We start from the raw sequence: 288,358 nt of genomic DNA, 5'->3' as shown, positions 1-288,358 counted from the left end.
CTGTCCAAAAAGGCACGAATTACTGAAAGTAATTTTCAAAATTGTAAGCAGATGAGGGCCCTTGTAAAATACGTGTACTGTCCTTTTATTCGCTTAGTTTTGAGAATCACTCTCGATACAATTGTTGCCTACTTCAGAGTCCAAAGGCCCTGTCTAGCTACAGACCAGTTGCGCAAACGCGGTTTCATTTGTTTCGTACACAAATTCCATCCTTTATACGTATTTTCTACTTGCTAAAAGCAGCGGCGGCTCAAGGGGGAGAGCCGCCGTGCCATGGCACTACCCTCAGAAGAAATGCATACCTAGCCCCTAGCCCAAGTATTGTTAAATTAATACATTGATAGTTTACAGACAATGAGATTCGAATCTTTCAATCGGTCAAGCTGACGTGACGACCGCCCCAACCACAGACTAGATATGAACCGCCCCAACCTCCTCACTGCATCGCCAGCTGTTTCGTATCCTCGGCGAGGCAGCGGTCGGCGCCACCCAAGAGCTGGCCTAACCAAGTTGAAACGCGTGCAGAGGGTTGGTGAAGTCTCAGCGAGTAACCTTTGCACCATAAGCCGGGAAGAAGGTGGCAGGGGGTGGTGTTAGCCAATGGGGTTAGCCCATAAGACACCAGCCGTGCCCGTTTAGCACAGCGAGGGAACTTTCTCAGTGTTGACACCGTTGCCATCTTCAGAGATAAGTCGCTAAATACGACGGATTTGTACGACCCGTTGGGGAAGTAATTCGTGAAAAAGGTACTATCTACTTTTCTGCCAACATTTGGAGAAACGAACCTAGTATTTTTCCGAAGTTAAATGAACATTTTGATAATAGATAGATGCGCCTAGAGGGCCATCCAGACTTTTTAAAAATATAAAAGTAAAAATTCCTTTGGCATTTCGACAATTTCTTTTTACATCAAATGTAGAATATTTTCAACGTCCAGTTGGAATACGTGTGCATGGGGGAGGAGAAGGTGAGAAGATTTGCTTTCCCTTCCTCTTGTAATTGTGTTTTTAGTGAAGTGTCCTGTAGTGTTTAAAGATAGGTTAGTGAGTGAAGATGAATCGTATTAGTGTGTTATTACTTAAACACACTGTTTTCCACGTTACCAAACAAGGATATACATCTTGGCCAGTGGGGCAACCTCAAGGAGGGGGGCCAAGGCATTGCGGAGGTTTTTTTTCTTCGATTTCTTGATCACGTTGACAGTACCCGCCGGCCGCCACTGGCTAAAAGTGCCTTTCATATCGCCTCAGGGCGTTGTCTACTCGGATGCTTCGTGATCGAAGGTCACGTGTACAAAGTTTCAGATTTTCCGATTTGCATGGTGCTGCTGCTATCAGTTCGGTTCGCCTTCTCAAGGTCGCGCAGCAAGCAATTATTTTTCGTCTTCCGATAGGAAAAAGCTTGCCTCTCGCTTATGTGGACGAACGCGTGGCACGGATGACTTTTTGGCTCGACCATGGTTGGTCCTTTATGTTTCGTCCTTCAGCATTTTAATCTAAGAACGAATCATTCTCATCGAAAAACATAATGTATTTTTTTTTAATTGATGTAACACATGTAAACCGAGAGCGAGAGATAGATAGATAGATAGATAGAAACGTTTTCCTTCAACAAACGTTTGTTTTCCTATTGTATAAAGTGAACGCACATGTTAAAATTCATCTTGCATAGATATTCAAATTAGAACAAATTCACGTAAAGTGATTAAGTATGCAGAAAAGAAATATATTTGTGATAAATACATAGTTAGTCAGTAAATTCCGATAACCAGAATTCTGTCACGCCGAATGAAACGTTTTGTTTTACAATTTAATGTTTTCACTGACATCCAAAACGAAAATACGTATTATAACTTAATGACTTTCAAGGTGTCAAAATATTGTAATGTTACTATGCTGCCGATCACAATTATGAGAACGCTACGGGTCCCGGGTCCGAATCCCGGCCTGGGCGTGGATGTTTGTGAGTGTGCATTCATCAATTTCATATTGTTATCACCAATCACCATCTTCGAGAATTAGCCAAAAGTGGCAAAAAAAAAGCGAAGTCAAATACAGCAAATCAAAATCAAACAATTATGAGACTTCTTCGAAAACGCCTTCGATAACGGTATTTGCTATTCGTAACGGATATGTGTATCACTTTTTCGAAACAGACTTTTGTGGAGGAAAAGAACTGTAACGTTACAAAAGTAACGAGCACAATTATACGAGAGACCTATGTTATTCTCTCCGGAACACGGCATCGGACACGGTATTGCACATCGGAACGTCTGTATGATACCAGCTATAAATAACGTTGTTGCTTTGAAAAAAGGAGTGTAACGTTTTTTTCAGTAGTGACCTCAATTAAGTTACTGGTTAATTGTAACGTTACTATCACTTTCCACACACACTAAAGTTACTAGTCAATACGTGACGAACCTCTTTCTTACCCTGTAACGTTACTGGTTGCCGGCAATGGATGTAACGTTAAAGTGTCACGTGAAGACCTACTCCTTTAGAGATCAGTTATGTTTCGGTACCGTTATGCACACCTGTAACGTAATGTTCATATACCTGAGGTAACGTTTCTGTTCACGAAAAAAGTTATTCTGTTTCTGGTTGTAACGTAACGGAAACCGTAATTGAAAATACCGTTCCATTTCGTTACGTTACGACTCCCTGGTTTCGAGTAGAATGGTAAGAATTGGGGTTTCAAAATTGAAGGCAAAACTGCAACAATGTTAATTTACATAAGAAAAGTTCTTTCATAGGGGAGTTTCTTTATCTGTATCTTTACTGTCCCTGTTGCGACCCCCCGTTTAAACAGAAATAATGCAAATCCCCTTCGCATCTGCATCAAAGGTCAACTGCTTCCAAGTTATAGAAACGGAGGGGAGTTTCATTGCTTCGGCCAGGGGTGGAATGTACTGTAGGCACTGGGATGGAATATCTTGCATTTTTTTGTGTGACATAAATATCTACATCATCTAAAGTAGTATGGAGTGTGTAAGGGATGATTTCAGTATCAGTCAATTAACACTTCAAGAGATGTTTTAAAAGATGTAGAAAAAATGTGGTTTTGTATATTCCTCCAAGTCGCACAATCATCGACCCTCCCGGATTTACCGGAAGCAACAGTGATGCTCGCGCCCTCTTCCCAGCAAGCGGTCTACCACGGAATTTTCGCTTCGACCTTCGTGCGGTGGGATCCTCCTCTAACCTCTCCACCTTCCTCCCTCCATTATTCCCCGTGAGCTCAAAACAACACAATGAGGTGCGCCTCGGCACGTGAAGAGATCAAAGATAAGCTGCAGGACAATGCGAACTGCGGAGTAATGCCACGATTTTATTTACCGGCGCTAAACTAACGCATCCTACTTGTCCCTTTATTCAGCATGGAGTTCCGCCTGGCTGAATCTCAAAAGTGACCACCACTGCAAGTGAATCGATGTGGAGATAATTCATTGAATTTTTGGCCCCGTCCAGTTCACTACACTTTTTGACACTAGGTGTAGTGCAGGTGCATCCCGGTATCAGGCTTGTGCCAGGAAATGACGTTTTACCAACACTGATATCGTTGTTCAGAGGCGCAACCACGAATTTTTGTCTGCGGGAGGGGCAAGGACAAGTATAAACGTGCCAATAATAATATTAATAATAATAATGTAGTGGTGGTAGTAGTAGTAGTAGTAGTAGTAGGATATTCTATGCGAGTGTCCCATCATAAATTTCGTCGTATCATCAATCATCCTGATCTTCGCGATTAGTCAAAAGTGGCAGAAAGCGAAGTAAAATACACAAAATGATTCAAAGCTTTCATAATTCTTCGTTTTAACTTTCAACATGTTTTGCTTATTGTCCTTAGATGGGTGTGGTTCCCCGTGCATATAGCACCGTCTCATGAAGTTACATTTAGAGGATGTGGGAGTAGGGTACCACACATTCTCGATCTCGGCCATTTTGGAGATGATGTGATCAGTACCACACTCCGGACGCCTTTACCCACGCAAGGTACCCATTGATTTGAGGCTTGGCGATACACAGAGCCGCTTAATGTTAGGGACAAGGCATTAGATCACCCACCGATACGAAATATATAAATTGATTGCAAATGTTTAAATTGTGATCACACCTGTGCTTCAGTCAAAGGAATATAAACCTCTGGATTTTTCAGGCCTCTTAAAATGTTTGGTTATGGGACCGCGTATAATGTCTGCCCCTGGTTCCACACCCAGCTAGGACTGACCTTGCCCACCCCCTAGACAGGGGGTGGTGTACGCTATCTCTGTATAAATTGAGGGTTCGTCACTGAACGTGATCGATATCATATACATTTTTAAAACATACACTTAACTTAGAATTTTGTATTTTTCTCTTTTAGCACAATGAACGACGATTACAAGATAACAAGATACTAGTTATTTTGAACAGAGACAACCTCTTATAAGTGGATTCCGCTCCCCCTAAATTGCACAGTAGGCACAATACTTTCAGTGAGCTGCTCACTGTTATTTGGTCCTACTAACACTTCTAAAATAATATTTACCATCCTGAAAAAATATGCTTCTAATATTATGTTAATTATATATGGAAATTATAATTATGTTTATACAGTAGTTTCCAGTTGCACATCTAGACCTCGATACAAAAATAAACATTTAAGAGAGTAATTTTACAATGACAGAAACTTCAAAAATTAGAATTTTTCCTTCTTTATTTGTTGAAGAGAGATTCTCGCTCTTTGTCGATATTTGAGAGATAGTTTCACATTTAATTGTTGCTATTTATTTCAATTCTGAAACTGCATCAAGTCGTTAGTGCAAATTTAAACTTTGCTTAGTTAAAGCCCCATCTCTGTTTACATACATGTTTAGTGTATTAGTCAATAACAATGGGATAGGTTCAGCTAACTCTTGCCACAATATTGTCTGAGAGCATAATAAATACAATCATAGAGGCCTACTTTTGGCGAGACAATGAATTTTCGCCCTCCCCAATATTATGTTTTTTTGTATTTTAAAGTATGATATATGTTAGAAAAGGCTTGTAAATTTTCTCTCTCTTAAGCAACAGTGTTCTTAGTAGATAATTCAGTCACGTGTTAATTGCAGATAGATTTGTATTAAATTTTACAGGGGCAGAAGGAAATGTCAGTAAGCATATATGCACTATACTCTAAAGATCGATAATAACAAATTATTATTATTATAGCTTTACATTAAGTAAGGCAAGAAAGACAGATAATTGATCAATATAACTGACTAATTATTATCATAATCATATTGAAGCAGTCACACGAAGAAGTTCTACCCACCAGCCGTACTCGACAGAACTGTAGGCTAAAGATGATTGCTTCTTAAATTAGCTTCGAACACAGACAAGTGTATTAGGTTTTCTTTTTATTGTTAGTTTATTGTTAGTTAGTGCATTACTCTTGTCAGTGCTTCGAAAGTGTGGAAGTTATATTAGTTGAAACTTTTATGGACAGATGGAAGTCCTTTCTACACTGTGAAACTTCTGCTTGGAAGAACAACTTGTAGGAGAAAACAACATGGATTATAGTTGTACTGTTGCTGTGAAATATGCTGTTTGTATTGGTTACGATATTGTTTAACTGGGTTCTTCAAGTACAGCATTCATTTATGCATTAATGTTATTTGTGTATGATTATGATCAGGCAATGCTACTTTATGAGGGAGTTTATCTCTGTATTTTTAAAAAAGTTCATCAATCGTTGGGAAGTCCGAGCGAACAGATCCATTTGTCCAATTTGGCCACCTCAAGAGTTATAAAAATGCCGAGAACGGTATACGATAAGCGACAGTTCCTGAAGCAGCAGACAAGAGACTGCCAAGGCGAAAAGAAGAACCTGAAGCTACCATGCAAGGTGGAATCCAATCAGACGCGTCCATTGGAGAGAAACCCAGAAGAAAGCATCAGCTTCGAATAACTACATAACATAGTAAAGCAGTATTTCCCCTCATTAGATGACAACTTCCAGGGGGGAAAAAGGCTAGCACAGAAGACACCATTCAGCCTGAATGTGACAACACCACCCAGTCAAATTAGACATATCGAGGGAAAAAAATCCAAGAGTTTTGAAAATTGGTATGGTTGTTCGTTGGTACCTACAGTACAACATACTAAAAGTCCTGGAGGGTGGGGGGCGAGCGGGGTGTGGGGGAGCTGTTTAAAGGTGACTCGTCCTCGTTTTTATGCTTATATTTCCGTAACTATCAACCCTACGGAAGATTTATCCATATACAAAATTCAAGTAGACAAAATTTCCTACAAAAAAGGTCCTATTAATTTTTCTAGTAGGAGGGATACTTTCAAAGTTGTAGGATAGACAAAATATAGGCATTTTTTTTAAAAAAAATCCTTTATTGGCATTTCATAAGTAAATTTACAGAAAATGTGTATTTGAATGAAATTGTGACAATTACTCTTCGTTAAACCAGGAAAAGGGAAAGTGGAGACTAAAACATATTCCTCCTTGGAGTTACAGAAGCTGGGATTTGCCAAAAGCATTCTCTGCATTCATGGGTTCAGTGGGTGGGACACCACCTCATCCATCTACAGAAAAGGTAAAGCAATGATTGTTAAATTGTTTGAGAAAGATGGAAGCCTCACAGCCATTGGAGATGTTTCTTAATACCACTCGTCAACACCTGAGGCGGTTTCACAAGCGGGTAAACGGATGTTTCTAAAAATGTACAATGCTCGTCAAACAGACTAGAACAACCACAGGTCCTCCTGCTAACAAGCTGAAGAAGCCAGACCTTGCGTATTTGCCACCAACAAGAGGCTCTGCCCAGCAGCATGTATACGAAGTCTTTCTACAAGTGCAAATATGGTTGGGCAACCAGCTGACACCTGAGGCCTGGGGATGGAAACGAGGCGTGGATGGAACCCTCGAACCTATCATGACCAATGACCCTGCAGCTCCTGACTCAATCATGAAAACCATATTTTGCAAATGCACAGCTGGTTGTGGGGTACGATGCGGATGTTGTAAGGTTGGGATAACATGCACTTCAGTCTGTGGCAATTGTGAGGGAAGCTGCACGAATAGCCCTCCACCAGAAGAGGAGTTCGATGAAGATGTAGCCGAAGAACCAGACCAATGAGTTTCCACAAAAACAATTTGATTTTACTTAATGTTTATTGTATAATATAAATATAGTGCTCGGTAATTGTCATAATTTCATTCAAATACACATTTTCTGTAAATTTACTGATGAAATGCCAATAAAGGATTTTTTAAAAAATGCCTATATTTTGTCTACCCTACAACTTTGAGAGTATTCCTCCTACGAGAAAAATTAATAGGACCTTTTCTGTAGGAAATTTTTTCTACTTGAATTTTGTATATGGATAAAGTTTCCGTAGGGTTGATAGTTACGGAGATATAAGCAAAAAACGAGGAAATGTCACCTTTAAACAGCTCCCCCACACCCCGCTCGCCCCCACCCTCCAGGACTTTTAGAATGTTGTACTGTAGGTACCAACGAACAATCATACCAATTTTCAAAACTCTTGGATTTTTCCCCTCGATTGACATGTTTTTGTCTAATTTGACTGGGCTAACCAGAGACCGTCCTACCATAAAGAGGGACCATGCAGACACCTCACCGGTAGATAAAATGGAAGAAGACAGTACGAGTCAGCGGTCAAGCAACACCAGCACCTGCTATAATTGAAACGAACAATACTTTTCAACCCCTGAACACCGATCAACCAGACACAACTGAAAGACTCCCAGAGGTAACAGAAAAACAACCGCCACCTCTATTCTTATACCAAACTAAGAATAAATTCGCAATGACTGCAGCCATTGCCCAGGTAGGAAGATCCTGTGGTGAAGACGATCCGATATGACATTAGGATACAACTCAAGACGAGAAAGGCTTTTGAGAAAGTCATAGAATACTGCAAGCTAAGCGACACGGAGTACGCCACAACGACCCCCCAAAAGAGACAAACCGATCAAGGTTGTAATCAGAAAACTGCCAATAGACACGACTGTGCAAGACATCAAAACAGAACTTGCAGAGATCTTCGAAGTCCTGGATACCTGCCAGTTTAAAACCTGAGTTACTTCAGATGCATTATGTCTATTCACTCTTCATCCTCACAGTAACCAATCAGAGGCGCAACAACGAATTTTTGTCTGGGTGGGGCAAGTACCAGGATAAACGTACCAATAATAATAATAACACGTAATAATAATAGTAATAATAATAATTTCAATAATAATAATAATAATAATGTTATTATCATATTATCATGTTATTATCATAACATTATTATTATTATTATTATTATTATTATTATTGATTTGCTTTATTTTACTTCGCTTCTTGTGCCACTTTTGGCTAATTTGCGAAGATGGGGATGAGTGATAATATGATGAAATTGATGAATGGATACTCAAAATTATCCATGCCCAAGCCGGGATTCGAAGCCGGGACCAACATTATCATTATTATTATTATTATTATTATTATTATTATTATTATTATTAGTAGTAGTAGTAGTAGTAGTAGTAGTATCAATGACGTTTTTACCCTCGTAAATTATGCAAAAAGAGGGTAGAAGTTGGTGCTAAAGCATTTGTGTTCGAACAAACGATTTGAATTATTTTTTCAACACGTTCAATTTCACATTAATAATTGAAAACAAGCACACAAACTATTCTTGAAAGACAGAAAATGCTTGATAAATGCATTCCAAGTATAATTATTTTTTACATTAACATGTATAACTTTCATGCATAGTATATGTGTCACATGGTATATGTAAGATGGAGGGACGTGAACATTAAATTGTGTACGTATTCAAAGTTTCTTTAATACATATTATATACAACATATATTACTTAAATACATTACACATCCAATTCATCCATCTCACAATAAACCAACAGCAAAAAATACATAAATTGTCTCTGAAATGTGCACGTTCCCGTTCCTCAAACCAATTGTTCATGCATTTAAAAGAAAATCAATTAAGACAAGTCTTATTTTTCTGTCTGGAAATTTACAATGCATTACAGAGAACAATGAAGCGAGCAAGAACATTTTTGGATCCAATTTTTTTACAGGCTGTAATCAATATTGATTTAATAGGGTGCAAATAATTTCACGGGACGCCAATGCAAATACATTCTCTCATTTACAACTTTTGTGCCTCCCGATGGTATAACATCGTTGCCTTGTGATCAAGGGGTCCCGGGTTCGATACCGGTGGAGGCACATAACACAGTGGTTCGGATCCTACTTTAAACTGTAGGTCCAGTCCCGATTAGCCTTTCTCTGCGTAAAGTGGACTTAAAAACAGAAATCAATAAATCAATCTTACAACTTATTTTCATTTAGATCGTTGGGCGCCCAGGGCTGACTCCCACCGCCCTCTAGCTACGGTTCTGAACTTGATAAAACTAAGAAAAGCAGTGATTGCGATCGAAGCGAGCAAGATAATTATACGAAAAGTATTTTTATTTGCATAAAATTTGAAGTTGTGGACGTTAATTGCCCCCTGCAGGTACACTTGGCCGTCAATGTTTGCCCCCCTCGCCCCCCTAGAACTTATTTCAATCCAAGGTTGGGTGGCAATGCCCCCCTGCCCCTCCCTATGGTTGCGCCACTGTAATCAATAACTGTTAGACAACCATAATGCAAACAAGAGAAACCAAAACAAAACCGGTAGATGTTTTCTTTACAGGTTTGTTTATGATTGTTGGTGTTTTTTTGTGTGTGCCTTGGGGCATCGCGCAAATGCAACGGTTGACAAGAGCAGATGTGGCCCACGCATTGCAATGGAAACCGTTAAGGGATTTCTTTCTTTCTTCATTGTTTTACCGTGGATGCGAGTGAAAGTGCTGCTCACTCTCTCCTCCGCTGACCTTGACCCACTGAACCGATTCACGCTGCGTGGCATTTCCCGATCCGACATCAACCAGGGACCGCAGCCGTTCGCTCCACAGTCAAGTCCAAAAGCGCTGTTCGACTCCAAACGGAACAATTTTACAGCGTCTGTCACCCGCGTGTGTGACGAGTTTACGTTAACTTTTGCGTATTGTGGAACAGGAAACAATTCTTAATACATAGGTTGCTATTTATGTATCCGAAACTGGCAACACCAATGTTGCTAGGTTACATCTAATATATCCATCGTAAAGTTGGACATTTCTATGGTATATGTACCCAGAAAGTTGTGCTTACGGATGCTATTTTTGTTTGTTACAGGGACTTGAAAATTTCATCGGAGGCCAACAATGGAACTAACTCGAGAACATTTTCGAGCAATGATTTTCTACGACTTTCGACGTGGATTATCTCAACAACAGTGCATCGATCAACTCACTTCGACTTTTGGCGATGAAGCACCATCTAAAAGCACTGTATATCACTGGTTTAGTGAATTCAATCGTGACCGTCGTTCGCTCACGGACGACTCTAAAGAAGGCCGTCCAAAATCGGTTTTTGTGCCAGAAAACATTGATGCTGTGCGAGAACTGATAATGATACGCCCTGTACATTACAGATCAATAACTTTATCCTATTATGATGTCAAATTTACCAAACAGCAGCATGTTTTGATGAAAAAAGAACAGCGATGTTAAACAAAAAATTGGATAATTCGCAAATGTAGCTCAGAATAGAGGAATCAAATACATGACGTACTTTTTTTTCAAAGACAACTCCTTCATCTAGCAGTTAAGGGGTCCTGATTTCGAATCCAGGGCACGCCGGATAGTTAGTTCTTCATTTTAGGTCGATCATTAACCATCATCAGGGTTGATGCAGTGATACAAGCGCTAGACAAACAATAGCCACGAATTCATAATTGCCTTCATTAACCTGCATTGAGTTTGTTTAATCGGAGTTGTTCCTATTACAACAAAGAGACAGGATTAGCTGATCGCGAACAGAAATCAAGTTCGCCCTCATTAAAAACGAGACACTTTCTATTTCGAGCAATTATGAAAATTGCCTCGGTTGTCTGATTTCATTGACATGACACATTTCGTTCTAGTTGTCCACTCATACGATACACGATGACCAGGTACGTATCCACAACCATATTTTGGGAGAAATCCGAACCAATAATAATAGTATTAAATTAGGTTAATTAATAATCACGATCATTATTATTGTTGTTACATGAATTATCTTATATAATATATTACATAAGAATAGGATATACTAGGACATATTCATTATTTAGCTCATGTCTAGTTAGGTATGTAGAGTTCCCCGTGCATAAACACCGTGCTGTGAAGGCACATTTAGGAGATGTGGGGATAGGGCCCAACATATTCTCGATCTCGGTCATTTTAGAGGTGATGTGATCAGTACCACGTTTCTGCCACCGTTACCCCCAGGGTTGTCCCCAGGTACCCATTGATTTGAGGCTGGGTGAGCCCCAGAGCCGCTTTTGTGGGGACAAGACCGAAAAAAATCCGACCTAGGGAATCAAACTCGTGTCTCCCGCGTGGCAGACAGACGGCCTATTGACTGTTTTTTTCATTAAAGCAATACCCCTAAGTTTGTTACAACCTGTCCCGGTTCCCGCGCTAGCTGGTCGCTGGCTTTTCTCTGTGCTGGGGAAAGTCAAAGCCAGGCAGCCAATTAAAATACGCAACGTCTCAACAGCGTCTACGTAAGCGCCTCTTCTGGCTTTTATTCGCTCCTCGCTTCCCAGCAGACGATTTTTTTTTCGTTTCTCATTGGCACCGAAACTGTTGAGCGATTGCTAACGCGGGAAACGGGACAGGTTCTAACAAACGCGGTATAGTAGCATCCCCCGTTATTCGTTAGCTTCGCAGTTTTTACAGATATCAATTTTTACTAATTTTTCTGTGTTTCTCATTGCGACAAACGGAAACATCCATGTTTTTCTTTCAAAATGGAGGATTGCCTGTTATTGAAGAATATCTGGTGACTAAGGAGAAAGCATTGGGCAACAGATTTCACAAGGTAAAACCAACGAATCTCAATTCACATAATCCATCTATGTAATGGTTTTTATTTCCTTTTGTGGAGAGTAGTCTGCCTTGGCTCGACCTGTTACTTGCTTCCGTTACTTCCCCAGACAAATGGTTAGCATTACACTCTAAAAAAAATAACAATACGGTTCAATCCAATTAAAGATATTGAATAACTACCATATTCTTTACCATGGATATTAGGGGAAAACTCTGTTCTTTTATCTTTGAAAGAAAGTCCAAACGTTCAGTTTAGAAATATATAACAAGACTATTTATTTCGTTGATTAAATTTATACAAAGAATTACATAGCAAATAACCCCCACATAAAAAATGACATGATCCAATCAATGAATTACGCTGAAATATACGAAGGAGTTCCTTTCAGTGGCTCTAATACGTGTTTCTTTAAAAATAATATTATTTTCCAGCAACCGAACCTTGGCTTGTCGCCAAACGATTCAAATTTAATACGTGGACTGTCTCTGCATTATCGTCCGCTAGCCACAGCCACTAAACGAAAAATAACCCCATTCTCCAAAAACTGAACGTTGGCTTGTAGCCAAACGATTCAAAAGGATTTACATGGACTGTCTCTGCATGATCGTCCGCTAGTAATGAAGCTAGCCACAGCCACTCTATACCGACGTCGAGAGAACCTTCAAGGTCTCCCCTCTTGTGTTGTCCAAGAAACGTTAGAATGCCGATCCCCGCATCCTTTATATAGGCCCTCCTAAGAATGACCAGTAAACTACAAATTTCCATCCTTAATGACTTTGGAGGGAAAATATTTTAAAATTAACCGCCTTCCGCAACCCTGCTTCCAGTCACATAGGCCAAGTCACTAGTACGTTAACTTTAAAACTGCATAAAGAAAGGGGTTACATTGGTATTAAAATGCCATCATATTTAACGTGCATTAAAGCTAATAAAAAAGGATCATGTACTGATTCTATCATTACAACTAATAAGCATTACCATATCACCGAACCTAGTACCTATATTTTCATCTAATTGCAACCCCTCAGGAAAATAATGAATTCTAACTATAGTGTAAAATGTAACTAATTTTATTTACATGTATTTAAAAGTGTAAGTACAGTATTCAAATTATAAAGTAAAATCGTTTGCAAATTCACTATAATAATAATAATTTAACTCAAAACCTGATTATAAACAACATTTTTACTTTCAGCTCCAGGAACAAGTTCTTTGGTGAACTCACACTTGAGAAATCAACATAAAGTTGTCCGTGGGAGAAACATGGCGATCTTAAATCCACTCCGCAGTACTTAATAGACTACTGCCTCTGTAACTTGATGTCATCGTGAATGTCACCAATTAGCTTAACGACTAAACACTATGGATTCGACACTATCGTAATTCATTTTTTCCATTTTATTTTTCACCGCCACTAACCCCCTTCCCGATAGGTGATGAACTTGGAGTTGAACGTCATTCGGAGTGTCACTATTCATCTTAGCAACCCCGAAAACTATGGATTCCACACTAATATCAGTCCTTTTCGATTTTCTTTACATGTCACCTCCTTCTCCTAGGAATTCCAGTGGTGTCTTACCCCACAGTATTTCTTTCCAGATGGTAAGTCATATGTTTATCAAGTTTGGTTGAAATTGCTCTAGGTGTCTGAGAGTTATGCCGGAACAAACATATTATACAGGGTGACTGGTAATTAAATGTATTCCCTGAAAGGGGTTAAAGTAGAGACAATTTGCAATAAATTTGACCATATGATACCCCGTCCGGAAATTAGTAGTTTTCGAGATAATCGAATTTCTATTGTTTTTTTTAAGAAATGACAATTTTCCACAAAAAAAGATGAATTGAGGAAAAACTGCTCATTGTATGGAACTTATTTCAGCGTTTTCTGATAGCTAACAAATAAGTGGTTCGTTGAAAAAAAAGTTTTTCCAAAATAACAATCACATGTAAGTAACGGGTGGGTCTAAACTTACAAGTGATGATAAAAAAATGCACTCTTAGTTTATTTGGCAACGTATTAATAACAAAAATGGTATGACACGAAGCGTACAAATTACTTAAATTACTTCCTTGTGTCATCTGCTATCCAACAAGGTACAAAAGTTGCTAACATTCACATTTGTGTACAAGAAATAATATTTCATTCATCTTCATGTAAAAGGAATCAATGAACAATACAATTAAAGAACATTACACGTCTTGCTCAAAGTGGGCACCTCCGTTACGAATACAGGCACGCAGGTTTTTACCAAATGTCTCTTAACTCGTGATGTGATGGTGTCCTTGATGTGTTGACCAGCTGTTAAGATCCTCTCCCTGAGCTCTTCTTGCGAGTTTACAAGTGTCTTGTCATGTGGCTCTAAATGTAAAAGTCGCAAGCGTCAAATCGATCGGGGGATCGAGCTGGCCAGGGAATCGGGCCGCCTTGGCCAATCCATTTCTTTGGGTAATTTTCATCCAGCCACTGTCGCACGCCCAGGCAGAAGTATGGATGGGCGTCATCAACAATCATTTGATCGAGCCATTTTTCCTGCCCCAAATCTTAAATGGCATCACCTATGAATATCTTTTGAGGAACGGGATGGCAATGTTGTTGGAGGATGTGCCTCTAGCTACAAGACGTGATATGATTTATCAGCATGATGACTGCCCAGCTCGATCCACCGAACAAAATATAAAACTTAATATAAAATAACATACATACAACAACAAACCCTAAATAAAATCACAACAGTATATCTGGACGTATCAATATCACCAAATTCCCTAAACATCAAATTCCAAAGTACCCATACGCTAAGAAAGAAGACTTGCTCTGGATACCAAAATAAGTCTTGATATTAAAGGGGTTCTTAGGTCATGTTAAAGAATAGGCCCAAATTGCCACACTAATATAGATTCGATAAGGAAGAAATTTCCCGATATGAAACATATTTTTATTCACTAGAACCTGGAATACCTATAATTTTGTTACGATTAAAAGTATTTAAGTAAATAACAGAAAATATAAGGTCTCCGTCATGTTCAAACTGCTGCGTACAGATGGCGTTGAAGTGGTAGTTCTTGTCAAGACCGGTGCATTTGTGTCTTTTATGACCAGTAAGCAAGATTTTGTTATGAAACAACGATTCCAGCGTGTAGGCGCTAGTACCTGAAATATCATGTGAAAAGGTGTAAACATTTCGTATCTTCAAAAAGTAGTGGCTATGTTTGTAGTTTTTGAAATGCCGTATCGTCGTGGTGCTAATTTTAGCATACACCGTTGGCAAAATTTCACTCCGTGTTTTCTAACGAAACGATCAATGCATGTGCTTGATTGCCCGAAACTCAAACCAAGCTGCCAGACAATAACTTGTAGTATAGGAGAACAAGGGGACAAATATTTCATCGAGGAGTGAGAAAAATGGAATAACTTGTTTGTAATGTAAGTCTTGTACTTAATTGTTTGTTGCTTGATATTATCCATTTAAAGCAAAACGTTTGTTATATGAAACAGATGCAGAATGTATATTTATTTAATGTTGAGAAAATACGTATAATGTGACAATTTCTGCGAGAATATCGCTTGATCGTATCTGCATGCTTTTTTCCCTTCGAAACAAAAATAATAATTATTTGCAATTGTAAAACAAGAAGATAATGTTATTTTAAATTAGGCATATTACAATTTTGTGATTCTTACTAGAGCATGAAATGCCTTGATATAGATTATATTCTGACCTTAAATCGATATTACACAATATGCTCTACTATCGTTCCTGTGAGATTATTTTCGTATTTCACTGGTGCTATTCAAATGTTCTTACATCGGAATTTATATTACAAATCAGTCCTTCATCATAGTTTCACTTTTTCCTTGTATATGGTTGGAACGAGTCGTTTCTGACCTGTTTTGAACAAGATTTTTCTTCATTTTGTTTTTGAAACTTCAGCACAGTTCATAAAGCTCGCGAATGTTAAATGCATTAAGTAGATTAAGCTAAGTTAGGTTGGGCTGGAATAGATTTAATGTGAGATCCCCGAATTTTGTGAAAGTTCTGGACAACGTTCTGTTATCTTCTTGCACAGAATCAGGTCAGAAAACCGGTTTTGTAAGCTGTATAAAACACTTCGGTTTTCTCGTTCTTTCATATTTTTTTTTAAATTAATTTGAATTATTTTTTTTTGTGTGCGTCAGCACTGAGGCTATTTAGAACCCGTCACACTATACGGGGTCCAGCCTCTTATCATATCAAAAATAAAAGCGTGTCTGAAAACTAAAATTTCCTTACCTTGGTTAAAAGCTGAGGCTAAAAAGGGCGCTCAGCACAAATAAGGACAAAACACAGGACGACACAGAATTATACTGGCCATGGGGCCAGTCGCCAGAGCCTCGTTAGTCTTCAGTCCAGGGTGTACTACGTGAAAATGAGGTTGACTATTGGGTGCACTCCGTGGAAGGAGTGCACCCCCTTTCATATTTTTGAACGCCTTGTAATGGTAGTGCAGTATTTACAATAAGTTCATGCTTTATGTATTTAAAGTGTAAAAGTACACCATAATAGCTAAAATAGTCAAGTCCTAACTGTCTACCAAGCAATAGTTTGCGTGTTTACTGAGAATTTACAAATTAGTAAAGATTAATAAATATTACTAATTCACATATTTTACAAGTGCAAGGCCAATCATTTATTTGTGGGTAAGATTGATTGTTTTTCATCAATCAATAAAACATTGAAATCATAATTTGTCCTGATTATGTTACGAATATTTGATTCAATAACCTACTGAAGTTCCAAGTTATATTTAACATGCACTGTAAAGATAGATATGAGTCACTGAAGTGAGCTGACACCGTGAATCAACCCTTTAATAATTCTGTTATAGCAGGACCACTTCGTTAATCATTATGGTTCAGTTTAGATCAATTATATTCACATCCACTTACACAACATCTCTAAGTTGTTTTAATTTTATTATTAACTCAACTTGTCTGAGGTTGTAACAAGTAGTCAGCAATTGGGAACGGTATATTAGAGAAACTGAAAATAATGGGAATGGTATAACTTGTTTGTCTTGTCTGTCAAGTTATAGCACACATTCCTTGAAATGTTTGCTAGTTCCAATTTTTGGGGTATTTGCCCAAAATCTTAGGGTATTCATTGCGGATGATGGGATGATGATTCCAAGACAGCAAGAAGCATATACCTATGAGAGAACGACATAATATTTTGCAGGATGAGATTAAAGGAGAATGAAGCTACATTGAAACAAAAATGTTAATGTGAATTTATACGTATGTCCCGAATATATAGTTTTAGTAGTCCCTCCATGCAATGATTTTTGAATGATATGAATTTTATTCTAATGGTAATTATTACCATATTGTATCTTAGAAACTTCTTATCTGAGTAATGCTGAACTCTAAGATATCAACAATGTTTGGAAGTTACTTTTCAAAAGTAATTCAAAGTTAATCACTCGAGAAATTAATTCCGTTATAATTACTGTTGCTCACATTCAATCCCAGGGTATTTAAATTGACAATATCTCAGAAACCCTGGCATTTTGTGTGATTTTCAACAATTTGAAACAATTTATTTTTTGGTCTTACTATACATGTGTTATACATCAACGTAAAGGCAATTTATTTGCCTACACGATAAAAAAAGAAGGAACTAGAATATGTGTATTCTTGCGTGTGCTAGGGATGTTCAACATAGCCCTTGCTTTCCATATAATGTAAAAGTTCGAACTTCTAATACTAAACAGTGGCGGCGATTGGGTTCCAAAACTAGGGGGGGGGGGGGCAAGGTGAAAAAACTAGGGGGAGCAAGAGCAATTTACTTTTTTTTGGTACATAAGGTATAGCATTGTAAAACGTGCATTGTAACTGCCACTAACACTTAGTATGAAGCACAGGCAGTGTGCAAGTAAAAAACTCTTTACAAGTAAATAAATATGTGTTCCATTTCTTTCGATATTTCAAATAAACACGTTGGTCAAGTGCATGGGCGCCCATAGGAGTTTTCTCAGGGGGGGGCCCTTCAAGATTCTCGGGGTGGGTTCTTCGGAACTTAAAACGTATCTAATTTAGTTACTATTACAATTACTTTATTCTAGATTACTTATATCTTGTAAGACGTGGTACACAACATGAAATGCAAGCGCGCTATTCATTTCATCACAGATGACCACTAACAACTTAGCATTAAGTTTCATATATAATTATAACTATATAATATAATTATAACTTCGTGTTGGAGTGGTTATAACAGGGCGTTACGACGCTAGGAGTACCTGCTTCGAATCCTGGCATGGGTATGTGATCCTTCATAAGTTTCATCATATTATCACTCGTTCTCATCTTCCCGATTAGACAAAAATGTCAGAAAAGCGTAGTAAAATAAACTAAATGAATCATCCATATAATTATAACTAAGTTAATATATTTTATATGTAAATACAGAGGCAACGAAATCCACAGTTTTTACTTAATGATGAAAAAATAATATTTTATTGAATTTTTGTTGACCAAACAATATATTATGTAGAATTACTGTTGAACTGTAGTATAACAATGAGGATTGTTGGAGATAATATTGCCTTATGCCGAGATTATTCTAATTAAAATACACTTGGAATAAATACATTTTGGTTCTTGGCAATAAATAAGATTGTTCTCATGGTCTCACGATTTCAATAATCATTAATTCATTTATTCTTTCAGGCAAGGATATGATTCAACACATTGTAAAAATGGAACAGAATATAATTTATTTTCAATGCGAAAAAATAGTAATTGTATACTTCTGTTCAGATCAAGTGGAACATACTTCAACTGTTTGACCCTATAAAGAGTGACTCTTTATGTGAACAGGAGTGTACAACTAACTTTCAATTTAGTTACTAGTTAGGTTGAAAAATAACTGAATTTCAGGTACTAATTTCATAACGGAAGTAGTTTACAGTTACTTTTACTCGAAAATGTTACTGTTACTTCCAAAGACAGCTGCAAAACAAACCAGTAGCATTCGTGAAGAACTGTGAAACAGGACTTTGGGCATTGTGCGGAGGCAACGTGTGTAAAATTGTACTTAAGTATTATGAAACGAAATAACAATCACTCTGCTGCTCGTTTACCTTTATTCCCGGTTTTCAAATAAAGGCCTCCCCGATGGCGTAGTGGTAACGTTGTCGCCTTGTACTCAAGAGGTTCGATACATGGTGGAGGCGCATTGCACAGTGGTTCGGGTCCCACGTTAACTGTAGGTCCAGTCCTCATTAGCCTATCTGTGCATAAAAAGGACTTAAAACATCAATTGTGAATATTCGTATCAAGAAGACCCTGTTAGAGGGTGGAATCGTTACGTTTTTATGTATATATTTTTATATACTATAAAAGTTTGCCTTGGTCAGCATTGTAATGTCTTTCTTTTTTTAATTTCCATCTTCAGTTTTCTTCCAATATTGCGAATAAGAACTTTTTCAGATTTTAATATACACGAAAATATTATAAACTAAAAGATTGTTTGGTCTTATCGTCATTCTGAGAAAATGGAACACTTCTTTCAATCAACTAACTAGCATGTTAAGAAGAATAGATGTAATAAAATTTAGTAGAAAGGGGCTTGTTGTTCTTCCTAATGAAGACAACGAACGTGAAAATATTCCAAAGATTTTTAAGAACTCTGAACAAAATAGAGGCAAGTTAAATGTGCGTCAAGTTAATGTTAGACGTTCGAAGACCTCTAGTGTTTGTACTCAGACTCCAACTAGTAGTGAGGTAGATGCCAATGCTGTTATCAATCAAGGTTACGAAAATCGGCAGGGAAACAATCTTCGAGGTCGATATTTCAACAATTTTAGGCGAACCTCTAATAATTATGGACATCATGGAAATTTTACTGCACGAAATAATTATAATAGCTGCAGATCTAGAAACGGAGGACAATTCCGAAATAATTACAGGCAAAATAATTCTCGTTCACCTACAGGACAATTTAATGATGAAAATTTGCTCAATCAATCGCGATTCTATTACAGGAATGAAAATCGCAGTGCTAATAATAATACAATGCCATATCAGAGTTTTCCAGCAAATTCAAATTCATTAAATTCTCAACCTGAAGCAGCAAGTTTGGTATCACAAATTAATTCTGATTCTACAAGAATGGCAAATCGTGAACAAAATACTTCGCAAATAAATCAAGTACAAGGTTCTTTACCTTTAAAGCAAGTTCCCGTGAGATGTTAAATTAAAAGGTTGGGATGATTTACTTCAAGCAAGATTTTTTTTGTACAAGGGCAAAGTTTTGCTTAAAATGACATCAAGAAATGTATTTATTAATTATTTTCACTTTAATTCAAAGAAAGGTGGAATATTTTAATCTATGCATATTCAATGTAACTTATGATGTTGGAACTTCTTTCTATTGCTACGAGAATTGTTGCTGCATGCAAGTAAGAATGTGAATGTACATTCTGTTTCTGCGCGATATTGTTTAAGAATTTGTTCAGAGAATAATATACTCTGCATATAAATAATTGATTTATGCCAATGTGTTGTATCTAGTAGGAATGAGAAATATACTTATCCACTAGATTACATATGGTTATTATTTTATTTGAGAATTGATGTGTCTACAAAGTACATGAATAATTGTAAACAATACTTTTATGAAAGGCCATGGATGCCCTGACGATGTGATGATTATCTTCGTCTAACAAGTTTATATGCGCGCAAATAAGTATGATATTTGAAGAAACAGTCACAGCATTATATATATTTACTTGCAACTCAATTGACAACTTGATGTACTCGTTCAAGGAAATAAGTAATCATGTAGCTATCTATGAATAATTACGGAGTTTCCAACTAAGATAGTGATTTGGAAGATATAGAAGAAGGAATGAACTAAGTGTATGTTTTGCATTTCTTGATTGCCGTGTATTAGTTACATCTATTGAACATATTGCTGAAAAATTATCCAAGATTTAGTGAAGAAGTGAAGTAAGAAGGTTAGAAGATTTTAAGAGTTACATCGGACAATGAGAAGCTATAAATACAATTTCAGATGTAATAATTTATGTTCATGATTGTTTCCATTCAAGAATATTGTCCTTAGTTTAATGTACTGAATGCATGCAACTAAAACAAAATGAAGAATATGTCAGTGAAGTTTGATTCACGGACATCATAGTGAACTGAATTAATATTGCTTGAAAAAATATAATTTATGTTGTAATTTAAAATTGCAATGTTCACAAGTTTGTAACTAAATGTAAAATTTTCGATATTTACAGAACTTAAATAAGTCGAAAATTTTCACCCGGAAGGGGTGCGTATTGTGACTGACCGAAAGATGTTCATTTATTTCATTTATTATTTATTGTTTAATTTTGTGTTTAACATGCATTATGATATTTAGGTTGTTATCAATTACTATTCTGTTATGTTCCAAAACGTTGTTGAATTTATAAGATGTATAATTAATGATTGATAATGTGAAATTGCGATGTATAAATTTCTATACTTATTTTGAGCATAGCAACGAAAAACAAAAGGCAGTAGATCAATAAGTGAAAAATATATTGAAATTATATATAGTGACGTCCGAGTTTTCTTTGAATTTAACAAACTGTAAGTAGATTTGGATAAAGATAAATAATAGGATGTTTCGTTGAAGTACAAGTAAAAGGCTTGCTTCAACCCCTGCTGCACACTTCTTCTGATGCCAAGCGGTTTCAATTTTTTGTCCTCTCTTCCCTTTCATCAATATATCTAGGTAGCTAATCTTGTCTTCTTCTTCTATTTCGAGTTCCAATAATATCCCTTCTTCTTCATCTTGTATTTCTTTGACAAATATGTCGAGCTGCCTCTTCGTTCCCTTCCATATGCCAAAACAATCGTCCACATGTCTGCAAAACAGAATTATTTTGTCACCTCCTTTTTCTATCACTTTCTTTTCCCATTCATTCATAACCAATTCAGACAATGCTGGGCTTAGGCTAGAACCTATATTCAGTCCTTCACTCATTAACATTATTTTATCCCCCATTATACTGTAACCGTTATTCCAAAATGGTTTCCAGTGCCTTCACAACCTTTTTACTATCCCATTCTCCTATAATTTATTTTCCCATTCCCTTTTTAATAATGTCCAAAACGTGTCCCCTCTTGATGCTCGGGAACATACTTTTCACGTCTAAGCTAAACATTGTTGTCTTCAACTCATTCAACTTAAGACCTTTTATGAGGTCCACCATTTGTTGTTCACTGTTCTTAACTGCTCAGTTTTCTTCCTGTGTTACTAACTCACTCAATTAATTTCTGTAATTTATTTTCCAAGGGTTCAAAAATATTGTTTCTGCAGTCCATTACTGGTCTCAACTCTATCTCCTCTTTGTGTATCTTTGGAAAGCCTTTCAAAGTTGGTAGTCTTCCTTTCTCCTTTATACACTTCTTGAATCCTCTCCTCCTACAGTCTTGTATGACCCTTTCTCTTATAGTTTGTTCTTCTTCTGTTCAACAAATCTCCGCATATCCGTTCTCTTTTAGGTCTTCATACTTCCTCTTGTACCATTCTCTTTCCATCACCACAATTGCTCCTTCTTTATCTGCCTGCTCTATCACCACATCACTTTTCATCTTGATTTTCTTCATCCCTTCCCTTTCTTTTTGACTCAAATTATCTACTTTTAATTGTTTTTCCATTTTATTCTTCAGTATGGCTGCTCTTCTTCTTCTAATCTTGTCTCTTTCTGGTTCTTCTTTTATATGGAGCACTGCTTCTTCAAAATCATATATGATTTCTTCATAATCTACATTTCTTTCTTTAACTTTGAAACCTCTTCCTAGTTTTAAAAAAGCTTACTCTTCTTTTGATAGGTCTACATTCCCTATTACCACAACTCTTCTTCTGATATCCTCCTCTTCTTCCTCTTCTCTTCTTTCTTCTTTCCATCCTAGTCTCTCTTCTTTCTCTTCAACTTTATTTTAATTTTCTCTCTAAACTTTTCCTGCCAACTTTTCATTTCGTAAAATGTATATTCTCTCGTAAAAATGGTGAGATCATCTTCAATATATTTTTCAATTCTTGTCAGGTTCTCCTTTATTATTTTTATCTCCTTTCTTCTTGCCCTTATTTCATTCCATATCAGTTCTTTTTCAATTTTCTAAACCAATATCTTCCATCTCCTGGTGTTGCAAACCACTCCCTTCTTACTTATTTTTAATCCTTTGGGCGCTGTGTCTCTCTCCAAACATTTTCTCAGAAACTTCCCTTGTTCGTCTTTGTGTATTTCTTTCCTCTTCAAGTTTCCAGTTGTTAATTTTCCTCATCAGCCTCGGAAAATGTCCAATTATAACACCATTAAGCCTTCTTAAACAAGAAAAAGGAAAACAGAGAAGAGGAAGAGGAAAGGATTATCTACGAAGTGAATTGTAAAGAATGTCAGAGTTTGTACATAGAAGAAACGAAAAAGAGCCTGAAGGACAGGTTGAAACAACATAGGGATGATGTACGACTTAAGAGAGAGAGAAATGCGATATCATAAACACACGAGAGAAACAGGACATGACATAGAGTGGGATGAAGCTAAGCAGATAGGAAGGGAGAAGAGAATACTACTGAGAAAATGGATGGAGTCCAAGGAAAAAGAGAAGAAAGGTGAAGAAGACACAATGAACTGGAATGGGGGACTGAAGTTAAACAAAGAATGGAAGAAGGTGTTAGAAAGAGTGGAAAGGACAAGAGAGAAAGATGAGAGAAGAAGGAAGAATAATGAAGGAAATAAAGCGTGAGATAAAGAGTCCAACCACATTCTCTTTCAGGTGAAAGTACAGTTGACACGGGAAAGCCACCTGCTAGATTGTTCCAGAACTACTTTCTAATAGTCTGGAGGGGAGTATTTTTGTGTATATATATCGTCCTGTTGTGTACCTTGTTACATTTGTATTTGGTACAGAGTATGAAGAAGACCTTGCTAGAAGGTTGAAACGTTACGTTTAGTTTTATAATAAATAAATTTCTGCCTTGGTCAGCATATTGAGTTTTTTTTAATGAAGTGTACAGTCAACGCAGCATTTGCTTCAAACGAATTCACAAAATGTTTTCAATTACTTCAATTACTGTCCTCACTTGGCCCGTTTCGTGTTTGAATTAACTACACTTATTATTGTATTTTTCTTCTCTGCGTTCTAAATATTACAATAAATACTTAATATAAAACAACGGATTTTATATTAATATTTCGACTATTACTGCCTTCCACTGATGATATATTGTTTATTTCCCTGATAAGAACATATAAGTAAAATATCATGATTATCCATTTCCCTTATTTACTACTATTTTTTTTAATCCACTAACTCATCTCTAACCAATGTGGCGTCATCTGACATCTATACCCTAATCGACCAACCTGTATGTATCTACCTTGGTTATATTTACGCGGAGATCTGGCAACATGGCACTTGGTTGCCATGACAAATGGTGTTGCCATCTGTTATCGAAAAGTTACCTCAAAATCGACTTTAGTTCCCCCTTAATACACATTCAACTATTATAACATAAAATATATCATAACCAAATTATGTGTGAAGCATTGTTTCATTTCTTTTCTTTTCTACTGGAATATACGTATATGTAATTGTATATTATAAATAAAGAATGTAATGGAAAGCGAGGGAACCGATAAATTCAGAGCAATTGACGTCCTGGTTTATTTGAAGGCACCAGGACATAAGCGCATACCCTCGAATGTATGCGGAGGCGGGCCTACCTCGGGGTCCCCCCTTGTTTTAATTTCACAAGGTTTCAAATTGTTATTTCAAAATATGCGTATTGTTGACGATATGAAGCTTGCATGTAAACATCATGGGGGCAAATAACCTTAGGACTGCGGCACCCAACCAATACTCAGCAATCGCCATTAACCTAACGGGACAATGAAGTGACGCTAATTAGATAAATTAATTAAATTTGACTGAAGCCGCTTTCTACACCGCTGCAATTATACTGCTGTCACACGATACATTATTTAACGCTTCTACGTACTAAACCTGTTTGGTTTGAAGTGTTGCTGACCAGTGACGTCACCAAGGACTGAAGGGTGTAAGAAAGAGTTTACAGGTGAGCCCTGCTTTGGTGGTTGTGGCTACTAGGATTTCATCTTCTTTATTCTCTCTCTCCATTTTATCCCTTCCCTTGTTGCTTTCTCTGTCTGTTTCTGTTTATTTTTCTATATCTTTCCCTCTGTCTTCCTCTCTTTGTTATCTTTCCTCTTGTGCTTCTTGTGCTCCTCTATATTTCCACCTCTCTTTCCCTATTTCTGTATATATTTTTGATGCACTTCCTCTTCTCTATATTTTCCTTCCTGTCTTCCCATTTCTTTCTCTTGTATTCGTAGGGACAATTTTCATATGAGCTGATTCATATTTGAACAAGGGCAACTCACTTCCGCCATATTGTTTGCACCTAGCAGCCTGCTGAACTTTCTATAAAATTTTCGATCTGGCATTAAATTTAACAATGGTGTTCAACCGGGGCGTAGCCATCGAGTGAGCGAGGATGGGCTCTAGCCCACATTTCTGCTCACACAAATAGCTTCACCATGCATGAGGAAATTCCAAGAGAGTTGTTGAGTTGTATTTTAGGTTCAATTTATGCACAGATAGGGTAGTCGGGAGAGATAGATAGATAGAAAGAGAGTGAGAGAGAGAGAGAGATAGAGAGAGAATGAGAGAGAGGAGAACAATAAACAGAGGAAGAAAGGAAAAGGCTAAGATCAAATACATAAACAAAGAAAGGAACCTTTAGATAGAGAAAGGGATAGTATATATATAGAGAGAAATAGACGAAGAGATAGAGGAATACGGAAAGAAAGCAAAGATCAAGAGTAAGGAAGAAAGAAGAAGATAGAGAAACATGGAAAATGGAAAGATAGTACGAGATAGAGGAAGAGACATAAGAATAGAGATAGAATTAAAAGAGAGAGAGAAATAAACATGGAGAGAAAAAGAGGGGAATGAGAAAGAGAGTAAGAGAAAAAGACAGAAAAATAAGGAAGAAGGGCAGAATAAACAAAGACAAGAGAAAGAGGGGAGGAGAAAGTGAGAGAGAGAGTGTGTGTGTATGTGTGTGAGAGAGAGAGAGAGAGAGAGACGGCGACAGGAGGGGAGAAAAAGAAAGGATAGAAAGAACGAAAAAATGAAAGACGGAGAAAGAGAGTAAGAATAAAAAAATAAGAAACAGAGTAATAAGAGAGTAAGATTAAAAAAATAAGAAACAGAGTAATAAGAGGAAAACGAAGAAACAGAGTAAGAAGGAGGAAAACGAAGGAACAGAGAGTGAAAAGAAGAGAGAAAGGGAAAGAAGGAAAGAGTTAATCTTATCATCAAAGAGCATCGTTCACCCCCGAGTTCTTACGAACGAAATTATCTGACAACGACGTTGTGATGCCTGGGTCTCCCTTATCGCACAACTTTCCGTTCTGACGTCACCGCTGACTGCTTTCATTGTAAAACTAAATTAAGTTGTTAGATTAGGCTAGTTAGGTTTAGTTATCTTAGCATAAATAATACATTTGCAATGTATTTATGCTAAGAGAAGCTAACCTTCCAGACTTAACCTAACAACGTAGACATTTCACGTCTGACGTCAGATCACGAAGTTGATAACACGTTGTGTGATAAAGGAGACCCGTGATGCTTTGACGTGTTAATGTAGCGTTAAAGCGAATCATCACAGCTCGGATAAACCGGGCACCAATGTGATGCAAGGCTTACATGTCCAGGCGCGCCATCTGTTGTCTGGATTTGAAAATAAAAGAGAGTAAAAACTTCCTGGCGCTGTGAGACAAAGAGAAGAACAAGTTGCAAACAGGTATGCAAACGATGATTACAAGGAAGTTATTAATTATTTCTGGGAGCCATATCCTTCTGTACATTTCCATTACTAGAGCAACACTCCAAAAGCCATGAATGTGGGAGAACACATCCCGAGGTGCTTAGCGGTTGATTACCAGGTAACCTGGCAACTTTGCAAGGTCTTGCTGGTGCAATGTTGCCAGTAACCCACTTGGGAACCTCAGTGTCATGGTTTCTGAGTTGAACATCGCCTGCTTCTGTTCCAAGGGTAAACAGAATCTGCCAAAGGTTGAATGCTTGCGACAAGAAATACCACACAACCATGCAAAAAAGGCTACAATAGATCTTGTAATAAGTTCAACAAGAACAAAGCTGAACTCCAAATATTACCACGAACGACTTGAAACAGGAAAGGGACATTTAGGAAGTTGAAGAGCATGAGACATTTTAGTACATGTAAATTTTGTTAAATCAGGCCTGGAGAAATAAAAATATTAAAATTAATATATGTAGAGATTAACAAAATATAAAAAAGTGAATAGTTTGAAATTCTAAATACCAAAGCCGGTTCATTTGAAGTAGAGACATCTACTCGTATGATTTGCATATTAAATTTCGACTATTTTACATGTCGTTCCCAGTTTAAGAGATAAGTTTGAATGGGAAAGTTACGAAGCAGCAGAAACAACAAATACAATAAAGTGTACTTGTATTCAGAGGCGCAATCACGAATTTTTGTTTGGGGGGGCAAGTCCAAGGATAAACATACCAATAATAATAATAATAATGTTATTACTATTATTACTAACAGTATTATTATTATTATTATTATTATTATTATTATTATTGGTGGTGGTAGTTGTAGTAGTATCAAAGACGTTATTATCCTCGTAAATCACGCAAAAGACTGTAGAAGTCCGTGCTAAAGCATTTGTGTTGTAACGAACGATTTGAAATATATTTTCAACACGTTCAATTTCACATAGCTAATAATGGAAAACAAGCACATGAACAATTTTTGAGAAACAGAAAATGCATGACGAATATAATTATTTTCGTACATATGACATACATAACTTTCATGTGCAATATATGTTTTACACATATGCAACATGGAGCGACGTAAAATACGAAAGTACATATGCTATGCAACATGTTAACACTAAATTGTGTACGTTATTCAAAGTATCTTTAATTCTATATACGTATTGTACCATACTATTTTAAATACATTACATAATCAAATATTTCGCCTCATAACAAACCCCCGGCGGAGGCACATAGTGGTTCGGATCCCACTTTGAACTGTAGGTTCAGTCCCGATTAGTCTTACTGCGCATATAGTGGACTTAAAACACAAACTCATAACAAACCAACAACAAAAATACGCAATATAAACTTCCTTTCAAATGTGTGCGCTAAATTTCCTCCAAACAATTGTTCATGCATTTAAGACAAAACTGTTTAGCAGTTTGATGTACATGTTGGTTTTACTTCTCTCTCTGGTAATTTACAAATTCTTTACAGAATAAGAAGAAACTGCGAGCGAAGCGAGAAAGAACATTTTTAGATCCAAGTTTTTGCAGACTGAAAACAATATTGATTTAATAGTTTTCTCTTTTACCATTTTTTTCCATTCAGATCGTTCGGCTTGTAGGGCCGACTTCCGCCTACCTAAGGCTTTGAACTTGACAAGGCTGTAGGGAAAGTAGATCTTGCGAATCGAGCAAGATAATTTCGAGTAATGTATTTTTATTTGCACAAAATTTCATATGGGGAGGGGGATTGCTCCTCTGTGACAGACAGAAATGGAGAATGAGAGAGAGAGAGAGAGAGAGAGAGAAATACAGAAAGAGGGAACAAGAGAGGTAAGAGTGACAGACAGAAAAAGAGAAAGAGAGAGAGACAGAAATACAGAAAGGGGAAACAAGAGAGGGAAGAGTGACAGACAGATATAGAGAAAGACAGAGAAACAAATACAGATAGAGAGAACAAGAGAGGGAAGAGTGAATGACTCCTCTCACCTACGACACATTAAAAGAAGAAAGAGTACACTTTTCATATGCTTTCAAACATTTACTTCGGGACACACAGATCTGTACATATATCTGTACATAGATCCGGGACATATTTCAATCCAGATTTACTGCAACTGAGGACGGTGCAAATCGAGAGAACGAGAAGAGGTAAGCAAGGAGTTGGTATTTGCTCCTGGGCCAGCGACGTGGAAAAGAAGAGCAGAAACCGTCCTTGGGGGAAGAAGGGATGGGCTGTCAGCTGGCAAGGCCATGCAAAAGCCTCTTCTTCAGCCACCGCTTCCTGTATCGCAATTAAACCTCCTGCGACCTTGCTCGTGTTACGTGAGAAGGCAGGCCGAGAGAAGCTTGGGTGACAAAACATATATCAGTCACCTGACAGACCGGGAAAAGATGAAGTAGGCATTTAGAAGAATGTGAAACCACTCTACTTGTAATGGAGTTCTGGAACAGCATCCTAGTATTAATCTTGTCAACAGTACAAAGATATACACTGTCCAATCTATCTCTGGAGTAGGCGAACGAGAACAAGTCTCTGCACGGCCCCACCAATGAACACGTGAGAGAACGGGATTGCATGGAGGGGGAAAGCGACTGCAGTTACCAGCCTTCGCAGCAGCGTGTACTGCTTCGCTCTGCCCACTCGATTTCACCCCTTCTCTGACGCTATGCGCGGCCTTGCTCCAGAGATAGACGGGACAGAGTATAGTATTAATCTTGTCAACAGTACAAAGATAGATCCATAAAAATACCGCTGGCCTCAGTGCCGGAGTGGTTAGTACAGCGCGCAACGACGCCAGGGGTCCCGAGTTCGAATCCCGGCCTGGGCATGAGCGTGAGTGTTCCTTCATCAATTTCAGTATATCATCACTCATGAACATAGCAGTGTTAGAACCTGGATTCTCATGCTTAAGCGCTATTCGACTAATAAATCTGAGCCATAATGTTTTTATTGTCAATAAAATTTTAAACATTAGTTATATATAAAATGTTTTATTTGATTTCATTATCTGGCAAGTATAACTTCTTGCATACAAAATAAATAAAATATGAATAGTAATGTACAAAAAGTGTTGTTATTTTTGGAAGTTATATATTTGAGCTATTTCGCGCAACTTACAGTGCCTTCAAATACACTATATGTGTGTATTTCGATAATTAAAATTACATAAAGGAGAGGCCGCGCTCTAGCGATGACTGCGGGCAAAAACTACTAAATGGTAAAGTAAGAAATTAGCGAACTACTTTGTCAATCTCTTTGAATGTCGAGAAGCCCATTTATGTTGGAAGTGAAAATTAGTTACATTACAGATGGAGACTAAGCAAGACACTTTACTTTTGCTAAAACTTAGTATTGCAAAATAACGACAGACTATTCACAGGAACTGAATTATTCCAAAAAGCAATAAATACATACATAAAATAAATACATAAATAAACTTTTGTAATGAACGGAAATAAACTGGGCGGTATGGCATTCTACAGGGTGATTCTTAAAGAATCGGCCTGACGAATTTGCTAATAATGCTGCGGTGATGCATATAAAAGCTCACAATTACGACATAATAATCCGCGGGCTGTGCTGAGACGAGTGGCTAGGGACAGCATTAGCAACTTGGAAATACATGCTAGTACCAAACCTGACCTGCCTAACCTATCCACGTATGCATACAATAGCTTAAATACACAAAATATAACTTGCCATACATGCCTGTTTATGCTATTATATGCCTACGTGGATAGGTTAGGCAAGCCAATTTTAGTGCTGTTAGCATGTATTTCCCAAGGTGCTAATGCTGTCCCTAGCCACTCGTTGTGCTGAGTGGAATGGTGTGCAGATGATCTGACAGGTGGCAGCACTTATGCAAGGAGACATAGTGGTAAATATTCATTTTCGTAACATGTACCATCTATCTGCTTTTGTTAAATTAAAATACGGTAAATGTCTTTCTTGTATTTACCTATGTATACATATGTAATATTATTTGAAGAATGATACTCAGGTAATAAATAACCCATTGGTATTGTTATGTTTCTTTATTCATTGCAGGACTTTGTAAGCTGACATTTTGTGTTTTGAGTTTCAAATGTATGATAATTGAGAGTATTTCTATATTTGGAAAATTTAACGTAGCTTTTCTGTCATTTTTGGCTAATCACGACGACAAGGATGAATTATGATTAGATTCATGAATGGACGCTCATACAAAAACACCCATGCTCAGGCCAGAACTATAGGTATTGTCTTCTCTTACGGCGGGCGCCCTACATGCTGAAAAGGGAAGCTGGGAAGCGACCAATCCAGTGCGATAAGAAACTCAGCAGCCTGTAGAACGAAGTGGAGTCCCGTGACGTCGTAACTCTCGGCGCCACCGCTGTTGTCTGGTTGGTCTGCAGCTATTCCCAGCCTTACACTTCCGTTGCCAGCGTGTAGAGCGCCCGCCGTAAGAGTAGGAAAGACGTATAGAAACCGGGACATTAGAAGGTTGACTACCCGCTCGACTAGTGATTTTACGCCATAAATAAAATAAATCACCTTGAAAGGTCATTATTCTCTAGATCGTTGACCCTCATGACATAATCGTTAGGTTGTAAACACAAGAATTTACGAATGAAAATAAGTGGACACACCCATGGTCAGGAGGGAGTTTTCTGATAGTGACCTTGCCCAACATTTTCTTTCCAATGCCTTGTTGAAGTCACCACGCCCAAGGATTGGCCGTTGTCCTCTTGTTACATAGCTTGAGCTTCAGAACTGGTAACGACGGTCGACCTGAAGTGTACTTGCGACATTAATTCCAAATTAGTTAACTGTTGTTTTGTCGTTTTATTTTAAAGTACATGTACTTATAAAGGTCATGGTGTAGGGGAAATGATTTCGCCTTGTAATTAAGGAGAAGGGACGTCGCTAAGGGCGAATCTTCCATATGGCCCCTTAATTTTCACTTGAAAATAAAATCCTTAAGAAAACATTTGAACCTAAAAGGGATGAGAAGACAGGTGAGTTGAAAAGGTTACATAATTTAGAACTGCACGATTTGTTTTCATGTCCTGATATTATTAGAATAATTAAATTAAGAAGTCTTTCAACGAGCAGGCCATGTGGCACGAATGGTAGAGGAATGAAGAGTTTACGGGATTCTTGTTGGGAAACCTGATGGTGAGAGACCTGTAGGAAGTCCAAGGCGACGATGGAGGGGTACGCCAGGAGGTCCGGGTTCGAATCCCGGCCCGGGCATGGATGCTTGTGCGTGTCCATTCATCAATTTCATCATGTTATCGCTCATACCCATCTTCGCAATTAGCCAAAGTGGCACAAAATGCGAAGTAACATAAAGCAAATCAATCAATCAAACGAAGAGATGGACCTGAATAAAATCTGTAAGGGTGGAAAAGATTGAATAGCTCTTGCCAACGATAGGGCCAGATGAAAGACTTGTATCCCTGCATCCATAAAACTTTGGGTTTATGAATGCTAGAGAGTTAGTTAGATAAAAGTGTAATATTACAAAATTATCCCAAATGTTTAAGTACAAACCTTTGTATGCATATCACAATAGGATTACTTCTTTAGATATTGTGACTTGGGATATAGACTAAACAATTTTAGTGAAAGATAAAGGTTGAACGCGGTAGAGAAATAGGAGAAGCAAATAAGAAAATGAGAATGATAGAGAGAGAGAGGAAGAAAGAAGGAAAGAGGGAGATTTTTTTCAGCCACGTCCATCGAAGCAGAGTCTGCCTGGAAATATTTTGTCTGCGCTTCAGACGACCCGAAGAGCATTCCCCGCAGACATTGGCGTAGATACATATTGCGAGGCCCTAAAAATGGGCGAGATAATATTTTGAGGCCTTCAATTTTAAAATTTTAGTATTTTAGAAACCGTGATTTTAATTTTCTTTCAGGATGAAATCATTGTCATTTTGATCGTTTGTTTAGGTGGGATTTCCAGCGGGCTACGCGAGTCTGTCTAGCGAGCCTAGTGGGCGTGTAGAGCCTGAGCAGGGGGCTTAGCGATAGGTTCTGGGTTGAGATGACGTCAGCGGATCGCTTCGTTGATTGGCTGCTTCGAGAGTTGTGACTCGTTTCGAAGCTTCAAATGCATAACAGCCAAAGATGTTATGGAAATAATCTCCCTCTACAACACTTTTCCTTCTCGTTTTCAAACATTTAATCAGTGTCCAACCAACTAACTCTCTAGCCTTCTTTAACCCGAAGGTTTATGGCTGCAGCAACACAAGCCTTCCATCTGTCCCTATCCTGGGCAAGATCAATCCAATTTTTTTTCCATCCTTACAGATTTCCTTTAGGTCCATCTCAACGTTATCCCTCCATCTTTGTCTTGCCCTTCCTGCAGGTCTCTTACCATCAGGTTTCCCAACAAGAATCCTTTTTTTTCATCTCCCATTCCTGCCACATGGCCTGCGCACCACCTAAGTCTTCTTGATTTAATTATTCTAATATTATCTGGACACGAATACAAATTGAATAGTTCTACATTACGTAATCTTCTCCACTCACCTGTCTTCTCATCCCTTTTAGTTCTAAATATTTGCCTAAGGATTTCATTTTCAAATACTCTTAATTTATTTTCCTCTTTTAATGTAAGAGACCAAGTTTCACAGCCATATAATACTACAGATAATATTACTGTTTTGTATATTTTATTTTTTAGTTACTTAGATATTATGCAATATAAAAACATTTTATGAAGAGAAAAGTAACACGCATTTCCTTAATTAAGTCTGCCTTTTATTTCCTCTTTAATATCATTTTTATTTGTTAATATTACTCCTAAGTAGTTGAATTTGGAAACTGGTTCAAACGAGTTCTTATCAATAATTAGATCTTGTTATTACCTAAAACTTGGGTTCGGCCTGTAAGCATATAATTGAAGGGCCAGGGGGAAAAACGATGAATGTTCATTCGAGACGATTTGCCAGGAAATGAAAAACAAAGTAATTCTTTCCATAAGTACGTTAATATATGCCAAAATAATAATGCGTTTTTCAGGCACTTCTCATCGTTTCCCAACCAAGGCCGTTCTCATTCTTATAGTACAGCTACTGAACTATCAGATGGCGCTGCGATCTCAAAATGGGCGAAAAATCGACATTCATCGTTTTTCCCCCTGGCCCTTCAATTAGTTAATCAGTGACACAACTAAACTTTAATTCTGCTTTGCTATTCCAGTCTTTATTTTTCTTGTAGATGGGAATTTTCCTCCCGCATTGCGACCTCTAACCGTACTCTCACTACACTATTTACTGTTATCTGGATCACTAAATATGGGGGAGAGCCAACAATGAGAGCAAATGCTACGAATAACTTATTACAGTGCATGATGTGACAACGTTCAGTGTGCATTGTTGCTTAGTACAAGCGTAAACGTTCACTTCCGAGTTTCATTAAAATGCATAACACGAACAATTCCAGATTCGACGCGAGAAATTATTCTGTTCATAGTTTATTTGTAGAGACGTAGTTTCTAACGTCAGACTACCGGTTTATTTGAAATATTAATTATCTCACGTATTTAGAGTGACCAGATATTTGTTGACCAAAAAGAGTATAGTCTATAGGTTGAAGGTGCACATGCACAAAACAAAAAGAAAACGAAAATAAGGGTGACTATTTGTTATTGCTTCTATTATAGCCCTATAAAATAGGCCCACACTCTACAGATTCAAATTACTTATGGATGATTTTGCTTTCTTGAGTATGTTTAATTCGCCCATTATTGCCAGTCCAAACTCTTCACAGGTCATGTCCACATTGAATTTCACTTTCATTACTTGTTCGAGTGTTGACACCAAGAGTGTACTTTTTTCCTCTCGCCAATAAGTTTTAATAACACTGAAGAGTCTTTTACAATCAATATTTGTACCAGGCAGAGTAAACAAGAATTTTATAAGAGGCACAATCACTTTTAAATTTGACCCAGCCTGTACTAAATCTTTGCACACTGACCATCACTTACCCATCATTGTTTCTTTTCTTTCTGCGGGTTTTAACGCATTTTTACGCGTAAAATAATGAATGAAATTAAATAGCAAGGAAAAGAGTATGTTTGGTGATTTTTGCAAATTGAAAAGAGTATAGAGTATATGAACCTCTAAAAGAGTATAATACTCTTAAAAAGAGTATGTCTGGTCACCCTACACGTATTCATTCAACTAGAATTTACAACTGGATAAAAACAGAATATTGTAGTTCCATCGCCCACAAAAATTAACCATTTCTATATATTTTTCTACTTTTAGTTAATAAAATATTTTTTTTGTATAAGCCTCATGGGAAGTGATGCCTCTTCAGGCACGAGTCTCCGGTCAGTTGTCCCTTTCGCCGACCCCTTGATACGCCTATGTCCGGATATGCCTATGTCCGGATACGCCACCGACTAGATAAAATTGCTGAAAGAACAGACATATTTGAATTCAAATACAGCTAGAAACAGTATCTTTGTTTGAATTCACTTTTACTAAAGTGTTAAGATCCAGGATGGAAAACACTGCAGCTTTGGTAGACTGGACAATGAAGCGGGAAAAACAAATGAAGGACAGTTGAAGAGTTGAGAACTTTCAATAAGTCTGCGTAAAAGTACCAGAGAAGGGAGAAATTTTTAAAATAATAAGTACAGAAATTAATTGTTAACAATGGGAAAAGGAATAGTTGAATAATTGAAATTCAGAACAGATTAATTGCCTATGTGATCTATTATATCAGTGTACTCTACAGTCCTATCGTACTAACAAAAGTAGTAGATAACAAACAGAGAGTGTTTTTTTTAAAAAATGAACCCAGGCCTCAATTAAACAGAAAATACATTAACCTGGAGAAGTTCAAAATGCGAAGATTTCTGACATAAAAATCCAGTATCTCGTATTTTTTTTTAAACAAAGGCATGTGAAATTTGTGAAATAAATCTAACGAGGAAATTGTTATTTTTTTAAAAAAATATCAATAATTATAAAATAGTTGTTAAAGTTTACAGATTCAAAACAGGTAAAAAAAGGCAATAGACAAAGAAAGGTAGCCTAGGTTCGAGTATTTGCCACATGTGGGTAGAAGAAGAATTACTTGTATTATATGGACAACAGATGGCAGCATATATAGTAAATAAAATTTGACACAAACTAGAAAATCATGTTACACTTACTGTCCATATTATATTAAAATTTAAAGCCAGAAATATCAGTGATGCCATGCTAACCACACATTTAATATTTATTTGTTGAATCAGAGAAGTTTAGCATTGAATTCCATGTAGATCTGTATGTAGTTCTACTAACTATAATTCTGAAGTGTGTATGCGAAATGCTTACACTGAAAGACAATGGATTTATTGTTTAAGATTACCTTAAAATACAATAACCTTCAGGCAACAGAGTTAATGCAAGAATCAGGAAATATTAAGTCTTTATTTCACTATTTTGAAGAAGTGTGAAAGTTATATTTTCATATTAGGCGATAGGAATCTATGTTATGCTCACGAAGAAAACTAACATTGAAAGTTGATTTGAAAAGATCATAAATGAATGCGACACATTAGGTATCTGTTTTCAACTTGAACTCGGGTCTCTTTCAAAGTGTATTTTTCTTGAGACACAATCATATCATACATTAAGCACAGACGGATCTGGTGACTTGGTTAACAGCCATGTTATGGTCTAATATATTTTTAATGAGGAGCTCTGTAATATATAAACAATATCAGAAACAGTTAGGCAACAGAGAAAGGAAGAATTGACAATGGAAAGTTAAGGAAATTAGTAAAAGTCATTCTTGTAGAGAGGACATTTCTGACCTCCGTGGCGGAGTGATTATCACAGTGTGCTACGGCGCTAGGAATCTCTGGTTGGAATCCCGTCAAAGGATGGGTGTTCTTTGTGAGTACGATTAGCCAAAAGTGGCCGAAATGCGAAGTCAAATCAATCAAAAACAAAGAACGCATCAAAAGAGGCAAATTCTTCCTACGACACAGGGTCGTTCAATGTCAAGGAATTTGAAATATATTCAATTCCAATCCAGGAGAGAAAATCAGCAAGCATAATGGGTTCTGGACCATGAAGAACTTTTTTTTTTCTTTTCTGAAAAGTGTTTCAATTTGGTCCAGGAACTTTCTGTCCGGATGAATTTGAATACGCTCCGGGAACATTTTTTTCCGGATCAGTTTAAATAGGGTCCAAGTTCCGTATTGACATGAAATAATATGCAACTTGAAACGAATTTAAATTGAGCGAGAGAAAAGGTATTGGTCCTGTTGCGGAACCCAATAGAACCCATTAGAAATTATGCATCTAACCCATTGTTTCTCAACCTCTGGGGCGCAATCCACTGCTGGGTCCCGAGGGGGCGTTTGGTGACTCGCAAAGTCGGGCTCGAAAATTTATTTAGTGTATCTTAAGATATATTGTTTTAACAATTTAAATTCAACCAGTGTTGTACGTAGTCTAAACTCTACGTTTCTGTTATGCACTCTCTACCATTGCATTTTACCGGCATCTCTCTGATGTTTAACCCAAGGGAATCGGACATCTGTCGTTTTTAGATTCAGTCTTAACAAAGTTTTGGATATGAACTTTCGGATGAGGCATTGAAGTTGCTCATGCTGTTCTCCTCCTCATATTTGTGTGAAAAGGGATTTTCATCTCTGATTCAAGTGAAAAGCAAGTACTGAAATATACGTAGGTTGACGCACACTCAGATTTACGAGTATGCGTAATTTGTTTAAGCACGCGTAAAAGAGGGCTTCTTAAATTACTCGATGTTAGCAGGAATATAATTATAAACTGGGTGCACACCCCTAAAAGTAAATTGTGCCGTCACCTATGCTTATGGCTCCGTGGTCACATCCTACATCTTCGATTTCGGACACATTTCAAATATTTTCGTCAAAATATAAGTTTCTTTTAAGAAAAGGGTGTTTCATAATAGCACGGAAGGTATTTTTTTCACATCTACGTGTACGATTGTTTGTTTTAATTCCACTTTATGCACAGTAAGGCTAATCGGGACTGGACCTACAGTTTAAAGTGGGATCCGAGCCACTTGTGCCTCCACCGGGTATCGAACGCGGGACCCCTTGTTTACAAGGCAAAGACTCTACAACTGCGCCATCGGGGAGGCACCTTCTCTACGTGCTACGAAACTTACGTTTTTGTAATATTAAAATTCCTTGCGTACGTAACGTCAACACAGGCGCACCTCTACACATTTTCTTTTTCTTCACACGATTAACTTCTGGAATGGGATAGTGGATAAAGAGGTAAGTTACCTTCTGAGGTTTAATTTTTTGGTAAAAATAGTGTTCGGCAGGTTGTTCCGGCCAGATTCTAACATGCCTTCCAAAGGGACTCTATAGAGAAAGGCTGGGCCTCTGTAGCGGTAGAAGGCGGTAGGTTACTTACCCCAGGGGCGGAGCCCGGAATCGACGGGAAATTTGGAGCCTGCAATTTTTATGAAATTTCTTGGGGTATAGCCGTGAAAAACCGACTTTTACATATAGCCATCGGTACGGGTGCAACGAAACTAACATGGCCGCAAGTACAGTTCCATCTCGCAACTTCAAACGGCTACATCTCAACTTTAAACGACTGTGCAGTCGTAAATACTTGTTTCCGCGCTCCAAAATTTTGTTCTTCAGATTTTGCAACACAGAATCTTCATAAAAAAAAAAATTCCTTACGAAATCGAGGGTGTAGGATGTGACCACGGACCCAATACACTTATACTTATTCCATTTCGGTGAACACAAAATGTATCAGCCTACTATGAGGCCTCTCAAGACATGGGAATCACTCACGGGTATGATTATGTATAATATATTAAATCTCTCACAATTAAAATACCTCAAAACTTCAGTTGATCTTCATAACACACACTTGAAATCCAAAATAAACGTCTTAATAGAATTAAAACTGTATTAGGCTCGAAATTATTACTCGAGTACATAAATTACAACATTCAGTTTTAATAGACTCTTACTTTAGCCATCAGAATCCATAATATACATCAACTCAACTCAACTAAGATTTATTGGACTTACAGCTTACAGGTGGCTGTTTATGCCCAGCATACCCATAATATACATATCACATAGCAATCAACATTCAATTATATCAAGTTTAGTCAATAACCAATGCACATTCTACAAAACCGATTAAAACAAATTATGACGTCATTGAATAACACAAGTATCTCTTTTTATAATTAACATTTTAAACAGTGAATTAATAAATTAAGTGGGTGCGTATCACACTTAAATACGGTTCCAATTGGCAATGTTTTTGCCAACCAAAGGAATTCCGCCGACCTTGGATTACACGCCGAGAAAAGAGTTATGAAAGGGACCAAGTGATGATCCACCCTCTGCTTTCCATACAATCGCAATGGCATGCTGCTGATGCAATGGTTTTTGCCTTTGCAGGAAGAGGAAGGGAGCCTCAATTGGATTCCTCCACTCCAACCATATCTTGGGCTTCCTCCTGACTCTTTCATCTGCCGCTGATGGAGACAAGAGATGGCCTTGTCGGTGCTTAGCAAAACAAAACTTGTCACCGTTTTGTACTGACGACTCCCTCTAAGATCACAACTTCCATTTGCATGATATTTGATTAAGGAGTGAATTTTCTGCAGGTTTCACTTTGTAACGACAACTTGTGCATTCAAATCAAATATTTGAAAACCACAGCGAAAGAACGTGATTTGTCCATTTTCTTCATTTTACAGTAGAGAACGTTCTTTCACTCAATACGCAACCAAAACCTATTTGCACGTTCTATTCTTGAACAATTGCTATTTAGAAAGACCCTTCACAGAGCTATTTGATAGCATTACCTCAATTTGGCTAAAAATGAACAAAACACACAAAGAAACGGTTCTTTCCCTATGGTTTTCATTTCGTAGAAATATTTTTCACTTCTTCTCGTAGGATAACCTCATAACGAATGCCAATCCTGACATCAAAAATATCGGCACCCTGGGTTCTAGGACGAGTTAAACTTTATGTTGGAACCATCAAACCAATATCATATCGACTTCAAGCGACAGGTACAGAAGATACAACAACCAAAGCAAAAGAAAGACACCAAAGGAAATATCAACTCCCATAGAAATTGCCCATGATTTTCTTCATATTTTTTCCTGCATTCTCTTCTATTTGTTTATTTTGACTGAATGTTATATTCTTCTATTATTTTAAATACTGTATTTTCTTTTCATCACTTTTCTCTTCTTGTTCTTCTCTTTCGTATATCTTTTAGTTTCTAATTTAATTTTCATTCTCCTCTCCTCCCCTCTGCTGTCCTTTCGTCTCCTCTCCTCTCTTATTCCCCTCCTATCCTCTGTCTCTCCTCTCCTCTCCTCTCCTCTCCTCTCCTCTCAGTTTCGCAAATCTCATTTCCCCCCTCAATTTGCAGTTCGCCTCATTTATATTATTTTCTCTTCCTTCAAGTCTTCCTGTTCTCTTCTGTACAGTTCCTCACGGGTTAGATAAACGGATACCACATTAAAGTATAGGAATCTGTTCTAAGTCAGCACGAAATGGAGTTAAAATTTGCTAATCTTTCCCTCCTCTTCTCTTCTCTACCCTTTCCTTACTTTCATCTTTCTTGTCTTCCCTTCTCTATCCTCTTTCCTCTCCTCTCCTTTCCTCTCCTCTCTTCCGTTCCTTTATCTTTTTCTCTATGCTCTTCTTTCCTATCTTTCCTGTTCGTTCGTTCTCTTCTCTCTCTCTCCTCTCCTCTCCACTCCCTCCATCTCCTCTTCTGTTATCTTCTCATACGCTTCCCTAGTCCTCTCTTGTCTTCCCTTCCCTTCTTTTCTTTTATCGTCTCGTTCCGTGTCCTTTATCCTCTGCTCTGTATTGGATTCTGTACAGGATAGACGGAGATGGAGAATAAATATCATTCAAATGCAACGAACATTTCAAATTTGGCGTTATTGCTACACACTATTTCCAATTGTGCAACCAGCGATCATGCAAAGACATTTCTCCACCAGTCTTTTCCTCTCATCTTGTAGCCCTTATTTGCAAACAAGGAATGCTAAAAAAGGAAGCTCAGACTGACTAATTTCTTCCTGATTGGCAGGTTGGTAAATAAGGGAGAGGATTCGTTCTATCCTTGGCGTGACCTTGGTACGATTGCTCCGATGCGGCGAATAATGAGCTTCGCTAATTACAACTTTCGGCAGAGGATGTTGCAACGGCTTCATTATCACCCTACAGTGACGCTGGGAGGTTTATTTCCCTATGAACAGGAAATTGAAATATATAATCTCCACCGGTTCTAGGAAAAGCAATTGACATTTTGGAAAAGAAAAGAATCTAAGCCTTCGGGAAACTAAGCTTTGTAACACAAATCAGGGACATTTCACGAAACGCAATAAATTTTCCTACAATATTATATTCGCTTTCCTTAAGATGTCTGTACTCTAAACTAATATGTTTTGTGGGGAGAGTTGGAGCACAGACAACTTGATCTATTCGAGGATTCTATAAAACATACAATTTTTTGATAGTTTCATAGTTAAAATTCAATTCATTACATACAAGGGAGAGTCAAATGAAAACCTTCATTTGTTTCTGTTTCTTATCTAGTAGATTTCTGTACGTAGGGGGCGCACAAGTCTGCTTCATATTAGCACAGACCAATTGCTGATCTACATATACCGGTATTTTCAACTTTGAGTTAGTGCCTGTACAATCTTAAGAAGAATAAGTCTTCAGGGTCTACATGCAGTCACTTGTGAGCCACTGCGAAGGCCTTTCCACCCATCTGCCTGCGAACTGAGGCCATTGTCGAACTTCCTCCTCCATTAGTAAACTTGCTGGTGTGGTAAGCATGCACAGAGATATTGACTTCTCATTTGTCGAGAAATTTCTGTAAGTTTTAAGCTGACAGAGGGAAAGACACCACTCCTTTTCACTGGTGTAAGTGTGTATAGGAGGCGCCATCTTTAAAATAACAAAAATGGCGTTTCAAAGCTCACTTGATCAGTGTTGCAGCCTTTAGGTCGTTTTGTAAATAACAGTTGATACCTCATGTAAATTTGAACTGTGGGTATACAGTCTGTCCTACAATTTTCATTGGACTTGTTAACGTTTTCAGTTGACTCATGCAATACGTAAAATTAAAAAAAAACATAAGTTACCTATATTTCCATTATCATATTCACTACATTATGATTAAGACAATTTATCACAGAAACTAAACTTATACAATTTACAAAAAGAATGTTGCAAATTGAGTTTGTGAATATGCACAACACATTATATTCTAATTACAGCGGTGATGAGACTTTACGTGCTGACCATGCGTAACAACATGGAAAAGATACTTGGCACACCCTAGACATAAAAAGTCTGTTGCGCAACGGTTTACTTCATACAGTTCGATATTGTTAGTAGTATTGCAAACAGAATATTTTTAAGCTTTTAAATTCTGTAATCATGCTGATGAGGCGTAGTTATGGTACGTATTTGTATTCTTGTTATTAACCTCGCTTCTCTGACACTTTTGGCTAATCGCGACGATGAGGACAATTGATGACATTACAAAGACGATTCATTTCCAGGAAGGGGTTTCGAACCCGTGATCCCTTGGAACGATGTGCTTATCACACTGCCACTATGGTTGACATTAAAATACTATTAACATTTTTTAGGCCTGAACGTTTCTATTTAGGTAAATATATATTATTTGTCTCTGTGTCCAGCGGCCGAATGGAGAATAAATTATTGCCGATATAGTCATAGACACAGACCTGTCTCTTTAATAGAATCCTTTTCTTTTTGTGATTTTACAAGCTGTGTAATATGAGTGACGGCGTGTCATGTTTTAGTAAATAGGTAATAATAAAAATAATATAAATATACCAAAGTAAATTTTTTAAAAAATGTACTGCCGGTATGCTATTTGGCATCTTAACTTACAACCGGTATGCCATACCGGCTCATACCGGCTGAATTCGATCACTGCCTGGGTCCATGGTCCTGCCATGTCAAATAGACAATGTAAACCCAACCTTTTTTATTGATTTAAAATTTGCCATAGTGAAAGATGCAACTGGGATAGGAACACATTCAAAGTTGCATATCCATACTTCTTTTTATTTCCGCAATTACGTTGGTTCAAAATGTGCGATTTTGACCATTTCCTTCAACGTCTTCTTAACTTTAACTTTACAATATTTCATCCATCAAGGCACCTATAGAAGTGATTCAGATGCCGTTGTAAAAGTCTTTGGACAATTCTTTCAGACAATGTATCCCATGCTTTTCACCTTATGTTAGGGGTAAAGAAATCAAGGTGGTGTAATCAAAATTCGGCTAATTTTTTCTCAAAAAACAAGTCTTCGAAGTTTTTTTATTTCAAAAAATTATATGCCACACTATTACTCAATGTTTAACAAGGGGGCGCTAATAGGGCTGCAGTTTTACTAAATTTAGGTTAGACAGGGCTACTATAAAATAAATAGACACTTTCAATGTTGTATAAAACAAAAAGTATCCGTAATATCGACATGAATATTGCGCTGTTAAGTTGAGGAACTATGGAAATTTCGATAAGACACATTGTTGGTGTTTGTTGTTGTCGCTGATTGTTGTTGAGGCGCAACAATTGCTAAGATGGCTGCAAACGCTGTTGAAAAATCATATTGTGTTCTTGATATAGCCAAAACAAACGTAGTTACTGTCGTACAACGACATTTTGGAACGCGTTTCGGAAAACCAGCACCTACTAGACAGTCGATCTACGATTGGTACAGAACATTTGTAAGAACGGGGTGTTTATGTAAAGGCAAAAGTCCGGGAAGTGGATCGTGTCCGTGATGTTTTCCAGCGACGTCCACAAGAGTCCACAGTAAGGGCGAGTTTCAAACGACAAATCCCATAACACACAGTGTGAAAAATTTTACGGAAGAGACTGAAAATGACGCCTTACAGATTGCAGTTATTACAGCATCTAAAGGAAGATGACAAGGTTAAACGTCGAGATTTCTGCATTGAAATGCAGGAAGGTAATGAAGACGAAGATGGCCACGTGACACAAGGAGCACATATGAACATCTGTGAGTTCCCCAAACAAAAATTAAAGAATTACTTTATAAAACAGTGAAAAGTGTTTTCTTATAACATAAATAGGTTTGGATTTATAAAGCATTGAAAGTGTCTATTTCAAAGTAAAAGTCTAACGGAAATGAAAATGAAATGTGAACACATTTTTGTTGGAATTAATGTAAAGTCACGGGCAATATAATTGGGAGAGCTAGATCCTGAAATATATGCTTCCCTGCAAGGCGTTATTTATGTTGCCTAACTCTAGGGCGAGAAAAGGCTTTTAATACCAAATTTTCAATGGCAACTTCTACCACCACTGTAGACTTCAGTTCTAGTATCCCATTTTTATTGTCGCCGACTGTACGTGAAGCTGATATTTACATTCGCAGTTATTAGAAATATTATATGTACGGGTGAGGCAGAATTAATTAGACAGTTTGAAATTCCAAAACTATGTGTTGTAAACTGATGATCAAGCACTTATATTGCTGCAAGGTACATACAAAAGCACTTCATTTGGTGTTTACGATTTGAAAATAATGTCAATGAGATGAGCTCCATTGTTCTGCAAACATATCTCTGCACTCTGCATAACAGATTCCTTCGTCTTGCGCAGCATCTCCTGTGGCACGTGGACGGCCGAGGCACATCTTACTGTTAGCAGATGTTGTGGTTCTTAAGGTCTTCACCCAATTTAAAAATGTCTGGCGTGTTGGAACCTTCCCATTTCTTCGGATATTAAACTTACGTCTGAAGTCACGTTGCGTTGCAGAAGCTGCGTCATTGTTCTTAAAAAACCGCTCCACAGCATACGCGCGGTGCTCACTTGACCAGATCTCCATGTCGACTGAAGGCTCTGAGCTGCTTCACTAAATAACGAGTGAACCAGCGCGCTATCTATCGGCAGACGTGAATGGCGCTAAATTCAAACTGTCTAATGACTTCTGCCGCACCCTGTATTATATGTACCCACCTAGGGTCAGCCCTGCATACAATATTATGTAAATAAATTTTAGACTTTTTAACGATAACAATCTGAAGGGCACAAAAAAGTAATCCTGGGATCCAGGTGCAGTACACCACTAACTCTAAAGTAACTAGTAAGTCAAGTAAAGTATAGTAAATCCGGCACTGTAGTTTGTAACCCAGCGAGGCGATTTACTTGAAACACTTTACTGAAATAAAGATTTCAGTTGTATTAACCTGCCCCATTCGTCTTCTGTTGAACTTCACACGGTGTTCATAGATGGAACTATTTCTTCTTCTTTAGCTTTTAAGTAATTTTTACTATCCGGAATCTTATTTTGAGTATATTATAAAAATTAGAAATAAAAAGGGACAATTCTACAAACTTACGTTGAATCGTTCTTAATCAGAGAATTAAATGTAATTATAAATTCAATCTTTTACGACCATTCAAAAATTGTTTAAAATGAACTGTCTTAAATAGGCCTTGTTCAAGACAGGAGTATTAAAGAGTTCCACGCTGACTACGATACTATATGCACTATATACAGCGGACATACAGACAGCACCAGGGTGCTTCCCAGCACTCTTCGAATCTCGCAGACTACTAAAAGGATGCTACAAGATGGTCGACGAGATGGCACATCAAAACCAACGCCACCAAGAGCACTGCAGTAATCTTTTTGCAAGCAGAAGAAGACAAGGACAGAAGACACTGGAATTATTTGGACAGCAAATACCTCACACATCCACAGCAAAATACTTAGGACTTACACTGGACGCCTGGATGACATACATGGCCCATGTAATGGAAATGCAACACAAAAGAAACCAACGTATAAGGGGGGGGGGGGGGTGCTATACGCAGTATTCAGAAACCTCCAACGGACACTAGCACGAGGATATCACTCTACAAAACAATGATAAGGCCGGCCATCCTGTATGCCATACCAGCGTGCCATGACACAGCCAGGACGACAATAGATAAACTGCAAAACAAAGCAGCAAGGATAATCAGCGGACACGACAGATATACAACAAACATCCAAGTACAGGAAGACCTGGAGATGGACCCAATAGAAGAGACTGTAAGACGAGAAACAGCCAAATTTTGGGACAGCCTTAGATGGCACAGCAACTCAGCAGTCAACGAAATGGACATTTCCACTTTGACATGAAAAACGTTTTAAATACATTCATTTTACAGAAAATGACACAAACATGAGATGTGCAAAATATCTCGGCGATATTTGTTTCCGTTCTCGAGAAACACGCGTTTAAACACCGCTGAAATTCACCTACTACGTCACGGATTTGAAAACGTCCTCTCCACAGACAGGAGATCCTCTGACGTCATCACTTAGAAATGCGTGCAGGCGGGGCTTCTGCTCGTCCCGTCAACTTAGCATGAGCCGCGGAAGCGACAGAAAATTCACTTGTTACTGTGTAAAACAAGTATCTTACAACTTCCAGTGCAAAAATCTGTGCTCCATTTCTTGGAGAAGAATTATGCCCTAGCAGTATAGTAGTATTTACTATAATTCAGCCACTCGGTAGAGGGTTTTCCCATTAGGGTGACAAAGCAAACCTTGTAACAGTCAATGGCTGAACACGTGAAGAGCCTTGTTCATTGCGAATACATAGGTTAGTTCTGACTGGCAAGAACTTAATGTTATAGGAATGTCTTTTCTGGAATTACATTTATTTTCGTCGTAATATTTTCTTCACAAATTTTAAGATAATACTTTTAAAACACACTGGTTTACACGCCAATTTCTGCAATATAGGAGGTGATACGGTATAAAAAGGTACGGTGAGTTTTTAAATTTCCTGCAGTAAATGACAGTTTTCTTCAGTTAATATATATATTGCAAATTTTTTGTATTTAGCCTACTTTTACGTCGCTTTTCCGTTCACTTTGTTTAACCGCAAAGATGAGAACGCATGGTTAATTTATTATGTATCATCTCTAACATCACATTTCTTCCCACTTTTGGCTAATCGCTACAATGAAGATGAATAACTACAAGCAGTATTCGAAGTCGGGGTGCAGGAGTACACCCCCCCCCCACACACACACACTACCACCAACTGCATAATCTAAGTATCACCCAACCTGCCATGATAAGAGACGAACTTTTTCTTCTGTCCCATCTCATTTCGAAAACATTCACTTGTCCCATTTACTTTTATGAGACGAGACGGAACATGCCTCGTCTCGTGAGCAACACTAACATTAACAATAGAAGCATCCCCCTAGCTGTCCCCAATGTCTCGAGCAAACATCCTCCCATGTAACAATTTCCAGTTCAATGAAATGTTACTCACAAGGAAACAGTCATGCCCAGGTCGAGAGTCAAACCTGGAACATGCGACTTCCTCAGATAAATCATGAAATTTGTGTATAATAATTACAACGCCAGTTCATTCCTGGTAATTCTGAATCTGCAGTTTGGTTTACATATATAAGCAGGATAATATTTAGTTTTCGATGGCTGTACCGTCGAAACGAGGAGTAAAAAAAATAAAAAAAATATTAAGAAAGTTTTTTTTGTATTTATAATGATAAGCCTTTACATACATTGTTAATTCTATATTTTTCTAGACTTGAGACGAGAACGAGAATTGCCCTCCCAAACCGAGACGGATGTTTATAAATTGAGACGAGACTGTCAATGAGACATTTACAAATAAACACGAGACAGACATTTACAACTCTCAACGAAAATGAGACCAAGGCTGCCATGTCTCGTCTCGATAGGATCCTTAGTGGTGAAGTTGTGAACCAACCAATTAATGCGTTCGGGGTAACGAGATGAGGCGGCTTTTTTCGCAGTACAAAATTCAAAATAATTATATCGTACCATTTCAGTATGGGATATTGTTATACACATGGGCGTATATATAGTTCACAGGGGGGAGGGATGGATAAACTTTTGGTATAATTAGGGTTGCTTTATTTCGTAAGTGAAAATCCAGGACACTGCTGGCCGAAAGCTTGTTGGGGAGCATGGGGGGAGGGGATGTTGGACCCGACAAAGTTGTGTGTTTGTAGTCACGAAGTATTGATACTTTTCTGTTCATCTTGTGTCACTACGTTTTTAAGAACCAAATTTCTTTAATATGATTCGAGGGGGAAAAATAACTGATTTGACAGTCTCAATGCAGTTTCTTATCGCAGAAATTCCGAAATTATCAGGAAATTGCAGATATTGGTCTGCAGTCCCATCTGGTGTGTGGAATTACGAAATTTCCTTCCCATCCGTATCCCGTCCTATACGTCTTTAATTTAAGAGAATGAAATAAGTCCGAAGGATTTTTTTATGAACAAGCGGATAGAACAAGGAAACTGGTAATTTTAGTGAACCAAAAAAAGAGGGGGGGGGGGTTGGACCCGTTGAATCCCCCTTAAATACGCCCATGGTTATACACATTATTTCCTTGTAATAATTATACATAAACTAAGTATAGATATGTACTGTGCAACTAATGTAATCTTCTCAGTGTATTTTCTCTTATCTGCACAAAAATATTTGATCATAATTTGCGCAACAGAAATGGAACACAAACTGAAATTGCTTTATGGAAAAGAAAGTCAAATAGCCTTTATAAGTAAAGTGAAGAATGTGAAAATTCCTATTTTGCACTACATATGTTACGGTAAATATCGACAAATATAAGTTTAAAAAATATTTTTGAGTGTCTGGTCAGCAACCAATTTTATAAGCAATATTTTTCGCATGGCCTGAGAACACACACGCAGCTGAACCCTTTCATTTATCTAGCACGGATATTTCATAGAAGAATGATTATTACAAAGCATAGCTTTCCTTTCTCCTATCGCCCCTTCTTCCATTATTTAAATCGGTACAGATTTGTAAAACTGCTGCACGTGTTCGCTCACCGTGGCTACCCAACCGGAACTGGACGCTCAAAGCAGACGACAAACGAGCTCTCCCTAAGGAGTGACGTAGTAACATGGCGGCGGCGTGTTTTCAGCGCAACGCTAGTCTCGCAACTTTGGAAGTCTCGTTTCTGCCTTAAACTGGACGCAGAGAAACGCGAGAACTTACAGGGGTCATTTTTCCAGGGTGTAGTTTTTAAAATTGCTGTGAAAAAAATTGAGTGGAAATGTCCATTGGAACAGCGGCCACCTTTAAGCTCACGCATCGTACCCCTCGACCACAGTGAGCCCTAACAACTAGAAGAAGACCCAAAGGTCGAGCGACAGTAGCAGAGGAAAAGAAATGCAATAGGAGTCATGGAAACGGCGCTCCAACATCACCAAAACAAGAAAATTCACTCACTCGTATTTGTGGAAGAGCGTTCTAGCGGGCTGTAGAGTGAACATTATAGGAGAGGTGGAGACGAGGGAGTTAGCGAGGCAGAAGGCTTTGTCGGTTGCGTTCATGGTGACAAATCTCTAGCCATCTGATTTGTGAGCAGCAGTGCACTGTTGCATTCTAACAATGGCACAAGAAAAGGGAAATGGTTCGGAGAAAAGAAGGGCATCTTCTCTTACAGGATTGTTCTACCTCTCAAACACTACCCCACCACTACTCCTCTTCTGCTTACTGGCCTTGAGGTGCAGGCGTAAAGCTCGCAATGCACGAATCACTCTCTGATCTCCACAAGTGAACACGACTTGCTCGACCCTGGTCTAAAATAAGCCCTCAATGTGAATCATGCAGTACGCCTTCATGGGATCAAAAGATGGGTTAAAAGTAATTGAAATTTCTCAATTTCTAATCATTATAATTACATGCTATATTTCTTTCAATAATTGCACCTATTACGGTAGTAAATGAATATTAAGAATTCTTTACTTATTCACTTTGTATGTTCACCGTTACACAGACTGTTTATGCTAAAGCAGCAAGAGTAGCATTTCCTTCAGTATTGGAAGGAAAATGTTGCTACTAAATTAAATCGGAATCAGTATCGAGAAGAACCATATTAAAAAATTATATTCAAAAGAAAACAATTGCGTATGTACTATGTATGGTCGTTGGGCGTGTGCATGTGCGTGTGAGTGTATGTATGCATATATGTACACACACATACACACACCCACACACACACACACACAGGGTCTCCGAGAATTAATGGTGGGGTTTCATGAGGTGTTTGTGAAGTATGTAGCCTATTATGTATAATAGACTGAAAGTGCTTTTATTTTAAGAAGTCAATCAAAACGATTGCATTCATGTGTTTTTAATTTCTGTCATTGTAATCGTCGTAATAATAATAAAGTCATTGTTGTTAAATTTATATTTATTTTTAGTTTCAGATGTTTTCCGTACATGAAAAACCTACGTGTATCTTATGGCTGGCAGAACAAAAATCCAACGATTCTGGTAAAACGTTAGGCGAAGACAAGACTGTTGGATTCTTTCAACATTTTCTTCTGATGTTCTATCTAGCCTTTCCTGTTGTTATTCCTTCTTGCACACTGCTGATCTTCTGGAACTGTTTGTATCATCGCCTGACGTTGTACTTATGTGATGGATCCCTGCTATACTCTCTTTTGTACCAGAATCATGGATTTGTGTTCTTTCAGTCCTTTTTCTTGTACGGTAAAGATCGGAAACTACAAACAGAGACCTCATGAAACCCCACCATTCATTCTCGGAGACCCTGTATGTACGTATATAATGCTGTAATCCCGTCTTACCTGGGATCTGAGGTCACAGGGATACTTCAATAATACATTTTAGGTAGAGCTTAAATATACTTGTGAGTTGAACCTGCTCCGACTAAGAGGAATCAGATATGGAAGGTTGAATTTAAAGGTTATTTACGCTTGTTCATACCTGGCAGGCGAATGATGTTTCTTGTCCAGATGCTTCTTGCAGACCGAATTGTGACTGATGTCAAGGTTCGATACTGTGACCCTTGACTCACTGTTCAATCCCGCGCGAATAGCTGCATGCTTATGCAGCCGTAAACTTCGTAGACCGTCGTCGTAGTTTAGTTAGTTATAATGCGTACTAGTAATATGAGAGTAATCAGCGACTAATGGGAGACTAATGAGAGCGAGCTCTGGGGCGAGCTTCCTTTTATAATCCTTGGCTTCGAAAGGTTATTACACCTTTCGAGCACGCTGGATCATGTTAGATCCACGTATTTGCCTCTCAGTCAATGCTTCATGGAAGTTACAAAGTTTGCGCATTCTTGAGATTGCTCGTTGGTCGGACAATTCCAGTGAATGAACAAGCATAAAATATTCTCTTGACGAGGTTTTCTCGTATTTTTAATTACCATATCTCTACAATAAATAGGCGTGAGTGTGAATAATAAAATTTCGATAATCGAGATAATCCGTGATAGGAAAGTGCAAGAGAAGCAAAATAATTTCTGGAGCTAGAGGCGACTAAAAGATGCAAAAGAGGGGGGTCATGACAAACGCTATGTTATAGGAATTTTTTGAATTACAATTAAATCTTACGCCGGCTTTAGACGAAAGCATTACCTTATGCATTTTTACTAGCATAAATGCTATGTAAATGCTTCCAAAAATCTTATAGCAGATAGTACTCTACACGGAAGCATATCATGTAACCTTTCGGCTAGGTTTTGCGATTACAATGTATAATATATACAGCACAAAAGACATGTCGAGTTACACCATCTATGCTGAGTGCACGGTGTTTACATTCAAAACAACTAATTTACTCTTCCATATGTGTACTGTATACACTGTAAAGTATGTATTTAAGCAGCGCCATTGTTTTGTACCTAATAACGTTTTATACGAAACATTATTCCACTCGGTTGAAAAGTTATCGACTTTTAAAAATGTGAAGTGAAACATTGTTTACATCTCGCGCGGCCGCCATTACAGCTGCACTCGTGACCTAGAGGTCGCTGCTGATTGGTTATGCTACGGAAATAGGACGGGTTCTATCCTTGCGAAATGCCATGAAATATGCTTTGGCATCTGCAATGCCATAAGATCTCCCACTTTACACGGTAGTATTTTGGTCATGGCGTAAATGTTAAGAAAAATGCTAAGTTAAATGCTATCGTGAAAAGCTGGCCTAATTATCGGCCAAAAGTTACATCGGCGGATTTAGAAACAAGCAACGGAATTTGTAAGTGCCACTTTCCCCTTTCTTTAAATTATATGTATTTTTGTCCAGTTATTATTAGACTAATGAAATCAAGGAGACTTAAGTGGGCAGGCCATGTGGTACGATTGGTAGAGGAAAGAAGAGTTTACAGAATGGTTGTTGGGAAACCTGATGGTAAGAGAGCTGCAAGAAGGCCAAGACGAAGATGGAGAGATAACGTTGAGATGGACCTAAAGGAAATCTGTAGGGATGGAAAAGATTGGATTGATCTTGCGCAGGATAGGGACAAATAGAAGGCTTGTGTTGCTGCAGCCATAAACCTTCGGGTTTAAGAAGGGTAGAGAGTTAGTTGTTAGTTAGTTACTAATTAATTGATTGAGTTGGTGTTTTAAGTCCACTCTATGTACGTGCCTCCACCGGGTATTTAACCCGGTGTTAACAGGGTAACGAAACTACCACTGCACCGTCGGTAATAAATCAATCAATAAATATCCTTCTTGAACACGTGTAGATTCTCACCACATGATCTTTTTTGTAGTATGTGACAGTAACACCATTAGCTATTACCATGCCTTGAATTTTGTGCACTCTACGTAGTAAAAACAAAGCTTGTAGTACCAAGTAAGGGTAGTTCGAGCACTTAAAAAATCACCTTGTACATTTCACATACGTGGATACATGGATTCTGCTTTCTCGTCAAAGAGTTAATGCAAATTGAATTGCGTGTGAAATTCCAAGACCATTATTTCCTGTCATTACTTCTCCAAACTCAGACCGCTTTAACACTTATTATCTCGATTTCGTAAAAGCGAGCAAGCAGTAAACAATGCTGACAAGCTGCTTGCATAATCAGTAAACTTTCTATCCCACTGTTGGTCTTTCAAGGAAGCCGCCCGAAAGTTATAAGCAGAGGGGAAGAGTTCATAGTGTAGAGTGGCGTAGCTATACATTTTTGATTGTGTTTTGGAATTTACAATATTAGATCTGTCTACTTACTTTTTGACTCTCTTTGCACTCGCGCGTCTAGTTGGTTACACGGTGCAACTCCCACTCGTCTACTTCGTTGATTTGGTGTCAAGTAGTAGTGTATTTGGTGTCTGCACCGTTTGCACTACGTTCTGGAGCGATGTAGCGTGTGGTGTATGACCACGTTGTGCGTGCTAACTAATCAAATGAACGTTTAACGCAGCAGACAGGCATTTGTTGAATCTTCTGAACTTGAAAACTGCTATCCGTCCACTTGGTTGAACGTCATTTACTTCCACCAACCTGCCACCGGGATGCACCTGCACTACACCTAGTGTCAAAAAGTGTAGTGAATTAGATGGGGCTATTGTAATTTCATTGTTCATTAAGTTCAAATATCAGCGATGTAAAAAATGGGGTACTTACAACTTAATCCTCTCTGTTACGTAAAATTCAGTACTATTACTAATAATAATATATAACTTAATTATAGTCTATTGTAAGTGCTGAGCACAGTATAAAACTTAACACAGCTCTGAGTACAATAAGAAAGTACGAAATTATCTCATAGAGTAACTAGTTGATATATGGAATAGAGTATGTGACAGTCTTCTACATTCACAAATAACTAATATTTACTTTATTTCTATTGCGTACAAGTTTATTATATTAACAGGGAACTATTGAGATTAAGAACGCTGTATCAATGTCGATATTTGTTTTACGTTGTTGATTTCGATTCGCTTTTGTTATATGTAAGAAGATTGACTTAAAATTGCTTGTGTCAGAAATCGAAAATGAGTTTATATCAAATGTTATAAAGTGAAATAATATTTTGGAAGTTGAGTTGTGTAAGTATAATAACATTATGAAAACCAGTTTGAGCGCTGAGGACTTGCAATTTAATTTTAAAATTGTGTTAAAATCTGCTCATCCATCGCGTACAATATATATTCAGTGTGAAGTATAGTATCGTTGCAAGTAAGAGAACATGTTTACTATATTTCATTACATTTCAAATTATAATTTTCAGAAAGATCTGCTACTGGACCTCCGGAATTGTACAAAGATATGATAACTGATTTGTTTCTCATTTTCCATTTGGTTATTTCATCATCTACGAGGATCGTTTGAAAAGTTGTAAGAATGACAAAAGAATAAACACAGTTAACTGTTAAATTTGGTTTTATTTTTGTTCACAGTCTCCCTTGAGACCAATGCACTTCATCAGGCGATGTTTCAGCGCCATGTCCTCATCACAAGACGCAGATTCCTCATGACTTGCAAAACAGTCCTCCGCAGCAGTTTCTGCGTCTTCATCTGATGAAAATCAGGACCTTTTCAATCATTTCTGCCGTCGTTGCGGATTTTAGTCTTCCGCTACGTGGGTCATCTTCTAAGCCCTCACAGCAACGTTCAAATCTTGTAATCCACTTTGACATAGTGGCAAATGAAAGAGTGGAGTCCCTTAAAGTATCCATCATATCGGCATTAATTTCTGTCGCTTTTATTCCCTTTTACACGAAGTAATTTATCACTGCACGGTTCTCAAACTTCTCCATTTTTTCACTACACTCACACCTGCTCTGCTGGTCCTGCCTCTCGACCCAAAACAAAGAATACCACTCGGGTGATACTGTGCATGTGTTCCCTTGAAGGGTCGGGGAGGGGATTCCATTAGCATGCATCATTCCGAACTCCTGCTACCATCTGTCGGTCATTCTTAGAACTTTTCAAACGACCCTCGAAGATTATAAAAGAAATAATCACTACGTATTTCCAAAGACAATACATTATGTACGCAATATTCTATTTTAGATTTATTGTATAATTGGAATGAGGAAATCCCTTGAGGGCAAACTTTTCACAAGAATTTCGTGCACTTTTCGGCTTCAAGTCCTCAGATATCCTCAACAAGAAAGGAGACGAGGGTTAGGCATAAGTCACGTCAACGATATCTTTTCGTGAGAATGCAGGACCGCACAAAATAATCGAAATATACAAATGGAATTCAACAATGTATGGACAAGGCAGGTCATGTGTACCAGGGGTTGGTAGGGAAGTGAAAAAAAAGAAAAAAAGTATCGTTGTACGTACGTACATGCGTGCATTAGTCACAAGGCTATGTTGGCAGTACAAAAAAAAGGTGCCTACAAGGCGTCCCATGAACCCGGAAAGTAGTCCCCGAGAGCATCCACAACACGTATTATAGTTCTTATGATTTTTTCGCTTTTATACTGCCAATGTAGCCTTGTGGCTAATACACGCATGTAGAACGATGCTTTTTAATGCTTTTTTTCTTTTGCATTTCCCTACCTACCTCTGGTACACATGACCTGCATTGTTTATACATAGTTCAGTTCCACATATGCTGTATTCCGCTTATCTCTGGAGCATAGCCGCAGAGAAAAGGTGGATATGGAGTGAGCAGAACGACGCAGTACAAATATGCTGCAAACGCTGGTAACTGCAGTCGCTTCCCCCTCCAAGCAATCTCTCCCACGTGTTCATTGGTAGAGCCATCTCGCGTCACTACTTGCGCAGACACTTGTTTGCGTTCGCTTACTCCAGAGATACACGGGACAGAGTATAGTGTCCTCTTCGACTTTTATATTTCGAATTTTTGTGCCGGTCCTGCATTCTCGCGGGGAAAAAAATAGTAGCCATAACCTTCACACTTATGTAAATGAGGATTCGTGGTAAGTAAATGAATACGTATCACCAGTGGCTTCGATTGGGTTTCAAAACTGGGGGGGAGTGCCAAAACTGGGGGGGGCAGGAACAGTTTACTTTCCCTTGATAGATAAGGTAAGGGATGCAAAAGTGGTAAAAAGTGGGGTTGGGGGCAATTGCATCTCACACCCCCCTTAATCGCCGCCACTGTGTACCACTACTACCCAAGAAGGAATTCTAATCAGATGTAATTTTTCAGAATTCGGAATACATAAACAGTTTTTCGAAAACGACTTTGGTTATGCGGACTAAAGATCAAATGCAGCTTTAAGAAGAAACAATAAGTTGTGCATTCTGGGTTCTCACAAATTACCATTCAGGAATTCCCCACATCAACTATGAAATCCTACAACCCTATCTGCGTAGGCGTAACGAGAGGGAGAAAGGTGAAGTAATGACTCCAGGCGATAGTTCATCAAGGGTTTCTCATGCGACAAACATGCCACGAGGAACAGGAATTATGCATTTCCTGAAAAAGGGTTGACTTGGAAGTCATTAAGCCTTATCTCTGATGCAAATCTCCTCCACAAAGAATGGAAGGAGGCGCCGCGGGGTGAATCCTAACGGAACCAAGGTCCTCGGGGTTACCAGGAATGATCTTCCGCGTTGAGGTGACGAAAAAATGCAGTCCCTGCCAGTAATTCCCCCTCAAGGTTCGATACGTTAATTGTGCTTTCCCTTCATTAGAAAATGGTTTATACAAAGGAAGTGGCAACAATTAGGGTCTAAGAATAACATTTATATTGTAGTCTCACAAGGATATTTTAATCATATTATCAGTTTATTGCATAATTAATCCTAAGAATATCCGATGTCGCATCTCTCTACACCGCCAGTTTCCAAGAATCACGGATATCATGGGTATATGATGATGTCATTCTACATATCCGCACCTGCAGAAATGTTTTTTAAGTATTTTTTTAATAAAAAGAAATAGAAATACACTTTACAGCCGATTTTGACATAGCTATGTTATGGAGTTTGAGATATGATTTGTATCATTCTTGTTTGTTACATTCAATAATACTGACTCACATTCTCCAGTTGACCAATAATGTTAATGTAGTACATAAATGAATTCAAGATTTCAAACATAGGATAACACGTTACACTGAGCTTCTCTTCTTTTAAAAAGTACAGCACCATATATGGTGTTCATATATATTTCCATTTAGTTGTTTTTGTGTTTCCTTTTCACCATTTTCCCCTTCTTTCACTTTGTGCCACTATATTCTCACATACTGATGTTGTCTTTCTCTACTTTTTGGTCCCTATTCTACATCTTATTGTCTGCTTCTCTGTCTCATTCCGTCTATCTTTACCTCTCTTCTGTATCTTATTCTGAGATTCTCTGTCACACTCCGCTGTTCTCGTCTTTCTCTTTATCTTTCCTGTGTTCTCTGCTTCTCTCTTTCACTCCGTGGCTCTCTCTTTTTAATTCCCTGCTTCTCTCTCTCAATCCGTTGTTCTCTCCCTCATTTCTGTATTTTATTATCTGTTTCTCTGTTTCACCCGTTGTTCTCTTTCTCCCTCGTTCATTGCTGTATTCTCTGCTTCTCTGTTTCACTCCGTGGCTCTCTCTGTTTAATTTATTATCCCCTGCTTCTCTCTCTCACTCCGTTGTTATCACCCTCTTTTCTGTATTTTATTCTCTATTTCTCTGTCTCATCCCGTTGTTCTGTTTCTCTCTCCTTCTTTGATGTATTCTCTGTTTCTCTGTTTCACTCCATGTCTTTCTTTCTCGCTCTCTTCACTTCTTACCCCCTGCTTCTCTCTCCCGTTGTTCTCTCCCTCTTTTTTGTATTTTATTTTCTCTCTCTGTCTCACTCCGTTGCTCCCTTTCTTTGCTGTATTCTCTGCTTCTCTGTTTCACTCAGTGGCTCTCTCTTCACAATTTCTTATTCCCTGCTTCTCTCTCTCTCTCTCTCAATCCGTTTTTCTCTTCCTCTCTTCTGTATTTAATTCTCTCTTTCTCTGTCTCACCCCGTTGTTCTCTCCCTCTTATCTGTATTTTATTTTGTTTCTCTGTCTCTTTCTCTCTCTCTCTCTTTTCTATATCTCATTATCTAATTCACTGTCTCGCCTTGTAGTTATCTCTTTTTGGATCTTGTGCTCTGCTTCCTCTCATTCTATCCCTTCTGTTACTCTTTATCACTCCCTCTCTCTCTTCTGCTATATCTTTCCTCTCTTTTGCTTGTTTTGATTATTTATTTATTTTCTTCCCTATTTTACCCTCCAAGCAATATCCTGGTTAATTTTACAGTTAAGCAACCAGATGAAGAGATTTGAGGAACCGACCAAAACACCAATTTAATTTTCCAAATACAGTGATTGGTTGGTTTTGTTTTTAAGCCCTCTTTATGCACAGAAGAGCTAATCGGAACTGGGCCTACAGTTTGAAAGTGGGATCCGATTCACTATGTGCCTCCACCGGTTATCGAACAAGGGGAAGTAAGAGGTACAAAAACATCTATTCACCATCTATGTTCCATCAACCTTCCACCCGAAGAGTTTTGCAAAAACACTCCCCGTGTGAAATGGCCAGAATGGATCAAACGATGGTTTTGGTACACTCTCCCCCACACCTGCTTAGCCTTTTCACCTCATAAATCTCCTAACCGCTGTTGTATCATGAAAGGGCGGGCGATGAATATGTATGAAGCAGACAATTTGTTGGGAATGTAAAGCTTTTGATTGGGCTGAACGAGAATTCGTCTTCCTTCCGTTAACCTTGTCCTGACGGTATCGCCCCAACAAATAAACATCAATGGCGACCTCGCCGACAAATTGTCATAGTTTATGCATGCGGCCAATTGTCTGTTTTGTTCCAATGCATGTGATTAATGGATGATAGCTTAGACAAGGTCTTCTGATGCATGAGTGCCGATGAGTGTTAGTGTCAGGCTGTTTAAGCTTAACGTGTTGTTATTTGTGGCTTTTGATTGGTTGAAGTGCATCTGCAACGATGCACGATGCAGACAGTATCTAGAGCAGCAAGAACTGCAAACTTTCATAAATGCATATATTTACAATTCAAATTAAAGATAATGCTTGGAAGATATGAAGCTCAATTTACAAGTTAGTATATATATCCATGGAATAGTCACCTATAAGTAGTCGAATTTCGATTCGAATCGAAGGTCCCACGTTCGAATATCTTCGTTATTTTCATGTAATCAGTGGCGTAGGAAGAGGCAAGGAGTATAGTGGTACACTGTACCCTCAAATTTTTGGAAGGAGTTAGAGTATCAAATCCCATGATCGTAATTGTACCTCTCATTTAAATTGAGAGACGCAAGATACTGGTGTTGAAAGAATCGTTTTTAGTCAGGCCCGTACCTAGGATTTCTTTAAAGGGGGCAGATCTGAAAATATGGAACAAGGAAAAGTTCCGAAATACTGTTTTTTTCATTGAATTAGGTTAATTTTATGTCTCTTTTCTGCCACTTTTGTCTAATCGCGATGATGGATGATGACGAAGGGATACTTACAAGAACACCCCATGCCCAGGACATGATACGAACCCGGTACCCTTGGAGTCGAAAATCGCCATGCTAACCACTCGGTGTCCGGCGAAATTACTTTTGGAGTGTTAGATGTGGCCACCAGTCCTATGGTTGTATTGCAGCTAGAGCTAAACTACAATTGTGGGGTTGCAATACAGTAAAACCTCGTTAATCCGGTCTCCGACAAGCCAGACTTCGCTTAATCCAGACAGGCAAAAGGAAAAAAAAAGCAGAATATAAGATTTTAAATGTGGCTAGAAGTCAACAAGAGAACTTCCCAAAGAGAAGGCAGTCAACCACTGATGAAATTCTGTTTCTCGCAGACTTTGTACTGTACTGTATAGTATATTTAGGCCTATGTCCTTTAAATATACCATAATAAACGTATTTTGTTGCTATAAACGGAGTTTTAATGCACTTTCTACTGTTATTTTAAGATATCTCAGTTAATCCGGAATTTCGTCAAACCGGTCAACTTATCCCCCCATTAGTCCGGATTAACCAGGTTTTACTGTATTTTATGTTCAAAGTAATGGAAACAATTCAACTCACCAATAGAACCCTCATCCCAACAATCAGCATCGCATTGTTCTACTGTCAAACAACGTACTGCTTGGTGCTTATTGTTTCCAATCAGTTCTCAGAAGTATTCCAACAATACTATGTTCCGCAAATCAACAATGTTTTCAAATTTCCTTAACATTTCTTACATCAGGATCATTGAACAACCATGATAATTTTGATTATAAAATAATATGTTCTTAAATTAAATGATACGTATTAGTAATGATTATTAAAATAAAGAACATGTCTAAATGCGAGTTATCCAAAAAAAAAAGAGACATTTTTGCATCACGAATGCAGTTGGAAAATAGTCGAAACAGTGATTGAAAATAATGTACTTTTAATTACATTAGTGGCTACAAAACTAAAATGACTCAATATTGCAGACTGCAGACTTCTGGAGCCTGCTCCTCTCAATGGCAACCCAATTCATTTATACAAGGACGAAATCGAAATTATTGAAAAATAAAAATACCGTCCATGTTATTTTCGTAGGTTTTTAAAATATTTCATAGTTCGAGGGGGCATTGTCCCCATGGTCTCCTCTCCCCTGGGCACGGGCCTGTTTTTAGTAACTAAACGCAAAAAGCTTCAATTGTTTTAATTTCTTGATGAACAGAAATATGGTCCATGAAAAATCAGTCGAATATGGTGTTTTCATCCGCCATCTTGAAACGGAACTATTTTTGCTCAAATGCAAAACTATATTATTTTTCAAGGTATTTATCAGGTGTAAATTATAAAAGGTGTAAATTTACGATAATTATCCTAGTGAATATATTTTGGAAACAAAAATCTAACGTTTCTGTTAGTTTATTTCCTTACGTTCCAAAAATGTATTCTAGCTTCATTAAATTGTACAGCGTGAAGTAGTGAGCGTAACATAGAAAAAAAAAGTTTATAATTTGTAATACGACGTTCGTTTACCCTCAAATGCAATACCTGTTTTGATGTCTATCAACGTGATGTTATCAAGTTACTGAGCAGGTCATAATGCAACACTGGCATTAGTTTCGTAGCATTCCCACGAAATGAAGTATACACAGAACTTGTAAAATGTTGGAGGACATTTTGAACGACATATTGTTCTACACCTCGAGATCGATTTAACATTCCAACATGTCTCCGCAATTGTGTATAAAATGCACCACTTCATTTTACATCATTGCTATCCTTCCTTCCTTCTTTCTCTATTTATTTATAATAAAAATAATAAAATCTTAATTTTTTGAATCTCAGTTTACTTCCATCACACACACACACACACACACACACACACACACACACACACACACACACACACACACAAATATCAAACTGTTTCGCATAATTGATAGAATTTAATTTTAAACTGTACATTAAATCTGAATATAGTCCAGGCAAATAAGTAGCCAAACTTGGAGCAAATTTTTTCATCCGTGATTTTGAAACTAGTTGATCAACTTCACTCAAATGCAAACCAGACCATTAAGGTGAACTTAGCTTTGTGTTCCACACAGCGATGGACAATATGAAAGGACAATTATTGACATTCATAACTTATCCAGACTTCAAACCAAAGATCACCAGACCACCAATGATATTTAGACTTCCTCTTTCTTCTTTTATATTTTGTTGGCTCACATCGCGTATTTTGCGATTTCTAGCCAAAGTTGATTAATAACTTTCACTTTCTTCAAAACACTATTGACTTCTTATTGACTGTTATTGTCCATTCTGTTCTTATGATATTACGACATTTCGAAGTTTTTCAATTTAATTTGTCGTCAAGGTCATGGCTGTTTAGATTTCAAACGTATATTTTCGAGCGAAACTATAAAGTATCGAAATAACTGCAGTACGAGGTTCAGATATTAATGTAGATAAGAATATCGGAAATGGAACCTTTGCGTCTTGTAAGCTTCTATATAAAGAGTATCGGTGTTGTTGCCTTACATGACATTGAAAAAATAAATGGTTGAGTGTTTGGATAGCTTCTCCGCACTGACAGGAAGTTCATTGCACAACCTTTAAACGTGCCAAATTTTCATTTACTAATACATGACCTGTACGCATTCTTAATATAAAAAAACACTGTCCGAGGTAGATTCATTTTTAAAGACTCCTGTTTCAGTTAACAGAGTTCAATTGAACAATCTCATGTACGTTACTGAGCAACGCTGAAGACATGTGGTCATAAGCGTGAAGAGTCCATTGCCAAGTACAGAGAGCAAATGCTGGAGGGATAATTGAAACCTTCCAGGTCTTTTCCTTTCGGACAATGGAAGTAATTATTGAGGCTGCTGTGACTAAGAAGCGTCGTAAATCAAGATGTTCGCTTCCTGAGTAAAATGCGAAATCTTTCACTCTGGGAGGAGTCCGCTTCCCCCAAACTCAGTAAAACGGAGGAAGACGTCTTTCATCTCGCTAGAATGGCCGTGTAATGGCCGCTGCTCTTCCGTCAGAGGGAGGCATTATGCCCGGGGAGTTAATCAACCGCCGTCAAGGTCTGGGTTCTGACAAGGTTGGTTCTGCAACCTCTTAGCACCCGTGCGGTCATCCACAAAATCGTTTGCGAGCTATTGGAGTAGAGATGTATAAAACCTCTAAGATGTTTGTCAGACACTTGTGTAGAGTAGTTGACAACCTCTGAGATACCTATATAGAGTTGTGAACAACCTCTAAGATACTTGTATAGAGTTGTGGACAACCTCTAAGATACTTTACTTATATAGAGTTGTGGACAACCTTTAAGATACTTGTATAGAGTTGTGAACAACCTCTAAGATACTTGTATAGAGTTTTAAACAACCTCTAAGATACCTATATAGAGTTGTGAACAACCTCTAAGATACTTGTATAGAGTTGTGAACAACCTCTAAGATACTTGTATAGAGTTGTGGACAACCTCTAAGATACTTTACTTATATAGAGTTGTGAACAACCTCTAAGATACTTGTATAGAGTTGTGAACAACCTCTAAGATACTTGTATAGAGTTTTGAACAACCTCTAAGATACCTATATAGAGTTGTGAACAACCTCTAAGATACTTGTATAGAGTTGTGAACAACCTCTAACATACTTGTATAGAGTTGTGGACAACCTCTAAGATACTTTACTTATATAGAGTTTTGAACAACCTCTAAGATACTTGTATAGAGTTGTGAACAACCTCTAAGATACTTGTATAGAGTTTTGAACAACCTCTAAGATACCTATATAGAGTTGTGAACAACCTCTAAGATACTTGTATAGAGTTGTGAACAGTCTCTAAGATACTTATATAGAGTTGTGGACAACTGCAAAGATGTTTATGAACTGTTCAATACAGCTGAGAACAACCTCAACCATGTTTTTTCAGCTATTTTCATGCAGTTGGGAACAATCACAAATATGTTTGTGATATCTTGACTTTGTTTTTAAGACCACTTTATGTACAGAAAGGCTAATAGGGACTTGAATAGATTAAAGTGAAATCGAACCATTATGTGCATGGATACAACCATTAAGATCAAGAGATTAACAAGCAGATACATTTCTGGAAATGAGTCCAAGCTTTATCAAGCCAAAGTCACTGTCATATTCATTGATTCTAATCTTCACTTCAGTATCTTAATGTAAAGGCGATACTAAATATGGAAGGCTTAAGAAACCCTTTAGAACTCTTTAGAACAGTAGTTATCAATCTTCGTGATACCGGGACCTGATAAATTATAATTTTAAAGACCGGTACCTCTATCTCAATAATTTTACTATTAAAAGCTTTTCAATTTCCTTTTAAACTCTACACATTCATTAGTACATTTGATTTTAAAAATTTTAAAATAAATTATAACATAATCATGAAGCGTAATTGCTCGATTATGTCTAGGCTTATTCACAAATATAAAATTAGTATAAATTAGTGGTCAACCACTGGATTTAATAAAATCTTGTACTTTCCTAAGGCTAACATCATTAATTATTTAGTAAGTGCTGATTTCCATTGACATGCTCCATTTTTATTTGAACACCGAAAAAATTAAGTTAACACGAATTGAGAATAAATGACTATATTATTATACGAGGGACACTGATTACTATATTAATAATTTGAAGTTAATTATATTCGTTGGAAGAAAACTGTTTCAGGTGAACTTCTCACGGTCCGGTATATTTGATTCCAAGGAAAGTTTCAACTCATACATTCATTATGAACATTTGTGAACTATTGTAAAATGTTATGGACCATACGATGTTTGTGAACTGATTGTGCAGAGGTATGTACTACAAGCATAATAATTATGAACAATTTTTCTGTACGGAATTGTGCACTTCTACAGAGACTCCTTTGAAATCCTGACGAAGTTGAATGCTGAGGTGTTCTTTTTACATAAGTTATTTTTTTAATGTTATGTATGTTTATGTACTTCTCCCATTTGTCTTCTTGAATCTAATATTTTTGACGTAATTGTAGTGAACAAAATATGCTGCAAGTACATATGTGCTAAGAATTATAACTTATTTTATGCGAGGTTGCGTATATTTTAAAATAGAGTGGAAGTTGAATTTATAAAATACACCAGCAAAGAAAATTATTATTTGAAGAAATGCTAAGAGATTTGCATCTTGCGAAGCTGAAAATATAAATATTATTGTATGTATTAACTTCTTTGTTAATCTAATAAAAGTGGCCAATTTTAATTTAAGGACAATATTAGTTCGCGTACATCGTGTCAAATTCCATATATGGGTTTTAAAAAATATATACTAGAAAATCATGTATTTTGATATATATATAGTATAATATTAAGTTTACTAATGATCGTAATAAAAGTGAAAAGTTTTAAAGTTTAGGGGAGCTTGGCATTCATGTAATATTTTCCAATTCAGACTTACATTCTTTTAAACACCTTAGAAAAATAAAGGATATGCTAAATTTTAAAAATTTACTTATGTACTTAACATTGAGGTGAGAAAACGTTTCGAATACATCCTCAAGCTTTTCTGGCCACTAATTATTAAATGATTCTCTCTAAAACATGGAACGTCTGATGTACTGAAAAACCTGAAAGTATATATATACATCCATTATGTGCTTGGCTTGCTCAACGAATCGCACCCAAACTTAAAATCTGAAATGGGAACCTACATTTTGATATACCTCAGTTACTTGAATGCCTTGTATTTCCCAATGTGAAACTTCCTTAATTTTTGTTCAAGCTATGAACGTTGCTAATTAACTACCTCTCTAGCCTTCTTAAACCCGTAGGTTTATGGCTGCAGCAACACAAGCCTTCCATCTGATCCTATCCTGGGCAAGAACAATCCATTCTTTATCATCCATCCGTCCATATCAACGTTATCCCTTCATGTTCGTCTTGGCCTTCCTACAGGTCTCTTACCATCAGGTTTCCCAACAAGAATCTTGTAAATTTTTCTTTCCTCTCCCATTCGTGCTACACGGCCTTCCCATCTAAATAACTCTTCTTGTATGAAAGTTGAAGTCAAAACAAATGTTTAAGGAATTTGTAATTCTATTTTTTTTCACAAATTATTGTAAATTTGTACTGAAATTGCAGTACTTATAAAAGGGCAATACATTCTAATTCTATTCACAATCTTCATTACTGTTGAATTTATGTTGTTTTATATCTTCCAGCAAATGTTTAATTAATATTTGTCAGCAGTTCTTTACAAGAAAAAAAAATTAGCAACTGATCTTCATGAGGTGACCTTGTGAGCATTCGATGGCGAGAAAGTGGTAACGTGACGTCAGCACTACATTCTCATATGAATGCATTGGGTGACAAATTGAAGTACGGCCTACTGAAATAATGTAAAAGCTCAAAGGACGAGTTGGGGAGTTATTGCCTACCAGACAGCCGTGAAATATAACGGGAAGAAATAAATATGAAGCAGCAGGGGGTATCAGATCAAGGTTCTAGGAAAAGACCTTGGACCAAATAAGGATTCTGGAGCTGTTAGATGAAGAATTGAGCAATTGGTTGGGATGATGTGAACAGAAACGTGTTACAGTGCCCTGTTATGATTCTTCTGGTTTTCCCTCGGAATTCGTAATTGTTTCGCAGGCAATGACCATGTTAATTGCGGAGAGAAATCTCCACAGACACCAGCGTGTGTGCCTGTGCTAAAGGCGAAGGTAAAATCACTTCTTTTATTGGAGACGGTAGAGATAGAAAGGAACCAAGGGAGAGCGGAATTGATGTTGGAAATACAAACCGAAAAGATCAGATTATTAAAGTTACGGCATCTTAAACTTGAACAACAAGCTTATTCCTAACTATTATTATCTGTTGAAGAAATTCTTCTCACTTGCAAGGTAGGCTGTCAGTGGGGCGATTAGAGGGAAGGGAGCAGTTGCTCCCCCACTTTTTGCCACTTTTGCAAACAAGATACAAAACCATATCTCCAAGGGGAAACCTTGCCCCCCAGGTTTGCTACCTCGCCCCCAACCCAGTTTTGGAACCCAATCGCTGCCACTGCAGGCTGTTTATTATTTCCCAAGCACCAGTACTAATCTTTACGTATTTTACTGATGGTGGAATGTTTAAAATTTATATTTTATATTTTTTATGAATAGAGATTTGTTAATTCAGAAAGATATGCCAAGACTTTTTAATAATTTATCAAAAGTTTTCAATTTATACACAACAATTTTTATTGTAGCCAAAGGAAATATTATGTCATAAATAGCGCCAGAAAAGAGTACGAGACTGCAGAACACGGGTATAAATACCAGTGGCGTCGCGTGAAGTTCGCATACGAGTGTTCAAAATAATGTTTTTGTACTGAGATTTACTCCTCTCTCTTATAACTTCATTTGAAAAAAGTGAGAATAACAGTTCAATTTATTTTCAACATCCCCCCCCCAAAATCACGCTTACTTCAAATGAAGTAATACAAGATGACCATGGGGACAAAATGCCTCTCCCCCTTAAAATTCGCCAGGTTTAGCGAATCCTCGCTAAAGTTTGCAACGATGTAGCACGGACCTTTTCGAGTCCCCCTAGACATGTCTTGTATATGCTGCACTCTGGTGCCGAATGTAAGAGGTATTGCCGATTTAATCAGTGTTCGCACAGCGAAGTGAACATCTTCGGGGTATAGTGGCCAACAGCTCCTTAGCTGTCAGCTCTATGCAACACGCACAACAATTGTGTTCAACGCCCTCCGTGCAACACCGTGAGAGTCAGTGTTACCAACTATCTAGAAAAGTTATCAGACGTGAAAGAAGTCGTGTCAGAGTAAATTGTGTGCGTATACTCGTACATTAAACATAGTATTTTTTCGAATAAATATATGTATGTGTGTGTGTGTGTGCATTTAATATGTACGTAGCTAACGATATATACATGAGTGTTCATGTGCTCATGCGAACATTATCAGGCGACTCGCCTGATAAATACGTCTAGATTTTGCAACAAAAGTTAGTTTATTTTTATCCACGACTCGCGTGTGTCTGTCTCCAGACAAAGTGTTGAGTCATCTGAACTCCACGAGGTGACAATATTGGGTAATTCTCGTATTGTCTGCCTGGAAAGTGTGGGTGACATCAGCACTCCGGGAATATCTGTCTCAGTCCCCCATGTACGAACTCAGTACTGTTGGATGTGGGAACGTTTCCTGAGAACTAAAGGGCAACATCCCAGTATTTATAAACTAAACAGAAAATAAATGGATTGTAGATCTCGTGCTGCTTTTATTCAGATGTACTAAAACTGACTTTCCAGTAATAATCCATTATCAAACTCTACGCGGTGGTCAGATCTTTCCTTCAAACCCACATGAGAAGGTTCCAGTGTAGATCCAGAGTCTCCATGTTCCTGACTACAGGAGCAGAGGGAAAGTAACTGGGGTGGAACGTAACGTAGGTGTTTTTTTTTTCGAGGAGGCAAACGGGACACATATTCCCCCATAGTAGTGTTGCCCCCGCAAAAGTCACACCTTCAGTTTCAAATTAATCAAGTTTCTGCATAATTGCATAACGTACAGTGACTCATAAATTATAATAACTTTTGTGACATTCATTTTCCTGGGGAGGAGCCACCTGTACGTCATCAAGATCAATTCGAAAAACAAAACAAAATCTTTAGTTTCTCACGAATAAAGACAGGGCGCGCTTGTTTTGTAGGATAGGAGTGACGTCACGGAGCTTGCAGGTACTCTCCTCCGATGCAGACGCTTGGTCACTCCTCTTTGGTTTTCCTTAGGTTTACGAGGATTTGGTAATGTATGGTGGGGTGAAGTGGAACTTCCTTCCTGTAGATTTATTCTGGTTAGTTTGTATTTCTAGTTTCCTTCATTTTTCCTTTCTTTACGCTAATATAGGTTGCTTCATCTCACTTGCATTACTGAATCCAAAACAGATTAAGTAAAGTATAATGGTGCCTTTGTAATTATTTAAGTTTTGGGAAAAATTGATTTGTGAAACTTGGTCATTTACGTTAAGAGAGTTTAATATTTTATTTTGAAGTTCATTTAAAATGTTGCCTAAAACCCTTAAGGTAGTATGTATGGTAAACTCTCCATTGGTTGGAAAGATATTTAATTTCGAAATAAATAAAACTTATGTAAATTTTATTTGAATCTTTCATTTGTTGAAAAGAAAAAGTATAAAAGGTTTAATAGTCTCAATTTCACGTGTTAATTTCCACTGAAATTAAATACCGTAGTCAATTTGTTGTTTGTAAAATCTCTCAAAATTAGTATTTATTTAACTTAAACTCTGCCACAAGTAGTTTGCCGTAGCTTAAAAACAATTTTGGGAGAAATGGTATTTTTGAACTTTGTCGTAACTGCACACTCGTTCTCTCGAACATTCTTACAGATTGAACAACGAAAAAGTACGATGTTCAATTGATTGATTTGTTGTTTCAAGTCCACTTTAGGCACAGAAAGACTAATCGGGACTAGACCTACAGTTTAAAGTGAATTTCGAACCACTGTGCCATGTGTCTCCACCGGCTATCGAACACGTGACCCCTTGATTACAAGGCGACGACGGTGGTGTTCGAGTTGGAGTCCGAGTCGCTTGCGCCGAGTCATTTGCGCCGAGGCTTCTTATCGGTTCATTTCCGCCGCGACATATGTCAAGACCTTCCTTGGTGGGTTTCCCCACAATCTGGAGTGTCATCACCGCCGCGCGCATGTGTGTTTAGACGTTGCCCAGCTCCAGCGTGTTTATCTGCGATTGAAAATGAAGGTGATTGTAAATGAATGTAAGATGAAAGTATATATGAGGCATATATATTGGGAAATTAGTATTTATGTAAAACTGAGACTTTAGAGAGGCAAGATGGCTGAGAATATGGAAATGATAGAAACAACGCATGCAATGCCTTCGAGCATTTGCATATCTACAAGAATTCAAATAACGTTTGTATTGTTGTTGTGCAAGTGTATCGAAATATTGTGTTTATATATACATAGCTATTACGTATATAATGTTTGCAAAAAATTATACTGTATTTATAATTTTTTTGACGATTTTATGTAGTGTATAATAATTTAGTGTAGACTGGCACATTTATGTAGCTTCCAAAGTGTACATTTACGTAGTACTTGTAGAATGCTTTCAATATTTTAACAATACTGTATTTACAATGTCTTTTGATGATTAACGATAAATGATTAATAGTTAATAGGCTGATACTGATTTATGTATTTTCTGATGGGGAATAAAATTGATACAAGTAATCCTGTGTAACGTATTTTGAAATAAGTAAAGAAAAGTCACATTTGACTCTCTGGATAGGTTTAACATTTCAGTGTAAATACAGCTGTGCTTCATCATAAACACACGTTTCATTTTATGTTTTAAGTCCACTTTATGCACTGTGCACCGTGAGCGCGGCGGTGATGACACTCCGGATTGTAGGATAACCCACCAAGGAAGGTCATTTCCGCCATGGGCAGGTCTGATTTTCGATGGGCCGAGGCCCACTTTGGCCCACCCTTGGCACCGCCCCTGTAGATAAATGCACTGCAACATCCGTTCACTACAATTTGGAAATGGAGACGCTACTTTGTATCAAGGTGACCGTCAGAATCATTCGTCTATGAAAATAACCCATAGATGTCACCACTGAACAATACGCTTACAAATATCTTAATTAAGCTAGATCCTGCTTTATAATGAACCAGTACAACTACCTATTTCTTCTGCGTAATGGAACGTGTATATTCTTACTAGCAAGGAACTCTTTCAAAATTTACTGCTCTTACTTAGCCATCATGCAATGAAGACAACAGACATGTTTTGTCTGCGCCTCTCCTATATAAAGCAGTGTGTACAGCACAGGCAGCATTTAAGAGTAATTTAGAACAAGAATTCAATCTGATAATTACCAGGATCTAGTATGACGGGATGCGCTCTTCTAGTCCGACAAGGTACGAAGCTTCTCCTGGGAAATAATGATCTGCAGAAATGAATTACATACATCAAACGATCAAATCGGACCCCTCTTTTTAATTCGACACGCAAGGGAATCCCCAAGTCGCCAGCTGGAACAAAACGGATCTGACACGCTCAAGGACATCACAATATGGCTTGTTTGGCTGTTTTCGGGATCACTTTTTCAGATTAAGCTCCCGGAATATGCTCATAATTACGCTAGTTCCGGAAAATATTGCATGACCTTGACCTTTGCGTTAAATGAATTTGCGCGTCTGAATGTTGACTTCAACACTAATGTTACGTATCCAGTTAAAGGATCTGCTGAAATACAGGATGTTCACAAGTATAATGCTCTTCACAACAATTATACAGGTGTCCATAAATGTTTACCCTGATAACAAAACAATGTAACTCTTAATTGGATACAGTAAATGGAACATGCGTTATACCACATATGCTTCTACTCATTAAGTTTTGAACCATACATAAACATTTAATACAGTTAATACACTTCAACATTTAAACCACTTCAACATGTGCACCCCTGGTAACACGCAAAATATCAAGCCGGAATTCAATCTCTTGCCACACATTTTGCAACGTGTCTGGTGTGATTGTGTCAATGGCATCTCTGATGCGTTGTTGCAAGGTCACAATATCAGGAACTGCTGCTTTGTACACAATATCTTTCACATACCTCCAAAGAAAGAAATCTAAGGGGGTAATGTCAGGTGATCTCGGGGGTCATGGAATTGGGCCATCTCTGCCAATCCACCGGTTGAGGAAGGTTTCATTTAGAAAATCGCGGACTTCAAGAGTCCAATGTGGGGGAGCTCCATCTTGCTGAAAGATAACAGGGTCTTGCAGATCCTGTAGCTGGGGAACGGCATAATTCACCAACATGCCTAGGTAAACATATCCAGTTACATTGCTTTCAAGGAAGAAAAATGGACCAATCACACGATCACACATTATCCCACACCACACGTTAACCTTCGGACTGTCCCGAATGTGTTCTCGTACGACATGAGGATTTTTGGATCCCCAGATCCGGACATTATGGCGATTAACTGATCCAGACACATGAAATGTAACCTCATCGGAAAAACACACACGCTTCAAGAAATCATTGACCTCATCCAAACGGTTCAGCATGTCGTTAGAAAATTGTTCACGTTTTGGGCGATCATCTGGTTGTAATGCCTGAATAATTTGGACCTTGTACGCATACAATTTAAGACGTTTGCGAACCACTTTATGCACTGTACTCCTTGGCACTTGAAGCTCCCGCGAAGCTTTTCTAATCGATTTCTGTGGCGACCTCGTGAATGCGGTTTGAACTGCCTGCACAGTCTCCTCCGAAACAAATGGTCTGCCGCTGCTTGTGCGTTTGTGAACTGACCCCGTTGCTAAAAAAGTTTCCATCCATGTTCTGATTAACTTGACATCAGGTGCTTGCTTTCCATAATGGGACCTAAACTTTCGCTGCACAGTAATTGGTGATTTGGTTTCTGCAAGCCACACACATTGAGCTTTCTCCTGAGGGGAAGCCATTTTTACGAATAGCTCACACAGCGCTCCTTGTGGCGAAAGTGTTGAATGAGACACACCTGTACAGAAACTTCATGGGTTCCCAAGTAAACCTGTAATAAAAAAACAATGTTAGAATCATAAATATAATAGTTATATAATCCTGAAATCAGGGTAAACATTTATGGACACGATGTATATACCTCTTGAACAGGTGCTCTATTAGCTTAGCAGCAAATGACATCTACAGTGACTGTTATGACTAGACCCTGGATTTTTATGTAATATCAAAGTACAAAAAATGTACATAAATATGTAACAATAATTGATCAAATATGTACCTAAACAAAAGAGTATGTAGCTAAATAGGTAGTATCAAGAAATATGTAATATTAATAACAATCGAGTATGCAAGCAATTTCAAGAATTCTGCTACATATTTGTTTTATTTGAACATATTCATCATAATTTTGTCAAGTTCTTCAAATTAAAATTTGTATCAAATTTATAAACTCAAGCAAGCACATCAGCGTGTACATATTTAATAAACCAATTTTGTCAACTATTAATTATTTTTCACATCGAAAATTATTGTACATATAATTTGTGAGAGAGTTCTTTGCAACTTTCGAAACAAATTGTAAAAAAAAAATCATCTACAGAAAGAACAATGGAATGAAAATACATAGCTACTTTTGTACTTTTTGTACAATAGAACGTATTATGTAACTCGCTTCGTACAGGAAAGTAGCTTTCTTGTCCACCGATGCCAAGTTTCTAGGTGCTTTGCCTAAACCTAAGGGCGAAACGAAAATATATGTATAACCAGACAGGCTGGGGGAGGGGGCGGGGGAGAAAGAAACTCCAGCAGCAATTTTCGATAAATAACGGTTCCCGTATTTTTCTCTTTTTGGTCTTCAGCCTGTCTTTCGAGTTGACAGTCAATGTTAGGTGACCGTATGCACTAAGCATCTCATTGATTAGAAAATGTGACATCACATGAGCTACAAATTTTATTCAACATGTTTCAGAGATCAAAAATATGTGAAAAAGGATCAAGAATGGAAAGAATTACCGAAGTGTGATGTTTTAAGTAAAGTAAATTAGCAAATATGTAAAATATGTAACATAAAACTTATGCAAAATCATGTCAGTTATATAATTCGTTGACATTTTCCTGTTCAAGGAACGTCTGTAGAAAGGAATCGGATATGCAATTACGTACTTAGAAATCTGAGCTCTGGTTATGACGTCACATATTCATTGTGTCCTGTGCAAGCTATGTTAAGAGTAGCACCTAACCTGCCTAACCTCTTCACATGTTTATATCTCATATTGGATGCATACGTTAGTAGGTTAGGTAAAGTGCAACACACATATCTTTGCCGTTGCGCACATACCAATTTTCGTTTCGTCTCCCTCTCTCTTAGCATTACGTGTTCTACGCTGCTTGCCAACCTTCGCCATTGTTGCCATATTGTCATTCCATTCCTGGACACACTCGCGCAAACATCATTGAAAACAATTGAATAGCGATCCAGCTCGCGGTTCACACCGTTCGGCAGGGACGGTAATGTGGCAATATAGCATGACGAATTGGTTGCTTCTTTTATGCAGTGCATGTTCTTTGGCTAGCTAGTAACTAGTGTTGCCAACTGTAATAATGAAGCACTATTTCTGTCACGGAAGGAGAAAGGCAGTTAAAGTGACGGTGAGTTTTGTTGGATTCGAAGCAGCATATTTTTATTTCATACGAAGTGTTTGACCGGTTTGACGTTGTGTGCGTGTATTGCGTGTGTGTATGTGAAAGTGTGTGTTTGTTAATGAACGTTAAATTCCATAATGCTTCCAGTTCTGTCAAAGTTGAAATCAAAAACCTTGCATAGCCAAGCTCGGGAAATTCACAAATTGTTCATATTTCATAATTTTGGAATTGTTCAAAAGAAATAAATTATGTGGCTCCATGAGCATTTAAACTCTTGGCTCCGGCACGTGTTCTTGTAGAAATTGCATAGAGGAGGCTGTTATTTTTGCGGCTTCATGCGATGTATATTATTTTCTGTGTTAAAATTGCCATGCTTTGATGGGTGACAAGTTCATAGAAGAAAAAAAAACGCGCAGCTTATCGTCTAGTGGCAGTATATGTACTTGTATTCTTGTGGAAGCCGGCATCGTTTGTAAATGTACAACAAAGGCAACCGACTGTCGCCGATCACAGAGAGGAAATAATACTGCTTCAGGAGGAGTGTTGAGGTCCAATATCGCGGTTTAACACGTTCGCATGTTATTAGTGCGTGTATTATCTGTTGCACTATTGCAGTTCCGTACCAGTGTAGACGGGTTTTGGGAGTAAACAGTTGACACCAGTGCTTTAATGCAATGGAAAATAATAAAGTGTTTATTTTGTTTGAAATCACTCAAATAAGAAATCACTATGAAGAAATATTTTTTGCAGCATTTCTGGTAATTTTACGTATGTGTTAGTCCATATTTTGTGAATTTTTAGTCCATATATATGTAGCTACATACAAAGCCACTTGTTAGTACATATTAATCCTAGTCCTGGTATAATGCATGACGTTTAAAACTCAACGTTAGAGAGACCTGAATTCTCAAATTTTCTTGTTGTACGTAACAGCTGTGCATCGGCACACTGCAGCGATTTTTCTATCTGCTTCATTAGCAACACTGCTTCTTGAGTTGTGTAGCGCATCGCACGGCAGAAATATACGTGTTGGGCTGTAGGTCAGGTTTGGTGTTAGAATATACGTCCAAGTTGCTATAGATGCCGCTAGCCGTTCGTGGTAATGTGTTGCTTGGTTACCACAATCGTCACTTGGAGTGCTGCAGTAACTGAACTATTATAAGGACAAGTAGAAATTTATCATGGGTACATCTAACATTGATTGACTATTTTAATCACATTATTAATATTGTGTATTGGCAATGTACAGAGTGGCCCAAAAAGGTAATCGAACACATAAGGTAACGTTCTATATTTCGGTTACCTTTTCTTGAGCCACCCTGTATGAAGCTTACAAATTTCAGTATCTGTTTATGAGATCTAGTGACATGATAAATACTGTGGATCTAGCCCGAATTTGCCTATCTATGCATGACACAAACTTTAATTTAATTATCGCTGGTAACACTAGCGTAGCCCGACACAAACCTTACGTCCAAGTCCTCCTGAAATTTTGCACTGTTATCTAGAAACACTGATCAATGGATTGGGGATGCCTGAAATTAGCCACAAATAGCAGAAATGTTATGTAACGACAGGAATATTTCAAGTACTTATGTCGGTACTATTTTTCCCTCACAAGCTTTAATACGCTGGTTTTTTAAATCGAAATTTGGGTTCCACTCGAAATGAATCTTGATATGCCCCTGAGTACAGGGGATAAATTTAACCTGTTCCATAGCAATATAAATGATAGCATTTCTAAGATTTGGTGCCCTCAGTTTGCATATGGAGCTCAAATAATTACGTTCATACTATCGTCACATTTTTTTTACAATATGAGACATAATGTAATTAGTACATTGCATTAAGATTTGCTGTAGCATTACAGAGTTCTCATTTGGTCTATGCTGATATCAGCAATAATAATGCTAACAAATATTCTTAATAAATAAGTGTGATTAGTGTTCAAAGTAAATTTCATTACAAAGCAGTGGAGTCGGCTATTTATATAATAATTCTGCTACATATGTAGTCAAGGAATTGAAAGCCAAGCGGTTCAAATATTGCAATATAAAAAGTGAGCGATGAAACTAATTGTTCATGCTCAATTTTAAATTTAATTTGAATATATTTCGAAGAGTTTGAAGCACGGTTTGAACAAAAATATCTCTAATAGGTTTCCAAATGTATGTACATACATTCATTCATGAAACAGGCATCGTTTCCTGTTTTAAACCTTGTTATCATAGGAGGCAACATCTCTCTCACTATCATCGTCCAGAATAACTTAGGTAAAAAAGTGATGTAAACATATCTTACACTCCACACTAGGCCTTTCTGGAACGTATGCACCAGAGTAAGATTTTTCTGTCTTTATCACTAACTAACTAACTCTCTAGCCTTCTTAAACCCGAAGGTTTATGGCTGCAGCAACACAGGTCTTCCATCTATCCCTATCCGGGGCAAGATCAATCCAATCTTTTCCATCCATACCGATTTCCTTTAGGTTCATCTCAACGTTATCCCTCCATCTTCGTCTTGACCTTTCTACATATCTCTTACCATCAGCTTTCCCAACAAGAATTCTGTAAACTCTTCTTTCCTCTCCCATTCGTGCCCACCTAAGTCTTCTTGATTTAATCATTCTAATAATATCTGAACAGGATTACAAATTGTTCAGTTCTACATTATGCAATCTTCTCCACTCACCTGTCTCCTCATCCCTTTTAGGTGCAAATATTTTCCTAAGGACATAATTTTCAAATACTCTTTATTTATGTTCATATTTTAATCTAAGAGACCACTTTCACATTCATATAATACTACAGCCAAAATTGTTTTGTATATTTTAACTTTTAGTTTCTTAGACATTATACACGATGATAAAAGTTCATAAAGAGAAATGTAACACGCATTTCTTGAATTAAGTCTGCTTTTTATTTCCTCTTTAATATCATAATCATTTGTTAGTATTACCCCTAAGTAGTTGAATTTGGAAACTGATTCAATAGAGTTGTTATTATAATCAAATTGTATTATATTTATTATTCTTTCAGTATTCTTACATTAAATTTTTGCATGCATATACAGATCCAAAGAAATATTTGTTCCATGAGGCAGAACTACGTATCTGGAGCGCCACCTCCAACGGGTAATTTTTGTTTCCTACTTCCATGTATTTCGCTGACCATATTTCGGGCTGTTAAACTGTAATCCAGTCAACACATCAATAGAGATTTCAATTCTCAAGAATTGACAACAGGATTCGACAGCTATTCGTTGGATTATTCTGCCTACATCGCTTTCTGCAAATCGGCTTCCTAGGTGGAGTGTCGTCAAAATTTGTTGTAGAACATGATAATGACTAGAGCCCGGAAGTTCAGGCATTTATTTTCGTTAAAATAGGCAGGCACAAAGGCATTTATAATGTGGAAAATAGGCACTAAAAATGAAGAAAATGCAAAATAAACCGAAAAAAGGCACATTTGGAAGTCGCTTACTTTTATCTATAATTTCTGGCAACATGTTAAAATCTACATTGGGAAGAGCATTTTAATTTTCTCCGTCTTGATTGCACATAACTACAAGGTGTTTTTTTGATTACTCAACATTCATTGATAGTAGTCTGTCAGAGAGAATGTTTTTCATAATAGAAAATGATATTTCTACTTCGACAGAAGTTATTGGAGCATACATAAAACAAGATAATTTAGATGGACGCATTTCGGTAACAGCATTTTCATCTTTTAGAATATCACAAATTGTTTTCAATTGTTTCAAGTCCTCATTTGCACTCACTACCCGCTTGCATTTTTCCGCAACAGCTGACCCCTTTTCTCCTGGCACTTCCATCATCTGCTGCATAGATTCCTCGTACATTTTCATGGATGCTACAAGGTGTTTTTTAAGTTCTGTAATTGTAATTGTCTCTGGGAATGCACCATAATGTGCAAAAATAAATTTGAATAGCACAGGAGTTTTTTCACTTCACGAATTGAAGCCGCTTCATTTTCTGGAAGAGCATCTATCACCTCACTGATTTTTTCAAGGTTGTTAGCATAATATATAGCTGCTGATATCCAGGTTCCCCATCTGGTCAAGACTGGTTGCGGAGGTAAACTAAGCTCAGATGCAACTTCCTTAAATTTTCGGGTTCGAGAGGGAGATTTCAGAAATATCTTCTTTGTGTTCGAAATCAACCTGTCCACTTCAGCAGTCGATCATGCACAAGGAAATGTTAACCGAAAGGCAATATCCTAACTGAGCATGAAATACATTTTTCTCACACTTTTCTCCTTCAGCAATGTTGAAACATGCATGAGTTCAATATTACTTAAATAAGGCGAAAATTATTTACATAATAAACGAAAGGAATATAAATGCCAACAACGTTTTTTGGGAGAAAAATAATTTATATACACATTTTTTTTAAAAAAATGGTCAAATTTAATTGAAAAAGGCAAAAAAAGGCATTATAATTAAAAATAGGCAGTGGGGTCCCAAATAGGCAAAATAGGCAAAATGAAAAGGCTTCTAAAACATTCGAAACAACATGGGAAACGTATATCCGGAAAATTTTTATCAATATATGCAGTAGATAAAAAGAGGCATTTTGCCAAACTTCCGGGCTCTAATAATGACTCATATATGTGTTGTAAAACGCAATAAAAATTAATAAGAAATTAAAATAAAAAACAACCAGCTGTGGAATCAAGAATGCTCGGGAAAAATATGTATGTGAGGAAGTTTATAGTTTATTATGTATTTGTAACATGTGAATAGTTTAGTACAGGGTGAGGCAAAAGTTCAGCACCATTTTTAATTTGAAAATGGCTTGAAGGAGGACGATGAAACTTCGTATATTGGTACTAGGGGTGTGGGCACACCAGATGGGGTTAGTATGCATCGTGGGGCCATCTTGAAAGCCACCATTTTGGAATTACCTCCAGTTTTTCAAATTGGAAATGGGGCATGTGACACATAATTTAAGTTTCATTGTTCTCCGTAAAGCCGTTTCCAAGTTAATAGAGTGGTGCTAGACTTTTGCCTCACCCTGTAGTTTTTAGTAATAATAATGTGTAATTCTTGTCCGGAGTTTGAATTGTCGATTGAAGTCAACTTTATTCACAGAAAGGCTAATCTGGACTGGACCTACAGCTTAAAGTGCAATCCGAACCACTGTGCCTTGTGCCTCCACCTGGTGTCGAACTCCAACTGTACATCCTTAAATATTGCCTATGCATTTCCTGTTTACGGCTGATTCCAGCGATTCCACCTGCTGCCCCCAAAATAAGAAGTTATATTTGCGCATTACCTCATTAATTCTCTTAAGGGAAAACACGCCAACTGCCCAACGAAGGAAAGCTGTCACTCTTATCTAAATTTAACAGGTTCTGGTTGGAAAATTTCTTCCCAGCATCGTGGAAGGAAGCTATTATTTTCCCTATCCTGGAACCAGAGAATGATTACACCACAGCCCTCTAGTTACAAGCCGATTGCCTTAATTAGCTGTGCTTGTAAGCTTATGGAACGTATGATCACAAGTGTCTCATCTGATTCTTGGAGGAGAACTCGTTGATAAACAATGGCAGTAGATGATGGTAACCTTGACGTCATTTTCATCGATTTTCTGTCATTTTTAATTATGATTAATGGGGTTTTATGTTAATTAATCAAGAGGAAAGTGCAGGGGGAGGAGAGGGTTCGAGAGGAAGATGAGTCATGAATGACTCATGCGCACGTGGAAGCTTGGATTTATTGATTTTCAATTAGGGAACAATAGTTACAATTATGTATCCCGTTTTCACCCTAATCTAACCCAATTGTTGTACTTTATATATGCGTTACAGCCGGATATGAGTCACGGATGATTCATACAGACGTGGAGCTTGGTCTTAATGGTTTTCCATTAGTGCACAATAGATACTATTATGGAACCCGGTTCCGGCCTATTCTAAGGCAGTTTATGCTTTTCTTATACGCGAGGATGAGTCACGGATGACTCATGCAGGCGTGGGAACTTGAAGTTAATGCGTTTTATTCACTAACGAAGAGACGGTTCCGGCCTATTCTAAGCCGTTTTTTGGCGTCACCCGTGGTTTGCAGGCGTCGATGACGTCATGAGCCGCCATTTTAGCGTCGGTGGTGAGTCATATTTGGTATAATTGAGGAGCTCGAAGGGATCTGGGTAGAGGCTATTTATAACACAATGTATGGCGTTACCCTATGTACACTTTAAAGGCGAAGAAATTATTAGTATTCACTGTCGATGTAACCTTTATGAAAGCAAAGTATACGGGCAGTATGCATGTTATTAATAATAATTACTCTTAAAAAGGCAAGAAGGCCTTGCGCACAGAGAGATTCTATCATACGAATTTGCATCAGAAAAGAAGACACTCCAAACCGCGAGGGTTTGCCCCCTGGCAGAAGAGGAGAAAGGTCCTATTGTTAAATTTCCAGCGATCCCCTACCGGAACTGATGGGATAATAATTTGTAATGGAAGTCGCGCACCGCCAATATTTTAACACGTTTGTATTGATTTTTTGAAGATCCAATTTTGTTTTGCGGCAGTAACTTAGAGGGGGGGGTTCTTCCTCCTTTCGTAACATTGTAAAGACTATTTTACCTAAAGCGTAAGGGATTTGTCTGAACTAGGAACAAGGCAATCAGTCCTAGATGTGACCCTCTATTTGTTTTTTATTACAGGGTTTCGAGCCACGGTCCCTTTGATAATTGCTTTATAACCAACAGAATGGATTATAATGCGTATTTTTTATATAAAATTGACCAGATTTCGACTTTATCTCCAAGGTTTTCAATATCTCTATGTGGATTGCAAGATTATTTTTAATATTGTATTTGAGGTGGTTTATTTACTTTTCAGATACCTTTTTGGTAACTCAATACCGTTTTTTGAAATAAAAGGTTTCTACACACGAAATTTTTATTTTCATAACCTAATCTACTACAAAGAATGTAATACATAAATCATTTTTCAATTGTTACATATCAGAGCATACTATTCTACTACAATGTAGCGTTATGAAACGCTTTATTTCTTTTTTTGTTTCACTGTTCACTCAAGATTCTGGTATCCATGTTCACATTTTACCCAAGTACACTGAGGCTAGTGAACCCCCAGCTACTACAAGGCTCTGAGCACTGATTAGGTCCTCACTGCACCCATACTGTTGATAAAGTCAAGAAAACGCACTTGTAAATTTTTTCTCACTATGCGGTCATTATTTTTCAAACCTTTTCCAAAGAAAGAGAGAAAGTTTGCCATAGTTCGGTTCCTGCTGGCATAAGACAGGAACATAGTACAGTACGATCCGCACACACTGGACAACGGATTCTGAATAACTGTTCTGTTTATACACCAAGAAATGCACTTCCGTTTCAAAAACTCTGTCACACAAGAACTGGGGTTTTCACTAAAACTGTCAAAATATGTTCCGTGGCAATTCGAATCAATGTACAGTGCAGTCCAATGTATTCCTGGCCCCGGATATCTGTCTATATTGATAATCAGGGAATCTGGATGCTTGATAATTTTTGGTAATGTGTTCTCTGCAAACACTCCAACGAAGCTTTTAGACAGAACACTGTCTTGATGTACTGACACGGCAATGCATATGGTATCCATTTTGCAGCCGAATTCAATGAATATAAGCTCTGGTCTGACGACGAGATGCTGTCTTCTTTGTAGGCTGAGGTCGAGTTGTTCTCACCTTGGGTTGATGCACATGCAGGTACAACGTGCTGAATGAAACTGGAGTGTTGTAGAAACTGGCCGTACAGGTGAGCGTTTCTCAGAGCACAAGCTATTTTTCTCAGGCGGTTGTTCTTCTCACAGCAGTTATTGGCAGGAAAACTTAGTAGAGCTGATTTAGGGCAACCAAGCTGCTCCAAGTTAATCACAGTGCAGTAAAGTAAGGTAGAAAGGAAATGGCATTTTTCTGCGCCAAATGGCTGAGGCATTTTCGGTACAGCGGGATAAAATAGTGGACATATTTGAAAAATACACTTCTCCAGTTTCCCAAGAGAGGCCGTGCACATTTTGTTTCCCATAAATTTTCATTTTCTTCTCATGCGCACGGTGGTTTTATCATCCATGATTGCAAACAATTAGAATCTGGATCCACAACAGCTATTTCTTTTGGAATATATTTCCCATGATTATCTCAAAATCCTATAAAATCGTTAACGGCTCTCATATTGTGATCCGACTTTGTAGCTGACAGTCACTCAACTGAAGGCTTATTTGCTATAATGAGTATATATGCCGCGGTTCTTGTCAATTTGAACCAACGGATCAAATTCTCCATAAATAACACAAGTGACTGAGGAGGGGAGTAACGAAGCAAAAGAGACCTTTAATGTCACACTACTGTCGCAAATTAAGTCCCAGGTGGGATCAATTTCCATGGTTGGTGAAAGAATAAAGGCACTCAGGACAAAGCCATTATTCGTAGTCCTCACACGATATACTGTTCCCACTATCAGAAAAATAAAGAGAAGCACCCGAGAATAATGTGTAATATGCTTGAACGATATTTTTGTCACTAAAATTGAGTGCGAGTGGCTGTCTTGGGATTGACTTATTTCCAATTTGAAACTGTTGTGAACTAAGATTGAAATATTGAAAGGGTTCGAGTCAAATCTATCATTGAAAGCGCTATTCGTTACGAATCCTACTATGATACGTTTAGGCACTGTACCTAAAAAGATGTTGTAGAGATTGTAGGAAGCGATACTTTGAGGCAGTGTGATTGATTATACTTCTATACGTGTTATATAGGGTACTTTGCTGTTGCTTTTTCAAGGGCCTCACTGTGTGCTAACTCCACATGAGGACTAATTGTCACACGGCGAACAAATAAGGAGACATCTTGTAAATGAACTCGATATTCTGAATTCGCACTGGTTATTAAAGCAAACGCATCACTTGTTCTGTGCAATTTAACTCGCATAGACGCTTTGTTCATTAGAAGACGTGGCTGAGAGGTAATGTCTGTATGAAGGCGCCCATACAATTCAAAACTACGGCTACCTGTTGCAAAAGACATGCGTTTTTCAATTCCTTTGTTTTCTGTTAAATTCTCTAGATTTCCAGGAGTATCGCGGTATCAGAGAGAGGCAGTGAGGTTTGATTTTTAGCTTCATTCGAGTAATTCAATAAAGTTTCAATGTAAGCACGGTAGGCATATGATCCAGAGGAGGATGAAATCAATTTGTCGTTCAACATTACATCAACTTGAGAAAACAGTGAACGTAGAAAATTGTTCACGGGGGAAACCAAGTTATCTGCAGCCAAATTTGTTCCATCAGGTTTAGTAATCTTACATCTTACGTGCGAAGGGTTCAAATATTCATCGCTGCCACCAGCTACTGAAAATTCAATTGGAGAATCTGATGTCAGCGTTGAAAGTGGACGATATTCAACTAATGCTGAATTCTCTATACTTGTCTGTGTGAGTGGAAGTGTAAACAAATCAAGTTCCGAGTTTGTACAATCGCAGGAGCCAGGATGTAAGAAAGACATGGCGCTCAGATATCAAAAATATCTCTCTTTCCCCAACGCCTTCTCTTTTTTGACTCAGAAGGTACTAGAGGAATACCAAATTTTATAGTTGCAGCCTTCCGTTTTCTTTTTCCGCTACCAGAGAGAAGTTGAGGAACTTTTTGTTCTGCCTTCCCTCTCAATGTTTCCCTTGCTTCGCCTAGCCGGGTTCTAATCGAATGTTTTACCGGCTTATTTTCCAGCACATCGCCAACTATTTGCATCCCGGTTGTCAGTGCTTGTTTTCCTAAAGTTTTAGCTCTTTGTTTGAGTAATGGAATAGCCAGACGGAACAATCTTTTCAAGATAGATCCTTGCCCGTGTCCCCTTTGAAACGCTGGACCTGAAAAATATGGGAGTCCAGATCCGGCCTGGTCGAGATAGTAATTGCGGTACAGCTCTCCTCTGTCGTATTTCATTTTCTCTTAAAATGAAGTTTAACGGTCAACTCCTCAAATGCAAATGAGAATTTACGGCCGGCATTGTCCCTTAAAATGATTCCAATGGTGTCGAAATAATGCTTTGATACTGATAAATAATGAACAGGATTGAAAATAATAATTTGTGAACGTCCATACGGAACAGAAGATATTGTAAACATTCTGAATAGTGGAGCTTTAGTATCTCCTACAATCTTGTGACTTACTATGTCGCTGTACACCATAATTTGTTGAGGAAACCAAATACTTAAGTTTGCTTGTTTCGAAGCTTGTGATTGTTTCACAATATTCCCATTTGGTTCAAAGCCCAACTGTAATGCTAAGATAGTTTCCTTCAACAGTGTTTGCCGAGTAATTGCACCCGAAACGAAAAAGCCCTTCTTCTATGTGATTTTCATTCAAAACTTGTAACGCAGAGTCTACAGTGGGATAATATCCAGGGGGCACAACCCTTTTTCCACTCTGCCTATTTGCCTGAGTGTCCATCCAATCTCATTTTCCCCTTTCATAACATTGTAAAGACTATTAGTAAAGTGGACTTCAGAGAGGTCTACAACCCATTCTCCAGAATTTAAGTTGATTGGATATGAAAGTTTGATATTAAAATGAGAAGCTGTATTGTTTCTGAAAAGTTTCTTGGACGCATTTGAAACCAAAGTGACATAGTATTCATTATCACTGCCTTCAGCGATCATTGTTCCAATCTTTTAAAGTGTAATGTTACGCTCGACGCTCCAAACTGAAATGGGAGTGGCGTGCCGTGCTCTGATTTTAATAGTATTTCAATTGTTTCAATGTATTGCTTTTCAACTTTTATGTATTGTCATGGTTCGAAAATATAACTTTTCTTTGCCCATATTCGTAGTCTACAGTGCTAAATGTTCTTATCACTGGGCCGATATTTGGTTGAGATTTTACAATGTTTGAGCAAATGTGAATCTCGTGTGGAATATGAAAATCCATGTTGCATGGATACGTGGAACAGGTTCGTACTATCCCTGATCACATATCAGAATGTATACGTTCCTTTTTCTCTGGAACAGATAACGAATAACCAAACACAGGAGCCATGGAAGGTGACAAGAGTACTTTCATGCTTTCATCATGTTCCAAAGATGTTTGTACGTAAATTGTCTGTTTATGACCATCGTATCCTAAAGTTACATGTTGAGCAAGCACTTTTCATTTTGGAGGAGGAATATTCGAAAGCAACAAAGAAATATTGGAATAAAATCATTCACGGACCACACTTTCACTGTAAAATACTTCGTGTCTGTTTTTAGGTTTATATTCATACGTAATAATGTTGTTATCTCCAACAATATTATAGAAACGACATACGGGACAGGAGACGGGACAAACTAATATTTTCGAGACGAGACACGAGACGAGACAGCATTTTCACGAGACGGGACGAGACAGACCAAAGTCTCGTCTCGTGGGCAACACTAGAGAGGGTGGACGGCTTTAAAGCAATCTGCGGCTCCCAACCGTCGGTGACGGGGGATCTGATGGGACGGGACGGATGAGCGAACAGCGGAATCCACTTTGAACGCCCGTCTTTTCTGTTTAGGCAATTGGTGGCGGGAGTTTTGCGTTTTCAAGTCGGAGGTTCATGTTTCACGATGACTTGGAAGACCTTTATCAGTGGTCAGTGCATCCCGCTGAGGTCGTGGGTTCGAATCCTGTGTGCAGCACCATTTGCACTGTTGGATTTATAATCGCTTCGGTATGATATTTACCTACTGTTGATTATAGGGACGAAATTTTTTTCGCATATTTTAAAAATTCAAGGATATTGTTTCGGAAAAACGAGTTTTTAGTTTAGGCTGTGTCCAAAAGGTCCAAAATACACGCTTGGAGTACTGTTTTGTCGGAAGTAACGTCACCCAGAGCAGTTCGAAAGCGCTAAATAAACGAGCATGCAGTATGCGGCAACGCACAAAGTGGGAATGTTTTTGTTGAAAGTGAAGGAAAAGAGAAATGAGGCGAGGAAGAAGGAAGAAAGACTGGAAGAACAACGAGTGGAGTGAATGTGCTGGTAGGAGGGGGAAAAGAATGTGTACATAGGGGACAAACTAAGAGATAAATTCAATGTAATATATGTAATACATTGAATAGAAACACTTTTATTATTATATTTCTGAGACTAATGTGTCTAATGTGTTTCTGTTTGTCTTGTGTGGTATCGGTGGTGTGTATGTATGTGTCTAGTGTTGTAGTTGTGCTGTCTAGTATGTTTGTGTAGTAGTTGTGCTGTCTAGTATGTTTGTTTTGTCTTGCATAGTAGTTGTGCTGTCTAATTTGTTTGTGTTTGTGTTGTGTAGTAGTTGTGGTATGTAGTTTGTTTGTGTTTATATTGTGTAGTAGTTGAGGTGTGTTTGTGTTTATATTGTGTTATAGTTGTGATGTGTTTGTGTGTGTCTTGTGTAGTAGTTATGCTGTCTAATGTGTTTGTGTTTGTTTTGTGTAGTAGTTCCTCCATTCATATTAGGGGTTAGGCGTAGAGCTGACAACTCTGCACTGTAAAAAGACATGTCAAGAAACAGCAATATAAGGCCATGGATGTTCCCAAGGTAAAATATTCCGGAGGTAAAATAGTCCCCCGTTCGGATCTCCGGGTGGGGACTACTTTGGGAGGTCCCTGGACTAAGGATAAGATCTACATTAGGAATAAGGATATTAAATTAGGCACCTGGAATGTTCTAAGTCTTTACCGGCCTGGGGCATTTCAGTGTACAGTTAATGAGATACTTAAGTATAAATTAGATGTAGTAGCTGTCCAGGAAGTTAGGGCGCCAGGAGAAGGGAATTGTAAAACTAAAAATTATACTTTTTTCTATGGTGGTACTGAAAATCATAAAAATCATAAAATTATTTTAATAAACATACATGCACCAACGGAAGATAAAGATGATAATACTAAAGATGATTTTTATACAGAGTTAGAACAGGTCTTTGATAAATTTTCTCAGTATGATATGAAACTTCTGTTAGGTGACTGTAATGCACAGATTGGCAAAGAAGTGGCATTTAAACCCACGATTGTTAAAGAAAGTCTTCATGAATTAAGTAATGATAATGGTATAAGATTGATTACTCTTGCAACCTCAAAGAATTTAATTGTGAAAAGTACCACTTTTAAACATAAAGATATCCATAAATATACCTGGTCTTCTTGAGATGGTAAAACTCATAATCAGATAGATCATATTCTCATTGATAAGAGAAGGCATACTAGTATAATTGACGTTCGTACACATAGAGGTGTTGACTGTGCCAGTGACCATTATTTAGTAATTGCTAAATTAAGAGAAAGACTCTCAGTGATAAATCATAAGCAACAAAATCTAAAAGTTCTAAAATTTGATACAGGAAAGTTTACTGATGAAAGAATTAAGAAAGATTACCAAATTAAACTGTCAAATAGATTTGATGTTTTGCAGGATTTAAATGATGATGAAAATATAAATGAAACAGACGTAAATAAGAATTGGGAGCACTTACGTAATGCAATAGAATCAGCAGCTAAAGAAAGTATAGGATACCATAAACCGAGTAACAGTAAGCCATGGTTTGATCATGAATGTCATAATCTAATAGAAATAAGAAATCAGGCTAGACTTAGGTGGTTAAATAACTCTGATGATACAAATCTAAACAATTATAATAGAATAAAGCGAGAAGTTAACTGCACGTTTAGAAGTAAAAGAAGAGATTACTTGAAAAGCAAAATTAACGAAATTGAAACAAACAGCAAAAATAAAAATATCAGAGATTTATATAAAGGTGTAAATGAGTTTAGAAAGGGGTGGCAACCTAAAGTAAACTTGATAAAAGATAAAGACGGTGATTTTCTAGCTGACCCAAGCGATATTCTAAATAGATGGACGAACTACTTTAATGACCTTTTAAATGTCCATGTAGGAGATAAATCAGTAGTGAATGAAGTACACACAGCAGAACCTTTAGTTCCAGAACCTAACTTGACTGAAGTTAAAGATGCTATTAAAAGGCTAAAGAATAACAAAGCACCTGGCATTGATTTAATACCAGCTGAGTTAATTAAATATGGTGGAAATTCATTAATATGTAAAATTCATAAATTAATTTGTTTAATATGGAATAAAGAAGAAATCCCTCAACAGTGGAAAGAATCCATAATTGTTATTGTGTTTAAAAAAGGTGATAAAATGAACTGCAATAATTACCGTGGAATTTCTCTACTCTCAACAACATACAAAATATTGTCTAGCATTCTTTTAACAAGACTAACACCATATGCTAATGAAATTATAGGTGATTATCAATGTGGATTTAAACGTAACAGATCAACTACGGATCAAATTTTTCACATCAGACAGACACTTGAAAAAAAGTGGGAATATAATCAAAATGTCCATCAGCTATTCATTGATTTCAAAAAAGCATATGATTCGATCAAAAAAAAATCAATTATATAATATATTAGTAGAGTTTGGAATACCTAAGAAGCTTGTTAGTATGATAAAAATATGCACCAGTGAAACAGAAAGTAAAATTCGTGTGGGTATTAATGTCTCTGACAAATTTACAATTCATGATGGGTTAAAACAAGGAGATGCATTATCTCCATTGCTCTTTAATTTTGCCTTAGAATATGCTGTTAGGAAGGTAAAAGAAACTAACGAAGGACTAAAATTAAATGGTATGACTCAGTTGTTAGCATATGCAGATGATGTAGACTTACTGGGGGATGATATAAATACAATTAAGAATAATGCTAAAATATTTTTCAAAACTGCTAAAGAGATAGGTTTGGAAGTTAACAAAGAGAAAACTAAATATATGCTTACAGGCCGAAACCAAGTGTTAGGTAATAATCAAAATTTAATTATTGATAACAACTCATTTCAACCAGTTTCCAAATTCAAATACTTTAGGAGTAATATTAACAAATGAAAATTATATTAAAGAGGAAATAAAAAGTAGGCTTAATTCAGGAAATGCATGTTACTTCTCTCTTCATAAACTTTTGTCTTCTCGTTTAATATCTAAGAAACTAAAAGTTAAAATATACAAAACAGTATTTTTTCCTGTAGTATTATATGGTTGTGAAACTTGGTTCCTTACATTGAAAGAGGAACATAAATTGAGAGTATTTGAAAATAAGATCCTTAGGAAAATCTTTGGACCTAAAAGGGATGAGGAGACAGGTAAGTGGAGAAGGTTACATAATTTAGAACTACATAATTTGTATTCATGTCCAGATATTATTAGAATAATTAAATCAAGAAGACTTAAATGGGCAGGCCATGTGGCAGGAATGGGAGAGGAAAGAGGAGTTTACAGGATTCTTGTTGGGAAACCTGATGGTAAGAGACCTGTAGGAAGGCCAAGACGAAGATGGAGGGACAACGTTGAGATGGACCTAAGGGAAATCGGTAGGGATGGAAAAGAGTATATAGATCTTGCTCAAGATAGGGAAAGTTGGAAGGCCTGTGTTGCTGCAGCCATGAACCTTCGGGTTTAAGAAGGCTAGAGAGTTAGTTAGTTAGTTAGTTAGTGATGTTAAATGTACTTCAGCTACAGCAAATACCCATTTTTGATCCAATTCGATTGACTCACTCAACTTTGTACGATAGTGAGCAATTGTGTTGTCTGGAAACAAGTCTAAACTTGCATTGGAGGGTAAAGTGAGATAGAAATCGTCTCCTGCCATAATGTCAACTAACCTGAACTTGAGTAATATCAGAAATAAATACCCATGATCTCATGGCTCTGGGATACCCCCGCCAATGTACAAACACCTTATTTCCTTCTCGTTTCAATACTTTTTTTCAATAATAAAGGGTCTATTTGGATCCAAGTTAATTTTCTGTAATTCAGGTTCGTAAAATATCCCTTCTATAATTTCTCCGTTCCAATCTTTGATTATATATATGTTGGTGGATCAGTAAGTATTTGTTTGTCAACGACAAAAAATTCCTGTGTCCAATTAAGCAAATAACCTTTTTCGAATTTGAGTTTGTTTTACTTATTCTTACGTAATTACCAATATTAAATTTAAATTTGATCCTTCCTTTTTGTTTAACGCGTGAGCGAGACCACACTTGTAAAGCATTATCGTAATTTACTTCTGCAGGCGCCATTTTTGTGGATCTGTGGTAAGAATGATTGTAGGATTTAACAATTTTAGCTAGAATATTAATATATTTGTAGATATTATTTGCAGTGAAATGCTTACAGAATTTTGATTTCATAGTATGTATAAATCTTTCGACCACGGCTGTTTTCATTTCAGAATTAACACTGTAATGTTGCACATTATACTTGTGAAACATTTTCTTCACATGGGTGTTGTAAAACACTCTGCCTTTGTCTGTCTGACAATAAACGGGATGATATTCAAACAAATTTATAACACTGGGGAACAAAAGAAATATTTTATTTTGTGGCATAACGTTTAATAACAGTTTCAGCACACAAAACAGCTGTGATTGCCAATTGTATGATTGGTTCAGTTGAATTGACTCCAGTTTAAAAAATAAACACACCATGGAAAATGTAGGAGGTAAAATTACTCCACGCTTTTCTCGGTAATATCAAAATTTGATAATGGACTGAAATTCCCATTAAGAAACTTATTAATATATTTTTAAATTGTTGCTAGGCAACTTATGAAGCATTGCTAGGCAATATATCTCCTATGTTTGTGGGATAGTCGTACTAGAGAAAAGCATTGGACGATAAAAGTTTGGCTCCCAAGGGAAAATATTACAGTGGGAAAAGCTAATATCATTCATGAACCGCTGATAGATAGGGACAAAATCATCCTTCCGCCACTGAATATTGAACTTGGGTTGATAAAACAGTTTGTCAAGGCCTTAGATACAAGTGTTGATTGTTTCAAATATATATGCCACACTTTTCCAGGACTGAGTACAGAAAAATTGAAGGCAGGAATCTTTGACGGACCACAAATTCGTACACTTATAAATGATGCCAATTTTATTTTACATGTCTTACATCGAATCTGAGGCCTGGCTGAGCATTGTATCCGTCGTCAAAAACTTTTGGGGGAATCACAGAGCAGAAAACTACCGCGATATAGTTGGAAATATGTTGAAAAATTTTTAGAAATTGGGAGCTAATATGAGTGTGAAGATACATTTTCTATATAGCTACATTGACAGATTCCCTGAGAACCTTTGTGATTTTAGTGAAGAACAGGAAGAAAGGTTCCATCAGGATATCAGGATAATGGAAGAAAGGTACCAGGGACGGTGGGATCGCCACATGATGGCCGACTACTGTTGGAGCTTACAGAGGTATTGTCCTAAAAAGCAATACAGCAGGAAATCGTATAGAAAACGTTTCACATAGTTTGTTACTTCATTGTGTACATATTTTCTTAATTATTATGATCATAGGCCTATATAAATTTATTTTTATAATAATGATTGAAATCACAAAAAGAAATATTAAATTGTTGTTGGAAGTTAATTTATATGTATGTCTTATGTTTCCGCCATTTTGGTTTAGTTGCATTTATTTCATAAATTAGAGCCAATTGAGGAAATATATTATTATATCATTATTCAGCAGCATGAAATCGCCCTAAATTAGCTCTCAAACACTGTGCCGCAATTTCACTGTTCCCCAGTGTAATCTTTGAAATAGCCTTTGCCATAACTACACCTGATTTGTTTTTCACTGGGACACAGTAGGCTTGTATTGAAAAAACATCAATTGCACAAAGAATGTATCTAAAATTATCATTGAGTCAAGCGATATTTTGCATGTCAGCTAAATCCATTTGAACAAGTTCAAGAAGAGCCGTAGCTTCATAACGTTTACGAAGGAAAATTTTACGGGCAGGAACATGTAAAGTATACGCATCCTGTTCTGACAACCAGTTCTGAATTTGAGATCGAGTTTGTGTTGAAGTCTTCGATAATTTTTCACTATTTGAAAGGAAGTTTATGTGTAGAGTACAAAGTTTTCAGATCCATGTTACAAGTCCTCCCAAATCAATTCAGGTTTCCTTTTTCTTGAAGGGGGTGGAGGAGTGCGTGTAACAATATACTCGCGAGGGATGTTTAAAGAGTGAAGAATGCGCTCCAACTGATCTTTTCCTAATGGTTCCCTGCTTTTTTTTTACGTGGACGTACAAATTCGTCAATCAAATCGACTATATTGGAATTTTGATATGTTTTCCCATGCATTGTGACTATCCCTTGAGATTCCCAGCTTATGTACCGAGAAGCAAGTAATCTTTTCAATAACAATTCTATCTTTTTCTGGAGTGTTTTAGGCACCGAAGCAATAATTTCTTCTTTGAGTGTGACATTTTGTCGCTCTGTATCTGTATTCTAGTTCTTCTATCACTGGTAAATATATTTGACTGGGACTCGTATGTTGCAAGTATCTTGGAAGAGCTTGTTGATATAATTTTCATTTTTCGTGTTCACTATAATCTTGCCTTTGCCAATATAGAGTGAATATCAGAGTCTAACCGCGATTCGTGCATTTGTGAACGGGTGGCAGAAGCTTGCTTCAGGTACCAGTATTATTTTTTTCACACTCATTTGGAAAACAGGGCACTCCCTAAGGCTGAGATAATAGGCTCAATAAGAAAAGGTAGAAATCCCGCTCCTTTTTGTATAAGCAACTTTTTCTTCTTTTTAAGCGAAATGCTCTTTGCAGCTAGCTTTCGTAGAGTGACTTTAAATTTTTGGAGCTTTGACTTTTGCACTTTTGAAAGTGGAACATTCCGTTTTATTGTAATGGCAGCCCATTGTCCGAGAACGCTTACTAGACCGGGGGACGCACGGTGCAACAATAGTTTACCCAGCTGAGGGTTGGATTTGCACAGAACCTTAAGCGCTGGTGCGTGTTGGTTCAGTTGTGACGTCATTCTGAAGAACGCACAAGAAATTACTTTTTTTGCATGCTTTCCTGCAGCATATATAGTTAATTGTTCATCTGGAAATATATACGTACGCATTCTTAATATTTCGGGACACTGTTAGGTCATATCGAACATTAAATAGCTATGGGGTTTATCTGTAGAATCTTCGAATGCTTGCAAAACACTTTTACTTTTGTCAGGTTTGAATTGTAGAGCCAAATAATGTATTTGTTTCTTGTCACGAGGGCTCTTGAAATACACAATATAATGCGCGTTCAAGCTTATATCCTCATCTTGGCACCTTTATGAAATAAATTTTGTACAATAAATATAACACTCATGTTCTTGTGGTGTGAATACTTGGTAAAAATGTCTGCTACTTAAGTATCTTTTCCACTCTCGTTCATCAGATCCTCAATAATAATTAATCCCGGAGATTCAATATCGGGTATTCTTTCAACAAACTGAATATTGGTGCCTTGACACAATTTAAGTTTTGGTCGATCAGCCCCATATGCCCAGAGTATCGATTTTTGTACTTGAGTAAATATTTCATTTTTATAAAATAGTAACTTGTACACAAATGTAGTGTTCCCGCTCTGAGACGGCCTCACTCAATCATAGCAAACGGGTGACCAAAACGAAAATCCATTGTAAACTGAGCTTTGTTCCAACATGAACGTTTATTTTACGTTCTCTTGCTTGAACAGCGAACACAAAATGGCTGACCTATGCGTTGTAGTCAGTATAGGTGTCAACATTTTGGCTGTTCACTCTATTCGGTGCTTAAAATGCATTTTGTCTACAAAATACGTATCCTTCGGACATTCACATTCCGAGGGAACATGAAATATAGTTTCTATTGTACTTTTGACGTGTTCATTTTCTCGTTTCAAAAATCAAACTAATGCTTGTTACATACAGGCGGAACCATTCTATCTTTACATCCCATAGAGTAAGAAGACACAGTTCTCCAATTTTCGACGTTTCTTGTGAACTGCTTGGTGAGTTTTTTGTTCCTTTTCCGAGACTACCTCGAAATTAGCTTTACGTTTAATTTTTCGACGGTTTTCAACCACTCTCTTTTCAATTTCTACTTTAACAATTTGCTTGAAATAGTCAAAATTAATTTGCAATTGTGTCCTGTAGTTCATGGTAATTCCGCGCACTTTAATGACATGTTTCTCAAACATTAACTTGCTATTGCACGACATGCCAAGTACAGGTAAGTATAAGTCTTTAGGCGAGAGAACATCGTACTTTACAACCCCGAATATCTTCTCCAGTGGCGGAAACCCGGAGGTGTAAATCACAGGTTTGCCCGTAGGCATATTTCGCTGTTTCATCATGGCCGGGTAGAAGGAAACAACATCTAAAAGTTTCATACTTGAATTTTCACCATCTTGGCGTTCGTATAGGGCTCTGAAAAGTTCAGTACGATCGATATTGAAGGAAGGCCTGTTTATGTATAAGAGGGCTATCAAGGGAGTAGCAATTCTCACCAATATATTTGCGTAGTTCCGCATTGGATTTGATTTCGTCATGGAATTCACATTCCCATTTTTCAATTACTGTGTATGCCATTTTTGCTCCAACAGCGCTTTTCTTGTTACTGTGCGTTCGTGCCTCTGATTCAATGTTTCGCCTGTTTCATTAAGGGGTTGATTCCTATTTTCAGGGTAACATGACTTGCAAGCGTGATAGTAGCAGCCCAGGAAATTGCACCCCCTTTCCTTTGAAATTTTTGCGTTGAATTCAATATGGCCGTCAACACTATGCCGGACCTGCGCTTGACACACACAGCTAGAGATCTCCCTGTGCCTAACCTATTTCTTTAATGACCAGGATAACTCCTTTACATTTTGTAGGGGGTGTTAAAGGACTTTTGACTCGTCATTGTTTATGTAATGAGGCTTTTATCAGTCACAGAGTTACACATATTATTTTGTATCTTCTGATCCCATTTCAGTCCCAGAATGATTTTTTGATATGTTTTATAGTATGGAATGAGGGACCAAATATATTTTTTTCACGAATTTTGGTGATGACATGTTTTGAGATATTCAAGGTCAAAGTCAAGGTCAAGTGACAAAATTATATTTTTATACAAAGGTAGGTTTGTTATATATCACTGGAAAGCTTGTTCAATTCCCTGTACAATACTTGCTTTATTTGAGCTTCGCAGACAAAATAGGGTCGGAGTAACTGCACACTTAGTATAGCTAAGCGAGCTCAAAAAGGGCAATTTCTGCTAACTTCGACCTTGAATAATTTAACAATTACAAGACGCACGAGACTGAAAATTTTCATAGTTACTAAGTTCTATGCATAGTTTCAACTCCCCAAATTTCATGAAAATCGGAGATAATCTGGTTGGGGGCTGTGTTGATTTCGCATGGAATGACTGGTAGTGCTTTTGTCGACTCTACACACAAATGTTATATTCTCCCGGTCAAAGTAGATCCAATCACTAAATTTCTGTATATTTTTTTATGATTTTGAATGTATGTTGGTTGAAAATCGGAGATTGTCAGGTTGGAAATTGCACATATCTGTGTTGATTTCACATGGAATGACTCCTACAGCTTTTGCAAAATAATTCTTCACATTTATGGGGAGTTTTCCGTGTCCTTGTATTAATAATCTTGCAACAGACAGTGCACTGGTGTACTCTTTCACACACACTGGATTTTTTGCCTTCTGTACGCAAATGGTTTTGGAAACATTTTCCAGACAGAAACGTACGGTTACATGCTTCACATTTTTGCGGGAGAGAGTTAGTGTTTTCTTCCCCGTGGCTACCCTCACATTTAGAACAGTGTAATGTGCACTCACTATGTTGATATTTGTGAGTAAATCCTACTTGACATTTAGCACAATAGTAAATTTTTGCAAGAAAATTCCGAACTGAATTGACTATGTGAAAGTGTTCGTTATGATACAACAAATTGATTTGTTTAGGGGCGAACGGAGTAGAGCGAATCACCTTGAATTTATTGTCATATCTTCGGAAAGAATCGATTTTGTTAGTATCCTTATCGATTTTGGCCTTGCCAAGTGTAATTGCCCGTGGTAAGCACAAATTGTCATCATTATTAATTACGGTGATATCCCGCTGCATCTGATTGGGATTGTTCAAAGTTAGTAACGGAGCATACTTTCTGTACAGAGACAATTTACATAAACTCTGTAGCTGAGACCAAACGTTTAAGTGTATCATCCAGAAAGATGCAATAAGGTGCGTGAGTGAAAATCAAGTGATGAATTGAAGTGAATCTCGACTGAAAGAAATCCTCACTTAAATTAAAAGATGCACTTTGGTGTTTCTTTCACGATATACAAAAATGTACCCAAATGCATCAAATGTAAATCTGATTCTTTGAAGAAGCCATAAAACACACTTTAATGCATCAATCTATGCATTTTGGTACATTAATCTATATGATGCATTTAGTTCTCCGAGTGCACTAGCACTGCTTCACACAAACCTGTGACACGACTGCCATCTACCGGACAATAACGGAACCCACTTCCAATGGCTGGATTGTCGTGGAGTTGCGGCATCTACACGTCGAGATAAGTGAGTTGGCCAGTTTTCCACTGACTGACCTTTATACCTGGTGTTCATAAAGGTAATTATGCGATTTCGCCCGAACACCTCTCACTCATTTATTTCGTTAATTTTGGCATTGATACTTACCTATTCTGCATTGTGGAAGATTCTTTAAGGTGAAGTTATGCCTTTTCCATAAAATAGTGTCAACTTTTCATATTACGAGTCATTATTTGTCTTCCTTGTTCCGCTTGGGTAACAGACAATATGACGTGCACTCGTCATGGATCATCGCGCGTCGTGCTTGTGTCTTGTCGATTTGGAGTGGGTATGCAGTGTTTCAACCTTCTTAGCCGAAAAATACCTACTTTCGTGTTCATTATGTCATCACAAACCATTGACGGATAGCCCCCAAAACCATTCACGATAGTCCCAAAACCATTCACCATAGCCCCACGAACCATTGACGGATGGCCCCACGAATCATTCACGATAGCCCCAAAAACCATTCACGATAGCCCCACGGACCATTTCCGGCAAAGTTAGGTTAGGTTGGGTTAGGTTAGGTAAGCATAGTTAATAAAAAGTTCTCGTAAAAAAGGCACGTTTGGAAACACTGGCGAGACCGCGTGACTTTCGACGCTCGCGCCATCTGCAGGTACATAATGGAATCAACGGCAAAATGTTGTCGCTTTACAGAAAATGCAAGTTCCTTACATAAAAAGTAATTATTTCTTGTTCTGCAGCATTCTATGCTGAAGATTTCAGTTTCCGCAAAAGAAAATACCTCGAAGAACTTCGACAATGCTACAGAAACTGATTTCAGTAAGTATATAGCTTCTCCTGTAAATTTGAAGAAATCCGTTCGGGCGATATCGCATATTTACCTTCATAAATATCTGTGGGTTTACAAGAAATATTGCAAGTAAACTATTGAAATTACGTTAATGAAACCAGTCCAAAACCATCGAGGAACGCAAACAGTTTGTGCGTATATGTTTTGTTAAGCTGAGAGTTCACATCCCTGCCGCTAGATCATGGGACCTCATGTGAATTCTTTTTGTGGGGTTTCATCAAAGACAAGGTATTCGTCTCACCGATGCCGTGTGATGTAGCAGCCATAAGAGAGCGTATCATCGCAGCGATAGACACTATCGACAGGCCCATGTTGATGCAAGTGTTGCAAGAAGTAGGTGTCACTCGTGGTGACCACCAGAGGCCTGCACAAGACCTGGAGCAGACCCGTTCGAGAGACATTGCTCCTGAAATGCCATGCAACCTGCGCAACACCCTCGCTTGAGCAGCTTGTATGCCCACCTGCCCAGATCGTTCCTGGCAGGCATTGTAGACCCGCCGGGTACCCGCAGTCTTACGATACCTAGTAGGTCTCAGTTCGTTCTTTCCATCAACTGCAGACCCCTCTCTCTGCATGATGTAGTTGCTTCGAGTAGAAACTGCACCGGGCCTACACCGTTCTGCGGTGTTGCCAACTGCAATAGATTTTCACTACTTAAAAAAGGGAACTCAAAGCTTCGTAAGCCACATCACCAATGAAATGAGATTTACGAATGTTGCTACCCCCCCCCCCACTCACACACATTGAAATAGGTTTTCCGTGGCACAGGATCCATAAGTATATGTCGTAAACAACCAATGGTTACCAGACGTCCTCTTTTATCCGGACATGTCCTCCTTTTTAGGTGTGTGTCCGGCGTCCGGGCGGATTTTTTAGAAATCTGTAAATGTCCTCCTTTTTTGGAAAGATGCTAAGCATCGACGAAAGCAAATGTGCTGCATAGAGAATACTTCAACACATAACGACCATCATATCACTTGGGGCGCGTTAAGTATTCGAGCAATGTTCACCTAGCATCTGGGAGCGGAACACGACCACTTTCCCGACTGAGTCATTCCTATTATTCTAACTCGTTGTTCGCCCTCCGAGCGCATTCCAGACTGCTGGAACGCATATAGTCTGTGCAGTTCCTTTTCGATCGATTGATTTGGTTTATTTTACATCGCTTTTCTGCCACTTTTGGCTAATCGCGAAGATGAGCGATGTGTAGATGAAGGGGCATTCACAAAGAACAACCATGCCCAGGCCGGGATTCGAACCCGGGACCCATGTCCTAATCACATCACGAAGGTCGGCCAGTTTCTTTACGAGTTATACATAGGGACGTGAAGTTTTCGTTTTATTTTCCCCTAAATTTCGATGTTATTTTTTACTGCAATTCGGTGTTATTTTTCACGGTTTAGGGCAAAATTCGGTGTTATTAATTACTGTTCCTTTTTTTTGCTTACGATTTTCACATTGTCTTAGTCCTGGAAAATTGAGACAATTTTTTGTTTTAATGATAAAAAAATTATGGCTGACCTTTGTGTGAGAAATAACCAATTTGCTTGTGTTTGGAAAACTATTCCATCTCATCAGCTAATAAATATGAAATATTTATTGAATGATAACACCCAAATCTTTTTAACACAATCATATACATGACATTACCCTAACAATGCCAGAAAATCCCTCTGCGACCTCATAATACAGTTTTGTGTAAACACACGCCCTTCACCGCCAGAAGCACAACAGGTGCTTCTCCCTGAAAATTTTCCCGTTTCTACTAAATTTTCCTTCTGGGAAGACCCACCCGAGCGAATTCTATTTCAGGACGAGGTTAAACATTGTCAGTCATGTCTGCGCCAAACTACAATAAATGAATAATGATAATCTCTTTTGAATCGAGCTATCCCCAGCTAGACTACAAATGACACAATAGTGCTTCAGGTAGTTTGTTCTTAAAAAAACAAAGAAGAGTTATCCCCAGTTTATATTCCATATTTCGCGGCGTTTCTCGCGTTAATGTTTATCTCGGCTCTTAAAACAATAGAATTTATTAATGATAGGATATCATATGCAGTTTTACAGGGTAGGTGGTGTAAAATTATTTTAATAAACATACATGCACCAACGGAAGATAAAGATGATAATACTAAAGATGATTTTTATACAGAGTTAGAACAGGTCTTTGATAAATTTTCTCAGTATGATATGAAACTTCTGTTAGGTGACTGTAATGCACAGATTGGCAAAGAAGAGACATTTAAACCCACGATTGGTAAAGGAAGTCTTCATGAATTAAGTAATGATAATGGTATAAGATTGATTACATTTGCAACCTCAAAGAATTTAATTGTGAAAAGTACCACTTTTAAACATAAAGATATCCATAAATATACCTGGTCTTCTCCAGATGGTAAAACTCATAATCAGATAGACCATATTCTCATTGATAAGAGAAGGCATACTAGTATAATTGACGTTCGTACACATAGATGTGCTGACTGTGCCAGTGACCATTATTTAGTAATTGCTAAATTAAGAGAAAGACTCTCAGTGCAGTGATAAATCATAAGCAACAAAATCTAAAAGTTATAAAATTTGATACAGGAAACTTTGCTGATGAAAGAATTAAGAAAGATTACCAAATTAAACTGTCAAATAGATTTGAGGTTTTCCAGGATTTAAATGATGATGAAAATATAAATGAAACGGACGTAAATAAGAATTGGGAGCACATACGTAATGCAATAGAATCAGCAGCTAAAGAAAGTATAGGATACCATAAACCAAGAAAAAGTAAGCCATGGTTTGATAATGAATGTCATAATCTAATAGAAATAAGAAATCAGGCTAGACTTAGGTGGTTAAATAACTCGGATGATACAAATCTAAGCAATTATAATATAATAAAGCGAGAAGTTAACCGCACGTTTAGAAGTTAAAAAAGAGATTACTTGAAAAGCAAAATTAACGAAATTGAAACAAACAGCAAAAATAAAAATATCAGAGATTTATATAAAGGTGTAAATGAATTTAGAAAGGGGTGGCAACCTAAAGTAAACTTGATAAAAGATAAAGACGGTGATTTTCTAGCTGACCCAAGCGATATTCTAAATAGATGGAAGAACTACTTTAATGACCTTTTAAATGTCCATGTAGGAGATAAATCAGAAGTAAATGAAGTCCACACAGCAGAACCTTTAGTTCCAGAACCTAACTTGACTGAAGTTAAAGATGCTATTAAAAGGCTTAAGAATAACAAAGCACCTGGCATTGATTTAATACCAGCTGAGTTAATTAAATATGGTGGAAATTCATTAATATATCAAATTCATAAATTAATTTGTTTAATATGGAATAAAGAAGAAATCCCTCAACAGTGGAAAGAATCCATTATTGTTCCCGTGTTTAAAAGAAGGTGATAAAATGAACTGCAATAATTACCGTGGAATTTCTGTACTCTCAACAACATACAAAATATTGTCTAACATTCTTTTAACAAGACTAATCCCATATGCTAATGAAATTATAGGTGATTATCAATGTGGATTTAAACGTAACAGATCAACTACAGATCAAATTTTTCACATCAGACAGACACTTGAAAAAAAGTTTGAATATAATCAAAATGTCCATCAGCTATTCATTGATTTCAAAAAAGCATATGATTCGGTCAAAAGAGATAAATTATATAATATATTAGTAGAGTTTGGAATACCTAAGAAGCTTGTTAGTATGATAAAAATATGCACCAGTGAAACAGAAAGTAAAATTCGTGTGGGTAATAATATGTCTGACAAATTTATAATTCATGATGGGTTAAAACAAGGAGATGAATTATCTCCATTGCTCTTTAATTTTGCCTTAGAATATGCTGTTCGGAAGGTAAAAGAAACTAAAGAAGGACTAAAATTAAATGGTGTGACTCAGTTGTTAGCATATGCAGATGATGTAGACTTACTGGGGGATGATATAAATACGATTAAGAATAATGCTAAAATATTTTTCAAAACTGCTAAAGAGATAGGTTTGGAAGTTAACAAAGAGAAAACTAAATATATGCTTACAGGCCGAAACCAAGTGTTAGGTAATAATCAAAATCTAATTATTGATAACAACTCATTTCAACCAGTTTCCAAATTCAAATACTTAGGAGTAATATTAACAAATGAAAATTATATTAAAGAGGAAATAAAAAGTAGGCTTAATTCAGGAAATGCATGTTACTTCTCTCTTCATAAACTTTTGTCTTCTCGTTTAATATCTAAGAAACTAAAAGTTAAAATATACAAAACAGTAATTTTGCCTGTAGTATTATAGGGGTGTGAAACTTGGTCCCTTACATTAAAAGAGGAACATAAATTGAGAGTATTTGAAAATAAGATTCTTAGGAAAATATTTGGACCTAAAAGGGATGAGGAGACAGGTGAGTGGAGAAGGTTACATAATTTATTGTATTCATGTCCAGATATTATTAGAATAATGAAATCAAGAAGACTTAAATGGGCAGGCCATGTGGCACGAATGGGAGAGGAAAGAGGAGTTTACAGGATTCTCGTTGGGAAACCAGATGGTAAGGGACCTGTAGGAAGGCCAAGACGAAGATGGAGGGACAACGTTGAGATGGACCTAAAGGAAATCGGTAGGGATGGAAAAGAGTATATAGATCTTGCTCAAGATAGGGACAGATGGAAGGCCTGTGTTGCTGCAGCCATGAACCTTCGGGTTTAAGAAGGCTAGAGAGTTAGTTAGTTAGTTCTCGCGTTAATGTGTAAAATTCAGTGTTATTCTGAAAAATGGCTCAATTCGCGATTTCGAAACACCGAAAACTTGCCTCCTTTATCTACCCAAATACATTTTAAAAACTTTATTTTGCTTTCCTAAACTTCTCGGTGTTATTGTTGAAACGAAAACTTCACGTCCCTAGTTACACATAATATGCGATGCAGAAACGTGTAGTGAGAATTTTGATTAAGTAATACTTACTTTTATGAAATAACGAAGCGAAAGTGTAAATTCAACAATCATCTTGCAAGAAAATATCCAGCTTTTAAAGGAAGGAAGACACGAATATGAGGTAAAGTGTAAGGTGACTGTCACTTTCCTCTGCTGTTGAAAGAGTGCTGGAAATGTTTGTGGCATTAAAATCATATTTCTTGACCCAACTACCTAAATATTTTATTAGTTTTTTTTTGGAAATATGTTAAAGCGAAGCTTACTTGTTACATTTGCATTTTTATGGGGATATTTCATTCTAATATCCAAGACTTGGAAATGGAGTAAAATTCTGTGTTTCAAATTATAGACATTCGTAGTTATGATTGCCATCTGTTAAATAATAGATTAGGAGATGCTTTTGTTGCTTAAAGGTAAGAGCAAATTATTGAAAAAGATCATCGGAGAAGAATCTGTGAGCAAAGTGTAGGTGAGATTTCTACGAGTATATTGATTAAATTATGAGTAATGGCAAATTTTTTGCCATTTTTTGAGGTGTCCTCTTATTTATGGCTTTGTCCTCCTTTATCCCTATGCTCTGTCCTCTTTTTTGAATGTGTATGTCTGGTCACCCTACGTATATATAGTGATATAGGGCAGGACTGAAACATGTCACGTTCGACGCCGAGGTCGCGAGTCGAACAACACACTGTTCTACTGCGAACACCAGGGCCGTAGCCAGCCAGGGGCATTGCCGTTACCCTCGTTTGGGGGTGAAGGGCAAGTACTTGGATAAACGTGCCAACAACAACAATCACAATAATAGTAATAAAGTAGCATGAAAGGCATTATTATCCTCATAAATCACGCAAAAAGGGCACGCAAAGAGGGGGTAGAAGTCCGTTCTCACGTATTTGTGTTGAAGCAGAGGATTAGAAATATTTTTTTTCAACGCGTCAATTTCACATTAGCTAATAATGGAAAACAAGCACACAAACTGTTTTTGAAGGAAAGAAAGTGCATGATAAATGCATTCCGAATGTACATACATATGTAATGTAAAATTTCCATCTACAATATTTTCTTTTCACATGGAGCGACGTATTACATAATCAATTCATCCAACTCGTAACAAACCAACATTAATAGCAAATAATATCACGGGCCGCCATAGCATTCTCTGTTTTAAAACTTTTCTCACTTAGATCGTTCGGCGTTCAGGGCCGACTCCCGCTACCCCTTTGCTACGGCATTGAACTTGATGAGACTGTATAATATTTTATAACATATTTCTACTTTCGTAAAATTTGAAATCAAGGGGTTGCAATTACCCCTCCATTCCCCCCCCCCTTTGCAGGTGCCGTTGGCCGTCTGGAATGAAAATGCAAGAAAAATATGAAAATTAATTCCATCTTGAGTACCCTTTAGCCCTGCTACTCTTAAATTCTGCTAGCCTGTTTTTTCTTGTACTTTAATGTTTGACCCCCACCCTGACCCCCCCGCTAGACTTAATTTCCGTCCAAGGTTGTGAGCAATGCACCCTGCCCCCTCTGGTTGCGCCACTGCTTGCCTGGTTAAGGCACCATGCAATGAAAAACAATTAGTTTTCAGTGAGGAGTTTTTTGTTTGCTCGATCATTCATTTATATAAATGAGGCTGTAATACTGCGTGCATTTCCTGGCAATAAGATAAAAACTGCTTACGCTGAACTGAAATTGCTAAGTATATAAATTCTCCTTGGAGGAGAGAGCTCCTCCTAGGACTTCGTAGGATTTAGGAGCTACGTAAGTAGGCAACACTGGCTGTAGCTGTCCACGTGGTGATGAAACACCTGGAGCGACACGCTGCCGGAGGGCTGTTTCCTTCCAGCAGGTTTTGCAGGCGCCCGGGTCTTGTTGAATGCCCAGTTACCTTGTAAGCGCAGAGCGCCTTGAAGACCAAGAACCCGGGTAAAGACGCAAGTCGACTCGTTGCCGTGGGCAGGCGAGCAGGTATACCTGTCCTCGCGGGCAAGCGGGCAGTGGGTAGGTAGTAGTCAGACTATGCATCCCTCTAGTGACCACATTGAACAATAAAGAAAAACTAAATTTCTCGTTCGCTCTGGACTGGTTTCATTAACGTAAGTCCAATACTTTACTTGCGATAAACTTTTGTAACCTCCAATTATTTATGAAGCACACGGTACATTGCCATTTCGTTTACCTTGAAATTGTATGCCTTGTTTAGAATGAGTATCCATTATAAACAATGAACATTTACACTTTGATTTCTCCTTGGTTCTTCATTCAAACACTTGTTGATTGAAATGAAATTTTTGGGTGCGCAAACACTTGGGTTATTTGTACCGATCACACTTGTCTCCGAAGAGTAAAATCTCCTTATCCGTGTTAAAAGCTCAGGCTGTGAAGGGACACTCAGCACATAGATAGACGAAACACTTGACAACACACAACCCCACAGAAGATTATATTGACTGTTGATCCCCACGCCAGAGCCTCGTTGGCCTGCAAGACTTTTTGTTGTCTCCCCAACAACTTGTGAATGTACGTAGTTCAATTTTATAACTAGACCTCGGATTTCTATGTTCTAAAAAGTGTGCTTTTAGGCACCTAAAATAGGCTCTAAAAATCGTAAAATGGGTTCTAAAAAACTTAAAATAAGTGCTAAAAATCGTAAAATACGTTCTAAAAATTCTGAAATGAGTTCTAAAAATATTAAATTAGGGTTGAAAAATCCTGAAGTAGGTTCCAAAAAACTTAAATGGTACAAAATTCCTGAAAAGTACTGATTAGATACAATCGTTAAAAAAAATCACAAGAACCGTAAGAAATTTTACTACGTATATGTAACAACCAAATAGTAATTCTTTAACTAAATTTTTCATTTGTATGCATCATTTTCAAAATAATCCAGAAATTATTGTGATACCATAACTACTTGTTCTATTAGCAAAAATTACTTGACACATGAAATGAATTATGTATGTAAAATTTTCTGCATAATATCACGTTGCCTACTTACTTGGAATTCTTTGAATTCCAGGAATTATACATGAATTACTGGCTCTGGAAATTAAGCGTGAGTTGTGGTAAAACATGAAAAGAAGGTACGAGCAGATGTTTTATTTTATCTTTTAATTATCTTTCAACGGAAATATAGTCAGCGGTGCAAATTTGAATGTTGAAACGTTACTTCACTAGGTGTGAATGCCACAAAGGACCGAACTGACGCAAAAGTGAGCAACACCACACAGATCAGAAGTTTGCAGAAGTTTGGGTGCAGAAACTGGGAAGGGGAGGGGTGCAAGGACAGTTTACTTTCTCTTAGTAGACAAGGCTTAGCATTAAGAGTCCAAAATTGGAGGGGAGGCAAAATTATGGGGAAACTGCCCCCTCTAATCGGCACTGTGTGCAGTTAACAGTCGCGTCAGTCAAATATTTTGTTTTGTTTAGAGATTTGAAAAATATCATAGGATTTAGATTTAGGATTTATATTTACTTATTTTATTTATTTATTTATGCTTTGCACTTCTACAGAGGATTGAACCTCCAATTACCTAAGGCATAGACTGCGTTTAGTTAATACAATACAAATTACATGGAAAAATATAAACACATATTCATTCACGCACAACACATATAACACATGAGAACATATATACACTTATCTGCATACATTTAGGCAAGAGTTTTATAAGCAATTCATAATTATTGCACACTCTAAATGGTAACATTTATATTAAACAATCTATATTATATCAGAGTTTCGTTTTCTATAGCACTGAATCTATTATTCTTTTATATCTGTCAAATGGAAGTGAAAAATCTACACATTGGTTGTTTGCAACAAGGATATTGTAACTGTAACACATTATGTTTATTGGCGAGTTTTTGTGTTTCTGAGTTTTTGAATATTTCTATTGCGCAGATTATTTTTTCCTATATTGAATTGTATTTGACCAAGAAATGAGCTGTTGTCTAAGACACCACTAATTGTTTTATACAAGTACAACTGTTATAATATTGTCCTCTTATTACTAAGACTCTTAAAACCAAACATGTCAAGCAGATTATTATAATTCACGTTATTTTGTAGCGGGGACATATCATGTTTTTTGTAAAACAGAAACATTGGGAACCTTTTCTGAATTCCTTATATGCTGTTTTCGTATGATCTATACATTGGAGACCAAATAACGGATGCGTATTTAAGTCTACTTCTTACTATGCTGTTATATAGAATTGTAATACAATGTATACTCTTAAAATCTCTAGAAATCCTTATAACAAAACTTAATGATCTGTAGGCCTTATTTACCATATATGATATGTGTTCTTTCAAGGTCAAAGCAGAATCAATGAAAACTCCGAGATCTTTGATTAGATTCAACTCTGGAAGTAATTTACCACATATTGAATATGTACACCTCAAATTATTTATTTTATTCGTTAATTGCATAAGTAGCATTTATTTGTATTAAATGTGATATTATTTAAGCAACTCCATTCATATAGTTTCTCTATATCTTCTTTAAGATCTATTATATCGTCTAGACCATTAACTACTTTGTACAATTTAATATCATCAGCATACAAAATAATTTGTGAGTTCTTAACGCAAGTTGGTAAATCGTTTACATATAAAATGAATAAAAGAAGTCCTAGATTAGATCCTTGTTTACGGTATATTCACATGATTTTGACTCTTTGTAAGTTACATATTGTCTCCTACCTTGAAGATATGATTTCAGTAAATTCAGCATATTGTTTGTCAAACCAAAGCCTGATAGTTTATGCAGAAGAATATCATGGTTGGTTTTATCAAAAGTTTTTGTACAGTCAATATAGATTGTGTGTACAGCAGATCTGCAATAGAATGCATTATATACATATTGCACAAAATTTGTTAAATTAGTTGTAGTAGATCTACCTGGAAAGAACCCATGTTGGCAATTGCTTATGTAGTTTTTAACATGCTTGAATATTCTTGTATATAAAATTTGTTCCAACACTTCGGCAATTTTCAATTCTTGTACTTTCACCTGATTTTAAGATTAGGCAGATTTTAGTTAATTTCCAAATCTTGGGGAAGCATTGTGTCTTCATTATTAAATTATAAATAAAACATAATGGTTTCTGAAGCCCTTCGGCACAACCTTTAATTACATATTGAGGAATTCCATCTGGTCCACTGGATTTTTTCGGATTTAATTTTTTTCTGCATGCCAATATTTCTTGTCAGTGATCCTATTATTCGTGAGTGAACTAGATACCTTAAATTCAACTTCATCAGTAATTTCGTATGTGCTAGGATATTCAGCATAAACAGATTGAAAGTATGAAGCAAAGCTGTCAGCTATACTTTGATTTGTTGGTAAAGATCTGCTGTCATGTATCATAGTTTGATTTGAATATGCGTTTCTACCTTTCCTATTATGTACATAGTTCCAAAAGGATTTTATATTATTGTTAATGCTTTCCTCGGTTGCTTTAATGTACATACGATATGCTTTATTTATAATTGCCTTTGCCTTTTTGCGAGTTTCTCTGTATTTTGTATTAATATCATCGGCGTATTTCATGCGTTTTCTATGATATTCCTTAAGTTTTAAAGTTTTAATAACTACTCCAGTATACCACTGAGGGTATTTGCATTTTCTGTGGACCTTTTTTTGGTACAGTGTTACGAAATACAGAGTTCACATTTTCATAAAAATAGTTTACAGTCTCTTCCACTTCACCCATGCTAGTAATGGGAGCCCAGTTTATGTCTCGTAACATTTCGTATAATGTTAAAATGTTTGCTCTCTTAAAATCTAATATTTCGACTGGATTTGGTTTCAACACATTTGTTGATATTTTGGAAATGCACATTTAACATTAAAACCGGATGGGATCTTCTTTGACAAGAGGCATCTCATCCCTACTTACGATGATATTGTTATATACATTTGTTAGAATTAAATCTAGAGTTCTACTATTGTGATTATTAATATTGTTAATAGAATGTAAGTTATACAGATTCAAGAAATTGTCCAAACTTCTGTAACAAGTTCCACCTGTCTGCAGATTATAGTTGGAATCTACAATTTCCGGCAGATTAAAATCACCAATTACAATAATGCTATTGTTTTGTAATTCTTTATAGTCTTCAAACAGATCATAGAACCATTTATAATCATTTAGAGTTGAAGAAGGAGTGAAGTATATAGTAATTACATAATATATTATATTATTTAAGTTTAGTTTTACACATAAAATGTATGTACTATAGTCTAGAACAATATTATCAGATCTTATATTATGCTTCATAGCAATTAATACGCCGCCTCCTCTCTTATTTTCTAACCTGTCATGTCGGAACACATTATAAATATCAGCAAACAATTCACTACTGTATACACCACTATTTATAAAAGTTTCAGTCATAACAATTATATCATAACTATTCACAATATTATTCTACATAAAACTCTTGTGTTTTTGTATTTAGACCTCTAACATTTTGATAGTAAATGGAAAAGTCATTTGAGGAAGCCATTTAGAATCATGCCAATTTAGTAACATCTTCAATTGTCTTTAAAAAAAAAGACATTCCGGTCGCCTTCTCTTTTTCTTAGTTTAATCGTACCTGAACTGTCAACCCACAAGGAACGCATAATTGTTCTTGCTTGACTATGTATGGTCTTTCGAAGAGCAAATGCCAATGCCAATGCTTTATTAACAGGTTTTTTGTAAGTATCGGGACCATTGTGCCCTTGACTTACTATCATGTTCTTACAAAGTAGTGTATATACAACATTTTTCTTGCTATAACCCGGGTCGACTGTCGGCCGGGATTTGGACAATAGTTCAGCTGTATTATTTCACTAATTTGAAATTGTTGAGTTCCTTGTTATACTTTTGCATTGACAGAGGAAGGAAATAATCACTATTATTGTTCAAACCATACAATAGTTCGGTGCACTGATGAAAAGTTCTAATCACAAACTACATTTTGCACATCACTTTAAGACACAAAACATAAAATAACCGCATAGAATAATAATGATGATAACAATATATAAGTAACAATAAGTAACAAAAAAAAATCACAATCTGTGCTTTTATAGCTGCACTATAAAGGAACACTAATCTGCTCCATCGAAAACAGTACTTTGAAGTACTCATAAACAGGGAGTATATGTAACACATAACATAATAATACAATAGCATTTTTTGAATTTAGATTTGTTCAAAATTTCGGGGCATGGAGTGGGACATCCGGACCTGTGGTCGAGTTCCAATGCCCCGAACCGCTGGATTTGGATGCTGTTGGATCTGGCTCCAGAAGTTGTAACACATGGCATATATAGCAGATTGAACATAATCTAGTTCAAGGTCCTCATGGATTTGTAAGATACGAGTATCTCGGCTATGACCAGTAATAAGTCGAGCAACATTATTCTGTATAATCTGCAATGTCCTTATGACTGAAGATCGGAGATGACCCCAAGCTGGTGCTGCATACAGGAGTGTGGGACGTACCATCATCTTACACACATGCAAGCGAGTCGTCAGTCCCAAGGAAGGATTTCGGAAAACTGGGTACAATTGTCCAACTCGAGATTGTCACAGTTGAGATGTGTTTATGGAAATTTAGTCTTCGGTCCAAAACCACTCCTAGATATGTGGTAAAAAGTTTGTCCGGTATAGAAGATCCCTGGAGTCGTAGAATCTTTGGTAGTTGTCTATGTCGACGTGTAAATTAAACCGCAGCACTCTTCAGTGAATTATACTTCATGCACCAGCGAGTAGACCTATCTTCCAACTCTAATAGTTGTTGTCTCATCCTGCTGTAGCATAGTTCTTGTAAAGGGCTATTTGTAAAGATGGCAACATCATCTGCATAGGTAGCTAACATGCATCTATGAGTAGCAGGGATATCACTGGTATATAAAGCAAACAGAAGTGGTGATAAAACAGCTCCCTGAGGGACACCAGCATGTATGATCTTAACGGTAGATCGAGCACTTAAAAATTGCACCTCAAATTGTCTCTTTTGTAAATACTGATCCAATAATTGCACCAAATAAATAGGAACTCCTAATTCCGATAGTTTCACAATTAATCCAGAATGCCAAATTCGATCAAAGGCTTTGTCGGAGTCGAGAAATACTCCTAGAGTATGTCGACTGAGATTAAAGTTTCCTGTAACATACTCCACTACTCGGACCAGTTACGTAGTAGTACTGTGCTGTTGACGAAATCCGAATTGATGATACGGTAGCAAGCTTTTTTCATCCACCACAGCTTGTAATCGTCTGAGGAGTATGTGTTCAAAGATTTTGCTAACATGGCTCAGAATACTTATAGGTCTATAACTCTGTGGTAGAAGAATGTTCTTTCCTGGTTTTGGCAAGAGGATTATTTTTGCTAGTTTCCAACTTGATGGATAATAGTCGGTAAGGAATATAGCATTGAAGACTTTTGCTAGAAAAACTAACAATTTTCTGGGGCCGTTCTTCAGTTGAAATGTAGTAATAGTATCAAAGCCAGGTGCCTTACCAGGTCGAAGAAGATTTATAACACCTTTGACCTCCTGGGGGGTTGTGAGAAGTGGATAAGCTGTGAGTGGTGACGTAATTGTTCCAGTCGATGTTGAATCTTCTGGATATAATTGCCATTATGCGGTTGATCTGGTGTGTGGAATTGGTCCTCCAGATGTGTGGAGAACACTTCAGCCTTCTCCTCTGGTGTGTACACCATGCCATTTGGACCCTGGAGAGGGTAGGCAGCAGATTGTGGATTCTTTCGCAGATAATTTCTTAATAATTGCCAGAATCTACTATCCTGCATTGATATCCCGGAGAATTCGGTGTCCAAATCTGCCTGTAGCTGCCGAATGAGATATCGGCGAAATTGATCGTGAAATTGATTATAGAACTGTTTGTAGCGATGGTTGTAAGTTTGTTGCCATTTCCGTCGGAAATATTTTTACAGTTCAGGAGGGTCATACCCTCACGGGATAGACAGCCATAGTTATTGTATAACTGAGGGGTTCTGATAGTGGAGTGAAGATAAGAAGTTTGTATACCTGTTGTAAGGTTTTGTAAAGCCGAATCAATTTCGGCTGGGGTTTTTCGAGCTAAATACAAGTCAATGATAGGCACTAATTGTCGAGTGTAAGCATCCCAGTCTGTTGTAACGTGATATTTTGGAGGAGGAGGCTTCAATAAATTATGATGAACAATTTCAAAGAGTATTGGTTGATGGTCCGAGTCCAGATCATGAATAACATAGGGACCATTCATAATATTTACACCTTGATATATCAAGATATCCAACACAGCTGTAAGTCCACGTCCTCGTGGATAATGAGTGGGTTCTCTTGGGGCAAGAATGGGCAAGTTCATTTCGAAGAGGTATTAGGCTTTTGGTAATATATACCCTGTTATTACCAGAAAATCCTATATGGGTTCAATTAAGATTACCTTTAACCTTTCGTTTTTGTACATTTTTTTCTTTATCTGCCGACCTTACAAACTTGACAATAATACCTGCTGATTTTTGATGGGGAAGTTTCGTTGACCTATGGCAAGTGTCTATCATCTCATTTTCCACTTGCATATCTAGAGCCCGACCTACATTTTTCACAATTTCATACGGGTCTTAATTTGGGTTTTCTGGAATGCCGAAAATGTCCACTGTATTTCTTCTCCCTTATTGATCAAGTTCATCAAGCTGCAACTGCGTCTCCTGAAGTTGTTTCTTGAGTTGAATGTTCTCCTCTTCCAGCCGTTCCACCTGTCCGAGACATGTGGCGATGGTCTCGGATTTCTTCTTTATTAAATCAACATTTTCGTCCAGATTTTGATGAGCATAATCAAATTATTTTCTCAATTCCTGCTCTGTCTCTTTATTTTGCTTCCTCAGTTCCTCCACTTCCTTTGATAGCGTTTGCAATAGTTTGTATACATCCATCATAGACGGCTGACTCATTTCACTTGGTTCCGAAACACTTTCAAGAGATATACTACCGCGTCTATCCTTTACACAGTTTTTACAGCGCCATACTTGTTTCGTAGAATTTATAAATTCGACAACTACGTATTTCAGTTGAACACATTTCGTATGAAACCAACTAACACAGTCGCTACACTGTATTTTTGATAAAAGTTCTTGCCTCGAAACAGGTTTCGAACACACCGCACACGCATTCATGCCGAATGATTATGCTCCAATCGTGCTGTATAAACTGTGTGACTAGGCTTGTCGTTGAAACTGCTGTTCTTTGTTTACATTATATTGAACGACGAAAAATGATAAAATATATAATTTTACATTACTAGTTTCGATAGATTTATGTATGTATATAATCTACAGTACTTACTGCATTTTTTTATAACACGAATATCCAGTATAGCCGCAAAAACTGAATAAATTAAAAAAAAAATCGGAGCACAAACAAACGTTCGTTACAAAATCTTCTTCTTCTGTCAATCCACTGGAAGCTTGTTTCAAACACGCCAGTCATTGAATTGTTTCGTCACCTATAAAAATCCTGTAAAACATAAGATATATATAAAAACATTTAAAAATGTTTAATTTAGGCACGTAAACCTAAAATAGGTTCTAACAAGCAAAATAGGTTTTTTAGGCACTATAACACTTCGTCAATTGTTGCGTTTCTTAATGATACGCTGACATGTCTTATTTCTTATTTACTTGCAAAGCAAAAAAAATTGGTTAAAAACCTTAAATCCGACGGCTATTTATAAATTAAAAGAAATATACAGAAGTAATATGGATGATGCATACAGAAGTAACATGGATGATGCATATGATGCATCATTTTAATGAAGAAAGTAATTCTCTTAGAATAAGATAATTTATTAAGTATAGAAAGCATTGCAAATAACTTAAGATAGAGCATAATATATTGTAATAAATTAGCATCTCAATAATATTAAGTTTGTATTCTTTGCAATTTTCTAAATATTCTGTTCCGTCGTGCCAATTGAGAAGGTATTATTATATGCAATCCAACTAGTGCCATCTATTAACCTCTTAGTGTAATAACAAGAAACAATCCAGCGGAATTGGGATAGTTACCGGAAAGAAGGTCTCCGTGAAAGATCGGTATGCATTACGCTACCTAATTTCCATATGAATTATGTATTCATCTATATGCATTCATGTTAGCAGTCAAGGATGCACAACAGTCTGAAGCCGTAAAAAATCTGGTAATTATGCGATATCGCCCGAACACCTCTCACTCGTTTATATCGTTAATTTTAGCATTGATATTTACCTATTCTGCATTGCGGAAGATTCTTTAAGGTGAAGTTATGCCTTTTTCCATAAAATAGTGTCAACTTTTCATATTACGAGTCATTATTTGTCTTCCTTGTTCCGCTTGGGTAACAGACAATATGGCGTGCACTCGTCTTGGATCATCGCGCGTCGTGCTTGTGTCTTGTCGATTTGGAGTGGGTATGCAGTGTTTCAACCTTCTTAGCCGAAAAATACCTACTTTCGTGTTCATTATGTCATCACAAACCATTGACGGATAGCCCCAAAAAACCATTCACGATAGCCCCACAAACCATTGACGGATAGCCCCCAAAATTATTCACGATAGCCCCAGGAACCATTGACGGATAGCCCCAAAAACCATTCACGATAGCCCCACGAACCATTGACTGATAGCCCCAAAAACCATTCACGATAGCCCCACGGACCATTTCCGGCAAGGTTAGGTTAGGTAAGCATAGTTAAAAAAAAATCGTAACAAAAAGGCACGTTTGGAAACACTGGCGAGATCGCGTGACTTTCGACGCTCGCGCCATCTGCAGGTACATAATGGAAACAACGGCATAATGTTGTCGCTTTACAGAAAATGCAAGTTCCTTACATAAAAGTTATTATTTCTTTTTCTGCAGCATTCTATGGTGAAGTTTTAAGTTTATGCGAAAGAAAATACATCGAAGAACTTCGACAATGCTACAGAAACTGATCTCAGTAAGTAGTTTCTCCTGTAAATGTGAAGAAATCCGTTCGGGCGATATCGCATATTTACCAAAAATCTAAGTCGAGACAATTAAAATTATTACCTTATGGGCATTTCACTCCATAAAATATCATATTTCTATGTTGATTTGTTACCGACAGTCACTATAATATCGATATTTTGAAATCAATTATTCGGTTTCCACTGTTACGTAGACATAATAATAATAATAATAATAATAATAATAATAATAATAATAATAATAATAATAATAATAATATCGGCTTTATTGAGAAGGCGTGTTTCGGCCTCGCGGGCCGTTCTTACAACAAACCCAAGACAGTCAGATAAATCAAGAAATATTGCATTATTCCTTCAATTGTCGAAAACAAATATACAGGGTCTACCAGAAGAGATAACTTCTAACTTTAACTTGTATTCGAATTGGACAAAGGCATCTTACACATCGTCATTTGCTGCATGGGCTGGACCCTCCGCTGTGCCTTACATGTAATGTCGTTTCAAATGTTCGGCACATCCTTCCAAAATGTCTCGATTTTAAACATTCCCAGCGATTTACCATCCATGTGGGTAGATGATGAGGGTGTTTTGACTCATGTGTTTAGCTTTGTGAGAAGAGCGGGAGTCTTTCACCCTTTGTGAAAAAGCTTTTCGTACTTCCTTACCTTTTTAATTTGTTGTGTTTGTCCCATGCACGACAACCGGCAGATAGGTTCCCACCATAAGCCTCCTCCCTTGAACCCTCCAAAGGGTGAGTGGGTGGTAGAGTCGAAGAGACAGAGCCCGGTCTGCCGAACCCCAGCCCGTCACATCTCTACCTTGCTGATGTACAGATACTTCACCTGTTGTTGTTTTAGCGCAGAGAGGCAGTTAATCCGTTCTGCGATCTCAGATATCGTAGCCTATATTGAAATACGGGGTTCACTTGACACAAACTTGTTCCCTTCCTAGGTACTGACGACGAGCATAGCGCCACACAGTTTATTTTTTATGTTGTTCAACCAATAGCTGTATTAAAGAAGAGAACGTTAGTTATGATTGACTGATTTGGTTTAATTTCGCATAGATGAGGATAAGTAATAATATAGTGCAATTGATGAACGAACACTCACAAAAAGTCCATGCCCAGGTGTCATAACGCGCTGTGCTAAACATTCCGTCACGGAGGCCGACAAAATGTTAGAGTTTAACACTAACAAGAGTGAACATTAAGCATGCAATAATTATAAAAAAAACATTAAAATACACTCAATTAGGAATTATTACAGATTAATTACATAAAATTTGTACAGTTTTTATGATCTTTAACGAGCAACATATTCTATTCGTCTCATATCATTGAACTCGACTATTTATCACCTTTTTATAATATTTATCTACATATGAAGAATGTTTTTATTATTTTTTAAAAGACAATTTTATTAGTATTATTATTATATCCACCCAGCAATCATAACATCGGTCAAAGGGATCCTAGACATTGTTTTAATAAAATAAAATAATTCTTTAATTTACAATAAGATAGTTTGTTAAGTATAGAAAGCATTGCAAATAACTTAAGATAGAGCATAATATATTGTAATAATTTAGCATCTCAATAATATTTCGTTACACCATTTTTTAAGTTCGTATTCTTTGTAATTTTCTAAATATTTTGTTCCGTCGTGCCAATTGAGAAGGTATTATGATATGCATCAAACCAGTGCCATCTATTGACCTCTTAGTGTAATAACAAGAAACAATCAAGCGGAATTGGGATAGTTACCAGAAAGAAGGTCTCCGTGAAAGATCGGTATGCATTAATCTACCTAATTTCCATATGAATTATGTATTCATGTATATGCATTCATGTTAGCAGTCAAGGATGCATAAAAGTCTGAAGCCGCAAAAAATCTAAAGTTGAGATAATTAAAATTATTACCTTATGGGCATTTCACTCCAAAAAATATCATATTTCTATGTTGATTTGTTACCGACAGTCACTACAATATCGATATTTTGAAATCGATAGATCAAGAAATATTGCATTATTCCTTCAATTGTCGAAAACAAATATACAGGGTCTACCAGAAGCGATAACTTCTAACTTTAACTTGTATTCGAATTGGACAAAGGCATCTTACACATCGTCATTTGCTGCATGGGCTGGACCCTCCGCTGTGCCTTACATGTAATGTCGTTTCAAATGTTCGGCACATCCTTCCAAAATGTCTCGATTTTAAACATTCCCAGCGATTTACCATCCATGTGGGTAGATGATGAGGGTGTTTTGACTCATGTGTTTAGCTTTGTGAGAAGAGCGGGAGTCTTTCACCCTTTGTGAAAAAGCTTTTCGTACTTCCTTACCTTTTTAATTTGTTGTGTTTGTCCCATGCACGACAACCGGCAGATAGGTTCCCACCATAAGCCTCCTCCCTTGAACCCTCCAAAGGGTGAGTGGGTGGTAGAGTCGAAGAGACAGAGCCCGGTCTGCCGAACCCCAGCCCGTCACATCTCTACCTTGCTGATGTACAGATACTTCACCTGTTGTTGTTTTAGCGCAGAGAGGCAGTTAATCCGTTCTGCGATCTCAGATATCGTAGCCTATATTGAAATACGGGGTTCACTTGACACAAACTTGTTCCCTTCCTAGGTACTGACGACGAGCATAGCGCCACACAGTTTATTTTTTATGTTGTTCAACCAATAGCTGTATTAAAGAAGAGAACGTTAGTTATGATTGACTGATTTGGTTTAATTTCGCATAGATGAGGATAAGTAATAATATAGTGCAATTGATGAACGAACACTCACAAAAAGTCCATGCCCAGGTGTCATAACGCGCTGTGCTAAACATTCCGTCACGGAGGCCGACAAAATGTTAGAGTTTAACACTAACAAGAGTGAACATTAAGCATGCAATAATTATAAAAAAAACATTAAAATACACTCAATTAGGAATTATTACAGATTAATTACATAAAATTTGTACAGTTTTTATGATCTTTAACGAGCAACATATTCTATTCGTCTCATATCATTGAACTCGACTATTTATCACCTTTTTATAATATTTATCTACATATGAAGAATGTTTTTATTATTTTTTAAAAGACAATTTTATTAGTATTATTATTATATCCACCCAGCAATCATAACATCGGTCAAAGGGATCCTAGACATTGTTTTAATAAAATAAAATAATTCTTTAATTTACAATAAGATAGTTTGTTAAGTATAGAAAGCATTGCAAATAACTTAAGATAGAGCATAATATATTGTAATAATTTAGCATCTCAATAATATTTCGTTACACCATTTTTTAAGTTCGTATTCTTTGTAATTTTCTAAATATTTTGTTCCGTCGTGCCAATTGAGAAGGTATTATGATATGCATCAAACCAGTGCCATCTATTGACCTCTTAGTGTAATAACAAGAAACAATCAAGCGGAATTGGGATAGTTACCAGAAAGAAGGTCTCCGTGAAAGATCGGTATGCATTAATCTACCTAATTTCCATATGAATTATGTATTCATGTATATGCATTCATGTTAGCAGTCAAGGATGCATAAAAGTCTGAAGCCGCAAAAAATCTAAAGTTGAGATAATTAAAATTATTACCTTATGGGCATTTCACTCCAAAAAATATCATATTTCTATGTTGATTTGTTACCGACAGTCACTACAATATCGATATTTTGAAATCGATAGATCAAGAAATATTGCATTATTCCTTCAATTGTCGAAAACAAATATACAGGGTCTACCAGAAGCGATAACTTCTAACTTTAACTTGTATTCGAATTGGACAAAGGCATCTTACACATCGTCATTTGCTGCATGGGCTGGACCCTCCGCTGTGCCTTACATGTAATGTCGTTTCAAATGTTCGGCACATCCTTCCAAAATGTCTCGATTTTAAACATTCCCAGCGATTTACCATCCATGTGGGTAGATGATGAGGGTGTTTTGACTCATGTGTTTAGCTTTGTGAGAAGAGCGGGAGTCTTTCACCCTTTGTGAAAAAGCTTTTCGTACTTCCTTACCTTTTTAATTTGTTGTGTTTGTCCCATGCACGACAACCGGCAGATAGGTTCCCACCATAAGCCTCCTCCCTTGAACCCTCCAAAGGGTGAGTGGGTGGTAGAGTCGAAGAGACAGAGCCCGGTCTGCCGAACCCCAGCCCGTCACATCTCTACCTTGCTGATGTACAGATACTTCACCTGTTGTTGTTTTAGCGCAGAGAGGCAGTTAATCCGTTCTGCGATCTCAGATATCGTAGCCTATATTGAAATACGGGGTTCACTTGACACAAACTTGTTCCCTTCCTAGGTACTGACGACGAGCATAGCGCCACACAGTTTATTTTTTATGTTGTTCAACCAATAGCTGTATTAAAGAAGAGAACGTTAGTTATGATTGACTGATTTGGTTTAATTTCGCATAGATGAGGATAAGTAATAATATAGTGCAATTGATGAACGAACACTCACAAAAAGTCCATGCCCAGGTGTCATAACGCGCTGTGCTAAACATTCCGTCACGGAGGCCGACAAAATGTTAGAGTTTAACACTAACAAGAGTGAACATTAAGCATGCAATAATTATAAAAAAAACATTAAAATACACTCAATTAGGAATTATTACAGATTAATTACATAAATTTGTACAGTTTTTATGATCTTTAACGAGCAACATATTCTATTCGTCTCATATCATTGAACTCGACTATTTATCACCTTTTTATAATATTTATCTACATATGAAGAATGTTTTTATTATTTTTTAAAAGACAATTTTATTAGTATTATTATTATATCCACCCAGCAATCATAACATCGGTCAAAGGGATCCTAGACATTGTTTTTTAATAAAATAAAATAATTCTTTAATTTACAATAAGATAGTTTGTTAAGTATAGAAAGCATTGCAAATAACTTAAGATAGAGCATAATATATTGTAATAATTTAGCATCTCAATAATATTTCGTTACACCATTTTTTAAGTTCGTATTCTTTGTAATTTTCTAAATATTTTGTTCCGTCGTGCCAATTGAGAAGGTATTATGATATGCATCAAACCAGTGCCATCTATTGACCTCTTAGTGTAATAACAAGAAACAATCAAGCGGAATTGGGATAGTTACCAGAAAGAAGGTCTCCGTGAAAGATCGGTATGCATTAATCTACCTAATTTCCATATGAATTATGTATTCATGTATATGCATTCATGTTAGCAGTCAAGGATGCATAAAAGTCTGAAGCCGCAAAAAATCTAAAGTTGAGATAATTAAAATTATTACCTTATGGGCATTTCACTCCAAAAAATATCATATTTCTATGTTGATTTGTTACCGACAGTCACTACAATATCGATATTTTGAAATCGATAGATCAAGAAATATTGCATTATTCCTTCAATTGTCGAAAACAAATATACAGGGTCTACCAGAAGCGATAACTTCTAACTTTAACTTGTATTCGAATTGGACAAAGGCATCTTACACATCGTCATTTGCTGCATGGGCTGGACCCTCCGCTGTGCCTTACATGTAATGTCGTTTCAAATGTTCGGCACATCCTTCCAAAATGTCTCGATTTTAAACATTCCCAGCGATTTACCATCCATGTGGGTAGATGATGAGGGTGTTTTGACTCATGTGTTTAGCTTTGTGAGAAGAGCGGGAGTCTTTCACCCTTTGTGAAAAAGCTTTTCGTACTTCCTTACCTTTTTAATTTGTTGTGTTTGTCCCATGCACGACAACCGGCAGATAGGTTCCCACCATAAGCCTCCTCCCTTGAACCCTCCAAAGGGTGAGTGGGTGGTAGAGTCGAAGAGACAGAGCCCGGTCTGCCGAACCCCAGCCCGTCACATCTCTACCTTGCTGATGTACAGATACTTCACCTGTTGTTGTTTTAGCGCAGAGAGGCAGTTAATCCGTTCTGCGATCTCAGATATCGTAGCCTATATTGAAATACGGGGTTCACTTGACACAAACTTGTTCCCTTCCTAGGTACTGACGACGAGCATAGCGCCACACAGTTTATTTTTTATGTTGTTCAACCAATAGCTGTATTAAAGAAGAGAACGTTAGTTATGATTGACTGATTTGGTTTAATTTCGCATAGATGAGGATAAGTAATAATATAGTGCAATTGATGAACGAACACTCACAAAAAGTCCATGCCCAGGTGTCATAACGCGCTGTGCTAAACATTCCGTCACGGAGGCCGACAAAATGTTAGAGTTTAACACTAACAAGAGTGAACATTAAGCATGCAATAATTATAAAAAAAACATTAAAATACACTCAATTAGGAATTATTACAGATTAATTACATAAATTTGTACAGTTTTTATGATCTTTAACGAGCAACATATTCTATTCGTCTCATATCATTGAACTCGACTATTTATCACCTTTTTATAATATTTATCTACATATGAAGAATGTTTTTATTATTTTTTAAAAGACAATTTTATTAGTATTATTATTATATCCACCCAGCAATCATAACATCGGTCAAAGGGATCCTAGACATTGTTTTTTAATAAAATAAAATAATTCTTTAATTTACAATAAGATAGTTTGTTAAGTATAGAAAGCATTGCAAATAACTTAAGATAGAGCATAATATATTGTAATAATTTAGCATCTCAATAATATTTCGTTACACCATTTTTTAAGTTCGTATTCTTTGTAATTTTCTAAATATTTTGTTCCGTCGTGCCAATTGAGAAGGTATTATGATATGCATCAAACCAGTGCCATCTATTGACCTCTTAGTGTAATAACAAGAAACAATCAAGCGGAATTGGGATAGTTACCAGAAAGAAGGTCTCCGTGAAAGATCGGTATGCATTAATCTACCTAATTTCCATATGAATTATGTATTCATGTATATGCATTCATGTTAGCAGTCAAGGATGCATAAAAGTCTGAAGCCGCAAAAAATCTAAAGTTGAGATAATTAAAATTATTACCTTATGGGCATTTCACTCCAAAAAATATCATATTTCTATGTTGATTTGTTACCGACAGTCACTACAATATCGATATTTTGAAATCGATAGATCAAGAAATATTGCATTATTCCTTTAATTGTCGAAAACTAATATACAGGGTCTACCAGAAGCGATAACTTGGAACTTTAACTTGTCTTCGAATTGGGCACACTTACAACAAGGGCAGAAGAAATACAAAGGCAAATAAATGTATATTAATAGAATTGAAATGATCAGGTCTAGTTACTTAGCCTAATTCTAGTGTAATATAATTCGTACAATGTAATACAATGTTAAATGCCCTATTAGAACGACAGTAGTGTGAAAGAGGAAGAAAAAAGGGTCGGTTATTTTGAGTTTTGTAAACGATTGCTATCTTTGAAATTCTATAAATCAAGAACTGGTTGTCCCATCGTTATGAAATTTTAGTAGCGTGCAGGCAGAAAGGTTTCAAACACAATTATTAATTTTCAGGATCTCACAATTCCTCAAGAAAACGTTATCTTCAATTTTGCCAAAGAACTACAAGTACTATATTGGTCTTTTTTTGAAGCTCTTTGCATCTGTTTTTAAAATGCATTATCGCCCGACCCTGTGGCCGAGTAGAGTTCCGCGGAAGTGCCCGTGCGAGCAACATCGCCGTGCCTCTGCTCGTGAACCGGTGAGTCATCGGGACTCTGGCGTGCTAGACGACGCGAAACGCGTAAATTTTCAAGTCACGTAAAGTTGTTAAATTGAAGGAAAATGGAAATCCGTCGTGTAAATACGCTAAAGTTATGGTTTTCAAGTGTGAAGAAGTGCCCATCATCGCTGATGCTTCATCGTTGGATACGGGATACTCTTGCATTGACTGAAGACCAGGTATTAAGTATTGAACTGGACCAATACCGTAAGTGCGTATATATTAAGCTAGTGACGCGTCTATTAGGCGAACAGTTAATGAATAAATTTGAAGGGAAGTTAGTGTATTGTGATGAGGATGATGAACATGAAATTAGATTAGATTGGGCTGATAGGACAACTACACTAGTGAGACTACATGTTATACCAATGGAAATAACCGATAGTCATATCCGTACAGTGCTTGCGCAGTATGGTGAAATTAAGACCCCTCCGGTGGACGAGCGATATTCGGATGAGCATATTTATAAAACTCGTACAGGCATTAAGGTGGTGAGAATGGTTCTGAATAAGCCAATCCCGTCCTATGTATCAATACAGGGCATGCAATATTGGGTAACATATTATGGACAGAAACCTACCTGTAAAATATGTGAAGACACTCAACACACAGCACGGTTTTGTCCACACCGACGTGGTGCTATGGGTGAGCGAGTGATGCAAGATAATACTGGAGCATGTGCTACTCCTGTAGATATCCAGCCTAAGCAGTCATATGCAGCAAAGGTACATAGACCACCTAGCCAACGTTCAGCGCACGAGACGGATATAAAGGCTGACACACAATTTACAGTGTTGCCAATTCCAATGCAGTTGCACGAAAAAAGTGTGAACAATGAACGCGATAAAAATCTGCAAATAGAGCCGAAAAAAGCTGATGTTTTAGAACACAAAATGGACCCTACGAAGGAAACACCTCTACCTGCGTCTATCCACAGCACATCGTGGGCGGAAGAGGTGGCATCTTTAGACAACCTCCACAGTGACGTACGGGATAACGTGTTGGTGACTGACAGTCTGGCAACAACTGATCAAGCGATGCGCGAGTCTGACACTACGAGTAATCTTCAAATGGAGACTGACATGTACGAAGCAGGAGGATCCCATACACTGGAAGATCAACAAAACAAGGTTCAGCTTGGTGAAACCACAACAGGAACTAAGGACAATGCCAAAAGAAAATCAAATGTGAAGAGACTCCAGGAACAGAAGCAGTTGAAGAAGAAAAAAGTACAACAAAATGTGGCACCTGACCCCCACCACAAGAAGAACGTGAAGCAGCAGGCAATAGCCCCCTCCCCAGTGCGTATAACGAGATCCCAAAGTGTGACAAATTTGGCCCCGAGTGTTGATTTACAACCTGTGATCGGATCCAAATTCAGTGTTTCCCCTAGTGTGTCTAGTGAATGTGTGGGTGCAAGTAAAAATGAAAGTCAGAAATAGCATGTGTAAAATGAGTAAAGGTATATGATGCTTGGTCACGTGTTTACACGAGGTACCGTGCACATATGCAAGGTTTACGTTTCGTGTGCATGGAAGTGAGTGGAAAAACAGTGTACGAATGTTAGTGTCCCCTGGGCAAAATGTATAATTCACAGTGTTGGGTAATCCTAGTTCTTAAATTTCTGTTAGTTGTATATATGATGACTACTCTCCGTTTAGCTACGATCAATGTTAACAAAATGCGATCTTTCACTAAACAGGAGGCGCTAGGAGATTTTTTCCTACAATCATCTTTAGACATAGCACTTCTTCAAGAATGTGGAATAACAGCATTTAACCTCCCCCCAAACATATTAGTCTATAATAATGCGACCTTTCAAGCGACGGGAACAGCCCTGTTAGTACGTAACACCGTTCCGATTACAAATGTGATGTGCCATCCCAATGGTAGAATTATCTCAGCAAAAATAGCTAATGTTTGGGTATATAATTTATATGCACCTTCAGGGACACAATTTAGGAAACAGAGGGATGCGTTTTTTGCGACGGATGTCGCTACTGAAATGCAGGGTACAAGAGAACATATAATTTGCGCGGGCGATTTCAATTGTGTCCTGCATCCGCAGGACCAAAGACCTGGCTTTAATACCTCCAATTCTTTGCAAAAATTAGTAAATGGGTTTAATTTTACAGATGTATGGAATGACAAATATTTTGGACAGAAAGGGTACACGTACATTCGTAATAATTGTGCTTCCCGTTTAGATCGATTTTATGTAACACCACATTTACGCCAACAAATCAAGTCGCTTAGTATAACACCCACCTGTTTTTCAGACCACAGTGCCGTAATCATGGCGATAAATGTGGATATACCAATAGTACCGAGAGGGTATGGCTACTGGAAATTAAATGCTTCTATCCTTACAGATGCAAATTTCCAACAAGCCTTTCAGGACCAATGGAATGTATGGGAAGCACACCGTACCAGACAAAGTGATATAATTCGCTGGTGGGATGAAATTCTTAAACCGGGCATAAAACGGTTTTGTCTTAGTTATTGTAAGGAACGTTCTAGTGACTGGAATAATAAATATAATTTTTATTACCGTGTGCTGCGTGAACTTATTCATGAAGCCACTGAAGGGAAACAAGTGCAAACAGAGGTAAAACGTGTACAAGCTGTACTGCTCAGGATGACAGCTGAAAGACGACAAGGTGTAAAAATTCGCAGCAGACTCCCCCACTTTGATAAAGAGGAGGTTGCATCTATAAGCCATGTGCTGCAAGAAAGACACAATGCGAAAAGACAATTTATTAGCGAAATAAACGACAATTCTGAAATTAAAATAACAACAGCCCCGGAAATACGTAACAGATTTTACAACTATTTTGAGAATCAATTTTCCCAACCAATAACACATAATGTAGATTTGACGAATAAATTGGAATCCTTGTCCGAGGTCCTTGACGATGAGGAACGTGAGCAATTAAATAACGACTACACAAGCGAAGAAGTATTCCGTGCGGTTAAGTCAGGGAAGCCGTTTTCTGCACCTGGTCTGGATGGGATACCAAACAAACTCTACCAAACATTTTGGACGTTGATGGGAAAAACACTAACTGAATGGATAAATGCAGTGTTCCGAAGGTATAAAATGGGAAAATCCTCGAATACTGGGATTATAGTTTTAATACCAAAATGTGTGAAACCCACTGAAGTTGGTCAATATAGACCCATTACCCTCTTATGTACTGATTATAAAATATTCTCTCGCTGTATGCTAGGCAGACTTATGCCTTATGTAGAAAAACTAGTTGGAGATACACAATATGTTTTTGGTATGAACAAGAAAATTACAAATGTCTTACAAACGCTTCGTGAAGTGCTTACTTGTTATAGAGTCAATAGCAATAACCATGATAATGCTATATTAGCAATAGATTTTCAACGAGCATTTGACTCGGTACACCATGATTACATATTTAATGTGCTTCAAAAGTACGGTATACGTGGACATTTTTTGTCAGCATTTAAAAGCCTTTATAGTAACGCAACATCCAAAATACAAATGAATGGATTTATGACAAGAGAACTTCCTATTCACCAGGGAGTAAGACAAGGTGACCCATTATCGATGATAGCTTTCTGTATCTCATTGAGACCTCTCCTTTCTGCATTAGAAAAGCAAGTACAAGGCATCACCATACAATCTATAAACACCAAGGTGTTGGCCTATGCTGATGATGTCAATGTATTAATAAATACGCAGACTGATGTTGCTGCAACGTCTAAAGTATTACAGGAATTTGGTCCCCTTTCGGGGCTCACAGTAAATCAGAAAAAATCAACTCTTATGCATTTAAACCCGAATATAACTTACCCTCAGAGTGGATAATTTCATGTTGTTCCATCGATAAAAATACTTGGAATAATATTCGCGCGCTCCCTTCAAGAAATGATCCAGTTAAACTATGACAGACTGATAAATGGTGTTAAAGCAGTTCTACAAATGAATAAATTTCGAATACTTAGTATACAGTCAAGAGTGACGTTTGTACAGGTGTACGCTCTCTCCAAGGTGTGGTATGTAGCAAAAATCCTCCCGTTGAGGCAACTGGATATTTTTAAGCTCAAGAGTGCTGTGAACTGGTTTGTCTGGAACGGTCAAATCTTGAGGGTAAATCACGCAACGCTTTGTTTACCCTATGCAGAAGGGGGAATGAACCTTGTAAACGTGGAATATAAAAGCCAGGCTCTACGTATACAAGCTGATGTAACGACACTGATTCAACACCCAAACAGCCTCACTAGTAAAGTTCTGAGACACGCCTTGGACAACATTCAATTGGAGGCCCCCATTGATGTTACAAGACTTCCAGACAGATTATGGTATTTTAAGAATACAATAGTGGATATCAGTTACGCTTTAATACAATCTCCAATCCTTCCAACGCAAGAGACGTCAAAAATATATAGAAGACTGTGTTCACTATCACAAAAACAGTGTAAAATTGTAGATCGGAATCCAAGAGTCAATTGGCGGGAAGTATGGAATAATATACAGGCCCGCCACCTTACGTTAAGAGTCAGATCAGCTTGGTATATAATTGTACACCAAATATTCATTACTGGAGTTAAACTTTATGATATAAAATTAGTAAATACTCCAATATGTGCTACATGTAATGTACAAGATAATTTAGTGCATAAGCTTAGTGAATGTCAAATAATCCAAAAATCATGGTTATATATCAAAAAACTTGTGAGTACAATTTGTCGTACATCAGAACGTAACATTTCAGTAGATATTCTTTTGTATCCTTCCTTTGCATATTATCCAAGAACAAAACGCCACAGTGTACAATGGCTCTTAGGCCAATATGCCCTTTTTGTATCCATATATAGGCAACAAGATTTTCACATCCAATTTATCAATCACCTGCACCAGGAATACCAAATGATCCCTCGTTGTAAAAGAGATATGTTATATGCAAATTTCCTAAATGTAATGTTAACTTTATAATGACAAAAATGTAAACATGTACAATAATATGTAATAGTTTAAAAAAAAAAAAAAAAAAAAAAAAAAGTGGTTAGCACATCGCGCTGCGACGCCAAGGGTCCCGGGTTCGAATCCCGGTCGGGCTTGGTTGTTTGTGAATGTCCATTCATCAATTTCATCATTTCATCACTCATCCCCATCTTCGCAAATTAGCCAAGAGGCACAAAACGCGAAGTAAAATAAACTAAATCAATCAATCAAATTAAAATGCATTATCATTTTCAATTCACATTGCGAAACCGATTTTATACAGATTTTTATTCAGCGGAGTAAAGCTGTACGTGGAACATGGCAACACTACCAACAGTGACTCCCAGTGCCCGCCAGCAGAGTTCGAGGTTCAATGGTGTGCCCTGATTTTTCTCTAGAAAATGCCCCATGTTAAACCCATACAGAAATTTTCCGCTATATTAAAACAAAGAAATCACATTCTTACCAGAAATTCACTCGCGGAACACGGTAAGTGATAAACTCACTGCATCGTCAAGGAAGGTAATACATATTTTTTCTATCGGCCAAGGTTTTAGAGTTGCTTCGAGTTTCCAATCTAATCACTTTCCATTGCAGTTGCTGCAGTGCCTCTGGAGAAGTACAAAATGTACCAATGTCAATTTATCTGCATTAATTGAGGAACATGTTCAAATGATTCCGACGCACGTGGGCATTATATAACAACGCAGTGGCGGCGATTAGAGGAGAGGCGAGGGAGGCAGTTGCCCCTGAATTTTCGCCACTTTTGCCCCCGCAGTATGCTAAACCTTATCTACAAAGTGAAATATACTGTCTTTGGCACCTTCCCCCCCCCCCCGGTTTTGGAACCCAATCGCCGTCACTGTAACAATATGTATGATTAAGGTAATTGCAACACGAGTTCAGTGTACAGTGAAATACACTAAAAGAGTTTCAATTCAATGTTGCTCATGAAATTGGGCGAACATATTTTTTTTAAGTTGCTATGGTGTCTGACTGGCTCACGGGAGACCCTGATTCCATTCCCAAGGTGGATAATTGCAGGGGGATTTTTTTCCAGAAATGGAGCGGCTCTGGGGTTCGCCCAGGCTATAAGAAACGAGTACCTGGGGGTCAGATCATGGTACTGGTCACATCACCTTCATAAATGACCGTGATTGTGGATGTGTGGGCACTGCCGCCAACCCCCTACATATGCCTTCACGGGAAGTTGCAATGTGCCGGGGTAGTTTTATCTATTTTAAAATATATATTGAAGGGTACATGGTTATTGCAAGGACGTATGAACTTCAAATTCAGGCAGTGTTTCGAAGGGCAGGCTTTTGGAATTTGCCCTTCTCTGGAAATAATATTGAAAACGACTTATGCTTATGCATAACATAAGTAGACCTTTGGCACGAAACTGTCTGTTACATGCTCATAGCAAACTAACTCTCTAGCCTACTTTAACCCGAAGGTTCATGGCTGCAGCAACACAAGCCTTCCATCTGTCCCTATCTTGGGCAAGATAAATCCAATCTTTTCCATCCTTACCGATTTCCTTTAGGTCCATCTCAACGTTATCCCTCCATCTTCGTCTTGGCATTCCCACTGGTCTCTCACCATCAGGTTTCCCAACAAGAATCTTGTAAACTCTTCTTTCCTCTCCCATTCGTACATGTACATGCATGATTCGTATGTGTACATGTACACATTTTAAGGAAAAGCACTCTTTCATGTGAAAGAAGCAGGAAAAATATGTGTAAAAATATAATAAAAAGTCTAAATTTTTACTTGCCCATCCTAGTGTGTTAATATATACCCACCGTCCTCTCGATCAAGTTTTCTGGCACCCTACCTGATAGTAAGACACCGGAAATAGCAATATTAAGAATATTTACAAGAGAGAAAATATGTATACACAAATTTGAGAGTTATCACAAACAGATTTCGAAGATACTAAGACAAGAAAGAACTCTAGATACACTCAGATCACAACAGCAGAATTCAATGCGAAGTTCAGAGCAACTGGAAAGTTCGTTTCCTAACTACAATTAACCCATAACAATAACAAATATATACTAATTTTCCATCATATACGCTTCTTCAGTCACATTTCGCGCGTGTAGGCAGGGGTTTCCTTTCATTACATTACAATTAAGTTACATAATTCGTTGATAATAGTCCGTGACTCCCTTGCATAGCTCATTGGAGGCGAATTGCTGCAACAAGCGTAGATCCTGGGAGTCGCCACAGTCAAGGTTCACTGACCATAATGACAGGCATTAGTAACATTTACTCCAAAGATGGCACCACCTTCGGAAGAATTCTCAATGATACAATACTTTGAAATATTGGCTAATCAAGTAAGCTTAGCATTGACAAGTTATTGGATTTTTATATAACTTGTACTGTCAATGCATTATAATCTACAGTAACACTAACTAAATTAGTAAACTCTCATATATTAGAGGACGCACTTTAAAGGAATAGACAGATACATACTGAAATTTTATGAAAATAACAAGGTCAATTCGAGCGAGTTTTCTGATATGAAAGAACGCAAAGAACACAATGTATGAAAAGGGGAAATGTGCTCACTAATTGTGGCAACAATGCTGTGAACGAAATTAATTACAGCAAATAATATCACTGAATGATCACAGATGGTCTCCTTTATCGCACAAGGCGATACCAACTTCTTGTTCTGACGTTAGACGCAGAATGCCTACGTTGTTAGATTTAGTTCTCTTAGCATAAATACGCTATAAATGTATTATTTATGCTGAGAGAACTAAACCTAGCATGCCTAACGTAACAACTTAGACATTTAGCCTAACAGTGAAAGCATTCTCCAGTGACGTTAGAACTCAAGGTAGGTATCGCGTTGTGCGATAAGGGATACCCGTGTGGCCCTCACAACGAATACCCATGCCCAGTCCTGGATTCGAACCCGGAACCTCTGGAGTCGAAGAACGCTGTGCTAACCACTCCGCCACGGAGGCCGGCATAAGGAAGGAAGTGAAAGGAACAGATAGAGAGAGTCAGGATGAGGTAAAGAGATAGAGTGTGAGAAGGACACACACACACACAATCACAATCACAATCGCACACGTGTGTGTGTGTGTGTGTGAATGTATATATATAGTACACAACATCCTGGACATATTTATTTCTGTCTTTCAGAACTTATTAAATGAATTCAATATCCTTATGATTTCTATTCTATTTATTGAATTGATTGATTGATTGAATTGTTACTTTCAGTCCACGTTATGCATAGAATGGCTAATCTGGATTGGACCTACAGTTTAAAGAGCGATCCGAAGCACTTTGGCATGTGATTCCATCGGGTATCGAACCCGAGATCCCTTGATTACAAGGCGACGACGACGTTACCACTACGCCATCGGGGAGGCTCTATATTCTATTTAGTTCAGTCCCCATGAATCTTTACATTTCATTGGAAAATCCATCCACTGATTAATAGAGTAGTAGACAATGTTGTTGATTTATTGTACAAGGTTCACGCGTTCGATTCCCGGTTAGCGCTCATTTTCAGTGTTTTGGATAGAATCGCAATTGGCCTATGAAGTGTACTTTGCCAGGCTTTCATTTGGCGTGCGGCACATTCACAATTTGTCTCTTTAGCTTACGTCACTAGTATATGGAAGCTTACAGGAAAAGCAGACAATAGACCTGGTCCAGCTTAGCACGTAGAGCCATTGTCACCAAACCAAGAGGAAACAATTATTCCCCTATTATGCTGGGTTTTGGTTTACATAATTCCGTATCTTTTAGCTCATTTTCCCCTGAAAAAAAAAACACGCGTGCGGGGAGAGAGTAGGGGGGGGGGGGTTGTAACGTGCAGCTTTCCACTAGCGGAACGAAGTCTGACCCTGTCGGAGTGACGACCCAACCACGCGGCGGAAATCCAGTAGCCTTGAGTTTCATTATCCAGCGCATCAGATTGTTCACACGACGCTTAACTTTTTTTTCTTTAATCTCCCCTCCCCCCCCCCCCCCAAATCTTCCCAACAATCCACCTGCACAAACGCTTCCTATTGGCTCGGCGAGAGGGAAGTTCGAAACCTCAGAACTGATTGGTGGTAGGGGGAGACGTATAAAAGCGAAAGGTGGATGGGAAAAATGGCCATATTTGGAACATTTGAGCGAACTTAAGATATACATAAAATAACATTAGTGTGCGCATGTGATACCTCAAAGCGGTCCTGAAACGATGCTATCTACAGCGGTGAGTGTGATGCGATGTGAATATTTATATTTGTGTGTGATGAATATGTGATCTTGTTTGTGATGCAGATTTAGCGAAAGGATTTAAGCTACACTTACCTCCCATAGTCGCTGATGTGTGAAATCCAGTACTTGTGTTTATGTCGAGTGCTTTTTGCTGCGTTGAACCGTGCTTAATTGTGCATCGTTATTGTGAAGAGTGGTTGTTATTCCGTCTGGTTTTCCAGCAAGGGTTGGTGTGATTTATTGCAGATTTGAAGTTCTTGTTTGAGGCAATGTGATTTTTCGTTTTGCACAGCATTTTCATTTACAGTGAATTCGGAGTGATGTTTCTATAAATGCAATATTATACTCGCGTTTTAGTGAGGACCTCAGAGGAGATTAGTGTTTCTACTTGTGGTAATAGTCGCTTTCTACCTCTCAAGCTTAATCGCGACTATCAGGGTGACTGAATGGCATTCTTGAACGAGCCAACACAGCGTTTCATCCAGGATTTAAAGTTAAGATTCCTAGCTTCTTGGGAGCCGCGGTTCGATTCCCGGAGTGGATGATTTAAGGTCGGACTCTTTACGTCTTATCACACACGAAGCGGCTCTGGGGCTCACCCAGCCCTCAAATCAATGGGTACCTGAGAGAGTAAAGGCGGTCGGAGCCTGATACTGATCACATCACCTGGAAAAATGGCCGAGATCAAGTGTGTGTTGGGCCGTACCCCCACATCTCCTAAATGTGCCTTCATTGCACGGTGCCATATGTACGGGGAACTCTACCTTTACCTTTTACCTAGATTCTTGGCCCACTAATATAACCACTCCACCTTGGAAGTGTATTTCAACAGCCACAAATAGGAAATATACACATAGGATGTCTCATTAGTAGGGCTTGGAAGTTGAGGAAAAATCCTTTTTTTTTCCTAGTGTCCGAAGACGAGGCCCAACATAATATATGTTCATTTTGGGTCATTGTAGGCCAGAAAAGGGTGGGTTTTATTTGTCCTTTTTTGCCTTTTTCGGCGTTTTTTGGCTTATTGGTCCTTTTTTATCCTTTTTTTAGGTCTTAACGGTTTTTTTTGCAACTTCGCCTTCTTTCGGCTACGTTTTTACTGCCCATTCTCAATTCGAATCATCATCAGTGCATCACCTCTTACACATCCTTTCTGTAGTAAAGAAATAAAAAAGAAGAAAGAAAGAAATATATTTGAACCATCCCTGAAACGAGAGAAAAACATTTTTTACTGAAAGATGCATTTCATTCATATAGTTTTTTCGCACTGTGTGTTCCATACCACCAGAATTTTGTATTTTTTTATTCATTAAATATGTAATTAAAACTGAAGTTATTAATTAATTTGGATCACATATATACGTCCTTTTTTCCGTTTTTAGATCGTTTTCTTGATATTTCTAGGTATTTTTTTGGCAATTTATAGGTCTTCAACTTCAGAGCCCTACTCATGAGTTTCTGAACTAGCTTTGTGTTCAAGGCGATGTCCTTGGTTCGATTTCGAGAACCTTAAGGATCGGCGGTCTCACATAACACACTTGTCCAGCGAATGTATTTCGTCTTATTTAACATGGCGAAGATAAGGCTTTGGAACCTTTTCTTCCATTTGACCATGTGTACACAATTATTGAATATGTATTTGAATTTGAATATTATATAGTTGAATGAACCAACACAACATCTTATCCAGAATTTATAGCTAGGACTCCTAGCTTCTTATGAGCCGCGATAGCTCAGTCGTTATGCTCGGCCTTCGTGGCGGAGGAGCCATCGCATCGCGCTACGAAGCCAGGGGTCCCGCGTTCGAATCCCGTCTAGGACATGGATACATGTGTTTGTCCGTATTGAGAAAACTGAGAATATAGTAAAAACTGATATTAGTGAAAGTTGAGAAAATGGTGAACGACGGGGATATTTCCGCATAGGCGCATTCCTTAAAATAAAATAAAAAGTAATTAGGGATTCTAACTACCATGCGAGAGAGTTAGCTGGGAAGAACCTGGATTTTTTCCACCTGTTCAAGCGGCTCCGGCGCCCACCCAGCGTTTATAAAGTGGGTACCTTGAAGGAACTCTGGGGTTGGTAAAGGCGGCCAGGGGCGTGGTGCTGATCACATCACCCCCACCTTCGGCCGTGATCAAGAACGTGTGGGGCCCTAACTCCACAACCCCTATACGCCTTCATGGCGTGGTGCAAAAGCACAGGGGAGTACTTTGTTTTTTTCATAAAGCTGACACTTAACAGTAAAATGTCTATTGAACGCAGTTCTTTTAACTACCTTAACCTAGCCATGATTCTCCTCCCAACATTAGCAATTGCTGTTATAGTTCCTGAGAAATTGAAACAATTCGGGTCGGAGAGTTGAACCGAACGAAATACCCTCTATACACACATGCACACACCGCCCCACCCCACACACATACATACAGAGAGAGAGAGACATACGCACACACGCCTAGATCTCTAATTGATTGATTTTGCTTTATTTTTTTCACATTTCTTCCACTTTTGGCTAATCACGACGATAAGGTTGATTGATGAATCTGATGCAGGAACACTCACTAAGGACGCCTGTGCCCAAATTCGAACCCGGAACTCTTTGCATCGTAGCGCTGTATGCTAACCACGGCTGGCACGTAGCTCTCTATCATTTATGATGACTGATTTATCAAAAGTGAATTTCCCGTTGTTTAATCTGACAAGCCGAACATCATATTCTATCATAAAAGCTACCTTGGCATGATTCACAGTGAGAGGGACATCTTAATTGATCGGATAGTAATTTAAATTTATGCCGAGTGTCTAACTAAGTAACTAACTCTCCAGCCTTCTGAAACCCGAAGGTTTTGGCTGCAGTAACGCAAGGCATCCATCTGTCCCTATCCTGGGCAAGATCAATCAATCTTTTCCATTCTTACCGATTTTCTTTAGGTCCATCTCAACGTTATCCCACCATCATCGTCTTGGCCTTCCTACTGGTCTCTTACCATCAGGTTTTCCAACAAGAAACCTGTAAACTCTTCTTTCCTCTCCCATTCGTGCCCACCTAAGTCTTCTTGATTTAATTATTGAATGCATATATGTTTATTATACTTAAGGCTCTCCCGATGAAGTACTGTTAATGCTATCGCCTTGTAATGGAGGAGTTTGAGATTTGATATCCGATGGATGTGTGTTGCTGCACATTGGTTCGGATCTCACTTAAGCCGTAGTAGCTTCAGCATCGATGAGCTCATGAGCGTGAAGTGGACGTAAAAACAAACTCATAAACCTTAACATGGTGTGGTGCTATGCACAGGGGAGCACTTTACCTTTACCTTTTTTTTACCTTAATATATTTAAGACTCTTTTATATTTTCCACGCTGTAAGTTGATAGTCTGTTAGGAGTTTAGTAAAGAGAGATAATATGGGTGTAAGCCACTGTGCAATGTGCCTCCACTGGAACCCTTTGATTACAAGACCACAGGGGTGACAGTACGTCTTAGAAGACGTATGGCCATAATAAGTAGAGTTACCAGACGTCCTCTTTTTCCCGGATATGTCCTCTATTTCGGGTCCTAAAAATGATCTGGGGTGGTTTTATAGGAAAATGTGGAAATGTTCTCTTTTTGGGGTTTAGACAACCGCTTCAATTTCAAGATTCGTAACAAAATTTTATATTTGTAAATAATTGTTAATATTCTATCCGTGTTCAATTTCATAATAAGGAAATACAACACATGCAAGCGCAAAGACAAAATCTTTTCTTCCAACGAAGAAAAATTGTGGGACGTTTGCGTCTCTTGTTGTCGCTGCCGCGCCGCGTGAGGTTAAGAATATGCGACACTCCGCTGCTTCCTTTGATTTGATTTATATATATATGTCTGTGTGTGTGTGTGTGTGGGGATGGGGGGGGGGGTTGTTCACACACATACAGAAACACACATAGTATAATACCTCTGTAAAATCTTTTGTGGAATCTTGAAATGTCCGTTCTTAAAGTTTGTCATCTGGTAGCCCTAATAATAATAAAAATAGTGGTAGACATAATTTGTCTAAACTTGAAACAAAATGAACAAATTTCAAGCATCATTTAACTGATTAATGAATCGGAAATGTATTGAACCCTCCCGAGGGGTTTCATTAGGGAGGGGGGGGGTCAGAGAGAAGGACAAGGTGGTGTGAAGAAAACTTTGAACCATCCCTTGTGGTGGCTAGCGTAACAAGCTATGAACTCAGGAATACAGGATGAACCTTTGCATCTGTCGCATCGTAAATTTCATCGGTTTTTAATTCTGCAAATAATTGAGATTAACCTAGAGAGGTAAAGAATGAAAATAAACATGTCGTTCCTCTATATATCCTAACCAAAAACGAACTTTGTACCAAGCAGTTATTAATTTACCGAATAGCCTACACCTAAGAGAAAATTAGCATCGAACTACGGAGAAATGGTGGACCTACAGAGAACATTCTGATGTCACGACTGATGTGTACAGATAATATTTTTAGATATTTTAGGTGTTTACGCAATATTCTCAGCCAGTGAGGGCTACTAACTAATGTTGTTTTGCATGACGTAAATTGCTTTCGGATATTAATAAAAAACGTATATGTACAAAAAATTTAAGTTAAACTAGAATAATTTTATGGAAAAATTTCGTTTTACAATAATAATTTTCGACTTATGATTTCACTGCCATCTAACGGTACTAACGAAAATGAAATTCATACCTTCCAGGCCATGCGTTTATATGTAGTGACATTGATAGTTGGTGAAATTTGTTTAAAAAACTGCCCTTCTATGAAGTTGCACAATTTATTGATACTAAAACATACGCATACAAAAACGGGATATAAGGGGTCCCGGGTTCGATACCCGGTGGAAGCACAAGTGGTTCGGATCCCACTTTAAACTGTAGGTCCAGTCCCGATTAGCCTTACTGTGCATAAAGTGGACTTAAAACACCAAATCAATCTATCAAAAACGTGACATACTGAGTTCTCACTGTAAACCGTAAACCTGTGGGAACGAATGCAAAATATCCCTGCAAGAGATTATGTTCTTCTACAAGAGATGGCACTGAGAGCAGACAAGTCTTGATGTCCTGTCAAATTTTTGAGGCGAGAGCGAAACCGAGGCTAAAATGTCATTCTAAACATCGAGATTTCACAACACAAGAGAGATAATAAAAAAGGACCTGTGCAAAATAGAAACGACACAAAACTTATAGTTTGAGTTTCCCAATCTCGTTTGAGACTGTTAACCTATAGAATATTTTCTAACGGAAGGACTGATTCAGACGTAATAAGCTAACTTCTCATATAAGTGTAAAAATTTTATTTCACGGAAGTTGATTCATCAGTGACAACTGTGAAGTATGCATGGCGCTTGCATATATTCAGGATAAAATTTAAATCTTATAGACGTGGTAGCAGGGTCGTAGCCAGGGGGGCGCGAGGGTAGCACGCTCACCCCTAAATTTTCTTCCGCACCCCCTTCTGAACCCCCAACGTTCAACTGAAAACACTTAGAGTGTCATATTATGTCATGTCGTCATATCGAACGTCGAATGTTAGGTACTGAAGTAAAATCGTTATTATTGTATGCATCAAGCAAGCTCTGAAACAGGTGCCGATATCGATATACATACTTTCCTGTACTGGCGGCAGCCTCTATGAAGATCAGCATTCTTGTTATGATTTTTTTCTTCCTTTGTTTCTTCAAGTGGTCTGCTTGTGGTTGTCGATAATTGCACACACGAAAACAATTTATCTACAGCATAGTTTCTAATAACCTTTTTCTTAATGAACTCAGAAATCAACAAAATATCACTTACCATGTTTTACACCCGAGTCCTTCATTTAACGCGAGTTGTAACGTGAAGGGTAGTTTTCTTCTTAATACGTTCTGTGTATTTGTTCCACGTAACATGTCTAGTAAACGTACCATTTCAGGCTTTTTCAAGAGAAAGAGGCCTAATGTTCAGGAAGGCATTTTACAGTTCGTTGTTGGGGATAGTGCGGCAGAAGGGATTTTAACGAGGACGAAGTTGCTGTGCACTTCGAGTTTTGTCCTGAAGTGACAGACGGAATGTACAATGTACTATGTATTTGGTACCTCCATTGGTTACATTGAAAATGTTCAAAAATTGTGTTTTTAAAGACAAGGATAATTTCATTTTTTATTTCACTACATAGTTCAATAAGACTGCAGCGTGTATCTGAATGTTTCCACTGTACGACCACTTCCTTGGAGTATAAGACTTAAAGAAAGTCCAGGGGGAAGGCAAGGCAAAGGGGGGGGGGGGGCACAGCCTGCCTGGAAAATGAATGTCAATCTAAAGTTATTATATTTTACACATACAATTTCATTTCAGTCAGTAATTTTTTTTAATCAGTTGCGGCCATTAGAGTTGCAGTTGCCCCCGTTTTTGCTATTTTTACCCCCGCACTATGCTAAACTGTCCTTGCCCCTCCCCGTTTTGGCACCTTGCTCCCCAGTTTTGAAAGATTGCATGTGTGTTTCATGGTTTTCCTTATTTCAGCATGGCACCCCCTACATTTCTTTCCGCACGCCCTCAGCACCCCTTGATGATTGATCCTGGCGCCGCCGCTGCTTGGTAGCGTCGAAATGAGGCGTCAAATAGAAAAAAACAACATTATTTACAAAAGTTGTTTCTCTTCATGATCTTCATACATTGTGAAAGTTTGTACGGTTATACGCTATAAACAACTAACCTTATGTATCGTATCAATCCCTAAGATTATATGTTTATTTTATTTAAGTCTCTCTGAACGCTTCACGTTGACCAGGACATTCACTTGTTTTTCTCAGTTGTCTCAAGCCTCTGAGGCATGTTTACAATGCATTGTGTTGTGCCATGCAAACCTCCTGAGCATTCAGGAAACAGGTAATACTTCTGGTTATAGAGTCAGCGGTTTGCATGGTGGCAATTAATAACAACGCTCTGGAACAACGCTCTGGTCGACGAATTGGAGAAGCTAACAGAGGACTACGCTTATTCTATTCAACTTAATACTTCAGATAGACAGGTAATTATCCTAACACCCAGCCATGATTCAGGTTCAACGAATAGAATAAGCGTAGTCCTCTGTTAGCTTCTCCAATTCGTCGACCAGAGCGTTGTTCCACTACTGACCTCCTGCTCTGCTAACCACCTCTTCTCTCTCAACTCAATCCCAAAAGTCAGTCCCCTCTCAGCTTCTCTCACCTCTGTATTACCAGGCCATCGAGCTCTTCCTCTATGCCGAATCGTGTTATTAATTGCCACCATGCAAACCGCTGACTCTATAACCAGAAGTATTACCTGTTTCCTGAATGCTCAGGAGGTTTGCATGGCACAACACAATGCATTGTAAACATGCCTCAGAGGCTTGAGACAACTGAGAAAAACAAGTGAATGCCCTGGTCAACGTGAAGCGTTCAGAGAGACTTAAATAAAATAAACATATAATCTTAGGGATTGATACGGTATTTGAAGATTAGACGAGAGAGGGACCTGCCCTTTCAGAATAGGTCAATATGAGATACAGGCATTCACCGGTTTAGAACAGAGTAAGAAACTCCTGGTAACAAGTCTCGTGCCGTCTCGCTACCATCGCTATTCTGTGTACTATATCCACTGCGTTGGCAATATTAAAGCTACAAACCATTCTGCAAGTTGTTCAATGTACATTGATTGATTTGCTTTATTTTACTTCGCTTTTTGTGCCACTTTTGGCTGATTTGCCAAGATGGAGATGAGTGATGATATGATGAAATTGATGAATGGACACTCCCAAACACCAATGCCCAGGCCAGGATTCGAACCCGGGACCCCTGGTGTCGTTGCGCTATGTGCCAACCATTCCTTCACGCGGGCAGGCTACAGGTTGTTCAATCGAAAAGTATACCACGGATATTAATTTAGTTAGTTGACGATATACTTTTATGCTAAACAACCTGTACACGTAAGAATAAGCAATAGGAACGCTTAAACTTAGACAACTCAGTCCATAAATTACAATAAGTTCTTGCGATGGTACAGTTAGGAGGGAACTCCCATTGCGAGGAACTGTTTGAAAGACATTTCCTCAAGTAACTTACGCCTAACTGAAAAACAAAAGTATTATCTCTTGATTTTTAATATTATGTAACTTCCCTGCCAAAAGGGCACATAAATTACGGGAATTTTGCAGTATTTACTATCGATTTCTTAGCAAAGGTAATGAATGTTGTAACTGTAACAAAACGAGACGAGGAAGTAGCTTTCTCGCTATCGGGCACGTATCCGCTGTCTGGGGTCTGAATTCGACTCTTGACCTTGTCTCGATCCCCTCACGAGTTTTGAAATACGAAAAAATAATGCAAGAATGTAAACAAAAGAATAAACCCATCACATTAAACATCGCGCATAACGTAACGATGGACATCCGCAGCATTTTTTCCAGGGAGAGGCAAGCAAGGTAATATTTTTTTCCAGGAAAACAACAACGAAATCGAAAGGACTTCCCTCGTCCTAACCTTGCTGCTCCTTATGGATGCTGAAGCCCCTTTGGATGTTGAAGATCGAGCGCGCGCTGTTTCCCAAACTGAAAGGCTTGCGTGCTTTCAAACGTTTCCGTTGCTTCCCACGGTACCATTTCACTTTCTGCCTTTGCGTTTTCAAACAATTGAGCATCGAGTAAGTCTCACTGTACACTTACCATAACGCAGCCGTCCGAGCCCACAAGCCGTAACCGGTATAGATCCGTATCTTGTGAACTGAACTTGAGACAATTTTAGAACCCATTTAACCATAACGGGTGCAGAATTGCGATGTGTTCCTTGGGTTCTCCGCCAGAAGTAAAATAATTACTACTTTTCCTTACATTCCAACCTCACTAGTAGGGCTGTACATCAGCTAGCAAACAACTACTACATTACTCAAATGACTCCATTATGGTTAATGTAGAGAATAGAGCTAGGTACCGTTCTACAATTATAATGTGAAAGTGCTGAATAGTACTTTATAATTATTAAGTAATTTACGAAAAAAACGTTCATTTTTTAAAATATACGAGGGATGATCGAAAAAAAGGTTACAAAACCTATTATGGCGTATGGGTTAGACATGGCTGGAAGATCAACACACCTGATGATGGAGGGCACTCAACACTAGTCCTCGATGTAATCACCTTTTTTGTTCAAGCCCTTGTCACAACGGCAGATGAGGTTTTCCATACCGGTTGCACAGAAATCCGCGTCAAGTTCTCCTAGCCACCGTGAGGCAGCTCTTTTGACATCATCACATGTCAGATAATGGTGGCCAGCCAACCAAATGGTAGTTCCAGCTCAGCTGATATTAAGCGTAATGTTCTTCTTCTGTCCTCACGAATACACTCATCCACAAGAGCACAGTTCATGTCAGTGGTTGAGGTACCTACCGCTGTGTCCAGGGTTGTCATTAACAATTCTGGTCCGTCCTTCTTTGAAGGCACGACACCACTTCGCTACATGTTGCCTTGAAATTGTCCCATCCCCATACACCTCCACAATCTGCCTATGAATGTCAGCAGGTGTAGTGTTTTGGCCCACAGGAACCGCACCACTTCTACTCTTGACCAATTTTCTAGACTAGTCACCATTTTAAATGTCCGCTTCTCGGGTATACATGGTCAGAATCCTAAGTCCTCAAACTCGCAACAAGACAAACATGTTATTAATTTACACATAAATTTTCGTTACGTTACAGTGAATAAAACAAAAGTTATATGCTTTGTAACCTTTTTTTCCGATTATTCCTCGTAATTCAGACAATGTGCCTAGTACATATAATATCCTTTATTCGATAAATTACGCAATCGATTTTCTTTCATTTGGTGCAAAAACAAAGGTTTTATCGTTATTCTGTGAGATGTTATACCCGTTTAAAGATTGCACTACAAATTCTGATGGTGGCCATATTGATGACGTCATATCTCCGAAACCCGCAACGGGATTTTTTGGGACTTTTTGTGGGAAATACACCTCAAGTAGTACTACATACTCCAGAAGTTTCGTTTCATTTTCTTGAATGTCCAGGTTAAACTCTAATTTGATTGGACTAAAGTTTTGGAATTTAATTCTACGCATTATACAAACATTATAAAGTCATGTAACAATTTCAGGTGAGAGATTACTGTTATTTTCATGGCATTGTGTAGGTACTAAATAAATGAATACCTACAATAAACGTATTCTTTAACAGTAATACTTAAAGTATTTAAATATAAAACTATTATTTTTCTTATTTGAAACAGTAAATATGTAATATGGTCAAGGTTTTATTGCGAGTGTGAAGTAGAGGGACCAAGGTGGAAAGTAAAGGGGGAGCCAGAAATCCCTCGCCTTGTTCAAAATTTTATCTTCAGCCGCCCCTGGCCTTGGCAGAGTGGTAGTGGGTTCGAATCCTTGGTGCGATATGAATGTTTGTGTTTGGCTGTCCTTTGGAAAATTAAAGCGTAAAGTGAATAACAGAAAACAAGAACAATGAAAACTAAGGTATGAAAGAAGTTTTAAAAACTCGGTAGGGTGCCACACGGGAGACCCTGCTTCGATTCCCGGAGTGGGCGATTTCAGATGGGAATTCCTCCATCAATAGCCCTGCATGGAGCTGCTCAGAGGTTGAGCTAGGTGGCTGATTGTATCCCCATATTCCTTAAAAGCATGCTGCAGTTTGCAGGGTGTGGCTTTACGTTTTCTCATAATTTAGTATCGTCGTCGCCATTAAATTAGAGATAAAAAATTCAACGAAGATAAAAATGTACAATATATATAAACAGCCTGTTGTCTGTAACCGTTGTTAGCTATCGAACATACTCCTTGTAGCCTTAGACCCCAGAATTAAGCATTTCGTTTTGCATTTTTGCTTCTAAAATCTTACAGCATTTTTTGTAGCATACAATACTGGGTGATCCGTTTGAGATGTCAGAAAAGAATGTGTGTAGGGCCTCCCCGATGGAGGCGTCGTCGCCTTGTAATCAAGGGGTCCCGGGTTCGATACCCGGTGGAGGCATATAGTGGTTCGGATCCCACTTTAAACTGTAGTTCCAGTCCCGATTAGCCTTACTGTGCATAAAGTGGACTAAAAACACCAAATCAACCAAACCAAATCAAAAAGAGGATAATGTACGTTTCTGTGAGCAGCTTGTTGTAATATAAACAGAAAGGATGTAAGTTTCGAGTGGGTGGGGGTTTACAGACTTCAGCCACATGGCGGCGCTAATGTGCATGGTAACAAAGGTGGTGGCCACGTCACAACACCTCACACAGTATGCCGTATGGTATGCGAAATTTTCGAGTATTACATGCATTCTACTGCCGCCACGCAGCTGAAGACTGTAAACCTCCACTCACTCGAAACTTACATCCTTTGTGCTTATATTACAACAAGCTGCTCACAGATACGTACATTAATCTCTTGTGCATAAAGGTTTACTTTTCTGACATCTCAACGGATCAACCGGTGCAGGTGTAATGGCGGCCGCGTAAAATGTAAACAATGTATCACTTTTCGGCTAGCTCTTGCGATTATAATGTATAATATGTACAGCACAAAAGACACGTCGAGTTACACCATCTATGCTGAGTGCACGGTGTTTACATTCAAAACAACTAATTTACTCTTCCATACGTCTGGCTGTAAACAGGGCTTTTCGAGTTATCGAAATTGAAACTCCGGTAATTGACCCTCTGATAAATTACTTGTTAGTAAAAATTAGCGAAATAAATATGCATATTTGTGTAGCCTATTTCCCCCAAATACGAATCGATCTGTATACAGTTCCTTCTATCAAACTTTAGAATCACTTTATGAGCAGGGGTCTTCCCTTATTATTGCAGGGGATTTTAATTTCCCTGAGATAAAGGGGGCGGATCACAATCTCTTATTTTCAAACGAAGCTTGCATAGAATTGAGTCATTTCATGTCACTCCACCTACTAAACAGCTTCAATGACATAAAAAATGATAACGAACGAACGTTAGATTTGATTTTAAGTAACGTTAATGGCATAACAGTCACGAGGGAATCCGATCCTCTAGTACCAGAAGACATTCATCACCCAGCTTTAAATATTGACATTTCCATGACTAAATTTAAATCTATCACGAAAAATTCAATTCAAGCAGAATATAACTATAACTTTAGGAATGCAGATTTTTTAAAAATTTATAATCTTATGAGAGTTGTAAATTGGAATGTACCTTCAACGAAAAATCAACCGAAGAAATTTCCGAGCTGGTTCTCACGGGAAATTATAAAGAATATCAGGAAGAAAGCATATCATAGGCAAAAATGGAAAAATAACGCTCCCCACGCTGAACATCATCATGAGAAATTTAAAGAACTTCGGAATATTGTTAAACGAGGGATTCAAAAAGCATATAAGCATTATATTTCAAGCACAGAGTATAACATACTTCATACCCCTAATCTCATCTTCAGTTTTGCCAAAAATATGATGAAACAAAAAAGAGCAGAACCTTTTCAATATAAAGGTAAAGTACTTTCTGACACTCTAGAAGTAACAACAGCGTTTGCTAAATATTTTCAATCGGTGTACCGGCAGGTTGATGGAAAAAATAAGACTTTGAATATTCAATCTTACAGTGAAATCGATAAATTAAACCTATCAGATATTAGTCTTAAAGAAATCGAAGATGCCATTAAAAATCATAAACCGAAAAAATCTATTGGTTCCGATAAAATTCCGCCTTACATACTTAAAGGATGCGGTGAGATACTCAAATACCCCCTGCACACGCTGTTCAATCTTGTACTTTCCACCTCAACATTTCCAGATATTTGGAAATTAGAAAAAATTACCCCGATACCAAAAACAAATAAGCAAAATGATGTAGAGAATTACAGGCCGATAGCAGTCCTGGCAGCACCTGCCAAGCTCTTAGAGCAAATTCTTTACAAGCACATTTCTTATCACATACGATCAGTGATCTCTCCTTATCAACATGGTTTCTTATGTAAAAAGTCTGTCTGTACCAACCTATCAGAAATAACTCATTTCATAGCAACTGCGATGGATAGCGGAGCTCAAGTAGATGTAATATATACAGATTTTTCGAAAGCGTTTGATACCGTAAACCATAGAATCTTAATAGAAAAACTGAAATCATACAATCTATCGAATCCGATGTTACAATTGTGTCAATCCTACTTAACAAACTGCAAACAGTACTTCACGTTTCAGGGAAATACTTCCGATGAATTTGAAGCTACATCCGGAGTTCCCCAAGGCTCTAACCTTGGTCCCTTATTCTTTCTCATGTGCATAAATGATCTTCACGAACATCTGAATCAATCGGGTAAACTACTTTTTGCGGACGATTTAAAAATATACAAAAGAATTTGCAGTTACATTGACTGTACCGAGTTACAAGCGGACATAAACAGTCTTGTGGAATGGTGCGAAAGCAACAAACTAATCTTAAATAGCGAAAAATGTTACCAAATGTCATATACTCGAAACACTACATCAATAAAATACGACTATTGCATAAATAAACAAAAATTAAAACGGGTAGAAACAATCAAAGATCTAGGAGTTCTGTTTGATTCTAAACTTACATTTCACGCGCACGTTAACTTTGTAACAAACGAGGCTTACAGACTTCTGGGATTTATAATGCGTACATGCAAAGAGTTCAAAAATGTCGGAAGCTTAATGATGCTTTATAATGCTTACGTTAGAGTGAAAATTGAATACGCAAGCATAGTGTGGCACCCTCAAACCCAGCAAGATATAAACAAAATAGAACAAATTCAAAGTAAATTCTTAAGACACTTAAAGTACAAACTAGATGGTATATACACTCAAATGGAATCCCGTGAGAACCTTCTCAGATATTTTAACCTAACAACTCTCAACAACAGACGCATCATGCATCAGCTCATTTTCCTCCACAAATTTTTAAATAATCTCATTGAAGCTCCTTTCGCCCTGTCACAGCTCGACTTCTACGTCCCCTCAAGCAAATTACGACCAAGACGGCAACTCTTCAGCCTCCGTCGTAATAGAACCAACGCTCTGACAATATCCCCAATTTGGAATATGTGTAAAACATTTAATGATACCATCAAAAGTGAAAACAGTGTGGACTTATTTTGCCCGACCGCAATTTTGAAAAGGAATATACTAAAATTACATAAATTACGATAGAACCTAAGATTTATATGTTTGTTAAATGTTTTCTGTCTATATACTACATTCATCTGTGCAATTTTTCAATAATGTTATCACAAAATTATTGTATAATGAACGCCATTAATGGGTAATATACCTGTTGCGTTCAATTTCTGAAATAAATAAATTAATAAATAAATAAATAAATAAAAGTATAGCCTACACTGTAAAGTATGCATTTAAGCAGCGCCATTGTTTTGTATCTAATAACGTTTTATACGAAACGTTATTCCTCTCGGTTGAATAGTAATCGGCTTTTAAAAATGTGAAGTGATACATTGTTTACATTTCACGCGGCCGCCATTACACCTGCACTCATGACCTAGAGGTCGCTTCTGATTGGTTATGCTACAAACTAATGCTAGGGAAATAGGACCGATCCTATCCTTGAGAAATGCCATGAAATATGCCATGGCAAATGAAATACCATATTTTTTTTTTACTTCACATGTTAGTATTTTGGTCATGGCATAAATGTTAAGAAAAATTGTAAGGAAAATGCTCTCGTCTGATGCGAGATTTAGACATATTTCAAATTTACTGTCACGTACCTTTGTAGGTGTCTTGCCTTCTGAGATATTCAAATTTCGATGACTGATATGGATTGGCGCAGGAACCAGTCTAAGTAACATACCTGAACACACACGCTATTGACGTAATGTATATTACACTAGGCTAGGTAATTATTCTATACACGATACTAAATGCCATTTTAAAAATTCTATCATTTCGTCACTCCCTCTCCGGAATGTGTCTCGTTACAAAAAACATTGATTTTCAGAACTTGCTAAAAATATTGACATTATATCGAACTATTTTCAAACTTATATCCAAAAGAAATACTTAACAATATTCCCATTTGTTGGTTATTTAGACTAAAAGTTGGAGGAAAAGGTGTGAATTTAATGGAATGATTATTGTTTCGTAGTTGCACAAGAATCATAATTTGAACTGTTTTACGAAGGTCATAGAGCTCAAGTAAATATTCAATTATTTTGAGTGTAGGTTTCGTAAAATCATTAGACTTCGTTGCGTAATTCAGAATTTAGAAACTACATTTCTGGGAGATATCAATGTGAGCAAATAAGTGATATATTAATGTTTTCCTCTAGTCGTCTTTGTAATTATAATCAAAATACTAATACTGCTCCTCCCCCTCCTACTACTATTAGCAATAATAACAATAAAGTGCATTTAAATATTCCAAAAATTGAATGGAATTTTCTGGCATCCCCAAAATTTTAGTTTACACTCGAATAAAATATAATCATTTGTTGTAGTGCATTCTTTTGTTTATTAGTTCAATTTTAACTGCGTGTGAAGCAGTTTAGGGTGACTCTTTAACATGACACTTGTGAGAAATTACAGTACTGTAATTACAGTACTTACTATCCTTATTTCTTCTGTTAACGAAGTGGCCTGGCTGCAGTGTTGCCAGTAGCCTAGTAGTCATTATACACTTTCCTAAAGGCGTTGCCTCGTAATCAATTGTCCCGTGTTTGACACCCATTGGAGACACGTAGTGGTTGGGATCCTACTTTAAACTATCACCAGATAGTTTAAGTGTTTACAGTGGACTTAAAAACTAGTCAGTGTGACATTTTTAAAAAATCCAGTAACTACCTCTGAAGGACCGGGATATATATATATAGACCACAGGAGTAAAAAGAATGACATTCAAAGGGGAGACGCAGAAACCAGAAGGGGATTCCCTTCACCCACCTTGAAATATAATCTTATTAAAGTAGGCAAACCTTCTAGTTACAAGTGCAAGGCTGATACTTAGAGGAATGCAAATTTCGTTTTTGGCGAAAACATAAAATGTGAAAAAACTTTGTAATGTTAATGTATCATGTTTCTGAAAGGTTTGAGGTGCATTTTCCTACCTTTTTTTTGTCAAGAAATGGTGCGAAATAAACTCTTAAACACAAAATTTAGGGTTTATTTACACCTTCTGAGATCTGAATTATCTTGTGAGTTATGCAATTCACGGAAGATTGATTAATTCTGCTGTAGGTATTTGAGAAGCAAAATTAGGCCTCTTTATACAGGAATAAAGTTAATACTCTGGTAATTACATAAATGTGCTATTAGAAGAGATATATTTTCATTTTGTGTAATAAGTGCAGTTTTTTAATCAAATTTAGAATTATGTTCACAATTTAAAACCAAACTATCATTTGATCCGATTTTTCACCGATATAACAACGAAATTAATTTCATCTACCGCTTTTGAACTCGAAATTGACCCTATTCTTGTACCTAAATTTATGCTCTTTTAATTTCCAAAAATATGTTATTTTACTGATACTAAACTTCAGAGGCATTGTGGATGTGAAATCGAGTTCCATTAATTTTTCAAAGACGAATTGTTTTTCTTTTGGGGGGGATATTATTCGTATATTACGTCGCTTTACTACCTTCGTAGGTTAATGGCGACGATAAAGATAAATGGTGATTTGAATGAACAAAACAACATCTATGCCCAGCAGCACTCGGCTGTAACGAAAAATTAAATTTCTGTACATTTTTCGTCAGATATATTTTGAGTCAATCATAAACAAAAATAAGTAAACCGCAAAAACTGGAAGGCTCATAAGAAGAAAGGAGTAATTTTGAGATTAAATATTTAGTACATTAATAGTGATAGTGTACATGCTCATCACTAAAAAAAATCATATACGAGACATATATCTTTAATAATGCTAAAGGAGGCACTTGAAAAAAATGCCATTCAAATTTGCAGGTTAAAGTTTCTAACTGAAAAAAGAGATTTACAAATTATTATTATTGCACGCAAATAATTTCAGATTGTGCTAATTCTAGTTCAAGCACAGGGGTTGCCGTATTTGCAGAAATCTGCGCGTCATCAGGGGCACTGACCCAAAGAGACTTCCAAGTAGTCTCATCAAAATTCCCGTGGCTTGTGGGAAATTTACTTTAACATACATAAAACCTGTAACGTTGCATACAGATCTCAAGTGGGACACTCGCTTACGTCAAAGTGGAAGTAATGGGGCCACAGCCCCCTCCCCTCCGAAATTTTGAGAATCAGATGAAAGCAGTAAAGAAATATTCGGGAAAACCCCAAGTTGTAAATGCAAATTCAAACTCACTTTAAAATGATCCCCGATTAATATCATTTTTCTTGAGAATTTTTTTTTAAAACGAAGGTTAAAAATGTCAATTCCACCCCTCAAGAATGTAGCTATATATTATTCACCCCCCAAACAATCATTCTTACGATAATGTGTTGGGATGGAGACCAAGTTAAATATTTGTATTTTTTCTTACTTAGCGTAGCTTTTCCGCTAATTTGAGCTTCTCGAGTCGACGTGGATGAATGGAATTGATGATAGAAGGGTGTGTGAATTAAAATGATTTCGCTGCCGACGAAAGTGGTCATTTTTAAAATGAACAAAAACAAACAAAACACACAAAAACAAAAACAAACAAAAAACACAAAAAAACAACACAAAACAAAAACAAACAAAAAATACCAAAACAAACAAAAAAGCAAAAACAAAAACACAAAAAATGACCCCCGACAAAAAATTATCACCGGCAAAAGGAAATTATTTTTATCTTGCCAGGAATGTTTTAATCTCCCTCAAACAAAATGCAATTGAAAGCAAATTCTTAACTAGTATTTACCAAACACAATTGAAAAATCGTGCGTGTCCATTAATGGTCCAGTCATCAAACATTTACCTGCTGAAAAGTATGCACCCTTTTGGATTAAAGGAGAACACCATTCTGCAACTGACCAAGCTCGTGAAACCGAGACAACAGCTACCTGTTTTCCACTCATGTCTCCATGACATAGTTCAGATATTTTAAGTATTCAACAAGAAACTTGTATGTATGTTAGATGGACGTTGAGTTTGAACTTGGCAACAGAAGATTTGGTCAGTTTTTTGGTGTTACTAGTTCTAATTGCTTCTTTTTTCTATGAGCTTGAATTTTATTAGAATGCTGAATGTTTCTAAATTAGATGTAAATGTTATCATAATATTTAATGACCTAGGCTAGAACCACTGGCGTACGCAGAGTTTTATTTTGGGTGGGGTTTGAATTGTAAAGGTGGAATGGGTATTACATAGCTTGGTTCATTGGGGGGGGATACGCAATAAAATATTTTATAATTATCATTTTTAACCTTCGTCTTAAAGTTTGTTAAAAAACAAAAGCAAAATTGTAATCAAGAGTCTTTTTAAATTATCACCTTGGTTCTTTCCGAATTCTTTCTTGCTTTCATTTGAGAATTTGGACTTTCCCCATCAGCCCCTCCATCACGCCAGAAGTTAGAACCAATGTTCTAATGTACCGGCACTTAGAACCGCAGGGCAATAGTTTAACTTACTGACTAGTAATATAAACAAATTTGAAAACCAAAAAAGCCTCCCCTTAAAATAAAATCACGCCACTGAGTGGGCACCCCCTCCAAAGCATAATTCGCACAGTGTGAAGGAACATTCACAAACATGCATGTCCAAGACACAAAATCCGAGTAACAAATAGAATTAGAGCATATAGAACTCCAAATTTAGCATTTAGGAAACGAGAAGTTCTGTTTTCGCCCTCATGTACAGTTACTTTGACTAATACCACAGAAATGGAATCACTGTGCAAAAGCCCACCAACATCTTGTAATTAAACATTAGGTCAAAAGATGACACTGGTTATTGTAATAGATTAAATGGTCGAAAGAAACCGGGAAGGAAGACACTGAGATAATACTAAACCACACGTAATTGTTAAAAAGGTTTGGTTTTATTTCTTAAGAACAATGCAGCCATTCGAGAGCGAAGTAAGGACGACTATAAATTATTAACTGAACATGTTGTACATAATGCAATGCGTTTAGATTAGAAGAACATTGTATGAACAAAAATAATTCAGTACTACGGCTGTTCAACCATCCAATTGTCATCAACCAACCTGCATGCTGTAGTGATAACGTTATTCATGAAACACATTTTGTAAGTAACACTCTATTTGTTCGAATTGTCCTACCTTTCCCCACTACACTCAATGTTCCGTCCGGGTTCCACCAGTGACAAAGAAAGCCTAGTTCGTTGCACTGTTTGACTTTGCACTCTCTCATCTAGTTGGTTACACCAAGCTGTCTACTTCGTCGATTTGTTATCAAGTAGTGTATTTGGTGTCTGCACCATTTGCGCTATGCTCTGGAGTGCTGTATGGTCACGTGGTGTGTGCTAACTAATCAAATGAACGTTTAAATCAGCAGACAGGCATTTGTTGAATCTTCTGAACTTCAACACAGCTATTCGTCTACTTGGTTGAACGTCATTTCCTTTCACCAGCGGGCCTCCCCGCTGCAGTGGTAGCTCATCGCCTTGTAATCAAGGGGCCCGGGTTCGATACCCGGTGGAGGCACATAGTGGTTCGTATCCCATTTTAAGCTGTAGGTCCAGTCACAATTAGCCTTACTGTGGACTTGAAACACTAAATCAACCAATCAAACTTGGACCAGCCTGACACCGGGATGCACCTGCATTACAACTAGTGTCAAAAGTGCAGCAAACTAGACAGGGCTAGAGTTTTAAGTTGTTTTTTTTTGGCCGCTGTATCGATACATTCGGCCTACATCAGGAGCGTGAGCAGGATATTCTTAACGCGTTTTTAAATGATGACTTTGGCTTCGGATACGGAAACATCTATGCTGTAAAGTAACAAGGTTAAGGAAGATATAGAGCTCTGCAGTCCAACCAGACAACAGTGGTGGCGCCGAGAGTTACGACGTCGAGGGGAGGAACTACTATGCGAACCTCGTTCTACATGCTGCTGAGTTTCTTATAGCGCTGGATTGGTCGCTTCCCCGCTTCCCACTTCCCTTGCCAGCATGTAGGGCGTCCGCCGTAGGAGTAGAAAAGACCTATAGCAGAGTATGAAGGAGATTAACGAATCTCTATTTTAAAATTCTCTAAAATCTCTACTAAGATAAATAAAATTTATATTTCTGTATGAAGACTGTGGCTTCGGGTCGTCACCATAAGACAATGAATAAAACGAAAAGAGTTGGAAAAAAATAAAGGACGCAGCATCTCATGATTGAAATGGTGACCTATTGCATTAATATCATTGAAGATTAACGTTTCTGTAGGATTAACCTAAAGTAGATACTGATTGGATTTTGTGATTTAGCGTCGCTTTTCTGTCACTTTGACTAATGGCAACTATGAGGGTAAGTGATGGTATGATGAAATGGATGAAGGTGATACAAAGAACACCTATGCCTGGATTCCAATCCGAGACTAGGAATGGCCAAATCATGATTTTTTTAAACTTGGGAATACGAATAGTGAACCGGAGAATCCTTAGTTTGGATTTATTTTTGTCTGCACAAGCACTAATAATTATCTCTCTAAGCCGCCACATTGTTAGAGCAATTTGAGCCGAGAGAGTTGAGAATACCTAGGTATGCTCCTGCGCTTATTAGCAATATTTGGAAGAGTTTCCATTACGTTATTTTTCATCGTCTTTATATACTTATCCAGAGCAATCTTCAGAACGACAATGAACTATGTTCAAGTAATTAGCTTTGCCTTCAAAGACATTGTCAGGAAGTACAAAAATTGCAAGTCTAAAAAGACGCATATGCATCAGTAAATCGGAGGCATTTAATTGAAATAAAATAAGAAATCTTCATAGTAGAGTGTAATGTCACTGCATACAAACACTAATGCCTGAAGTTATCGATACTTAAATTGAACTGATCAATAAAAGAACTCCTGTTATAAACAAGAATTACGACTATGTGCTGTATTATGATGCATTTTTAAGCATGTATCTGAGTCACTGACAAACTATTGAAACTGTAAATGATGTACAAGTGGTAACAAAGCAGCAGATGATGCAACAGTGGAAAATGTTTACATTGCAGGCCTATTTTCGAGGAGAGAGCAATATTTACTCAGAACCCATTGACCTTGAGCGAAGCATAGCTGGAATATAATCAAGTTAAATTCTACAACATAATCTACATATTTGCTAACATTAAAAAACTTTATTCTTTTGTTTATTGCATTGTAACTGCATAAATTTCAATTTTCTTAAGATAGTTAGTTACTGAATAATGTGCAGAGTCAAGTATTGGTGAGATCTATTGCAGAAGAGAACAGGAAAGTAGGTTAATCGTGGAAAGTTACTGCTATCTAGTGTTAAAAAAATGCAAGAGTATAACATCCTCTGTGAAATAATGTAATATTTTACGACAGAGAAAAATAGATGTTAACAGTATTCTGAACTTTGCAGTCCAAATAATGTTCTTTACGCGATTTCAATTTGAAGGAACATATTTGTTATCAGTTTTGTGTGGCCTTCCTCCCTCGCCGCAACGAAAATATATGGAGTAGTTATTGAAAATTCATCCATGATTCTGTAAAGTTTATAAGCTGTAATGATATCAGAGCTATATATATATAGCCAGTTACCACTCCATTTTTTTTTCAGAATAATACAAGGATTTTGCCTCATGGCAAAGTGAGGGAAGTTGATGATTTTACATTTAAATAAAAATTTGGAATGTCTGCTCTCAGATGATGTTTTCTGCTTGAGGTAGTGCCACTGACTTCGGAGCAGTAGCTTGAAAGATGTCGGATTAAGTGCACGTACGGTTCAAGCAGCGTGCTGTGATTGAATTTTCGACTGCGGAATATGTCCTACCTATCGAAATCGACCGTCGGATGCGTCCCGTACATGGGGAAGCATGCAATGACGTTAGTACGGTCAGGAGATAGTTGCGGACTGTACACACTGTACACACGGACAACTCAGCCACGGCAACTTTGAAAGACAAGCACTACAGTCTCTGCATTCACTCGAGAGATGGTGGCCAATTTGATGAACTGATTCGTGGTAGTTCCGCATTGAGCATTCTGGGCACATCGCTTGGAACAGTGAATCACATTATCAAGGACGAACTTGGGTTCCAAAAAAGTGTGCGCCAGGTGGATCCCTTGACAGCTTAAAAACGACATGAAAAGCTGAAGTTCAACGATGCTTTGCCTCACCCACCTTACAACCCAGACCTGGCGCCAACAGACTTCTGGATCTTCCCCGAGCTGAAGGAAAATCTGAAGGGCACGCGCTTTGCGTCCGACGAAGAGGTTGTCAAGGAGGTGCGTCATTGCTGTCGTGAATAGCCGACATAATTTCTCTCTGACGGCATGCAGAAACTAGTTCACCGATGGTGGAACTGGTGGGGACTACATCGAAAAGTGATATTACCCTTTAAGAGAGGACAATCAAAACTTTCATTTCAATGTAAAATCATAAACTTCCCCCACTCAATAAAAAAGGTGTTTTCTTTAGTTGACATTTTTTGTGAACTTCAAAAGGGCTCCCAGAAAGGAATAGTCAACGGTCTTGCTTGTTGTGTATTGATCCCAATAGGCCATCCAAAATATCGGTGTTCATCTAGCACTGTTATGATAACTTAAAAAGTCGTAGTGGATTCCCGAGTTGACAGGTATCTACGTAACAGCTGAAATAGTACTCGTTACATTAGATTGGCCACCTTTAAACAATGTAAAGCTGCTTGACAGACTTTGGTTTTCGCAGAGGAAATATTGCTTCTCAGCAGTGGCGGCGATTGGGTTCCAAAACGATGGGGGGGGGGGGGCTAGGACAGTTTACTTTCCATTGTTAGATAAGCTTTAGCATAGTGCTAGAATAAAAGAGGCTGAAAGTGGGGGGCAATTATTATATTGTTACATCCTAACATATCTGTAGAATGTACGTTAATTTTAGTTTCAATAGTTAAATAGAAATGAAATACTGAATCTAACTTATGCATTAGCCATAACTAAGATTTCGACGCGAAGCAAAAGACAACTGGGTCGCAACTTGACCTAACTATCTCCACTTGAATTGCTCTAACACAGTGACGGCTCACAATGAATATGCCTTCGAAATCAGGAAAGCAAAATTTCCGAACACGGATTTTAAATTAACCGGAATCTGGGTATTTTTGGTCAATCTACCCGGAACCTCTATCGTCGTAGCGCGCTGTGCTAACCAGTCCACCACGGAGGCCAACGAAAGGTTGCATTGTTTACCCACAACATATCAAGTATTTGGTAATGATGATGCACCACAGGAGAATTTTGAAAATTGCTTTCTTTGGCTCGCTCCAAAGATTCTTGGGACAGAGTATAGTTAGTTCCTGTCCAGATTGGTGAGTCACTTGTTTACGAAAGCCAATGGTCACCATTTTGCAAGTGTCCAACCGAGCCGAGACAACAGCGGGCTGTTTTGCACTTAAGTTTTCATGGCATAGTAGCTGGTATTTAACATGTATTCAAGTTCACAAGAAACTTGAAGGTAAGTTCACAATAGAAATTTAGTCATGTTTTCGGTGTTACTAGTTCGATATCTGTTTCTCTGTATGAGTTTTGGTTTTCCTAGAATGTAAATATACATATGTACTGTTTCAAAAATAAGTGTAAATGTTGTCATAAAATTTAATGGCCTAGAACCAATTTTCTATTACTACTAGACCCGCTATGCATGACTGACCGGTAACCATATACAAATTTAAATATCGCCCCCCCCCAAAAAAAAACCTACCTCCCGAAATGAAATCACAAACACGCCACTACGTGTGCTGCACCCCCCTCCCCCACAAAGCAAGAAGTTTAATTCGCAAAGTGGCCACATGAACCTATAGGCTTACTTCTTAAAGAAACGCGTCCTCTACAACTACGCCTTGCAAAATGGGGTTCACCGTTCGTTTCAAAGGTCTAGGGAATATATTGTGCACTGCAAAAAATCGATTCGGCTTCTAGTGTCGGAAATAGGTCGAAACAAAAATGTTTTTTCTATCTGTTAAAGAGTTTATTTTGCAAGATTTTATGGAAATCAATTGTTAATAGAGTACGGCTATGACAATATTAGTGGCTTAATCTAGGGGGAGGGGGGTATAGACCCCTTGGCCCTCCCTGGAGTTGCTACTGGACCTGAGCTAATGTCTGCATTGAATATTGACAGCCGATTCACCTACAATTTCATCACACCAAGACCTTCAATAACTAAGTAACATTTTTCATTGTGGTATAAGGTTGGCCAAAAGTTCTGATTGGCCAAATGCCTAGAGAATTTTAAGAAAACGGAAACGTACATTATATACATCTCAATTGAACAACATTAGATTTAAATTGAACGTTATGCAACTAAGTATAAGTATCATAGTACAAATGAGCCACAAACCTATCATACAAAACAAGCATTTGCAAACTTAAATGTTTATTACTTAATAATAGTAATAACTACGTAGTTCACTGCCTTCTTCCAATAGATACATTCTTGATAACAACTACTAAAAGTATTTTATTTCTATGTCATATTTTAATATAAAATTTATTAAATAGACCTACCTGTGCTGCAATTGCAGAATTATCTTATAAATTCAACTGAAATAATTGGTGACTTCTTATAAAACGTTATTGCGCAATCTGGTGAGTGAGATGCCAAGTAAATTCTTCCATGTTCATGATAAGTACAGTTGTGGCACACGCGTATTAAAAAAACTGAATTCGAAAGCAAATGGCTCTAAAATTGTCCAAACAGGCATTTACATAAATACAGGGTGTCGCAAAACTCTTTCAACAACGCTTGGGTGCTGGTAGATATCATAAAAACAAGTAACTTTTCCCTATAAAGTTTACCTCGAAAGCGCTTAGTTTCTGCGCTATAAGCGCTTAAAATCTATCCTGTACGTATACAACCCAACACAGCCAACGCTTGCTCTGACATAACTACCAGGGACGCGTGGCAGGGTTGCCACTAGCAATCCTGGCCTAGACATTGCTGTCATTTGTTATTTCATCATATCATCCTCATCTTCGCGATTATCCAAAGGTGGCAGGAAAGCGAATTAAAATAAACCAAAGCAATCAATCAATTATGGAGATATTTTGGAATGAGTAATCTTGTATTTCAGTCTGTCCATTATTTGTCTTGGTCAGTTTATAAATACTATGAATGCTTCTTACAACATCGTAAGTACCATTAATGTTTTGGATCTTGCTCAGGCAAGACTCCCAAGTTGTTGTTTTCAAGTCGTCTCTCTTAACGATGAACGCTAGTGGCAACCCTGCCACTCGCCCCTGGTAGTTATGTCAGAGCAAGCGTTGGCTGTGTTGGGTTGCATACGTACAGGATAGATTTTAAGCGCTTATAGTGCAGAAACTAAGCGCTTTCGAGATAAACTTTATCGGGAAAAGTTACTTGTTTTTATGATATCTACCAGCACCCAAGCGTTGTTGAAAGAGTTTTGCGACACCCTGTATACAGGAATATTTGTGCATACATTTATATAAATATTATATCCATTTATACATAAATATTTAAATAGCCACTAAAAATTTAAATTTAGCGTAAAGTTAAGCTAATATGAAGTACGGTTTAATGAGGGAACCAATGGCGGAGTTTAGGGGTGCAGGGGGGACAGTTGCCCCCCCACCTCTTGACACTTTTGCCCCCGGATTATGCTAAACCTTATGTACATAAGGAAAGTAAACGGTCCTTTCCCCCCCAGTTTTGGCACATTACCCGCCCCCAAGTTTTGGAATCCAATCGTCGCCACTGGAGGGAACTATTATGTATCCGGGAATCGAAGCCGGAATCTCTTGGTCTCAATCCTTTAATCCATTACACTCTCAAGAGGCCTTTCATCAATCTTGTGACTCTTGATTCGTGTCCATGAAATATGTCTGGAAATATGTCCGTAACTGTCACAGAGTTATACTTTTGCAGCAGAACTAATGTCATCAACACTTCAAAATTTGAAAATATTTACCCTGGGGAAAGAGCTTAATTTGGCAAGTTATGTCCAAATATCCAAATATATGTCTACTCTTGATGCTAAGGTGAAAGGATTTTTTTCATGGAATCGCTTCAGTGTTTTTGATGAATTACATTGGTCTGAAAGTTGGTAGCCGAGCTAGAAAGTAGTTATCGTGAAAGGACCTCGTTCAACTTTTTCTCTCTCCCTCTCTCTCTCTCTCTCGGAAATGGAACACATAGAAGATGCAAGTAGAAAGATGCCACCGTGACTGGCATGCAAATGATGTTTTGAATAAAAACTCATTCAAGCAAACCTAACTTCCTGTTTCAACATTTATTTGTTGTAATATTTATAATAATATAAATATATGAACCATATATCGTGCACCAGAAACATAAATAAAACACATGTAAGTCTTCATATATTTATTTTACTAGAAGTAATGATTATTCCTTACGTGTAAACAGTGGCGGCGATTTGGTACCAAATCTAGGGGGGTAAGGTGTCAAAACTTGGAGGGCAAAGACAGCTTACTTTCGCTCGTAGATAAGGTTTAGCATAGTGCAGGGGCAAATGTGGCAAAAAGTGTGTGTGGGGGGGGGCAACTTCCCACCTTGCCCTACGTAATTGCTGCAAGAAAATTTATAGCAAAAAATAACAATAACTGTAACTGAGTTATTTGTAAAATGAGAATTTGTAACTTAGTTATATTTAAAAATTAACTTTCCGAACACCGATTTTTAATTACTTCAAGTCACTTTTTTTACCCCTTTAGGTTAATCGGGAAGACCAGCATTAATACCGATTGGATGAAATGAATGAATGATTAGGGTTATTTTACTTCTAGTTTCGGTCACTTTTGTTTAATTGCGATGATGAGGATGATTGTTGGTAAGATGAAAAAAGAACGGATTATCACAAACACATATGGACATGATATAAGTCCCACAGAGGATTATACAGGCCATACGTCCAAATGCCAGAACCTCGTATAACAGGCTTTAGACGGAAGCATTTACTTTAACATTTTTACTAGCACAAATGCTATGTAAATGCTTCCAAAAATCTTAAAGCAGATAGCACTTTGCAAGGAAGCATTTCATGTAACTTTTCGGTTAGCTTTGCGATTACAATATATATACTATATACAGCACGAAAGGCACGTATATAATATGTATTTAAGCAGCGCCATTGATTTGTACTTAATACCGTTTCATAAGAAACCTTATTCCTCTCGGTTCAATAGTTACTGCCTTTTAAAAATTTGAAGTGATGCGTTCCTTACATCTCACGCGGCCGCCATTATATCTGCACACGTGACCAAGTGCTCGCTTCTGATTGGTTATGCTCAGGGCCGGATTAAGACGAAATTGGGCCGGATGCTGTATAGTAACTGTATAATAAGTAACGCTGTGTCTATGCGTCCGAAATTGGGTCTCCAAATTTTATTCTAAGATTTATTTTCAGGTTAATATAGCAAAAGAAAACTTTCCAGCTTTCGGAAAATTCTCGATTCTCGTCTGTTTTCATCTGGGCCAATTTCAGGAATGCTACCGATCCTATCCTTGAGAAATGCCATGAAATATTTATTTAGGAGAAGGCGTACATCATAATACTAATAATAATGAATAGTAATTACAAAATTACAATACAACTACAATTACAATAGATACATATGCAATCCAGTCACAAATTGTATTCATTACATAAAACATACAGAACAGTTTATAAATAAAATAAAGAAGAAATAATAATCATATAATCTTGAGTATAAATACATACAGTTATAATATATTAACTATCACATATTCGAACTTTCAGAATTGACTCTAATGTTATCTTGTAAGTCAAAAATGACATTGAAGAATCTAAGGAATGATTATAAATCATAATTTCATTATACATATCACAAATTCTATTAATCGGGCAGCTCTTAAATTTTTGGGTTTTTGGAATTTTAGGGATGAAAATATTTCTACAACGTAAATTATTCTTCCTTATATTAAACTGAAGTTGTCCAAGAAATAAACTAATATCTAGCATGCAGTTTACTGTTTTATACAGTAACAATTGATCTAACAATTTTCGCCTATTACTAAGAGTTTCGAAATTGAATTCCTGAAGTAGGTCTTTGTAGGGCGTTGTCATTTGTCATTTGTGTCATTTTGAATTCGTTCGAGACTATTTTCATAAGATTTATAAATAGGGGACCATATAATAGACGCATAGAGTCACTCGGGGCCCGACCCTGTGGCCGAGTGGTTAGCACATCGCGCTGCGACGCCAAGGGTCCCGGGTTCGAATCCCGGTCGGGCTTGGTTGTTTGTGAATGTCCATTCATCAATTTCATCATTTCATCACTCATCCCCATCTTCGCAAATTAGCCAAGAGGCACAAAACGCGAAGTAAAATAAACTAAATCAAATCAAATCAAAATCAAATCACTCGGGGGAATATGCCCAATTTTTTGGGCGGTTTATAGCTTCGCTAAATGAAGAAGTGTCGCAATGAAAAGGATGTCAAATGAAAGCTACATGTTTTGTTATTGTTACGTATAGGTTTTATTACTGTAAGTCTTATAGCAAAAGAACCATAGAAAAATAAGCAGATAAACGTCAATTTGGGCAAATCACCCCGTGTTCAGGGTAAAATGCCCACCCATTAGGGGTAAAATGCCCAATACAAGAAACAATTGTTGTAATACTTGACATGACATATTTAAAGGAAAATAATACACAGCATTAACTGGAAGATTATTAACGTTTGTTCCGTAAACAAAACATCATTTGTACAGACAAGCATAGCGTTTCTAACAACATTTATTTTGAATTTACCATAGTCTCTTTTACTGTTTACATTTGTGAGAAATTGCATTGCACTTTGTACACATCGACATGAATTTGATACATATTTCATGCATCCACATACTACAACGAATACACTGGCTCCAGTCACATTGTGGTCCTTTCTTCTTAATTTCTGTGGGCATATCACCCCACAGCTAGAAGCAGAAAATTGAATCACTGGGTTGGCAACTCTGAGCACCATGTGGCAGTTTCACTCTGCAGATAATATGTTCCCCTGACTCTTGATCTTTACACCAAATATAATTCAGTTTCTTTCTCTCTTGGGAATATTATTGCACACTTTTAATACAGCAACGTCCAAAAAATTGTCATCAAAAATTGTCTTCTCATCTCATGAAATTAACCATAGATGGCTTCAGATTCTTCTCACAAGCTCCAAACCGCCTGCCTCGTCTCACGACGGAGGGCGCTTTCAAACAAGAGTCGCAGAATTGCCATAACATTAACGTTGCGCGAGATACGAGGGGGTGGGCATTTAACGCCGATGGGCATATTCCCCCGAGTGACTTTACTCAAGTTTACTTCTCACTATACTTTTATATATGGTTTTATTGCAGTCAATATCTATAAAGTTCTTCGTACTTCTTATAACAAAACCTAGCGTTTTATTCGTGTTGATAATCACATGTGAAACATGTTGTTAAAAAGTCAGGTCAGAATCTAAATGGACACCAAGGTCTTTAACTATATCTGCCTGTGAAAGTACTTGATCATTAATAGGGCCTCCCCGATGGTGCAGTGGTAGCGTTGTTGCCTTCTAATCAAGGTATCCTGGGTTCGGACATGACACAGTGGTTCAGATCCCACTTTAAACTGTAGGTCCAGTCTCGATTAGCTTTACTGTGCATAAAGTGGACTTAAAACAACAATTCAATCAATCAATCAATTGACCATTAATAGAGTGAGTAGATTGAGCAGTAAACCTCTTATTGGTCAACTGCATGAAACATTTGTTTATATTAAAACTAAGATCGTTCACACAGCTCCATTCATATAACACATATGTCTGTTTGACGAATCCTCTCTGTTGTCAATTTGTTTGTATAGTTTTATATCATCTGCGTACATAAGACATTTAGAGTTCTTAACATGCGACGGTAAGTCATTCACAAACAAGCTGAATAACAGGGGTCAAAGATTTGATCCTTGGAGAACACCTGAATTCACTACATGCTCAGTAGATGTAGATTGTTTGTTTGATACATATTGTTTCCTTCCTTGGAGATATGATTTCATTAGAATTAAGAAATTAGTCGTTAAACCAAAACTTAATAATTTACGCAAAAGAATGTCGTGGTTAATTTTGTCAAAGGCTTTTGCAAAGTCAATAAAAATTGTATGCACCATTGATCTACAGTAAAGTGCATCGAAAACATTTTGCACAAAATTTACTAAATTTGTTGTGGTAGACCTACAGGGATAGAAACCATGTTGACTATTGTGTATGTAACTTTTCACATGTTTAAATATTCTTGAATACAAGATTTGTTCCAAAACTTTTGCTGGTGCACATATTATGGCTATTGGCCTATAATTCTCTATTTATGTATTTTCATTTTATTTTAAAATAGGAGAGACTCTTCTTAATTTCCATAACTTAGGAAAATTCTGCGTCTTTATTATTAAACTATATATCAGACATAAGGCTGTTTTGAATACTTATGCACAAACTTTGATTACATAGGGAGGAATTCCGTCTGGCCCTCTGCTCTTTCTTGGTTTTAATTTTTTTATCGCATTCCAATATTCCTCTTCGGTAATTCTATTATTTGGAAGTGGATTAGATACCTGTAGTTCAACTTCCTCAGTTATCATATGCACTTTGATAATAGTATAAACAGATTTAAAGTAAGAAGCAAAGCTATTTACTATTTCTTGACTCGTTTGTAATATTGTATTACCGTACATCATACCTTGGTTTGAAATCATATTTCTACCCTTTTTATTTTTTTAAAAATTTTTCCAAAACAGTCTGCTGTTATTCTTGATACTCTCCTCGGTTTCCCTTATATACACGTTGTATGCTCTATTTCATAGGCGTGCGGACGGGGGAGAGCAAGGTTGGCAGTTGCCCACCCTAATCATGGACTTCCGCAGATGTTTTCAACGGAGGGACAAGCAAGGTATTTTTCCCTGGGGTATATTACAATGATAATATTGTTGCCCCCTCAGAAAAGAACACTTAAATTTGAAATTATTGTATCAATGTAAATTACTATGACTGAAATCAAATTATACGTGCTAAGTATATACTTTTACCTTGACATTTCATTTCTAAGGGGGAGATGTAGCCATCCTTCCTCCCCCTTCAAGACATCCATGTCCCTACAGTATACTTAAATCTAGAAATTTAGTGAAAAGGAATGTTATCGCTGTTATTAAACGATATTAAACTCTTAAACAAAATAAAGTATTTTCAAGCCGATTAAAGTTCAAATCAACTACGGAGGAAGGAGGTGCAGTGGCTCAACCACAGGGGAGTGTAATGCCCAACCTTGGAACGAAATCAATTCTAGGGGGGCAGGAGGGGCAAACATTGAGGTAAAAGAAAGCAAGACTAGTAGAATATAAGAGTAGCAGGACAAGAGGATATTCAACATGGAATTAGTTTTCACGTCTTTCTTGCATTATTTCTTCCAGATGGCCAAGAGCACCTGCAGGGTGACACAAAGGGGAATTGCCCCTCGATATAAAATATTATACATATAAAAATACATTTCGTAAAATTTTCTTGCTCGCTTCGCTCGCATTGTCTACTCTACTTATAGTCTTGTCAAGTTCAGAGCTGTAGCTAGAGGGCGGCGGGAGTTTTAGCCCTAGATGCCTTAATATCTAAATGAAGAAAATTGTAAAAGAGAGTGCCATGGCGCTCCATGAAATCTTTTTGGCCATATTAAATTAATGTTGTTTTCAGTTTGCAAAACTTTGTATCCAGAAATTTTCTCGCCCGCTTCGCTCGCATTTTTTTCTTTTCTGTAATGTATTTGTAAATTACCAGAAAGAGAAGTTAAAACAACTGAGTACACCAGACTCTTGCTGCTAAACAGTTTGACTTAAATGCATGAACACAATTGTTTGGGGGAAAAGGAGCGCCGCACATTTCAGAGAGAATTTATTTATTCGTTATGGTTCTTTTATGTTGCTGCATTATATATATGGGTGTGTATATATATAGACTATATATGTGTATATATATATATATGTATATATATATATACACATATATAGTCTATATATATACACACCCATCAATGCAATGAAACTAAAAGAGTGAGATAAAATGAGGTTTTTCTTTCCCGACTGAACTTTCATCAAGGCTTTTGCCACCCCTAATCAGAGGATCTGCGCACGCCTATGCTCTATTTATAAGTGTTTTTACTCTTTTACAAGTATCTTTATATTTCATTCTGCTATCATTATCATATTCCATTCGTTTCCTGTAACATTCATTAAGTCTTAACCTATCCTTAATTTTTCGGGTAAACCAGGGAGGGTATTTATTTACTGTTTGAGTGGATTATCTTTGTTGGTACTGTAGAATTAAAAACCTAGTTAACTTTAACATTGAAATATTCTACAGCGTCATTTACATTATTCATACTACTAATAGGTTCTCGGTTTGTATCTCGAAACATATTCATACATTTGGCAGAAATTTGCTTTTTCAAAATGTAATATTACAACTGGATTAGTTCTTGAAGTTTGTTTTGTTTTTGTATAATTCACACTTGCAATTAATGCCGGATGATGCATATCTTCTCTTACAAGAGGTAATTGGTCCGTATTGACTGTAACGTAATCCCATATATTAGTTAAAATCAGATCAAGTGTTCTATTGTTTTTATTTTTTATGTTATTAATAGAATGCAAGTCATAGAGACTCAAAAAATTTGGATAATTATGTTATGAGGGTCCTCCTGTCTGCAGATTATAACTTGAGTCTACAATATATGATAAATTGAAATCACCAATAATAATAATAATAATATTGTTACCTTGTAATTCTTCATTGTTCTCGAATAAGTTATAGAAATACATATAATCATCTACTGCTGAGGAAGGTGTGAAATACACAGTAATTACATAGTATATCGTATTATCTAAGGTTACTTTAACACATATCATGTCTAGATTATTGCTTAATACATTGTCCGCATTTATATTTTTTTAATGGCAATTAATACTCCCCCACCTCTATTATTACTTTGTTTATCATGTATAAATACCTTATAGTTCTCAGTAAACAATTCAGTACTATATACACCGCTATGTGGCCACGATTCTGTAATGGCAATTATGTCATATCTACACATGGAAATGTTTAGATAAAATTCCTAAGGTTTTGTGTTCAGGCTCCTCACATTTTGATAATAAATTGTGAAATACTTTTGTGAAGCCATCACAAATTATACTAACTTATCAACATCTTCAATTGTTTTCAGAACAAAAATATCTCTATCCTCTTCACTTTCTCTTAACTTTATAGACCATGAACCATCAACCTAATATAAATATGCGTAGTTTTTCTCTGTTTTTACTTTCCTGGCATAACCATAAATGTTCTTCCTGAGGGAAGTGAGGCTTTGATTAATTTATACAAGATTGTTATTTGTGTAGCCCATATGTGTACAGTTTATATTTATCTTAACTTTACGTCTTTCTATTATCTTATCTCTAACTACACGTCTAACAAACTTAACAATAATGCCCGCCGATTTATGTTGCGGAAGTTTTTTTTCATTTCACACATGTGTCAATAATTTCATTTTCTACCTTTATATCTACTACTTGTCCTGCTTTCCTTACAATTTTGTAGGGATCTTCATTCAGGTTTTCTGGTACACCATATATTTCAAGGGTATTTCTCCTACCATACTGTTCCAGATCATCTACTTGTAGCTGTGTCTCTTTCAATTGCTTCTTTAATAACATATTCTCACTTTCCAACATTTCTATCCGTCCTAAGCATGCAGTTATATACTCTCGGACTGTTTTTATTTTTTATTAGTTCAGCATTTTCATCCAATTTCTCGTGAGCAAGATTTAGTGATTTTTCTAGTTCACGTTCCGTTTCTTCTTGCTGCTGCTTGAAGTTTTTAACTTCATTTGTAAGAGCCTGTAAAATGTCCGTTAGGGATGGATTCACTACCTTAGCTGGTTCCTCCGCACTTTCAAGGAGTAGACTACTGCGCCGTTCTTTCATGCATTTTGTACATCGCCATTCCCTGTTTTTATACTTAAAATATTCCACATCGCTTTCCTTTAGCTGCACACATTTTATATGATACCAATTGAAACAACCACTGCACTGTATTTTGGATGAAATATCCTGTCTTGATACAGGTTTAAAACATTCTGAGCAAGTATTCATATTCGGAGAAATCCGGTCAAAGTTCCAATCGTGCTGTATAAAAATAGATGCACTAATAGACTGTTTGTTTACATTCGTGAAGACGACAAATTAGTTAATAAAGTACATAAGAACGTATTTCCTTCCCATATTTATATCTAGTTACAAAGTTAAGTACTAACTGCATTGTTTCACAGTATTATTTCATTTCAATAACGCACACACTGTAATATTTCACTAAATTTACGGAGCGACAACGCCGTGGTCCTACTCCATTTCTTCTTCTTCGTATCCTACATGGCTGAATATGCGCGATGAAAAAAAATGCCATAAGATTTTTCGCTTTACGCAGTAGCATTTGGGTTATGGCATAAATGTTAAGAAAAATGCTTTCGTCTAAAGGGGGCATTAGTGTACAAAATGTGAGGTTGACAATAGAGTGTCTTGAGAAAGGGTCACCCCTTTCAGTCCACGTTAGATTGAAAGCTCGTGCTCATACCAATGCTCGAACTAAGAACCTTCGCTGCATAAGTCCACCTAGAGCATTCGGTTAGATTGGGAATCGTAATCGCAGCTCCAACTTGCCAGACTGGGAAAAAAAAACAAACGCCGTGTGAGGCCACATGCCAAGAAGAAGCCACGTGAGAGATTCTTATTGAGCGCTCAGAAGGCGGAACATGTTGTGTCGTGTCGGTTACAAAGGAACAGAACGTTATATGGCTTTTCAAGTACTCTTGGCAGGAGATGGGACTCGAGGAAGGCAGATGGCTGCCAAGATTCTGTGAAGCTCTTCCGCCTCTGGCGCAACAGGCCTTGGGCTTCGATCCACGAAGCTTTGTTGTTGAATCAGGAGAACTGATAGTGTCTTGTAGTTCTGTGTCTCTCTCTTTCTCTTTTCATCCCTCTATATCTTGTCTTCCTCTCTCTAGTTGAAGTGGAGGACTGGATAAGTAAACAACATCCAGAAAGTCGTCACCCACCAATTTTTCATACAATAATTCAATAAATTTTATTATTAATTGTAATACTAGGGCCAGGGACTTAATGTCCTATCAATTGTCGGCGGGATAAAAAAGTGGGGTATTATTTTTTCTGTACTAAGAAAAGACGGCACCTTTCTTCCTCCATAACTTCCATATCCTGCCAACGACAATATGGACTATGCGTTGTGATAAAGCTACGAAGAAAACAATATGAAATAACCGATTATGTGCGAGAGAATTACGAAATTATACAGAAATATGTCTTATTACAACAAAATTGAAGAAATATGTTGTAAAAACACGAAATTGGTGAAATATGTCAAACAAAATAGGATTTGTCAAGTTTGTCTATTTCGGCTGATTTTCATCAGATATGTAAAGATCTCACGCCAATATTAGATCCGAAACCAAATGAAAAATATGTTATAACATAAAGTCCCGGGCCCTAGTAATTAATTAGGGTTCGGAAGTTGATGTCCTAAAAAAATGTCACATTATTTTTTAAAGAATTCTTAAAATTCTTAAAAAAAACACCTAAAATTTTTAAAGATAACCAAAAAATAATTTTCGCTCTGAAAATAAAAGCTTCATTTTTTTATAAATACGGACTAGAGGGTAGTTGAAAAATTCAATAAAACCCTTTCCTTGTTGGTTTGAACTACTAAATCAAAGGGATAAAAGCAATCAAGTGCTAATGTAGGACCTTCCACGATACAGTAGTCGGTCCTCATTTGAAAATACGTTAGTGTTTCGCTTACATCAGATTATATATATATTTTAAAATAGTGTGACTAATTTTACTTTAAAACAGGAACCTCAAAATAAGCTTCACACAAAAGTATTTTAAGTTTGCTGGAGGAAAAATAAATTTACAACAGTACATTATTTAATGCACTGTTAAACATTTCAGTTAAAATATCATTTTACATTTCCAATAACTGTATTGTCGATTAAAGGCGAACATGCTGAAAGGATCGTGTCAGGATATTTGAAAATGTCTGCTAGCAAATGCTCTTAAAATCAACGAAGCAAAAACGGAGGCTTAAAAAAGCCTCAAAAATGAAGAAAATGCAATCAAAACAGCAAAAAATAAAAATTACCTGAAAGACAAGAAACAGAAAAATGCAAGAAAGATGCAAAATGTAGACAATGTTCTGTGGCCCTAACTGAAGGGAAACGGACTAATAGCATTAGCATTGTTTTCAAGGATCAGAAAGAAAGATGGTTTGTCATCAACCTCCGTAGCGGAGTGGTAGGCACTGCGCGCTACGACGCCAGGGGTCCCAGGTTCGAATCCCGTCCTGCGCATGGGTATTCTTTGTGAGTGTCTCTTCATCAATTTCATCATATTATCACCAAAAGTGGCAGAAGAAACACGCTAAATAACAAAAATCTAATCAAATCAATTAAGTTTATCCAATTTTTTGGAAAACTTCATTTTCATAATGCTACATTTTCAGTTAATCTTCTGACGTAACTCAGTTAAAGTTGCAGTCACTAATTCCAGTTGTCGTTAGCGGATTAGCGGGGGGGGGGGTTCACAGGGGAACATGTCCCCCCAAAAGCGATGACTAAGTATTGTGATAAGCGACGAAGATCCCAACGAAAAAAGAAACAGTCGTGCAAAATAGAACACCCTTTTCCACATTGGCAAAGAATAAAAGAAATGAAAACGTTTAGAACAAATAGGCGGTACAGAATCTATTTGGAATCGAAATATGCCGAAACTAATAATCGAATTCGAGACACCTTGATTATAGGTTGATACCGTTGATACTAAGATAATAGTGTTAATACACAACAGTAAAACGGAGTGGTGCTGATACCGGATGTAACTGGATAATAATAATAATAATAATAATAATAAAAAATCTAGTTTAATAAAATTTTCGAGAATTCAACAATACCATTGATATGAACGAGAATCGAATGAAACCAACAATAAATATCGTTACATTGTGCCTACACTGTGAGGAATCTATAGACGTCACGAGGTCTATACTTTTTGTGCTTCCCTAAAACATGGTCTTGGAATCTGCTTTTCATCCAACTTGCCATACAGGAGGACTCTTACACCACTGCAGACATTGTACTGGTTTCATGAATCATTTAACAAAATATCGTGTGCATTGAATGATAGGCTATAACTCACATTTTTTTTAAAAGTAGAACAGTAAAATTGATTGATCGATTTGGTTTATTTTACTTCGAATTTCTGCCACTTTTGACTAATTGCGAAGAAAAGGGTAAGTGATGATATGATGAAGGGACACTCTGAATAACACCCTTCACCAGGCTGGGATTCTTACAGAACTTTGACACTCGGCAAACAAACAGGAACCCCTTGGTTAATGAATTGTTCGATGACAGGGTCATAATTAGAGAACGGGTTTTAAGGTGCAGCACCTTCCCAAAAATATAGCTGTTTTCCTACCGATCGTTTGAGATATGTATTTTAGGACATGAAATGAAGTGAACTGAACACACTTTGTTGCACTTTTTCTTGAGATTAGCACATTTATCCCTTTCAGCACCTTTTCCTCGATTTCCTTCATGTTTTGTTATAAAAATTGGACAGAAAAGTAAATGATTTTCACTCTTCTTGAGCAGCTACATAAAATCCTATAGTCTCATTTTGTAGGGCAGAAAGAGGGCTATAAACTGGTATAATATAATCATTGCAGCTCCAATAGTCCCCAAGATAATGTAGCAAAACACGCGAGAGAAAACACAAACTTCAACAAAACCTATTCGGCAGAACCACAGCTCTCTACGCGGTCCGCGCGCATTATATACACAGTTCTCTACGCGGTCCGCGCGTATTATATACGGAAGGCGCACAAAAAGGGAGCATTGAATAAAGGCATTTTATCAGAACCTTTTTGAAAACATTTCCAGAACAATTTTTTCCCTTTACCGACCTTAAAATCCTTTCCCTAGCCATAATGTTTCATGTTAATTTTCAGACATTTTGTAACTGTAAGTGTTACATCCTTTAATTTGTAGAGGGATACACTTTCGTGTATATTGGTAACAACCTAAAATTAACATTAATTTTCACAATATTTTCATAGTCATGAAAGTTTAAATGCCAAAAAATGCAAGGTTAATTATTATATGTAAAAAATTAATCTGCACACACATTACCTGATAACAAATATATGCAAAACAAGAAAATCTACTTTTCTTTGAGGGAAAATTTATTTTCTTCATAAAAATAAATTTAATTTTAGACGGTTTTCAATATTGGTCGGTCAAAGACAGATAAGTGTGAAGTGTTAACATAACCTTTCGTACAATTAACATTATTAGTAATCCTGAAATTAATAATTTTATTTAATTTCATTTGTTTTTTACATTTCGAATTATTTTTCTCCTATGTCTGTCCTTATGTAAGTGATATAGTCTGATATTTAAGGGGTAATGCTTCTTCTGTTTTTGGAGAGTCGTACATAAAAAAATGACCAGACGAAACAGACCTGATCAACTCAACACTCTCGTATTGATGTACCAACACCCGTGGCGGAGTGGTTAGCACAGCACGCTTCGAATCCCGGGCTGGGCACAGGCGGTATTTGTCCTCATCTTCGCGACTAGCCAAAAGAGGCCGAGAAGCAAGCAAAATAAACCAAATTAATCGATAAATCGTATTCATGTGCGAAATGCAGAGCGACTAGCGATACTTTCAAGTTTTAGGAGGAGGTGGAAAGGAAGGTGTGAGAGACTTCGACGGTCGCGTTCGTGAGGTGGGAAAACTCTCGTTATCTGTAGTGAGTAACGGTTCAGTGAGGTATTGTAATCATAGCCCCGTCTAGTTCACTCCACTTTTTGTATTGGTGTAAATGGGTGTTTAATCACTTTCAATTACAAGCAGGGATTTGGTTACAGGGTTTCAATTTGGCACCCATCCCTATCAATGCACTCATTGAGTCTGTTCATTGTTGTTTGTAAGGACCTCTGGGCCATTTGGGCAGGAATTCCAGCGATGACGTGAGTGATGCGGTGTTTCAGGTCGTCTAGGTTGCGAGGTTTGCTGGCGTAGACCCGATCCTTGACCATGCCACACAGCCAAAAATCGCATGGCGTCAGGTCGGGTGAACGTGCTGGCCATGGGAGAGTGACACCTCTACCAATCCAGCGTTTACCGAACGTGTCGTTCAGGTAATCCCGAACCAGCAGACTGTAATGGGCAGGGGCGCCGTCTTGCTGAAAGTACCCTCGCTGGAGAATGGCAAGTGGTTTCCTCCATGAACGTGCTGAGCATGGCAAGGTAATTCTCTCCCCTGACGGTCTGTTCTTAAAAAAAGAACGGTCCAATCACTCCAAATTTGCTCACGGCACACCAAACTTTCACCTTAGGGGAATCCCGCATGGCCTCTCGAACTTCCTTCGGGTGCTCAGTCGCCCATATGATACGGTTGTGCTTGTTTACACGACCGCTGACGTGGAAAGTTGCTTCGTCAGAAAACATGAACAGAATTCAGGCTCAATGTTCGCCATTTCCCAAGAGAATTTCTGCAGCCTTCACACGTGCTTCCTTGTCCGCGTTTGTGAACTGCTGCACAATTAGCAAGTGGTATGGCTTCATTCATAAGTCACAATGCAAAATTCTAATCAGTGCGAAATGTTAGTTTCTAGAGAAAGTCTGCGCGTGGACTTGGTTGGACTGGCTAACATCGCTTCCTGGACGCAGATGATATTCTCTTCCGTTCGGACAGATCTTTTTCTACCGCTGTTCCTCTTGAAATCGTCTTGAACGGACCCCGTCCGGACAAACTTCTTGTAGATCCTACCAATTGTCAGGCGCGATGGTGCATCTCGTCCGGTCCAGGCCTTGAATTTTTCTTGTACGATGCGTGGGGACTGGAAGACCTCCATCCAGGCAGTTATCTTAGCTATCTTCCTTCGTTCCTCAATGGAATATCGGGCCGTCATGGTATAATCTGCAATATATATATATATATATATATATATATATATATATATATATATATATATATTGTCTCCCATACAGTGTTAACATCTTTTTGCCTCACCCTGTATATGACACTACTATCACACTCCATACCCTTAACTGGTGAGGTGGGGTTTGAGCTACACCACGAATATTTTGAACTAACTGTACTTACATATTAATCACATCTGATACCTGGAATGCTGAGTACCTTTCAGTCAGTTCTCCAGCAGCTGTGCGAGGATGAGGTTGTGTTGACCTGTGCAAACAGTCCGGTGAAATATTGTTGCATATACAGAGTGGGGTGGACTAAACCTCACCTCACCACTTACCTAACATTTTTTGTGCAATATATAATGCATGAGAAATGCATCAGTGTAATCTGATTGTAGAATATTTTTATTACTCTTTATGTCTATGTCCTAATAATCAATATTTTGTAAGAATTTGATTTTTTTTCCTTCTCTATGAGCTGCAAAAATTAAAAACTGCGAAGGTGTGCATTTTTTGCTTTTAATTTTGAATTTTGAAAGAAAATAGCATTTATGTGTATTTTCTGTAATGTTTTGTCTAAATAGGAGATATAGTTATGTTAATTAAAATCAATTTCATTCATTATTTTTTTTTTTGAAATATATACACAAACATTCCTTTGTTCGGGGTTTGTCTCACCCCACCTCACCAGTTACGTCCTAAAAATTCCACCTCACCAGCTAAGGGTTAAGGCAAAGTCTAAACTCCTAACCCTCCCACTTGATTAGCTTCGTTTCTCTTACTTCATTACTTTTAATCAAATAATCTTCACTCTCCCTTCACACACTTACACATAAACAAAACTACACACACACAAACTCACCAAACAACAATACAACAGGAGAACACGTCCCAACAACGTCACATCTACCCACTCAACTCCTAACAATCAAATAGACGTACTGAAACACACTACATACCTAAGAAAAGGACCACAAACGAAGTATCATATTAACAAACTTTGTAAACCGGGCTTGTTCTGGACTACCGAACAATCCCGGTACCAGATCCTGCAGATTACATTGTAACTTGCCCGACATTCCGTGGAAAAGACGTTCTGGTCTTTTTAGATATCAGAACATAAGCGCATACCCTCGAATGCATGCGGGTGGAAGCGGGCATCTTCTGGAAGTACCCCCTTTTCTAGGTGTAGTGCGAGTGCATCCCACTGTCAGGCTGGTGCAAAGAAATTGCGTTCAACCAAGAGGACGCTGTACGCATAAAGATAAAACAAATAACTGTCTCCTGCTTTCAAGATTCATTTCATTAGTTATAACGCATCCCATGATCATACACGACACTGTACACCGCTCCCGAAAGTAGTGTAAAAAGGAGTAGAAGACTCAGTGTTGCAATTTGTAAGACTCAGTGTTGCAATTTGTAAGCAACCCGACGCGCTAGCGAAGAATCAAAAAGTGCAGCGAAATAGACGAGGGTCATGGCAGAACAAAAACAGGAAGTATACTATATCTCGGGAATCTCTGGGGCGAGCGAACAAATACAAGTCTCTGCGCAAGTAGTGACTCGAGAGGGCTCGACCAATGAACGCGTGACAAAGGCGGTGAGTGCATGAAGAGGAAAAATGCGGCTACAGCAACCAGCTGCCAGCACCAACTACTCCCACTTGCTGCGCGGTCTTGCTCCAAAGACTCCCGGGACAGAGTATAGTTCTTAGAAAAGGAGGGTGTCTTCCCTTGCAGTATATTCTTCTTCTCAACGCAAGTGGCTCCACCACTCCTCCTCTGCTGCTTACTGGCCTTGAGGTGCAGGTGGAAAGCTCACACCGTATTGCTGTCATTTCAATTGCAAGGGAGTTAGACAGAGATAATGTTTCCGTCCTGGTCCCCATATAAAGAGGTTTCGAGCCTCACCCAGCTTCAAATAAATGGCTACCTGGGGGTAAAGTCGGTCGGAGCGTGGTGCTGATCACATCACCTCCAAAATGGCCGAGATTGAGAATGAGTGAGGCCTTACACCTACATACCATAAATGTGCCTTCATGACACGATGCTATATGCACGGGAACTTTCAACCGAAACTTTGTTTCACTAATTTAGTCTTGCGTTTTGTAGAAACTGTTTTCGGGATTTTAAAGATAGAGTTCATAAAATAGAATATAATTATTCCAGGAACTTAATTTCCTAAATATTATGCAAATTAAATATATATTGATAAAATAAGCTCCTGAAAATCAAGAAGAAAATTATTTATTCACCATGAATATTATGAACTCTAGGGTCCATTTTATTATACTTTGTTATGCTTTAGCAGCACCTTTCAATCGATAACACAATTAACTCTTGCAGCTTTATACCACCTTCTTAACTTGCATCTCAATGTTTACACTCCATGACTTTCTTGCAGTGTAACACACAATATACATATGTCATTGAACTGCTTTCAATAAACTTTTGGTTTCAAATTTCCAACATGGGAGAAAAACGACGTGTTGTTATGGCAAAATCACGCTAAAATGAAGCACGTCGCTAATATTCATCAGTTTCATTGGCATATTATCATACATGTCCCTTAAATGTTGATTGGTATTTGATGTAGTGGCTTGTTTCATTTTCCTTTATTTTCGACAACCCCCTGAATTTCATTCTGCACATCTTCAGTGCCCCTAGATGATTAATCTTAGCACCGCCGCAGAACTCTTCCAATCCTCAGCAGATGCAAACCTGCTTTTTCTGCCATGATTACAATGACATACTGAATTCATGAATGAAATGACGAGAGTATTTCCACTGCACGAACGCGACCGACGAAGCCTTTTGCCTCATTTACACCCTCATTTGTCCTTCTCACAACCAAACAGCGTGGGTTGTTCGCTCTGCAGTCAATACATGTTACTTTGACAAATAAAGTGGGTGGAGCTGGCGTGATACGAGATAACAGAAAGGTGTCAGAAAAATCAAGATGAGACCAACAACGAGACACGATTTATCATTCAAGAGCCTTGGCGGAGTGGTTAGCATAGCTGATACGACGCCAGGGGTACCGGGGTCGAATGCGAAATACCTTTCATCCATCCCTACGGAACAGTGAGCACACCGTTTCTCCAGCTTCATTTTTCATTGTGAACTGTTTCCACCTCCCAGCCTGAGCCATGCTAGTACTCCTCTTCACATCTATCCCACCATACTGGAGTATTTTGTTTTCACTATTTCGTGTATTTAATACTACAGACTGTTATAGCTACAATATTTGCTTCTCAGACTTAGCCACAGCTCAGATATGACAACATGAACGTACCCGCGCTCATGAAAATAAGGAAACCGGAACCGTCCCGTTTTTTAGTAAAGGGGTCCCGGGTTCAATACCCGATGGATGCACATAGTGGTTCGGATTCCACTTTAAACTGTAGGTCCAGTCCCGATTAGCCTTCCTGTGCACAAAGTGAACTTAAAACACCAACTCAAACCAAACCAATCCGTTTTTTGTAAATTAACGGGCAGACTGATAACTTTCAGGTTAAATTGTAACAGAGTACGTGCATTGTGGTATAATGCCAATTTCAACCATTGACCTAACGATGCCACTAAAAAAGGAACCTCCTGAAGATCTTAAAATTTGACAATAAACTTTTTCGAGCAAGGCCTTATCTCCAGGAAAGTATCAACTCGGGGCAAGCCCTGGCACTACTAACCTGTTGGGTGAGATGAGTCAAGGCAAATTGATAATAGATCCCGTAGCGTTTCGTCCGAAACCGAAATTCGTAGAAAAATGCTACAGCTCGTCCGCGACGGTTTCATGAGTTGCGTTTCGTCCGAGCCTGGCTGATGATGAGACACACCTTGACCGGAGGTCTCAAAATATTGTTGATCTTACTTGGATCAGTGCTTTCAAGGAGAACACATCTATTCGTAAGATAGAGTTTACAGCAACCAAAAGGGGTCAACCGAGTTTGATATGTAATGGGTACCGGTACACAAATAAGAAGGTGAATCGGTCTGGTGAAGTTGTGTTGTGTTGCGCGGCCATGTCGTGGAAAAATTATTACCAACAACAGTGAAAGCCACGAGTGTGTTCCTGATGTGATTATGTATTTGATTATGTATTTGAAGAAAGAAGTGAAACATTCAGATGCTAAGATTGTAAGAATGGAGCTGAATTTAGAAGGGGTAAAAAGGAAGAAGAAATATATCTCGATGGACAACAGAATTTTAAGAGCCACTGAAGCAATAGAGCAGCCAGGAGACGCAGCCAAATTTTTAAGAAATGTCTCTTTCTTTATCCAAATGGATTAAAATATCTTGAGATTATAGATTATTATTTTATTATCTATTTTCATAGAGGTGCTAATTAAAGAGGGCACGCAGTCTTGGCTGGCGCTAACAATGAACCTTATCGCACTGTAAACCTAAGCAATAGACAATAGTTGTCAAAGCTTCATTAAACACTATTAGGATGGTAACCCTCGGACGAAACACAACTCGATCAGGTAACCGTAAGCTGCCTGTTCCTGGAATTCGGACGAAACGCTAATCGGACGAAACGCTACTAGGACGAAACGCTACGCCACGTTGATAATAAACCTTTTCCAGCTCCCTCAAATATAAACAATAGTTAGGCTGGAGAGTTCACGTAAGTAGCCTTCAAATGAAATTCACTATAATTTCGTTGTGATATTTTCATATTACAAGTATATTGTATTTGTCGGAATAAAGTGTTAAAGTTTTACAATTTCATCATCTGCACTGTATCTACGATAATCACGTGATGATATATTTAAAGCTATTGTTCTCGTTAGAATCATTTCTCTGTAAGATGTGGTACTTGAATAATCGTTAACTTTAGTCCTATCTATGATTAACTGTAAAGCTATTAAGAAAGCTGAGAGTGTTTTGTAGCTGCACCAGGTAAGAGTTTTCGCAGGTCAATGTACTTATTTCTTCTCAGTCATTCCATCCACATTCCTCAGCCGGAACCTTGGTTGACATCAATTGAGCAATTCTATCTAGTTCTTGATTAGATTTCTTCTTTGTCCAATAGTTGAGTTTCACGGTCATTTCCCGTATAACGAACCTTATCAGTGAAGATTCGTTCCAGATTCCAGAAAATCTTGGTGCCCATTGCAGACAACAGAGTGCAGTAGACGAACAGTGACTTTCTGAATTTTAGTGTTTTTCTTGGCACATTTTGAAGCCCTCTGTTCTATCGTATAGCCAAGGACTTGAAAGGCACGTAACACCAGTGGTCGAATTGGGTCGGCATGACCCGGTATGGCATACCGGTAGTAAATTAGGATGCCAAAAAGCATACCGGCAGTAAATATTTAAAATTGGCAATTATTTATTGGAGCTGATCACACAAGTAGCTACGAATGCCAACAATATTCTCGTTCACTTCTCTCTCTCTCTCTCTCTCTCTCTCTCTCTCTCTCTCTCTCTCTTGTACGTTTCAGTTGTACCGTGAGCACTCAGCACTCCTCCCCCAGCTACCATCCACGGGCGAACGCTCCTTGTCAATCATACAGGGTCCGGCAGAGAAATCTGACGGTTTTGTAAATCATAGTACAAGGTTGTAATATTTTACAAAACGAAATTTATTTTTTTGTTATTTACAGCAAATGAAGTGCAATTTATGAATCATAACGAAAATACTGGATAAATAAATGCCTACGTTTTAAAAATGACGTAATGCAAATGAGAACCATTGTTGCCAACGAACTCTCGCAACCTGTCACTGAAATTCCACACAGCACGTTGGACCATACATATCTTGTGAAATTACCGCTATTTCTCTAAGAATTGCTGCTTTCAGTTTTTCTGTAGTGCGTGGTTTGTTCATGAAAAGTTTCACTTTGAGGTAACCCCATAGAAAATAATCGCATGGCGATAGATCCGGTGAGCGAGGTGGCCATAGCATGTTGCCTCGTTGAGAGATGAGGTGCCCGGGAAACATTTGTCTGAGAACAGCCATCGATGTCTGGTCAGATTTATATGGGGTCAATTCGACGTCTGCGAAGTTATGGCAAGAGAAAGTCTTGCAACATGGTAATGTAACGTTCAGAATTTACTGTCACTGAATGTCCATCTTCTTCAAACACATATGGTCCAATTACAGATTCACCATTTTTAAAAATTGTTTCCACAACAAAAGTACGATGTACAGCATTCCACTGCTCCATGCCGAGTGCCGACTGAAATGGCATTACGTATCTAGCGATATCCCAGTACCCTTGTGAAGTCTGACTCCACCTACCGGCAGTGTTGGCAAATTAAAACGGTCAGATTTCCCTGCACATCAGGAGAAACACAACAAGGGCCTCTGCAATTAAAATAGTAATTTAAATAAGTGCTGATAATGCAAACTTCGCTTTGGGCATAGGAGAAATAAAATTATAACATCAACTGTTTGTCCCCTTAATAATTATTTGGTTTGATTGATCAAAATTATTTAAAATGTTATACGCAAAAATATAGTCACGTGATTTATCAGTTTAGAGTGAGATTACTTTCGTAACATCTCTGGGTGTTCTGCATTTGCAGTTTGGGAGCGAGTCAAAAGGTCCGAAGCCTCCAATCAAGAAGCGAGCCGCTGACGTCATCTCAACCCAGCACCTATCGCTAACTCTCCCGCTCACGCTCTACACTGTTGGTAGGCTCGCTTGGTGGACTCGCACAAGAAGCTGGAGATGTTTTGAAAGTAATCGGACTATACTTATCATAACTTCCCACACGCATTATAAGATCTTTTGTTCTCGATTCTTTTGGTCGTGGATTGAAGTGTCAAAACAAATGCTTTCAGTTGTTATTGTACTGTAAAAGATTTTGTTTTTCGCCCAGTTGGTGTCACGGGTTGACTTGTGCGACATATTCATTTTGCGTGCATGTCACAACTTAAATATGAGTTTAGATTTGTGGCTAAACCGGACACCTTCCAACAATCGCGATACAACTGCAGTTGAACTTCAAATTGCTAAAAACGTAAGTACTGAAAAAAATCTGACAATTCATGCGTGGCACAAATGAAAAAGGAGCGCAATTTGTGGTGATAAAAGAGACAGAATGAGAATGGATGTATTTTTTAAGAAATCACACACACAAAAAAAGATTGTAACAAAATATAGGCCTGTGCATAGGAGCATACCGGCAGTACACTCTATTTACAATTCGTATTATCATCAACGCCATCTGAGGGTGTGAATTAACGACAGGACTTCTATAATTAAGCTTAGTTTTCACCCACGCCAGTGTTTCCTCAGTGCCCAAACGTATCGAGTAATTCATTTACGATCTCGCCACTGTCTGAATTCAAGTCCCAGCATGGGCATAAGTGTTCTTTCTGAGCGCCCTTTCGTCTGTTTCATGCAATATTCACTTCAGCTTCATCGTCGCGATATTTTTCTGAAAAAGTGATCCCCAAAAATGAATATTCAGTGTATCACCTCCTCTTGATAACATACTATTTATATTTTAATTCCTATATGAAATTTGCTCCTCCATACAAATCCTTGGGAAATAGTGCACAAGACAAAGGCTCATTCAGAATTGCTACGTGGCTATACCAAATGTATTCATAACTGTACAAGAAGAGTTTTATTTTTCTATAAATGTAGAGAGATTGAAATACAATCTTAAATATCGTTATAATTTAGAATTTTAATCAGACGTCATATTACAAATTTTATATTCGTACATCTCATAGGTTTTAAAAGACTCAAATCGTTGTCACCAATGTCTTCTAAAAATATTATAGTGTAGGCAATTCATTCTACAATGAAGTTGTTATTTGATGTGTCATTCGGTACACCAAATAGCATGCGAGCAAGTGCTGTCGGGTTAGCTAGGAAAAGTCGGTGTTACAGTGAGGCCGCCGTATCGGCCGGCGCGGAGACCGCCTTTATGGCAGTGACCCTCTGTTGCCGAGTTTACGCACGAAGGAACTTGCGGTCATACAGCCAATTAGGCCCAACGCTTGGGCAAGACGCGACAGCCTTAATATACCTTCTCCCCGAAGCAGCCAGCAGGAAAACAAGATTTTGTCAAAATAACCTTTCCGCACTATGAATGGAGGACGGTTTATATGGCGACACTACTGTAGAATCACATTGTCTACAAATAGATTAGTGCGTGGAACTACTTTCGCTCGCTCATGTTCGAGTCTCTCACCCTCGAGTGCGTTACGCTCGAGCGTATACAATGGAATATCATTTTCATGTGACAATATCCGGATTCGTAGTTTCAGCTCACAATCGTCTATTTCACTTTCATACATCACTTGGGATTGGTAAGATAAACTAAACTGCATTTTGACATAGAAGTGATGACAGTTCACTTAATTTTCAATTTCGGTTAAACGTGTACTTCCAGATTTCGAGTTTATGCCGCTCCTTTATCCTATTGGAGATTTATGCGCTCGAGTGAAGATGCTCTCAATTCCGTATGCTCCCTAGCGTCGTCCGTGCAAACTATTTAGCGCTCGAGCTAAAAACACTCATTGCAGCACTCTGCAAAGAACTTAACTGAATTGAATTGAATTGACTTTATTGCTGGGCGAGGTACAGCTCTTGCTGGTCTACACCTAACAGATAATGCTATACAGATTAAAATAAAATATAATAAAATTTAAGATTACAAAGAAATTAAACAAGAAAGTACAATAAAAATACAAAAAGAAATAAAATCCCATACAATAGAACAGATTAAAATGAAAATAAAATTCGAGATTACAAAGAAATTAAGCAAGAAAGTAAAAATACAATAAGATTAAAATCATATTCAATAGAACAATGAATTAGAAATTACCAGTGAATTTCAAAATACAGTAATTAAGGTGAGGAAAGTTGAAAGTGAGAGAGAAAGTTCCTTTACCAAATTACATGTTTTCATCTTTGGTCAATCCTGATATGCCAATTTATTTATTAAAAATATTTAAGTGCATTAAGATAATAATTAATAAATAGATTCTGTTTGTTTATTAAATTAGATCTCTATATCTCTTGTATGTTCTAAATAATAGAAATGTATTTTTTGGGGCAGATTGTTGACTTACAAAAGTGTTATTCTTCACTAAATATTCGCATATACGAATGCCAGAGAGCACTTTCAATGTATGCATGCCACATGCAGTATACGACGCCGTATTAAAAAAATTCTGGACCAATAGTACTATTGTAAGACTATTGACTCTTTTCATTAACACTGTTTCCAACTTTCGCTGCATTTTATATCTAAAGCCTTTTACACGAAACAAGAGTAAAAAAAGCAACAGAAAAACATGCAGTATTAATGTTACAAAACGAACCAAAAACCGCGATGCCAAAAGAGTATCAGCAATCCCAACAACCATCGCTGATACAGGTGTTCCTGGTTTTCAGGAGTCAATGAGCCCTTTCTGAGCACGTATGCGCCTCTCCACATGACGTAACTTACGTTGTAGCAGGTTGCCCAGTGTATCGTGAGGAATTCGCTCCCATTCGTGTATGAAAACCTCAATGAACTGTTGGAGTGTGTGTTTTTCTTGAAAGATGTCAGTCAAGTATTTTAGTTTTGATTCCACTTCTGTAGCACCAATGCGTGGAAACTGAATTTTACAGTTTACCTCTTCTATTGGACCGATCACATGTCAGTAGAGGGAGAGAAAGAAAAATGTCTTGAAGTGAAACATTGTCTCCAGGTATCCAGCACATTTTGATGCTGCGTCAGTAGAATCTTCTTCAGAAAATGTCTCAAGAAAATTGAGAAGGTTTTCATAGTTCCTTAAGATCTGTTGCATACTGGAGGCTCTCAACGTCCGCCGACGAGGGCAAAGTGGTCGCAGTCCAGTAAGGCCAGCCTTCTCATTCACATCAATAATATTCCTAAATATTTGCATTCTTTTAGGGGATTCCCAAACAGTCCTTAACAAGTCGTTGGCTAAATTTATTATGTCTCTGATTATGTATAATAGTAAATAATAATTATATACTTAGTATATAGTAATAAGTCATGTGTTTTGCTGTCTCCGGTCATAGCCCCCCCCAAAGTTGATGATCTAGAACATTTCAAATGTGTATTTAAAGTTAAGTTCATGTGGCACAATTCAGAGTTAACTTTACAAGTGAAGAAAAATAATACATTAGATCCTCTTAAGCAAAATTATTTGGGGGGCTCTGCCCCCACATCATTAACATTGGGGGGCTCGAGCCCCCCTAAGCCCCATGGAGTCGGCACCTATGTTTACCATAATCTGTGATTACTAGAGTCTTTTGTCAACGACATGAGGAGCGAAGTGTGAATTCCTGAAAATACTCAAAGGTACATAACAATCTCAAGAAGAAGCCGACTGGACAGCTGTTTTTTTCTGAAAAGCGCTTCTGTGACTTTTTCCTTCAGTATTTAGACATCTATTTATTCACCGCGACGTTATTCTCCCAATGTCTCCATATTGTATAAAAATATGACAGAACACAATAACACTACCTACCAAAGATAATTGCAACGTTACGTTAAGATTGATTAATTGATTAGTGTTTTAAGTCCACCTTATGCACAGTAAGGCTAATCGGGACTGGACCTACAGTTTAAAGTGTGATCCGAACCAATTTGTGCCTTCATCGGGTATCGAACCCGGGACCCCTTCATTACAAGGCGACGACGCTACCACTGCGCCATCGGGGAGGCCGTTTCACGTTAAGAAATATCTAAAGAAACTGAATTGGCAACATCTCATTTACTCCACGTGGACTTGACAAGTACTGTCAGTTCCTAAGACGGACGCTATTGGTGGGAAAGGTTTGAGGAGAGGATTTATTGGGCTCCGCGTGGAGGTGACGGATGGTTGTTTACTCATGTAACAGAGGGAAACTGAACATTCGGAACTTTCTATCAAGTAAGGGCGTTCGAATCAGGACTTCAACTTTACAGTATAGTCAAGGTTGGATTCCGTCTGGCCGTCAGTAGTATATATCGATTCAGTTGAGCTGTGTCTTTAAAGTTTGACATGATATACTACTACGTACAAAAAGTACCCGGAATTTGTGACTAAAACACAAAATACGTGGTTAATCATGAACATTTATTTTTTCGCCTTCAAAATAGGCCCTATCAGATGCAACACACATATGCCAACGCTTAACCCAGTCTTCAAAACACTTTTCAAACGCAGAAGACGGTATCGCTCTGAGTTCCTTCTGGAAATTTCCTTTAATGGATTCAATTGATTCAAAACGCCTTCCCCGAAGTGGTAACATGAATCGCGGAAAGAGAAAAAAATCACACGGAGCCATATCTGGAGAATGTGGGGCTTGGGCGAGGACACGTGTTGAGTTTATGGCCAAAAACTCGCAAACAAGAGTCGACGTGTGCGACGACGCATTATCGTGTTGCAAAATCCAAGAATTGTTTTTCCATAACTCTGGTCTTTCCCGGCAAACTCTCACGCAGACGCCTCATAATGGTCACATAAAACTCTTTATTCACAGTTTGTCCCGCTGGAAGGAATTCTGAGTACACAACACCACGATAATCAAATAAAACAATGAGCAGGACCTTAATATTTGAGCGACTTTGGCGTGGTTTTCTGGGTTTTGGTTCATTCTTGAAGCGCCATTCCGACGATTGTTACCTGTTTGCATGTCATACTCATACACCCATGTCTCCTCACCAGTTATGATGTGTTTCATGAAGGTTGAGTTACTAGAGGCTCTCGAAATCATGTCTTCAGCAACATCCCTGCGATGTGCTTCTTGCAGGAAATTCAGCTCCTTCGGAACAAGTCGTGCCGCGACGCGTTTCATGCCTAACACATCAGTCAAAATGTTGTGAACGGACATGTGTGATATGCCAAGCTCACGAGCCACCTCTCTCAAACTCACACGCAGGTTTTCAAACACTATTGTCCTGATTTTTCCGACGTTTTCATCAGTGGTCGACGTGGAAGGTCGACCAGAACGGGGTAAATCAGCAACAACTTCTCTGCCTTCTTTGAAAGCCATGTACCATGCATACGCTTGTGTTTTCGACAGACGAATCACCAAAGACCTTTTGTATCATTTTCAACGATTCAGCACACGACAGTCCGTTGGCAAGACAAAATTCCAAACACATTCTTTGCTCGATATTTGTCTCCATTCTGCAAATCGCTGGACACTCGTCAACACAACTAACGTAAACAGCTGCTGTGCACAAACTGATGGATAGATTACTCTACCTCTCTGCGTGGTCATTCAGTACAGTGCTGCCATCCTACGGACAAAATGAATTTTCGATACCTCCAATGTGGGACTTTTACCAGCCAAATTCCGGGTACTTTTTTTTACTGAAGGTATTATATGAAGCTTTGTCACCATTGTACTGAAAGTTTGTGCCATTGCAAAGGCTGATATGTTGAAGCCTCTCTAAAAAGAACCAGTTCTTTGGTTGCTATAATACATATTATTGAAATTTTAGATAGAACAATTGTACGCAACACTAGCTTTGATATCAGTGTGCCAGTGTTCTATCTACCAGATATAACACTGCATTCTGGAAACGAGATGGAGATGAAACAATTTCATTATAAATTTGTCATTTAGTAGCAAATTCAAATAAATAATTAATAATTTGGGAAATCAATCAACTACTTTAATTCCACTACTATTACAAATTTTTGTCTTTTAACAACAAAAGTAAGAACCGAAGACCATTACTATTGCTAAGTATCTCCCACAAATGACTGAGGTTAGAATGCAAGTGGATTATCTCATGCTTGGATGGCACTTGTAGTTGGTTGAGGAAATTGTCGTAAGGTTTCATTGGCTGTTGAAGTTTACACTCTCGTGACTGTTTCCAAATTCTGCACATGGACCAAGAAGACTGAATATTTCAATATTGGTTGTATGTAGGCATCAGACGATTCCAGAGATGAAACAATTACATATTAAATAGACCATAGCCAAAATATCTCGATATGTTTACAATTTGGAGATAGAATATTGCATTCTCAATAGCTTAAAAACAAATGCGTAAAAAAGCTATCCGAAAAAATATATCCATTGGCCCGCATTTGGTATCAAATATTAAAATTCGGCATTGACTTGATCCTAAATAGGACAAGAATGAAATACATAAGTCGACCTTGGATAATATGTAATTATAAAATGCATTTAATCTTTAGGTAACGTTTTGTTTGGAAGCAGTAAACGACACAAGTTTACGACAGAAACTAAAAACTGCTAGTAAATCCATTTTGAAAATCTCATAAAATAGGATAGTGCTTTCTAGGATCATGCGTTCCACATAAAACATGGTGAAAGTTAGAAAAGACATTGAAGAGAATAACGTAAAGGTGTGCAATACATATATATATATATACGAAGGCTGGGCAAATATGAATTACAATTTCTATAGTGAAAACTGTGGTCCGTTATCCAAATGTGATACTGATCAGTATAGATACCCTGTGTTGCGATGCACTAGTGCCAGGGGTCCAGAAGTTTATACTTGCCCCCCTCTCACTTTTTTGCAATTTGCCCCCCTAGTTTGTAACCCAATCGCCGCCACTGCAAGTACACTTTCATGATCATTTGCGACAGTATTAGCCACTACGCTAAAAACAGGCCCTGGTGTCTTTAGAGAGAGAAACGAGGAAAATAACCAGAAATATTTTTTTGTTGTTTTTTTTATTTCCGTTCCACTTTGTTAAGGAGTTAGAATATGTTTCGGAGATGTTGAGGGAATTTGAATAGTATGTTCCGGAGATAGTATGTCCCTTACTAAATATTTCTCTGCAGTAATGATTTATGCCTCAAGAAAATGTCATACATGTCTGCATCCACCTGAAAAATTACATTTTGCTATTACTAAAGTATAACCACAGAACTTCGGAGACGAGTTCAATGCAACACTACATCTCTCACAAATCTACCACGAATGCAAGATGATATCCTTCTTCTTGAAAATAGAAGAACATTTTGGATAAGAGTCGTTCATTTTGATTGAGTTGGTTATTTTAAGTGCACTTTGTGCACAGAAAGGCTAATTGGGACTCGACCTACAGATTAAAGTAGGGTCCGAACCACTATGTGCCTTCACCGGGTATCGAACCCGGGACCCTTGATTATATAGCGATGAAGCGGCATAAGAGTCGGGTTCAATACTTTTTGTCATATTTCAATCAGTTGTCAACAAATTTCCTATGCAGCACACAAATGTCCAAAACATATTCATTAGATATCCCTTGGATATTCGTGTCTGAAGTTCTAGATAGCTAATAGACATCTAGGAATATCCGATATCATAGGATGTCGAAAAGGATATGTTATGGATGTTTCTGGATCTCTTTTGGACATTAAGTTAGACGTTAACAGGACTTTATTAGTTGATTTAGACATTTTTGTACGTCTGTACCGAATTTGAGCTGCTCTGAATGAGGCCATGTTTTCGGGTGATGTTTTCGACTTATGACTGAAGACTGCAACACTGAGTTTTAGTCCTAACATAATTATCTGAATACTCGTTGAACCTTTCAGCGGATATCAAAATATTTTTCAATTTTTGAATAACACGTGGGTATGTAGAGTACATCCTGTGGCTATCCAGCACTGCATATCCATGGATATAGAGGATTGGAGATTCTCTGGATATCCAGGACTGGATATCCAATTAACGTCCAATGGATATCATCATCGTATTAAAGAGAGTGAAAAAAGAAAAAAAACTACCTTAAAGGAAACTAGGAAATTTGGATTTCGAAGACATCATAATCCCATAAATCTGTTCATTTTATGTACCATTTTATTTATCAAATTACGAAAGCGGTAAACTTATGTAAATGAGGTTACTTGCATAATACAGGGTTATTATAAATGATGGACCCATTTTCAAAACATCATATTTATTGAGGTACTAATCCAAAGTGAACAAGCTATATACCAATGGAAAGAGGAAGGTTCAAAGTTTGTTACCACAATGTTTGTAACTGTTATAAATGTTCAATGTGACCACCATTGGCAGCACGGCAAACATCGACGCGGTAGCCAAACTCGTTCCACCCACGCGTAAGCATATCTGCTGTTACCGAGTGCACGGCAGCAGTGATCCGGTTACGCAGATCGTTCAGAGTTGTTGGTAGAAGCGGGACGTAAACAGCTTCCTTCACATAACCCCATAAGAAATAGTCGCAGGGTGTGAGATCCGGAGATCTGGGTGGCCAGAAGTGCAGAGCCAGGTCCTCAATTCCCCTGCGACTCATCCAGCGCTGAGGAAGGCAGTCATTCAAAAAGTCTCGTACAGATCGGTGCCAATGGGGCGGAGCCCCATCCTGTTGGAAGATGAAGTCCTGGGAATCTTCCATAACTTGAGGGAACAACCATTGTTCCAACATGTCCAGGTACGTGATTCCCGTTACAGTTCTTTTCGCAAAGAAAAATGGTCCATAAACCTTTGAACTGGATATGGCACGGAACACGTTGATCTTCGGCGAGTCTCTTTCATGTTGCACGGTTGCATGTGGATTTTCCAAACCCCATATGCGAACATTGTGTCTGTTGACTTTTCCACTGAGGTGGAACGTGGCTTCGTCGCTAAAAATTACACGCTGTAGAAATGTGTCATCCACCATCTTTGCTAGCAGATAATCACAAAATGCGATACGCTTCTCTTTGTCGTTGGGTGTGAGAGCCTGTACCATTTGTAATCGGTAGGGCTTGTACAGCAAACGTCTTCTCGGAACTTTCCATACCGTTGGTTGGGGTATTCCAAACTCTCGACTAGCTCTGTTGGTAGACTTTTTGGGACTACGCACAAAACTTTCTTCAATCCGTTGGACATCGTCCTCTGACACACGTTATCGGCCTGTGCTTTTTCCTTTGCACACACTTCCAGTCGCTTGAAATTGTTGAAATCAACGGCTAATGCTTTTCCTAGTTGGTGGTTTGCTACCGAAATTGGTACGGAATGCCCGCTGCACTGCAATTTGCGACTCACTCAAGCACGCAGAAAACCTTGTGCTCCAAGGTCGCCATCTCGCTCACAACTGACAGAGACGGTCCTCTCGCCAACTCTACCGGCCGCTTCCGCAACCACCACAGCCCGCCGGCCGATGCCCGCCAGAAACTTTGAACCTTCCTCTTTCCATTGGTATATAGCTTGTTCAATATGGATCTGTACTTCCCTACCTATGACGTTTTGAAAATGGGTCCATCATTTATAATAACCCTGTATATTTAAAATTGTGATGGAAATAAAAATATTATTTCACAAATAGTTGTTACCAATAGAAGTAATGTTTCTTTTAAGTAATTACGTTTCTGTTTTGAATGTAGCTAAGAAATGACAGATGTCACTATCATAATATTATAAATGATACACCCGAGTTTCACGTTACATATGTTTATATATTTTACGTTTAGAACGCATATTTACATAAAATGCAGTATATTAGTTATTTCTCTAGATTTTATTTATAAATGCAGATACTTATATGAAAATAATATGCAATATACATACTCACTTAGTTTCGCTAAATATTTATGTATAAGTGAATAAAATCACACTACACAATTAATTGCGATCTGAATCATCAATAAGCATAGCCTCCTTAAAGAAAGGCTCAGGAATAAAGGAATTGATCGAGGATTGGGAATAGTATTGTATTGTTACAAATGTTAATACACTGGCATATTTCGAACATATTTCAGTGATTTTTCTACATATTTATGTATATACAGGGTACATAGGCTACTTGAGGACATAAATTTGAAAAATAACCATATGTCGTCCAAAATCAAATATATTTTCATGAAAATTGGTACACATGAGAAACAAAAGCTTTTGAATAGGATTATTCTATAAAATCGACTTCAGCCTCAATAAGGGGACCACAAGTTGTGTGTGACATGGTCAAGGAGATTGTCTGACATCCATTCTTGGTTAATGTGAGCCTTATGAGAAGGAGCAGAGTCCTGTTGAAATACGTAAGGCCTGCCGTTGCGTACACTGTCTATGCAGGGCTTAACAACACTCTGCAAAACCTCAATGTAGGCTGTAGCATTAACTCGAAGACCCTGTGGAAAGAAGTGGAGTGGCATGAAATGTCCTTCGTTACACACAACTCCTAAAACAATCACAGTTGTTGGAAACTTGGTATGCATAACTCTGGGAACTTCAGAAGGATCCTTACATAACCATCTGTCAGTTCGGCGATTGACCTTTTGGTCTTGATCAAAGTTTTTCTCATCAGAGAAAAAAAAACAGCATACCGTGTTCGTCAGGGTTTTTTACTTTGGTGAGTAACCGTTTTGCACTGATCAGACGATTCTCTTTTGTTTTTGCAGACATGAATTGACCTTTCCCCATCGCATACGACTTGTTTCAAACGTCTTCATGAACCAATGTTCGGATTGTGCCCTCTGACACATTGAGTTCCTTTGCAAATGCCCTCATTGACTTTCCGGGGGTATCATTGATAATTTCCTGAACCATTCGGACAAATTCTGGTGTTCTGATAGTGTCAGAACGTCGGGAATGCCTTTTTCGCTTCGAAACTCTTGAAACATTCCAACCGGAGATTTCCAACTATCTCCGAACTTTATGGAAGAATTATCTGGCAACTTTCAGCAACCTAGCAATTTCTAAATCTTTGTGTATTGCATGTGAGGCCACAATCACAGCGCTTCTTTTCATTTCTTGAGTTAATATTGGTTCAGTCATCGTATATCTGCAACAAAAACGACACATTAATAAGGTATAAGATTTTTATACATTGAAAATGTGGTGTCCTCAAATAACCTATGCACCCTGTATTTCGCATGTTTGGCTAAAACGAAAATCCAAACCTTATTCATTTTGAAATCTAGCAGATGAGATATCACAGACTAACTCTCTCATCTGCATTTTTCAAGCTACACCGCCTTGCACACCAGACTGGAGTGAACGAAACATTTTTTTAAAAATCATAACCGGACCACCTGCCGAAAGTTGTATCTTGTGACTAAGAAACAAGTGCATTGTGAAATTTTGAAATATTTTGATATTTATAGAGATATCCCTTTCCCTAAAAAAAAAATCAACAAACAAGCCAATCCATGACATACTGATCCTACCACTTGAAGAAGTAAAATTAGTCCAAATACTATTTACACAGCATTAAACTTAAGCTTTAGTTTTACGTTAGTGCATGACACTAAATAGTTACTTATTTGATATTTACATGTCCTTGAATGACTTTAAGAATTCAGATTAACAAAGAGAAGTGGAAAATGTGATAAGGGTTGTCTTTTTACAATAAGACTTGAGTGTATAAGCAATGATCAAAAAGTTTGGAATTTTCACAAATAAATTTGGTTATTATTAAAATTTATGAATTGAGGAGGTTCTTTTCCCCTATGATCAGTTAAAGTATTAGGTGAATAATATGGTATTAAATGGAGTTAATTAATGATGTACTCACATAGGGCACACCCGGAACTTTTTAAAGAAAATAATAACAGTAAAAATATAAATTTTTTCATTGGAATAAAATAAATGAGATGAAAGGTTAAATCTACATCCCCCTCAAAAAAATATGCTGGATAAGAAATTGTAAAAATTCACAGAGTTTTCAAGCTGTGTGGTGGTAGGTGATGCTTTTACAGCCGTTGAGTCACACCCGAAACTCCCGTTATTCATGAATTGCCCCAAAACAAGTTGTTCACAGAGCTCACTATTTAGGATAGTAACAATGTCACCATTCTGAAATTATAATGATGATATTATGGATGAGCTCAATGTCTTTGTTCACAAAATATTTAGATTTGAAGTTGTGATTGTCACACCCGGAACTCATGGATTGGCCCAAATCCCGATTCTTGCCACACCCGCGTTTTAACTACAGAGCTGAAATGGGCTCTGTAAGTTGTATATTAGACGTGAGAACGATGTGTACTTTTTACCGAGATCTGGAGTCAAAGAGTATCTTCCAGAACGAAATCCAATGATAGAAGAAAATTCCTTGAAACGTACTTGGGTCATTAATACGTTATATTTTTCATTCCATAAACAATTCCGTGTCTGTCTAAAACATTCAGCTTGATCTTTTGTAGACAGATTCCTTTCCTGCTAAAAGGCCGTCCAGCGAAAAGAATAGACTGTTGCTTCAAATGGGCTTTTACTTTCCGTACATCCTCCCTCTTTTTAAATTTTATTTTCACTACTAAGCGCAAAGGTGAACACATTTGCTTTTGTTCCGAATGTAAAACGCTATTCTGGAGCTGGTTAAGCTTTTAGACCAGCAAAATTTCCTTCCAGCAGCGCGTTTTTTTAACTTTATTTTTGCAGGGGCACGTGCACGGAGGGGAACGGCGAGCCCAGCGTTGTCGGTTGCTTTCCACCCCACTACCTCAACCAGTACCGCGGTAGACAACATTTCTCAGAAGGGGAGGGTGACTGACCGTTGGTTTACACGAGGATTGACTGTGGCGGATCTGTGCGTTGTGTTGTGCTGTTAAAAACCGTTGGTTTTAATAGTGAAATATGAGCGAAAGTAGTGTAAAGAAGAGAAGTCATGGTGAGGTTATCAAAAGTAAAGAAAGCCAAATAGTAACGAATATTTTTGTTTATTTAAAACAGAAAAATCCGGCGAAAGCAACGGGAGTTTCACGGGCTACTGTGTTTAATTCGAGGTGAGGTTTCTCAAGGTCCTCTTGAAACACCAGGTAAGAAACGACCCAAGAAAAGAATGCAAATTACAAGTAGAAATGTAAAATATAATGATTTTGTCAGAAGTGCTGTGCGACGTATAGTTAACGTATTCTATTTTTAAAAACAAACCCCCAACACTTAATTCGGTTCTTGCTGCTGTTAATTCTGACTCCACATTACCTAATTTTAAAAGATCAACGTTTCATGTCTTTCTCAAAGACTTTGCTTCTTGTATGAGAAAAGGGGCAACAAATCCATGTTAATGGAAAGAGAAGATTTAACTTATCTTCCTCAGAATATTTAAGAGAAAATAGGAAGTTTAGGCGAGTTTTATAATATCTAACCGTGAACTTATTTCTTCAATTTATACGTATCCGCGATTCAAGCGCCACGCACGTTTGTTTGGTCTTGTACTTTCACTGCCAGCAGATCCGTTACTCACCCCTGCGGCAACGCTGTTCTCATATACCCAACAGTCTATTCTTTTCGTTGGACGACCAATATAAACATTGTGGTCCATATCGTCAATCCAACACACTGCATAGAAATCGGAAATGAGTCAACAATACTTGAGTTCCGTTCGTTGTGAATCCGAACCTATATTTATATCGTAAGGAACACCTAATAAAAATCATAATTAGAAAAACCGTGCTTTCTAATTTTGTCAAAGAGTTTGTTTTGAGCACACTTTATGCTTATATGAACTGCACGTACAATTTAAAGTGGGATCTAATAAATGTGTGATCTGTGCAATGCGCCTTCTGCGGGATCGAACCCGGGACCTTTTATTGGGGAGCCCCGCTTTATAATTTTGTGGGGAATCCTAGATTCCTGAGAGTCACTGTGAAAACTAATTGGTGTAATAACCGTTAAGACAATTGATAATGGACTGATAAAAGCATTAATGAAGAAATTGCAAATATTAGTCTTTGAAAGCTAGATGAATAATTCACATCAAATCTTACTGAAAACTGTAAACATTTAGGTTTGAAATTCCATTCCACTTGATGATATTTCACGATTAATATGCTTTAAAAATGTAATTATCTACTTAAAATTGCCAAAATGTACCTTTAAATTTGTACTGAAATTACATTATATTCAAAACCTTAAAAGTTATATGCGTATAACATACTTTATGAAAAATCAGAAAATTTAACAAGTGACTGAAGGGTTTAGATTGTTGTCACGTCATCATTTACGTATGTGATTGAAGGGTGAAAGGGTGAATGCAATTTTTAAGTAATTTAAAATAGGGTTTGAATATTCAGTACATTCTATAGAGAAGCAGTTGAGATTCTGGCTATTCGACAAGATGGAGTTGCATTCACTACGAAACCATGACATGCCCCATGTGTAACAATCACAATATTGGCATACCTATCGTTTACTAGTTGTTGATTTTTTAAGGAACTGCTAATATCATAATTAAATTGCATTTGGAATTCTATATTTGAAGGATTTGTTGTTTTTATGTAGCCAAATAGAGGTAACTATTGCTATTTTATAAGTTACCTTACGGGCAGATACTTTCTATTTTCGATGTTTCAGTTTCTTAGGAGAATACTCGATGTTGTCATTTTTTTATTTCCATTGATAGACACACAAAGATATCGATAAACATATCACATTAACCAACACCTGGTATTTCTTAGAATGAAAAGAATTTTGACAAACTAGAAAACTGATGACCGATGGTTCGAATGTTGAAATGAAATGAAAATTTGTAGTTAAGGTTACAATCCTAAAGTTAGAATTTTTGGGCTCTTTTGATGCAACATATTTGTAGCATTATTTACGTCTGAAATATCAAAAGTTAGACATATATTGATTATTGATGTGCGACTATTTTCAATAGAGAAACGGACCATTCTGTCAATATCTTTTATAACATGTTAGATTAGTATTAGAAAGGTGTTTCTGTTATCGAAATTTACATTTTCATCTTTAGTAGTTTTGGAGAAATCGATACTTATCGATTGGTTCTGTTGCCTTGTAATCAAAGGGTTCCAGGTTCGATTCTCGGTGGAGGCGCACAGTGGTTCGGATCCCACTTTAAACTGTAGGCCCAGTCTCGATTAGCCTTACTGTGTATAAAGTGGATTTAAAACAACAACTCAATCAATGAATAAATTGAGAATATGAATAGCTATTGTCCCAGGTTGATCACAGTTCTTAGAACTGGACAAATTTCGCATCTATAGCTCAAATAGTTTCTGAGATAAGGCTCTGGAGTAAAATGTAAGTGACATTTTGGTCATTATTGAGTTACAAAGTAAAAAGAGCCATCTTTGAGTTTTCACGTGTAACTGCTATATCATGCAATTTGCATTGGGCTCATTGAACGTTTCTGAAATTGAAAAACACAACACGAAAATAATTTATCTCCAACTTATTTAATAACATATCTGCTTAATAAACTCAATAATGACCAACATCTCACTATGTTTTACATCCGAGTTCTTAAATTAATTAACCCCCCACAGAGACGGACGGATAATTCAAAATAGTTTGTCACATTACACTAGCATTATCTGGATCTGGATTGTAGAAAATTTTACATATGTTTCTTGGCTAGGTTCCGAAATATCGATAAGTTATTCTTGATCGATTGTTATATCTCAGGGCCATATAGACAGATCGATCGAGTTGGTTTATGCTGGAATGAGCTATATTATTCATGTCTATTACTCCACATAATTTTGTTTTTTATAGTTCCTGTAAATAACTCTGATGATTTCAAGCTATCCGCATAACGAAGATCAGAAAACTGCGATGCAGATAGTGATTGGTAAGCCACAAGGAGGACCTTAATTTTTTTCATAAATATCACCGAAATACACAATTTTAAAAAAACTCACTGACGCTCACAGTACATGAAGCGCATATAACCTGTGATATTTCAATAAACATACAAATAACACCAGTGAAGGTTTGGATTACGGAGATATAGCTAAGTAGTTACATTCTGAGAATTCTTTGCGGTAGCTAAGAAACAAGATCGTCCCTAGAAAAATAATTTTGTTTGTGTGTATATACAGCGCTTTCGTTTTTACTCTGGGCCGAGATAGCGCGTTAACAACTTTGAGCAACTCTTACAACACAGGTTAGTCCTCGTTATGCAATATAAATATAGGTCTACATGCTAAAGATATGTGCGAAAATAAGTGAGACGTTACAGGACGAAAATGCCGGCTTCTGCGTCATGTCACGCGCTATCTCGGCCCAGAGGCAAAACAAACGAACTGTACAATGTACATACCTATTATTGTTACTGTTTCACCACTGACAATCCCTAACACAGAGAGACATGTACATTAACTAACTAACTAACTCTCTAACCTTCTTAAACCCGAAGGTTCATAGCTGCAGCAACACAGACCTTCCATCTTTCCCTATCTTGAGCAAGAGCTATATACTCTTTTCCATCCCTACCGATTTCCCTTAGGTCCATCTCAACGTTGTCCATCCATCTTGTTCTTGGCCTTCCTACAGGTCTCTTACCATCAGGTTTCCCCACAAGAATCCTGTAAACTCCTCTTTCCTCTCCCATTCGTGCCACATGGCCTACTCACCTAAGTCTTCTTGATTTAATTATTCTAATGATATCTGGACATGCATAAAAATTATGTACTTCTGAATTATGTAACCTCCTCCACTCACCTGTCTCCTCTTCCCTTTTAGGTCCAAATATTTTCCTAAGGATTTTATTCTCAAATACTCTAAATTTATGTTCCTCTTTCAATGTAAGGGACCAAGTTTCACATCCATATAATACTACAGGCAAAATTACTGTTTTGTATATTTTAACTTTTAGTTTCTTAGATATTAAACGAGAAGACAAAAGTTTATGAAGAGAGAAGTAACATGCATTTCCTGAATTAAGCCTAATTTTTAATTTCTCTTTAATATAATTTTCATTTGTTAATATTACTCCTAAGTATTTGAATTTGTAAACTGGTTCAAACGAGTTGTTATCAATAATTAGATTTTGATTATTACCTAACACTTGGTTTCGGCCTGTAAGCATATATTTAGTTTTCTCTTTGTTAACTTCCAAACCTATCTCTTTAGCAGTTTTGAAAAATCTTTTAGCATTATTCTTAATTGTATTCACATCATCCCCCAGTAAGTCTACATCATCTGCATATGCTAATAACCGAGTCACACCATTTAATTTTAGTCCTTCTTTAGTTTCTTTTACCTTCCTTACAGCATATTCTAAGGCAAAATTAAAGAGCAATGGATATAATGCATCTCCTTGTTTTAACCCATCATGAATTGTAAATTTGTCAGACATATTATTACCCACACGAATTTTACTTTCTGTTTCACTGGTGCATATTTTTATCATACTATCAAGCTTCTTAGGTATTCCAAACTCTACTAATATATTATATAATTTATCTCTTTTGACCGAATCATATGCTTTTTTGAAATCAATGAATAGCTGTTGGGCCCGACCCTGTGGCCGAGTGGTTAGCACATCGCGCTGCGACGCCAAGGGTCCCGGGTTCGAATCCCGGTCGGGCTTGGTTGTTTGTGAATGTCCATTCATCAATTTCATCATTTCATCACTCATCCCCATCTTCGCAAATTAGCCAAGAGGCACAAAACGCGAAGTAAAATAAACTAAATCAAATCAAAATCAAATCAAAATAGCTGTTGGACATTTTGATTATATTCCCACTTGTTGTCAGGTGTCTGTCTGATGTGAAAAATTTGATCTGTAGTTGATCTGTTACGTTTAAATCCACATTGATAATCACCTATAATTTCATTAGCATATGGGGTTAGTCTTGTTAGAAGAATGTTCGATAATATTTTGTATGTTGTTGAGAGTAGAGAAATTCCACGGTAATTATTGCAGTTCATTTTATCACCTTTTTTAAACAGGCACAATTATGGATTCTTTCCACTCTTGAGGGATTTCTTCTTTATTCCATATTAAACAAATTAATTTATGAATTTGACAAATTAATGAATTTCCACCATATTTAATTAACTCAGCTGGTATTAAATCAATGCCAGGTGCTTTGTTATTCTTTAGCCTTTTAATAGCATCTTTAACTTCAGTCAAGTTAGGTTCTGGGACTAAAGGTTCTGCTGTGTGTACTTCATTTACTTCTGATTTATCTCCTACATGGACATTTAAAAGGTCATTAAAGTAGTTCTTCCATCTATTTAGAATATCGCTTGGGTCAGCTAGAAAATCACCGTCTTTATCTTTTATCAAGTTTACTTTAGGTTGCCACCCCTTTCTAAACTCATTTACACCTTTATATACATCTCTGATATTTTTATTTTTGCTGTTTGTCTCCATTTCGTTAATTTTGCTTTTCAAGAAATCTCTTTTTTACTTCTAAACGTACGGTTAACTTCTATTATAATTGTTTAGATTTGTATTATCAGAGTTATTTAACCACCAAAGTCTAACCTGATTTCTTATTGCTATTAGATTATGACATTCATTATCAAACCATGGCTTACTTTTTCTTGGTTTATGGTATCCTATACTTTCTTTAGCTGCTGATTCTATTGCATTACGTATGTGTTCCCAATTCTTATTTACGTCAGTTTCATTTATATTTTCATCATCACTTAAATCCTGCAAAACATCAGATCTATTTGACAGTTTAATTTGGTAATCTTTCTTAATTCTTTCATCAGTAAACTTTCCTGTATCAAATTTTATAACTTTTAGATTTTGTTGCTTATGATTTATCACTGCGAGTCTTTCTCTTAATTTAGCAATTACTAAATAATGGTCACTGGCACAGTCAGAACCTCTATGTGTACGAACGTCAATTATACTAGTATGCCTTCTCTTATCAATGAGAATATGATCTATCTGATTATGAGTTTTACCATCTGGAGAAGACCAGGTATGTTTATAGATATATTTATGTTTAAAAGTGGTACTTTTCACAATTAAATTCTTTGAGGTTGCAAAAGTAATCAATCTTAAACCATTATCATTACTTAATTCATGAAGACTTTCTTTACCAATCGTGGGTTTAAATGTCTCTTCTTTGCCAATCTGTGCATTACAGTCACCTAACAGAATTTTCATATCATACTGAGAAAATTTATCAAAGACCTGTTCTAACTCTGTATAAAAATCATCTTTAGTATTATCATCTTTATCTTCCGTTGGTGCATGTATGTTTATTAAAATAATTTTACACCACCTACCCTATAAAACTGCATATGATATCCTATCATTAATAAATTCTACTGTTTTAAGAGCCGAGATAATTCTATTATTTATGAAAAAGCCTGTTCCAAAATTATGATTTTCAGTACCACCATAGAAAAAAGTATAATTTTTAGTTTTACAATTCCCTTCTCCTGGGCACCTAACTTCCTGGACAGCTACTACATCTAATTTATACTTAACTATCTCATTAACTGTACACTGATATGCCCCAGGCCGGTAAAGGCTCAGAACATTCCAGGTTGAGACATATACATTAGTAAAGAAATCTCGAATTCTACACATTTCTACTCCAAAAAGAGAAGGGATTGTTTTCGCATTTGTGGAATAACAGACAGGCATTTCAATGCAATTTCCGACATTTAGCACATTTAATAGAGAACCATTCGAAATTTCCCAACACTTCAGGATACAGAAAACGATATCTAGAAATTGGAATCGTGACATGTAGATTTTCTTTGATATTCGATTCAACAGAAAGACCAAATGCAAGTAATACAGAAACAGCTTAACCCTTGTAATTAACATACGTAAAACTTGAATTGTGTTATGCAATTTTTCTCTTTACTTGAAGTGTAAAGAGATTTATCTTCTATTTTTCCCACTCTCACTTACTATTCATTTCCGAGATATATATTAAATGTTTGAGTGAATTAAAAGTGCATGGAAATTAATTATTACAATTTAGTGAAGTTGAATGTTAATATACCAAAACTGCTTCATCTCTTGGTAACAAAATGAGTCTCGCGATTTACATGAATATTGCGAATGTATAACTGGATAAATAAGCTAGTTTTATATGCTTTAAGTGTAGTACCTTTCCTTCAGAGATATTTCGGGGGTTTCAACCCCACTCCTCCCCGACGTCATTGATGAGATGAAAAGAATGTATTTTAGTATTAATAATAACTTTTTTAGTCGTTGAAATGTAACACTGAATCGGACTGAATGATTATAGGTAATCAAATGATGAAGTTATGGATGACAATTTGATGGCGCAGTGGTATCGTTTTTGTTGCCTTGTAATCAAGGGGTTCCAGGTTCGATTCCCGGTGGAGGAGCATAGCGGTTCGGATCCCTCTTTAAACTGTAGGTCCAGTCCCGATTAGCCTTACTGTGTATAAAGTGGACTTAAAGCACCAACTCAATCAATCAATTTGAAACTGGCATCAGTGATTCTAATTAGCCCATTCCAATCATAGCATAGACTTGGAGGTAGGGGCACTTTCTGTTCCCCAAAAATTACTTAGAGGGACAGATTTTATATGTATTTACATATATACAATAGTATTTATGCCAACCTTGCTCCTCCACAAATTTATTTTAGTTGGTGCCTCTGATTTCAAGGTTGCTTTGTGCCATATGTGGATGATTTGAAGCCCGGTTAGAAATAAGATGCTCCGTCTAAAAATAAATATCTTCAACAACAACTCGTTAAAAGTTCTGTAACCAATAAACCGGCGGGGTGCCTATATGCTGATTAACATCATGAAACATAACGTGGCTACATAGGAAATGCAGCTCTTACTTGTATTATTTTAATAATATAAATAACTTGTATCGTTTTGTATCACTGTAACACATTACGACATTATTTTTTCATACTCCTTTGGGTTTCCAATATTGTAGCATACATGTTTAAAGAGAAAATAAATATTTATTTGTGTATTGCAAATTGACAAAGTCATTTATAACTTAATACACTCCAAGTATTTAATTTTTCTTCTGAAGAGTAGCGATGTCAAAATTCAAGAACTTATAAATACAGACAGGGACGTCCGCGGAATTTTTTCCAGGGAGGGGCAAGGAAGGTATTTTTTCCAGCGGGGCAAACAAGTCACATTTTCCCCCAAAAGAGTGTAGTTTCATAAAAAAAAACATTGTTTAAATTTGAATTTATGGTGTTAATGCAATAATGAACACATATTATTTTGGCTAAAATGAAATTATATGTGTGAAATACATAATTTTTGGTTGACTTTCATTTTTCAGGGGGGGCACGGCCCCCTGTTGCCCCCTTTCCGAACGCCCATGAATACAGACCAGTTCAAACATTTATTTACTCTTCATCTGCTGGAAGTCTAAACAAGGACTCAATTCACTGAAATCATTTTTCATCTGAAACAAGTGCATGTTAGGGAGTGCGGGGGGCAGTTGCCCCCCCACACTTTTCGAAATTTTTGATTAGATAAACCTTATCTACAAAGGAGAATATATTGTTTTTGCCCCAAAGTTTTGGCACCTTAACCCCCCACCCCCAGTTTTGGAATCCAATCGCAGCCACTGCGTGTTTGTATAAATTTGGTTAAAACTAAACAGTTTTAGTAAGTTATAAAAGATACAAAATCATTTCCTCTTTGCTCTAATCAATATTTAATAGCGAACACAAGAAATTCTACGGAATATATACCATAAACTATATTATTAACATTATTTTATTTTTATTGCCTCATTTTTACTCTAATTTTAATGGGTATCATGTGTTGAATATAAGATATTTCGGAGTATTTGAGATTTAATGTATTTGAAACCTTGCGCATGTATCAAATTCGGATATTGAAGTTTTATGAGAAATTGCAAAGAAACAATTGAAGCCCAAATTTTTGCAGTAATTATTGTTATTGTTATAGATGAGGATTTATAATTTTACATTACATTATAACAATATAGAACTCCTTACGTAGCCCTCGGTGGCGGAGTGGTTAGCAGCACAGCGCTAACCAGGGGTCCCAAGTTCGAATCCCTACCTGGACATGCGTGTTCTTTGTAAATGTTCCTTCATCAATTTCATCATATTATCACTCATCCTCATCTTTGCGATTAGCCAAAAGTGGGAGAAATGCGAAGTAAAATAAAGAAAATCAAGTAACCAATCAATTATAGAATCTTTTTCCCGTTGCAATGATAATTCTTGTTAGAGTAAGCACATTTAAATATAATAAAATGAAAAATGTATACAATCAATTGTGTACACAGGATTGTTTTCGGAGGGGGCTGGAATTGTACCGGTGGATAGAATTATCTGCTATCTACACAATAAGATATGTATTTCGTGCATTTAGAACTCTCAAGAATGACAATCGTGAGTCATTTTAAGAGGATAGCGTTTACCACTGCTGTTGTCTCTGGGGATACTTTCAGCATGCTCATTCCAAAAATGAAATGCATTTTTTTCCCATCACGTCCAGTTTTTTTTAGAACACAACAATATATTAACTTCCTTAATTTCACAATAATATGTATAGTTCCATTATTTCCCCAATAGATGGCTCTGTCTAGATTGTAGAAAAATATTAATTTTCTGCAATAGAAATCTTCCAATACTTGAACTATAAATTAATATACAGGGTGGCTCAATAAGTCACTTAACACCCCAGTATAAGGCCACTGCGGCATGGAACGTGAAAATGACGATGACCAATCGTTGCCTGGCCAAGGATGAACCACATTGACGTCAGCCGTATGGTCGGCAGCCATCTTGATGTCCGCCATCTTGAATGCAACTTCAGAAATTTAAATGGGAAGAAGGTGATATGATATATCAAATCAGGCTAGTATTTCACGAGAAATGCAATGTTGAAGGTTTTTTCGACGTATCTTTAACCAGTAAAAAGTTATGACTGAATTCTTGTATCAATTTGCTCCTTTTCGAGGTGTTAGAAAAATGCCTTAACATTTGTTTAGCGCATCGGTAATGCATCGAGATCAAAGTGATGTCTAGGGAGAGAAGTTCGCATGCCATTGCACACGATTTTAATCGGAAACATCCACGAAGAGCTGCGCATTATGAATGGTTGTCACGAACAATTACAGTATGACGCTTCCATTAAATGAAAAGTCCTTCACAGTGACAAGGCTAATGTTTATGTTCATAATTAAGTTCATAAACAGAATATTCGATGCTTTTTATCTGATAACCAATTTTCGACAGATCAAAGCTGAATGGTTAGTGCTGGTAAGTTAATGGTGTGTCGTGCTGTGTGGAACACGATTGGTTAGTCAATTTTCCATCAACGGAACCTTAAATGCTTAGGGCTACTTGGATTTGTTAAATAAACAGTTTTTTTCATCCTTGCTTATGGAAGAAGAGTTTTTTTTCAATAGGAAGGAACACCAGAACACTATGGGAACGTTGTGAAGCAGTTTCTGTCCAAAGTTATTTTATCAGATGGCAAGGGTCGCATATTCTGTTTATGAACTTAATTATGAACATAAACATTAGCCTTCTCACAGTGAAGGAATTTTATATCAATGGAAGCGTCACACCGTAAATTGTTCGCGACAACCATTCATAATGTGCAGCTCTTCGTGGATGTATCCGATTAAAATCGTGTGCAATGGCATGCGAACTTTTCTCCCTAGACATCACTTTGATCTCGATGCATTACCGATGCACTAAACAAATTTTAAGGCATTTTTCTAACACCTCGAAAAGGAGCAAATTGATACAAGAATTCAGTCTAGCTTGATTTGTTATATCATATCACCCCCTTCCTATTTAAAATTCTGAAGTTGAATTCAAGATGGCGGACATCAAGATAGCTGCCGACCATACGGGTGACGTCAATGTGGTTCCCCCTTAGCCAGGCAACGATTGGTCATCGTCATTTTCACGTTCCATGCCGCAGGGGCCTTGTACTGGGGGTGTTAAGTGACTTTTTGAGCCATAACTTTGTGGTATTGTTAACTCATGCGGGTGACATCAAAGTGGTTCCCCCTTGGCCAGGCAACGATTGGTCATCGCCATTTTCACGTTCCATGCCGCAGTGGCCTTGTACTGGGGGTGTTAAGTGACTTATTGAGCCACCCTGTAAAATTATAAACATTGAATCTTCCGCATCCATGTTACATCTTGGCATAGAAATGGTATGGACTTTGGTTATGTAAGTTTTATTTTCGAAATCCCGAATAAACATTATGAAATGTTCAAAACTCAATGTTATAATATGATAGGTTGATTGAACGTTGTCACGTTGTGACCAGGGGAAAGATTCTGACGTGATGACGAGATCAGCATTCGCAATAGTTTCAGAATCACATATTGGTTTAGAAAAAACTGAAACTTCCCTTGTATTTTTTTATTTTGTTGCGTTATGTAATAAATGTAGTATAGTGGCACATATGAGAATTTTGATTGTGAAATCCTGAAAAATCCTAATGTGATGGGTAAAAATGCAGAGGTGCAACCACGAATTTTTGTTGGGGGGGGGCAAGTACCAGGAGAAACGTACCAATAATAATAATAATAATAGTAATAATAATGCTAATAATAATGATGTTAATAATAATAATGTTATTATTATAACATTATTGTTGTTATTGTTTATTATTTATTTGCTATATTTTACTTCGCTTTTGTGCCACTTTTGGCTAATTTGCGAAGATAGGGGATGAGTGATGATAAGATGAAATTGATAAATGGACACTCACAAACATTCATGCGCAAGCCTGGATTCGAACCCGGTACCAACATTATTATTATTATTATTATTATTATGAGTAGTAGTAGTGGTAATAGTAGTAGTATCAAATACGTTATTACCATCGCAAATTATAACAAAGGGTGTAGAAGTTGGTGCTATAGTACTTGTGTTCGAACATACGATTTGAATTATTTTTCAAACACGTTCAATTTCACATTAATAATGGAAAACAAGCACATAAACAATTTTTGAAAGACAGAAAATGTTTGATAAATACATTCCAAATATTATTATTTTTTACATTAACATGTATAACTTTCATGCACGATGTATGTTTCACACATATGCAACATGTAGCAACGTGGACACTAAATTGTGTACGTATTCAAAGTTTCTTTAATACATATTATATACAACATATACGAGACATTACACAACCAATTCATCCATCTCACAATAAACCAACAGCAAAAATTACATAAATTGTCTCCCAAATGTGCACGTCCCCTTTCCTCAAAACAATTTTTCATGCATTTAAAACAAAATCATTAAGACAAATCTTATTTCTCTGTCTGGATTCAATTTTTTTGCATGCTAAAATCAATACTGATTTAATAGGGCACAAGTAATTTCACGGGACACCAATGCATTCTCTCTTTTACAACTTTTGTGCCTCCCTGATGGTGTGTAGTGGTAACATCGTCGTCTTGTTATCAAGGGGTCCCGGGTTCGATACCCAGTGGAGGCACATGACACAGTGGTTCGGATTCCACTTTAAACTATAGGTAGTCTCAATTAGCCTCTTTGTGCGTAAAACAATCAATCAATTTTACAACTTATTTTTATTTAGATCGTTGGGCGCCCAAGGATGACTCCCACCGCCCTCTAGCTACGGTTCTGAACTTGATAACATTAAGAAAAGCAGGCATTGCGAGCGAAACGAGCAAGAAAATTTTTACGAAAAGTATTTTTAATTGCATAAACTTTTGAAGTTGTGGGCGGTAATTGCCCCCTGCAGGTACACTTGGCCGTCAATGTTTGCCCCCTTGCCCCCCTAGAACTCATTTCCGTCAAAGGTTGGTTGGGGGCAATGCCCCCTGCCCCCCTGTTGTTGCGCAACTGAAAAAATGGATGCCATTTCCGTGACCAGCATTCAAAATACTTCGAGAATCACCTATTGATTTGAAAACATCCGATATTTCCCCCCCCCCCCAAATGCAGTGCCGTGATTAGTTTCTGCGAAATCGATATTTGAACCACCTATTTCAGTGAATGTTTTGCAACGGAGCAGTGTTCGGAAAGTTACTTTTGAGAAGTATCTGAGTTACATTTAAAGTTATTTGGTTCTTTGGTTACTTCTACACTTACTTCCTCTTGGGAAATTTTCTTGTAAACAAATTAATACTATATGAAGACTGACAGGTGTTGCATTATGCCACTGATAATGATCCAAAATCTTCACATATTTATATATTCAAGACAAATGAACTAAGGAACAAGGGATCAGCTTTGCTTAAATGATCATTCATTTACTCTACTCTGTCTATATATAGATATAGCTTAAATACTTCCTCATCTTAAAGAATTATTTATATATATGTTCTGGGACACATGCTATCCATCCAGATTTTCTGGATATTTCTAAACCTGGAAGAGTAGATCAACCTTATAGTTGTGCTGATTCTAAAACCTGTTGGGATGGAGAAACTTTTTTGGTACATGAACGAAAATTTTAAGCACCACACAAAAAAAAAATACACTGACGTGAGCCATATTGCTTCCCCTTCAGTGTCGTCGCCAGAGATGTTCGTTCGGGTGGGCCTGTGGACGAACGAAATATTTTCAGGTAGGCTCTACTTTGGTCGATGCAGCTTCTTTCTCTCCTTCTGTTCCCTTTCTATCTTTATTTTCTTCTCCTTGTTTCATTCCTTCACTTTCTTGTTCTGTTCCTGGCCTGTTACTTTGTCTATCGTTCTTTCAGTTTTAATTTCATTATTTCCATTTATTTATTTCTTTAGTTGTGTTTCCCTCTCTTTAAGTCTGCATCTCACTCTACGTTTCTTTCTTTCTTCTCATATATTTCTATCTGTATTTATTTGTGATTTTCTCCCTTTCTCTTGTCTATCTTTCTTCTCTTGTTGTTTTTTCTTTCTTTTATCTCTCTCTCTCTTTTCCGATCTCTGTCTCTTTCTTCTCCATATCTTTTTATAAATTTTTCTCTCTTCATTTCTCTCGTTACTTTATCCTTGTTTCATTTTCTTTTTTCTTTCTCTTGTTCTTTCTTTCCCGTTTTTCCATTTCTTCTTTCATTTCTGTCTTATTATTTATTATCAATTTCTTTCCATTAATTTATTCTCTCTCTCTCTCCTGTTTCTCCATATCTATCTATAGTTTTCTCCTCTTCCTTCTTCATGTTTACTATCTCTTTCCATTTCATCTATCTGTCTCTCTCTCTCTCTCTCTCTGTCTCTTTCTCCCCTGTATCTACAACTTTCTCTCTCTACATCTCTCTCTCATTAAGTTATCCGTCTATTTTTCTCTCCCAGCCGGCTCCGTGGCGAAGTGGTTAGCACATCGAGTCCTGGCCTGGGCATGGATGTTTGTGAGTGCCCATTCATCAATTTCATCACATGATCACTCATCCCTTTTCTCGCAAATTAGCCAAAAGTGGCACAAAAAAGCGGAGTAAGGAGTAAACCAAATCAAATCAAACAATTCTCTCGCTTATCTTTATCTGCATATCTACCTCTATCCCCCCTGCTACTACAAAGAAAGAATTCCGTAAATTATCTGTAGGCTGTTGGGGTGGGACCACTTACACTTTGTTTTTCCAAACAAAAGTTTCAAGGTTGAATAGTTTCCACCTGTATACATGAATGGTGATACGAATGTCACTAATGCTGGCAAATATTCTAGCGCCTTCTATTTCAGTATTGAAAAACGTTGATGACAACGTGGGTGCGAATGCTACGATTATAATGGTAGTAACAGTTTACTATGGGGGTGACAAATTTCTTCAAAATTACAGGAGAAAGTACTTACGGAAATCATTTTCTGTAGCGTTGTGGAAGTTCGTGAAAGTGGTTTTGATCAATTTTAATGCGAATGCATCTGCATGTTGTTTTCTGCGAAAATCTCTGTCCCTGCTGCTGACATTTGCTTTCGGCACGAGAGCACAATGTTCCGTGTGTTAGATGACGTAAACCCCGTAGTCAGTGTTTCAAACTCGCCGTGTTTTCACTAGAACATGACGTGTCGAGTATTTTTAATTATTTTTTTTAACTATGCTCGCCTAACCTAACCTTGGGGCTAACGTCAATAGTTTTTGGGGCTAACGTGAATGGTTTGTGGGGCTAACGTGAATGGTTTGTGGGGCTAACGTCAATGGTTTGTGAGGCTAACGTCAATGGTTTGCTAGGTATTAGCATAATTTCAAATCCGGGCACGAAAGTAGGTATTTTCCGGTGAACAAGGTTGCAATACTGCATAAATCGACAAAACACACAACGCGCGATGAACCTGTACACTATCGCCATAATGTGTGTTACAGAATGGAAATAACAAGTAAGAGTAAGTACTCGTAAATGTAAGAAATATACATTACCTTAGTTAGAAATGCATTATTTCACCTCAGGAAATGTTCCGCATTCCAAAATAATACGTTACCAATGTAAAAAAGTGCGAAATTAATGATTTATAGGTGTCACTCCCATAGTAAACTAGTACCATAATGATTAATAAAGAATGGGTAGGAAATTTCACGGCCACTTATGACTAGGGCACGGAATTTTGAACGTAGCCAAAGCATACAAAATATGTAGAAAAAATCACTGAAATATGTGGAAATATGATAGAAACATGTCATAATATTTTTTCCCAAAGTTCGGCCATTTCCATCATTCTTGTGCTAATTTTTTTTTAAAATCTAGTGGATTGCGATAGGATCTCTACCTGAACTGCGGACTTGCAGTCAGTATTCACAGGAATGAGTAGCGATCATTTGACGACGTTAGTGAAGGAGCATTAATTTTTGTCGTCATCATCAGGTCTGATGAAGGACATAATCAGATAAAAATTATCAAATTTATCGAGAAATCATATTTTGAATCTTTGTTCTGTGTCGCCCCTGTCAACACATGCATTTTAAGCACTAAACTATTCAGTCTATGTTATAAAAATCTCTGTTGTTAAGAATTAAATTAGTTGAATCTTTTCTCTAAACATTGTTAGATTTCTTGCCATAAAAATGTTATTGTTAATGTTACAATAGGTAATGAATTGTTTAACTTAAAAATAAAAAAATGCTGAAATATGAAAATATAAAACAACTATGTAGTAACCATGGTAAATTGTAAACAAAATTGTGATATAAAAGAGCTAGACTTTTGTAAGCCTACGGGACATTCTCCTGGTTGCCGAAAGGCTGATGGTTCAGGGGACGTTGGGTAATATCTTGCTTCAATCTTCGGATTGGCTGGTGTACTTGTACTCCATTTGACAGATATTCCACAAACCCAACTCTGAATAAGGCGTTCTCCTGCATCACCAAAAAGACCAGGGTTATAAACTTCGGTACAACTAATAGGTTTAGGCCTACAAGTTGCATCGGGTGAATTGTCTGTTTGAAAAGTGTTTGTATATCATGGGAAGTATAAATAAATCTTCGAGTAAAAGGTCTTAATGATCTTTCATTTCAAACCTACATAGGTGATAATTAAAAATGAATCCTGCAACACAGACCTCCCAAGGGCTTGGTCCTACTAACCCTTAGAAGCCTTTGAGAAGTCCGATAAAAGGGTTATAACCAGACTAACATAAAGCCCTAAAGGCAGAAGGTGCGTGTCAGTCCCATAAATATATATCCGAAATTATTCAATGAAAAGTAACGAGATGATGCAAATGGCGAAATTTTATGTAAAAATGTGCAGACGGAAATTATGCAACATTCCTCAAAATATATAACATGAAGTTAGCGAAGAGAAATGGGGCAAAACGGAGTACCGGAACAAGATGGGGTACTGATGTTTTTTTCTCTCTGCCACATATTTGAGCTACTAGCAGAAAGTAGTCGTTGGTTTGACAGCTGGTGGCTTCATTCAGAGGCGTCGTCCGATTTGTAAAGTTAGTTCAACTTTTTACAATGTTACGATTTCAAATTTGCTGTTTCAAACAGAACTGTGACTATTATTTGAAACTATCTTGTGCACTGTGTTGCGACATGGTGTCCTGACCATAGGAAGGCTCACGGGGGGGGGGGGGCAAGAGGGGGCAGACGCCCTCCCTTAGAATCCTATCACCGTTATTATGCTATTAAAAAAATAACTATTTTCAAGCTGACGAAAGTTAGAAGCAGCTACGGAGGGGGAGGAAGGTGCATTATTTTCTTTGTAATTGAACTATACAACGCCGTTCTTTAGCAAATTTCTTGTTATTAACACTCCATTCCCACACACTTTATTCGTTAGTTGTGTTACGTCTATGCATGGAAGTCCGAAAGGGGGGGGGGCAAGGGGGGCCACGCTCTTCTGGAAAATGAATGACCACCTAAAAGTTATATATTTTAATATATTTCACACATAATGTCATTTTAGTCACAGTAATTTATGTTAATTATTATAAATCGTTGAAGACACATGGTAATTTTAGACTGAAATGGTGTTTCTTGAGAGGACATTACTATTAAGGGGGAAAATATGTCTCCTTTGCCTCCCTGGAAAGATATTACCTTGCAAGCCCCTTCCTGGAAAAGATCCTGCGGTCGTCCATGACTCTATGTGTTTGCAGAATAATTTGCCAATACATTGGAAATCAGTAACGGAGTTTGGATGACAAAAGTGCGAAGGGGCAAGAACAGTTTATTTTTTCTTCGTAGACAAGGCTTTGCATTAGGAGACCAAGATGCGGGGCAACTGGCCCCACGACCCCCCTACTCGCCGTCGCTGTTGGAAATGTAGTTGATTTGAATCTGCTGTACGACACCATGTGTATATGTAATATAGTATCTGAAGCACAGAGAGGGAGAATTTACGGGAGGGTGCAAAGAAAATTGGTGCCACGCAAATTCGAATTCCTCCCTGACACGGTCGTGCCAGGTTCAACCATAGGATATTAATAGCCATTAGAATATATTTATCTCAATACAAATTAAGAATGAGCAACATGAGACTGTATATTGGTATACGCATGGTACCTCCCAGGGCATGGGAAAACATTAAAATTTGCAATAAATAGAAACAAAAAACACAGAACTTACGTTTTAACATATGAATTCAGAATCTATTTATCTTGATTATGCAATTTAAAAAGAACCAAAGTTGTACATCATAACGAAACTCACAAATAAGAATCACAGTAACAGCACAATTTTTCTCTCGTGCACTTCCATTAATCTCGTAACTTCCAGCCACAAGATTAATATCTGTCAGGCGGGATGGTGTAATTCAACAGCTTGTTCATACGTCCGGGAAGGACATGTCATCTCATACAGTGCGATTTTCGGCGGGTCCGGTTACATTCTGTATACGCCCTGTTCCATACTAATCAATACAATAAAACAGTGAAATGAAATGATTGATTGAACTTTCATCAAGGCTCTTGCTCCCTCTATGCAGATGGTCTGTGCACGCCTATGTTCCTGAGTTCCCAAAACAGTCGATGTTTTTATTGCCAATGTACAAATTTCGCAATAATATGACATAGCTTAAAAATCTTGCTGCGGAGCAAGATGATGTACTACCCCAATTTCTCTTGTATTGTCTTTGCCTCTACACGGTTTCACCATTGAATTAAATATTAATATTCAATGTTATGGTAGCCTACAACCAGACAAGTATTTAGGAATTTAATTTCCGGGGGGGGGGGTCCGAACCAAGTTTCTCAGAAATAATAACAATAAATAATATAATATAAACGTTTAAATTAAAATAATTACATTGTAATTATATTAAATTAAAATAATAATAATAACTAATTAATATTAAATTAATATTGTTTGCTATTATTACATTAATAGGAAAAAAACGGTGTAAAAATAGAGATATAAAAGCATGTATTCAGTATCTAGCGTGTAGTTAAGGTTGCTAAAATTTGCATGAGAGCAACTGCTCTGGCAAAGAAATTAGTGCCAAATGGATAACGAATTGATTTATTAAATAACATGAAAGAATATTAGAACCAGTCAGATTAATATCTTTGGTAATGTCATTCAAAGTTCGGCGGAAATAGAGATAATCCTCGATTATACAGCAAATGCTAAACAACGCAAATTTTCATTGTTTAATGTGTGAGTACTTATTAAGTCTTTCGGGGGGGGGGTCGGAACCTTGGGCTTCGCCCCTAAATGCATCCTTGACAGTGCGGTAGGATAGTTTAGTGTCAAGCGTCTCCCAATAAAACAATTATGACATTGTTACGCAGTCATTGTACTACGTTAGCTTTTGTTTGGACATATGCACATATCAAATTAATGTTAAATAAAGGAGTTATAAAAAATAAAAATTTACTGCTTTCAAATAAATTGAAACAAATAACCCTCGATTATAAAACAAATGTTAAGCAACGGATAATTTCATTATTTAACTTTAGTATTTTGTAATTTTTTTCTGGGCGGTCCGGCCCCCTGCAAACCCCTAAATACGTGCTTAACTACAACAACATTTTATGATCTTGTATTTTATTTTAATTGCTCTGCTTGTCCAAGATGGGCACAACTATTACGAAAATATAAACAATGATGATGAAGGTTCTGTTCATGTATATGTTTTATGTGCGATTTACTATTGTCTTGACTACCAATAGGCCTAAGCATTTCATTGAATGTTAAAATTAAATTTTGTGGCAGGAAAATGGAGGCTCTCGTCCTTGGGGCAAAATACATTTATCAAATATTTATTTCTAATCCAATTACTATTCATACAGATGTAGATTTAATGTCTGCCATATTGCAAAGAGACTATCTCCTGTTTTAAATTAGTAGTCTACTGCAAGTTATCTAGTTGCCATACGCAAATTCACATTACTAGTGTTTTATTATAGTTTTTATAGTTTACTTACTGCTACTATTACTACTAATGCTGCTTCTGTTACTACTACTAGTACTATTAAGTACGTAGTACAGATCTACATACACATCTCTTAAAATTTCTAAATTTGCAGATTTCGGAACTCTTCCAGCATATAGAGGAATTATTGTTGCTTTTGCACACATTTAGCAGCACGAATTATGGAGCTGCTAAAAGTATTTCAGATCAAAAGAGCTAAATTTGTGGCACATGGAGTAATAAAACAATTATCGTTTTGGACGTTTGGTATCCCTTATGAATCACACAATATACTTTCAATGCTTTCTTGCCAAATCGCCGTTCTCATAATGTCCTCTTGTCGTTATTGTTTCCTGTGCTGAAAAAATACAATGTACACTCTGTTCCGGCAATCTTTGAAGCAAGCGAACGAAATCAAGTGCTCTGCGTGCCGGGCTCCATGGCGGAGTGGTTATCACACCAGGCTACGACGCCAGGGGTCCAGAGTTCGAATCCCGGCCTCGGCACGGGTGTTCCTTGTGTGTGCCTTCATCACTTTCATCATATTATCACTCATCTTCATCTTAGCGATTAAGTAAAAGTGGCAGAAAAGCGAACTAAAAGAAACCTTATTTATCAGTCGCTAGGGCGTCTGACTACCATGCGAGAGACCCGGGTTCGATCCCCTGGCCGGGAGAACCGGGATTTTTTACACCTGTTCAAGCGGCTCCGACGCCCACCCAGCGTCGTACAAAGCGGGTACCTGGAGAAAACTGAGCGGTAAAGGCGGTCAGGGGCGTGGTGCTGATCACATCACCGCCACATTCGGCTGTACACCCCCTATATGCCTTGATGGTGTGTTGCAAAGCACAGGGGAGCACTTTACTTTCCTTTACTTTACTATCAATCAATCAAGTCTTCTGCGCAAATAGGAGTCCAGAACGCTCGACTAATGAATGCTTGAGAGGGGAAGCGAGTGCATGGAGAGGAAAAGGCGATCGCAGCTACCAGGCGTTTACAGCAGCGCGCACTGCTTTGCTTCGCCCACTCGCTATCTCTCCTTCTCTGTGCTCTACAGATTCCCAAGATGTTAAAGATGTGTAACAGGTAGAAATATTTTGTCAAATCGAACGACTATATTTATGTCCTACAAAACCATCACTTGATCGGGAATTCAGATTTCACCATGTCTCTTCGTAAACTTATGCTATTAGAGACTCTATTAAAATTTATGGTGCTATCTGCAGCCTTGCCAGATTTCACACACCCACTGTGTTCGGGTAAGCTTATGAATTAGCACACTCTTTACTGTAGCTCTTGTCTAGCCTTACGGCGGGCGCCCTACACGCTGGCAATAGAAGAGGGGTGCGGGGAAGCGACCAATCCAGCGCGATAAGAAACACAGCAGCCTGTAGAACGAGGTGCACGCAGCACATTCTCCCGCGCCACCACTGTTGTCTGGTCGGTCGGCGACGTATTCCCCGTTCTCCACTTTCCTTGCCATGTCTGTTGAACCGTGGAAACTGCCGGCTGACACTGCGACTCAGTGTTGGCACATTCCACGTACATCTTTACTCCGATGAATAAACATCTGTATAATATCGCTTTCGCAATGTGAATTGACAATGATAATGGATTTTGAAACCAGTTGCATAGAACTTCAAAACAAGAGCATTATTGTTGAGTTGAGTTGGTGTTTTAAGTCCACTTTATGCACAGTAAGGCTAATCGGGACTGGACCTACAGTTTTAAGTGGGATCCGAACCACTTGTGCCTCCACCGGGTATCGAACCCGGGACCCCTTGATTACAAGGCAATGACGCTACCACTGCGCCATGGGGGAGGCCCAAGAGCATTATTGTATTTGTAGGACTACCCATTACTAAGAAAGAGTTGTTTCGCAAAATTGATTATAACAGTTATTTGACAAATTTTTTAAAAAAAAAACTGAAAATTATGAATTGTGTTTAAAACCTTTCTGCCTACACTATACTAAAATTTCATCATAATCAGATAACCCGTTTTTGATTTATAGAATTTCAAAGAGATAGCTCGTTTGCAAAACTAAGAAAATAAACCCAATGAAAAACACTTTTTTGTTCTCACGACGGTAAACGATAGAAGGCATACTCGAGAAACATTTGGATAGCATAGATTAACGCAGAATTGAATAAGCTACCCGTTTTTTTGTAGGTCTACTGGTTAATTGTGACCGGCAGACGAGGTGGAGCCTTGACTACCGAGAATAAACCTCCAAGGCAACCATTTATTCTCACTCTCTATATACGTAGACACCGTCCCCAAACACATCATGTGTACAGGGATTGAAGTATGATTTAGTAGATCACACACTACCCTGAAGACAGGGGAAGAATCAGCCTCCGAAACGTTGGTATTTTAAAATTAACACAGTGGTTAAAAGTCCAAAACTAAGAGTGATTGAATCACAGCTACAAAGAAGAAAAAACTTGTTACCTGTAGGCAATTTTGTGTTTTGCAAATATTTCGGATAATAATTCAATACCTTGTCCGCCTTTCTTAATATTTATTTCACTACTATGCTCAAAGTAGTACGAAATACTCTCATTAAGGTTGAAAATACTGTATCTTATGCATAAATATACCGCAAAGAAGCTGAATTTCAGAGTTTGCCATCGCTTAGGCGGAAAGAGCATTATGAATGGTTAACATGGGTCGGTTCGCAAAGCACAGACTGTCATTGTCCAATTTATTGAAACATTTGTGAACGCTCGGCTCGATTTGGTACACTTCGCATCAGCTTGGCACATGCGCAGACCGGACGGAATGCCTCTGCGAGAATTAAAACCGCTTGTGGACGTTCGTTCAGGACAACCAGTACCACCTAGACCATGCTGCTGTGCGAATCTGTGTTTACTGTACACACTCTTGTCTTGCGTGAAAAAATGAGGAGACATACAGTAGGAGGAACTTTTCATAGAAGCCATGAGAGAGTGGCGATTCATGTACGACGTCTCCGTTTCTAATTTTCTTTGTCTTCATAAATAAAGGGTTTCCCAACAAGAACGTCTGAGGCCTCCCCGACGGCGCAGTGGTAGCGTCGTTGCCTTGTAATCAAGGGGTCCCGGGTTCGATACCCGGTGGAGGCAAATTGCACAGTGGTTCGGATCCCACTTTATAAATCCTAGGTCTAGTCCCGATTAGCCTTACTGTGCATAAAGTGGACTTAAAGACACCAACTCAAACTCAGGAACGTCGGATTTCAATTCCGCCATTGTCTTGTTGTTGTTGGGTTGGCGACACTGAACCGCAATATGGTTGTGGCCTTATTTGAATTGTTTGGACACTTGTGGCTCTAGCAGGATGGCGCCACGTGCCACACCTCCCACGAGACGATTGCTTGCTGCACGACAAATTTCCGGGCCGAGTTATTTCGCGCAACGGCGACCAGAACTGGCCAGCGAGGTCACGTGACCTGACACCCTGCGACTTTTTCCTTTGGGGATATGTGAAATACCGCTTCATGAAATCAATCCCTAAACCCTACCAGAACTCAAGGAGGAAATTCGACGTATCATCGGCCAAATGAAGAAGCAAGTCTGTACAAGAATCATCAGTAATTTCATCGAAAGAGTGACTACATACAGAGCAAGTCGTGGGGCACATATGGCAGATATTGTATTTCATACTTAACTCGTAACATGTACCCTTTGTAATGATGTTGAATTATATGCCATTTCATAAAAATAAAATACTTTTTCCGGCATTCTTCTTGGGACACCCTTTATATCATGCACCCATTATCTGCATTTTCCTTTGAGGCGTTTCCGTTTTTCTTGTTTCCGCTTCTCCTCCACACCCACTACCATAAGCCCCTCTCCTAACCCCCCCCCCCCATGGTGTTGATGTAAAGTCGTTGCTTTGTAATCACGGGTTCCCCGATACGATACCCAGCGGATCCCACTTTAAACTGTAGATTCAGTCCTGATTAGCATATCTGTGCATAAATTGGAATTAGTATAACAAAGACACAATGAACTCCATTTCTGATCAGCTCTCCATTGTAACCGTTAACTGATTCGATACCGTAATGTTTTTCTTACTATATCGATACTAGCACCGTGTCACGAAGGAAACACGTGCACTAATAGAGGTATCACATTTTCTCCTCCATATCTATACCTGGTTTTGCAAGATACGTATTTCACTCAACAGGTTACGACCATTCAATGCATGTATAAATCAAATGACCAAGCAGATTATAATCTAGGAAGGCCGAATTTCATCAACAATGTATCCACTAAACGCACGGTCATGAAATTAGGCGGGTGGCAGAAGTTCGCGCTGTTGCCACGTCGGAGCACAACCCTGTGCGTTCAGAGGATTTAGAGCATTCCGACGTGTAAACATGGGACTCCATTTCTGTGGCCTGTAATGAACTTTAAATTCACAATATCAGCAGCTCTGTATCGAACGGCACTCGAAATTTCCCCCTGAGAGATATCGGTCTGACGCTCGAACTAGGCAACGCAGCCCGGTCGACGTTGCATTTTGTGCACGGGAAACAGCGACTTTTGTCCCACTCTCGCTTTGCTTTTCCCATTTGTGGCACCAGCGCAATTCTACCCAACCGCCTATTTTTATGGCAGTGCGTTTAGAAACACTCTTTCATGGTACCGAACTTGAACTGAGTTTTTCTTCTCTTTATCTGAATGTGTTGAAGAATCGAGAACTGAAAGTTGGTCAAAAGCTTGTGGGAGTCCATCCTGGTTTCTAACTGGAGTCGTCCAGGGCGAACATTTGATTCGAGTTTGATGATTTCGTTCGCGTTTTACTATCGAGGTGTCACAATAAAAATGAATGTCTGCAAATATGAAATTTGTCTTGAAAATGAAATAAGTTATTAATGTTTCTGATCGATGTTATGCCACTGAACATTGAATACATTTTATTCAAGAATAGAATTAACTTTTGTGACATGTGCATCTTGAAATTTGAAGATTTGAATGTAAGTAAATCTGGTAATTTTTATTTGTAATAAATTTCAGTACGACGTCTAATTTGTTTATACTGGCAGCGATATTTCAATGCAGTGTCAGAAACTTGGCAAATTCATGATAAATTTTCACATATGGTATAAAGACATACTTCCAACTTTTATATGCTTGGGATTTTTCCCTTTATTTGTTACTTCCTTGCCTTATTCATTTACAATAATATAGAATGATAGCTCTATATTTGTGTTATTGCTGACTCTGCCATCTGTCGGACACTAAAGCCAACTCGATTAGAAATCTGATAATGCTTCGATTGTACACTGTCAATTGCGAAAAAAAAAGTCATCTTGGGGTGCAAGTGAAACTCACTTTTACCTTCCTCGTTATGCAATTATTCATGTAAGACACCAAGAACCTTACACGGACTGGCATCGCGTGCCAAGCACAGCCTTGACTGACGAGGCAGTTGGCAAGAAAACAAGAGACTAACGCTACAGGAAGCAGCTCGTCTTCCCATACCCCCTGGGAAGAAGCCCGCCATAATGACTGCCTTCAATGGAATCTTAATAGACAGCCAGTCCTTCCAATATACCCATAATGATCGCTCCATTGTTAAGGCGAGGAAAGTGATACGCGTTTTGCTTCCTGATGGCTTTTCTGTGAACACCTAAAGAAAATTACGAGCCAATAAACTCATGAGAACTGATGCTGCTGGTTCATGAAGGAATTGCAACAGTGGCGCTGCGAGCGGTCGTGCGAAGAGGTGCTTGCACACCATCTTAATTTTCTTCACCGCCCTTTCTTCAAAACATATTTTCAACCGGAAATACTGGTAACAATTGTAGTGTTAACCGTATGAGTATTGTGAGAATTAACCTTTTTCTTACTTCTATTGCGAATTCCAAACTTAATGTCCAAACACGTACAGTGGTTCCAAAAGTGTGCTTACAGGGGCGCCGCGAAATGTTTCAATATTTTCACTTAAATGACACTTGCATGTTAGTCAATGATATGATTGTTCTCAATAAGTGCTTAATGTTTCTGAATTTGAAATATATGTTATTTTTTTTAACTTAAGGCAAACAATTTAATCACAATAACTGAGCGTTGCAAGTGTTAGATAGGCCCAGTGGCGTAGCAACATATCGCGAGGCCCTGGACGAGATTAGAATGCGAGGCCCCAATCCATTCTTTAAATTTGAAATCTCAATATGAATCGATACAAAATATTCTGGGATACGTCATCAAATTATCATATTTAAGTAATAATAATAAATTACTGACGAAAATGATTTAATAATTTCATTCACCCTATAAAATCTTTCTCTGTTTTCCTGGAGCTCAAATCTGAAGCTGTAGGGAGGAATGAAGAACAGCTAATATTTATTATCCATGACCTCCTTTAGTTCAAAACATCGCAAGCATTGAAATGTCTCACAATTGATTCGTGGCAGTTGGAGGTGCTTTATTGTTGACATATTAAAAACGGGAGTGCAAGGTCGAGATAAAGAAGAAAAGACAAGACAAAGTGGTTTTTATTTAATAAAAGAATAAATGGGTAAAAATGTCCACCCAAGTTATCGTGTATGTTTCACATGAGAGATACGACAATATTTATTTTTATTTTGGGGGACGCTTAGACTTATGGCTCGCCCACCTGATTACCTGTTACGCCCCTGATTTGATGTATTCATTCAAATTATAACGTTTAACTAGATTTTAAAGCCAGATATAAACGAAGTGTTTTAATTTCACTGCCCACAAGAATTACCATTTTTCATCTCTTTCGTATCAAACCCATGAGACTTGGGCGCCTCGGAAAAATGTGGAAACACTAAGGGTGCCGTGAAACTATAATGTTTTGGAACCCCTGCATCATCGGAATGCCATGAAAACTTAAGTTGGAAACACAAATTGTCCCGGCTGGGTGATGTTGCCCAGTTTATGAATGGTGTCCTTTAATCCACAAAGCTGCGTGCTTTTCGGCAGAGAATCTTTGATGACTGGACCATTAATGGACACGAATGATTTTCCAATTGTTTGTTACAGTTAAGAAATGGTATCACTTTCAATTCCATTTTCTTTGAGGGGGATAAACACATCCATTGCAGGGATAAAAATATTTTTCTTTTGTTAGGGATGAAATGTTTCTTGGAGGGGATCCCTGATACGTGTGGACGCTCCTCTCATTCTTCTGTCCCCTTGTTGCTCAGTTTCCTTCGACCTTACTGCTGAAACACTGTTAACGAACTTCTAAAAATCTTTCTTTCTTTCTTTCTTGACAAATTTGTTTTTGTAAAACGATGACCGATCAGTGTTAACGCGGGTTTTTATCTGAGTTCATTGAACTCTATAAGCTTTCCGTGTTTGTGATGAGTAAAATCAAAGAACTACAGTGACCATGACAAGAAGAATCAGAGCTTAATACAAGAATTCAAATAGTTTGACGCTGCGGCGAACAGAGCTACAGTAGTAAGGAAAATCAATTCTATGACTGTTTACCGAAAGGAGTTGTCCAAAGTGAACAAGTCAGTTCGTTATGGCGCTGGGGATGATGATGTTTACAAGCCATTGTTATGATATTTTCATTTATTTGGATTATTGACTGATCAAGAAACTACGAGAGAGAGTATGAATTCTTTTCTGCCTTCCCAGGCTAATCGCTACGATGAGATATGAATGCTATTTTGATTGAATCTATGAAGGTGCCTCACGAGTTTCCGAAGACGTAGAGGCTACTCGTATTATCAAGGGGCCCCGAGTTCAATCTCGACAGGGGTACATTAAACACTGGTTCGAATTACACTTTAAATTATCATCGCGCTACGACGCCTGAGATCATGGGTTCGAATGCCGACCTGGCATGGGTGTTTGCGAGTGTCCATTCATCAATTTGATCATTTCGTCATTCATCCTCGTAATTAGCCAAATGTAGCGGAGAAGCGAAGTAAAATAAACCAAACTACAAATGGTAACATGATGGTATAGCTCGACCACAAGGAAAAAAAACTTCCGTCCAAAGCGTTCACGCAACTTCCCTGCCGTTATCGGTGTTCGGGGCAGTGTTGCCAGTCCAGGGGCAAGGGGAGTGGCGCTGGAGTGGCGCGCATTGTTTACGGTGTAAACGTCACAGATACTTTTGTAACAATGGTGCTAAACCCAGAACCCTGTGTTTGGCGAAAATAAACCGAAGATCTCCATTTCAGGAGTGAACATGTTTCAAACAAAAGAAAGTAAACCGCCCGAGGGAATCGACCAACATCTTTAATCTCTTCCGCATTTTTCGGTTAGAGGGTGCGTGGAAAACACCCTCAAATTTGCCCTTTCTCAGCACCGACACAAGGGGTTTGCGATGCCTCTATTACAGGGGCGCCGACTTGTCAAAATTATTGGGGGGACTCTGATCACTGAAAAAAAATGAATGACTCACTCCTTCCCTTTTTTAAGTTTTGGCCTCAGTGTTCGGAATCTCGTAAAAGCCCATGAATTCCTCAAAAATGTTAAATTTTTTATTTACAGTTCGAATGCAAAATGTCAATTGTTCACGGATGGATATGTCACAAGTTTCGTCAACCATATTAGCAAAATATTCCAGACTTTTAATATCTGTTACCATGGAGCGCAAAACAGATATCTCGAATATATCAATTATCTCATTCTGAATGTCATGTGAGAGCCATTTGTAGTCCGAACGTCCCATCCACTCTCCTAGTTCATGCACATCTTCTTTTGAAACTCTTTTTAGTAAAAGTGTGAACAATACTCATAATTATATACTTAGTATATACTAATAAGGCATGTGTTTCGCTGTCTCTGGTCATAGCCCCCCCAAAATTGATGGTTTAGCGGTCTCAGCCCCCCAAAGTTGATTGTCTAGAACATTTCAAATGTGTATTTAAAGTTCAGTTCATGTGGCACAATTCAGAGTAAACTTTACAAGAGAAGCAAAATAATACATTAGATCCTCTTAAGCAAAATTATTTGGGGTGCTCTGCCCCCACATCGCTAGCATTGGGGTGGGGGGGCTAGAGCCCTCCCAACCGCCATGGAGTCGGCGCCTATGCTCTATTATCGCGAGGAATTTTTATGACAGGAAATGGTAGAAAGTTGTGTTCACAGATGAATCTAACGTGCCGCCTTTCGTTGTCGGCGATTTTCCACAATCTTTCAAGTCGAATGCTAACAATAACAAATCAATTTGCCTTCTGCTGGTGTTCGGTGTACAGCTATCGATAGGGGTGGGCACGCGTTCTGCACCATAATGAGAAAATGCATTCCGTATGTGAAATATATTTTGTGAATTAGACAGCATGTCTTCCTCAATAATTCAAGATAGCAACGCTTATGCTAGGGTGCCACCCATCCTCCCCATCTGCTAGAAATACACACACACACCCACAAACACATACATGTATAACATAATTTGCCCACGCTACGAAGTCAGTGTTTCTACCTCGTAAGGCAAGAACGTTTCACTGTGTTTGTGTCACATCATCCATTTCATCAGTTTTTCATTCATCCATATTGTCGTACTTACCCGTAGAGGCAAAAAAGCGACGTAAAATAACTAAAATAGAAATAGAGTTTAGGGTGGGATAAAATACAGCCATCTAAAAATAGTAATGTAGTAAAAGTAATAAAATAATGTCCTAGCACAATTGAGTAGCGTTTGACATAATTTCACAGTTCAAACAGCACTTTTCACGGCTGAGTGGAGTTCCACTCCACATCTCCCCTCCATGTTCAAGTAAGATGAGCAAGAAACGTGTTTTTAAACTGGCCGTTGGAGGTTCCATAACAATAGTTTATTAAGGAATTCTCCCAAGAAATCAATAGTCCTGGCAACGCTGACGTGAGCCAGCGCGAATGTTGCTTCCCCCTGCCCTTTCCCGCACCCGCCGGCGCGATGTGCTTCTGCGCAGGTTTTCTTGTTTGTGGTTCCACTATAATTATTTCCACCCCACAGGAAGTGTGTTTCCATAACTTACCTTACCCGATCTCCATGGCAATACTGTCAACGTAACACCATAGAAAGCCAGAAATCTTAAGTTCGAACCATGGTCATATGTGAATATATATCACTGTGTTCGTCCCATCACCATTTAAACACTTCATCATCCATTCTCATCGTCGCGATTAATCCAAGAGGTAAAAAAGCGGCATAGAATATTGAAAATATAAGTAACGTCACGCAAAACACGTGTCTGGAGTTTTCTATGCGAGATATATTTCTTGTTCTCACTATGAGAGGGATGTTATTGACTCTTTGTAGTTTGTGCTTTCATTAGATTCATGATATTTTGCTACATTTTTATGAACAAGCGAATTATATAAAACAGACCGGTAGAGGGTATAACCCTCTGCCCACAAATGTACTAAATGTGCTGGTAACACTGCAACTGATGTCATGCCTGGATTTGATTGGCTGTTATGCTCAGAACCGCCAGGAGACAAACGAGAACGTTTGTCTTGAGGCATCGGTCACGGGGGAAAGAGCAGTGTAGCTCTGACTGTAAACGTGTATGGTAAGTGTGGCGATATGATGGGGAATTTACGTAGTGTGGTTCCTTTAAAATTCTATAGTTTATTTGTTCATTTCTTTACCCTATATTAGGTTTTTGTTATTCTAACAACTAATTAAATTAATATTAGTTTGGTATTGAGGAACCTATTCTTAGAATTCTCGGTCGTATGGCCGCATTCACTATACACGCATTGACCCCTAATTATTTATCACTCAGTTTAAATTGCATATCATACAATTGTCTGATTAAGGATATATATATAAAGAAAGGGAATTTATTTACCTTTTGATTGTTACCATTCTATAAAAGTACTTTGCACTGTTAAAATAAAAAGGAAAAGATCTAAGTTTCTGGTTAAGAATTCTTAACTAATTTCCTAGAATAATGGACTCTGATAACAGCTTGCTTTCACTGTCTCTCTGTATGGTATATCCTACTTTATGCAGTTGAGGTTGAGCGTGTTGAATATGAGTAAATGGGCCTTTTTTACAGCTAAGTTGTAAGGGAAGTGAAGAGTGTAGCTAGAGAACCTCTAGAGATTAAATCATTACTTCTTCTAGAGTCTTTGTATCACCTTCGGAGGGAGAAAATCACCTTTACCCGTAACAAACATTTATATTGACGACACTTCACCTTAACAGTGATAGCTATATTCTTTCAATTTACGATATCTTCCACAACAGATACTTAATTTTTTATTATGATACTGTAACGAGTGCACTCACGGTCCCCGAAATGACGTGTCAATCATACCCCGGCACGGGGCCAAACGTCGTTATGCGTACGGGAAACCGGTCGTGACTCACGGTCCAGTTATCAAGTTCGGTACTGAGACGGTCGTTTATTGTCATACTATTGCGAGGCGGAGATTAATACCTTGAAATGTTACACTGTTTTGTTTACCTTTGATATGTAGATTCGAACAATCATAAAACACTAATAGCATAATATCTGGTACCTGAAAAACGTCAAATAACAACACTGACGAACGGTAAAAAAGTGAATATATATTGTAACAACAAAAAATATTGCAATCAACAACTGTTTACAAAGCCTCCTCACTCTCACAACATTCACTCTATCTCTCTTTCACACACATGAGGTATTTTTACATGTGAAGTATGGATACAAGTCATGGATCTCATTAACATATCATTCCTTTTAATTTTTAAACCTTTATGTGAATTTAGGGCATTTGTCTGCCAGCTCCTGTGCTCTTTTAAATTAACTTAAGTGCCAGCCCTCGGAAAGCGGTTAACTAAGACAATTGGGTCGGCGTGGTTAAATCTTTCTTTCGAATGAACGTACGAGTCGTAAGCACGACATTATACAAGTTTCTCGGACGGGGGTTTTACACACAAGCCTCTCTCGTCCAATGAGAACAACTACTCAATTACATAGTGATGCAAAAACTTAATTGGCTCCAGCTGCCGGAAATACACAAATCAATCGTCGGCGCGAGCAAAAATTACATCAAAAACCACTATGCAACAAATAATACTATTTCACGCACACGACCTTGCAATAAAAACAACTACGCTTTCCACAATTAAAAGGGACTCATCAGTCAACCATTGACAAATTAAATGGCGCGACGGGGCGGTCGGTTACACAAGACATGGAGCACACTTTGACAATTAAATTAGAACATCTGAACATGAAATTACCCTTTTTTATAACAATACCAAAAATTATCAGACGCGGGGGTTAGGTTCGGGGTTTCCTGAGTAACTTTGCGAATAAGTGAGACTTCGGCGTTAACTGTACGGTGTTGATACTAACGACGCACGTTTACATGTACATGAGACCCTCTGAAGTATACTGTACCAGACTCTGCTACATGGCGTGGTCATTCATCTCTCCTGGACGCGGGACTTGCACACGGTTCCTTTGTGGCGAAATTGTCCTCCGAGGTCGATCGCGACGAAGAATAATTGCGACGATCTGGTGTACTTGCACCTCCTTAGTACTTCGGGCGTTCCTCTTGTCACTAGCGTCGGGTGTACGTGGTCACGCGTCGGTTCGGAATCTCTCTGGTGACGGGCTTCGATTCGGCGTCGTTCTGGAAGCGTCGTTCTGGAGTCGTCCTTCAATCTCTCCCTCTGGCTTCGATCGGCGTCGTTCTGGAGTCGTCCTTCAATCTCTCTCTCTGGTGACGGGCTTCGATCGGCGTCGTTCTGAAAACGTTATTCGGGCTTTGGGCAGTGTTTGGCTTTGGTGTCGTCTGTGGCGTTGGCTGACTGGCTTCATCAGAAGATGGCGATGCATCGTTGCGGGGTCAGGGAAGTCGACAGACTCCCTTCTCAATCTCCTTTAGCCGCCCATGATTATGTAGTTAACGCTTGGCAAAAAACAAATCACCGCGTAATCTTCACCAAAATAAGGCGCACACTGGTAACTCTCTATCCGCAATTCGCTCACAGTACGTAAGGAAACAAAGTTCACGGACACAAAGCAATGATCACGCGAGAGTGTAGCGCGGAGATGCTCTCTCTATGAAATCCGGGTAAAAACTGTTTCTGGGATGGTAGCACCGCATATATATAAGAGATTCAAATTCGTCCGTTGAAACCCACGCTAAGGTGGCTTCGCTTCGCTTTCTCAGGGGATGGAAATGACCTCTGTCCATTGTCTTGAAAGGCGCGGTCGGCGACGCGTCCTGGATCCTTGCAGGCTTGAGCTCCAGCTGGTTTTCCTGGTCATCCGTGAACATGGGTTCGAACGCCTGCTGCGACTCGAGCCCGGTAGCGGCGAAAATAATCTTTCCTTATCTCCGCGTTGGTGCAAATATGTCATGTTCTAGGCGGCGGCTGTCACTCAAGAAAACTCGTCCCCAACTCCCGACGTCTGGCTCGGATACAAGTTTATTCACAAAATAAATCAAACCTCACACTTTCATGTTTGTGCATAAAATGAATCAATAAACAAAAAATAATTTATATCGAACTGCGTTTCACATGTCACTAGATACCGTGACATCTCGCCCTCCTTCCGATCAAAAAATTCTGTAGGTGAATAAAATTTTTTACTACTCAGGGGCATGAAATTTTGACTACAAATTTTTTTAGCACCCTGTACAAGAAAAATAAACCAGTTCGATAACACAAAACACATGATATAAATGATACCTCCAATTTACATAATAAATATACATGTTATACACTCTGGGTATGGCGCAATGTTATTTTATACTTCTAAAATGGCGCGATGTCGCTTAACCATGTTTCGCCATCCCATTCCTCCCTTCGGCGCTGACGACCTGACGGCCCCGGCTGTGGAGATGTGTTGCTGGGATTCGGCCCGTTCGCGTTTAGCGTCGGGCTCCTTTGAACCCTCGGCGGGCTGCGCCTTGTGTGCCCATTGTCAGAACGCGGGCTCTCTGGTCTACTGTCGGGGTGACGCTGATAATAACCATTGTTCACTCGGCCGTTGGAAAAGCTGCTGTCGTTGCTGTTGCCATGGTGACCCGGCGAACCGCGAGTCTGACCACCTCGACGTCTCTGTCCCCGATACTGGCGTCTCTGTCGTGGCGAAGGTGGATCATCTCGAAACTGGCGAACTTCGGCTCCTGGAGCGCGTTGCTGCCCATCGTACCTCCTATGGACGAAATGGACGCGTGGGTACTTGTTTCCCCGGTTTCCTTCATCCTCCGGTCGCCTCCTTTTGTTCCATCTGTCACTCTGTGTCCTCTCGCGTTCCTCTTCGCACTGGTTTAGGTTCTCGAGCGTGAGCGACATGGCTTCTGCATCGAAAACGCACGCCCCGTTGAGATGCCGTCTTATCTCTTGCGGGTAATGATAAATTAGGGCCGCAATTATCTCCGACGTGGTCATCTGTGGCTGGAGAGCTTGGAACTCATTGAACTTACGCCAGAAATATTGCGAAAAAGTAAGTCCCCCGTTCCTGTCGTACCTCTCGTTCCTCAGCTGGATGAGCATCCTTTCCACTTGCATAGGGCGCTGAAAGTGTGTCAGGAACGCTTCCCTAAACGCCGAGTATGAATGAAGGTGTATTTCATTCCGATCCAGCCAGTTCTTTGCCCGATCTTGCATTAGGTCTTTCAGCACGAGTAATCGCTCCCCATCCGCAAGTCCTAACTCCCGCGCTGTTGCTTCGAATTCCTCGATGAAGGCAGACGGAAAAATCCTGTCGGCCCCGGAGAACTTCTTGAAATGTTTCTTATATTCCGGCGGGAACAGAGCCCTTCTCGTCGGTGCTGGTTCAGACCGTATATCTTCCCGGTTTGAAGTTTGGGCTTCGAACGGTCGCGGCGATGGATAATGTAGTCCAGGTTCCACTTCGCTTCCTCCGTTGACAAGCGTAGCCGGCCTTGCGTCACTCGCGCGCCTTGAAGACGAGGGGACCGCAGCTGGCTGTGGTGACGTCATAGCTGCCGGCTCTCGCGATGATCCCGGGACGTCAGCTACGTTCAATTGTTGCAGTTTATCCTCGATTTCCTTTATCTTGTCGGAATTCCCTTCCGCTATGCTCGCTGCTCGCCGCACTTGTCGTTCGAGGGCATCGTTGCTCCGATTGCAGGCCGTCCCCAGCTGTGCACACTGTTGGCCGATGTGTTGCAAAGCTCCTTCCTGTTCACGCACGCTCTGCGCCAGTGTTGCCACCTTGGCTTCCTGTTCATTGATGCGAGCATCGGTCCTGGCGATCCTGGATTCGATTCGAGCCTCGGATTCTTGGATCGTCTGAAGGAGCTGTTGTGTCACTTCTTCTCCGGAGGCGCGAACCGTCCCTTGGAGGCGTTCTTCCATCCCTCGTACGTCGGTCTGCATCCCTTGCACCTCAGCCTGCAATCCTTGGATGTTGGTTTGGACTCTGGTTTCCAATCCCTGGATGTTCGTCTGGACCTCGGTCTGCAATCTGGTTTCCAATCCCTGGATGTTGGCTTGCATCCTGGTTTCCATTCCTTGCATGTTGGTCCGCATCTCGGTCTGCATCCTGGTTTCCATTCCTTGGAGCATCTGGAGGACCAGCTGGAATTGGTTGGCACCACTGCCACTTCCTACGTCATCTTGTTCCTTGCTGTGGTCGCTGTCCGCACGTGACGATGTACCCCCTTGGGCACTTGGTATCTCCCTTTCCATTTCCAACGGGCCCTTGCACTGGAGACAAACCGGTCCGAAATCTACCTCGCTGTCGACTTTGGAGTCAGAAAATTCCTGTCCACAAGCCTCGCAAATCATCTTGACGTCACTCTTGTTCAAACAGTCTATACGGCGATTTCTTAATCTCATGAAGGCCTTTCCTTAATTATCTGCTCAATCTTCTGTCGAACTTAGGAACAGTTACGCAAACTTACGCGAGCTCACACAAAATGTGAATTACAAATCGATACATAAAAATAAAAAGGAGGTCCGTCGGGAATCCCTTATCCCGCAACTCAGCCTGATGCCATAAATTATGCCAACAACCAAAAAAATACACAAAAAGTACATAAAAATGCCCTATGCAGCTGCCCTTGCTGCTTTCGCCGAAAAAATATCTGCCCTATTGTTACCAATTACGCCCAATAACGTGTCCTTACACGTGAACCTACGACAAAATACATCAAAATAACCCTCGAAATACAAAACGAAAAACACACAAATAACCAGGAACCTAACACAAGAATTTTATGCATGACGTATACAACAATGAAATTTCTACCGCTCTCGCAACCTGGCTTTCCTGGAAAGACATGACAAAAGTTGCCGTCCCATGTTCGCGACGCCAAATGTAACGAGTGCACTAACGGTCCCCGAAATGACGTGTCAATCATACCCCGGCACGGAGCCAAACGTCGTTATGCGTACGGGAAACCGGTCGTGACTCACGGTCCAGTTATCAAGTTCGGTACTGAGACGGTCGTTTATTGTCATACTATTGCGAGGCGGAGATTAATACCTTGAAATGTTACACTGTTTTGTTTACCTTTGATATGTAGATTCGAACAATCATAAAACACTAATAGCATAATATCTGGTACCTGAAAAACGTCAAATAACAACACTGACGAACGGTAAAAAAGTGAATATATATTGTAACAACAAAAAATATTGCAATCAACAACTGTTTACAAAGCCTCCTCACTCTCACAACATTCACTCTATCTCTCTTTCACACACATGAGGTATTTTTACATGTGAAGTATGGATACAAGTCATGGATCTCATTAACATATCATTCCTTTTAATTTTTAAACCTTTATGTGAATTTAGGGCATTTGTCTGCCAGCTCCTGTGCTCTTTTAAATTAACTTAAGTGCCAGCCCTCGGAAAGCGGTTAACTAAGACAATTGGGTCGGCGTGGTTAAATCTTTCGTTCGAATGAACGTACGAGTCGTAAGCACGACATTATACAAGTTTCTCGGACGGGGGTATTACACACAAGCCTCTCTCGTCCAATGAGAACAACTACTCAATTACATAGTGATGCAAAAACTTAATTGGCTCCAGCTGCCGGAAATACACAAATCAATCGTCGGCCCGAGCAAAAATTACATCAAAAACCACTATGCAACAAATAATACTATTTCACGCACACGACCTTGCAATAAAAACAACTACGCTTTCCACAATTAAAAGGGACTCATCAGTCAACCATTGACAAATTAAATGGCGCGACGGGGCGGTCGGTTACACAAGACATGGAGCACACTTTGACAATTAAATTAGAACATCTGAACATGAAATTACCCTTTTTTATAACAATACCAAAAATTATCAGACGCGGGGGTTAGGTTCGGGGTTTCCTGAGTAACTTTGCGAATAAGTGAGACTTCGGCGTTAACTGTACGGTGTTGATACTAACGACGCACGTTTACATGTACATGAGACCCTCTGAAGTATACTGTACCAGACTCTGCTACATGGCGTGGTCATTCATCTCTCCTGGACGCGGGACTTGCACACGGTTCCTTTGTGGCGAAATTGTCCTCCGAGGTCGATCGCGACGAAGAATAATTGCGACGATCTGGTGTACTTGCACCTCCTTAGTACTTCGGGCGTTCCTCTTGTCACTAGCGTCGGGTGTACGTGGTCACGCGTCGGTTCGGAATCTCTCTGGTGACGGGCTTCGATTCGGCGTCGTTCTGGAAGCGTCGTTCTGGAGTCGTCCTTCAATCTCTCCCTCTGGCTTCGATCGGCGTCGTTCTGGAGTCGTCCTTCAATCTCTCTCTCTGGTGACGGGCTTCGATCGGCGTCGTTCTGAAAACGTTATTCGGGCTTTGGGCAGTGTTTGGCTTTGGTGTCGTCTGTGGCGTTGGCTGACTGGCTTCATCAGAAGATGGCGATGCATCGTTGCGGGGTCAGGGAAGTCGACAGACTCCCTTCTCAATCTCCTTTAGCCGCCCATGATTATGTAGTTAACGCTTGGCAAAAAACAAATCACCGCGTAATCTTCACCAAAATAAGGCGCACACTGGTAACTCTCTATCCGCAATTCGCTCACAGTACGTAAGGAAACAAAGTTCACGGACACAAAGCAATGATCACGCGAGAGTGTAGCGCGGAGATGCTCTCTCTATGAAATCCGGGTAAAAACTGTTTCTGGGATGGTAGCACCGCATATATATAAGAGATTCAAATTCGTCCGTTGAAACCCACGCTAAGGTGGCTTCGCTTCGCTTTCTCAGGGGATGGAAATGACCTCTGTCCATTGTCTTGAAAGGCGCGGTCGGCGACGCGTCCTGGATCCTTGCAGGCTTGAGCTCCAGCTGGTTTTCCTGGTCATCCGTGAACATGGGTTCGAACGCCTGCTGCGACTCGAGCCCGGTAGCGGCGAAAATAATCTTTCCTTATCTCCGCGTTGGTGCAAATATGTCATGTTCTAGGCGGCGGCTGTCACTCAAGAAAAACTCGTCCCCAACTCCCGACGTCTGGCTCGGATACAAGTTTATTCACAAAATAAATCAAACCTCACACTTTCATGTTTGTGCATAAAATGAATCAATAAACAAAAAATAATTTATATCGAACTGCATTTCACATGTCACTAGATACCGTGACAATACATTGTAAGAGAGTGGTCATTCCTAAGTTTGCCTGTTCGTTTATACTAAGCAGGTTCTTTTAAATTTCTGATAAATAAAACACGAGATAAAAAGAAATGTAGCGTTGTATGACTAGATTCGAATCTGCGAGTACCGATACCTTGATCATATGGCTTAACTCGCACGGTTATTTTGAAACACTAAAATATTGAGTCAGCACGATTACCTGAAAGGAACAAATTATTTGTAAATTCATAAAAAATGTTACGATAAATTGCTTCGATTAGAAAGAATTCAGACAACATTAATACCAATAGCATTCAAATTTTCTCTAACCCAATCTCACACAATTGTCAGTATATAAAGCAATGCCTACAAATGAAAAAATAATATTATATCCAGGGCATTATCCTACAGGGTAAAATTTAACGTATTCAATATCTAATCAGCATGGCTAGCTTGCTGTGGTCTTAATAAGGTAGGTGAACCAAAGGTGGTTCTGTTAAGCTTCTAGGCCAATTTACAAATATTTAAAGAGAGAAAAATTTCTGAAATTAAAAGAAGGAGCTCCTATAACTAATTAACAATGTGTACCAAATGAATATGAAAAATGGAATTATGAAACCGTTAAATCTGTTCCTGAGGTAGCCTATGGATCCCAAATGTGGCCCAAGGCATATAGTTGGCTTAGAAAATTATGCTTGTGCTTAAGAAAACATATTTATTCATATTTATTCACGTTTATACATCTTATTAGACAAAATTATTTGTGTCAAACTTTTGATTCATGCATTATATACAGTAACGACGAATAGCCTTCCTCCGTAGAAGATTGGTCTGCACAGTCTCTACGACGCCAAGGGTTCAACAATAACTTAAATAATATCGCTGTTGGCAGCCCGAGGCAGTTGATTTTCTGCATGGTGCGCCTGAGGGGAATTAGGCATATTAACGTAGTGCCATTTGTTAACTATGTTAAATACTAACATGATTCTCATAATGTGGGCCACCTTGAACACTGGCTACCTTTGGCTCACCTAACGTATTGAATAATGCCAACAGATGCCGTGGTAAGACACATATAAGCAACGCACTTGCCGAGCCTGCCAGATACGATAGAGGTCATTGCTTTGTGCTAACCAGCAGCACAAAACACATCATGTGACTGTAACCTTCCGCGTAAGCAACTAGAAGAGTGGTTCCCAAAGCGTGCGCCGCGGGGCTGGCTTACAGGGGCGCGGCGAAATGTTCCAATATTTTCATTGAAATTATGCGAGTATGATTGCTCCAAATATGCGCTTACTTAGTACTTTTTACATATAAAATGTTTCTGAATTCAAAATATAGCTGTGTTTATTCTTTAACTTAAGGCAAGTTAAAAATCTTGAAACACTAAGGGCGCCGTGAAACGAAAAAGTTTTGGAACTCCTGAACTAGAAGAATGAGTACGGTCTGAGCTTTAGGGCTGTGTAGAGGATAATACAGGGTGTCCACAAATTCCTGCTACCGTTACAATGAAACTTAACTCCTAAACTATATGAGATAAATACATGCAGTTTTTTGCAACGTGTTCTACAACTCTCAAAGTTTTATTTACAATTACAACACTTCCACACCACATACGCCCTTGTTAGTTGCTCTCAGGACGTCGAGACGATATTCGATCTCCATCCATACACGCTGCAGCATAGCAGCATCAACCTGTTCCACAACTTCTGCAATCCGTGTACGAAATGTAAGAATATCTGGAACAGGGGTTTCGTAGACACGATCCTTGACGTACCCCCAAAGGAAAAATCCAAGGGGGTGATATCAGGGGAGCGCGGTTGCCAGGAAATGTCTATCCAAAAGGTCCCTCACAACATAATCTGCAAAAACAAAATAATTAATAATAATAATAATAATAATAATAATAATAATAATAAAATACCTACTACTTATTAAAGCTTTGAGAGCTGTAGAACTCGTTGCAAAAAAACTGCATGTCTTTATCTCATATAGTTTAGGAGCTATGTTTCATTGTAATGGTAGCAGGACTTTGTGGACACCCTGTATATCTTTTTCGAGCAGGTCTCATCTCCAGGCAAATATCAACTCGGAGGAAGCTCCGGTACCTATTAACCTGTTGGGTGAGATGAGTCAAGGCAAATGGATAATAAACCTTTTTCTGCTCCCACAATAGTTAGGCTGGAGAGTTCAATGAACTAACCGATCTTTAACTATGCACTGGTAGTTTTTTTCTCCATTTTTCAATATTTCGGTGATGCCTTTATCCGCGGGTACGTCATCAACTGAAAATTACTGTAATTGTGTGATTGAAGACTTGTTGATAGTAAAGTGGTATAGTGGAAGACATGTCCAAGTGCCTGAAGTTCATTTACTGTTTCAAATTTGTGACAAGAGTATGTAGCTAATGATGAAACTGGCTGTTGTAGAAGGATCTGGTGAAAATCCCAAACTGAAAAGATTGTCTCTCACTATTGTCTCTCAGTTCTAAGAACCTTAGAACATTGGTTCTAACCATGCGCGTTCACTCCTTTACAGCAAGGCAGAGGCAGTGCTGGCACTTAGCATAACTGTTACAAAACTGCTTCTCTAACTTATGGTTTTTCATTATTTCTTCCGTGTTGTCTCAAAGAATCAACCTGCAAGCCTCCAAGGTTCGTCCTTTTCGGATATGGGGCAATGAACACCCTCTCGTGACATGTTGACAAAACACACACAACGCCAGCAAAGCCCCGAAAAATCAACATGCGACCTTGAAGGATACAATGGGAGTGTACGCTATGTGGAGGGGAACTTCGTTTCCCAATCCGCAAGGGCTGAAAGAAAGCCAGAGTGTCATCGGCGCAGTCTGTTGATATCCTCAGTCTTCCGAACTGCACGATAAAGTGTCCAAGTGTACTGTACACTGTCAGCGATGTAACATATCCACTAAATTGTTTCAAAACACAGGAGAAACACAAAGATATGATTGCTAACATACGAATGACATATTCTATGTGAAGATAAACGTTTACGAGTGTTCGGTCTATTAAGACAGCTAACATGTCCATGAACACATCCGCCAAATAGAGTTGGTAATACTCGCTGGCCGCTGTAACACTTTTTTCAAGCGCTTTGCGAGGTGAAAAGTTACTGTTTTTCGGGCGGGTGAATTTCCATTTGTTTGCTTCAAAAAATTTAGTGTTGGCATTGTTTAATATTTACTACCGAAGGAACTAAGTCTTGCAAAAGTGGATTTTTTAATATTACTATGTGTGAAAATCTTCAAAAATTGTTCCAAACATCCGCGATCGTCTATTACATTAAATATGTTTGACAAGAGAACAAATGTAGTTCGACTGCGCCAGGGTATTCATCTTTTCCCTTAGAGACGTAGAGGAAACAGTATCAGGTAGAGTGCTCATTTTTTTCAGTATAACGTACCATGTAGAAGCAATGAATTCTTGGTTTTCTTAATTTTTCGGGATCTGCTTCCCCAACAGAAAATGTCACCGCACACCACTGGTTCTAACGTATATCATTTAATCTTATGATAATATTTAAACGTAATTTAGAAACACTTAGTATATTTACATTCTAAGAAAACCCCAAACTCAGACACAATAAGAGCTATCGACCTAGCAACACTGAAAATTTGACCAAATTTCTGTTGCCAAACTTAACGTCCACCTAACCTACCCACAAGTCTATTGTGAACACTTCAATACATGTAAAATATCAGCACTATGCCATGAAAACGTATTTGCAAAACAGCCTACTGATTGATTGATTGATTTGTTTTATTTTACTTCGTTATCTGCCACTTATGGCCATTTACAAAGATGGTGTTGTCTTGGCTCAGTTGTAGGATTGCGTCTTCCTTTAATCCACAAGGCTGCATACTCTTCGACAGGGAAATCTTTGAAGACTGGACTAATACTGGACAGGAATTATTTTTCAATTGTGCTTGTTGCATTGTTCAGATATAGCACAGCTCACCCCTCAGGAGGTGATTCCTGCTGGAAGCGAACTGACGTAACGGCAGGCGACTACACTATTAGGGTTGGGGGAGTGCACCCTGGGTCAGAAACAAGCGCTGTGGTCTCACTGTAGGCTTCAAGGCTTGATTCACATCTACGCTCAAATCACTGTCCGCTCACGGTCAGGGGGTATCCACATTAGCGGTAAAGGTATGATCATCGTCAATCTGGTGTTGATTTCTTGACAGAGTATGCCCTTATTTTTTTGGTATAAAGAGCCTGTCTATTGTACTACAATGCTTAATAGATTTTCAACGACGGAATTGACTGTTACAGCACTGGCGTTCGAAGAAAATGACAAAGAATAATTGCGAAAGCGAAGAACGTTTATCTGCACTTCCAAGGTGCAAAATTACAAATGTCAACAATGATAAACACTACTTTGTCGGTCTAAGTTTGTCATGATAATTTTCATGCTCGTTGTTTCATATCGACATTGTTGATTACTTCTTCTATTCAAACGTTTCAGACACAACACGTGACAAATATGCTTCAGGTTGTAAGCCTAGTTTCAAGGCTTGTTACGTACATCGTATCAAAAGTCTCCTTCCACGAATCAAAAAATAGGAAATAACTTTGTAAAAGAACGAGAAGTTCGTTGTCAATCTTGATTCGGAGCTATACATAGGCATCGAAGTTTGGTGCTATAGATGTCACTACAACTCCCTTACATTGTTGAAGAATCACAACGTTAAATATTTTGTGCGGAAGATGGTGAAGTTGAAAGAGTATAATAGCCTCTGTAAGAGCTAAGGTAAAGTTTGGTATCTAGGGATGTTGGCATTCTTGCTTTAACGTTAGTAGAGGTAATCAGGAAAGAATTTCAATTGTGGTTGCATGCTCTTCACTAATAAATAATTGTGTTGTTGCGAAATGCACATGAATTCATTGTGAAGTTAGTGAGATCTAATATACAAGGGTCGTTCAAGGTTGACCAAGACTTTTATTTCTAGACAGGAAATACATACATAGAAGCACCAAACTATGTCAGTTTTTCAAATATTCCCCCCGAACATCCAGACACCGTTGCCATCGTTGTGGAAGTTCCTTGATGCCTTTGGCGTAGAAAGAAGTAGGTTGGTGTCGTAACCACTGCAGAACAGCGTTCTTGAGTACCTCATCTGTCTGGAAGTGCATCATGCCCAAATGTTATTTAAGAGCCCCAAACAAGTGGAATCATTGGGGGCTAAATCTGGACCGTAAGGACAGTGTGGTAAATCCTCCCAGTGCAAGTTGGCCAGTGTTGTTTGAGTCAAATGGGCCGTGTGTGGTCATGGAGAAAATTTACATGTTTCGACAACATTCCAGATCTTTTCTTCCGAACGGCCCCACATACAGCACCGTGAAGCAGTGTTGAGTAATACTGGGCATTAATTGTGGCACCCTTCTCCAAAAAATCCACATGGATAACACCTTTCATGCCCCAGAAGACAGTTCCCAAAATCTTACTGGCAGCCGGCATCGCTTGCTACCAAATCCCGCCCTTCACTTTGTTTCGTCTGGCAACATGCTGTGTAACCGACGCTCATTTGTTTTGTATGGCAACATGCTGTGTATCCAATGCTCATTTGTATCGTCTGGCAACAAGCTGTGTATCCGATGCTCATTTGTTTATTTGTTTCGTCCCGCCAGCAACGTTCGGGTACAGCGCCTAGAATAACGTAGTGTGGAAAACGGCATGGTTCTGCGCTCTGTGGCTGGTTTCACTCGAAAATAATCCGCTAGAGGCGCTGGTGTTGACCCCGGTGCTTGGTATTCGTCTGCTTATAATGGAAGTAAATGGAGTTTTCGTTGCAACGTCTGATTCTTTTACATGAAGCATTTCTATGAATGTGATAATTGCTATGATATTTGGTACAGTGGTCGCGAAGATATTAACGAACATTCTAGACAGTCGACCACGTCCTATTATCGTCATACTTTCGTTAATAATACGGGAGAAAAAATACGCGTGGAATGTTCTTGGCAACTAAATTTTTGTGTATGAATTAGGTTCATTATTATTATCATCATCATCATTTCTTTTAAAGATATTCACACTGAAGCATTTGTATTTTTGATATTTACTGTCTCTTTTCTTCCGCTTTAAACTAATCGCGGCGATGATGATAATGATGATTGCATGAAACGACAAGGGGAACCCCACAAAACTTTCTTAGTGCCATCGACATGAGTGTAAGGAAACTTTCAAACCAATGGGACAAGCGACACGTGATCTTCACACTGTCACACTAGTGACACACACTTCCAGACTGTAAAATAGCATTCATTGCACATGAGAGTCCAAACAGCAAACGACACGTCCATATGGCGTATTCGCGTGCTACTTGTTACTTCGGTCGGAAAGCTCCTTAAAGGAAGGGTGCTCAGACCGAAGTGACGCGCTACAGAGGGAGGTCCCAACTAACTGACAAGCGACATGGTGCCTTCAGTCTATTAGCAAGCGTTGCTTGCGAACAACAGATAGGCGACACGATAAACCACACATTACAACAACAGATCTAGGCGACACGATAAGCCACACGTGTCGCTTTGTCGCTTCTGCGTCGCTCAAACTGGGCCATTTCCTCAATAGGTTGCAACATGTTGCCGTGGTTTGTTGTTCGCGCATACGCGATGCAATGAGTGTCTTGCTTTAGTGAGATTGCGCACCAAAGCGACAAGCGGCACGCGACACTTATCGCTTGAGGATTTCACCAACCGAACGCTGGCCTGTGCTTCCCGTCATGCCGCTACGATGTGAAATGTTGCTCTTGATTGGCTCCTTTCCAAGCAACATGTGTCACTTCGGTATGAAAGTTGCCTTGGACCGAATGACCCGTGTCGCTTTGGTGTGAAATCCTCGTATCGTTTGTCGCGTGTCGCTTTGGTGTAAAATCTCCTTGAGGAAACGGTGCAGTCAGAGCTTTTGTCCCTACGGTTCGAAAGGCTGCATTGATTTCCGACTGCTCGCTTCCAAGCGACACTTGTGGTTTGTCGCCTCGGTATGAAATATCTCTCAGGATACTATTTATATTTTAATAACATAGAAAAATAAACTCTAATACACAGTCCAAGATCTGACGTCCGGAATCACATTGCGATGTTTCTTCTTGTGTTACGCATGCTATTTATTTATTAATTTTATTTTACTTTTCTTTCCAAATTAATGCCATTTCGTGACTTCAAATCACTCCACAAATATAACTGTTTCCATCAATTCACTTACCGCCTTTCTAGAGAAACAAATCTACACAATATATTCCAAAAAATAACTAAGCCGCATTACTTTCCTAACAAAATTAGCACCTGGGTCGATCGCACTGCCATCTACTTGTCAACGTCTCGGGGAACCAGTTTCTTGGGTCGTTTTCCACACTACGTTATTAAAGGCGCTGTAGTTCGGGTATCTTGTGACATGAAAATGCCCGGTCGAAGAGAATTCTACTGATCGCTGATGCGTTGATTCCGGCTACCAGATGGAAATATGAGCAGTATAGCAGTTGATTTTCTCAACATTTCGGGAAAGGTTGCAGCTCTATCAGCTTCCTCCTTCGTACGCCAATGCTTTGGGGCGAGCTACGCTACTTGTTTTCGCTATCAGATAGATAATGTTTCCATACACCCGAAGTGGCGATTGGGTTCCAAAACTGAGGGGCAAAGTGACAAAAGTAGGGGGGAAGGACAGTTTACTTAAGGTTTAGCAAAGTTCAGGGGCAAAAGTGGCAAAAAGTGAAGGGGGCAGTTGCCGCCACTTTCATACACACTTGTACACATTTTTTTGTGCTATTAAGGCACATTTAAGAGATGAAGGAGTAGGGCCTCACACATTCTCGATCTTGGCCATTTTGAATGGGATGTAATGAGCATCATGCTCCGGTCTCCTTTATCCCCTCCCCCAGATACCTATTGATTTGAGGTTGTGTGAGCCTCAGCGCCGATTTATGCGGGACAGGGCTAGAAAATTTCCGACCTTAAATCATCCACACCGGGAATAGAACCTAGGTCTCCTGCATGACAGTCAAACCCCTACCGACTAGGGATTTAGATGGATTTATTATATTTCCTTATGTGCTTTGAATCTACAAATAAAACTGAAAGGTGTACGGGAGTGGATAAAGGTAGCAGTGCGACCTCTGGAGAAGATATTCTTCCCTCCTTTACAGCGTGTGTCTCTATGCTCTCAGAAGATTGAGGACCTATTAGAAAAAAAACGAATGAATCGAATTTTGTGCATTTCCCACTCATCAAAATACCTGGATATCAATAGTACACTTCATTTTGGCTAATCGCGAAGAGAGGATGAATGATGATAAGATAAAATGGATGAATGGGCATTCATAAACACACAATGATAGCAAACAACACGAGCCCAACGGAATATTGAAGCCTCCCCGATGGCGCAGTGGTAGCATCGTTGACTTGTAATCAAGGGGTCCCAGGTTTGATACCCGGTGGAGGCACATAGAGGTTCGGATCCCACTTTAAACTGTAGGTCCAATCCCGATTAGCCTTACTGTGCATAAAGTGGACTTAAATCAATCTTAACCTGAAGGTGCAGTTCTCTTTGGTAATTTGTGTTATTATGCTCTGCTATATTTTTATACAATATGGAGACGTTGGGAGAAAAACCTAGCAGTGAATAAATGGATGTTTAAACACTGAGGGAAAGAGTGACAACAGCGATTTTCAGAAAAAAAAACAGAGCAGCTTTACTGTGCATAAAGTGGACTTAAGAAGAAAAAAACACAAACTGAAAAACCCACAGAATATTGGACTAGTCGTGAGTTTAGACGCCAGAGACTCGTTAGTCTGCAAAATGCAGTCCATGATGTACTACATGGAAGGGAGGTTAACATTGGCAGGGTGGCTCTACGTCTAATTTTGACCGGGACAGCCTCGTTTCAGAGGACCTGGTCGTTCCGTCCATATTATTAAAAACCCACAATTTGTCCCGTTTTATAAAAAGCTAGGAGTTATCTTGAAAACCAAGTCTAAATTTGAGAGACATGTTCTTTTGTTTAGTATGTGTTCCGTTATTTGCAGAGCAGTGAATAAGCATGAAGTTTCCTTACGGAATTGCATCAATGATTTAAATTTCCTGCGGCTTAACACAAACTCAAGAGAAAATCTAGAATTGTTTGTCTGATATGTGGGGTAAGTTTTCGGGGAGATTAATGAACGATTGATTGAGAATAAAGTTGCTCTAAGAAGATTAGTTCTTCTGCTAAATACTTCTAGCATTACTCAACTTTAGCATAAAGGTTAATCAGATACCACGATTGCTATAATTAATACCTTTTGACAATGGGAGATCATTTATGTGATCCATACTTTAATAAATAATAACAATACATTAGTAATAACAATAACAATACATTAGTAATAACAATAACAATACTGTTAGGATAAGGCCTAACCGATTTTTTCAGGGAAAGGAAAACTAATCTCCTTGGGATGTCCCGTTTGTTACGTTCCCCGGTTTATTCTCAATGGATCTACTTACTTTTATTCCTCGACGGCGAGCATGAGACTTATCAGCCTACTATGAAGCCCTCAGGTAGTTGGAAAACAGATACTGGTATATTTACGTAAATCGTACTAACTTTCCCACACCAAAAATATATTTAGATGTCAGTTAATGTTAATACACTTGCACTCGCATTTAAACTCCTTATTACAAACAAAATTGTATTAAGATCATAATTGTTCTTGACTACACAAATTAACACATTCACATTTCTAAAATCACTTCCATTCTTCTTCTTCTTCTTCTTCTTTTTTTTTGTCCCTGTCAACATTATCTTGTCGACTTTGGACATCGTTATTGTTTTTTAGTTGTTTTAATGTTTTCTTCTAAAGTTGATAGTTAGTCTCACAAATTAATCGGAATCACAAATATATAACAATTATTATAAATAATTCACTTTTTTGTCCATGTTGCTGTTTCTTAAAAATCACTTTATATTTCAATTCTACATTTTCGAGAATATGCATACAGCATCCATATTAATGAAGGGGATAAATCTGTTAAAATGGATGATAGTGATATTGGAAATGGAATTTTTAAACGTTGAAAACCTTTGTAGAGTAAGATTTGTTGATCTGAATAGATTGGACATTCTAGAATTAAATGTTGAGCATCAGGGTTATTATTGCCACATTTACAATTTTCTTGAGTTTTAATTTTTATTTTTGCTAAATGTGCTGGTGTACGTACGTGTCCTGTTCTTAATCTATTAATAAAAACTATGACTTGCCGTGGGAGTGTGTATGAATTGAACCAAGGGACTTTAGATTTAAATTCTGCAATCCATCTATATGTGTTGCCCACAAACTTAAATTGATCCTTGCACCATTCATTCCATTGTTCCATAATTTTGATTTTTACTCGTGGTAATAAATCAGTATACATTAACCTATTGAAACTTATGAGTTGTAAGTCTCTGGCCTGTTTAGCATATATGTCCACTCTATCATTTCCTACATTAATATTATGTGCTTTGACATAACTGAATTGTATGTCAATGTTTCTTTTGCAAGCAAATTGAATTTGTTGAATAATTAAAATAATAAGATATGATTGGTGGCATAATTTGGGATAGGATGTAGATAATGCTTGAAGAACACTCAGAGAATCTGTAAGGAGAAGAATTTTTTTAAAGTCTTCCGCTATTCCATATTGTAAGGCTTTGTATAGGGCGTAACTTTCCGCAGTAAAAATAGATGAATCTATAGGTAATCTAAATTGTTGATAAATGTTTTTCTCTGGAATGTAATAGGCACATCCTACACTATTGTTATTCTTAGAACCATCGGTGTAAATCATTACATGCATTGGCCATTTTTCTCTGTACAATGCATGTAAACCTAGATCTCTGAAGTGGATTGAACATTGAGTATATAATGGAATATCTAATTGACAGATCAAAGGATGTAAGAGAGTGAAAGTATTAGATCGAAGTTCCGGAAATAAGTAATGACAGTATACAAGGAAATATGAGGTGGTATGAGGATTTATTACATCGGCTTCAGCCCATTGTTTTTGTATTTCAAACAATTTATTAAATGGATGAGGATGATTTTCCCATGATTTAAGGAGGAATTTTATTGTTAATTGAATCCGCCTGTGACTCAAAGAAGTCTCTTTACTCTCCATATAAACACTTACATTGGGGCTTGATTGCATAAGACCTAGACAAATTCTCAATGCTTTTCTTTGTAATATATCTATTTTGTCGAGTAGACTGGGTTTTGCTCGGTACTATACCGGTACGGAATATGTTATTGTAAAAAGATACAAGAATATCTAAACCTGCTTTAGGTAGATATTTTATGGCTTGGTATGGTATTCCATCTAAACCTGGTGCAGTGGGTTTAATATTATTAATTATGTTTTTTAATTCCTCTGTAGAAATGGGAGGGAATTCAAGTGAAAAGTTAGAAATATTTTCCTCTTTTTTTTTATATGGAAGGTGTACTGATGGTGGAGCCAAAAGCATTAAAAATTGGTCTTGCCAACTATTATCTATAGGTTTTCTACGAGGTGAACATGGTTTACGTAAGGAATTAAATTTATGCCACACATTTCGGGATGATTCCTGCATGTCTATTGAATTGCAATATTTAATCCACGCTTCACGTTTTGCTTGTAGAAATATTTTTTTTCTTTGTGCTATTGATTTTTTCCATAATATTCGATTTTCAAGGGTGGGATATGAAGCAAAATGATTCTCACTCCTTTTTCGGTTGGCTTTTGCTGTCTCGCACTCCGAAGTCCACCAATGAATTTTTGGAAAAATTAGTCGTGAAAAATTTACTCTTTTTCGTGAACTGAGAATGTCTAAAACTTCTGTGATATATTGGAGTAGTGTATAGTATGAAACCGATTGAGAGGAATTTATTTGTTCTTTAAGTATACAGGAATCTATTAAAATTGTATATGATTCCCATGATATATTTTTTTTTATCTCGCAACTTTCATAATATCTCTCTTCTAACAACCCACAATCAAATGTTTTAAGGTTAGTCCATAACCATAACAGACTACCCAATTGAACAAAACAAATTACGTCATCATAGACATTTAACATATTAAACACTTAAAATGATACGATAAGTGGGTGGGTATCACGTTTTTGGGTCAAAATATTATGGCCACCCTAAACATTGGGCATCTTATTAAATGGTCACCCGATAAACCTCATTGATAAAGAGACAACCTGAAGGAAGGTGCAATAAAATAAATCGAAAATGAAAGAAAATTGTGTGAGAGAAATGAAGAATTACCCGGCTATATTTGTTTACTAAAAATATAGTCTAAGACCTCCTTAGACCGCCCTGTGGATATCTTCCTCCTCTGTGTCACAAAAATGCTTGGTTACAAGAACAATGTTCTTATGGCTGCTTCATGTAAAATATGGGTCAAGCGGTGTGTTCTATGTGGTTACAGTAATACTCAAAAGATGTCAGTTCTTTTCTTACTTACCATGCTTACTGCGGAGGTGCACGTATTGTAATTAAATTATCGCATATGTGTAACTTATAATGTACAGAATTAACATTACTATCGCATGCATATATAGCTTTATGTGCAGAAAGCCCATACTTACAAACTTTATATTTGAATTTTAGATACTGGCATATCTATGTGTTCAGGGAACCCATCATAGATTCAAAATTTCTTATGAAAGTCGTTATATCGAAATTTCTAGTTTATTTTAATGAAAATGCTTTAAGATTGCATCACTAGTTATTATCCAGACTTATAAGTGTCTGCCTCTTTATACACACACACACAGAAAATGACAAACTTACACAAGAATGCAGGGTCAGTTTCATGTATACTTTCGAAACATACGGCTCCAGAGTAACGCTGAATCCAGGAATTACCAAAAAATAACACTAATACTACTTTGACGATAGGTAAAGCGGTAAGTAATAACTAGATATCGTATTTTAGGTTTTTACCTATTTTTTCTTTGCAGGTAAATGAGAAATAACAAGTTACGTCAGCGTTTCATTTAAAAAACGCAAGAACTGATGAGGTTTTCTAGTGCCTAAAATAACTTAATTTGCTTGTTGGAACCTATTGTAGGTTTATGATCCTAAATCAAATATTTTAATTTATAACGTTATATAGGATTTTTATATCGCACAGATGTATTTGCTCTGTTTGGTGACGAAAACTTAATTAACTACCGTGTTCGAAACATACTCTGTGTCGATTTCCCTTCGTCCAAGTCCATGATGTTTTTTCAAAGTTCTAAGGAAGGCAAAATATCTGTCGCCGCTGCTACCTGCACAGTTCAAAGTGCAAACTTCTGACTTCTGTCGTCTTATTCACTTTTCGTGTCAGTTTGGTGCTTTGTGGCATTTGCGTCTTGCGAAGTAACGTTTCACAATTCAAATTTGCATCACTTTTTTCTGTTGAAATGTCATTTTCAGCATATATGATGATCCTCGCACACAAACGGTGAAATTTGTGCAGCAAATTATACATAGCTACATAATTCATTTTTCACATCAACAAGTAACTTTTGTTAATATTACAAGTATAGTACAGTATTACAGTAATTTGTGGATAATTTTGAAAATGATGTACACAAATGAAAATTTGGTTAGATTTGTTTATATACCTATTCAGGAATTTTGAAACATTTTAAGTTATTAGAACCACGTTTTTCCTTTCGGCAACGTTTTGGGTTCCTCAATGCTCTTAATATCTTTGAAACTATCCTCATGTGTTAATGGAGGAAGAGAATCGAGTTAGTACGTTCGTATATTTGAGAAGTTTAGAACGTAACGTTGTGTGTGTACGGGCTCTAATATTGTACAAATATTAAAAATATTATTGCCTTTTTCCGTAATAATAAACTGGGTAAGTGATATCCGTAAAGTAGTTCATATGCATATTACGTATCCGAAACAGGAAAAACATAGAAATAGATATTTTGTGGGTAAAGTGCGGAAAAAGGGAATGAAATATTTCTGAAATATTAGTTAACTCTATTTGGCTACTTAGTACACTCTGAGTGCTAGAAAGATAATTTTTGTAATAAAATCAGATTCGAATGTTAATTAATTAGTATTAATACTAATTTACAGTTCTTTGAAAAGTCTATAACCAATCATGTATATGGTCTGATGATTATTTTGGAAATTTAACTAGTATATTTGACTTTTTATATCAAGCTAAATACACTTACCCCAAACACATCCTGTCTTCGGAGACAAGACAATAAAATACCCCGAGGATGTAGACAGATGTAAAGTGAAACGACGGTATAAAAACAAATGCAGTGGTTGAAATTCCAAACAATTAATAGTGAGTGAAGAAGAACTGATCAGTTGTGTCAAATTCGGTTTCCCTATTCCGCCAGAACTTTCTTTCATTGATAATTTAATTTCAGTCAGCGAAAGTATGCAACCAAAAGCAATGATAAATGGACACTAATAACCTGTGGCACAACAGTCCATTGAGGGCTCTGGTCTATCTACCGACTGCCCACCTCACTCCCACCTGATCCCATTCACTCACTCAATCGAGGTTGGAGATCATTCAACCAGTTACGGGGTGACGTGTGGTCAGCACGAAGAACCCCCAGTCGTTGTTGTAGACTACGCTACTCATTCCTAGCTCCCCAATTTCCTCACGATGGTTGGTGTCCATCGGTCCCATACACTGGCCGAAATCTAAGGAGAAAAGCTGTTACGTTCCCCCAGAAGACTCGAACCTGTGTGCGTCCTGTTGCCGGAGCTCAAAGCGTGACCGGCCACGGCGCGGAACTGTAAAGGGATACTCCTTTCTTATTACCAGTGATGTGTGTCTACGCGTAAACAACGATAGTCTACATTCTACACGTAGATTACGTAATCTATTTAAACAACATGGTAAAAGGTGATAACTTAGCAAAGGGCGCCGTGGAATTAAAAGAAAATTATACTGCGTCTTAGTTGCTGATGTGTAAAGAGAACTTTTCATACTCTTTCTTCCAAATTCGAACAATTTCTCACCTAGGAAGAAACCTAATATAGGAAATATTCTAGTGTTTTATGGGGAAAAGACCACTCTTACCTCACGACTGCCATCTGTTGTTGTTTTTTGCATACTATTTATCTTCTTCCATAGTTGATGATAGAAGAGAAGATAAATTTTGTTGTAAATAGGATTCTTTTAATTTCGTTAGGAACCAATATAGTTGCAAATGTCACTTTCTTTTCATGAAACCCTTGAAAATTAATTTTAATGCACTTTAGATTGTCTACGTAGTCTATGTAAACTACAACCCAATGTAATATACGCGTAGATTACGTGTAGACAACGCATGTAGACGTAAACAAATAGTCTACGGCACATCACTGCTTATTACACAATTTGTTGTCAAACCACACCAACTATCCAGGCTCTTAACACTCGATTATGTGCTGTGTTACACCAATTAGGGCGTTGTAGCACTTTTGGTGACCACTCAGTTGCATATTTTTTAGAGAGTAAACGTACAATTTATTTTCACCCGCGTCCTCTCCAAAGGTAATGGACGACGATTGTGGAATTAGCACATGACAGATATATTTACAGGCAGATATATGCTCCCTCCATGTAGATCCACCTTTTCGCGGAAAGGGGACATTTAACAGGAAAAGCATTCATAATAATGACTTCATGCTTCATCTTCATATCTCGACCGGTCATTACTCAACTAAAGAGCTCCCATTTTTAAAGTTCCTGGAGTTTTCGTTTTTATCCTGGGAAGCAAGGATTGATCTTTTTCTAAGGTGTCCCAAGATCTCTGTGCGTAACACCCCAGGGAACCGCACACTTATAAACCTCTCGCCTGGCCCCACGGCCAATGAAATCCTCTGTGGGGTTGGTTGAATGTTGTTCTGTGCAACGTCCATTCTAATACGATCCTCGTATGTTGTGCTGTTATCGTTGTCGATTAATTGGGTTGGTTGAGTGTTGTTCTGTGCATCGTCCATCCTTATACGATCCTCGTATGTTGTGCTGTTATCGTTGTCGATTAATTGGGTTGGTTGAGTGTTGTTCTGTGCATCGTCCATCCTTATACGATTCTCGTATGTTGTGCTGTCATCGTTGTCGATTAATTGGGTAGGTTGAGTGTTGTTCTGTGCATCGTCCATCCTAATACGATCCTCGTATGTTGTGCTGTTATCGTTGTCGATTAATTGTGTTGGTTGAGTGTTGTTCTGTGCATCGTCCATCCTTATACGATCCTCGTATGTTGTGCTGTTATCGTTGTCGATTAATTGGGTTGGTGAGTGTTGTTCTGTGCATCGTCCATCCTTATACGATCCTCGTATGTTGTGCTGTTATCGTTGTCGATTAATTGGGTTGGTTGAGTGTTGTTCTGTGCATCGTCCATCCTTATACGATCCTCGTATGTTGTGCTGTTATCGTTGTCGATTAATTGGGTAGGTTGAGTGTTGTTCTGTGCATCGTCCATCCTTATACGATCCTCGTATGTTGTGCTGTTATCGTTGTCGATTAATTGGGTTGGTTGAGTGTTGTTCTGTGCATCGTCCATCCTTATACGATCCTCGTATGTTGTGCTGTCATCGTTGTCGATTAATTGGGTTGGTTGAGTGTTGTTCTGTGCATCGTCCATCCTTATACGATCCTCGTATGTTGTGCTGTTATCGTTGTCGATTAATTGGGTTGGTTGAGTGTTGTTCTGTGCATCGTCCATCCTTATTCGATCCTCGTATGTTGTGCTCTTATCGTTGTCGATTAATTATGCGTGTACTGCATATTATCAGAAGAATATATTTCAGGATTTCCGAAGGTAAAGCTAAACACCTATGGGCTGTTTATATACCTAAATTTGCATACTGAATACTTCTCGGAATGAAAACGCAGCAAATCACATTTTGATAGAAACTTTATCACAATCTTCCACAACTGTTATTTCTGTTACTATAGCAACGTCAATGTCGCTATGCACATAAACGTTATACGCGTAGATAGGAAACAAACATTATTGATCATTTTATACCAACTTGAACGTTAACATTTGACGTTTGCAACTCATATAAATGACAATAAATTATATTTACAGTGTAAAAAATAAATATTGACTTGTGCTGTAATAGAGAACAATCACAATATTCTAATTAACACTTTTATTTGTTCTTGCTGATTATTTCATTTCCACAATATATGGATATGTATTATGAGATGGGTGCAATAGCCTCAATATTGACGCCACTCCGCTTAACCTTATTATCATTAACTCCTCCAGACCTCCCCGCTGGTGTAGTTGTAAAGTCGTTGCCCTGTAATCAAGGGGTACCAGTTTCGATGCCCAGAGAAGGCACATAGAGGTTCGGATCAGCGTTTTAAGAGGACATTGCTGCCCGGAGGATGTTCAGTCTAATTGGGAGGGATGCTGCTATTCTTTAACATGATGAAAGTGAGGCAACTGAAGAGACACCATCCTCATGCATCCCACTCACATCGATAACTGGTTCGGATCGAAGTTTAAACCGTAGCTACAGATTCGATTAGCCTAATTGGGCACAAAGTGAACTCAAAACAAAAATGTCAATTCTACTCATTAAGTTATATGGGATGAGCATAATTATGTGGGTTTTTAAAATAGTAGAAATAAAACACACGTTTTACTAGAGTAAATTATGTAAATGGAGTAAATTCTACACTTGATGGAGATTAGTTTAAACAACACACACATACAGACAGATAAGAATAAAAAAATAACGTGTTCAGGTGATCACCTTTTGATGCTACACAGTAATGGAATCCTATTGAGAGAACAATTGAGGATATTGGAGTTTTAAAGAGCGTGTGATGTGTTGAAATTCAGAAAAATAAACTGCAATAATGTGTAGTATCGGTATAGGTGTAGTATGTCTCTACATTGGAAGAATGTTTCCACATTGATGTAGTATGTTTCCACATTGGAAGAATGTAGGTGTGTTATGTATGTATGTTTAAAGTTCTTTATTTGTGTATCTTCTCTTCACTTTACTTTCTTGTTAACCACGTTAGGTAAGCTTAGGTTAGGTTAGGTTAAGTAAGGTTAGGTAAAGGAAACCTAACCTAACCTAACCTATCGTGGTTCACAATGACGTATCGAGAAAAAATGTGGAGACATACTGCCGTGATTAAATGTGGAGACATACTACACCTATACCCACAAGGTGACCATTTGAAAGCCATTTTTGTTTAAACGCATGGCCATAAAATTAGGCAGGTGGCAGAAGTTTGCACTGTTGCCACGTCGTTGTAGAATTGGTCTTTGTAATCCATGTGATACAAACTGACAGTATTTGCTCGAAAGGTCAGAGATGACAGAAAAGTGCACCAGAGAGAGGTCGGGCTGACGCTCGAACTAGGCAACGTTGCCACACAGTGCGCTGGAACCAGCGACTTTTGTCCCGCTCTCGCTTTGCTTTTCCCACATGTGGCACCAGCGCAATTCTGCCCAGCCGCCTATTTTCATGGCCGTGCGTTTAGTATTAGTTTGAGCGTGTGTTTGTTTGAATGAATCTCCAACAAGTATACCGATCGATTGTTTTGATCATTCATCTCTCAGAATTGTAGAATTTATTCCATCTACGTAACATTCTCCAGTGAAACGAGTTCGTTATATTTTTGTTATGTTAAAACCAGGGTTGTTAAAGGTTCAGGAATGCATAAGTACTAATGGGTTCTATTGGGACCGGAACCTCTTTTCTCACAGAATTTAAATTCGGTCCTAGTTGTACATTTTTAAATTTCAATACAGAACTTGGACCACATTTAAATTGATCCAAAAAAGAAGTTTCCTGGACTGTATTTAAATTCATCCGGAAGAATGGTTCCTGCACCAAATTAAAATATTTCAGAGATAAAAAGGTTGTGTAAGGTGCAGAATCAGTTTATGCTTGCTTATTTTCTCTCCCGGACAGGAATTGAATTTATATAGCTAGTATAACTGGACGTTTAACCCACCCCTCAAGCCTGGGATTGTCAAATATCCAGGAATCCATTTATTCTTATGGGTTCTATTAGGTTCTCCAACAGGACCGAAAACTTTTTTCTCTTACACATTTAAAATTCGGTCCAAGTTACGTGTTGTTTCATTTCAATATGAAACTTGCAACATGTTTGAACGGATCTAGAAGAGAAATACCTGGATCGTATTTGAATTGATCCGAAAAGAAAGTTTCCTGGACCGAATTGAAATACCGGGCTATTTTAAATGATCTTCCCGATTTCAAAGTTTAATATCTCACGTTTTTTTAGTCACAATGACATGCAAATTATTTTAAATGAAAGAAAAACTCAAAAAGATTTTTTTTACATACATACATACGTGTTATGTTCCACGTCAAAGGTGCTCAATATGAGTGCCTTTTGTAATTCGGCACACATCAAGCCGATAGTCAAATTCATGCCACACTCTTCCCAACATCTCAGAGTCAATGGACGCAACTGCTTCTTGGATGAGTACTCGAAGTTCAGGTAAGTTGTTAGGTAGGGGAGGCTCATACACTTGATTTTTAACAGAACTCCACAAAAAAATGTCACACGGGGTGATATCTGGCGAACGGGGGGGGGGGGGGGGGGCAAGGAAGCAGATCCTGATCCTCACGACTAGCTCGTCCTATCCATTGATTTGGTAAGCTTCTGTTGAGTTCCCTCCTGATATCCTGGTGCCACACTGTTGTCTGCTTCAAGTGCAATTCTCTGCTTGCACGAACCGTTGATTTGTTGGGGCTTCTGACGAAAGTCCCACGCACCCGATCAACTGTTTCATCACTAACTCCTGGCCGGCCTGTTGATTTCCTCTTCCTCTTTAAATTCTCTATACCACTTACGAATTGAGTGACCACTTGGTGGATCTAACCCGAACTTCGTCCTAAAACTTCGTTGGACACAAATAACTGACTGTTGTACATGAAATTCCAGGACACAAAATGCTCTCCTGTCTTCGTTTCCAGCCATCTTGATTTACTGTCGCCCTAGCGGCAGAATGCGTAAGTAAACATCAGCTTTGCCAGACACTAAAACTTTTTGAGTTTTTCTTTCATTTCAAATAATTTGCATGTCATTGTGACTAAAAAAACGTGAGATATTAAAGTTTGAAATCGGGAAGATGATTCAGAACCCATTTACGCTTGCTGATTTTCTCTCCTGAACCGGAATTGAAATTTATTTAAATTTTCTATATCTTTAACATCCCTGATTAAAACCGTCAGCTAATTATACTCGTTCCTGTATTAATACTGTAACAGTCCCAGGTAAATACCATTCGCAGATAAACTTTCATACTCAGACTTCGCGTCTTCGATGATAATCGGGTGGAGGTTACGAAAGACAAAGAAAGTCTCCTTCTGCTGCAGACACATCATTCTCCGCTGCTTCCGCGTCTGTCGCAGTCACGTGACGATGTGTTCTTGACCGTCAAACTCTCGCTCACAGATCCCTGCTCACGTGAAGGATGCTTCAAGATCGACCCAGGCACCGTGTAATTGACGGAAATGCTGCGCGAAAGTGCTACAGAATGCCTCTACAAGAAGGGGGAGCACAGATATGTGTTTCTGCAGCTTATATGGTACTTGCTACGTTGTAAAGTTTATGTCGAGGCGTTCTGTAGCTTCAAATCTTTTATTGCGCGTTTCCTGCATCATGCTTGGCTTGAAGGAAACACGTTGTACTCCTCTGCAAGAACATATGCCTTTCGCTGCAAGTGGATATTATTTGAACATAAAAAACTGTTCCACTAGTTGCTAACAAAGAACAAAGGATTCATAACACGATGGATACCTATTTATCCAGAAATAAGTTGTGGTTGTGTTTTCGATGCACGGTAAGGGCCTCTAAAATGGCCTCATTTTAAATCTGTCGCCTTGCAATCAAGCATATAGAGGCTGTGATTCCACTTTAAAGTCTAGGTCCAGTCCCGATTAGCATATGTGTGCAAAAATTGCACTTAAAACAAATTTAACGAATCGTGTTCCACTTGATTTAGACTGTTGACTCCATATGTAAGTGCAGACTGACAAACTGATATCACGTGTGTTAAACTAAGCTTCGTATGGAGCTTATAATTAGGATGCGTTTGCATAGAGATGGAGTGTTGGGGGCAGGGAAGGGTCAAGGGGGTCCTAACCCAGCGTTAACTAGTTTTAACATACCTTCATGGTCAGCAAAATAGCCTACATGACAAGCTTTCATGATCATTTGTAGAACTACATTGATTGATTCGCTTTATTTTACTTTGCTTTTGTGCCACTTTTTGGCTAAATTGCGATGATGGGGATGAGTGATGATATGATGAAATTGACGAATGGACACTCACAAACATCCATGCTCAGGCCGGGATTCGAACCCGGAACTCCTGACGTCGTAATGCGATATGCTAACCACTCCGCCACGTGGGCCGTGTAGAACTACAATCACACACAAAGAGATGTAAAAATGAAAGCAATAAAATATGTAGAGAGAGTGGTGGAAAATCGGAAATGAAAATAGGATCACATGTACAAAAAGAGAGGGAAGAAAGATAGGAAAAAGGAAGTTATAGAGAAGATGGAGAAGGGAGAGAAAGTGAAATAGGGAATAAATAAAACGAGAGAAAAAGAAAGGGAGAAAGAGAATATGAGTAAGAGAAAATGAGGAAACACAAGAAAGGAAAAGATGAGGAGAGAGAGAGAGAGGGAGGACAGAGAGAAAAGAAAGAGAGTAGATTAACAAAGTGAAAATAAAAACTATGTAATAGAGAAACAGAGATAAAATAAATAAAAGAGAGAAGAAATTATATAGAAACAGGAAGAAATAGAGAGAGAGAGAATTGAAAGATAGAAGAGAGAGAGAGAGAGAGAGAGAGAGAGAGAGAGAGAGAGAAAGTGAAATAGATGTCCACCTGGAAATATATACTGCGTCTACGTTTGAGCTAGAGAATAAATCAGTTCAGTGATTTTTTCGGAAACTTACTTTTTAAAATTAAGTCACTTACAACTACTTTGCTTAAAAAGTAACTCAGTTACAGTTAGTAGTTTGAAAAGTAACTCATGCACAGGTATCATTACTGTAATTGTAACTCTAAATTACAGATATTTTATTCTAGATAAGATATAAAACGTACATACAACATATTCCAAACAAGAACTACAAGAAGAGTATTTTTTGTTCATAATGACCGAGACTAAAATTAATTTTTATTAATTAATATCAACTCTAACATATTTAAATATGAAGATTTAGAGGATAGAAGATTTAAAATTTTACTGACAAGAATTACATCACGCGAAATGAATGGGGGTTAAATGGACAGATCGAAGCAGTACACGCTGCATCGAAGGCTGGTAACTGCAGTCGCTTTCCCCCTCCACGCAATCCCGTTCCATCTAACGTGTACATTGGTAGAGCCATCTCAGAGTCACTACTTGCGCAGAGACATTTTCGTTCGCTAGCATCGGAGATAGTCGGGACAGAGTATAAACAGTTGTTCGGATCCCGGTTAAAACTGAGGTGTAAGTGGTGACCCTTCCACGTAGTACACCCAATTGTCAACCTCACTTCCACGTAGTACACCCTGGACTGCATTTTGAAGACTAACGAGCCTCTGGCGTCTGACCCTATGGCGAGTATAATCCTCGTAGGGCTGGGTGTGTGTTGTCCTTGTTCTGCTGAGTGCCCCTTTACAACTGAAGTCAGAATAGTTTAGTCTTCGAAATTACAGTTGTTATTGGTTATATTTTAAACTAGCTGATTGCCCGGCGTTGCCCGGGTATTCATTTATCTCAATCTTCTATTAGACCGAAAAATAATGAATTCTAATTATAGTGTAAATAGAACTTGGAGTTGAACGGCATTGTGAGAGTCACTATTCATCTTAGCCACCCCGAAAACTATGAATTCCACACTAATATCGGTCGTTTTCGATTATTTTTACATGTCACCCCTTCCCACCTTCACCCCCAGGGGTGGCAGGGGTGTCTTGGAGTTGAACGGCATTGGAAGTGTCATTATTCATCTTAGCGACCCCGACAACTATGGATTCCACGCTAATATAGGTCGTTTTACATGTCACCCTCTTCCCACACCTAGGGTTGCCAGCGGGCGCGGGTGGGGATCAAGTGTGATATCATTGAATAGCTATCTTTCACTTATTAAACACTTTTTTTCTTTTTCCGATCCGATGTGTATTTCTCACGATATGTGAGCGTTCCGGAACTTTTGGACCACCCGGTATATAGATAAGGTAAGGGGCTGGACCCCGTATCGTGTGGCGCACCCAAAACCAGCTTAAACTGTAGGTCCAGTCTCGACTAGCGTTTCTATACATAAAGTGGACTTCAAAACCAAACTCAAACAACCTGTATCATTTGTTCCTCTCTTGTCTGGAACATTCCATTCTATTTCCATTAGCGAACTGTATCTCCCTTCCTCCATCAAACAGAATACCACCAGTTCTGCCCTCTCGAAGGTCTGTGGCGTAGGAAGTGTGGGTGTCAATGATTACATTCCTTCCTTTGATGGAGGAAAAAAATTAAAATAACAATTATACGTGTTGCTGAAGAGCCTTGTCCTTGATGGTAATCAGCGACTATGAACAAAGCAATTCCGTCGTTTTCCGTGTAATTAAGGAGCAGCCATGCAGTTAGTAACACGGTGCCGATAAGGAAAGCCATTATAATTAAAGTACTTATCACTGAGCTTTGGATAGAATCAGCGTGTTAATTACGTCTGGTTGCCATGCTTAATGTATAAAATTAGCATATGTCTGACTTTGTTAGGAAAAAAGAGTTACTACCTGGGAAATTGAGGGGAGTCTCTTTCCTTTTCCGCAAAATGGCGTCCACAACTGTACAAAATACAGATCTGATGTATAAGTATTTTTCCCATGTCTTTGTGTTTCTTTGTTAGAAATATATTGTACAGAGAGTATATAATGTGCGATAAATATATGCTTATTAAATGAACTTCCATACAATACATGTGCCCGACCCTGAATACGAGTGGTTAGCACATCGCGCTGCAACGCCAAGGGTCCCGGGTTCGAATCCCGGTCGGGCTTGGTTGTTTGTGAATGTCCATTCATCAATTTCATCATTTCATCACTCATCCCCATCTTCGCAAATTAGCCAAGAGGCACAAAACGCGAAGTAAAATAAACTAAATCAATTAGTTAATTAAAAAAAAACATACAATTCATGAATATGTATTTTGATATGTTTCTTCAGAGATCCAAAGTATAATCCTTTGCATTTTATATGTTTAAGTCAGAAGATTCTGGTTTACAGTCCCTGACTTTCAATGATGTTTTTTATGTTTATTCTTTCTCCAGCTTCATCTGATCATCAACAGTTATGACTGTTGTGATATAAGAGATACCAATTAATTGATTGATTTCCTGTTTTAAGTCCACTTTAAGCACAGAAAGGCTAGTTTAAAGTGGGATCCGAACCACAGGGCCATCTGCTTCCACCGGGTATCGAACTCTGGACCGCTTGATTACAAGGCGACGACGTTACCACTACGAAATCAGGGAGTCCCTGGTACCAATAATGTAACAAATACTGAAATATTACACTTCATCTCATCCCAATATAATTAATTTTGACATTCGTCTAAACCTGTTACTTTCCGAACTTAGGTTTTCTCATTTTTAAATGGAAAGGACAAGCTTAGGGATCGTATGAGAGCACTGGAGCATACAGGGGGAGCTGATGGGGCTGTAGCTCCCTCTCAAATTTTCAAAAGAAAACAGTAAAGAACACGGGAAAAATTAAAATGGTAAATGCAGATCCCCTTATAATGATCTCCGATCAGAATTTTCATCTACGAACATCTTTCTAAGCAAAGCTTTAAAATGGTAATTACCGAAATATGTTATTGTGTTTCCAGCCATTTCCAGAAATCAGCTATGTAATATCAACTTTTACAACACCAGCCCCCTCCGAAAAAAAAATCCTGCTTACCTTAGTGGCCAAGAGTGTTTAAATTCAGTGTTTTCCCATTTTGTTGAACTATGTTCCAATACCTGTTCCTATTTTCCTTCGAAATATTGCAAAGAAAAAAAACCTACTCAAAATTCTTTGAAATATTTAGTATTTTTAAGTGACTTTTGTTTTTACTACCTATTTCTAAGAATTTGTCGCACAATATAGATAAATCGAATATTGCATCTTATGCGTAAAAAACTTTGCTAATCACATTTATATCAATTGAATAAAGTGTAAGTTACTCATAGACTCATATCTATATAGTACACCTACAAGTAACGGGAAAATATATTTTGGAAATACGAAGATAGTGAGTTTCTTTTCACGTAAATGAATCATATACCTATGAATGGCCTTTCCTTATTCATCTTGCTCATCATCATACGCACATGTGAATAATCTATTTTCATCCATCATTGATGTAAACGTTTGCATTTTTTGGATCGGTCATAAGATAAAGAAATACAATATCTTCAAAACAGTTCTATGTGCATAATCTCATTATGACAACTTAGATTTTTGTAAAATTCTACTACTGGTATGTAAGGAATGACACTCTCGTAAGTGCCTAAATGTCAGTCTAACTTCCAGGTGGTAAACCTTTGGCTACATTGTTGGAGGCAAACGAGGCTCTGTTGTCTGCTGTCTGGGCTCATAACCAATAATAATCTGCGTTGTGTCCTGTCCATGTGTCTTTGTGATTGTCACTTTATCAATTTCGTCTTATCACTTTTCATCCCCATCGTCGCAATTAGGCAGAAATGGTGATAAAGCGGAGAAAAATAAAACAAATAAAAAAGTACTTTCGTTAAAATTTTCAGATTGCACAAAACAGTCACAAATATTCACATTTTGGCTTGATTTTATTTTCCCCTTTTCGTGTCTTTAACCATTCGATAAATTCTTGAATACCTCTGTTTAACAATTAGTTAACTCTTGTCCTTATAAGCATATTGCAAGCAATTCTCCATATTGTAATTTACAATGTAATACAATCAGTGGCGGATCTACTTCTGTAATGAAATGTCAAAACTTTTGCTGTTATTCAGTTTCTTCAGGGTATGTATGTATGTATGTGTATTCGCACACATACCGCTTGAAGTGTAAATTGCTAGTTCGAAAGATGTTTGTTCAAGACTTGTGGCTAGCATGGTGACAATGAGACAACATGGAGAAGGGGCGATGTCTTGCGAAACTTTTTTTAGCTGTGGGAATGCCCTCCACCTGCATATCTACCCTCAATTTGAGCTTTTCACACACTACTGGAAAGATTTGATTTTGTTATTTAGTGTCGCTTTTCTGCCACTTTTGGCTAATCGTGACGATGAGGGTGAGTAATGATAGGAGAAATTGAAGAAGAAAACTCACAAAGACTAGCCATGTCCAGGCAAACATTCTGTTATATCTTAGCCAGACTTTTCTACATTACAACGATCATATTTTTCATGATTGTAAGGGGTCCCGAGTTCGAATCCTGGCTTGGATGTTTGTGAGGGTCCATACATCAATTTCGTCATATCATCACTCATTCCCATCTCCGCAAACTAGCCAAAAAGTGGCACAAAAGGCGAAGTAAAAAATAAAGCAAATCAAATTTCATGATTGTACATAAAGTTTCATTCTGTAAAACACTAATACTCATTTTCCTTATTTTTCAGGTCCTGCTTCTTTTGATGATATCTACCGCCAACGCCGCTGATGACGACTTGGAGGGTGAGAACAGGGAAGGCGCCACAGGTAGACGCTCAGCCTACAACATCCAGAGGCCAGACGGCAGCTACAGATTCGGCTACAACACAGACGATGGCCAGTTCCATGTAGCCAGTGCCACTCCCGACAATACCGTGTCCGGAAGGTTTGGGTACCTAGATGCATTCGGGAAACGGATAAGAACCCAGTACACGGCAGGCAGGAGAGGCTTTAGACCACAAGGCCCTAATGTCCACAGGAAGTTTGACCTGTCTGCAAACTACCAACCTGGAGGACCTAAACCTCCAAAGGACGGGAGCTACAGCCCCGTTTACGACCACTACAGCGACCCAAGGGAGGATCCTTCTTACGACTTCGGGTTTGACACTCCCACCTACGACCGCCACGAGAACAGTAACTCCAAAGGAACAGTCAATGGGCACTATTCCTACATTGACGATGTTGGCATCAAGAGGGTTGTTGACTACGTGGCCGGTGCGAAGACAGGTTTTCACGTTAAAGGTACCTACCCGGATCCTCCCGCTTCTCCGGGCTTCGTCCCCTACTACTTCCGGCCTGTGAAAGGCTCCGGGAAGGGTCCAGCGGCTTATCGAGGGCACTCTGCCATCCACAGAGGTACTGACGGATCTTACCACTTTAACTATAACACTCCCGACCAGAACAGGCACGAGACGAGTGATTCCAGAGGAAATGTCAAGGGGTCCTACTCCTATGTGGACGACAAGGGTATCAAAAGAACTATACAGTACGAAGCAGGGCCGTTCATTGGTTTCAGGGTGGTGAAGCATAACACGGCGGGTCCGTACCCGCCCTACGATCCTCACGACCCGAGTATCCATCATGAGGACTATCCGTACTTGCTATCCCATCTCCTCCCGCCTCCCCCGGGCCCGTACGGCCCTGGGTCCAACAAACCGCGACCACCAGGACCACCGGGATTGTACGGGTCTCCTAGGAAAGGCGATTTGGATCTCGGCGGAAGTGGGGCTGCTTCGGAGTCGCTGAAATCATCCCCGACCGGAACCTCGAGAGAGAAACATGACGATGACGCTCCGGAGTATGGAAGCAGCAGCGCGGAGGACTACAGCGAGGAGTACAAAAGTAGTTCCGAGGAGGACACGCCAGCCACCTCCAGAGCGCACGAGGACCGAGACTCTTCCGGCAGCTCCGGAGGAAGTAGTTCCGAGGAAAAAGGACGTGACAACTCCAGAAGTTCCTCAGCGGATTCCAGCGAAGCCGAGAGCAGGTCGCGATACGACAGCCGTGAGTATTACGATCGCTCCGACTACGACGACGACGGGTATGTCGAACCGACTAGCGTCGGCGTCGCAGGCGACACCAGGTACACCCAACCGGAGGACGTGTGGAAGGAGCCCAGCTCGTCCGAGACGCCGAGAAGAACCAACCCGTACAGCCGCGTAAGGACCTACGGGCCTGGAGGACGGCGCATTAGGCGACCGGGCCGGGCTCACGTACAGTCTTTGGACATAATTCCTTTCGGTACAAGAATACCGCTTCCTGGGGCCGTGGTCGACGAGTACCTGCCTGGTACCAGGAAGGACCAATTTGGATATTCCTTGAGAAGCAGACCTTGAATTGTGCTTATAATTCCAAGAATAAACGCTTTATGGGGATTTAGTATTTAAGAGTGACCGTTTCCAATCCTCGGTGGTGGAAACCGGAAATGACGTAATGTAAGTGAAAAAGTGTGGCCAGTTATTGCTACTCAAAGCTGCATACAGGGAACAAACGATTGTTATAAATTGTCTAGGAATGCTAGAGGAATGTGACGTAATAATGCATTAGAAAATGAAATGTGTGAAATTTTGTTTTTCAAAAACGAACATTTCAATATTGCAAAGAAGATACAAGACAATTCCACTGTTACAATCCATGTAACTTGGGATTTATTGTTTATGTATAATATTCTTTCAAAGCAGTGATCAAATAATTACAAGAATGCGCAATATCTTGCATGAACTGTTCGTTCCTTTTGTTAACTTTTAAAATGCACAAATGTGAAAAAGACATATATCGGCGCAAGCAACAGTAGTGAACATTCTTTGTCCTAATTTGAGTGCAATGTTCAGAAAACTATATTTGAATTTGTAATACTGAGAAATTTGACTGGATTTACCACGTGATAAGGTTATCAAAACATATAATACTTCATACACAAACATTCGCCTAATTCCTTCAGTATATACTACTTATATACTGCATTTGCCAGTTCTATAACATCATTCATTGAACTTGTTTTGAGATATTTGAAGAAAAATGATTATGCATTATTATTTGTGAGTGCTTGTTTGCGTATATCTTTGTGTGTATATAAGTTTATAGTTTATACAAGTGCAGCACACAGGTTTCTATTTCCTTTATTATCCATCGTACTGAAAATATCCAACATATTGTCTGTCTTAGTATCAATTTTCATTTAAAAATTGACTACTTAGTATGTATTTTACACAGCTTAGTTTTGCTGCAATTTCGATACAGATAGAACTTTGAAATCTAAACTTTATAATAAATATTCGAAATGTTGTATCTAATTACTACTAGAAAACTCACAAAATATGATAATCTTTTACTGATAACAAAAGGAGGCGATTTTCAAATTACCATAACTTTTAAATATTAATTCAAACATTACAAAATGGATATTTTCATAAAATTAATGTTGTACTTTAATACTTCGTGAAGTCTGTAGATGAAAGGATAACCATGACATGCAATAAATCTAGGACAAAAATGGAAGAATGGAAACATATGGTACCATCGAACTAATAGATTAACTTGCTTGGTAACTGGTATCTATAAATACAGTTAATTGAGATGTATTTGAGAGTAATACAAACTCACTACTGTCTTGCAGGCATGCATCTCTCTCTAGTCTTGAACGAGATTGGGGGTTGAGATTTGCACATCAATAATTTTGCTAAACGAACTAACAACTGCACGCATGTGGTACATTTTGTTAGTTTATTTTGCTGTATAAATAAATGAAAAATTAGCGAATAGAATGATAGTTTAGGAGAAAATGATGTGATTGTTTAAGGAAGAGTGCCAGTCGCTTTTTGATTTGTTCATATCTTGCCTAGAATTCATAGCTTACAGGTATTGTTTAAAGAGATTTTGTAAATTATTTGTAAAATATACAAGCAAATACATTTTCTAAATATAAATACTCTACAGTTTATTTATCCTTCTTCATTTGTTAACAACATGCAACATATCCTTAGTTTTCACACAAGTTTGCATATTTTTTTATTTTGAATGAAAGGATTAACAAGCTTCGAAGACGTAGAAGTGGGAAGTATAATGGTGGAGGTTAATTCCACGTTTTCTTTCTGGTTCGTTTTGAACAAAAAAAAATCTACTACACACAAAGCTTTTCTCAAACTTTCCAGTGCCCAGGGAAGAGGCGGTAAGTACTGTGATGCAGTTTAATGACATCCAAATATATTTGTAATTAATTTCCTCAATAATTAGCTTTTTACATTTCATTCTGAAGCAACCATTTTCTCCAGTTATGGATCTTCGGTCCTAAGATTGGAGAACGAGTACCACATTCTGTCGTCTACTGTAGCTCTTGTCTAGTCTTACGGCTGGCGACCAACATGCTGGCAAGGGAAGTTGGGGAGCAGGGAATACGCAGCAGACAGTGGAGGAGCGGATAGTTATGGCATCGCGGGAGAAGGTGCTTCGCGCAACTACAGGCTGCTGCGTATCTTATCGCGCTGGATTGGTCGCTTTCCCGCTTCTCACTTTCTTGCCAGCATGTAGGGTGCCCACCGTAAGACTAGACAAGAGATATAACTTCTACTTCACAAGAGAAAAATGCCAATAGAACGTTTTTGTCCCTTCATCCAAACCTCTCAAAACTAGGAGTGAAGGAGTGATAATTGAGCTTCTTCTCCTACACCCTGTCGAAACTATCTCTGGAGGAAGGCGTCAGAGAAGTGGGGGAAATTGAGTGTGCAGAGCGAAGTAGTACATGCTCTTGGAAAGATTGTAACTGCAGTCGCTCCCCCCTCCCACAGACAATCCCGTTCTTCTCACGTTTTCATTGGTGGAGCCGTTTCACGTCACTACTTGTGCAGAGACATATTTTCGTTCGGCTGCTCCAGAGATAGAAGGGACAGAGTGTAGTTCTTTCACAGTAAACTCTCTGTTAACTCGCTTTTTACTCCGTTAAACTCTCTTGTTGAATCAACATTCATATTTCTAAGTGGATATACGTTAATCAGGCAAGTTCCTTGTTCCAGAAATGAAATAAAAACTTCTTTACAAGTCAAAGCTTTGTTTACATTGTGTGTTATGTAGTGTACAATTACCTAAACAGGAGATCCAACCCGTGACCCCTTGATTAATTGGTGAAAGCGTTAGTTATACAAGTCTAAGAAGAAAAGTAAAAGATAAGCAGACAGTTTTCAGTCTCGTTTTTGAGCTATATTTCGTACCTTACCGAACACATTTAACCCCTTCTCCGTTTCTGCATACAATATACGCTTTGGCCCCCTAAACATTTAATAACAAAAATGGAAAACAACAGACTCATTTCTATGTTGTCAGTTTTTTCAAACATTTTTGAAAAGTTGATTTCGTATTTGGAAGATTAAAACGATACAAAAGAACAGAATGGATTTGTGAAATCAAAAAAATCAAAAAATGATGATAGATAGATGATTATAATGATATATAAAATATTGTTTCAGCCATAAAGTGTATTCTGTTGAATTTTTTATGACTTATCAAAAGCGATTAACTGTGTGAATCATCACATGTTACTAGAGAGACTAAAATATTATGGAATCCACGGAGTATCAAACAAACTATGAATCGTATTTGACAAAGCTCATCAAAAAATTGAACGCAAAAAATATTATTCAGACTTGAAAAAATGTAATTATTGGAATTTTCCAAGGATCAATACTAGGACCTCTATTGGTTCATACGTACATAAATGATCTTCCATGAAACGTTGAAAACACCCAAGTTACTCCTTTCACTGATGACAAAACAGCTTTAGTAGAAACTATGAATAATCTAATTCAAAAAACGGAAAAGGCTCTTACAGAACTGGTTTACCGCAAACAAACATTGTATGAATAATGAAAAATTAAAATAATAAAATCTGGTACAAGTAGTGTCAAAAAACACTGTATGAAGCAAATCAATTTCTCGTTACGGCATAACATTATACACTGCAAAAAAAAAAGGTGTGTTTGGGGTGAGTTTCGCTCTTTGGAGGCTTCGAAGGTAAGAAGGTAAGAATACTCGGAATTCTCACCCGTTTGAGTGAGTTTCTCCTCCCTACCCTAGGGTGAGTGCAGATCTGTCGTGAAAACCTTCCCTATACACCTCTTTGGGTGAGTTTCGGCTGCACCGTGATGCCACATGTACAAACTTTCCCACTGAAAATCCACTCACAGGCCTTGTCATAGCGAAAGAATTTTGCCGGCATGACAACGTTTGTGGTCCTGGACCCCCTGCCAGGCTCTCCGAGCAATTTGTCTACCTGCTGAACCCTTTTACCAACAAATTGGCACCCCGTAGCAGTTCTCTAAATAGCCCGACCCTGTGGCCGAGTGGTTAGCACATCGCGCTGCGACGCCAAGGGTCCCGGGTTCGAATCCCGGTCGGGTATGGTTGTTTGTGAATGTCCATTTTCATCCATTTCATCATTTCATCACTCATCCCCATCTTCGCAAATTAGCCAAGAGGCACAAAACGCGAAGTAAAATAAACTAAATCAATCAATCAATCAATCAAGTTCTCTAAATATTCAACAGAGGCGCTGTACTGCAAGTGGCGCTGGTTCGAGTGACCAACTCATGAAATACTTTCAAAATAGGTCGAAAACCCGAGGTCCGTCGAAGTTGTTCCTGCGGGAGATACTAGTGGTCGACGGACCTGTGATGTTTTTATAATTAGAAAGTGTACGAAATAAATACCTGTATGTTACATGTAAATTTCAGGAATAATCTATTTGAATAGTCATTTCATATTTTCAAGTACCATTTCACTGCTTTACGTCAGTAATTAACAAAATTTGAGCCGAAAGAAATATATGATTTTTCCTCTCACATTTCATATTGAGGTTTAGATTTGCTGCTACATTTCTTACTGCACTTAAACAAAGGAAATACATGTTTATAGTCTGAAAGAACGTGTGACAAATGCAACCGTGCAAGTGCATACAAATTAAGGCATAAAAAACTCTGTTTTTTTGTTTACAATATTTCTTCCTTTTTGTTGTTCGAACCTGTATGACTGTATCTTTGTAGTTATTTTCTCATGAAAATATAATGTGCCTTCATTATCAATGTTATCTTGGAGAAGTACATTTTGTTATTTGGAGTCGGTATTTCTAGTGTTCATTCATAACGCTTATCTGTCGGGCTGCATTACACTTTTCCTATTCTTATTTCATTATTTTTTCGGCTAGGAGGAAGCTCTTATGCAAAACACAGATTACAGATATAACACCAGGAGTACACATCCTGAGTACTCAATGTAATTGGAATTATTTTTTAACGTTTAAATAATTTGTTTAACCTTACTACTTTACAGTAAGTTTAACGAGAGGCGTCAAGACAATTCTCTGTGCCGAGATATAAAATAAACTTAATGTTTCAAATGTGACCCCACCACAATTAACAATTTAATATTTCCGAAGTCACTGGGATTATCGTAAATGATTATGACAATAAGAGAAGGGTTATGCCTTCTTGTTATGAGGCACGTAGCCAAAGGGAGGGCAAAGGAGGCTGAAGCTACCCGAAATCCTACAAATATCTAATTTAAATAGTGCATAGAGGTAATTAATTTTTACTTACTTAGCAGGATTAAACATTAGATAGAAAAAAGTTTAGTGTATAATAGAGGAACCAGTTTATATTTTTATATTCTATCATTTTATCCAAAGAATAAATTGATCCACCAGCTCTCAAAAATTGTAGTTTTCTTTGTGACAAGCCATACAATATAAACTTTATGAGTAAAATTTGGGAAAAACTTTTAAAGCCTTTTTCTAACGGAATGTGTAACGGTTAATAACAAAATACAATAACTATGAATTTCAGTACACTAACTGTATAAAATGTAAGAAAAAATGGACAATGTGTTGGATATACAAAGTGGATCGAGTAGCAGTCTCTCTCTCCATTTACACAATAATAATAATAATAATAACAAATAATTTGGATTAAAATGAATTTATTTTCAATAACTTATAATACTTGTTATTGTAAAATGATAATTATAACCGTAGTAAACTTGTAATAATTATTGTTGTCATTATTCTTTCTACCAATCAAGTTTTATCAATGGCCTGTCCCCTTTCTGCAAATATTTCTGGCGACGCCTGTGCTGATAAGAGATGAGACCCCCCACCCCCCGAAATAAAATCCTGGCTACGGGCCTGTTTTATAGTCATGTTCCTAGAATTCCCATCCTTCCTGCATTTGAAATTCTTTTTTTAAAGTTCTCTGCCAAACAACTTATGTACGCCACCAATATGACATGTGACGAATACTTCAATTTGCAATTTGACGAATGGTTTAATTGTAACGATGAGGATAACACTGATGAGACAAAGAAAAGGACATACCCAAAATTTGAACCTAGAACCCTCTGCTTCGTAGTTTACTACACCAACGACTATCTTTTGCATTTATTCAAAAGGTAAACCTAAGTGCGGTAACGCCAACAAAAAATAGTCTAGTAGGAAATGTTTCATCCCACTTTGCGTTTTATCCTTGCAAGGGACCGCAACTCCAGAAGACATTCAACTTTCATTATTTTCCCCCACCCCCTACATAACAGTCAATGTACAACCTAAAATGCTTATCCATATCTTTGAAATCTTTAGAGCAGCACAAACAAAAATCATAAAAGCTTCTAAATTAGTCCGCTTTTCTAAGTATTCAAAAGAAATTTTGGTTAGGCTAATTAATTTCAATGAGCACATAATACCATAAACGCAGTTCCAATTTGTTATTCTTGTTTCATTTCCAAATATACGCTACATTGAATGAGGAAGTTGGTTTCCTTTCTGAGCCACTGTCTTCAAATAGATGTGGCAACAAATAAATTTTGCAACGACGTGTTGAATACCACACGTGAATATCCTCCAAAGTTCCGTTTCTGGACTTTCTCTCCTTTGTAACGAGCAACCCCTTGCTGTGCGCGTCACGCGTCAAAGCACCAAACCTGAAGTATTCCCTGGAAATGACATTACAAGTCGAAGCAGTGTTTTATTTCGGGTACACGATTATATTCCGCTGATAAACGCTGTGATTAAAATTTCTAACTAGCTTTGAAAGCTTTTTCTTGAAGAAATTGTACAAAAGTTAATTGTCCTCGTCCGTGGCAGTGCGGTCTAAGGCGCTGTGCTTTGGGCTCCGACGGCATGGGTTCGAGTCCGCCTGGGTCCAGTCTCTGGGTTCTCGGCCTGTGCATAGGACCTGTAGCAACCCACCATCGTGAGGAAATTCGGGAGCTACGAGTGAGTGAGCGTAATCCGGTCACGGATATCTCCTATAACGGCTGGGGGTTCGACGTGCTGACCCCACGTCACCCCATTACTGGTTGAAGATCTCCACATTGGCATCCGGGAGATAGGTCAAGGCCCTTCGAGGGCTGTATAGTAACGGGTTATTATTATTATAGAAGTTAATAACAACATTTAATTACTATATGCATTTCAGTAAAGTTACTGTTGCGCTGGAAATTCATTTATCAAGTGGATCGAGAAGAAAATTCTCCCCAAGGAGGATATATGATAATACTTTTGGAATAAAGTTGGTTTATTTCAATTAGTTTATAACAATAATAATCATAAGCATGATAATTATTATTGTTATTAATATTACTGTTTAAATTTTATTGTTGGCCTGACCACCCCTATAAAGAATTCCTCTTCCTTGTAATCCACGCGCACGTCGCCTACTAAATCTACTAAATTATTATTATTGGTTTGTATATATGTGCGGACCTGTTCATAAGCCAACTAATTGATCGACAAGCATTCTGTAGAAAAATCCTTGAGTCTACTATTAAACGTGCTCTGTCACGGCTTACTTATTACAGACAGTTTGCATTACACTGGCACGTAAGATTTCTCAAAATATGGTGAACTGAAGTGAATCAATGCAATTGAACATAGGATTACTTTTACAAAAATTAATAAAAGTGGAACATTAATTTAGGTTACAAGCTGAGACGAGAGTCGGGAGAGTCGTGAATGAAGGAACCTGTCTGGCCTCTTTCGTTCTTCCCAAGACGTCGCAGTAAGCAGACTCGTTCTCGTTGCTCTTTCTTTCCCGAATGAAAAGCCTCGGTCTCGTTTAGATTATCTAAATGATAAATATTTAAGAAATGTCTAAATAAAAATAATCCGTCGCGCAACAGCCCATGAAGGGCCTAGGCATACCTACCGACTGCCGGTCTCCCTCCCACGCTTTCCTTCGTCACCTCTAAGCGTGGAGATCTGCAACCAGTATTGGAATATTCGGGGGGTCAGCCCGACGTATCCCCAGCCGTTATAGTAGGTCTATACGTAGGCCGAATAAATTCCGACCAGAGCCGGATTCGAACCTACGCCGTCCCGCAGCGAACGATCTCAAGACGAGTGAACGCCTTAAACAGCTCGTCTACGGAGGAGGACAAGAAATGTCTAAAGACATTTAGTAATAGGACTTAAAAACGAAAGCTTTAGAAAATTAAACATCTTTAAATAAAAAGTAAATCAATTTGCATATTAAAGAAATTTTGATTATAACGAATTCCAAAAATAATTTACACTACGATTTACCAAACCCTTGAACAATACAAGGCTTTCGGACAGTATAAGTATCGATTATACAGACGGCTGTCACTCTCGGTCTTGTCTTCATTTTAAATTGTGCTCGGTTTCAGCCAAAGTGGCACAAAAGTGAAGTAGAATCAATCAAATCAATCAATCATAATAATAATAAATTTTATACCAACGGCTGATCTTCCTTTAAAAATTTCTGGCGACGCCCATGCTTTAATTCTATTGATCTAGTCAACAGTCGAAGACAATCGATATATGTAATACCTCGAATGACGTGTCTGCCTGCCAGTGAGAAAGAAAAAAACAGCATTATACCTGCTTACCACTAAGATACAGTTTTATTAGTAGTGCAAGTCCCTGCATTCAACGACTAATTAAAAAAAATTGAAGTTACTTATTCTATTTTGGATGATACGTCCTTCATATCTTCACATTCACGCTTGTTTATTAACTATCTGGATTATTTTAAAAAAATGTTATTTTTCGCAAGTTCTCGTGTCCATTGGCAATATGTACAAATACAGGAAAATAATTTATCTTATGGAAATGGCTATTTCAACAGTCACTCACCCAGGCTCGAACCTGGACACCAAGTGACGAGAGGGTTACACCACAGCTCTGCACCCTGTCCATGCTTACAAATCCCGCATACATTTTCTTTGGTAACGACCACTATATAAGTTATATTTTCTGGAGTTCTTTGTTCCAATCAGTATATTAGGACACTACAGTAAATGCAAAGACAATACTTTCAACAATAAGACATTAAATACTCATTTATTATTATACAAATTTTCATTACAGATTATTGTAACGAACTGATAATAACCAGCATTACACAATAAACTCAGTTTGAACCTTTCTTTATATAAAAGCGACAAAAATAACATTCTCATGTTCACATTAGTTTTTTAGGTGGTAAAAATCTAGATTTTTGGTCAACTAATCATGTGTATTCGAAAGTATCAATGTCAACTATTAAGTAATAAGTTCTGGGGAAGTTTGAAGTTGTTTGTTGCGGAACCTGAATCAACTATCCTTATCCTCCCCCTCCTTCTATAGGGCTGTTTCTGGATGAGAATTCCAATATTATATTCTACTTTAATATTATTATGAAGTACTTAACCTTATGAAGGAAAGCCAATTTCCATGGCGGTGTGGGTAGCGCAGCGAATCCAGGCCTGGGGATGTGTTTTCTTTGTGAGTGTCCCTTCATGAATTTAATCATATCATCAATTGATCCTCATCTTCGCGATTAGCCAAAAGTGACACAAAAACGAAGTAAAATAAACCAGCTCAATCAATTTGTGGAGGAAAGAAATTCTGTCCTTTATTTTCTTAGGACTTTGGCATCCACAGAGCGTTTTCAAGTTGCCACAAACCAGTGGCGGATCCAGAAGTTACAGTTGGGAGGGGCGAATTTCATTCGAATGCCTCACCTCACCGAGCCTCAATTCTAACATACACTTGCACTGCTATATATAAACAACATATTATACTGTAAACAGGAACGAAGCTGGTTTTTGTGTTCTAGAAGATAGAGAATTCCTTTGCAAAAATAGAGGTCGAGGAGCGGAATAGGTGGTTATTATTGTATCATAATTCCTCTTGACGTCCTATTGCCACAATGTAAACTGAATGAGGACATATGAGAAATATAGTGAATACGCAGAGAACACAAAAGTCTATTCCCCTCAAGGGGTCTCAGTTCGATTTCATTTTGAAGCATATTGCACAGTGATTCAATACAAATTTAAACTGTAGTGTCTTTTCCGATTAGCTTATATTGATCATAAAGTTGACTTATTTTATAAATATTCTCGAGCCTTTTAAATTTGGGGATAAAAGGCGGAACATCTGAGTTTCAAAAATATCAGGTATAATATATCCAAGAACTGGCAGTTGGGAAAGGAGATCGCTCTCATGGCCCTTCCGGTGGATGCGCCTGCCACAAACAACAGAGTGTAAAAGTTATCTAAACTACCCCCACCCCCAAAGATCGTTGCTTTGTTTGAAGGACATTCACTTTCAGTGTCTTTTGTTGCGAGTCACGCGTCGTATACCGCGCGCTTTTCGTGGGGACCAATCGAAGGACGTCTGGGACCAGCAGGAAGTCATCCCAGAATAGCCTTGCCATTGTCATTGTGTGAGGCAGTGATTTATCCACACACCCCTAACACCCCCCCAACACCCTCCCAAATTTTGACGAACAGCCCCCCCAAGCAGAAAAGTGGAACACCCCTCCTGTAGGGGGGGTGTAAGTATGGATTTTTATATCAACAATAGAATAACAATACTTCAACATAAAGGAACCATTTGTAGCTCTACAAGGAGCGTAGTCCAATGGACCTTCCGATCAACTACAACCAAAGTGTCAAAGAAGGAGGGTGCAATTTTCAGCATGGTTATTTCCTGGAAACACCAGCTTCCTTGACAAGGCTTTGGAAGGAACACTGCCATCTGAAAAATATCAAACTGACCTCTCGCCCTCCTTCCAGGGAGCACATACCGCACACAGTGTTGACAGTTCAGCGTTTGAATAACTAATTAAATATTTCTTACGTTACAGATTTGTAAATTGAACTTCTGAGTCAATTAAATTTACATTTCGTTGCATTTTCCTTTTGATTCTTTCATGTGAAAAATATACGATAAAAGTAAGGGAAGATATTCAAAGATACAGGTTTGACTTCTTGTAGTGAATTGTGTTACTATGGTTAGCAACACTATTTTCTGTAACTTGGGCGAGATGGATGATTTTGAAGTGGTAGAAAAGAGAACGTTCAAATGCCTTAGGCCTTAGGTCAGAATCTCAGTGTAGCATCCATCTCAGTTCGTGTGTTGTCGTTCTGCTTAGTGTAACAATGTCTGAAACTTTACTGCAAAAGTGGTTGAAGAAGATACGGGATTTTGAAAAAGGGAATGAAATCAGACAGAGAGAAACCGAAAGGGGTGAGTAGAGAAGCAGTGACACTATATGTAGGTATAATTTCTGCCAACGGATATTCATAAAGTACCAATATAAAATTTACTGGCAGAGGATTCGATATAAAACGGCAAGTATTTCATGAAGAACCGAAGTGATTCATTCACGTCTATAGTTGATGTATGTGACTATTTTTGTGGCTCTGAGAGTTCTTACTTTTGTATAAGAAATTATATATTAGAAAGAGAGTTGTAAAAAAATGGGGGTTCACACGAGGTGGTTGCTTGGGAGCTAAAGACAAATGGGGTGTCGAACAAGCAAGACAGATAAAAATAGAAAAGCATTAACGTCGTGGTGTCCTGTGAAATTACCGGCATCCTATTAAATTAAAGTTATTGTCAATTTGCAAAGATATAGATTTAGTAAATATTGTCTTCCTCTTTTTATGTAGTCGGTTCCCTGACATAATGACATATTTAATTTTTTCCAACTTTTAAGAGGAAGCAAAGGAAGTATAAGGAATTAAACATAAAAATAAATTTAATTTACATTAAGTTCCAAATTTATATCTGACCATAGGCGCTTGCCACTCACTGCCTGCTGGAAAATGTGGAGATAAAAATTTTGTTTGGTTCATTGTGCTCTTTGTGCTGGCAAGTGAAATAAATGCTATTCAATTTTTAGAAACTTGAAAAAAAAACATTACCTCAATTTAGAAGTGAAAATTCCTTGCCTTCCCTTTGCAGCTAACATGCATTACCAGGGTGGCTACTCTAGGACCATGATAAAATTCAAGTATAATTACCGGTTTTTAAGACGAACTTTCCAAAAATTCAAACAGATGTTTTCTCTATTTCAACCTTACGTATTACCGCCTCTCAACGTCCACACACAAATATCTTAATAATAGAAAGGGTCTATGTGATTCCATCATCAAAAAATTATAATTCAATTAAAATATTTATTTTAAGGAGCTGAGGCGCAACCACAAATTTTTGTTTGAGCGGGCAGGGAGAAAATGTCAGGATAAACGTACTAATACTACTACTAATAATAATAGTGCTAATAATAATGTTATTATTATAACATTATTATTATTATTATTAATATTATTATTATTATTATTGATTTGTTTTATTTCACTTCGCTTCTTGTGCCACGTTTGGCTAATTTGCGAAGATGGGGATGAGTGATATGATGAAATTGATGAATGGACAGTTGCAAACATCCATGTCCAAGCCGGGATTCGAAACCGCAGGGACCAACATTGTTGTTGTTGTTGTTATTATTAGTAGTAGTAGTAGTATCAAAGACGTTATTATCCACTTTAAACTGTAGGTCCAGTCCCAATTATCCTTTCTGTGCATAAAGTGGACTTAAAACCACAAATCAATCATTCAATTTTACAACATTTTTTCATTTAGATAGTTCGGCACCCAGGGCCGACTCCCGCCGCCCCCTAGCTAGGGTTATAAACTTGATAAGACTAAGAAAAGGAGGAATTGCAAGCGAAGCGAGCAAGAAAATTTTACGAAAATAATTTTTATTTGCATAAAATGTGAATAGGATTTGTATTTAAAAAGTTGTAATTTTTCAAGTGTACGGAGAAAAATTGAAGTAGAATTCATGCATAATTCCCGGAGCCATTAATTCTCGCATAATTCCCGGAATTCAAGGAATTCCCGGTGAGTAGCCACCCTGCATACGTTTATTTGCACATGTTTTTTTCGTTTTCTTTTAAGGCAAAGATACACATGACTCCTAATTCCCTAGTCTCTCGTCCAGTATTTGAAAGATAAACTCTGAACAGCGTCAAGAGTATTTTCCAAAGTTTTGTAAGGGTATAGGAAATTCCTTGACCGATTTCGTTCAAAAGCAATACCAGGCATCTATCAACTTGCATCCCAACTTCTCACTATATTTTGAAGTCTTCATAACCATGCTCTAAATATATAGTTTCATTACTTTATTTCAGTTTGTGAATCATTGCTTAAATAGAGATTTGAAAACAACAGCAGAATTTGCAACTCACTCGCAACATAGAACTATTAAAAATTATATATATGCATATTTTCTAACTGAAGCTAGAACAAGAAGGGGCAGGGGGCATGTGCTGAGGTAAAGAGGGCGCCGAACGAGCAAAGCAAGATTGTAAAGAGTAAACATCGTGGGATACTGTGAAATGAAAGCATTGTCGCTATGTTTAATTAATAATATGCATTATCAGTTTGCAAAGAAATAGTTCTAAAAATTTTCTTGCTCGCTTCGCTCGCAGTGCGTTCATTTATTTAAGAGTCATATCTGTATTCAGACATGCAAGCGCGCGCACACCCATGCAATGCATTCTCACTGATATTTCATCGATGAATTGGGCACCACCTAAGATGAACTCCGACTCACACCTACGACAAGAACCATACAAATACAGTTCGAGAATATTGCGCAAGTGTTCCTATTTTCTTTATAACTAGCTTAAGAATTACATGAAATGATTTCTGGTAATAATATGTTTAAATTTTGTGTTTTTCAATGTTATCTCTTGTCTTTTCTCTAACAATTGATTAAATCAAGTAGTGAACATTATCGGAAAGCAATACTCGAAACGTTAGACTAAAATGTTAACATTACCACAAAAAATTATTTTCCATCTTTTCCTGCATTGACATATCTTTTCTACTGAAATATTACGCGAAGGGAAGGGAGGGGGGTTATCTCTGCAAACAACTATGAACAAATTGAATTAGAAACGGTCCAAAATATTCACTTAACATCCCCAAACTTACACCCCCCCCAAAAGTTTCCAACACCCCCCCAAGATAAAAATCCTGGATAAACCCCTGGTGTGAGGTCGTCTGTGGCCACTGGCCAGAATAGTTTGTCTGCTGAGTGGGTATTTGAAAGTGGAGATAAGAAAGCAACATTCAAAGGTATGTAAGTTCAATAACGTTTTCAACATTTTTACACTGTAAGTTTTCTTTATACATATATGCTCAGATTGTCGTATCCGCAATGACTAGACAAAAATTTGTTTCACATTTCGAAATAATGACACTACACGGTGAGCATGCAGTGTGAGCCCTTTCAATATTCCTCGTCCGAGGATTGACATTCGTCATGGTTTGATTTGATTTGATTGATTTGTTTTATTTTACTTCGCGGTTTGTGCCTCTTGGCTAATTTTGAGAAGATGGGGATGAGTGATGAAATGATGAAATTGATGAATGGACATTTACAAACATCCATGCCCGAGCGGGATTCGAACCCGGGACCCCTGGCGTCGCAGCTCGACGTGCTAAGACATTCGTAACCTGGAGCCTACTTTTGAGGGGGAAGAATGAAACCTGAGGCTTAACTTTGGGAGATTAGGGGAAGAGTCACGAAAAATTTTCCATCTCATAAAAATAGCGTCCAGGGATTATTTCCTAAATAACTAGCGAAATCACAAATATTACTCTTTATTACTTTGCTCCTCAGGTCGCCTAACTTGAAGATTTTAACAAATGTGAAAATTTTGGGGGTCCTTGTCCCCGCCAATTTACGCCTATGGTTACGGAGACTGAGAAATCATGGTTTAAGTTCGTTTCCGTTCTTCCCACTCCCATTTTTGGAGAGAAATAACTGGAAAACTATAAGGATAAAAAATAAAATTTCAAGTGCGCAAACGAAATTCTATCCAAGAAGTTGCTTGATTTTTTCTTCCTCCATGATGGGGAGCTTTTAGTTATTTAGTTTAGTTATTTCAATGGTACAAACGTAATGATTTTGTCCTTCATTTTAAAGTTGGGGGCGAGGGAACTTCAAATTTTGATTTAATTTACTCTCAAACGGTTACGTTACAATCGAAAAAATGCGCTGGGATAAAACTGTACGGGCTTCCCGAAGGGCCCCCCCCCCAGTTCAATTTGTGAATACTCGAACGCTGTAATGTTGCAAACAAAGGATAATCTTATGACATACTTTAAACAGAATATGTGTATGTTTGGGGGGACAACGTCACAAAGGTTGACCGTACTACAATTATCACTGCTACTAGGATTCTCTATCATCTTTATTTCTTTCTCCGTTTTTCATATGTTTCAACTTTTCTTTGCTCTCTTGGTTCCTCTGTTTCCAATTCCGTTATTCTTCTTTACTTTTTCCCTTTATTTTTCTACGCTTCCTTCCCTCTCTCCTATTTGCTTCTTCTATTTCTGTTCTCTGTCATTCGCTGTCAATATATCTTTCGGTCTCTTTCATCCTCTCTCTCTTTGTGTTCTTCTGACCTTGTGTGATTCTTGCTGTGCTGTAAGCAATCCTAATTTTTAACTGTTGGCTATTTGTGTTAGGAGGAGATGGGCCAAAAATATTTCGTGGTGGGCTAGAGCCCCCTTTGGTGTCGACTATTCTGACTGCGACTGACACCTTCGTTTGGTGTGTGATGTTCCTAAAGTTGTAAAGTAACTTATTGCACACAATTCATAATCTTTCGTTATTGGCTGTCGGAACGTACCCCAGAGGGATTTGTAATTGATTTTTAAGTAAAGAGGCCAAAATAATGCAGTGGGATACTGTGGGACGTAAAGTTAATTTCCATGGGAAATATTATTTAGAAAACACGCTTCTGTAAGAGTTTATAAGATTTGTAAGGTGCTGCTTAAACTCACTTCATTCATTCGTTGTAGTCGATTGCGTCTAATATCACAATTTTTTAAAGGAAAAAAGACACATTGTAAGCAAGGGCGTGAAAGTTAAATATACAATGACATTAATTTTCGGGAGCAATGATCGCCTTCCCACACTCAGACGCTGATATTCGTGAGGTTTTCTGTAGTGTGCGTCCATAGTATCTTCAAATTTTTGGTCCTTGGGGGATTCTAAACATTAACAATTTAAGTTAAGGAAACTTACAATTTCAAGCAGCAGCTAGAATTTCTTTTAGAGTGTTGTCTTAGATTTCTTTTACACATAAATATGGTTGTGTAATATAAAATTTTAAGCATTATTTTAATGTTCAACTCCTCTTCAGTAATGTGCCATGCATAGAGCAGTGGATACGGATAATGCCCACAAAGACACTTGCCTTAGTTCCAACCTACACTGAACATTACGCCACTCTTTGCTGAGAGCAGTTTTTCAAGGATCCTGCATGGGTTGGGTTTACACAGATATGCACTGTAAGTAGAGCAGTTCAAATCTAATTTTGTTCTTTTTTCAAGGGAATTTATTATTCATTATTTTCATAAGTTTTAAGCTGTAGGAACTTGAAATGACAGAGGTCTCTTAGGAAGTAAGCTTATATGCTGAGATGGGAGGACTGAACATATAGTACATATAGTGGCGACCACTATATGTACCCAGGTGTAGCACACGCTAGAGGTGGTCAGCTAGTATTGAACATTTAGTCAACATAGTGAGTGTGAAAAGAAAATTAAAGTGTCAAAAGTACATGCATACTTAACTACATGTATCAAAGAGTCCGCGGTCCGATACTCGGTAGTGGTTCATAATGGTTCAGATCTCACTTTGAACTTTAGGTCCAGTCCCGATTAGCCTTTCTGTGATTAAATTGATCTTAAAAACAAATTCAAACAACAAATCTGGAAATAGGAAAGGGTGGGTGGGTGTCTCATAGCTTCGGTTATTTCTGTTTCAAAGGGAGTGTTCGCCACTGGGAAGGACAGTACTAATAGTAATATACAGTGTAGGCTGGAGTGTAAAACTTTGTTGTGACTGTCTTAAGAAGTATTTTGAAATTGATATGACATACTAATTACACAATGTGTACAGCGAGATGTTAAAATATTACCAGGCAAGTTGTTCATAATTTTCAATATTTTTTGACGTCCTATGTGTATTTAAGGAATTGAACTGCATTGAACTTTTCCTGGAAATATTTATGCATCTCACTCTTTACATACCTTTCCTAATATCTTTGTTACACAATTAATTTCATGGAGGATTAGTGAAAAAAAATGGTTGACTAGACCACACAGCAAATATACTTCTGTTTCAACATCTTTAAGTTCTGAGAATCGATTGCTGCTTGTGTACAATTTAGTGTTCTTGTGGATGTGGGATGAAGTAAGTGATTCATACATTTTATTTGTTTTCTCTTTTCAACTTGCAAAGTGAGGGTCTGTGATACTACATTTATTGGCTATCAGTTACCCTGTAAAAGCCTACATACAAATTTTGTCTTTGGAAATTAAATTCATTTTAAGAAGTTATGTAGATGAAAACACACAGATAAAGAAATTAATTCCTATTTGAAAAGTATCTAAACTTTCATCATTCTGGGTTTCTTTCATTCAATCTTCCACTGTATGTATAGACATTCCTTAGGAGAATTTAAATTGCTGGGGGGATCCAAATGATACTAACTTTGCATGATAATTAACTTTTATATGTTAAATCCACTTGAACGCTTCAAATAGTCTTCCATCTATTAACAAATATAGTTGTACAATAAACTGTTGTATTGAAGAAGTTAAATTTTTGCTACTTTCAAGATTAATCTAATTTAAATTTATTCCTTATTTCAGACATTGAATGCTGTTTAACTAAAATAACCACCTCTGATGTTTGAAGATGATCCTGATTTTGTAAATGGAAATGTAAGTAAATAAATCAATTAACCTGTATATAATCTGAAAATGTCAGAATCACATAAATAGAACTAGGAACGTAAAATATAATGCTGCGTGTGCGAACCATACATACACACCTTTCATTTTGTAGTTAATAATCTTTGGATATGCATTTCCAAAATGCACCTTAGCATAAATATACAAATTATAATCTTTATGTATTTCTTTCGTAGCCTACTAAACTTTCAATATAACTTTATTTCTGCTACTTGAAAACAGAATCATATCCATGTTTTTATTTTTGGAGAGTTGAACTTTCATATAGCTATGTCTTGTTTCTATAGAAACTATTTAAAATTGTCAAGGGTATGTGTCTCTTGTCTGCTGGGTGAAGGGATGGAATGAGGCATCCACTCACTTCTCCTTCTGGCACTGTGCCTGTTACATGCTAGTACAGATGTACAGAATAAATAAAATCTTTTTGCCTTTTCGCTACATGATGTTTACATATACACTTTGACAGGACAGAACTACAGGGTGCGAAATAATTGAAAACTAGTGGGGGAAGAAAGTTCTTAATCTACATACCCCCCTCCGCCACATATGTGTATTATTAAAAGTAAATTAATTTGTTACTTTTATACATATCAGATATTGTAAAGCAGCCAACTAATTCCTTTAGTAACTTGGTTAAAGATGTTATAAATTATGAAATAGTTGAAGTGCTTTTATTATGTGTAAGTTTTTGTTTTGTTTGTGCTTTATGTTAATATAAATCAATTAGATTTCATAGTTATAATTTTCTTGCATTCTTGGTTTACTTTAATTGTGCGTATTGGTGTAGATTTGTTAATGATCTCTTGAGAGAGAAAGCATTCAATACTCACAACTACACTAATTTGTGTGTGTTTTCGATATTATTCTTAGTACAGTATATTTGAAATTAAAAGTAATTGCTTATCTTTAGTTTGTTATAACAAAAAATCTTCCCCCCGGAAATTTTTGAGGCCAAGATTGTTGGTGGTGGGAAATCTCCCTGTCCCCCCAGGATTTCGCACCCTGCAGAACTAACAGAAACACAAGAAAGCTAAAGCTAAACACTCAAAAATTAGTAAAAAATTATTTTTCACACCAACATTGAATGGTAGTGTTTGAGCTCTTAGGCGACACCAGAAAGGTGTTTGTGTGTGCCTATTGGGGGGCAACCCATTGACCTAACTTAATAGCAAATAACAAATATTAACAATAAGAATCATGGTTATGATAATAATTTTACAGTAATAACTATTATAACAAAAAAATAAAATTATATTATTATTATTACTATTATTAAATCCTTTGGGAGGACTACTAGATGAATGAATATCAAGAACAACTTTTCCTTATTATTATCATTTTTTTTTACATTTTACACAGTTAGTGTACTGAAATGCACAGTTATTCTGTTTTATCTTTAAGTTTTAACTTTTCAATAAAAGCTTTCTAAACATTATTTATGTTATAACAACTTCTGCTTTTTGTGACTTGAAATGGCCGATGGCAATTCCAGGGAGTGGGGGGGGGGGGAGGGGGTTAACGGATATGTTCCACCTACATCTCCCGACACCGATGTTTCAGCACAAAATATTATCCTAAAGAAATTTCTTACTTTTGAAGATAGTGTGCCATTTCCAGTTATATGCTGTGGCGTGCCCAGTAGTCAGCCCTCATTTCGCTATTTTTTCCTGCCTGTTTATAGCCCCATCATCACCCTCCTTGCTTATGAAATAAAAGAATGCATGTTTATATTACCTTTGCATAATAGGGTGACATAATCTTAGTCCCTCCACCTGTTCATTCAATCAGTGGCGTACGCAAGGGGGGTTACTGGGTTTAACCCCCCCTGAGCTTTAAATATTATGGGAAATGCTGTGTAAAATAAATTGCCAATTTAGCGCTACTGCATTCAATGTAGAAACTGATCAGCTTGAGGGCCTCCCCGATGGTGCAGTGGTAGGTCTTTGCCTTGTAATCAAGGGGTCCCGGGTTCGATACCCTGTGGAGGCACATAGTGGTTCGGATCCCACTTTGAACCGCAGGTCCAGTCTCGATTAGCCATACTGTGCATAAAGTGGACTTAAAACACCAACTCAACCTATCAATTGAGCAGCTTGACTGATTGATTTTGTTTATTTTTCTTCGCATTTCTGCCACTTTTGGGCTAATTGCGAAGATGAGGATGAGTGATGATATGATGGAATGGATGAATGGACACTCACAAAGAACACCTGTGCTCAGGCTCGGATTCGAACTCGACACCCCAGGCGTTTTAGCATGCTTTCGTAACCACTCATCCACGAAGGCTGGCTACTCAAGCTTGAATCACTTTGTATGCACACTTCACTAATATACTTTTCAGGGAAGTATTAAGACTCATAAATGTTATAAGTATATTCTAAACTATCACACTCTGACCTAAATGCATTCTTGGTTATATTCTTATTTACTCTTACATTTTTTTCTCCTTTCAGATCATGGACGCCTTTCCATACAGACATTTTAAAGGAATACAGCATGCATATTTTTAGCAATGAAGTAAAATTGGTAGTAAAAAATCATTCCTCTCTTTTTGGATAAAATTGTGAGAACTATGTTGAATTATTGCAAGATGAAATGTACGAATACTGTAAATAAAGTTGAATTTTTTGCTAACTGGTAACTTTATTTCTTCAACCTAATCTTTGGGGTGAAAAAAATTAAGCTCTGTATTTGAAATAGAGTGGTTAAAAATTATGTATAAGAACATTTATAACTTCTACTAAATTTGCTCTGCCTTCTTAAGAATGTACATTTTCGTTTCTAATTAATTTATTAAAGTACTGAAATAGGTTCTAAAAGCACCAAAAATCACTCACATTGTAATGATTGTGGCATTGAACTGAGTGTGCAGAACCAACAGCAAAGGAAAGGTAAGGTTGAATTATTGCTTAATGTGTATGCATTTAGTGGCAAGGTAGTATTTTTCAGAGATTATCCCCTTACCATGTATGTATATACTTGCATCCAACGTATACATAAAATTTATCTACGGATATACAAGTATACAGTATTTTGTTGTGTTAAGTATGTCATTTATTTATCCTAGCAATGTGAGCATGAGTGTTGCTTTCCGAACAGTACAGAAAAAAGTTGTTATTTTTTAATTAACGGGTGTGACTTCTGAAGATCAATCCCCTTCATGTTATATTGTACACTCAAGGACACTTCTGGGTTGTAACAGCACCATTGACTTTCAATTAAATCATTACAACCCAGCAGTGTATGTGACTGTACATATATCCAGTCACAATTGGCTTCTAAGCATCAAGTGGAAGTCTCAAAAAAGACTTATTGGAAAATATGTATGTACATTAAAAGTTGCGGTTTTTTTGTATGATTTAGAAATCGATACATAATATTCCTTGCAAGCTTCATGTAATTTATGGATGGCTTGTTCTTCTACATGAATACCTTGGTGAGCGTGCCGCATCTAGTTTCCTCTAAGATTTTTAAGCTTTGTCAAAATTTAATGCTGAATTGAATGGTATTCTTTTTATAAAGAAGACAATTAATCACATTAAAATCTGAACGCATTAAATGAAGAAACACTGTTTTCACTGTGATGTCGTATATTATACAATGCAAGAGTTAACATTGCATTTCTCTACTTTGATACATTTGCCATCTGTGAAGAAATTAAAATGAAGTTATGATTGCTCTATCTTATTCTGAATTCATATTGGATAAGATAGAAAAGATCTGACTGATTCTTCAAGGTTAAAGGTAAGCATTATTATACTAAACGAAGATCATTTACCTCTTCCTCACGAACCCCTCAAACTCACCCTATGGGAGGAAAAACACACTCTATACTAGGGTGAGAAAAACTCACCGTATGGGAGGAAAAACACACTCTATACTAGGGTGAGAAAACTCACCCTATGGGAGGAAAAACACACTCTATACTAGGGTGAGAAAACTCACCCTTATGGGAGGAAAAACAAACTCTATACTAGGGTGAGAAAACTCACCCTTATGGGAGGAAAAAACACACTCTATACTAGGGTGAGAAAACTCACCCTTATGGGAGGAAAAACACACTCTATACTAGGGTGAGAAAACTCACCCTTATTGGAGGAAAAACACACTCTATACTAGGGTGAGAAAACTCACCCTTATGGGAGGAAAAACACACTCTATACTAGGGTGAGAAAAACTCACCCCAATATTGGGTGTGGAAACTCACCTTTTGGGGACGTCTATTTTTGACAAGCCAAACTCACCCCAAAAGGTGAGTTTCCACACCTTTATTTTTTTCAGTGTACCAACTAGTTGCAATGCAAAATTTCTTGCAATATTTATAGATGACAGTCTTAACTAAGAAGGCAAGAGACTAAACAAAATGTGTTACAAATTAAGAACTTTAAAAATTAGTTTTAATACGGTATGTATGCACAATATCTATTTTGCAACCTTCGAAAGTATTTTGAAATGTGACAAACAATTTTGTGGAAAACTCAACACAATCACAGAGGCTTCTTAAAAGACAAAAAAGAGCATTACGTATCACGGTATATGCAAATAAAACTGAAACATACAAACCTCTTTTTCAAAGAAAATCTACACACTAACACTTCCAATGTACTTGAAACACTTACTTTATACGAGAGACGAAAATAAACTATCCACAGAACTATAGACACTCACAATTACAATACCAGACACAACATAACTTCCCCATGTACACCAAGAAGGGCCATTTAACACAGACAATCCAGTTGTATTCAGCTGAAGAATTGATAGATTCAACAATTTTATAAAATAAATTTAGATTGTATACAGTATTTAATATTGTATATTTTCAATGCTATTGCACTATAGGATAAGAAACTAAAGATAAAATTGGTTTTGCATACTTTTACATTTCTATATATTATATTATTGTTATCATACTATAAAAACGTGGAGCCCAAATTATGTATATGTATAGGTATTATGTGCGTTGTCAACACATTATAATCTGTAATGTATATGCACCAATGCTCCGAAAGGTATTTTCGTTTTCAAAACTTCTTAAATCCCAAATCCCGTAAAATCTATTAGTTAACAAAGGAAACGAAATCAGTTGAAAAGTATGCTCCTCTTACTTCTGGGAAATGTTATTTCAATTATAAATTACAATACAAAGCTCACAGAAGCGAGATGACTTCCTTCCTTTTACTTGTTACATTGAATATACGTTTAATCAAAATATTACTTTATTGTATCGACCAAGAAATTGTGAATTTAGTAAGACTACTACAAATCTATTAATAATTAAAATTAAACCAGAGAAGTGTAAACAACTTCAGTGAAAGAGCTATACTCAATCCTGTGAGTCTGAGGAGCAAGACATCGCATAACGGTAGAGAAGAGGAGAAAGCGAGTGGGAGGGGCGAAACAGTGAGTGCTGCAAAGGCTGGTAATGGCTGTCGCTTTCGCCCCTCCACGCAATCTCGTTCCCTCTCACGTGTTCATTGGTGGAGCCGTCTCAGTACTTGCGCAGGGACTTGTTTTCGTTTGCTTGCTCTACAGATTTCCGGGACAGAGGATACATTGTTGAGATAAATATTCTGTATTACAACATTTAGCTCTGTAATGAAACACTCATTTTAAGCAATTGGTTCAAGACTGAAACCTGAACGAATCAGTTTGAATTACTAATAAGGTCTGGAATCTTGCGCAGTGGTAGCGTCATTGTCTTGTAATCAAGGGTTTCGATACCCGGTGGACGCACAAGTCGTTCGGATCCCACTTTAAACTGTAGGTCCAGTCCCGATTAGCCAACTGCGCATCAAGTGGACTTAAAACACCAACTCAAACCAAACCAAACTATCAGTTTCAAACACTGATTGAAGACTGACAATTGATGGCTGGCGTAACAAATTTGGGAACCTATTAAAGGCTAAAGCATTTTTTACAGGGTGTAACCATTTATTTGTTTAGTAACGATTGAAATTCCTCTCTCGATATAAAGATTTTACTTGTGGGATATAATCTGTGCTTTTTATAATATTTTTAATATTTTATAATTAAAAAAAACATTTACAGGTTTTCCTAAAGTTCTTCCAGTATTTAAATTCGCTACAACTTTATAACGAACAGAGATATTTCAGTGAAATAAAGTTTGTACTACACAGCAGTCTTTAAAATTTTACCTGGCAACACAGCAAGTTTGTCGTCCTCATCGTCTCACCTCCAACCATTCACATCGATGCATTCCTGCAATCTCGTCCTGAAATCCAGAATAGCTTTCCAACACTGCTCATACGAAATGCCCGTTATGACAGCAGATATATTTGCTTTGAGGTCATCAAGATCTCTTGGCTTTTCCGCGTACACTTCCATCTTGACAAAAGTCACACGGAGTCAAATCTGGCGACCATGCGGGCCATGATGTGGGTCCTCTGCGGCAAATCCACCTGCATCCGAATTCTAGATCCAGGGAGTTTCTGACTACAATACCGAAATGGGGAGGTGTACTGTTTTGCTGGAAGTGCGTGTCATCCTTGATACCAAGTGCAATCAGCTGGGGGAGGAAAAACATCTTCAGCATGTTAAGGTCGGTAGCGCCCGTCACCATATCTTCCTCTGAGAAGAAAGATCCGATTAGATGATCCGTCGAGGCAGCGCACCACACATTGAATTTTGAGTGATTCCCCTCGTAGGTTTGTAATTCGCACACAAGAACGCACAATTTCAGCTCTGCATACCACAAAATGCACGGACTTCTCCTGAATTCACGCCATTTTGGAATCATCTGATTGCTCGCAGTCACGTGATAATCTCAACGTGCAGTTTTGCCAGGTAAAACTTTAAAGACTGCTGTGCAGTATAAATTTCATTTCACTGAAATACGTGGATTGTAAATTTGAAAGTGGTCAGGAGGAGGTGATAACACCGTGCATGTGCTATCAGACGGTGAGCATTGTCAGTTGATGCCAATGTCGATGTGTGGAGTGCCAAAACTGGTCTGTGCAGTGGGTGCTGTTGTGTAAATGTTGAAATGAACACAATTTTCTTTACTGCCCTAAAACATGTTTGCCAAGGTGACCCCACACACACATGTATAACAAACGTACTGGATATACTGAAGAGCAAATGAGTTTTTGTAACAAAAAAAAATCGAAATTGGGTTTCGTTGTATTGTGTTTCCCTTTCTCCAGTACTGATAAGTTAATTGCAAAAACTGGTTTTTAAATTTTAATGTAAATTGGCCGAGAGAAGAAGAGTTTCTTGTGTCGTTTGGCAGGCCGTTCAACGCCCTAATAGCAGTAGGGGAATAAAGAGAGAGAAAAACGATAACACTAGAGAAAATAATAAAAGGAATCAAGAAATAGGATAATGAAGACGAGAATATGGTTATATTAGGCGAATTTTTACCTCTAGTTATTTTAATAATGATTATCAAATATAAACGGAAGAGACGAGGAAACAAACTCCGATATTAACAGTATCGTAACATAGGCAGGTGAATCAATTTGCGGTTCCATGATCTCACACACACACACACGCAAACATTTTGTGTTCCTATTTGGGTATCCATTTACAAATTTTACCTAAATATCCTCGCCTTCGAGATTAGTTCAAGAAGTCAAGAAGCGGGGCAAATGAGAAGATAAAAATATGCATGTATAGAAACACTCATTTCAAATACACATTATATTCTTACATTATGTAGCGCTGCGAAGTGTTAGGTCATAGCTCGCTACGATCCAATATAATCCACTTGAGCCGGATACCTCACGTTGTAGGCTGAAGCCCTAACGACTGAACCACTTCGGTGCCTTCTTCCTCAATTAATGTATTCGAAATTCACAGGAAAGTGAAATAATTCTCTCATTTTTAAACTAATACGCAGTAGTAGCAGACGGTGAGCATTTATTTTCCAGAGTGCTAGGAAAACACGAGTTTTTGTTGCCTAACCAACTTCTAGCGGCAAAGTTGGATATAATTAATCGAAGTCTCTTTAGGATCAAATCCCAGGTTAACAAGAGTATTATGCATTATAATACCAGGCTCTTTGTAGAGTTTCACTACTTTTTCAAAATAGCTTACATTTTACGGCAGTTATTGTTTTAACTTATATTAAGGGATGTTCGACTTCATCATTTTGTAGCAACAGTAAGTATAACATCGAACATTCACAAAATAACAATTGAGCATCTGCTCAATAACAGGATAAATTCACACATGTAAAATCGGCTCTGTACGGTCAGAGGTGAGCGCCTCTACAGGAGAAAAGTGGAGTTTCAGCGAGCAGAGAAAATCGTATTTGTGAGAGCGAAAGCGCTGAGGCTGGAAGGATCGTAGCGGTCTATGGTTAGGTAGAAATAACTTTATGAAGCAGGAGGAACTAAAAAAGGAGGCAAAAATAACTAGAAAAGCAGAAAGCACTTAAATGAGAAGGGAGACAGAACCCACTCTAAAGTATTCATCCCTGGTGTTGGGAATTTATTTGGAGCAGGAATACAAGACAACCCTTACAAGTATTGGTGATGTAAGTTTATATCCGTTTCCATTCTTATGAGCCATGTTCCCATCGCATTATAATTTCAGGATAGATTTAAACGAATACATTTTATGTCCTTGATTTTGCTTTGAAGACAGGCCTAACAAAAGAAACAGAGTAGCCGATATGTTGTTTTTTTGTCGTAAATATATACGATAAAATATATTGATAAAATTGTACGAGTTCGGGTTCTAGCATCTCAGGAGTTAATTGTGGACGGCGCTTAAACAACTCTGTCGCTCTCGCTGTCTATCTAGGGAAATGCACTGCGGGATATTGTTACAGGCTCTGTCTTCTCAAATGAAAATTATTATGCTATGAATATAATGTAATTAACTGAAGGAACGATGCACCTAACAGCCAGCTTGCACTGGTGCAATAGTCTAAGAGGTACAATGAAGTAATCTTCACTGCTAGAAGCGAAAGAGAGCAATGGATAGGGCGAAATGATATAGTGATAAAGATAGAGACATAGATAGAGAGGGGGGAGAAAGAGAGAAGGGGGAAGAGAGAGAAAATAAGAGAAAAAGAGAGAAAAGAGAGAAAGAAGGAAAGATGGATAGAAAGGTAGTGAGATAATGATAGAGAGATGCAGCAAGGGGAGGGGAGAGAGAGAGAGAGAGAGAGAGAGAGAGCTTGAATAATAAGCTAAACGGAGAAAAGTAATTACAATTAATTAAAGAAATTAATTAAATTACACAACAAGTTGTAGCATCTTAATCTTGTATACAGTGCCAGTAATGGAAATGATTTCCATTCGTAGTGTCCTTTCATTGTGAGACTTGAGATCCTTAACTCAGAATAAACAATGAAATAAACATGCAGAAGGACGGTGGCAATTACTTACACTGCTTCTCCGTTTCCTGTTCAGTAAGTTCAGCATGGATTTCAACAGACCACAGGACCAAAGGTAAAGGCTCAATTACCTGGTGACTCACTTCTCCCGTGTAACCAAGGTTCCTTGTGTGATTGTCTCAAAGAGCTATTTTGGGGATTGATTGCAGCTACTGAAGAAAAAGTCTTCTTTGTGGTTAAGTTTTATTCGGAAGATACACCAAATTGCTTTCAGGATAATTCTCACTACAATTATCAGTACGGTAAATTGCACCTAAAATCTCTACAGGGGGAACTGTAGACAAACGTTAAAATGTAATTACGTTGACGATTCTTAAAATTATTACTTCCTGAATAAAAAATAATAGAGAAATTTTACAACAACTTATTCTTGTGTACCATTACGTAATTCAATTATTGAGCAGAGGCCATTAAAACTATAATATTTTTACAAAACTTCAAGTATCTTCAGGTGACATTTCATTGGACCAGTGTATCGATTCAGCCGTCATTTGTTTTACTTGTATCCTAGACCCACACATCTAGTCAAGTCAAGGTATGGTGCTAAGTTCTAGTCCTCCTGAAAATTATATCCAAAGTACGGAGTGTTAACCATTAGGTATTTTGCAGCGGCAACTCTATTTTATTAGATCTATGAACAACTATACAAACAACCGAAGCTTTCAGTTGTTTTTGATTGATTTGCTTCATTTTACTTCGCTTTTTATGCCACTTTTGGCTAATTTGCGAAGATGAGAATGAGTGATGACATGATGAAATTGTGAATGGACACTTACAAACATCCATACCCAGGTCGGGATTCTAAACCTGTACCCTTGGTGTCGTAACGCGATGTGCTAACCACTCCGCCACGGGTACCTACTTTTTCAGTTGCTTGTAAAGTTATTTATGAATAGAATTTAGTTGTCTTGAATACATAATGCAAATTGTGCATTTAAATACACAAAATTCAGAATTTTCGTAATGTCTTGTTACACCAAAACGAACCAAACTATGGATATATTTGTCGTAAAATAACCTCTGTCTACATAGGTATACAACAACATACAGAGAAAAATATTACAAAGTGAATTTCGCATCAATGTCGTCTATATGGGGCAAACCGTTTGTCGGTGTTGACCGTCTACACTATCTGCATACACACACACACACACACACACACACACATACATACATACATACATACATACATATATATATATATATATATATATACGTATGTATGTATATATGTGTATATGTTCTACCACACTAAAAAAAGTCACGGTAGCTCCGTCGATAGGGCGTAGAAGAACCGGGATTTTCTCCACCTGTTCAAACGGCTCTGGCACCCATCCAGCGTGTCGTATGTAGTGGGTATAGTGGAACCACAAGCAAAAAAAAAAAAATGCAGACCCGTGGCTCCTGTGCACCGTGCTCCCGCGTGGAGGGGAGGGCACAGTGGAACTTGATATCTTAGGGACCGAGCTGAACGGAGGAAGGGAGAAGTGCGCCGAGCCATTTCACCGAAGGTTCTTTTCCTTGTGGTGGCTCTATACCTGGAGGAAATTTCGGTGGGGAGGGGTGAAGGCGGCCAGGGGTGAGTGCATGATCACATCTGCCCACCTTCGGCTATAATCAAGAAGGTGTTGGCTCTAACTCCACACCCCCTATACGCCTTGGTGGAATGCTGCGAAGCATGGAGAGCGCTTGACTTTACTTATGTTTACCACACTTTTATCTGATGTTCTAATCTACAAGGGTCGTTCAAGGTTGACCAGGACTTTTATTTCTATACAGGAAGTATACATACATAGAAGCACCAAACTATGTCAGGTTTTCAAAATATTCCCCCTGAACATCCAGACACCGTTGCCATCGTTGTGGAAGTTCCTTGATGCCTTTGGCGTAGAAAGAAGTAGCTTGGTGTCGTAACCACCGCAGGACAGCGTTCTTGAGTTGCTCATCTGTCTGGAAATGCATCCCGCCCAAATGCTCTATAATAGCCCCAAACAAGTGGAAATCACTGGGGGCTAAATCTGGACTGTAAAGACTGTGTGGTAAAACCTCCCAGTGCAAGTTGGTCAGTGTTGTTTGAGTCAAATGGGCCGTGTGTGGCCTGGCATTGTCATGGAGAAGAATGACATGTGTTTCGACAACATTCCAGGTCTTTTCTTTCGAATGGCTCCACGTAGAGCACCGTGAAGCAGCGTTGAGTAATACTGGGAATTAATTGTGGCACCCTTCTCCAAAAAAATTCACATGGATAACACCTTTCATGTCCCAGAAGACAGTTCCCAAAATCTTACCGGTTCAAAAATCCGTGCGGTTTATTTGTTACCAACTCCCGCCCTTCACTGAACTGTTGATACCATTCGTACACTCTTGCCCGTGACAGTGTTTGTTCACCATACTGTGCTTGCAGTCTTTGCCAAATTTCAGCAGGTTTCATCTTCTCCTTCACGAGAAATTTCATTATACACCGCTGTTCCACAGCAACAGATACACTACTTGCCGCCATCTTTGTTTACACTACTGCGCATGCGCAAAATGTGTTGCAAAGGATCATGGTTACTAGCAAGGAATCATGGTCTGTCCTGCCAAAATAATGCAGTGCTACGTTGATTCATTAATATTTTACGCACGAAAGTCCTGGTCTACCTTGAACGACCCTTGTATATTGAAAGCTATGGAGCTGGAACAGGTAATTACTAACTTAGTAATGTGGCTTAAAGTATTTATTAATTTATTTATCTTCCATCAACAACATTTTGTCGAATGCTTTCAACCCAGGATTCCTCCGTAGATAGGAGAGACTCCGTAGCTCTGGTACCTGACGCTGCCGTTGGGGTCGACGACGCTGAAGTGTCCGGCAGTGACTGGACCACTGCGGCTCTCCACTTGGTTCTTGTTGTCTCCGGTGAGGAAGTCCTTCACTGCGTAGCCGTACTGGTACTGGGGGTACGCCTGAAACCGTTACATTTACGATATTAATACACGCGAGGAAATGTATTGGGATTTGAGAGTAATGAAATGACCTATACAGCTGGAAATAGACGTTTAAGTATAAATACTTACGTAGTGGCCGATTCCATATCCTCCATAGCCATAGGCTCCAAGGCCTAGACCTCCATAGAGTCCCTGGGCGCTGGCTGCAGCCAGGAAAGCGGCGAGAGCGAGAATTGCCTGTCGGATGAAAGAATAACTGATTATATAGTTGATTCAGATTGATATTTTATCAGGTGATGTTTCTTAAAAGAAGTTTGGAACAATAAGTTACATTCATTGATCTGTTCAGAGCAGAATTAGGTATTTTGTTATTCCTGAATCTCTTAGAGAATAATAATGATGAAGATGATAGTAATAATAATAATAATAATAATAATAATAATAATAATAACATAGTAATAATAATAATAATAATAATAGCAATGTAGGTTGTGATAATACATCACAAAATCTATTTGACACTTAAGACACTTTCACGGAAACAAAGAAATATTAAACAAATGAGTTCTATCTTCAATTAATATGTTTTGCAAAATGTTTTCATTTGCACGATAAAGATTTTCTAGCTGACTATCTGTTACATTCAAAATCACATGAGTAAACATTAAAGCATATCCACGCAATTTAGAATTCAGACACTGAAATACACTGAATCCGTTTTCTGTTGTTTATAAGCTACCTTTATACAAGGTGAGACATAAGTCTCCATACGAATGGTGAAAACGTTGACTAATGTTTATTTTTCCTTTTCAGGCAGGTGAACCAATGAAAAAGAGATGCCACTAACGAAGGAAGAATGGATTGACATCATTCTGTTGGCTGGGAGTGGTACCACCCGTGATGTAGCACACACATTCAATGCAACCCACAGAACGCAGATAACCCATGACACCCTGGTCAAACTTAGCAAGAAATTCAGAAGGACAGGTTCCGTCCCCAACGAAAGCAGGCCTGGAAGACCAAAGACAGCAACAGATGAAAGGTGGGTAACGCCGGTGCCACCGTGTCATGGGTTATCTGCGTTCTGTGGGTTGCATTGAATGTATGTGCTACATCACGGGTGGTACCACTCCCAGCCAACAGAATGATGTCAATCCATTCTTCCTTCGTTAGTGGCATCTCTTTTTCATTGGTTCACCTGCCTGAAAAGGAAAAAATAAACATTAGTCAACGTTTTCACCATTTGTATGGAGACTTATGACTCACCCTGTATTATCTACAATCATGTTATTGTGAGGTCGCTTATTGTATCCTCATTTAAGCTGTATTTTGGTTCTTATTCACTAAAACATTTTGTTCTTTTCTCTAACGTTAGTCGCATAACGAAAACCTTGGAAAACATCAAATCACATAATGTTCGACACTTACACCATATTATAAAAATATTATTAATACAAATGTCCTCTCACTTTCCTGATGTGTAAACATATTTTATATAAAGATATTTTGAATCTGACTTTTGTACTTACGATAAAGGCTTTCATGTTGATTTTTTTTATAACCGATATGGAGAAGATCTGGTTAGATGTAGGCGAATGTGACTTACT

The 288,358-nt window shown here is 38.0% G+C and overlaps 2 protein-coding genes and 1 pseudogene across 2 annotated transcripts; 1 reads left to right on the top strand and 2 right to left on the bottom strand.

Moving 5' to 3' along the window:
- The first annotated feature begins 130,255 nt into the window (after positions 1 to 130,255).
- LOC146002559 (uncharacterized) lies at positions 130,256 to 258,255 on the top strand. Its single transcript, XM_083140490.1, has 2 exons — positions 130,256 to 130,458; positions 255,033 to 258,255. Exons 1-2 carry the CDS (start codon positions 130,444 to 130,446, stop codon positions 256,677 to 256,679), a joined length of 1,662 nt encoding a protein of 553 aa, XP_082996616.1. The 5' UTR covers positions 130,256 to 130,443; the 3' UTR covers positions 256,680 to 258,255.
- LOC146002621 (uncharacterized) lies at positions 187,440 to 188,283 on the bottom strand (annotated as a pseudogene).
- A 28,277-nt stretch (positions 258,256 to 286,532) lies between the features above and the next one.
- LOC146002062 (larval cuticle protein A2B-like) lies at positions 286,533 to 288,337 on the bottom strand. The gene is made up of 3 exons (XM_083139775.1): positions 288,281 to 288,337; positions 286,881 to 286,988; positions 286,533 to 286,769 (listed from the first exon to the last, which is right to left on the bottom strand). The coding sequence occupies exons 1-3, from the start codon at positions 288,293 to 288,295 to the stop codon at positions 286,587 to 286,589; spliced, it is 306 nt and encodes a 101-aa protein (XP_082995901.1). The 5' UTR covers positions 288,296 to 288,337; the 3' UTR covers positions 286,533 to 286,586.
- Between the last annotated feature and the right edge of the window lie 21 nt (positions 288,338 to 288,358).

This window comes from Lepisma saccharinum, chromosome 18 (genome assembly GCF_977018435.1).
Source record: "Lepisma saccharinum chromosome 18, izLepSacc3.1, whole genome shotgun sequence".
NCBI lineage: Eukaryota > Metazoa > Arthropoda > Insecta > Zygentoma > Lepismatidae > Lepisma > Lepisma saccharinum.
The sequence above is the reverse complement of the archived record's forward strand: the minus strand, read 5'-3'. Positions and strand labels throughout refer to the sequence as shown.

Bases quoted from the DNA above. Each gene is read 5' to 3' on its own strand.
- LOC146002062 (XM_083139775.1), bottom strand. The intron at 286,770-286,880 runs GTAAGTATTTAT...TAACGGTTTCAG, and splicing joins GATATGGAATCGGCCACTAC to GCGTACCCCCAGTACCAGTA.